The sequence below is a fragment of the Tachyglossus aculeatus genome, chromosome 26, assembly GCF_015852505.1.
Source record: "Tachyglossus aculeatus isolate mTacAcu1 chromosome 26, mTacAcu1.pri, whole genome shotgun sequence".
Taxonomy (NCBI): Eukaryota; Metazoa; Chordata; class Mammalia; order Monotremata; family Tachyglossidae; genus Tachyglossus; species Tachyglossus aculeatus.
This window is the reverse complement of record NC_052091.1, coordinates 230,284-460,394: the sequence shown is the minus strand read 5'-3', so window position 1 is coordinate 460,394 and position 230,111 is coordinate 230,284. Positions and strand designations below refer to the sequence as shown.

The 230,111-nt window shown below is 58.2% G+C and overlaps 21 protein-coding genes and 1 long non-coding RNA gene across 25 annotated transcripts; 12 read left to right on the top strand and 10 right to left on the bottom strand.

The window, feature by feature from the left end:
• The first annotated feature begins 16,354 nt into the window (after positions 1–16,354).
• On the top strand, positions 16,355–41,698 carry KMT2B (lysine methyltransferase 2B). The gene is given in 45 exon segments (XM_038767624.1): positions 16,355–16,403; positions 19,352–19,551; positions 19,620–19,814; positions 19,949–20,153; positions 20,261–20,400; positions 20,770–21,039; positions 24,465–24,540; positions 24,630–25,251; positions 25,322–26,561; positions 26,703–26,804; positions 26,901–27,054; positions 27,306–27,576; positions 28,051–28,106; positions 28,235–28,513; positions 29,152–29,249; positions 29,356–29,454; positions 29,536–29,604; positions 29,606–29,650; positions 32,025–32,171; positions 32,335–32,430; positions 32,609–32,726; positions 32,901–33,014; positions 33,136–33,320; positions 33,553–33,648; positions 33,773–33,877; positions 34,601–34,674; positions 34,794–34,912; positions 35,011–35,096; positions 35,405–35,542; positions 35,650–35,808; positions 36,085–36,205; positions 36,328–36,406; positions 36,511–36,671; positions 36,941–37,162; positions 37,268–38,559; positions 38,561–38,622; positions 38,710–38,811; positions 38,887–39,014; positions 39,131–39,268; positions 39,465–39,539; positions 39,638–39,815; positions 39,903–40,010; positions 40,248–40,331; positions 40,444–40,573; positions 41,344–41,698. Coding segments are annotated over 45 exon segments (8,763 nt in total). The 3' UTR covers positions 41,620–41,698.
• Positions 41,699–43,864: 2,166 nt separating this feature from the next.
• Positions 43,865–48,552, bottom strand: U2AF1L4 (U2 small nuclear RNA auxiliary factor 1 like 4). The gene is made up of 8 exons (XM_038766897.1): positions 48,501–48,552; positions 48,304–48,391; positions 46,298–46,364; positions 46,137–46,186; positions 45,942–46,040; positions 45,180–45,313; positions 44,980–45,075; positions 43,865–44,112 (listed from the first exon to the last, which is right to left on the bottom strand). Exons 1-8 carry the CDS (start codon positions 48,542–48,544, stop codon positions 44,001–44,003), a joined length of 690 nt encoding a protein of 229 aa, XP_038622825.1. The 5' UTR covers positions 48,545–48,552; the 3' UTR covers positions 43,865–44,000.
• A 2,479-nt stretch (positions 48,553–51,031) lies between these two features.
• Positions 51,032–55,478, top strand: PSENEN (presenilin enhancer, gamma-secretase subunit). The gene is made up of 3 exons (XM_038766910.1): positions 51,032–51,170; positions 54,562–54,666; positions 55,133–55,478. Exons 1-3 carry the CDS (start codon positions 51,110–51,112, stop codon positions 55,270–55,272), a joined length of 306 nt encoding a protein of 101 aa, XP_038622838.1. The 5' UTR covers positions 51,032–51,109; the 3' UTR covers positions 55,273–55,478.
• A 2,955-nt stretch (positions 55,479–58,433) lies between these two features.
• LIN37 (lin-37 DREAM MuvB core complex component) lies at positions 58,434–61,126 on the top strand. The gene is made up of 9 exons (XM_038766896.1): positions 58,434–58,758; positions 59,316–59,391; positions 59,521–59,571; positions 59,831–59,860; positions 59,968–60,053; positions 60,163–60,329; positions 60,411–60,548; positions 60,711–60,784; positions 60,949–61,126. The coding sequence occupies exons 1-9, from the start codon at positions 58,725–58,727 to the stop codon at positions 61,028–61,030; spliced, it is 738 nt and encodes a 245-aa protein (XP_038622824.1). The 5' UTR covers positions 58,434–58,724; the 3' UTR covers positions 61,031–61,126.
• On the bottom strand, positions 61,116–62,068 carry HSPB6 (heat shock protein family B (small) member 6). Its single transcript, XM_038766899.1, has 3 exons — positions 61,809–62,068; positions 61,594–61,704; positions 61,116–61,451 (listed from the first exon to the last, which is right to left on the bottom strand). The coding sequence occupies exons 1-3, from the start codon at positions 62,013–62,015 to the stop codon at positions 61,290–61,292; spliced, it is 480 nt and encodes a 159-aa protein (XP_038622827.1). The 5' UTR covers positions 62,016–62,068; the 3' UTR covers positions 61,116–61,289.
• Positions 62,069–71,602: 9,534 nt separating this feature from the next.
• PROSER3 (proline and serine rich 3) lies at positions 71,603–80,480 on the top strand. Its single transcript, XM_038767623.1, is given in 11 exon segments — positions 71,603–71,755; positions 72,020–72,138; positions 72,242–72,399; positions 73,406–73,485; positions 73,654–73,733; positions 73,822–73,934; positions 74,080–74,168; positions 74,821–75,421; positions 79,443–79,524; positions 80,287–80,327; positions 80,330–80,480. Coding segments are annotated over 11 exon segments (1,638 nt in total). The 3' UTR covers positions 80,452–80,480.
• A 242-nt stretch (positions 80,481–80,722) lies between these two features.
• ARHGAP33 (Rho GTPase activating protein 33) lies at positions 80,723–90,849 on the top strand. The gene is made up of 22 exons (XM_038766869.1): positions 80,723–80,886; positions 80,999–81,096; positions 81,406–81,490; positions 81,617–81,700; positions 81,787–81,921; positions 82,086–82,178; positions 82,450–82,572; positions 82,707–82,784; positions 82,955–83,021; positions 83,170–83,229; positions 83,653–83,802; positions 83,888–83,990; positions 84,509–84,653; positions 84,754–84,836; positions 85,250–85,357; positions 85,803–85,948; positions 87,326–87,446; positions 87,564–87,700; positions 87,797–87,871; positions 87,980–88,606; positions 88,960–89,453; positions 89,649–90,849. The coding sequence occupies exons 1-22, from the start codon at positions 80,881–80,883 to the stop codon at positions 90,531–90,533; spliced, it is 3,903 nt and encodes a 1,300-aa protein (XP_038622797.1). The 5' UTR covers positions 80,723–80,880; the 3' UTR covers positions 90,534–90,849.
• A 415-nt stretch (positions 90,850–91,264) lies between these two features.
• PRODH2 (proline dehydrogenase 2) lies at positions 91,265–97,760 on the bottom strand. The gene is made up of 11 exons (XM_038766880.1): positions 97,503–97,760; positions 96,620–96,813; positions 96,396–96,534; positions 96,206–96,292; positions 94,535–94,615; positions 93,846–94,013; positions 93,536–93,702; positions 93,338–93,448; positions 93,080–93,165; positions 92,628–92,975; positions 91,265–91,524 (listed from the first exon to the last, which is right to left on the bottom strand). The coding sequence occupies exons 1-10, from the start codon at positions 97,677–97,679 to the stop codon at positions 92,806–92,808; spliced, it is 1,380 nt and encodes a 459-aa protein (XP_038622808.1). The 5' UTR covers positions 97,680–97,760; the 3' UTR covers positions 91,265–91,524; positions 92,628–92,805.
• Positions 97,761–104,041: 6,281 nt separating this feature from the next.
• Positions 104,042–107,432, bottom strand: LOC119945757 (cytochrome c oxidase subunit 6B1). Its single transcript, XM_038766912.1, has 4 exons — positions 107,358–107,432; positions 106,369–106,482; positions 104,362–104,462; positions 104,042–104,225 (listed from the first exon to the last, which is right to left on the bottom strand). Exons 2-4 carry the CDS (start codon positions 106,472–106,474, stop codon positions 104,172–104,174), a joined length of 261 nt encoding a protein of 86 aa, XP_038622840.1. The 5' UTR covers positions 106,475–106,482; positions 107,358–107,432; the 3' UTR covers positions 104,042–104,171.
• A 3,471-nt stretch (positions 107,433–110,903) lies between these two features.
• Positions 110,904–117,906, top strand: HAUS5 (HAUS augmin like complex subunit 5). Its single transcript, XM_038766874.1, has 19 exons — positions 110,904–111,037; positions 112,016–112,078; positions 112,170–112,202; positions 112,367–112,391; positions 113,220–113,349; positions 113,453–113,609; positions 113,697–113,787; positions 113,880–113,959; positions 114,178–114,235; positions 114,355–114,479; positions 114,564–114,654; positions 114,785–114,918; positions 115,143–115,305; positions 115,452–115,532; positions 115,635–115,786; positions 116,025–116,115; positions 116,263–116,398; positions 117,484–117,616; positions 117,707–117,906. The coding sequence occupies exons 1-19, from the start codon at positions 110,922–110,924 to the stop codon at positions 117,822–117,824; spliced, it is 1,977 nt and encodes a 658-aa protein (XP_038622802.1). The 5' UTR covers positions 110,904–110,921; the 3' UTR covers positions 117,825–117,906.
• A 1,088-nt stretch (positions 117,907–118,994) lies between these two features.
• On the top strand, positions 118,995–125,808 carry RBM42 (RNA binding motif protein 42). Its single transcript, XM_038766884.1, has 10 exons — positions 118,995–119,080; positions 120,711–120,819; positions 121,908–121,995; positions 122,416–122,490; positions 123,023–123,088; positions 123,201–123,346; positions 123,693–124,025; positions 124,123–124,240; positions 125,183–125,377; positions 125,473–125,808. The coding sequence occupies exons 1-10, from the start codon at positions 119,061–119,063 to the stop codon at positions 125,583–125,585; spliced, it is 1,263 nt and encodes a 420-aa protein (XP_038622812.1). The 5' UTR covers positions 118,995–119,060; the 3' UTR covers positions 125,586–125,808.
• A 7,699-nt stretch (positions 125,809–133,507) lies between these two features.
• Positions 133,508–137,321, top strand: ETV2 (ETS variant transcription factor 2). The gene is made up of 7 exons (XM_038766882.1): positions 133,508–133,952; positions 134,965–135,033; positions 135,146–135,228; positions 135,318–135,440; positions 135,855–136,601; positions 136,845–136,957; positions 137,096–137,321. Exons 2-7 carry the CDS (start codon positions 134,984–134,986, stop codon positions 137,252–137,254), a joined length of 1,275 nt encoding a protein of 424 aa, XP_038622810.1. The 5' UTR covers positions 133,508–133,952; positions 134,965–134,983; the 3' UTR covers positions 137,255–137,321.
• Positions 137,322–150,505: 13,184 nt separating this feature from the next.
• TMEM147 (transmembrane protein 147) lies at positions 150,506–153,617 on the top strand. Its single transcript, XM_038766898.1, has 7 exons — positions 150,506–150,708; positions 150,834–150,903; positions 152,449–152,514; positions 152,614–152,750; positions 152,948–153,032; positions 153,176–153,297; positions 153,432–153,617. Exons 1-7 carry the CDS (start codon positions 150,632–150,634, stop codon positions 153,550–153,552), a joined length of 678 nt encoding a protein of 225 aa, XP_038622826.1. The 5' UTR covers positions 150,506–150,631; the 3' UTR covers positions 153,553–153,617.
• Positions 153,618–153,707: 90 nt separating this feature from the next.
• GAPDHS (glyceraldehyde-3-phosphate dehydrogenase, spermatogenic) lies at positions 153,708–158,441 on the bottom strand. The gene is made up of 11 exons (XM_038766890.1): positions 158,309–158,441; positions 156,075–156,267; positions 155,855–155,951; positions 155,649–155,755; positions 155,453–155,543; positions 155,219–155,334; positions 155,011–155,092; positions 154,571–154,722; positions 154,244–154,406; positions 154,061–154,158; positions 153,708–153,962 (listed from the first exon to the last, which is right to left on the bottom strand). Exons 1-11 carry the CDS (start codon positions 158,376–158,378, stop codon positions 153,890–153,892), a joined length of 1,242 nt encoding a protein of 413 aa, XP_038622818.1. The 5' UTR covers positions 158,379–158,441; the 3' UTR covers positions 153,708–153,889.
• Positions 158,442–161,634: 3,193 nt separating this feature from the next.
• SBSN (suprabasin) lies at positions 161,635–162,750 on the top strand. Its single transcript, XM_038767622.1, has one exon. It carries the CDS (start codon positions 161,635–161,637, stop codon positions 162,748–162,750), a length of 1,116 nt encoding a protein of 371 aa, XP_038623550.1.
• Positions 162,751–163,121: 371 nt separating this feature from the next.
• Positions 163,122–164,417, top strand: LOC119945759. The gene is made up of 3 exons (XR_005456331.1): positions 163,122–163,158; positions 163,335–163,379; positions 164,341–164,417. It is a non-coding gene; the product is annotated as an uncharacterized LOC119945759 (long non-coding RNA).
• Positions 164,418–170,076: 5,659 nt separating this feature from the next.
• Positions 170,077–178,640, top strand: DMKN (dermokine). Of its 3 annotated transcripts, XM_038766894.1 has the most exons (16): positions 170,077–170,470; positions 171,101–171,136; positions 171,370–171,432; positions 171,750–171,794; positions 171,916–171,978; positions 172,084–172,125; positions 172,643–172,708; positions 173,858–173,893; positions 175,272–175,319; positions 176,201–176,245; positions 176,821–176,868; positions 176,980–177,021; positions 177,601–177,669; positions 178,202–178,225; positions 178,338–178,381; positions 178,576–178,640. In XM_038766894.1, coding segments are annotated over exons 1-16 (936 nt in total). In that variant the 5' UTR covers positions 170,077–170,206; the 3' UTR covers positions 178,577–178,640. The 3 variants fall into 3 exon arrangements, with proteins under 3 accessions (XP_038622822.1, XP_038622821.1, XP_038622823.1); XM_038766893.1 differs by lacking the exon at positions 178,576–178,640 and having other exon boundaries at positions 178,338–178,481; XM_038766895.1 differs by lacking the exons at positions 176,201–176,245; positions 176,821–176,868; positions 176,980–177,021; ... (2 more) ...; positions 178,338–178,381; positions 178,576–178,640 and adding an exon at positions 175,656–175,799.
• A 15,327-nt stretch (positions 178,641–193,967) lies between these two features.
• LOC119945740 (free fatty acid receptor 2-like) lies at positions 193,968–195,249 on the bottom strand. The gene has a single exon (XM_038766889.1). It carries the CDS (start codon positions 195,247–195,249, stop codon positions 194,005–194,007), a length of 1,245 nt encoding a protein of 414 aa, XP_038622817.1. The 3' UTR covers positions 193,968–194,004.
• Positions 195,250–198,246: 2,997 nt separating this feature from the next.
• On the bottom strand, positions 198,247–199,188 carry LOC119946176 (G-protein coupled receptor 42-like). Its single transcript, XM_038767621.1, has one exon. It carries the CDS (start codon positions 199,186–199,188, stop codon positions 198,247–198,249), a length of 942 nt encoding a protein of 313 aa, XP_038623549.1.
• Positions 199,189–203,302: 4,114 nt separating this feature from the next.
• On the bottom strand, positions 203,303–210,687 carry CD22 (CD22 molecule). The gene is made up of 13 exons (XM_038766870.1): positions 210,654–210,687; positions 209,929–210,321; positions 209,401–209,706; positions 208,527–208,793; positions 207,980–208,243; positions 207,614–207,877; positions 207,136–207,399; positions 206,765–207,028; positions 205,808–205,904; positions 205,641–205,722; positions 204,454–204,578; positions 204,273–204,372; positions 203,303–204,183 (listed from the first exon to the last, which is right to left on the bottom strand). The coding sequence occupies exons 1-13, from the start codon at positions 210,685–210,687 to the stop codon at positions 204,043–204,045; spliced, it is 2,601 nt and encodes an 866-aa protein (XP_038622798.1). The 3' UTR covers positions 203,303–204,042.
• Positions 210,688–220,520: 9,833 nt separating this feature from the next.
• Positions 220,521–226,175, bottom strand: MAG (myelin associated glycoprotein). 2 transcript variants are annotated; one of them, XM_038766877.1, is made up of 11 exons: positions 226,126–226,175; positions 225,131–225,336; positions 224,608–224,976; positions 223,651–223,947; positions 223,268–223,525; positions 222,032–222,292; positions 221,598–221,921; positions 221,382–221,478; positions 221,198–221,294; positions 220,746–220,785; positions 220,521–220,611 (listed from the first exon to the last, which is right to left on the bottom strand). In XM_038766877.1, the coding sequence occupies exons 2-10, from the start codon at positions 225,174–225,176 to the stop codon at positions 220,753–220,755; spliced, it is 1,782 nt and encodes a 593-aa protein (XP_038622805.1). In that variant the 5' UTR covers positions 225,177–225,336; positions 226,126–226,175; the 3' UTR covers positions 220,521–220,611; positions 220,746–220,752. The 2 variants fall into 2 exon arrangements, with proteins under 2 accessions (XP_038622805.1, XP_038622806.1); XM_038766878.1 differs by having other exon boundaries at positions 225,131–225,231; positions 226,126–226,157.
• Positions 226,176–227,193: 1,018 nt separating this feature from the next.
• On the bottom strand, positions 227,194–227,955 carry LOC119945755 (hepcidin antimicrobial peptide). Its single transcript, XM_038766911.1, has 3 exons — positions 227,799–227,955; positions 227,649–227,714; positions 227,194–227,457 (listed from the first exon to the last, which is right to left on the bottom strand). The coding sequence occupies exons 1-3, from the start codon at positions 227,913–227,915 to the stop codon at positions 227,353–227,355; spliced, it is 288 nt and encodes a 95-aa protein (XP_038622839.1). The 5' UTR covers positions 227,916–227,955; the 3' UTR covers positions 227,194–227,352.
• Positions 227,956–230,111: the final 2,156 nt, after the last annotated feature.

Below are 230,111 nucleotides of genomic sequence, written 5' to 3'. Positions count from 1 at the left end.
CGAGATTCTGCAGCCTTGGCCGGGCGTGGGGAAGCTCTGAGATCTGGACCCTAGGAAAAGGAAAGATAGCCGGGGGAATGTCATCCTCTACTGTAGCCACCCCCCAACATCTCCCCTATCTGAATTTGGAGAAGTCAGATGGCCTAGTGGAAAGAGTCAGGAGACCTGGGTTCTAGTCTGAGCTCTGTGACATCTGCTGTGTGACTTTAGGAAAGTCACTTAATGTATCTATGCCTTAGTTTCCTCATCTGTAAAACGGAGAGAAAAACCCTGTTCTCATTTCTCCTAAGACTGTGAACCCCACTTGGGACAAGGACTGTGTCTGATCGGCTCGTAGTGTATTTACCCACGGGCTTAATCAATCAATCGGTGGGTGGATCGATCAATCAGTTACTACTGACGGACAGATTCACCCACAGAAACACTGTCCGAGTTCTCAAGGAGTTTACAATGTAATGAGGCAGGCAGGCCGACCCAGAGAAGGATCATTTGCAAACAGTGGGGACAGACAGGTGGGAGAGCTAGGCTACAACAGGTAACAGCTGGAGTATATTGGGATGAGGAGCTGCATAAACGACTGGATGTATGAGAAAAGAAATTGGAGAAGGATTCCGTTAGCCGTGGGTGGCGCTGGACTCGGGGGACTCCCGGGGGAATGTGGAAATGCAGATTGGCAGGTTTGGAGATGAGGGAGTGGCAGATGCAGTAAGGTAAAAGGTTGGAAGGGCCGGGCCGGTGGGGGTGGAGCGGCAGGGGATAAAGCCTGGGCCGCTCTGGGAAATAATAATAAAAATAATAATAATGGTATTTGTTAAGCGTTTACTATGTGCCAAGCACTGCTCTGAGTACTGGAATAGATACAAGATAATCAGGTTGTCCGACGTGGGGCTCACAGTCTCAATCCCCATTTTACAGATGAAGTAACTGAAGCACAGAGAAGTGAAGTGACTTGCCCAAGGTCACACAGCAGACAAGTGGCAGAGACGGGATTAGAACTCACGACCACTCCCAAGCCCCTGCTTTTGCCCTTAGGCCATGCTAGACACCGAGAAAGGAAGGGAGGTTTTGGGGCAGTAGTTCAGTCAAAACCACCCTGCGCAGGGCTGCCGCAGCCCCCCCAAGCCCGGTTAGGGCCCCGCACCCCGAAAAGGTCCCGCCGGGGTGCAGGTGAGGTGGGGAAACCAATGAGGGACCCGCAGTTGCCACTGCATCTTGGGCCTGAGTGGGCACCCCTCCGCTGTCGCAAACCTTGAGGAGTTCAGCGTTTCACAACCCTGAGGGGCAGGATTCCTGACACCCCTTGTCTAGATGGGGACGCCGAGGCACCAACAGAGGAGGTGACTTGCCCAAGGTCACGCAGCAGGTCAGTGGTAGCACCGGGACTGGAACCCTTCTCTCTTGACTTTAATAATAATAATAATAATGGCATTTATTAAGCACTTACTACTTGCAAAGCACTGTTCTAAGCGCTGGGGTGGTTACAAGGTGATCAGGTTGTCCCATGGCGGGCTCACAATCTTAATCCCCATTTCACAGATGAGGTAACTGAGGCACAGAGAAGTTAAGTGACTTGCCCAAAGTCGCACAGCTGACAATTGGTGGAGCCAGGATTTGAACCCATGACCTCTGACCCCAAAGCCCGTGCTCTTTCCACTGAGCCATGCTGCTTCTCAATGTCAGTGAATGTCACGCTGCTTCTCTTTAACCCCGGGCTCTCTCGGCCAACTCGTGCAATGACCCTGCTGCCATCCATTCTCCAGATGCGACCCATCTCAGCGGGCCATCCTCCGCACTTGACCTCAACGCTAGTAGTAGGAGACTGACTGTCCCACCCTGGGAGCCCCGAGGGAGACCCAGGTTCCCGCCCGAACCGCCTGAGAGCTCACCTCCTCCAGGAGGCCTTCCCAGACTGAGCCCCCTCCTTCCTCTCCCCCTCCTCCCCCTCTCCATCCCCTCCGCCTTACCTCCTTCCCTTCCCCACAGCACCTGTATATATGTATATATTTGTACGTATTTAATACTCTATTTATTTATTTATTTTACTTGTACATATCCTATTTATTTTATTTTGTTAATATGTTTTGTTTTGTTTTCTGTCTCCCCATTCTAGACTGTGAGCCCACTGTTGGGTAGGGGCCGTCTCTGTATGTTGCCAACTTGTACTTCCCAAGCGCTTAGTACAGTGCTCTGCACACAGTAAGCACTCAATAAATGGAGCTCACTTCCTCCAGGAGGCCTTCCCAGTCTGAGCCCCTTCCTTCCTCTCCCCCTCGTCCCCCTCTCCATCCCCCCATCTTACCTCCTTCCCTTCCCCACAGCACCTGTATATATGTATATATGTTTGTACATATTTATTACTCTATTCATTTATTTATTTTACTTGTACATATCTATTCTATTTATTTTATTTTGTTAGTATGTTTGGTTTTGTTCTCTGTCTCCCCCTTCTAGACTGTGAGCCCACTGTTGGGTAGGGACTGTCTTTATATGTTGCCAACTTGTACTTCCCAAGCGCTTAGTACAGTGCTCTGCACACATTAATCGGTCAATAAATACGATTGATTGATTGATTGATTGATTGATTGAAACGGCGGCTCCCAGAGACCTCGGCCCTGCTGCCGCCTGGGCGAGGTCACGTGCAGTGACCGCGTGTGGCCAGCAGGGGGCAGCAGAGCGCGCAGACCAGCCTGAGCGAAGTCAAGTGCAATGGTCGCAGGCGGCCAGCGGGGGGCAGCGGAGCGCACAGACCAACCTGGGAGCGGTCACGTGCAGTGGCAGCCAGCGGCCAGAGGAGGGCAGCAGAGCGCGCAGACCAGCCTGGGCTCGGCCTGGCGCTAGTTACTCAATTATTTGTGCGGCTATTTCATTCCGGCCTGCTCGGGCTACTGCTACCTGTTCTCTCCAACTTCTTCTCTCTCCTGCTCCCACTGTTTATAAATAATTCTTGACTGTCTGTCTCCCCCTTTAGATAGTAAACCATTCTGAGCTGCGCGTATCAGAGCGAGCTGCCAAGGAGGCAGGGCTTGGGCTGTGTCTCCCCATTCCTCAAAAACCTCCAATTCCCCTTTGCATCAAGCAAAAACTCCTCACCATCAGCTTGAAGGCATTCTATCAACTCACCTTTTTAATGCCGGGGTCTTGACTGAATGCCCTCCCTCCGCACATCCACCAAGCTAGCTCTCTTCCTCCCTTCAAAGGCCTACTGAGAGCTCACCTCCTCCAGGAGGCCTTCCCAGACTGAGCCCCCTACTTCCTCTCCCCCTCCTCCCCTTCCCCCCCCGCCTTACCTCCTTCCCCTCCTCACAGCACCTGTATATATGTATATATGTTTGTACGTATTTATTACTCTATTTTACTTGTACATATTTATTTTATTTATTTTATTTTGTTAATATATTTGGTTTTATTCTCTGTCTCCCCCTTGTAGGCTGTGAGCCCACTGTTGGGTAGGGACCGGCTCTTTATGTTGCCAACTTGTACTTCCCAAGTGCTTAGTACAGTGCTCTGCACACAGTAAGTGCTCAATAAATACGATTGATTGATTTTATTTGTACATATTTATTCTATTTATTTTATTTTGTTAATATGTTTTGTTTTGTTCTCTGTCTCCCCGTTATGGTCTGTGAGCCCACTGTTGGGTAGGGACCGTCTCTATATGTTGCCAACTTGTACTTCCCAAGTGCTTAGTACAGTGCTCTGCACACAGTAAGCGCTCAATAAATACGATTGAATGAAATGAATGAATGGTATTTGTTAAGCACTTACTATGTGCCAGGCACTGTACTAAGCACTGGGGTAGGTACAAATTAAGGGAAGCAGTGTGGCTCAGTGGAAAGAGCATGGGCTTTGGAGTCAGAGGTCATGGGTCCAAATCCCGACTCTGCCAACTGTCAGCTGTGTGACTTTGGGCAAGTCACTTAACTTCTCTGTACCTCAGTTTCCTCAGCTGTAAAATGGGGATTAAAACTGTGAGCCCACCATGGGACAACCTGATCACCTTGTAACCTCCCCAGCACTTAGAACAGTGCTTGGCACATGGTAAGTGCTTAACAAATACCATCATTATTATTATTAAATTAATCAGATTGAACACAATCCAAGACCCACATGGGACTCTCAGTCTTAATCCTCATTTTACAGATGAGGGAACAGAGGCACCGAGAAGTTATGAGATTTGCCCAAGATCATGCAGCAGACAAATGGTGGAGCCAGTATTAGAAAACAATTAGAATAAATTGTAATTTATTTATTTATTCATGTCTGTCTCCCCCCTCTAGACTGTAAACTCATTTGGGGCAGGGAATGTGTCTGTTTATTGTTAGATTGTACTCTCCGTTCCTCAGTTACCTCATCTGTAAAATGGGAAGTAAGACTGTGAGCTCCACGTGGGATGGGAACTGTGTCTGACCTGATTACCTTGTATCTCCCCAGCATTTTGAACAGCACGGTGCTTTGCACGCAGAAAGCACTCAATAAATATGACTGAATGAATGAATGAGAACCCGGGTCCTTCTGACTCCTAGGCCCCCATACTCTCTTTTCTCTAACTCTCACTTGCCCCGTACTTATTCTATTAATTGTGGTATTTGTTAACTTACTATGTGCCAAGCACTGTACTAAGCACTGAGGTAGATGCAAAGTTATCAAGTTGGATTCAGTCCCTATCCCACGTGGGGTTCACAGTCTGAAGAAGAAGACGTATTAACCCCTATTAGACACAAATCCGCAGCCCTGGATGACCTCCATAGTCTGCTTCCTCTGCTCCTGTGCATGATTTGTGGTGGCACAAATGTGCTGGCACAAATCCAGATAGCCTTGTCTGCTTTAATACCACCCTCTGCTTTGCCCAGGAACATTATTTCTCCATCCTTATTAATAACAATAATACTAAAATTGTGGTATTTGTTAAGCACTCACTATGTGCCAAGTGCTGTTCTAAGTGCTCCAGGAGATACAAGGTAATCAGGTCAGACACAGTTCCCATCCCACATGGGGCTCACAGTCTTACTTCCTATTTTACAGATGAGGTAACTGAGGAACGGAGAATTTAAGTGACTTGCTCAAGGTCACACGGCAGACCTGAGGCAGAGCCGGGATTAGAACCCACGTCCTCTGATTCCCAGGCCCACGCTTTTCCCACTAGGCCACACTGCTTCACTCTGTCTTCCATGTCCATTGCCTGTGCTTGCTGTTTCAGAAGTCTAACTCCCTCCCCAAACCCCCGGCCTTCCCGGCCTCCCCCTTCTCTTTCCCCTATTCACCTGGCTGCATACTTTATTGAAAAAATTGAAACCATCATGTGTGATCTCCCTAAAATCTCCCCAATTCCTCTCCAGTCCCCTCTCCTCCTGCCCCTTCTTTGATTCTCCCATTATTCCCCTCATTCATCATTCCCAGCACTCAAAAGATTTCTTGCGGCCTCTCAAAATTCACCTTCTCCACCTGCACCTCCAACCCCATCCTTTCACACCTAATCAAAATGGTAGCCCCCTCCCTTCTTCCTTTCCTAACCACCACGTTCAACTGTTCACTCTCCAATGGCTTCTTCCTCACTGCTTTCAAATATGCTCCTGTCTCCCCTATCGTGAAAAAACTCTCCCTTGATCCCACAACTCCCTCCAGTTATCACCCCATCTCCCTCCTACCATTCCTCTTTGAACTCTACACCCGCTGCCTCCACATTCTCTCCTTGACCCCCTCCACCTGGCTTACACCCCCTTCACGCCATGGAAATTGCCCTCTCTAGAGTCATCCATGACTTCCTTCTTGCCAAGTTTGACAACTTCTATTCCATCCTAATACACCTGGACCTCTTATTTGCCTTTGACTCTGTGGACCACCCCCTTTTCCTGGAAACATGATCTAAACTTGGCCTCCTTTCCCGGTTCTCCGTTTGCCTCTCTGATCACTCCTTCTCAGTCTCTTTCGCCGGCTCCCTCCTCTGACTCCCACCCTCTTGCTGTGAGAGCTCCTCAGAGCTCAGGTCCCCTTTCCATCAGTACCCACTCCCTTGGAGAACTCACTCACCCCCATGGCTTCAACTACCATGCCTACGTGGGTGTTTCCCAAATCGACCTCTCTCCTCTGCACTCTCGCATTTCCTCCTGCCTTCAAGACCTCTCTGTTTGGGCATCCCGAGCTACTCACTGTGCTTCGCTCTTGCCTCTCTCACCCTGGACCCCTTGCTCATCCCCTCCTTCTTGTTTGGAATTCCCCCTCGCACCACCACCTCTTAATTTCTGACAGACCATTGCTCTCCCCATCTTCAAAGCCCTACTAAAATCATATCTCTTCCAGGAAGTCTTCCCTGACTAATCTCTCATGTCGCCTCTAGACTGTAAACTCGTTATGTGCAGGGAAGCTAATTCTGTTATATTGTATTCCTCCAAGAACTTAGTATAGTACTCTGCACACAGTAAGCACTTAATAAATACCATTGTTTGATTGATCATCACCGTATTCCTCCCCCCGCCACTGTGTCACCTAGAGATTTGAGTCCCCTCCCCCTAAAATTTTAAGCTATTCACTCTAACCTCTCACACACTGCACATATGTTCACATCTTTACACTCTTCTGCTTATCCTTGCCTTGTCTTGTCTTATGCTGTCGAGTCATCTGTGATTTGTTTTAGTGTCTAAATCCCTGCTAGACTGTAAATTCCTCAAAGGCTGGGGGTCATAGCTCACTTTACAGTACCCGCCCAAGTGCATTATAGAGTGCTCTGAACAGAGTCAGTGTTCAAGAAATGCCAATGATTGACTGTGGACCCCTTCCCGAGGGAGGCCTCAGAGCATCCTAGCCACCTGCCCCCCCACCCCAGCACCGCATCTCCCCCTCCAACTGCTAAGGATGACAGGAGGAGGTGGGGACTAACTGCCCCACTTTGCCCCTCTCTGCCTCCCCACAGGGGGGTCTCTGTGGGGTTCCTGGGTTCCCAGGTGTGTCTGAGAGTCTCTGGCCCCCATGAATACCTCCTTCAGGTATTAGGGTCATTTCTCTTCCAAGAGACCTTCCCCGATTAAGCCTTCTTTTCCCCCGGCTGGCTATCCCTTCTGCGGCGTCTATGTATATGGATCTGTGATCTCTGGACTTTGATATTCAACCCACCCCCAGCCCCCCAGCACTTATGGTCATATCTTTAAAAATTATATATTATAAATTATTTATTTATACTGATGTCTGTTTCCCCTTTTAGACTACAAGCTTGTTATGAGCAGGGAACGTGTCCAGTAATGCTGTTGCATTGTACTCTCCCAAACGTTTAGTACAGTACTCTGCACATAGTCAGTGCTCATTAAAACAGCCTGGCCTAGTGGAGCATGGGCCTGGGAATCAGAAGTACCTGGGTTCTAATTGCTACTCTGCCACTTGTCTGCTGTGTGACCTAGGGCAAGCCACTTAGTTATCTCATCTGAAAATCGGGATTAAGATCGTGAGCCCCTTGTGGGACAGGGACTGAGTCCAATCGGATTATTTTGTATCTACCCCGGTGCTTAGAACAGTGTCTGGCACAGAGTAAGTGCTTAACAAAGACCATTTTAAAAAAATTTCTGACAGACCATTGCTCTCCCCATCTTCAAAGCCCTACTAAAATCGTATCTCTTCCAGGAAGTCTTCCCTGACTAATCTCTCATGTCGCCTCTAGACTGTAAACTCATTATGTGCAGGGAAGCTAATTCTGTTTTATTGTATTCCTCCAAGAACTTAGAGGCTCTGATTGATTGAGCCTCTGGATCCTTGGGTGTCTCTGTAGGTTCTTTGGGTCCATAGGTTCTTTCTTTGGGACTCTGAACCCTGAGGAAATGCCTCTGTGGGTCCTCTGCCTCCCCAAGCCACCTCCCCCCGGCCCGGTCCCAGTTCTCCTCGCCCCAGTCTCCGTCTCCACCCATCATCCGGGGGAGGGGGAGTCGTCAGGAGCCGAGGGGAAAGTGGTTTGTGGCCCAGGGAGAAAACCCAGGTGTGAGGAGGTCCCCTCCTGTCCCTCATCCCTCCCTTACCCCCCCACAGGGGGTTCCCAAAACCTAGGTGGGGTATGGGGATTCTTTGGCCTGGCCTGGCCTCCTCGGAGACCCCCTCCCCTCCCAAAGCAGGGCCTGGCTGAGCCCCGGAGACTGAACCGGGGTGAGGGGGTTGCTGGGCTCATCCCCTCCGGGCACCGTCCTGACTCATGAGACACTGAAACGTCCTGGGTCAGTCCCGGACAGCCCCGAGGGGGACGGGTGGGGCAGGAAGAGATGCGAAGCGCAGAAGCCCGCCGGGCTGAACGTCGCCTCGGAGGAGCGAGGTGCGAGGGACGGGCCCTGGCTACAGTTAACCGATTTACATTTTCCCTTTCGCTCTGAGTCACCTTCCCGTCCCCTCCCCACCGCTCCACCGTCCGCCCGCCCAGGAAGGGGTTAACCCTCGCCCCAAGCGCGCGGGAGCCTGAGCCTCGCCGGGGGAGGGGGCGGCCGAGGGGGGCCCTGCCCTGCCCTGCCCTGCCCCGGGGGGAGTCGCCCCTCTCATCATCATCAATCGTATTTATTGAGCGCTTACTATGTGCAGAGCACTGTACTAAGCGCTTGGGAAGAACAAATTGGCATATAGAGACAGTCCCTACCCAACAGTGGGCTCACAGTCTAAAAGTCTCCCTGTCCCCCCTTCCCCTCCTTCCTCCCTGCTTCCCTCCCTCGCCGTCCCCCATCACCGGCGCGCTGCTGGGGGCAAGAAGGGAACCGCGCTGAGTCTCGTTTTCAGAGAAATGCGCCTCATCACGGGCTCAGAGGAGGGAAAGTGTCGCCCTCAGGGCCCCCAGCAACTCCTCCCCGGGGCTGCCCCCCCAACACCCTCACCCACCCCCCGACACCAATGACGGGAGACAGTGAGTCACCCAGGCTAGGGGCTTGGAAGGGGCAGGGAACAGGGGCACTAGGCTGGGGGGTGGGGGGACACGGAAGGGAGCAGGGGACGGGACTGCCGGGTTGAGGGGTATGGAGGGGGCAGGAAATGGGGGCACCAGTTTAGTGGCGTGGAGGGGGCACCAGGCTAGGGGCTTGGAAGGGGCAGGGAACAGGGGCACTAGGCTGGGGGGCCATGAAGGGATGCAGGGGACGGGGGCACCAGGTTGAGGGTTATGGAGGGGGCAGGGAATGGGGGCATTCAAGCCCGGGGGATGAAGGGGCCGTAGAATGGGAGCAGTCAGGCTAGGGGATATGGTGGGAGCAGGGAACGGGGACACCCAGGGGGAGGGCGGGACTGGGGGGACACCCAGGGGGAGGCGGGAATGGGGGGGACACCCAGGGGAGGGCGGTGGGGGGCGGGAATGGGTGGGCCACTGAATGGGAGCATCCAGGCTGGGAGGCATGGAGAGGGCAGGGAATGGGGGCATCAGGCTGAGGGGTATCGAGAGGGCAAGGAAGGGGAAGAGCAGCATGGCATGGTGAATTGAGCACAGCCCTGGGAGTCAGGAGTTCATGAGTTCTAATCCCGGCTCTGCCGCTTATCTGCTGGGTGACCTTGGGCGAGCCACTTCACTTCTCTGTGCCTCAGTTACCTCGTCTGTAAAATGGGGATGGAGACTGTGAGCCCTATGTGGGACGGGGACTGTGTCCAACCCAGTTTGCTGGTATCCACCCCAGCGCTTAGTACAGTGCCTGACACGTAGTAAGAGATTAACCAACACTTTAATTAGTATTATTATTAAGAGGGGCACCAGGCTGGGGGCTATGGAGCGGGCAGAGAACAGGGGCACTGAAGCCGTGGAAGGCCCAGGGAGTACGGGGGAGTCCCGCACACCTCGTCCCACTGGGCGCCCAATCGGGGGCTCCCGCACGGGAGGGCGGGGCCCGGCTCTGGGGCCCAGGGTCCCCCCGGCCTCCCGACCAGCGCTGAGCAGAGCGGAGCGGGGCAGGGCAGAGCAGAGCAGATTGGAGCGGAGCAGAGCAGAGCTGAGCAGAGGGCGCGGTCCAGACTCCGAGGAAGCCGCAGGAGGTGAGTGAGTGCGACTGACAGTGACTGTGATGGACAGTGACCGACTGGCTGATAGTGGCTGACGGACTGAGCGGGCGAGGGACTGGAGGGAGAGTCATCCCTCCCGGCCCGGCCCCCACCGGGCCTGGATGGTCCCGCCCCCCCGCGCCGAGCCCCCGGTCCCGCGATCTCGGGGTAGCAGGCCGGGGGCGGCTTTGCGGTGCGGGCCGGGGTTGGGGATGGGCCCGGGCCTCCCCGAATCCGCCTCGAGCCCCTCCCCATTCCCCCCTCCCCATCTTCCTCAATCAATCAATCAATCGTATTTATTGAGCATTTATTATGTGCAGAGCACTGTACTAAGCGCTTGGGAAGTACAAATTGGCAACATATAGGGACAGTCCCTACCCAACAGTGGGCTCACAGTCTAAAAGGGGGAGACAGAGAACAAAACCAAACATACTAACAAAATAAAATAAATAGAATAGATATGTACAAGTAAAATAAATAAGTAAATAAATAGAGTAATAAATATGTACAAACATATATACATATATACAGGTGCTGTGGGGAAGGGAAGGAGGTAAGATGGAGGGGATGGAGAGGGGGACGAGGGGGAGAGGAAGAAAGGGGCTCAGTCTGGGAAAGCCTCTCCTCGATCCTGAGGCGCCAGAGTCTTTTCCCCGGCCGCGTCGTCTCATTCACCCCTTTCATTCAATCATATTTATTGAGCGCTTACTGTGTGCAGAGCACTGTACTAAGCGCTTGGGAAGTCCAAGTCGGCAACATATAGAGACGGTCCCTACCCAACAACGGGCTCACAGTCTAGAAGGGGGAGACAGACAACAAAATAAAACATGTAGACAGGTCAAAATCGTCAGAACAAATAGAATTATAGCTATATGCACATCATTAAAATAGAATAGTAAATGTACATAAGTAAAATAAATACAGCAATAAATCTGTACAAATATATACAAGTGCTGTGGGGAGGGGAAGGAGGTAGGGCGGGGGGGGTAGGGAGGAGGAGAGGAAAAAGGGATGTCCCGCCCGGACGGACGAACCGACCTAAGGATGGACGGATGGACCTACGGAGCTCCCTCCCTCTCAACCGCCCTCCCTGCCGGGGCCGGGAGGGGAGTGGGGGGTGGGGGGAGGCGCCTAACCCGCACTGGCCCCGCATATCTTCCGGCTGGCAGCATCTTGGTGGGCAGGAAGGGTTTGCGTTGCTTTCTCCTAGACAGGCAAGGGCTGCCAGGGTGCCTGGTCCTTCCGATAGCACTAGTAATAATAGTACTTGGTTTTTGGGGGGGTATTTGTTAAGCGCTTACAATGTGCCAAGCACCGTTCTAAGCGCTGGGGAAGATACAAGGTAATCAGGTTGTCCCACATGGGGCTCACAGTCTTACTCCCCATTTTCTAGATGAGGTAACTGAGGCACAGAGAAGTTAAGTGACTTGCCCAAAGTCACACAGCTGGTAAGTGGCAGAGCCGGGATTAGAGCCCATGACCCCTGACTCCCAAGCCTGCACTCTTTCCACTGAGCCACGCTGCTTGTTAAGTGCTTACTATAAGCCAAACATTGCTCTAAGCGTGGGGCCTGCCCTTTCGGGCCTGAACCCCAGCCCAGCCCCTGCCCTGTCCTCCCCTGTTCTAGCCCCTGTCCTGCACTGCCCCTGTTCCAACCCCTGCCCCTACTCCATCATCATCAATCGTATTTATTGAGCGCTTGCTATGTGCAGAGCACTGTACTAAGCGCTTGGGAAGTACAAATTGGCAACATATAGAGACAGTCCCTCTGCCTTGGCTCCGGCTCCTGGACTGCCCAGCTCCAGCCCAGCAATCAATCAATCAATCAATCGTATTAATTGAGTGCTTACTGTGTGCAGAGTACTGTACTAAGCGCTTGGGAAGTACAACAGCCCTTGCTTCGCCCCCGGCCCCCAAGCTGCCCTCGGGAGGGCTCAGCGTGGCTTCCCCGGCCCCTCCATGACCGTCTGTTCTCCCCTACAGGCCGGAGCCCCTGCACGTCTATGAGCCGCTGCTGCCCGACCCCCTGACCCCTGACCTCCGGGCCCGGGCCCCGGGCGACCGATGCCTCTCCCCACGGAGCGGGTCCCCAGCCCCGCGGGCTCGGAGCGGCTGGCGTCCACGTTGCGGGGAGACCCCCGCATCGGTGTGCGGCCCCGGGGCCTCTCCGCCCGGCGGCTAGTCCCGGCGGGGGCGGAGGCGTGCGGGTCCGGCCTCCCGGCCTCCGGGGAGAGCCTGGGACGGAGCGGCGAGGAAACCGGGCGGCTGCGGGAGGACGAGGGCCCGCCGGCACCGGGAGGCGGGACTGCCCTGCGGCGGCGGGACACTGAGGCGGGGGCTCGGGGCTCGGGGGCGCCCGGCAGGCGGGGAGGGCCCCCCCCGGGGAGCCCCGGGGCCTTCTCGGTGTGGGCCCCGGGAGGAGGCTGCAGCGCGCGCTCCAGGGGCTTGGCCCGGATCCCGCGCCCCCCGCCCGGCGGGCCCGGGTCTCCGCCACCGGGGGAGGGGCCGCTCCGCCTTGGGGGGGTCCTGCCCCTTCCCCCTGACCCCAGCGCCCCCTCCCCCCACGGCACCACCGACCGACGAGCCTGGAGGGAGACCCTGTCCCTGGAGCAGACGTGAGTTGGGGCGGGGGGCGGGCGTCCCCTGGTCCCGTCTGTAATATCATCATCATCATCAATCGTATTTAGTGAGTGCTTACTGTGTGCAGAGCACTGGACTAAGCGCTTGGGAAGTACAAGTTGGCAACATAGAGAGACAGTCCCTACCCAACAGTGGGCTCACAGTCTAAAAGGGGGAGAGGAGTGGCCTCTCCTGAAGAGTGAGGAGTATATCCTGAGGAGTGGATATATGAATATATATATATCCTGAGGAGTGGCCCCCGGCGGGCCCGGAATGGGCAGCTGCCACCCGGCTCACAGGGTGCGCACGGCTCAGGCCGTCAGTCAGTCAGTCAGTCAATCGTATTTATTGAGTGCTTACTATGTGCACAGCACTGAACTATGCGTCTGAGAGGGTACGGTGTAACAATAAACTGCCACATTCCCAGCCCACAACGAGCTTACAGTCCATCTTACAGGCTCCTGGTCTACCCCATCGGCCTGTGGCCCCCAGACTCCTGGCACAGCTCGGGACTCAGCTTCTCTGCCGCCTCCGTCTCTGGTAGGTGACACTTCTCCTTCGCCTCGTTTTCTTTCTGGCCGGTGCTCCCTGGGCCAGGACATTCCCAGGACAGCGCTCCCCCCGACCCCAGGCCTCCAAGTCCAGGGACGCTCCCTGGACGGTGCTCCTCTCCCAGCTGGGATGCTCCCGGGATAGCGTTCCTCTCCCAGCCGGGATGCTCCCGGGATAGTGTTCCTCTCCCAGCCGGGATGCTCCCGGGACAGAGCTCCTCTCCCAGCTGGGATGCACCCAGCAGGGTGCTCTTCTCCCCACCCCACTCTGTTCCTGCCCTCCAGGTCCCCCGACCCCTGGAGCAGCTCGGCTCGGCTCTGCAGGCCGGGAAACTCCGGGACCGTCGCCAGGTGAGGAGGAGGAGGGACGGTGCAGGGGAAGGGGCTCCCCCGGTGGGACCCGCCCCGGTGACCCCGGCTCCCTCTGTCCTGCAGCAGGCTCGGCCCTGGCTTGTGGGGGCGGCCCCCCGCGCCCCGCCCGGCCCCACCCTTGCCCACGATGCGGGAAGAAATTCTCCCTGAAGCACCAGCTGCAGACGCACCTCCGGGTGCACACAGGTGCCTCGCGTCCCCCCAGTCGGGACCCCCCGCCCCTCTCCCACCGACCCCCTTGGGGTCCGGCCGGCCCCGCCGCCGCCTCCTCCCGCACCCTTGGGTGGCTGTGTGTGAAAGTGCGACCCGTCCACCCTCTCAATGAATCAATGAATCAATCAATCGTATTTATTGAGCGCTTACTGTGTGCAGAGCACTGGACTAAGCGCTTGGGAAGTACAAGTTGGCAACATATAGAGACGGTCCTTACCCAACAGTGGGCTCGCAGTCTAGAAGGGGGAGACAGAGAACAAAACAAAACATATTAACAAAATATAATAAATAGAATATGTACAAGTAAAATAGAGTAATAAATTACGTACAAACATATACATATATACAGGTGCTGTGGGGAAGGGAAGGAGGTAAGGCTGGGGGACGGAGGGGGGAGGGGGAGAGGAAGGAGGGGGCTCAGTCTGGGAAGGCCTTCTGGAGGAGGTGAGCTCTCAGTAGGGCCTTGAAGGGAGGAAGAGAGCTAGCTTGGCAGATGGGCAGAGGGAGGGCATTCCAGGCTGGGGGATGACGTGGGCCGGGGGTCGACAGCGGGACAGGCGAGAACGAGGCCTAACGGTGAGGAGATTAGCGGTGGCAGAGGAGCGGAGGGTGCGGGCTGGGCTGGAAAAGGAGAGAAGGGAAGTGAGGTAGGAGGGGGCGAGGTGATGGACAGCCTTGAAGCCTTTGCCTCTCCCTTCCCACTCTAAACTCGATGCGGGCAGGGAATGTGTTGGCTATATTGTTACACTGTACTCTCCCAAGCGCTTAATAATAATAACAATAATAATAGTACTTGTTAAGCTCTTACTATGTGCCAAACACTGCTCTAAGCGCTAGGGTAGAGACACGGTAATCAGGTTGTCCCCCATGAGGCTCCCGGTCTTAATCCCCATTTTCCAGATGAGGTAACTGTGGCATGGAGAAGTGAAGTGACTTGCCCAAAGTCACACAGCTGATAGAGAAGCAGCATGGCTTAGTGGAAAGATCCCGGGCTTGGAAGTCAGAGGTCGTGGGTTGTAATCCCATATCCACCACTTGCCTGCTGGGTGACTTTGGGCAAGTCACTTCACTTCTCTGTGCCTCAGTTACCTCATCTGGAAAATGGGGATTAAGACTGTGAGCCCCACATGGGACAACTTGATAACCTTGTATCTTTCCCAGTGCTTAGAACAGTGTTTGGCACATAGTAAGCACTTAACAAATACCATCATTATTATGGTATTTGTTTCTTGCTTAGTACAGTGCTCTGCAATAAATACGATTGATGATTTTCTCCCTCTTTCTGCCCTCCAGGAGAGAAGCCCTTTGCCTGCCGCCTTTGCCCGCAACGATCCCGGGATTTCTCAGCCATGACCAAGCACCTGCGTACCCACGGGGTGGCTCCGTACCGCTGCCCGCTGTGCCCAGCCGGCTGCCCCAGCCTGTCGGCCATGCAGGCCCACCTGAGAGCCCACCCTCCCGGCCAGTTGTCCCCCGGATGCACCGTCCGCTGCACGTTCCTCTACTCCTCCTCCTCCTCCTCCCCCTCCCCCGCCTCCCACGGCCCTCCTCCCCCCAGCAGCCCTCCTCCTCAGACCCCGACGGGGGACCCCAGGCCTGGGTGTCTCCCTCTGCCCTCCCCGAGGCAGGCATCCATGCAGGCCCCCGGGCCCGACTGCTGTGACGGGCCCCGAGCCCCTGAGCGTGAGGCCTCTGAGATGGTGAGTCCCATGGGGGATGGAGACAGGGACCCCTCTGCTTATCCCGCATCTACCCCGACGCTCAGCACAGCGCTCGGCCCAGAGTGAGCACTTCATCAATACCATCGTTATTGGGACCGGCAGCCGGATCCTTTCAATAAACAGTTTTCCCCACTGCCCTCGGTTCTCTGGTTTGGACCTCTCCCGCACCCCTCTCTGTCCCTGCCCCTGCCTCATGGATAACTGTTTTTTGAGGAACCAGCCCCAGCCTCCCCTCCCTAGAGCTCCCTCCCCGATCCCCATTCATCCTGAACAGCATTGGTTCATAGGCAAGGTGTTTATTCAGCATCTACTATGTGCTCAGCCCTGGGGGAGATATAAGAGGCTCAAAATTGACCCAATTTCTGCTCCACTAGGTACTCGCTACCTAAGAGGTTGGCGTTTCTGCTGTGGGCAGACCCCTGGATTAGGCTCTTGGGAACATGAATCAGTGGTATTTATTGAGTGTGTACTCCACGCAGAGCATGGTACTAAGTATTTGGGAGAATACGTTAGGGTTAGCAGACGTACAACAAGCAACAGACCCCCAGACCTTGCCCTCAAGGAGCTTTCGCTGTAATGGAGATCAGCAGAGCCAGAATCCAAACCAGGCAGAGCTAAACAAATAAGAGCAAAGCGGTGCCTTGTAAAAGCAAAGGGAAGCAATTGATTAATCAGTGATGTTTATTGAGCATTTACCATGTGCAAAGCACTGTATTAAACAATTGTGTTTATTGAACGCTTACTGCGGGCAGAGCCCTGTACTAAACGCTTGGGAGGATACAACTCAACAATATAACAGACCTGTTCCTTACCTAAGTACTTAAGCAATGAACTAAACGGCACTACATAGGGCAGGAACGCAGACTTGGGTTGGAGAAGGAGAGGGGTGACCTGGGCTGGAAGATGGGGGAAGAGGGGACCACGGGGTTACCTGGAGGAGGCGACTTCGGAGGTGAGGAGGGATGGGGCTTTGGAAGCGGGAGGGAGCTCTGGGAAGAGGGAAGAATGGGCCCAATGTGACAGTCAGTGGAGACCCAAGCAAGGCCCGGGATGACACGGGGTGGATGGAGCAGCGTGGCCAAGGGTTTAGAGCCTGGGCGTCAGAAGGACCTGGGTTCTAAGTCCAGCTCCACCACTTGTCTGCTGTGTGACCTTGGGCAAGTCACTTCGCTTCTCTAGGCTTCAGTTACCTCATCTGTAAAATGGGGATTAAGACTGTGAGTCCCATGTAGGACAAGGACTGTGTCCAACCATGTCCCCCTGACCTATCATCACTTTCCCACTCTCATGCTTCACTCTTCTCAAGTTAACCTCTTCACTGGGCCTTGTTCTCATCTCTCATGCCCATAGTCACACCCTTCCTCCTGCCTGGAACTCCCTCCCCTAAAGATGGTGATAATAGTAACTGTGGTATTTGTTAAGCGCTTACTATGTGGTGTCAGGCACTGTACTGTGTGCTGGGATGGTTACAAGCAAATTGGTTGGACACAGTTCCTATCCCACATAGGGCTCACAGTTTACAGATGAGGTAACTGAGGCCCAGAGAAGTGAAGTGACTTGACCAAGGTTACAGAGCAGACAAGTGGTAGAGCTGGGATTAGAACCCATGACCTTCTGATTCCCAGGCCTGTGCTCTATCCACTATGCCACAGACCCGCAATCTATCCGACCACTACCCTCTCCATCTTCAAAACCCTTCTGCGATTATAATAATAATAATAATAATAACAGCCGTATTTGTTAAGCACTGTAGTAAGCACTGGGGTGGATACAACCAAATCGGGTTGGACCCAGTCCCTGTCTCTCATGGGACTCACAGTCTCATTCCCTACTTTACAGATGAGGTAACTGAGGCCCAGGGAAGTGACTCGCCTAAGGTCACACAGCAGACGAGTGGCATAGCGGGATGAGAACCCACGACTGTCTGACTCAGGCCTGTGCTGTAGCCACTACACTGTTCTCATCTCCTCCAGGAGGGCTTCCCCAATTGAGATCTCATCTCCCCACCTGCCACTTCAGCATTTTGCCACCTAAACCCCCCCACGTGTCCGTCCATACGCTTGTGTACTTGCCTCGGAACCTCACACTGCTGTACTTTGTAAACTCGTTGTGGGCGGCGATTGTGCCTGCCAACTCTGTTGTACTGTATTCTCCCAGGCACTTTAGTACAGTGCTCTGGACACAGTAAGTACTTAATAAATGCTATTAATGATGGTTACTCCTTCTTGTAATTTATCTTGGGGCCCATGTCCCCCACTAGACTGAGGGCAGAGGGCAGAGCTAGGTTCTACTAGCTTGTAACCTCCCCAGCGCTTAGAACAGTGCTTTGCACACAGTAAGCGCTTAATAAATGCCATTATTATTATTATCATTACTAACTGTACTGTCAGAGAGTAATATACAGAGCAGCTTGGCCTAGTGGAAAGAGGATGGGTTTGGAAGTCATAAGGACCTGAGTTCTAATCCCAGATCTGCCACTTACATGCTGTGTGACATTGGGCAAATCACTTCACTTCTCGGTGCCTCAGTTAGCTCATCTGTAATCTGTGAGCCCTGTGTGGGATAGGGACCGTGTCTGACCCCATTATCTTGTATCTACCCTGGAGCTTAGAACGGTGCTTGGCACATATTTATTCATTTAATCGTATTTATTGAGTGCTTACTGTGTGTGCTTAAAACAGTGCCTGGCACATGTTTATTCATTTAATCGTATTTATTGAGCGCTTACTGTGTGTGCTTAGAACAGTGCCTGGCACATGTTTATTCATTTAATCGTATTTATTGAGCGCTTACTGTGTACAGAGCACTGTACTAAGCACTTGGGAGAGCACAGTGTGACAATAAAAGACATATTCCCTGCCCATGAGCTTAGTAATCACTTTCCAAATACCATTATTATCATCGCTACATTCTCCCAAGAGCTCCGTACAGTGCTTTTCATTCATTCATTCAATTGTATTTATTGAGCGCTGTGTGCAGAGCACTGTACTAAGCGCTTGGGAAGTACAAGTTGGCAACATATAGAGACAGTCCCTACCCAACAGTGGGCTCACAGTCTAAAAGGGGGAGATTCACTTCACTTCTCTGGGCCTCAGTTCCCTCATCTGTAAAATGGGGAGCAAGACTGTGAGCCCCCCCCCCCCCCCGCCGTGGGGCAACCTGATCGCCTTGTAACCTCCCCAGCGCTTAGAACGGTGCTTTGCACATAGTAAGCGCTTAATAAATGCCATTATTATTATTATTAAGGCGGGGGGGATGGAGAGGAGGAGAGGAAGGAGGGGGCTCAGTCTGGGAAGGCCTCCTGGAGGAGGTGAGCTCTCAGTAGGGCCCCTTCCTTCCTCTTCCCCTCGTCCCCCTCTCCATCCCATCTTACCTCCCCCCCTTCCCCACAGCACCTGTATATATGTATATATGTTTGTACATATTTTTTTTACTCTATTTATTTATTTATTTATTTAATTTATTTGTACATATCTATTCTATTTATTTTATTTTGTTAGTATGTTTGGTTTTGTTCTCTGTCTCCCCCTTTTAGACTGTGAGCCCACTGTTGGGTAGGGACTGTCCCTATATGTTGCCAATTTGTACTTCCCAAGCGCTTAGTACAGTGCTCTGCACATAGTAAGCGCTCAATAAATACGATTGATGATGATGATGAAGGGAGGAAGAGAGCTAGCTTGGCGGATGTGGGCCCCCTTTTAGACTGTGAGCCCACTGTTGGGTAGGGACTGTCTCTCTATGTTGCCAACTTGGACTTCCCAAGCGCTTAGTACGGTGCTCCGCACACAGTAAGCTCTCAATAAATGCGATTGATTGATGTGGGGAGGGAGGGCTTTTCCGCACACCGTGCGCATTTATTGAGTACAAATGCCGGGCGTGGCGGTTCCGCTGAACGCACAGTGTGTCAGGACGGCGGACCCCGCAGGGCCCGCACTGGGGAGCTGCGGGACTTCCGGAGGCCCCAGACTACCACTCCCAGCATGCTGCGGGGCGCGGCGGCCCCAGACTACAACTCCCAGCATGCTGCGGGGCGCGTTGGCATGGTCCCCCGGGCTTCTCCCGCCTCGCCGGACGTCACGTGGGCGGTGCTCCGGGAGCGTGTAGTTCCATCCCACGTCTTCCCACCTGGACCCGTCACGGCAGCGACGCCCGGGACTTCAACTCCCAGGCGGCGCCGCGGCGGCTGGCCTCACGCATGCGCGCGGCCGCCCCCCCGGGACTCCAACTCCCAGGCGGCGCCGCCCCGCACGCATGCGCGCGGCGGCTCGCCGGGTCCAGCCGGAGAACCACCCGCCCTAAGGGCCCGAAAGGGCGTTCCCCGCCCCCCGAAGACGATGGTGGCTGCAGAACGGCGACCCTGGAAGTCTCCTGGACGGTCCCCTCCCCCTTGCACTGTTATGAGTAGACACTCCCCATGGTCCAGGCCGTAGGGAGTCACTCACTTCCACCTTCTTCCCGCTCCCACGTGGCCCCCCCCGCCCCCCATGGGAGTTGTAGTCCGTAGGCCCGGCGGTGCCGCGGTCGGGACAATGGAGCCGGCGGCGAGGGAGAACTATAACTCCCGGCGGACTCCGGGCGCCGGCCCCGCCCCCCGGGCCTGGCCGCGGCAGTTGCGGTGGGCGCTGTCTGTCGGTCCCCATCGCGGGACTCCGCGGAGAGGCGTCCGGACTCCAAGTCCCGGCGGCCCTCGAGCTGCTGTCCGGCCGCGCGCGCGCGCGCCCCCGCCTCTCCCTCTCCCTCCCCCCTTCTTCGCCCTCCTCGAGTCCCCCCCTCCCCCACCCGCCCACGTCCTCCCGCTCTTCCCCGCAGCCCCGTTGCCCCCTGGGAGTTGTAGTTCCGCGCGCGGGCGGCGCCCGTCGGGCCCGGCGGGGTCTCGGGGCGTGCGGACTCCATCTCCCGTGGTGCCCCGCGGCGGGCGCGCCGCCTGCCGCCGGCCGGGCCGGGGCGCTGTGGCGGCGGCGCTTGTTATTGTCGTGGGCGCGCGCCCCTCCCCCCCCGCCCCCCGCCCTCCCTCCCTCCCTCCCTCCCTCCCTCCCCGGAGCCCGGGCCGCCCCTCCCCCCGCCTCCCCGGCCCTCTCACGGTGCCAAGATGGCGGCGGCGGCGGCGGCGGCGGGCGGCGGCGGTTGCCCGGGGCCTGGCTTGGCGCGGGGCCGCTTCCCGGGCCGCCCGCGGGGGTCCCGGCGGCGGGGGCGGCCGGGGCGGCCGGGCCGGAGGAGGAGGCGGCGGAGGAGGAGGCGGCGGCGGCGGCGGAGGCGGCGGCGCGGAGCGGGCCCGGGTGGCGCTGCGGCGGGGCGGGGCGGCGGCGGCGGCGGAGCAGCAGCAGCAGCAGCAGCCGCCGCCGGGGCCTCCGGGGGGCCCGCCGCCGCCCGGGGAGGACACGGCCCTCTGCCGCCTGCTGGGCCTCCGCCGGGGCCTGCGCCGCCTCCGCCGCCTGTGGAACGGCTCGCACCGGGGCCGGGGCCGAGGCCGGGGCCGAGGCCGAGGCCGCGGCCGGGGCCGGGCGCCGCACCCGGACCCCGCGGGCGGCGGCGGCGGCGGCGGCGAGGCCGACGACGATGAGGACGAGGACGACGATGACGACGAGGAGGTGAGAGCAGGGCCCGGGCCCGGGCCCGAGCAGACCGGAGGCCGCGGAGGGTGACGGGGGACGAGGACATCCCCGGGGCTACGGAGGCTACGGAGGGTGGAGTGTGAGGGGCCCTCAGTCAATCAGTCGAATTGATTGAGCGCTTACTGGGTGCAGGGCACTGGACTAAGCGCTGGGGAAGTCCAAGGTGGCAACGTGTAGAGACGGTCCCTGCCCAACAATCAATCAGTCGTATTATTTATTGAGCGCTTACTGGGTGCAGAGCACTGGACTAAGCGCTTGGGAAGTCCAAGTTGGCAACATGTAGAGACGGTCCCTACCCAACAATCAGTCGTATTTATTGAGCACTTACTGTGTGCAGAGCACTGGACTAAGCGCTTGGGAAGTGCAAGTTGGCAACATAGAGAGACGGCCCCTACCCAACAATCAATCAATCAGTCGTATTTGTTGAGCGCTTACTGTGTGCAGAGCACTGGACTAAGCGCTTGGGAAGTCCAAGTCGGCAACGTGTAGAGACGGTCCCTACCTAGCAATCAATCAATCAATCGTATTTGTTGAGCGCTTACTGTGTGCAGAGCACTGGACTAAGCGCTTGGGAAGTACAAGTTGGCAACATGCAGAGACGGTCCCTACCCACAGTGGGCTCACAGTCTAGAAGGGGGAGACAGAGAACAAGAGAGTTATGGGGAGAGTCTAGAGTGGGGGTCGGAGACCGGGAGGCCGTGGGGCAAGCAGGTGCCCGGGGCTGGTGTCAGGGGGCCGGATTAGGAGGAACCGGGGCGAAGGCGGGAGATAGGGCGGACCGGAGTCTGGTTGGGGGGATGTTAGGAGGAAGTGGGGAGGTGATGCGGTGGGTAGGAGCCCGAGGGTGGCAGAGGGAGGCGGGGGAGACAGGTGATGGGGCGGGCAGGGACAGGACGGTGGGGTCACAGGGCCGTCAGAGTAGGAGCAAACGGGGGGCTCTGGGGTGGGAGGCGATGGGCCGGACGACAGGAGCCTTGGGGGGTGGGAAGTGCCAGGGGGGATCTCGGGCGGACAGGCGGAGTCTGAGAAGGGCGGGCAGGGGCCCGGGTTACGAGGAAGTTGGGGTCCCGGGCCGGGAGGCCACGGGGCGGGCGGGCAGCAGCAGCCCGAGGAGGGTCGTCAGGGAGCCGGGTTGGGAGGAAGCAGGGGATTAGGGTGGGAAAACGACGAGATGGACAAGAGCCTCAGACGGTGTCTGGGGGCCCGGTTAGGAAGTGGAAGGTGTAGAGAGTCAATCAATCAATCGTATTGAGCGCTTACTGTGTGCAGAGCACTGGACTGAGCGCTTGGGAAGTACAAGTCGGCGTGGCCCAGTGGGAAGAGCACGGGCTTTGGAGTCAGGGGTCATGGGTTCAAATCCCGGCCCTGCCCCTTGTCAGCCGCGTGATTTGGGGTAAGTCACCTCACTTCTCCGTGCCTCGGTCACCTCATCCGTTGAGGCCGGGAGCCCCGCGTGGGGTGACCTGATGACCTTGTGTTTATCTCAGCGCTTAGAATAGTGCTTTGCGGGCAGTAAGAGCTTAATAAACGCCGGCATTATGATTATCCTTATCGGGAGTCTGGGATGAGGAATGTCAGGAGGCCAGGTTAGGAGGAAGGGGAGCGTTGAGGGTGGGGCGGCGATGGGGTGGGCGGGAGCCTGGGGGTATCGGGGGGCTGTGTTAGGACGAAGCGGGTGGGTGGGCGGGGTGTCTAGGGTGGAGAGGTGATTGGATGGGCAGGAGCTTGTGGGTGGTGTCAGACGGCCAGAATAGGAGGAACTAAATGTCTTGGTTTGGGAAGCGTTGGGTTGGACAAGACCATGTAGGGGGAAGCGGCGTGGAAAGAGCGCGGGCTTGGGGGTCAGAGGCCATGGGTTCGAATCCCGGCTCTGCCACTTGTCAGCTGTGTGACCTTGGGCAAGCCGCTTAACTTCTCCGTGCCTCAGTGACCTCATCTGTAAAATAAGGATGAAGACCGTGAGCCCCAAGTGGGACAACCCGGCCACCTTGTATCCCCCCCTCAGCGCTTAGAACTGTGTTTTGCACACAGTAAGCGCTTAACAAATAGCACCGTTATTATTATTACGTAGGGGGAATGTCAGAGGGCCAGAGTAAGATGAAGCAGGGGACTAGGGTTAGGAGCTGATGGGATGGGCAGGAGCGAGCCAGAGGAGATGTCGGGGCTGGATTGGGAGGAAGGGGGGTCTAGAGTGGGGATGTAGTGGGGTGGACAGGAGCCTGAGGGTTTTAGGGGTCTGGGTTAGGAGGAAGTGGGGGTCTAGGGTTGAGGGGGTGGGGAGAGGGGAGCATGGTCAGGGGAGCATGTCAGGGGGGCAGGTTAGGAGGAAATGAAAGTCCTGAGCCACACCTTGGGCCCAGATGGGGCTCGGCCCTCTGCTGAGCCATAAACACTGGTTGGGACAGACCCAGAGTGTGAACGAGCCGTGGGAAGCTTGGAGATGAGAGCACAGGGGCAGGAGCCAGGGGAGCACAGGGACGGGAGCACAGGGAGCACAGGGCCAGGAGCTGCGGAGCAGAGAGCAGTAGGAAGAGCGGGCAGGAGCGTGGGGAGTTCGAGGGCAGGATCAGCGAGGAGACTGGGCTGGAGCGCAGAGGCGGGATGGGCCGGGATGGCCGGGAGTGGCAGGAAGAGCCCCGGGGGCAGGAGCAGTGGGGTCCGAGCTCTGGGGCGTCACCTCCATTGCGGTCCTGGAGCCGGCTGGGCCATCTACCCGATGCAATGACAGCGTGGACAGAGGGCGAGCGGGAAGCGCTCTCCCCACCCCGAACACCGGTCCCCCTGCCGAACCCCAGCAGAGCCCCCGGGGCTGCTGCCACAGCTGAAAGCCGCAAGGCCCGCTGGACGGCTCGTGCCAGCCCAGAGCGAAGGCCGGCCAGGGCCTGCCTGACCTCTGACAGACAAGTTGACGCGTTCCCCTCACTCCCTCGGTTTGTTCATTCAGTTGTATTTATTGAGCGCTTACTGTTGAGTAGAGCAGTGTACTGAGTGTTAAGGGAGAGTACGGTACGACGATAAACAGTCGCATTTCCGACTCACAGTGAGCTTACAATCTAGGCCGGGGAGACAGGTGGCAATATAAATGAGTGTATTAGAGGTGTGGGCATAATCGCTGTGGGCTGAGGGGGGGATGAATAAAGGGAGCACATCTGGGCGATGCGGAAGGGAGTGTGCAAGAAGAGGAAAGGGGAGCTTTGTCGGGGAAGGCCTCTTGGAGGAAACGTGCCATTGATAAGGCTTTGAAGGAGGGGAGGTTAATCGTCTGTTGGATTTGAGGAGGGAGTGTGTCCCAGGCCAGAGGTAGGACACGGGTGAGGGGTCGGCGGCGAAGTAGGCAAGATCGAGGCACCAGAGGAGCGGATCGTGCGGGCTTCCCACTCCCACCATCCGTTCCTCCTTAGGAAGAGTTTCAGGGGTTCCACTCAGAAGAGGATGAGCCCCCCAGTTCCTTGCGCTCAGCACTCCGGTCCCAGCGAGGTGAGTGAGGGGCGGTTGTGGTGGCCGAGGTCCCTCCCCCCGACCCCCGTGAGCCCCCTCCGCCTCACCGCCCGCCCGTCTTTCCGCAGGCCGGAGCCCCAAAGGCCGCGGAGGCCCCAAGCGCAGGAGCACGACCCCGCCCGGCCAGCCCGGGGAGGCGGCCTCTGCCCCTCCTCCGCCCCCACCCCCACCCCCACCCCCTCCGGCCAAGCCCTCGGGGCGGCGGCGCCGAGAGGCCGGGAAGGAACGGATGGTGCAGGCCCTGGCAGAACTGCTGCGCCGTGGGCAGGACCCCCCGGCCCCCCGGGGCCGAACCCCCCAACAGCCCCCACCCGCTCGCCGGCCGCGCGGCCGGCCCCCGGGCTCCTTCAAGAAGAAGCCACCGGGAGTCCCGCCTCCGGCAGCCACCCCGGGAACAGAGACCCCGACGCCCCCCCCGGCCCCCCGGAAGCGCAAGGCAGGAGGCTGGAAGCGCCAGAGGAGGGTGCCCAGCCCGGCACCCGGCTCCTCCCCCAGCCCGGTGCCCAGCCCCGCCTCCAGCGCCGTGCCCAGCCCCAGCCCCAGCCCCCAGCGGCGAGGCGGGGAGGGGTCCGGCCACGGCCGGCGGGGCGGCCGGGGTGGGCGGGGTGGGGGGCGAGGCCGCGTCCCCCTGCCGCTCAAGTTTGTCTCCAAGGCCAAGAAGGTGAAGAGGAGCACGGCCCCCGAGCGCGGGCGCGGACGGGGGGCGAGGGCGCGGCGGCCGGCGGGGCCGGGGCGGGCGGGGGGCCGCCTCCCCGGGGAGGGCCCCGGCCCCGGCCGGCCGCTGGGAGCGCTGGGGGCGGCCGCCGCCGCCGCGGCGGGGGCAGCCCGGGAGGGCCCGGGGGCCCGCGGAGAAAGAGGAGAGGACCCCAGCCGAGGCCCGGGCCTCCGCCGCCCCTGCGCCCCAAGGCCCGGCAACGCCTCCGCCGGCTGGCAGCCCCGCCCCATCCTGCCGCAAGAGGTGGCGCCCCCCCCTCACCCCGAGCCAGCGCGCCGAGCGAGAGGCCGCCCGGGCCGGGCCCGACGGCGCCTCCCCTCCCCGGCCCCCGCCACCGGGCCCCCCGGCCGGGGGACCCTCTGAGGAGAGCCCAGCCCCCTCCCCGAAGTCGGGCACGTTCCTGAAAAACATTCGCCAGTTCATCATGCCTGTGGTCAGCGCCCGCTCTTCCCGCCTCATCAAGACCCCCCGCCGCTTCATGGACGAGGAGCCGCCCCGGCCCTCCCGGACCGAGGCGGAGCAGCCGCCGCCTCCTCTTCCTCCTCCTCCTCCTACTGTTCCTCCTTCTCCTCTTCCTCCCCCCTCTACTCCCGCCCCAGAGTCCCCAGAGCCCCCAGAGGCTCCCGGGTCGCCCCCTCCCCCTCCTACAGCCGCATCCCCGCCGCTGATGCCCCTCTCCCCGCCGGCCCTGCCCCCGCCGCCTCCACCGGCCCCGCTCCCCGAGAAGAGACGCTCGATCCTCCGGGAGCCCACCTTCCGCTGGACCTCGCTCAGCCCCGACCCGACGCCCGCCCCAGCTCCCGGCCCCCCCGCCCGGAGGCCCCCGCTCCTGAGGGCACCGCAGTTCACCCCCAGCGAGGCCCACCTGAAGATCTACGAGTCGCTGGCCGTGGGCCCCGAGGGTCCGGAGCCGGAGCCCCAGGCTCCCCTGCCCCCACAGCCCCCTCCGCCCCCGCCTGCCGAGGCCCCGTCCCCCACGGAACCCGAGGCCCCGCCCCCTACCCGCTCCGGTGGCCGCACCAATCACCTGAGCCTGCCGCGCTTCACCTCCGCCAAGACCGAAGCCTCCGTCCCGCCGGGCTCCCCGGGCCCGGGCCCCCCCGAGGACCTGGGGCCCAGAGAAGGGGAGGGGTCCGGGCCGGGGGCCGCCGGCCCTCCGGCCCTTTCCGGGGTCGAGGAGAAGATGTTCAGTCTCCTCAAGAAGGCCAAGGTGCAGCTGTTTAAGATTGACCAGCAGCAGCAACAACAGCAGCAGCAGCAACACCACAAGGCAGCACCTCTGCCGGTGAGGAGACGGTTCCACGTCCGCACGGCCGTCCCAGCGGTGCCCCCTGACGCAGCCGAGCCCCAGGGATGTGCGCGTCTGTGTGTGGGTCCGCTGCCCCGCTCCTCCGACACCTCCCCCGACCCCCGCTGTCCTCCACAGCCAAGCCCGGGAGTGAAGCCGGAGGAGCCCGTGGGGACTCCGGCCCGGAGCCCCGTGAAGTTGGAGGAGGAGCCAGCGGAGACCAAGAAGGAGAGAAGCGCGGTACGGGGCATGCTGGCCGGGTGAGTGGGAGCGGGGATGCATCCTCCACGTCCCTTGACCGGTCTGTCTCTCTCCCCAACCCCCGGCCCCGTGCAGGGCCCCGAGTCCCCCGTACAGGGTCCCCGAATCAAGCACGTGTGTCGGCACGCGGCGGTGGCTCTGGGCCAGGCGCGGGCCATGGTGCCGGAGGACGTCCCGCGGCTCAGCGCCCTGCCCCTGCGGGAGCGTCACGACCTGGCCGCCGCAGAGGGTGAGGCCCGGGCGGTGGGGGTGGGGGGCGGGGGGTGGCCGGCACCACCTGGCCGCCGCAGAGGGTGAGGCCCGGGACCCGCGGCGGGGAGCGCAACCTGGCCGAGGCTGAGGAGGGGCCGGGGGAGTGGCTACTTCCAGACCACCACGGAGGATGAGGCCCTGATAGTGGGGCGGGGAGGGGCGGGGGGCAGCACATCCCGGCCGGGGCTACTGGGCGCCCGCCGACAACCTTTCCCGCCGCCCCCCCAGACACATCCTCGGCCTCAGAGACGGAGCGGACGGCGATGCGTCAGCAGCGGCTGAAGGCGGAGCCCGCGGGTTGCGGCACAGCGCCCGGGGCGGTCGGAGCCCTGGCCGCCGTCCCCTGCCGCTCCATGGGCTCCCACGGGGGCAAGAAGATGCGCATGGCACGGTGTGGGCGCTGCAAGGGCTGCCTGCGGCTGCAGGACTGCGGGGCCTGCGCCAATTGCCTGGACAAGCCTAAGTTTGGGGGCCCCAACACCAAGAAGCAGTGCTGCGTGTGAGCCAGGGGCGGTGGCGGGCTGGGGCTACGGGGCGGAGGTGCAGGCCAGAGGCCCCAGGGATTCAGAACTGCGCTGGGAGGAGTAGGAGGTGGGGGCATGTGGGCTGGTGGCCAGGCAGGGTGCACATGTGCATGCGCACGCACACATATGCACCCTGGGAGGAGAAGGAACCATGAACTGCTGTCCCGAAGCCAGAGAGGTAGCCGTAGGGTGTGCCTCACTCCTGGACCGTCTCCCGGCCTCTCCCTCCCCCCATTCATTCATTCATTCATTCAATCGTACTTACTGAGCACTTACTGCGTGCGGAGCAGTGTGCCAAGCGCTTGGGAGAGCACAATTCAACAATAAACAGGCACATTCCCTGCCCACAAGAAGACGACAGTCTGGGGAGGGAGACCGACAGTAATAGAAATAACTAAACTCAGCCCCCCTCGGTCCCCGCATTGATGCTTCTGGCTTTGCCTGCCCAGGTACCGGAAGTGTGATAAGATTGAGGCCAGGAAGATGGAGCGGCTGGCGAAGAAAGGTCGCTGGATTGGGGGGGGGTGGGGGCAGCGGGGACCGTGGTGGGGGGCGACCTGTGGTGGAGGCTCAGCGGCCCTGGATCATCGGGGGGCCATGGGGGTGAGGATGATCATCGCCCCCTTCTCACAGGCCGCACCTTGGTGAAACCGCTGCTGCCCTGGGACTCGGATGAATCTCCAGAGACGTCCCCAGGGCCCCCTGCCCTGCGGCGGAGCAGCGGGGGCCGGGACGAGGCTTCGGCCGCCCTCCCCACCGGCCCCGAGGACCACGACCCCCTACTGCTGCAGCGCAAGTCTGCCCGGCGCTGTGTCAAGCAGCGGCCGTCGTACGACATCTTCGAGGACTCTGAGGATTCGGAGTCGGGGGCGCCCCCGGCCCCTCCCCGCCGCCGAGCCGCCCGGGAGTTGGGTGAGGAGCACTGGGTCACTCAGCATCGAGGGGGAGGGCAGAGTGATGGGCGTGGTGACGGATGAAGTGACGGGTATAGGGTGCGAAAGATGAAATGACAGGCGTGGGGAGACGGGTGAAGTGGTGGGCTCGGTGTGACAGGTGAATTGGTGCGGTGGTCGAAGAGGTCACGGGTGCGGCGATAGACGTGATGAGCACAGCGATGCATGGCGTGGCGGGGCGCGGTAGTAGTCGGGGTGAGGGGCGCGGTGATGGAAGCGGTCCCAGCACGGTGATAGGCACGGTCACAGATGGGACGGGTACGGTGGCGGGCACGGACGGGGAGGAGACGGGCGCATGGTGGTGGCCGCTGTAGCGGTGGATGAGTTGGCGGGTGGCGTTGGCCTGGACAGATGAGATGACGGATGTGGGGATGGGTGCGGTGATAGACCCGATGGCGTGACGGTGGATCGGGTGATGAACGCGGCAATAGACACGGTGACAGATGAGGTGATAGGCGTGGAGTTGGATACGGTCACGGAAGCGGTGACAGACACACTGACGAGCGCATTGACAGACAAGGCGGTGGATGAGGCGACGGACGCGGGGATGGATGTGGTGGTGGGTGCGGCGGTGGCAGACCTGATCCCTTCTAGCAGAGATGGCCCTGCCCGAGCCCGCGGAGGAGCCTAGCCGCCCCCGGAAGGTCACGCTGCAGCCTGTGGTGCAGCTCAAGGCTCGGCGGCGTTCCGAGAAGGTGAGACCCTCTCCTCACACGCACCCCCGAAACCCTGCCCGTCAGACCCCAGAGCCCGTCTGATGGACTCCCCGCAACACACACCCCCAACACCTGCCTCCCCCAGGATGCTGCAGCAGCTGGCACATTTCCCTCCTTCCCCAACGGCTGGGCAGGGAAGCAGAAGTCACCAGACGGCGTCCACCGCGTGCGGGTTGATTTCAAGGTGAGAGAGGGGCCCGTTGGGAAGGGCGGGGTGGGGGAGGTTAGTCCTCGGGCCTCGCCGACCCCCTTGGCCGTCCCGCAGGAGGACTGTGACCTGGAAAACGTTTGGCTGATGGGCGGATTGAGTGTGCTCACCTCCGTGCCCGGCGGCCCCCCCCCTCGTCTGCCTGCTCTGTGCCAGCAAAGGACTGCACGAGGTTAGGACCCCCGGGCCACCCATCCCTGCCTCGTCCCGCAAAGTCTCCACGTTCCCGTCTTCCCTGCGATTCCCCGGTCTGTGATTTCCTCGTCCCTGGAGTTCCTTGGCCCAAGAGCCCCCTGCCCGTGATTCCTTTGTCCCTGGGGTTCCTTAGCCTGAGAGCCACTTGCTGCGATCCCATCATTCTTGGGGTTCTTGTTGCTCCTGGGAATCCCCGGTCTGTGATCCCTGTGGCCCTTCCCCACCCCGTGACCCTTTCAAACACGGGGAGGGCAGCGGATGGCCCGATGTTTAATCGTGAGGGAATTCCAGACAGAAGGAAGGATACGAGCAAGCGGTCAACGGTGGGAGTGGTAAGAATGAAGCCCGGTGAGCAGGTGGGCCTGAGAGGGCCGAAGCGTGCCATCTGGCCTGGAGTGGAACAGGAACGAGGATAGGCCGGGGAGAGAGAGCTGATGGAGCGGCTTAGAGTCGGCGGCCTTGAGTTTCTGCTCGATGAGGAAGGGAGCGGCTGGCTGTTGGAGGATTTCGAGGAGCAGAGAGATGTGCAGAGAACGATGTTTTAGGAAAACGATCCAGGCAACAGATCGCAGTGTGGGTTGGAGAGGGGAGAGGCCGGCGGCAGGGAGGTCCCCAAGGAGGCTCCTGCATCAGTCGAGGCAAGATAGAAGTGCTTGGGCCAGCGTGGTAGCAGTTCAACCAGAAAGGGACGGATTCTGGAGGCCTTTTGTGAAGAAAGAACTCATAGGATCTGATGACTTTACAGAATGTGGTTGTTGGATGAGAGAGAGGAGTCAAGGAGAGTGCCAAGGTTGAGGCCTAGAGACGAGGAGAGGTGACCTAGGACTCGTCTGGCGCTAGTTGAAGCCTCAGGAGCGAATGAGTTCTCCTAGGGAGTGTGTGGCAGAGGAGAAGAGATGGAGAGCCAGAACCGAGCCTGGAGGGCCACCCCCACCCAGCTAGGGGGGTGGAGGAGGCGGAGCCTGTTATTTTAAGTCCCCTTGTGTTCTCCACCCGCACCCACTCCCCTGAATATCCCTGCCTTCATTCATTCATTCAATTGTATTTATTGACCACTTACTGTGTGCAGAGCATTGTACCAAGCACTTGGGAAGTACAAGTTGGCAACATACAGGGACGGTCCGTACCCAACAGTGGGGCCTTCAGCTACCTTCTCTCTGTGCGGATGTTTCCCAGGTGGACCTCCTTCCTCTGCAGTCTCGTATGTCCTCCTGCCTTCAGGACGTCTCTACTTGGGTGTCCCTTTGCCGCCTCATGCTAACTGTGTCCAAAACAAAACCCCTCATCTTCCCGCCCAGACCCCATCCTCCCCCTGACTTTTCAGTCACTCACTGCAGACGACACCGCCATCCTCCCCGTTACCTTGGCGTCGTTCTCCATTTATTTCTCTCAGTCCAACCCACGTGTGTAGTCTGTCACCACATTCTGTCAGTTCTACCTTCACAGCGTCCTTAGAATCTGCCCTCTCCTCTCCATCCAAACTGGTACTACCGTGACCCAAGCCCTTATCCGTTCTCGCCTCAACTACTGCATCAGCCTCCTCGCTGACTTCCCTGCCTCCTGTCTCTCCCCACTCCAGCCTTTCCTTCATCCGCTGTTCGGATCATTTTCCCCAAGAGAAAGCTCAGTCCAGGCTATAAGCTCTTTGGGGACAGGGAACACATCTACGGAGTCTGTTGAGTTGTACCCTTCCAAGCGCTTAGTGCTCTGCCCCATGCAAAGTCGGCTCTCAAATACCATAGGTTGGTGGATTAGTTGATGGTTGCAGAGACGGAGAATGAGTGTCCGCAGAGGCAGGAGGAGAACTGGGAGAGGATAGTGTCAGAGAAGCCGAGGTTAGCTAGGTAGTGTTTTTCAGAGGAGGGGGTGGCCCACGGCGTCGAAGGCTGCCGAGAGAGAGGTCTCCGGGCACCGGGACGGAGCAGGGTCGGATGGGTCTGGCCAGAAGGAGGTTGTCGGTGACCCAGGGGAGAGACAGGGCAGAAGCCGCATTGCCGAGGGTTGAGGAGGGAGTTGGAGGAGGGAAAGTGGAGGCAACCGGTGGAACTGACCAGTGCCCCACCCCCGCTCCAAGAACCCAATCTGTGGTACCCACCTCTGGCCAGCCCCTGCAGTCCCAACCCTGACCCCGGGGGCCCAGACGTGACCGAGCAACCCCCTGGGACCTTCCTGTGGCCCCTCAGATGCCCCCTCAAGGACCCCACCCTCTGACCCCTCTGTGTGTCCCCCCCGCATACCCCCGCCCCCACACGGATCCCCACGTTCACCAATCTGAGCCCTGAGCCCCGCGGGTTGTGTCTGCCCCGGCCACGGCCCCACCCCCTGACCCGGTGCCGTGGACGGGCCCGCAGTTGGTGTTCTGTCAGGTGTGCTGTGACCCATTCCATCCCTTCTGCCTGGAAGAGGGGGAGCGGCCGGCGCCCCAGCACCACGACGCCTGGTGCTGCCGACGCTGCAAGTTCTGCCACGTCTGCGGGCGCAAGGGTCGCAGCACCAAGGTGGGCCTGCTGGCTGGGCTCCGGAGGTGGGGACGAAGGGACCGGGAGGCCCAGCTGGGGGAGCGCCGGGTCGGGGTCCCGGGGGAGCGCGGGGGACCGAAGCCAGGCGCTGATCCCGACACGGGTCCCCGGGCGGTCTCCCCCTCCACCCTCTATCCCCCAGCACCTCCTGGAGTGTGAGCGCTGCCGCCACGCCTACCACCCTGCCTGTCTGGGGCCCAGCTACCCAACGCGGGCTGCCCGCAGACGGCAACACTGGGTGAGAGCCGACCCCCGACCCCTGCCACCCTCATCCCCCCTGCCTTGGCCCTCATCCCTCCCTGCCCCTGGCACCAGTGACATCTCCCCATCCCCGATCCCTCGTGCCCGTCCCCCATCCGTCTCCCTCACCCCCCGTCCCCGGGGCCCCCTGTGACGTATCCCCGGCCCCGGCCCAGATCTGCTCAGCCTGCGTGCGCTGCAAGAGCTGTGGGGCGGCCCCCGGGCGCAACTGGGACAGCGAGTGGCAGGGAGACCTGAGCCTGTGTCCTGCCTGCACGCAGCTCTTCGAGAAAGGTGGGTGGGGGCCGGGGAGGAGGTGGGCGGGGTGGGCGCCTGAGTTGTGGGGAGGGGAGGAGAGAGGGAGCAGCGGTCCGGGCCTGATCTTCATGGATCTATGCCTCTTTACCCTGAACCTCCCCCCTCAATCCGTCTCCTGCCTGACTACCGCCCGCCTGGCTCTTGCTCCAGGAAACTTCTGCCCTATCTGCACACGCTGCTATGAGGACAGTGACTACGACAGCAAGATGATGCAGTGTGCCCAGTGTGATCACTGGGTGCACGCCAAGTGCGAGGGGCTCTCAGGTGGGTGACGGCCCCGGGCCGCGGAGCCCCAGCGGGGGGCTGGGGAAGCCCGGCGGGAAACAAACTCGACAGCCGGAGCCCTTTCTCCCTCTCCATCCCTCCCCACGTCCCCCCGCTGCAGACGAGGGCTACGAGATCCTGTCGGGGCTGCCGGACACGGTGCTGTACACCTGCGGCCCCTGCACGGGCACCGTGCCCCCGCGGTGGCGGGAGGCGCTGGACGGGGCCCTGCGGGGGGGCCTGCGCCAGGTGCTGCAGGGGCTGCTAGGAGCCAAGTTGGCCGGCCCGCTCCTTCAGTGCTCCCAGGTAAAGGGCTGGCGGGACGGTTCAGCCTGGGCTCTGGGAGGGGCAGATGTTCCCCAGTCGGTCAATCACTGGTATCTATCGCACGCTTACCGCGTGCAGAGTGCTGCGCTAAGCACTCGGGAGAGTATGGTGCAATAGAGTTGATGCCTCAATCCCTGGAGAGGGTGGGGCGGCTGGGGTTGGGGGTGAGGGGACCCCCTCTCCACCAGACCCCATCCCGGGGCCATTGCAGTGCGGAGCGGCCGACTCCCAGCAGCCCGCGCACCGGTGGCCGTGTGACCTGCGGGCAGTCAGCCAGCTGTTCGAGGACGGTCACTACAGCTCCGTGGTGAGGGAGGGCGCCGGGGATGCCGGGAGGGATGGGGGGAATGGGGGCCCGGAGTGGGGCTGGTGGCGGGGAGGGGGGCTCCTGGTTCTTAGGGGCCCTCTGACCCGCCCTCCTCCGCCCACAGCACAGCTTTACTGAGGACGTGGTGGGCATCCTGCTGCGCCATATAGAGGAGGGGGATGCGGCTGAGCGTCGGGCGGGGAGCCAGGCCAAGGGGCTGCTCATCAAGGTCCGTCCATCCATCCCCATCTCCTCCATCCATGCTTCCGCCCACCCGCCTCACCCCCGGATCCAGTCATCTGTGTCCCATCTGCCCATCCCTACCTGCCCCTCCGCTTGCTCCCTGGGCCCGGGGTCAGTTCGTTCATTCACTCATTCGATCATTCAGTCGTTCATTGAGCGCCTACCGTGTGCAGAGCACTGTACTAAGCGTTTGGAAAGTGCAACTCAGCAGCAGATAAAAGCAATCCCTACCCAACAATGGGCTCACAGTCTAGAAGGTGGGAGACAGACAACAAAACAAAACAAGTAGACAGGCATCACCAAACTCCCTGTGAACCCATTTTAAGAGCTACTGTGTCACTCACTGCCTTATTAACATTCAAGTTACCCCTTTTTTATGATATTTGTTAAGTTCTTACTACGTGCCAGGTGTTGTGGTAGGCACAAAATAATCGGGTTGGACACAGCCCCTGTCCCACCTGGGGCTCACAGTCTTGGTCCCCATTTTACAGATGAGGTAATTGAGGCCCAGAGAAGTGAAGTGACTGGCCGGGCAAATAGGCCTCATGGGGTTTCTACAGCCCAGTTTTACGGTTGTGAGGCTGACGGGTTGGGGGGACCCGGGCACCCAAACCGGCCCCAGGAAGGCAGGCTGAACCCAGTATCACCCCACATTGTTGGCCTCGGTGCCCCGGTCTTCTCGCCTCTCCTCCCCTCCATCCCCACCCAGCTCCTGGAGTCGGCATTCTGCTGGTTTGACGGGCACGACCCCAAGTACTGGAGACGCAACAGCACCCTGCCCAAGTGAGCTGCGGGGGCACTCGGGGGGGGCTGGGGGAGGCTCGGCAGGCAGGGGCTCCCACAGGGCGGGAAAGGGGACGCCTCCCGTCACCCCCAGTCATCCACTCCGCCCCTCATGCCAGCGGGGTCCTCCCCAATGCCGTGCTGCCCCCGTCCACGGACCACATCTACGCCCAGTGGAGGCAGCAGGAGCCGGAAACCCCGGAGTCCGGGCAGCCCCCTGGGGGCATCCCCGCGCCAGGTAGCCGTCACAGGGGCCGGGCTGGCTGGGGGCTGGGGGGGGGCGGGGCAGGGGCACCCCGGGGGCCCGACGGTCTGACGCTTCCCCTCCCGCTCCAGCCCTGCCCGCCAAAGAGACGGCTCCCCACCCCGAGGACCCCCGGCAGTGCGCACTCTGTCTAAAGCAGGGAGACGCCGACTCCAAGGTAACACCCCACTGCGACCCTCCGCACGGGCCGTGCTCCCCTCTCCTCGCCCTTCTCAGCCACCACGGGATGGCCCTGGGCCCCATGGGCCCTGTCATCTGCCCTTTCCTCTCCCACCTCCAGCTACTCACTCTGTCTACCCCGTGGGCCCAGCGGCCCCTCTCCCGTCCCCTCGGCTGCCCATCCCGGCCACCCCGGGGTCTCCGTGGGCCCGGTGGCCCCTCTCCTCTGCCCCGTTCCCGCCTTGTGCCGGGGGTAGCTTTCCTGACACGGACCCCCTCACCCCCACCCCCTCGGGGGTGGCCCAGGAGGCCGGGCGGCTGCTGTACATCGGCCAGAACGAGTGGACCCACGTCAACTGCGCCATCTGGTCGGCCGAGGTGTTTGAGGAGAACGACGGCTCGCTCAAAAACGTGCACGCCGCCGTGGCCCGCGGCCGCCAGATGGTCAGCGGGGGCCGGGTGGAGGGGGCGGGGTGGGGGAGCGTAGGAGAGATGGGGCGGGGCCGACGGCCTGCCGTCTCCTGACGGGGCTGTGTCCGTGCCCCTGGCAGCGCTGCGAGCTGTGTCTGCGGCCCGGGGCCACCGTGGGCTGCTGCCTCTCGTCCTGCCTCAGCAACTTCCACTTCATGTGCGCCCGCGCCAGCTGCTGCGTCTTCCAGGACGACAAGAAGGTCTTCTGCCAGAAACACACGGAGCTCCTGGACGGCAAGGTGCGTGCCACCCCCCCACACATCTTCTTCTCCCCTCCTTCCTCCCTTTCTCCTCCCTCCCCTACTCTCTTCTGCTTCCCCCCCTTCTTCCCCTTCACCTCCTGCTCCTGCTGTCCTCCTCCCTCCCTTCTTCCTCCTCGCCCCTCTTCCACCCCCACCAACCACCACGTCCTCCTCCTGACCTGCCCAGCCACCCCCAACACTCTCCCGCCTCTGCCAACCCCAACCGCCCCCTCCCCTCTGGACACCCCCATTCCCTCTCCCCCCGCCTCCCAGGAGATTGTGACTCCTGATGGGTTTGACGTCCTGCGCCGGGTCTACGTGGACTTTGAGGGGATCAGCTTTAAACGCAAGTTCCTGACGGGGCTGGAGCCCGACGTCATCAACATCCTCATCGGTGAGGCCTTAGGAGACCCCACGGTAGGGGACGGGTGGAGGGCACCCCCAGGGGCTTCTGGAAGTCGGAGCCTCGGGCCTGGCAGAGGGCTCTACCAACACCCCCCGCCCCCGCCCGACCAGGCTCCATCCGCATCGACTCCCTGGGCACGCTGTCCGACCTCTCTGATTGCGAAGGACGCCTCTTCCCTGTCGGATACCAGTGAGTCCTGCTTGGCCGACTGGCCGGTGGCGGGCGGGGGTGGCGGGCAGGGGAGAAGGGGCGAGGTCCCCACTGTCCGTCTGTCCGTCTGTCTTCCCCTGCAGGTGTTCCCGCCTGTACTGGAGCACGGTGGACGCCCGGCGTCGCTGCTGGTACCGCTGTCGCGTCCTCGAGTACCGGCCCCGGGGGCCGCGGGATGAGCCTGACCGCCTTGGGGTGGCCGAGGACAACCGGACCATCGCCCATGGGCCCCCGCTCCCTGCGGGTAACGTTTCCCCGCCATCTGCTGCCGACCCCTCCCGACCCGTGGCCGTGTGTCCCCTTCCTCTCACCCCCCGCTCCTGCACACCCTCAGTCTCACACTCTCACAGTCCTTGGTGTGTGTGGGTACGTGTGTACGCGTGTACGAGCACTCACCCCCAACTCTGGTACACGGTCCCACGCCCTCCCAGGCTGTCACCCCCACACGTTCGGTCCCGCACGCACCGCGGTGGCGACAGACCTCTGACTGTGGGATGGTGGCTGCCGTTGCAGGGCCCCTGAGGCTGGACTCACCCCCCCAGTCGGAGCCGGCCAGCCCCCTGGCCCCCGAGCGCCATTCGCCAGCCCAGAACCCGGGGCCCCTGCCGCCCCCGGGCCGGGCCGGCGCCCCGCCTCCAGCCCGGCCGGTTTCCGGTGCCCGCATCAAAGTGCCCAACTTCTCGCCCTCTCGCCGGCCGCCGGCGGGGGCCTCCTCGCGGCCCCTCCCCTCGCCTGGTGAGTTGCGTGCGGGGGGAGGAACGGAGGGGCTGGGTTTAGGGGGAGGGGCGGGGCGGTGGGGCTTCTCGGATCCAAACCGACCGGGTCTCCTCCCCGCTGCAGGGAGCCCCTCGTCGCTGACCCACCACATCCCCACCGTGGGGGACCCCGACTTCCCGGCCCCCTCCCGCCGCTCCCGCCGCCCCAGCCCCCTGGCCCCGCGGCCGTCTCGGCGGGCCTCCTCCCCGCCCCCCAACTCCCGACCTCCCCCTCTCCAGCTCAGGGCACACCCCCCTCTCCCGCCGTCTCCCCTCTCGCCCCCGCCCGCTCCTACCTCGGCCGCCGTGGCCCTGACGCCTACCTCAGCGGGGCCGTCCCCGTCCCCCCCGGCCCCATCCCCCTCGCCGCCGCCGCCTGAGGACCTGGGTCCCGACCTGGAGGACATGGACGTGGTGCCCGGCCTGAGCGCCGCCGACCTGGACTTCGCCGCCAGCCTGCTGGGCTCCGAGCCTTTCCAGGAGGAGGAGATCGAGGCGGAGGGGGCGGGGGGCGCCCGGGGGGCCGCCCCGGGAGACAGCTCGGAAGAGGAGGAGCCGGCCGCCTCGCCCCCGCGCTACGTCCACTTCCCGCCGACCGTGGTGCCCGGCGCGGCCGGCCCGCCCCCGGCCCCCGGCCCGCCCCGCATCGAGCAGCTGGACGGGGTGGACGACGGCACGGACAGCGAGGCCGAAGCCGCCCGGCAGCCCCGGGACCAGGGCCGCGCCCCCACGGGGCCGGGGAGCGGCGGAGGCGAGGAGGCCCGGCCCCCCGAGGACCTGCCCTCGGACATCGTCGACTTTGTGCTCAAGAACCTGGGGCCCGGGGAGGGGGCGGGGCCCGGCCAGGACCCGGCCCCGCCGGCCCCCCAGGCGCCCGCCCTGCTGGCCAACGGGGACCAGCCCGGGCCGCCCGCCCCCGCCGAGCCCCCGCGGACGTTTTCCTGGCTGCCCGGCACCCCCGGCGTCAGGGTGCTGAGCCTGGGCCCTCCGGCCGAGCTGCCCAGGCCCGCCGCCTCCAAGGTCCTCCTTGTCAACAAGCTGGGCCAGGTGTTCGTCAAGGTAGCAGGGGAGGGCGGAGAGCCCCCGGCCGCCGGGGAGGCTGCCGCGCCGACGCTCCCGCCCGCCGGCACCCCCGCCGCGCCCCAGCCCCCCTGGGGCGCGCCAGTCAACGCGCTGCCCGAGATGGGGCTGGTGCGCCCTCCGGGACCCCCGCCGCCACCCCCCTGCCCCCCACCCCCTGCGTGCCCCCCGCCACCCCCCTGCCCGCCGCCCCTCACGTTCCTGCTGAGCGACGCCTCCTCCAGCCCCCCACGCCCGGCCACCCGCACCAAGAGGGTGTCAACCTTCGCTGGCCACTCGCCCCGCCCTGCGACCCCACCCCCCCGCCAAGGCCCCGCGTCTGGAAGGCGACCCGGAACCCACAGATGACGACGGCGCCGGGTAATGGCGGTGCTCCCGGGCCGGGGCGCCGGGGGTAGGAGGAGGGGCCAGCCCCCTGCCCGCTCACCCCCCTCTGCCCTCTCCCAGGCCGGGCCACGTGCAGATGAAGACCCCAACCGTGCAGGCCGTCCTGAACCTCGATATCGCGGCCGAGGAGCCCGACGGACTCGCTGGGGGTGAGGGCCCGAGGTGAGCCGCCTGCCTTGCCCGCCCCGGCCTTACTCACCCGTATCGACCGCCCGCTGACCGGCCGCTCTTCCCCAGCCCTAGGTCATCCCCTCCGCTGCTGCCCTTGCCAGACACCAGCCCCCAACCGTCCCCACCACCGCCTCCGCTGGCAGCAGATATCTCCCTGGATGCCCTGCTGGAGCCCCAGTGGCCCCGTTTCTCAGGTACGGGCCCTCGGTGCTGCCACACGCACCCCCGGGAGTGACTGGGGGGGCCCGATCACCCCCTGCCCTTTCCTGATGGTCTCGCATCCCAAGCCCGTCCCCTCCACCCCCCGCAGGAGAGGTGTCCAGCTCTGAGGAGGAGCCCCTGTCCCCCGAGGACAAGGAGAACGTGGGGCCGCGGAGGCCCGGCCCCCACCTGCGCTTCGAGATCAGCAGCGACGATGGCTTCAGCATCACTGCTGAGAGCCTAGAAGGTGAGGGCGGGGGCTGAGCAAGCACTCGCCCAAAACCGATCGACAGGTGTCAGGGACCCCAGGGGGTGGGGGCGGCCTTGAATGAACGGGCCTCACCCCACGCCGGTCGGCTGGTTGCCGGGGATGTGGGGTCTCAGCGAGGCCTCGCCGGTCGACGGTGCCGGGGGCAAGAGGTCTGAGTGCGGTTTCTCCCCAGGTGCCTGGCGCACGCTGGTCGACAAAGTGCAGGAGGCGCGGGGCCACGCCCGGCTCCGACACCTCAGTTTCAGCGGTGAGTGGGGAGGGGGCGTGGGGCACCTGCGAGGGCTCCAGGTCTCCCCGGGCCCCCGTCCCCCCGCCCGCCTCTGACCCCTGCCCGCCCACCCCCAGGCATGAGCGGGGCCCGCCTGCTGGGGATCCACCACGACGCAGTCGTCTTCCTGGCAGAGCAGCTGCCCGGCGCCCAGCGCTGCCCCCGCTACAAGTTCCGCTACCACCAGCGCGGGGAGGACCAGGAGGAGCTGCCTCTCAACCCCCGGGGCGCGGCTCGGGCAGAGGTCTACCTACGGTGAGGGGCTGGCGGGGACCGGTGGGGGGGGGCACGGCGGCTCATCCGGGGTGGCTGGGCACCAGGCCGAACCCGAGTCCCCCACAGGAAATGCACCTTCGACATGTTCAACTTCCTGGCATCTCAACACCGGGTGCTGCCGGAGGGGGTGGCCTGCGATGAGGAGGAGGATGAGGTGCAGCTCAAATCCACCAGGTACAGCCGGCCGGCCCGGGCCCCCGGACGTGAGGGCCACAGGACGGGTCTGAGGGTCTCCTGACCGCCCCGAGGCGTGGGCCCCGGCCGCCACATGCTCGCTCGGGTCTGGCCCGACTCCCCTGTCTCTTGGCCCGTCCCTTGTCCCCGACTCCCCTCTCCCCGTCCCTTCCCCGACTCCCTGTCGTGTCCCCCTGGCCCGACTTCCTTGTCTCCGGCCACCCCTTGTACCCGCAGGCGCGCCACCAGCCTGGAGCTGCCCATGGCCATGCGCTTCCGTCACTTGAAGAAGACGTCCAAGGAGGCCGTGGGGGTCTACAGGTTCGGGGGCGGAGCGGGGCCGGGAGTGGGGAGCGGAAGAGGGGGCCAGAAGCCCCGCCTCTTCCGGGGTCCTAGCCGGGTCCGCCGGCTGACCGGGCGCCCCCGCCCCCAGGTCGGCCATCCACGGGCGCGGGCTTTTCTGCAAGCGCAACATCGACGCAGGCGAGATGGTCATCGAGTACTCGGGCATCGTCATCCGCTCCGTTCTCACCGACAAGCGCGAGAAGTTCTACGATGGCAAGGTGGGGGTCGCGGCGACCAAGAACGCGGGAGACCCCTTCCCTAGGGATCCCCCTCCACCTCGGGTCCCCCGGGAAAGGTGGCCCCTGCCCCCCAGACTCTGGACCGCGGTCCACCCGACCCTCTCCCCTGGGCCCAGTGTGACCCCCTTGGAGTTAATGTCTGCAGGGTGGACAGGTTCCCCCCAAGGTTGCCAGGTAAGCATTCCGCTGGTCCCCACCTCCTGCCCCAGTGTGAGTTTGCAAGCATCGTGGCTTAGTGGATAGAGCCCAAGCCTGGGAATCAGGAGGACTTGGGTTCTAATCCTGACTCCGCCACGTCTTGTGTGTGACCTTGGGCAAGCCGCTTCGCTGCTCCGTGCCTCTGTTTCCTCATCTGTAAGATGGGGATAAGACTGGGAGTCTAGTGTGGGGACAGGGACTGTGTCCAACCTGAGTAACTCATACCTCATAACTCATACTCATAAGTCAGAGGTCACGGGTTCGAATGCCGGCTCCGCCACATGTCTGCTGTGTGACCTTGGGCAAGTCACTTAACTTCTCTGAGCCTCAGTTCCCTCATCTGTAAAATGGGGATTAAGACTGCGAGCCCCATGTGGGACAACCTGATCACCTTGTATCCCTTCCAGCGCTTGGAACAGTGCTCTGCACATAGTAAGCGCTTAACAAATGCCATCATTATTATTATTATACCTACCCTGGCGCTTAGAACGGTGGTCCGCACATAATGGGTGCAAGCAAGCACCATTATTATTACTCCCGCCCGCCCCCAGGGCATCGGCTGCTACATGTTCCGCATGGACGACTTCGACGTGGTGGATGCCACCATGCACGGCAACGCGGCCCGCTTCATCAACCACTCGTGCGAGCCCAACTGCTACTCGCGCGTGATCCACGTGGAGGGCCAGAAGCACATCGTCATCTTTGCGCTGCGCCGCATCCTGCGCGGGGAGGAGCTCACCTACGACTACAAGTTCCCCATCGAGGACGCCAACAACAAGCTGCCCTGCAACTGTGGCACCAAGCGCTGCCGACGCTTTCTCAACTGAGCCTGCGCCAGCCCCGGACCCCGCCCCGTCTGCCCACCCGGCGACCCCTACACACACACACAGACACGCGCCGGGTCAACCCCCCCGGGGAAAGCCCCCCAGGTGCAGGGGCTCCCGCCTCCCCCCTCCCTGGCCCCCACCTGTAGATATCTGTACAAAGGTTTCTAAGCCTGTTCTTTTCTATGCACTTTTTTTATTTAAGGGGCCCCGTGGCCGAAAATAAAGCCCCCATATTTGGACCCGGCTCAGCAGCGTGCTCCCAGCACCCCCCTAGGCCAGCCGCGCCAGTGCCCGCAGCCTCCAGGTGGGCGACCAGCTGGCCAACGTGGGCTGCAGGGTCTCCGGCGACTACGGTCTCGAGCAGGGCGCGCAGCGGGGAGCAGGCTGGCCGCAGCGAGTAGACAAAGGTGACCCAGGGGACGGGGAGCCCGTAGCGGGCTGCCAGGTGCCGCATTGTGCCCCACGCGCTGCCCCTGCCACCCGGGCCCGGGCCCAGCAGCAGCACCAGCTCCTCTTGCACCTCCAGCTGGTCCAGCAGCCGCGACGGGCACAGGGGTCATTGCGGGCCGGGTGCCGAGGGGCGATGGAGGTCCGACAGCGGGGATGGATGGAGGCCAGGTGCCCGGGGGGGTTGGGGGTGCGCTGGGCTCCATGCTGGCACCTCCTGCACACAGGAACGGGGGCTCTGCTGGCTTCAGCACCCACTCCTCAGTGGGGCCCGGTTGGCTGGGCGCTGCGGGGAAGAAGGAGGCCGGGGGTGATGGGGTTTGGGGGCAGGGGTGGTACTTACCCTGGTCTCGGAGCCTCCAGGCATGGAGCAGCAGTGGCGGCGGCAGTGCCACAATGCTCCCTAGCAGCAGGGAAGCGGCTAGCACGTACCTGGCCATGCTGGCTGCGGGGAAGGGGGTCTCGTGGAAGAGGGGGTCACGCAGGGGCTGGGTGGCTTTGGGGCTCCTTGCTTAACAGCTCCTCCTCCGCCTGGGACTTGTCCAGATTCGGCCCCCATCTCCAGCTGTCCTGGTTAGCAGGGTTCCGGACGTCTGGGGGCGGTGCGGACAGTCAGGGTGGTGGAGATGCCCCAATCTTATGTATTGAATGCCCACTGTGTTGCAGAACAAGGTGGCAGGCACTCAGGAAAGTACAGTAGTGCTTGTAGACCCCAGTCTCTGACTTCGAGAAACTGGAATTCAGACTCTTAAAGTGGGCTTGTGGGTAGGAGAAAGCAACAGGAGGGTCAAGTCGTGCCAAAGTGCCACGGGTGGGCTAGGACGGGGGAGGGAGGGAGGGCCCAGGGTCCGGGCTGAGGGGCTGTCAAGGAGATGAGGCAGGGAAGGCCTCCCGCTGGAGGGGGGGTTATGGGGCGGGTGGGGGAAGGGGTCACTGTGTTGTGCAGAGAGTGAGGAGGTGGGAGGACCAGGGCTCGGGGACGGCCTTAATGCCGGGGTGGGGGTGGGGGTGGGGGGCTTCTGCTGGAGGTGGAGATTGGCGCCCCCCATGCTGCTCTTTTTGGAGTTGGGGGTGGCGGGGTGCAGCAGAGCACCTCACTGGCTGGAACGGAGGGGGAGGAAGGGGAAGGGTGTGGATGGGCACCTGCGGGGGTGGGCAGCGCCGGGGGCTTAAGGGGTTGCGGGGCTCTCCCATCCGGTAGCACAGCGCGTCCCTGCCCGGGTTTTCGTAGCCGGACCTGCAGGTCGCCAGTGGGGCCCCCTCTGTGCCACCGTCATCGCGAACCCCTCAGTTGGCAGCCCGAACCCAACCCTGGGCCCCTCCGGCCCCCGGCCTGGCCTGGCCTGCCCCGCTCACCCTGGCGAGGGAAGTGCTCCAAGTTGTCCTGGCACGGGCGGCAGCAGCAGGCCGAAGGGAAGTGGAACTCGATAAGGCCGCAGTGGCTGGAGCGAGAACCGGAGCCGGGACCCCTGGGTAGGAGCAGCGCCAACCCCGCCAGCGGGACCCGCAGGGCTCACTTCATGGCAGAAGGGCAGGCCCACTCCCGGCCCCCGACTCCCCGCCACTTCCATCTAGGCCCTAGCTGACCGGCCTCCGTCCCTCGGTGCTCGGCCCCCACCCCTGGGCGGCAGAACCCCGGCCGTCCGGCCCCGGTCCCCCCTCACCTGTCTGAATCGCTGCGCGTCGCAGCCAGCCCCCGCCCTTTCCCCTTCCCGTCGAGCTACGCTGACATGCCGGTGGTTTCCACCCTCGGCTGGGCCGCACGCCCCCCAACCCTATCACACAGGCTCCGGGGCATGCGAAGAGGATGCTTTATTGGCGGAGGGGAGAGGAGACGGTGGGAGGGGCTCGTGGATTTCTTCTCCTCCCCGCGCCGGGGTCTCACTGCCGCACGGCTAGGGGGAGAATGGTCAGAGCCGGCGGCGGGGGCGGTCTCAGAAGCGTCCGTGCCGGTGGTCCGGGGAGCGCCTCCGCTTCCTCTCCCGAGGACGGTGTCCGGCCTGCGGCCTCGGCGGCGGTGGTGGCGGCGGTGGGGGAGAAAGACCCCTGGGGGAGGAAGCGGGAGGGAGGCGGGGTCAGGCGGCCGCCCAAGGGAGAGCGCGGGGAGGCCGGGGGTGGCGGGGGAGCAGGGGCGCTGGCCGACAGGGGGCGCTGGCCGATACGGGGGAGCAGCGGCGCTGGCCAACAGGGGGCGCTGGCCAATAAGGGGGAGCAGTGGCGCTGGCCAACAGGGGGTGCTGGCCAATAAGGGGGAGCAGTGGTGCCGGCAGACAGGGGGCGCTGGGCGCCACGGGGGAGCAGTGGTGCTGGCCAACGGGGGCGCTGGCCAATAAGGGGGAGCAGTGGCTTTGGCCAACAGGGGGCGCTGGCCGCTACGGGGGAGCAGGGGCACTGGCCACTATGGGGGAGCAGTGGCGCTGGCCGACAGGGGGCGCTGGTCGCCACGGGGGAGCAGGGGCGTTGGCCGAGGGGGCGCTGGCCAAAAAGGGGGAGCAGTGGCGCTGGCTGACAGGGGGCACTGGCCGCCACGGGGGAGCAGTGGCGCTGGCCAACAGGGGGTGCTGGCTGCCACGGGGGGGGGGGGGGGGGGGGGGGGTGGGGGGTGGCAGTGGCGCTGGCCAACAGGGGGCGCTGGCCGCCACGGGGGAGCAGTGGCGCTGGCCGACAGGGGGCGCTGGCCGCCATGGGGGGCAGTGGCGCTGGCCAACAGGGGGCGCTGGCCGCCACGGGGGGGCAGTGGCGCTGGCCAACGGGGGGCGCTGGCCGCCACGGGGGGGGCAGTGGCGCTGGCCAACGGGGGCGCTGGCCGCCACGGGGTGGGGGGGGGCGGAGGGGGCAGTGGCGCTGGCCGACAGGGGGCGCCAGCCGATACGGGGGAGCAGGGGTGCTGGCCGACCCGGGGCAGGGAACAACCTGTGTCGGCGACCTCGCCCATACAGCTGCCGTCGCAGGTCCCGCGATATCGGTCGCAGGTGCATGAAGTTACAGAAGCCACCCCGGGTGCACTCACTGGGGAGGGGAGAAGCGGAGAGGAGACACGGGTGTCTTTTATCTTCTTCCCCCCCTCCCCCATCATCCCTCCCTCATCTCTCTTCCCGGAACCCGCGGCTCACCCCATCTCATATTGCCGGCAGCACGACTCTCGAAAGTCGGTCACGGGGGACAGCTCGGCTTGCACGGCCTGCCCATTGAACCAGCGGTTGTTGAGCTCGCTGACGGCCCGTTCCGCATCCTCCTCCCGCCGAAACTGCAAGAATGAGTGGGGCGCCCAGGTCATAATAACGGCATCTATTAAGTGCCAGGCACTGTACTCATCGCTGGGGCAGATACAAGATAAGCGGGATGGACACAGTCCCTGTCCCACGTGGGGCTCGCAGTCTACGTAGAATTTAAGACCCATTTTACCGATGAGGAAAACTACGGCCCAGAGCAGCTAAGTGAATTGCCCGTGGTCACACGACAGGCAAGTGGCAGGGCCGGCATTAGAACCCAGGGCCTCTGATTCTCAGGCCCACACTCTACCCACTAGGCCACGCTCCGACGCAGGAATAGAAGGGGGCTCTCAGGGGTGTTGGATGGTCCATGCGGGGTTACTAGGGGAGAGTCAGAGGTGCAGGATGGCCCCTGCTGGGTCACTGGAGGAGGAAGATTCAGGCAAGTGACACGTTCTAAACCTAATCATAAAGGTGGGTGTCCAGGGAACCTCAAACCTCAAGTGTCCCGGCATCCCTGGGGAAAGCAGGATCCTGGATTGAGCAGGCTGAGGATGAGCTGGGAACGGATGGGTAGGTGGGGAGGGACGTTCCTCAGGGGCTGAGGGTCTTTTAGCCCTGGGGCTTCGGGGACAGACCCGAGGGGGCTTGAGGACACAACACCTTCACGTAGACGTTGCCCACTAGGTGGTCCCCCAGGTTGTCACACACGTTCATCTCCTCAATCTCCCCATACTTCTCCTGCAGCTCAGTGAACACCTCCTGGTGGGAGGGGGAGGGTGTCAGGAGACCCCCCCCCCACTGTCTATCCAGCCCGTCCCCCCTCCCGACCTCCCTCGGCCCTCACTCCTCCCCAACCTCGAAGAAGCTGTCGTAGTGCTCTTGCACCTCCACGTCGCTGACATGGCCTGGAAGGGACAGATGAGAGGAAGGAGACTGTTAAAACGGGAGGGGGGAGCACGGGTCCTTCTCCCCCCCCCCCCCCCCCCAACCCCGTTCCTCCCTTCCCATTCTCTCACAGTGGGAACCGTCTGCCGTCTGAGCCGTGTTCTGCGGGTTGCGATACAGGTTGAGTAGGACGATGGTCTGGGGGTAAAACGGAAGCGTCATCTTGGGCAATGGCAAGGATCATCATCATCATCATCAATCGTATTTATTGAGCGCTTACTGTGCGCGGAGCACTGTACTAAGCGTTTGGGAAGTACAAGTTGGCAACATATAGAGACAGTCTCTTCCCCTCGTCCCCCTCTCCATCCCCTCATCTTCCCTCCTTCCCTTCCCCACAGCACCTGCATATATGTATATGTTTGTACATATTTATTACTCTATTTATTTTAATTGTACATATCTAATCTATTTTATTTTGTTAGTATGTCTGGTTTTGTTCTCCGTCTCCCCCTTTTAGACCGTGAGCCCACCGTTGGGTAGGGACCGTCTCTCTATGTTGCCAACTTGGACTTCCCAAGCGCTTAGTCCGGTGCTCTGCACACAGTAAGCGCTCAATAAATACGACTGATGATGATGATGATGATGACTGTCTCTCTATGTTGCCAACTTGTACTTCCCAAGCGCTTCGTCCGGTGCTCTGCACACAGTAAGCGCTCAATAAATACGATTGATGATGCTGATGATGACTGTCTCTCTATGTTGCCAACTTGTACTTCCCAAGCGCTTCGTCCGGTGCTCTGCACACGGTAAGTGCTCAATAAATACGATTGATGATGATGATGACTGTCTCTCTCTGTTGCCAACTTGTACTTCCCAAGCGCTCAGTCCGGTGCTCTGCACACAGTAAGCGCTCAATAGATACGATTGATGATGCTGATGATGACTGTCTATGTTGCCAACCTGTACTTCCCAAGCGCTCAGTCCGGTGCTCTGCACACAGTAAGCGCTCAATAGATACGATTGATGATGCTGATGATGACTGTCTATGTTGCCAACCTGTACTTCCCAAGCGCTTCGTCCGGTGCTCTGCACACAGTAAGCGCTCAATAAATATGATTGATCATCATCATCATCATCAATTGTATTTATTGAGCGCTTACTGTGTGCAGAGCACTGTACTAAGCGCTTGGGAAGTACAAATTGGCAACATAGAGAGACAGTCCCTACCCAACAGTGGGCTCACAGTCTAAAAGGGGCAAAGGGGATTGATGATGATGATGACTGTCTCTCTATGTTGCCAACTTGTACTTCCCAAGCGCTTAGTCCGGTGCTCTGCACACAGTAAGCGCTCAATATGATTGATGATGATGATGATGACTGTCTCTCTATGTTGCCAACTTGTACTTCCCAAGCACTTCGTCCGGTGCTCTGCACACAGTAAGCGCTCAATAAATAGGATTGATGATGATGATGACTGTCTCTCTGTGTTGCCAACTTGTACTTCCCAAGCGCTTCGTCCGGTGCTCTGCACACAGTAAGCGCTCAATAAATACGATTGATCATCATCATCATCAATCGTATTTATTGAGCGCTTACTATGTGCAGAGCACTGGACTAAGCGCTTGGGAAGTACAAATTGGCAACATAGACAGACAGTCCCTACCCAACAGTGGGCTCACAGTCTAAAAGGGGCAAAGGGGATTGATGATAAAGATGACTGTCTCTCTATGTTGCCAACTTGGACTTCCCAAGCGCTCAGTCCGGTGCTCTGCCCACAGTAAGCGCTCAATAAATACGATTGATGATGATGACTGTCTCTCTATGTTGCCAACTTGGACTTCCCAAGCGCTCAGTCCGGTGCTCTGCACACAGTAAGCGCTCAATAAATACGATTGATGATGACTGTCTCTCTATGTTGCCAACTTGTACTTCCCAAGCGCCTAGTCCGGTGCTCTGCACACAGTAAGCGCTCAATAGATACGATTGATGATGCTGACTGTCTCTCTATGTTGCCAACTTGTACTTCCCAAGCGCTCAGTCCGGTGCTCTGCCCACAGTGAGCGCTCAATAGATAGGATTGACGATGCTGATGACGATAAAAGGGGGGAGGTGTCGAACCCCCCGAGCCGGGCCTCACCTGGCTAAAAGTGGGCTTATTGTGGAGCCGGGAGCACCGGTCCCCGTGCCGGCAGGCCCCGATCTTAAAGTAAAAAGAGCAGTTAACCCTGGAAAAGGTTCAAAAACACCAGTGAAACCGCGGCCCCCTGCCCCCCCACCCCCCTCCTTCCGAGCCCCCCCCGCTGCCCCTCCCCCCGACCCCCCCCCCAGACTCACTTATCCTTTTCGGTGCCGAAAATCGAGGCTAAATACTCAGCCATTTTCACCCGAGGCCCCTCGCCCTCCCTCTCCCTCTCCGCTCCTGTCGTCACTTCCGGTTTCTCGACGGGCCTCGGAGGGGGGCCCCCGCAAGGCACCCTGGGAGTTGTAGTCAATCAATCAATCAATCATGAGCGCTTACTATGTGCGGAGCACTGTACCAAGCGCTTGGGAAGTACAAGTTGGCAACATAGAGAGACAGTCCCTACCCAACAGTGGGCTCACAGTCTAAAAGGGGGAGACAGAGAAAAAAAAAAAACCAAACATACTAACAAAATAAAATAAATAGAATAGATCTGTACAAAAGTAAAATAAATAAATAAATAAATAGAGTAATAAATATGTACAAACATATATACATATATACAGGTCTTCAGGCGCCCCCCCCCCCCTCACCGAGTCTTTGCCTGCGGGCTGTCCGAAGGAAAGCCGGACCCTCTCACGTGCCCGGGGGCCACCTTTCCTTCCTTCCTTCATTCATTCCTTCATTCATTCATTCAATCGCATTTATTGAGCGCCTACTGTGTGCAGAGCACTGGACTAAGCGCTGGGGAAGTACAAGGTGGCAACATAGAGAGACGGTCCCTACCCAACAGCGGGCTCACAGTCTAGAAGGGGGCGACAACCAATCAATCAATCAATCAGTCGTATTTATTGAGCGCTTACTGTGTGCAGAGCACTGGACTAAGCGCTCGGGAAGTACAAGTTGGCAACATAGAAAGACAGTCCCTACCCACCAGTGGGCTCACAGTCTAAAATCAATCAATCAATCAATCAATCGTATTTATTGAGCGCTTACTGTGTGCAGAGCACTGGACTAATCGCTCGGGAAGTACAAGTTGGCAACATAGAGAGACAGTCCCTACCCAACAGTGGGCTCACAGTCTAAAAGGGGGAGACAGAGAACAAAACCAAACATACTAACGAAATAAAATAAATAGAATAGATATGTACAGGTAAAATAGATAAATAAATAAATAGAGTAATAAATATGTACAAACATATATACATATATACAGGTGCTGTGGGGAAGGGAAGGAGGTAAGATGGGGGGATGGAGAGGGGGGCGAGGGGGAGAGGAAGGAAAGGGGAGACAATCAATCAATCAATCAATCAATCGTATTTATTGAGCGCTTACTGTGTGCAGAGCACTGTACTAAGTGCTGGGGAGCTTTCTACAGAAACGCCCTGGGCATGTCACCACCCACCCCCCTCCCCGCACCATCAGAAATTTCCAGTGGTTTCCTAACAACCTTCGAATCAGGCAAAAACTCCTCACTATTGCCTTCAAAGCTTTCCATCCCCTTGCCCCCTTTTATTTCACCTCCCTTCTCTCCTTCTACATCCCAGCCTGCACACTCCACTCCTCTGCTGCCAACTGTGCCTCGTTGTCGCCTGTCCCGCCGTCGAACCCTGGCTCACCTCCCATCTCTGTATTCTAGACTGTGAGCCCACTGTTGGGTAAGGACCGTCTCTATATGTTGCCAACTTGGACTTCCCGAGCGCTTAGTCCAGTGCTCTGCACACAGTAAGCGCTCAATAAATACGATTGATTGATTGATTGATTGGTTTTGTTCTCTGTCTCCCCCTCCTAGACTGTGAGCCCACTGTTGGGTAGGGACTGTCTCTGTATGTTGCCAACTTGGACTTCCCGAGCGCTTAGTCCAGTGCTCTGCACACAGTAAGCGCTCAATAAATATGATTGATTGATTGATTGGTTTTGTTCTCTGTCTCCCCCTTCTAGACTGTGAGCCCGCTGTTGCCAACTTGTACTTCCCAAGCGCTTAGTCCAGTGCTCTGCACACAGTAAGTGCTCGCTAAATACGATTGATTGATTGATTGGTTTTGTTCTCTGTCTCCCCCTTCTAGACTGTGAGCCCACCGTTGGGTAGGGACCGTCTCTATATGTTGCCAACTTGTACTTCCCGAGCGCTTAGTCCAGTGCTCTGCACACAGTAAGCGCTCAATAAATACGATTGATTGATTGATTGATTGATTGGTTTTGTTCTCCGTCTCCCCCTTCTAGACTGTGAGCCCACTGTTGGGTAGGGACTGTCTCTATATGTTGCCAACTTGGACTTCCTGAGCGCTTAGTCCAGTGCTCTGCACACAGTAAGCGCTCAATAAATATGATTGATTGATTGATTGGTTTTGTTCTCTGTCTCCCCCTTCTAGACTGTGAGCCCGCTGTTGCCAACTTGTACTTCCCAAGCGCTTAGTCCAGTGCTCTGCACACAGTAAGTGCTCGCTAAATACGATTGATTGATTGATTGATTGATTGGTTTTGTTCTCTGTCTCCCCCTTCTAGACTGTGAGCCCACCGTTGGGTAGGGACTGTCTCTCTATGTTATCAATCGATAAATCTGATTGATTGATTGATTGATTGATTGACTACGAGTCCCAGAACCGCCTGCGGCTCGGAGCGGCTGAACGGGAGGGCGGGGCGGGAAGAGGAAGCGAGAAGGGATGGGGCGGGGCGGGGGGCGACTAGGCCGGGGCCGCTCGGAGACGGTGGGAGCGTTGCCGTCCCGTTTCGTCGTCCTTCTCTTCCCTGCTGCGGCCCGAGGATGAATCTGGAGCGGGTTTCCAACGAGGAGAAACTTCATCTCTGCCGGAAATACTACCTGGGTAACTACGGCCGAGGGGGGCTGGACCATCCCCCCCCATCTTACCTCCTTCCCTTCCCCACAGCACCTGTATCTATTATATCTTTGTACATATTCATTACTCTATTTATTTATTTATTTATTTTACTTGTACCTATCTATTCTATTTATTTTATTTTGTTAGTATGTTTGGTTTTGTTCTCTGTCTCCCCCTTTTACCTCCTTCCCTTCCCCACAGCCCCTTGGTTTTGTTCTCCGTCTCCCCCTTCTAGGCTGTGAGCCCACTGTTGGGTAGGGACTGTCTCTCGATGTTGCCAATTTGTACTTCCCAAGCGCTTAGTACAGTGCTCTGCACATAGCGCTCAGTAAATACGATTGATGATGATGATATGTTTGTACATAATCATTATTTATTTATTTTACTTGTACATATCTATTCTATTTATTTTGTTAGTATGTTTGGTTTTGTTCTCTGCCTCCCCCTTTTACCTCCTTCCCTTCCCCACAGCGCCTTGGTTTTGTTCTCCGTCTCCCCCTTTTAGACTGTGAGCCCACTGTTGGGTAGGGACTGTCTCTATGTGTTGCCAATTTGTACTTCCCAAGCGCTTAGTACAGTGCTCTGCACATAGTAAGCGCTCAATAAATACGATTGATGATGATATGTTTGTACATAATCATTACTCTATTTATTTATTTATTTTACTTGTACATATCTATTCTATTTATTTTGTTAGTATGTTTGGTTTTGTTCTCTGTCTCCCCCTTTTACCTCCTTCCCTTCCCCACAGCCCCTTGGTTTTGTTCTCCGTCCCCCCCTTTTAGACTGTGAGCCCACTGTTGGGTAGGGACTGTCTCTATGTGTTGCCAATTTGTACTTCCCAAGCGCTTAGTACAGTGCTCTGCACATAGTAAGCGCTCAATAAATACGATTGATGATGATATGTTTGTACATAATCATTACTCTATTTATTTATTTATTTTACTTGTACATATCTATTCTATTTATTTTGTTAGTATGTTTGGTTTTGTTCTCTGTCTCCCCCTTTTACCTCCTTCCCTTCCCCACAGCCCCTTGGTTTTGTTCTCCGTCCCCCCCTTTTAGACTGTGAGCCCACTGTTGGGTAGGGACCGTCTCTATATGTTGCCAATTTGTACTTCCCAAGCGCTTAGTACAGTGCTCTGCACATAGTAAGCGCTCAATAAATACGATTGATGATGATGATGATGATATGTTTGTATATAATCATTACTCTATTTGTTTATTTTACTTGTACATATCTATTCTATTTATTTTGTTAGTATGTTTGGTTTTGTTCTCTGTCTCCCCCTTTTACCTCCTTCCCTTCCCCACAGCCCCTTGGTTTTGTTCTCCGTCCCCCCCTTTTAGACTGTGAGCCCACTGTTGGGTAGGGACTGTCTCTAGATGTTGCCAACTTGTACTTCCCAAGCGCTTAGTACAGTGCTCTGCACACAGTAAGCACTCAGTAAATACGATTGATGATGATATGCTTGTACATAATCATTACTCTATTTATTTATTTATTTTACTAGTACATACCTATTCTATTTATTTTGTTAGTATGTTTGGTTTTGTTCTCTGTCTCCCCCTTTTAGACTGTGAGCCCACTGTTGGGTAAGGACCGTCTCTATATGTTGCCAATTTGTACTTCCCAAGCGCTTAGTACAGTGCTCTGCACATAGTAAGCACTCAATAAATACGATTGATGATGATGATGATATGTTTGTATATAATCATTACTCTATTTGTTTATTTATTTTACTTGTACATATCTATTCTATTTATTTTGTTAGTATGATTGGTTTTGTTCTCTGTCTCCCCCTTTTACCTCCTTCCCTTCCCCACAGCGCCTTGGTTTTGTTCTCCGTCTCCCCCTTTTAGACTGTGAGCCCACTGTTGGGTAGGGACTGTCTCTAGATGTTGCCAACTTGTACTTCCCAAGCGCTTAGTACAGTGCTCTGCACATAGTAAGCGCTCAATAAATACGATTGATGATGATGATGTATATATGTTTGTACAGATTTATTACTCTATTTATTTATTTTACTTGTACATATCTATTCTATTTATTTTGTTAGTATGTTTGGTTTTGTTCCCTGTCTCCCCCTTTTAGACTGTGAGCCCGCTGTTGGGTAGGGACCGTCTCTAGATGTTGCCAACTTGGACTTCCCAAGCGCTTAGTCCAGTGCTCTGCACACAGTAAGTGCTCAGTAAATACGATTGATTGAGTGATTGATGGATTGGACGGCCTCCTGTCGGGGTCGCAGGGCCTCAGGAAACGTTGCCCAAGTAACCGTAATTATTATGAAGGGGGCGGAGCACGGGGTCCGGAGCGCGTGGGCCCGTGGCTCAGGGGGAAGAGCACGGGCTTTGGAGTCAGAGGTCGTGGCTTCAAACTGATTTTCTTAACATGTTTTGTCTCCCTTCAAGGCCCTACTGAGAGCTCACCTCCTCCAGGAGGCCTTCCCAGACTGAGCCCCCTCCTTCCTTTCCCCCTCTCCATCCCCCATGTCTTACCTCCTTCCCTTCCCCACAGCACCTGTATATATGTATATACGTTTGTACATATATTTTTTACTCTATTTATTTTACTTGTACAGATCTATTCTATTTATTTTATTTTGTTAATATGTTTGGTTTTGTTCTCTGTCTCCCTTCTAGACTGTGAACCCACTGTTGGGTAGGGACTGTCTCTGTATGTTGCCAACTTGTACTTCCCAAGCGCTTAGTACAGTGCTCTGCACACAGTAAGCGCTCAATAAATACGATTGATTGATTGATTGTTGTCTGTCTCCCCCTTCTAGACTGTGAGCCCACTGTTGGGTACGGTTGCCAACTTGTACTTCCCAAGTGCTTTGTAAGCGCTCAATAAATAAGATTGATTGAATGAATGAATGAAAATCCCGGCTCCCCCGCTTGTCAGCTGTGTGACTTTGGGCAAGTCACTTCACTTCTCTGGGCCTCAGTTCCCTCATCTGTAAAATGGGGAGGAAGACTGTGAGCCCCTCGTGGGACAACCTGATTACCTTGTATGTACCCCAGTGCTTAGAACAGTGCTTTGCACGTAGTAAGCGCTTAACAAATACCAACATTATTATTATTATTTTTTAGACTGTGAGCCCACCACTGTTGGGTAGGGACTGTCTCTATATGTTGCCAACATGTACTTCCCAAGCGCTTAGGACAGTGCTCTGCACACAGTAAGTGCTCAATAAATACGATTGAGTGAATGAATATGGGACAGGGACTGCGTCCGATTTGTGCATATTGTATCTTATCTACCCTAGCATTTAGGACAGTGCTTGGAACATCATAAGCGGTCAGCGAGTACCCCAATTGTAATAACTGTAATTATAATTGTTGTTGTTATAATGGACTGTTCTCGACTCCTCAGGTGGCTTTGCCCTCTTGCCCTTCCTCTGGCTGGTCAACGTTTTCTGGTTCTTCAGAGAGGCTTTCCTGGCCCCGGCCTACTCGGAGCAGGGACAGATCAAGAGCTGTGCGTCCCGTGGGAATTCGGCCCGAGGGCGGGGGGGCGGGAAGTGCAGGGGACAGGAGAGGAGAGCAGTGTACCCTTCCCTGGGGGGAAGAAGGTACGATACTCAGGGAGTGGGGTGCCCAAGAATAGGGTGCTGCGTCAGGGGAGGGGAGGAGAGTCCGGTACTGGGGGAAGGACGGTACGATACTCGGGGCAGGGAGGGGAGGCGAGGACAGTACGGTACTGCTGGTAGGGGAGGAGAATACGATACTCCGGGGAGAGGAGTAAAGTACTCTGGAGGAGAGAGGAAGGAGAATCGAGTATTCTCCACCGTGGGAGGGGAGAAGTGTGTAGGACAGTGTGTTTGGGGGCGGGGGCGGAGTGACCATACCCATGGAAAGGTAGAGTGGTGGAAGGTTGCTCTGATGATGATGCCTTCTCCGGCCTGCCGTGAGCTTCTCTCTGTTCCCTTCTTTGTCCCCTCCAGATGTGCAGCGGTCAGCAGTTGGGCTCCTGTTCTGGCTGGTGGTGCTGACCGCTTGGATCACCGTATTCCAGACACATCGTGCACAGTGGGGCGAGGTTGGGGACTACCTCTCCTTCACCATCCCCCTGGGGCTGCCTTGACCCCCTCCCACACAACCACAGGGCCAGCCTCTCCCCTCCACCTTTCCGGGTGGCCAGTCTCCCACCCTCCCCCAACCCCGGCATCCCTTGGACACGCACTCAGATCCCCGAAGGGAAAGGCAAACTCTGTCTGGATGGAGCTGACAGCCCCTCCCTGACCTCCCCCGGCCCACGAGGGTGCAATAAAGAACACAGCTGGCCTCGGCTCCGAGCGTCCTGGCCTTGAGAGGACCGGAGGGGAGGGGAGCCGGGACAGGATGGGTATCCAGCAATTCCCCAAATTCCCTAAAGGGCAGGGAATGCGTCTGTAGCCCAGGGCCGCAGCCTTGGAGTCCTGCCCTGGGTCCAGTGGCGAGGCCCTGGCCCTGGGAAGCCAGAGAACTGGCTTCTAGGCCTAGTTCTCCCTTATTGCGGCTGGCCCGTAAAGATTTCTGGCTGAATCACCACTCAGGGCGTTCTGCTTAAACTGTGAGCCCGTTGGGTAGGGATTGTTTCTGTTGCCGAATTGTACTTTCTAAGCGCTTAGTACGATGCCCTGCACACAGTAAGCACTCAATATGAATGAATGAACAGGGCCCAGGCGGAACAACAGAAAAATAAAAATATCTGGCTAATGGGGATGGCAAAGACTGCAGCGGCCTCCTGTGCTGCTGGATTGTGGTTGCCTGGGACGGTTTGGCCATCAGGGGGTTTTACATGTAAAACATTTTCATGTGTTCTTGGCCATGTGCTTCCAACTTGTTGCCAACCTGTACTTCCCAAGGGCTTAGTACAGTGCTCTGCACACAGTAAGCGCTCAATAAATACGATTGATTGATGATGTGCTAAACCCTTGCCCTCCTGCTTGCTCATACTCCCGGTCCGTGCGGGGATGAGAGAGTGTGAGTGGCCCTGGGTAAGCTGTCGACAATAAACTAATGATAATTATAGTAATTCTTAAGTGCTTACTATGTGCCAAGTGCGGTACTAAACACTGGGGTAGGTCTGCGTTTGAGAAGCAGTGTGGCCTAGTGGGTATAGTATGGGCCTAGGGGTTAGGAGGACCTAGGTTCTAATCCTGGCTCCACCACTTGTCTGCTGTGTGACCCTGCGCAAGTCACTTCTCTGGGCTTCAGTTCCCCTATCTGTGAAATGGAATTTAAGACTGTGAGCCCCATGTGGTACAGGGATTGTGGCCAACCTGATTAATTTGCACCTACCCCAGTGCTTAGAACAGTACTTGGCACATAGTAAGTGCTTAACAAGTACTGTAATTATTATTAAAGTGATTTGTATCAATCAATCAATCATATTTATTGAGCGCTTACTGTGTGCAGAGCACTGTAGTAAGCGCTTGGGAAGTCCAAGTTGGCAACATATAGAGACAGTCCCTACCCAACAGTGGGCTCACAGTCTAGAAGGGGGAGACAGAGAACAAAACCAAACATTAACAAAATAAAATAAATAGAATAGATATATACAAGTAAAATAGAGTAATAAGTATGTACAAACATATATACATAAATACAGGTGCTGTGGGGAAGGGAAGGAGGTAAGATGGTAGGGATGGAGAGGGGGACGAGGGGGAGAGGAAGGAGGGGCCTCAGTCTGGGAAGGCCTCCTGGAGGAGGTGAGCTCTCAGTAGGACCTTTGTATAAGGTCATGCTGCTGGTGAGGGACAGAGGTGGAATTAGAACCCAGGTCCTCTGACTCCCAATCTTTTTTTTTTTTTCCTTAATTTTCTTCCATGGTATTGGTTAAGTGCCTACTATGTGTTAGGCACTTGTACTAAGAGCTGGGGTGGATCAAAATAATCAGGTTGGGTGCTGTCCGTGTCCCACGTGGGGCTCACAGTGAATCCCCATTTTACAGATGAGGTAAGTGAGATGCGGTGACAGAAAGCAGGCAAAGCAAGATCACCCAGCGGATGTGGTGAAGTGGGGGGTTGGAACCCAGGTCCTTCTGACTCCGTCCAGGCCTGTCCACTGGACCACTCTACCTCCCTAGTGCAAGTCTGCGTTCTCTTGCACTAGGCTATGCTATTTCAATCAATCAATCAATCAATCAATCAATCAATCGTATTTATTGAGCGCTTACTGTGTGCAGAGCACTGTACTAAGCACTTGGGAAGTCCAAGTTGGCAACATATAGAGACAGTCCCTACCCAACAGTGGGCTCACAGTCTAAAAGGGGGAGACAGAGAACAAAACCAAACATAAATCAATCAATCGTATTTATTGAGCGCTTACTGTGTGCACAGCACTGTACTAAGCGCTTGGGAAGTCCAAGTTGGCAACATGTAGAGACAGTCCCTACCCAACAGTGGGCTCACAGTCTAAAAGGGGGAGACAGAGAACAAAACCAAACATACTAACAAAATAAAATAAATAGAATAGATATGTACAAGTAATATAAATAGAGTAATAAATATGTACATACATATATACAGGTGCTGTGGGGAAGGGAAGGAGGTAAGATGGGGGGATGGAGAGGGGGCGAGGAAGGAAGGGGCTCAGTCTGGGAAGGCCTCCTGGAGGAGGTGAGCTCTCAGTAGGGCCTTGAAGGGAGGAAGAGCCATTTCTCTGTATCTATGTATAGATGTTTGTACATATTCATTACTTTATTTATTTATTTTACTTGTACATACCTATTCTATTTATTTTGTTAGTATGTTTGGTTTTGTTCTCTGTCTCCCCCTTTTACCTCCTTCCCTTCCCCACAGCCCCTTGGTTTTGTTCTCCGTCTCCCCCTTTTAGACTGTGAGCCCACTGTTGGGTAGGGACTGTCTCTAGATGTTGCCAACCTGTACTTCCCAAGCGCTTAGTACAGTGCTCTGCACACAGTAAGCGCTCAATAAATACGATTGATGATGATGATTTCTCAATTCCGCCACGCAGTCCCAGGCCTGAGGCTCGCCCCCGCCTCGTCGTTCAGCAACCCTGCCCCGAAATGATTTCCGTCTCCTAAAAGACTACACGTCCCACAGTGCAACGCGCCCGCCATTCAGAGCCGGAGGCTCAGCCTGCGGTACCTCTTCGGGGCTCGAGGGGCGCTGCGGAGCACGGTCTTTCGTCTCCCACAAGGCACCGCGGCGGGGGGGGCGGTGGAGGAGAGGGGAACTCGAACTACATGTCCCAGGGGGCGCCGCGCGGCTGGCTTGGGGCGGACGTTAGATGACTTCCGGAAAACGGCCCCGCGGGGCGGAGCAGCTCCGCTCGGTGACCCCTGATTCGTGGTTCCAGCGAATGGGAGGCCGTTCAAGTCAATAGGAACGAAGGGAGGGGCAGGGACAGGGACAGGGGGCTGCGGGGAACTGGCAGAAAGAATCAGGGAGTTCTCCCACCAGAGATTCCCCGCCTGCGGTTCCCCTTGGAGACTGGAATTTTGCCTAGAGGGGTGACTCCCGCCCTCTTCTGGGGTCACCCCTGGAACTGAAAGACGACTTCAGGGCGCTCCATCTCCCCCCATCTGCCATGTTCCCGGTGAAGGTGAAGGTGGAGAAAGCAGGTACGTGGGGGGGAGAGGTGGGAAGGGGTCATGATCCCAACGAAAGCTTCACACCTTCCTCTCATTCATTCATTCGTATTTATTGAGCGCTTACTGCGTGCAGAGCACCGTACTAAGCGCTTGGGGAGGACACAGTAAGCGCTCAATAAATGCGATTGAATGAATGAGTGATGAATTGGGAATGAATGAATTCCCCCTTTTAGACTGCGAGCCCACTGTTGGGTAGGGACTGTCTCTATATGTTGCCAACTTGTACTTCCCAAGCGCCTAGTACAGTGCTGTGCACACAGTAAGCGCTCAATAAATACGATTGATTGATTGGGTGAGCTACGGATGCCATTGACGCCTGTCTACTTGTTTGGTTTTGTTGTCTGTCTTCCCCCTTCTAGACTGTGAGCCCGTTGTTGGGTAGGGACTGTCTCTGTATGTTGCCAACCTGGACTTCCCAAGCGCTTAGTCCAGTGCTGTGCACACAGTAAGCACTCAATAAATACGATTGAATGAATGAATGAATGACAGGTTGGCAACATTCATTCATCCTCCTCTCCTCGGCCCAGAGCTGGAGATGACCAAAGCCCGGAGCCACCTGGATGCCGTGCTGCAGTGCCTGCTGGAGAAGAGCGACGTGGACAGGTGAGGGGGCAGGGGGCCATCGGGAGAGAGGAGGGACAGGGGTGCGGCCTTCCTGCGGGACTATCGGAGGAGCTCTCAGGCGAGGCTGCGGCCTTTCTCCATCCCCGACCCCATTCCCCTTACCACCAGGGAGCCACTAGAAGATGAAACTGGGAAGACACCCTCAGATGCCCACAGCAAGTGAGTTTTATTCAATCGTATTTATTGAGCGCTTACTGTGTGCAGAGCACTGTACTAACCGCTTGTCCCGAGGGGATGGCGGGGTAGCAGGGACGGAGCTGTGGGTGGCCCAGGGCAGGCCGGAGGAATCTCCCCCACGCCCCGGCCTTCGTTCCCCTGTGGGGGCGGAGGCAGGGTAGGGGCGGGCCAGAAAGGAATCCCGCGTGTCCCCGCCTCGTCACTGAGACGGTAAAGAACTTAACTCTGATTTTCTTTCCAGGGAAATCTCCCCCTCGGCAGCCGGCAAACGGTAAATTTGGAGGAGGGGGTTGCGGAGGCCGCTGATGCGGGGGGGAGAGGGACGGGGCAGAGGAGTAGGGAAGGTTGGTACTCTGGGTCGGTCTCTCCTTCCCCTAGCCCTTCTGCGCGCCTCTCACATCACCGGCGGAAGAAGCGGAAAGAAATGGAGGAGGGGCTCCCCGAGGGGGGACAGCAGCGATCCAGTAAGTCCGGGACGAGGATGGTGGGTTGGTGGGGGGGAGAGGGTGCCCCCAGATCACCCACACCGCCCTCACCCCCCCACTGTTCAGACACACACCGTTTTTGCTGTAGATACCTACGTCATCAAGCTGTTCGACCGCAGCGTGGACCTAGCCCAGTTCGGCGAGAACACCCCCCTGTATCCCATCTGCCGCGCCTGGATGCGAAACAGCCCCACCGTGCGCGAGCGCGAGGCGTCCCCCAGCCCCCCGCTGCCCCTTCTGCCCGAGGACGAGGAGGTGCCGCCAAAACGGGAGGGGGGAGGGATGGAGGGGGCGGAGTCCGCTGTCGGCGCTGACCCCGGCCTGTTCCGTTCGCAGGGGGCCGAGGTGTTGAACGGGAGGAACCGGGACGTGTACAGCCTACCGCCCCCCGTTGCCCCCTGCTCGGGCGGGGAGGTCTCCAGCCCCCGCATCCCTTCTCCCCTGCAGCCGGAGGCCCAGGGGGCCCCAGACGCGGTAACCCCCGCTTCCTCTCCGCGACCGAGGAGAAGGCTGGGGGGCGGCGGGGAGCGGAGGAAGAGGCCGGGAAAGGTTTCTCTAAGGCCATAGGGAGAAGGGTCCCGCTGGAAGGAAGGGGGGCACTTTGGTGATTATCTTCGTTTCCCGCCCCTCGACCAGACTCCGGAGCCGGACCCTTCCATATCCGCCCTCATCCACCGCAACATGGAGCGCTGGAGACTCGTCCGCCAAAGGTCTGTGACACACACACACTCCTCCCTTTTTGGCTCCAAGCCGTCCTTCGTCCCCGCTCCTCCAGCTGACCACAGCAGCCCCCTCCCGCCCCCTTGGCTCCTCCCCCCCGACTCTCCCTTAACCCCCTACCCACCGGGCCTCCCTCCCTCCCTCCCTCCCCCAGATGGAAGGAAGCATCCCAGAGGAACCAGCTTCGCTACGCGGACAGTATGAAGATTCTCCGGGACATGTACGAGCGCCAGTGACTGCTCCGCCCCCTCCCCGCCCCCCCGCCGCCAATAAACTCGTTCCCCGCCCCTGCAGGGGGAGGGGGACACGCCCCACAGCACGCAGTCTGCTCAACGCTTTATTGGGAGTCCTGCGGGACAGATCGCCTTTAGGGGGGTTGGGCGGGGGCGGGAGACCCCCCCAATCGGGAGAGGGGGCGGTGAGGGCTGGCTCAGAATCCCACCCCCCTTCCCCCCTGGCTGCCCAGAGGGACAGGGGCAGCCCGGCCCAAACCCCCTAGGGGGGAGTGGGGGTGGTCCCCTGCGGGCTGGGGCTGGGGGGCCCCTCGATAGCCAGGATCCCTTCGGGGGAGAGGGCCGAAGTCACGCGCGTGCCGTCCACACCGGCGGGCAGGCGGTAGCGGCGGTGAAACTCCCGCGTGATGAAGCCGTGTTCGTCCTGGGGACCGTTAAGGGACGGAGGGCCTTCTCTGACGCCCCTTCTCCGCCGTCTGACCCCCCCCCCCCCCATCACCGCGTGCCCTCGGGCCCCCCGCGGCTCCCTCCGCCAGCCACCGCGTCTCCTCCCTCCCGGTCGGTACCTGCCGCTCCTCGTGGCGCGCGTGCACCTCCACGTGCCCGTCGACCACCTTCACGCTGATCTCCTCCGGGGAGAAGTGCTTCACGTCCAGCAGCACGGAGAAGTGGTCCTTCTGCCGGGGGCGGAGGGAGGAGAGGCTTAGGTTAGGGGGCGGGGCGGGGACGGATGGGGGGGGCGTCGGGTCCCTCGGGGGTCCCTCGGGGGTCCCCCTCAGACCTGGGGCGGGGCGGGCTCGGGGCGCAGCGCCACGCCGGGGGCCCGCAGGAAGGTGGGGCCCAGCCCGGGGACGCCCAGGGCCGCCAGCTCGGCCTCCAGCAGCCCCTCCCCGAAACGCTGGTCGAAGAGGCGGGAGGGGAAGGCCGGGCCCGGGGCGCCCAACGGGCGGCGCAGCCAGGACGGCTGCAGAGTCACGGGGACGTCCATCGGGACACACGGGACCCCTCTGGCTGGCTGTCCGGCTGGCTGGCGTCTCCCACCTCCCGGCCCTTTATAGCGCCCCGCCCGGGGCCTGGCCCTTTAAACTGCCGCATCCCCCCCCCCCCCCCCCACTTTCCTCCCGCCCCCCAAGCTCGGCCGCGGGTCCGGTTTCCCTCGGAGCCCGGATTAGCGGGGCGGAGCATCCCGGAGAGGGCAAGGTGCCCGGGCGGGAGGTGGCGGCCGACAGCGGCCCTGGCCCGGCCCCACGGGGAGCCGGCGGCGCTTGGAGGTCAGTGGTTAATTCTGCCGGCGTGACTCAGTGCCGGGGGGACCGAGGGGGCTGGCCCGGGCTGCCGGGGGCCGGGCGGACCGACTGTCCTGTGACCGCAGGGCTGAGGGCCAGGGGCCGCGGGAACCGGCCTCTCCCCTGCTAATTGTCCTCAAAATAGCCTCCACCTGATCTAGCTGACTGGGGCGGGAGGGGGGTGCTGCTGCTGCAGAGGCCCCCCCCCCCCCCCCCCCCGACCCTGGCCCGACCGTCAAACACCCCCACCTTTTCTCGGAAGGGCAGAGATGCACACCAGTCTCTTCACCAACAGCACCAGCGAGGGCTGAACCGCAGGCAATGGGACCCACAGCATCCAGGAGTGGGGCTGGGCTTTAAGAAACACCTTCCCCACCTTTTCCCGGAAGGGCAGAGATGCACACCAGTCTCTTCAACAGCACCAGCGAGGGCTGAACCGCAGGCAATGGGACCCACAGCATCCAGGAGTGGGGCTGGGCTTTAAGAAACACCTTCCCCACTTTTTCTCGGAAGGGCAGAGATGCACACCAGTCTCTTCACCAACAGCACCAGTTAGGGCTGAACCGCAGGCAATGGGACCCACAGCATCCAGGAGTGGGGCTAGGCTTTAAGAAACACCTTCCCCACCTTTTCTCGGAAGGGCAGAGATGCACACCAGTCTCTTCACCAACAGCACCAGCGAGGGCTGAACCGCAGGCAGTGGGACCCACAGCATCCAGGAGTGGGGCTGGGCTTTAAGAAACACCTTCCCCACCTTTTCCTGGAAGGGCAGAGATGCACACCAGTTTCTTCACCAACAGCACCAGCGAGGGCTGAACCGCAGGCAATGGGACCCACAGCATCCATAGTAAGCGCTCAATAAATACGATTGATGATGATGATGATGATCCAGGAGTGGGGCTAAGCTTTAAGAAACACCTTCCCAGGGCCTGGGGCTCCGGAGCCTCACAGGAACGGGGAAACCACCGCCCCTCCAAGGAGGTCCTGAGGGTGAGGCAGAAGGCCACTTGCCCCAGACAAGGAAACAATCAATCCATCTGTGATATTTATTGAGAGCTTACCGTGTAGAGAGCACTGTACTAAGCGCTGGGGTGAGTACAGTACGACAGAGTTGGCAGACATCTTCCTTGTCCTCGACGGAGGGATTCGGACTCAGTTGCAGGGGCCTCACTCTCCAACCTTCCCAGTCGTCAGCTCAACGACCGATTCATTCATTTATTCAATCGTATTTATTGAGCGCTTACTGTGTGTAGAACACTGTACTAAGCGCTTGGGAAGTACAACTTGGCATTCATTCATTCATTCAATCGTATTTACTGAGCGCTTACTGTGTGCAGAGCACTGTACTAAGGGCTTGGGAAGTACAAGTTGGCAACATACAGAGACGGTCCCTACCCAACAGTGGGCTCACACCCTAGAAGGGGGAGACGGACAACAAAACAAAACATATTAACAAAATAGAATAAATATGTACAAGGAAAATAGAGTAATAAATATGTACAAATATATATACATATGTACAGGTGCTGTGGGGAGGGGAAGGAAGTAAGGCAGGGGGGATGAGGAGGGGGAGAGGAACTTGTAAACTCCCCGGTGCTTAAAACAGTGCTTTAAGTTTGGGGATTAAGACTGTGAGCCCCACGTGGGGCAACCTGATCAATCAATCAATCGTATTTATTGAGACCAGTGAACGCCGAATAAAAAAATGTGATGAGGATGAAGAACTGTAATAAAACAGCCCAGGACGGGGGCTCAGCAGGCCACCCTCCCCCAGCACAGCTCCTGGACCTCACTAACCCTGGGCATGCGTAGCTGAGTCCCAAGGCAACCGGGGCCACCCCTGCCCATGGGGGTCGGGAGTTCCCGGGGCCTTGCTGGTTGGGCCACTGCCCACTCCCCGTAGTGCCAACTGGGTAGCCCACCTCCAACAGAACATGCCAGGGTAGGGAGGCTGGCAACTCTGGTCGGGGGGTGGGAGGTGGTCAGACCCCCAGGTAGGTTCTCCCCAGGGACTGGACAAAGATGGGGACTGGCCATCCATAGGATAGTTATGGATGGGGAGCGTTAGGGTTTGGCCATGGGGTGGGGGGGGAATGGATAAAAAGGGATTCAGCCCATAGGCTGATCCTAACAGGAGGGGGCCGGGGGAGAGAGGAATCCCTCCTTCCTCAATCAGTCAATCGTATTTATTGAGCGCTTACTGTGTGCAGAGCACTGTACGAAGCGCTTGGGAAGTACAAGTCGGCAACACATAGAGAGAGTCCCTACCCAACAGCGGGCTCACAGTCTAGAAGGGGGAGACAGAGAACATTCAAATGTTCCTCAACTCCTTCAAATGTATGTATGTGTATGTGGGTATGTATGTACTTGCGCATGTGTATAGGTATATATTTTTATATGCGTATGGTGGTTATGGATGCATTTGTATGCATGGAAATATATGGAGAGAGAGAGAGAGACATATAATGTATTTGGGAGCTATGTGGGTATATAATGATAACTGTGGCATTTGTTAAGCACTTACTGTGTGCCAGGCACTGTACTAAGCACTGGGGTGGATACAGGTTAATAAGGTTGGACACAGTCCCTGTCCCACGTGGGGCTCACAGTCTCAATCCTCATTTTACAGATGAGGGAACGGAGGCACAGAGAAGTGAAGTGACTTGCCCAGGGTACAAAGCAGACAAGTGGCAGAGGCAGGATTAGAACCCGTGACTTTCGGACTCCCAGGCCTGTGCTGTATCCATTATGCCATGCTTCTTCTCTTACATGGGGGAGTGCATATACGTGTATGTGTGAATATGCATCCAAGTATTCATGTTTCTGCGGGTACTTAAACTGAGCTGCATGTGGGGCAGGGTCCGTGGCTGACCTAATTAGCTCGTACATACCCGGTGCTTAGAATCGAGTTTGACACATAGTAAGTACTTACCGAATAAGTTGGGTTTTTTTAAGTATGTGTGTGTCTATATGTGAGTGTGTGGGCGGGGATGGGTATTTGTGTGCTTGTGGGCATGGATGGGTGTGTGTGTAGTGTGTATGTATGTGTGTATGGGTATGAGTGTGTGAGTGTGGATGGAAAGAACACAGGACGGGGAGCCAGCAGACTCAGATTTAAGTCCCAACTCAGCCAATGGCCTGCTGTATGACCTTGTCATATCTCACTTATCTGGGCCTCAGTTTCCTCATCTGTAAAATGGATTGTGGGCTCCATGTGGGACAGGAACTGTGTCTGATCGCATAACCTTGTATCTACTCCAAATTAAGTGCTTAATAAATGCCATACCTCCGTCTCCAGCCTCTCTCCAGTCCATATGTGACTCTGCCGCCTGAAGCATTTTTCTAAAATATTGTCTGCACACGTCTCCCCTCTCCTCAAATATCTCCAATGATTGCCTACCTGCATCAAAGTCTTCATCTGCTCTCCTTGCTACTTCTCCTCGCTCGTCCCCCATTACACCCAAGCTTGCACATTTCACTCTAATGCCAACCTACTCACAGTGCCCCGCTCTCGTTTCTCTTGCCTTCGACCGCTTGTTCGTGTTCCCCTTCCTATTGGATAGACCACCACTCTCCCCCATGTCCAAAGCCCTACTAAAATCACTTCTTCAGGAAGCCTTCCCTCAGTAAGAAGCAGCGTGGCCCAGTGGACAGAGCATGACCCCAAAGGACCTGGGTTCTAATCCCAGTTCTGCCACTTGACTGTGGTGTGACCTTGGCTGAGTCGCTTAACTTCGCTGGGACTGTTACCTCATCTGTAAAATGGGGATAAAGATTGTGAGCCTCATGTGGGCAGGGACTGTGCCCAAATTGATTAGTGTGTAATAATAATAATAACAGTGACATTTATTAAGCGCTTACTATGTGCAAAGCACCGTTCTAAGCGCTGGGGAGGTTATAAGGTCATCAGGTTGTCCCATGGGGGGCTCACAGTTTCAATCCCCATTTTACAGATGAGGTAACTGAGGCACAGAGAAGTTAAGTGACTTGCCCAAAGTCACACAGCTGATTTATTGGACTGATTTATTGAGCGCTTACTGTGTGCAGAGCACTATACTAAGCGCTTGGGAAGTACAAGTTGTCAACATAAAGAGACCGTCCCTACCCAACAGCGGGCTTACAGTCTAGAAGGGGGAGACAGCCAACAAAACAAAACATATTAACAAAATAAATAGAATATGTACAAGTAAAATAAATAAATAGAATAATAAATATGTACAAACATATATATATATATATATACGGGTGCTGTGGGGAGGGAAAGGAGGTAATGTGGGGGGAGGAGGGCGCTTACCCTCCCTGGTGCTTAGAACAGTGTTTTGCATATAGTAAGCGCTTAATAAATGCCATTATTATTATTATTATTATTAATCCCCATTTTACAGATGAGGGAACTGAGGCACAGAGACGTTAAGTGGCTTGCCCAAAGTCACACAGCTGACAATTGGCGGAGCCGGGATTTGAACCCATGACCTCTGACTCCAAAGCCCGGGCTCTTTCCACTGAGCCACGCTGCTTCTCTAGGGAATATGTCCGCTAATTCTGTCGGATTGTACTCTTCCAAGCGTTCAGTCCAGTCGGCGCTCGAGAAATACCATCGATGGATTGGGAGCTGGGCAGCGCCGCGGCTCCTGTTATGGGCTGAGAGCTCATGAGCCTCGGCGCCTCAGACGAAGGCCTCCCTCTTCCCTCTTCCCTCTTTCCTCCTCCCTCTTCTCTCCTCCCTATTTCCTCCTCCGGACTGAGCGCCTTCACACTCAGCGCCTCCTATCAGGCCGTCGGCTGCCAGGCGGCCCTCAATCAATCAATCAATCAATCGAATTTAATAATAATAATAATGGTATTTGTTAAGCACTTACCATGTGCAAAGCGCTGTTCTAAGCGCTGGGGGGTTACAAAGTGATCAGGTTGTCCCATGGGGGGCTCACAGTCTTCATCCTGATTTTACAGATGAGGTCACTGAGGCCCAGAGAAGTTAAGTGACTTGCCCAAGGTCACACAGCTGACAAGCGGCGGACCCAGGATTGGAACCCATGACCTCCGACTCCGAAGCCCGTGCCCTTTCCACTGAGCCATGCTGCATATTTATTGAGCGCTTACTGTGTGCAGAGCACTGTACTAAGTGCTTGGGAAGTACAAGTTGGCAACATATAGAGACGGTCCCTACCCAACAGTGGGCTCACAGTCTAGAAGGGGGAGACAGAGAACAAAACCAAACATATTGACAAAATAAAATAAATAGAATAGATATGTACAAGTAAAATAAATAGAGTAATAAATATGCACAAACATATATACATATATACAGGTGCTGTGGGGAAGGGAAGGAGGTAAGACGGGGGATGGAGGGGGGATGAGGGGGAGAGGAAGGAGGGGGCTCAGTCTGGGAAGGCCTCCTGGAGGAGGTGAGCTCTCAGTAGGGCAACAGAAGGACCAGGCACATTATCTGCCCAGAAGAAGTTCACCTTCGACATCCCGGCGTCAAGTCACGTGTGTTATTCCGGAGTGGATCTGATGCCATCATTACCAAATAATTTATTGAGCACTTACTGTGTGCAGAGCACTGTACTAAGCGCTTGGGAAGTCCAAGTTGGCAACATCTAGAGACGGTCCCTACCCAACAGTGGGCTCACAGCCTAGAAGGGGGAGACGGAGAACAAAACAAAAGCAGCGTGGCTCAGTGGAAAGAGCCCGGGCTTTGGAGTCAGAGGTCATGGGTTCAAATCCCGGCTCCGCCACTTGTCAGCTGTGTGACTTTGGGCAAGTTACTTGACTTCTCTGTGCCTCGGTTTCCTCATCTGTAAAATGGGGATTAATCAATCAATCAATCGTATTTATTGAACGCTTACTGTGTGCAGAGCACTGTACTAAGCGCTTGGGAAGTACAAGTTGGCAACATATAGAGACAGTCCTTACCCAACAGTGGGCTCACAGTCTAAAAGCGGGAGACAGAGAACAAAACCAAACATACTAACAAAATAAAATAAATAGAATAGATATGTACAAGAAAAATAAATAAATAAATAGAGTAATAAATATGTACAAACATATATACATATATACAGGTGCTGTGGGGAAGGGAAGGAGGTAAGATGGGGGGATGGAGAGGGGGACGAGGGGGATTAAGTCTGTGAGCCCCACGTGGGACAACCTAATCACTTCGTATCCTCCCCAGTACTTAGAACAGTGCTTTGCACATAGTAAGCGCTTAATAAATGCCATCATTATTATTATTATTATTAACAAAATAAAATAAGTAGAATAAATATGTACAAGTAAAATAAATACATAGAGTGATAAATACGTACAAACATATATCCATATATACAGGTGCTGTGAGGAAGGGAAGGAAATAGAGTAATAAATACGTACAAACATATATACATATATACAGGTGCTGTGGGGAAGGGAAGGAAATAGAGTAATAAATACGTAGAAACATATATACATATATACAGGTGCTGTGGGGAAGGGAATAGAGTAATAAATACGTACAAACATATATACATATATACAGGTGCTGTGGGGAAGGGAAGGAAATAGAGTAATAAATTCGTACAAACATATATACATATATACAGGTGCTGTGGGGAAGGGAAGGAGGTAAGATGGGGGGACGGAGGGGGAGAGGAAGGTGGGGGCTGAGTGTGGGAAGCCCTCCTGGAGGAGGTGAGCTCTCAGTAGGGCCTTGAAGGGAGGAAGAGGGCGAGCTTGGCGGATGTCAAGACTGTGAGCCCACTGTTGGGTAGGGACTGTCTCTATATGTTGCCAATTTGTACTTCCCAAGCGCTTAGTACAGTGCCCTCCCTCTGGCCATCCGCCAAGCTAGCTCTCTTCCTCCCTTCAAGGCCCTGCTGAGAGCTCACCTCCTCCAGGAGGCCTTCCCAGACTGAGCCCCTTTCTTCCTCTCCCCCTCGTCCCCCTCTCCATCCCCCCCCGCGTCTTACCTCCTTGCCTTCCCCACAGCACCTGTATATATGTATATATGGTTCTACATATTTATTACTCTATTTATTTATTTATTTATTTTACTTGTACATATCTATCCTATTTATTTTACTTTGCTAGTATGTTTGGTTTGGTTCTCTGTCTCCCCCTTTTAGACTGCGAGCCCACTGTTGGGTAGGGACTGTCTCTATATGTTTTCAACTTGTACCTCCCAAGCGCTTAGTACAGTGCTCTGCACATAGTAAGCGCTCAATAAATATGATTGATTGACTGCTCTGCACACAGTAAGCGCTCAATAAATACGATTGATGATGATGTCATCTTGGGCCTTGGGCCCGCCCTGGAGTGTGTGTGTGTGTGTGTGTCACTTCCGGCGCCGTGATGGGGTTGCTAGGCGACGGGCGGCGCGCGGGCAGTTCAGTTGGCGGGAGGAGGCAGTGAGGAAGAAGAGAAGAAGTGGCAGGGTTTGGCCGGACCGCCATCATCATCATCATCATCATCATCATCATCATCATGATGAAGGCCAGGTGATTGCTCCGCACGCGATAGTCGACTGTGAGCCCACTGTTGGGTAGGGACCGTCTCTCTATGTTCCCAGCTTGTACTTCCCAAGCGCTTAGTAATAATGATGGCATTTGTTAAGCACTTACTATGTGCAAAGCACTGTTCTAAGCGCTGGGGGGGATGCAAGGTGATCGGGTTGCCCCACGGGGGGCTCACAGTCTTAATCCCCATTTTCCAGATGAGGGAACTGAGGCGCAGAGAAGTGAAGTGACTTGCCCAAGGTCACACAGCAGACACATGGAGGAGCTGGGATTCGAACCCATGATCTCCGACTCCAAAGCCCGGGCTCTTTCCACTGAGCCACGCTGCTTCTAGGACATCTGTCTCTATATGTTGCCAATTTGTACTTCCCAAGCGCTTAGTACAGTGCTCTGCACACAGTAAGCGCTCAGTAAATACGATTGATTGATTGATAGTAGCAGCGCCACTCTATAATAGTATAATAATAATGATGGCATTTATTAAGCGCTTCCTATGTGCAAAGCACCGTTCTAAGCGCTGGGGAGGTTACAAGGAGATCAGGTTGTCCCACGGTGGGGGGGCTCACAGTCTTTATCCCGATTTTACAGATGAGGGAACAGAGGCCCAGAGAAGCTAAGTGACTTGCCCAAAGTCACACAGCTGACAATGGGCAGAGTCGGGATTCGAACCCATGGCCCCTGACTTTTATTTTATTTTTTATTTTATTTTGTTAGTATGTTTGGTTTTGTTCTCTGTCTCCCCCTTTTAGACTGTGAGCCCACTGTTGGGTAGGGACTGTCTCTATATGTTGCCAGTTTGTACTTCCCAAGCGCTTAGTACAGTGCTCTGCACATAGTAAGCGCTCAATAAATACGATTGATGATGATGATGATGATGACTCCAAAGCCCGTGCTCTTTCCACCTTTTAGACTGTGAGCCCACCGTTGGGTAGGGACTGTCTCTATATGTTGCCAACTTGTACTTCCCAAGCGCTTAGTACAGTGCTCTGCACACAGTAAGCGCTCAATAAATATGATTGATTGATTGATTGAGCCACGCTGCTTCTCTAGCCCTGAGCCAACACTCCATCTAGGCTCTAAGATAGTTTGGGGCAGGGAATGTGTTTATCGTTCTACTGTACTCTCCCAAGTGCTTAGTACAGTGCTCTGCACACAGTAAGTGCTCAATAAATACGACCAACTGGCTGCGGGGATGTCGGTGGCTGCGGGATCTGGGCTTCACGAGAGTTGCAGGAGAAGCAGCATGGCTCAGTGGAAAAGAGCCCAGGCTTTGGAGTCAGAGGTCATGGGTTCAATCAATCAATCAATCAATCAATCGTATTTATTGAGCACTTACTATGTGCAGAGCACTGTACTAAGCGCTTGGGAAGTACAAATTGGCAACATATAGAGACAGTCCCTACCCAACAGTGGGCTCACAGTCTAAAAGGGGGAGACAGAGAACAAAACCAAACATACTAACAAAATAAAATAAATAGAATAGATATGTACAAGTAAAATAAATAAATAAATAGAGTAATAAATATGTACAAACATATATACATATATACAGGTGCTGTGGGGAAGGGAAGGAGGTAAGATTCAAATCCTGGTTCCGCCAACTGTCAGCTGTGTGACTTTGGGCAAGTCACTTCACTTCTCTGGGCCTCAGTTCCCTCATCTGGAAAATGGGGATTAAGACTGTGAGCCCCCCGTGGGACAACCTGATCACTTTGTAAACTCCCCAGCGCTTAGAACAGTGCTCTGCACATAGTAAGCGCTTAATAAATGCCATCATTATTATTATTGTAATCTGGATGGGCTGGGGAGGATCTCCCCGGCCTGATCCCGAGTTCTTTCCCTCCGGCCGGGGCCGACCCAGCCTGGCGGGGTTCCCGGCCCGGAATGACGCCGGAGGGCCTGAGCGCGCCCCGCGAAGCCGCAGTCACTACCACTCCTCCAGGAACGCGGTGAGAACTATGGGGCTGGGCAGCAGGAGGGACCCAGGGTAGACTTGGGAGGAACTGGGAGGGCATGATGGCTGTTTAGCAGGAGGGATTCAGAGTAGACTTGATGATGGGATTCTGTCGAGATGTATCAGCTGAAGAGAGACCCCATGTTTGTGTGGGCTGGGCTGGGGACTTGACTTTTCTCCACCATCTCCCTGTCCTCAGGCCCGGAGCCCCGCAGGCCTGCAGTCATCCAGCCCCTCCCCTGATCTTTCAATCCCCCAGGCTGCAGACCCTTTTGAGGCATCGAGGCCTTCGACGGAGAGCAGCTCCTTCTTCCCTTCGGAGGGCCGCCCCCGGCCTTCCAGCACCCAGACAGAAGGTGGACAGTCCGTGGTTGCCAAGTAAGGGTTTGTTTGTGGCTTGAAGCCCCAAGGTAGTTCGGGTCGGGGCTGGGCCCGGGGCTCCCGCACTGACTCCCTCCCTCCTTCCCCCGACCCCGGACAGGTACATGGCACGGTTCCGCCAGGCCCAGCCCACCAGTCGCCTGGAGCGCCAGCTTTCTGGGCCCGGACCCGCTGGCTTCTGGTGGCTGCAGCCTGCAGCCTCCTTGGTGGCCCCCAGCCCCCACCGCCACCTCTCTTCAGGCTCCCTTCTCCCCGCCGGTGAGGTTGGGGTCCCGGCAGGCTGGGTGGGAATTGGTGGGTGTCAGGTGGGCACCGCGGGGCCCTGGGGCAGGCCACGATCTGCCTACCACTGGGATTCCCCACAGCACCTGTGTATATGTATATATGTTTGTACATATTTATTACTCTATTTATTTATTTTACTTGGAGAAGCAGCGTGGCTCACTGGAAAGAGCCCGGGCTTTGGAGTCGGAGGTCATGGGTTCAAATCCCGGCTCTGCTGCTCGTCAGCTGTGTGACTTTGGGCAAGTCACTTCACTTCTCTGGGCCTCAGTTCCCTCATCTGGAAAATGGGGATTGAGACTGTGAGCCCCCCATGGGACAACCTCATCACCTTGTAACCTCCCCAGCGCTTAGAACAGTGCTTTGCACATAGTAAGCGCTTAATAAGTGCTATTATTATTATTATTATTGTACATATCTATTCTATTTATTTTATTTGGTTACTATGTTTGGTTTTGTTCTCTGTCTCCCCCTTCTAGACTGTGAGCCCACTGTTGGGTAGGAACTGTCTCTATATGTTGCCAACTTGTACTTCCCAAGCACTTAGTACAGTGGTCTGCACACAGTAAGCGCTCAATAAATACGATTGATTGAGTGATTGATTCACTGGGAATAGAGAAGCAGCGTGGCTAAGTGGAAAGAGCCCGGGCTTGGGAGTCAGAGGTCGTGGGTTCTAATCCCGGCTCTGCCACTTATCACTCATCTCTCCCAGCGCTTAGAACAGTTCTTGGCACATAGTAAGTGCTTAACAAATGCCATCATTATTATTATTATCAGCTGTGTGACCTTGGGCAAGTCATTTAACTTCTCTATGCCTCAGTTACCTCATCTGTCAAATGGGGATTAAGGCTGTGAGCCCCACGTGGGACAACCTGATTACCTTGTGTCTACCCCAGTGCTTAGAACAGTGCTTGGCACGTAGTTAGTGCTTAACAAATACCGTCATTATTATTATTATTATCCGCCGAACTCTCCTGGACAGAAGCCGAGCTCAGGGTGGGCACTGGGTCCCCAGAAGCGGCGGAAGTGGAAGCGGAGATCTCGGTGCTGGGGACCCCAGAGGTGAGCTTCCTGGGGCTGGGTGTGGGGACGGGTGGGTGAGGACGGGATTGGAGAAACTCCGGGCCCTCCAGCTTGGGGCCGGGAGCTGAGTCTCTCTGAAGGGATAGGACTGGCACAGGGCCAGCTGGGGCCCTGGGTCTGATCTCTGACCCCGGGCTTGGCTCTCAGTCCCAGGACCAGGCCCTGTCTTCGTTGGACCTCGACACACTGAGCCTGCAGCACCGAGCGGACCAGCTGCTCTTCAGAAGGTGACGGCCCAGACCCCTGAAACCCTCAAACCCCCAGCTAATCCCTGCAACATTTCCCTGCCCCCACTATCTTCTCTGTTCCTCTCAGCGGTGTTTCTGGTGGCAATTCCAGCAGCAGCAGTGCTTCCGTGAGCTGGGAGGGACTCATCTCTCCAATCACACCAGCCCCCTCCATTCCTAGCCCCTGCCGGCCCGAGCCAGGTCAGGGACTGCGAGGGGGGTGCTGCGGTCGGCGGGGTGGGAGAAACGGGTGCGGTGGGCCGTTGGTGCTGGAGGAGGGAGGCCGGAGCAGCGGGCCCAGCTGTGGGGTGGCCAACCTATCTTAGCCCCCTTCTCCTTCCAACAGCCCCGCCCCGGACCACCACAGTCCCACCCGAGAATGACATCCTGTTCCAGTGGCGCCTGCGCCGGAGGATGGAGCAGGCTCATGGCCAGGTGGGCAGGGCCTGAGGGTTGAGGAATGACAGGATGGGGCAGGCACTTTGGTACTCCTTCCTTCCCTCCCTTCCTCTTGCCCCCACTCCTGTCCCTCCTACTCCTCTGCTGCCCTCCTTACCGTGTGCAAAGCATCTGTACTAAGCACTTGGGAGAGGACAACCTGACAGTTGGTAGACTCATTCCCTGCCCACAACGAGTTTACAGTCTAGAGGGGCAGACATTAATATAAGTAAATTATGGATACGATATAAGTGCTGTGGGGCTGAAGGATGGGGGAATAAAGGGAAGAAATTCAAGGGCAAGGGTGGCACAGAAGGGAGCGGGAGAAGAGGAAATGAGGGCTAAGTCAGGGAAGGCCTCTTGGAGATGTGCCTTCAGGAAGGCTTTGAAGCTGGGAAGATTAATTGCCTGTTGGATATTAAGAGGAAAGGTGTGGGCGAGGGTTCGGCACTGAGATGAGTTTGCGGTACGGTGAGTAGGTTGGCATTAGAGGAACGACGTGTGCGGGCTGCGCTGTAGAAAATCAGGGAGGTAAGGTAGGAGGGGGCAGGGTGAATAAGTGTTTTAAAGCACGTTCCGCTGCCCTGACTTTCCTCCTCCCCCTTTTCCAGCTGCTCACATCCCTCTTCACAGTGCTTTCTGTCTACAGGCGGCAGCAGAGGTGACGGCAGTGACCCCTGGTCAACGCAGCTCTTGCCAACTGTGCCCTCTCCCCTCGGCCCCTCCTCCCCACTCCTTCTCCCTCGCCCTGTCTTCCCCAAAGCACCCAGCTTCCCACCCAGGGACTGCAGTCACCTTCTCTGGTGCGGTGCACCCTCTCTGCTCCAGTGCCCCGACCCTAGCTCAGGGGGCAGATGTAGCTTCCAGGAGGGGCCCAGAGGGCAGAGCCGAGCTAGGGAGGCAGAACTCCAGGGACAGAGCTGAGCCGGGAAGGTACCACCCAGGGGACAGAGCTGAGCCAAGAAAGCAGATCCTAGAGGACAGGGTCAAGCCAGGAAGGCGGAGCAAGCCCCGGCAGAGGAGGCTAGGCAAGGGGTCGGAAAGGGGCAGGGGCCGGGAATCCCTGGGGCAGGAAGAGGCAGCGGCTGACCCAGGGCTGGGCGGAGTCCTGGGGCAGGTGGTGGCAGAGCGGCTGTTCCCCCCAGGGTCCCCCAGGGCTTCAGCCCCTGGAACCGCGGCCCCCTCACCCAAGACCCCGTCCCCCAAGGAGCTGCTGGAGGCAGCCGCTCAACTCTTGGACTCTGCGAATGGTAAGGGCTGTTCCTCTGTGCTGCGGGCAGAGCGACTCTGGGGAGAGCATGGAGGGAAGGAGAGACGGGGAGGAGGATCAGGGCTCGGTCTCTGGCCCTAGGAGGGGCTGGGAGGTTGGGCTGGGCCTGCGGGGAAGGACCGGACTCCCAGAAAAACAGCAGCCACTCTGGGGTGACAGCAGACAGGGTCAGTCAGGGCTCCTTCTGGAAGCTGCCACCCTTGGAGGAGGAGGAGGAGGAGCGGGAGGCCCATCCGACTCCTCCCCACCCAGGCAGACGGGCAGTTAGGCAGGCACGGAGTCCGTCAGTCAGTAGTGGTGGTGACTACTGGGCAGAGTGCGCTACTGAGCACCTGGAAGAGTCTAACAGTTATTAATAATAATAATGATGGTATTTGTTAAGCGCTTACTATGTGCGAAGCACTGTTCTAAGCGCCAGGGGGGATACAAGGTGATCAGGTTGTCCCCCGTGGGGTTCACAGTCTTCATCCCTATTTTACAGATGAGGTAACTGAGGCACAGAGAAGTTAAGTGACTTGCCCAAAGTCACGCAGCTGAGAAGTGGCAGAGCCAGGATTAGAACCCATGACCTCTGACTCCCAAGCCCGTGCTCTTTCCATTGAGCCAAGCTGCTTCTCTACAGAGTTGGTAGACATGATCCGGACTCTTAAGGAGCTTACAGTCTAGCAGGGAGACAGACCTTAAAAGTATAGATGGGGGAAACAGAGAATACAGATGTGGATAAAAGTGCTCTGTCTGGGAGAAGGGGAATAAGTAAGTTCTTAGGTGATGCTGAAGTGGCGGTGGGAGGTTGGGAGATGAGCGATTAGTCAGGGAAGGCTTCTTGGAAGAGATATGATTTTAGTAGGGCTCTGAAGATGGGGAGACCAATGGTCTGCCAGGTGTCAGTCAATCATTGGGGTCTTTAATGAGGATTTCCTGTTCGCAGAGCACTTTACTAAGCGCTTGGGTGAGTTCAGTACAATCGAGTTGATAGATAAGATCCTTGCCCACCAGGAGCTTACAGACTAGAGGGGGAGTGTGACTGGAAAGGGAGTTGTAGGCAGGATGGAGGGCGTGGGCCGTAGGTTCAACAGCAAAAGAGACGAGAGCAAGGGACAGTAGGTTGGTGCTGAGAGGCGTGAAGTGTGTGGGCTGGGTTGTAGTGGGAGAGGGGTGAGAATATGTAGAAGGGAGAGAGAACCGATTGGTGCCTTAAACCTGGTGGTGAAATGTTCAATGGACAGATGGGTAGGCAACCATCGGAGGTTTTTAATAATAATAATAATAATAATAATGGCATTTATTAAGCGCTTACTATGTGCAAAGCACTGTTCTAAGCGCTGGGGAGGTTACAAGGTGATCCGCTTTTCCCACATGGGGCTCACAGTCTTAATCCCCATTTTACAGATGAGGTAACTGAGGCACAGAGAAGTTAAGTGACTTGCCCAAAGTCACATAGCTGACAATTAGTGGAGCTGGGATTCAAACCCATGACCTCTGACTCCAAAGCCCGTGCTCTTTCCACTGAGCCACGCTGCTTGCTTGGTTTTTGAGGAGAGGGGAGTTGTGTGTATTGTAGTATTTTAGAAAAGTGATTCAGGCAGCAGAATATAGTATCAATCATATCCACTGTCAACCACCCCCTTCTCCTGGAAATATTATCCAACTTTGGCTTCACTGTTGCTTTCCTCTCCTGGTTCTCCTAATATCTCTCTGGCCCCTCATTATCAGTTGCTTTTGCAGACTCCTCCTCTGCCTCCCATCCCCTAACTGTGGGAGTCTGTCCCCCTCTAGTCTCCATCTATACTCCTTCCCTTGGAGAACTCATTGGTTCCCTTGCTTCAACCACCACCTCTATGCGGATGATCCCCAAATCTACATCTCCAGCCCTTCGCCCTCTCCTTTTCTGGAGTCTCGCATTTCCTCCTCCCTTCAAGACATCTCTACTTGGATGTCCTGCCATCACCTCCAACTTAAAATATCAAAAACAGAACTCCTGATCTTCCCACCCAAACCCTGTCCTCTCCCTGCCTTTCCCATCATTGTAAACAGCACCTCCATCCTTCCTGTCTCACAAGCCTGTATCCTTGGCACTATCCTTGACTCCTTTCTCTGATTCAACCCACATATTCAATCTATCACTAAATCCTATTGCTTCAAATTCCACAACGTCGCTAAAGTCCGTCCTTTTCTCTCCATCCAAACCGCTACCACATTAATCCAAGCATTTATCTTGTCCTGCCTTGATTACTGTCAGCCTCCCCTTCCCCTCCACCCCGCCCCAGCCACCTCCAGTCCATACTTCACTCTGCTGCCCAGATAATTTTTCTACAACAACGTTCAGTCCATGTTTCCCAACTCCTGAAGAACCTCCAGTGGTTGCCCATCCATCCCCGCATCAAACAGAAACTCCTTACCATTGGCTTTAAAGCACTCAATCCCCTTGCCCCCTCCTACCTCACTTTGCTATGCTCCTACTACAACGCAGCCTGCACACTTTGCTCCTCTAGTGCCAACCTACTCACTATACCTCGATTTCATTGTCAGTCTCTCACCCACATCCTGCCTCTGGCTTGGAACGCCCTCCCTCATATGCAACTGACAGTCATCCTCCACTTACCTTCAAAACCTCATTGAAGGCACATCTCCTCCAAGAGGCCTTCCCTGACTAAACCCTCTTGTCCTTTTCTTCCACTCCCTTCTGCATCGCCCTAACTTGCTCCTTTATTCATCCCCCCCGCCCCATCCCAGCCCCACCGCACTTACAAACATATCCGTAGTTTATTTATATTGTCAGTTTCCCTCTCTAGACTGTAAGCTTGTTGTGGGCAGGGAGTGTGTCTGTTATTATATTGCACTCTCCCAAGCGCTTAGGAGGGTGCTCTGCACACAGCAAGTGCTCTATAAATACGAGTGATTGATTTACTCTGTGCTGAGCACTGTACTAAGCACTTGGGAGAGTGCAATATAAAAGTTGCATGGCCTAGTGGGAAGAGCCCAGGCCTGAAGTCAGAAGGACTTGGGGTCTAATCCCAGCTCTGCCCCTCATGTGCTGTGTGACCGTAGCAAGTCACTTCACTTCTGTGCCTCAGTTCCCTCATCTGTAAAATGGGGATTAAGACCGTGAGCCTCTTGTGGGACAGGAACTGTGCCCAACCTGATTAGAGTATATCTTCCTCAGTGCCTTGTACAGTGTCTGGCACATCAAAAGCACTTAACAAATATCAATTACATATATCTAAGTTGGTAGACGCATTCTCTTCCCACAAAGAGTTTACAGTCTAGAGGGAAGTATGGACTGAAGAAGGGAGAGGCTGGAGGTGGGGAGGACTAAGAAGAGGCAGAGGCAGGAGTTGTGTCGGAAATACAATTGAATGAATGAATATGACAAGCGCTTGGAGCAACGTGGTGGCCATTTGAATGGAGAGGAAAGGGTGGGTTCTGAGATGTGGAGAAAGAACTGACAGGATTTGGCGACCGACTGAATATGGTGGTTGAAAGAGAGGAATTGAGGTTAATCCCAAGGTTGCCAGCTGGAGAAACAAAGAAGATCGTGTTGTCAACTGGGATGGGAAAGTTAGGAGGAGGAGCGGGTTTAGGAGGGAGGCTGAGAAGGTCAGTTTTGGACATGTTGAATTGGAAGTGTCAGCGGGATATCCAAGTGGAGAGAATGTCCTGGAGGCAGGAGGAAATGTGAGATGTCATAGGTGAGAGAGGGTGGGGCTAGCAAAGTAGTCAGGCATCATCCATGTAGAGGGGGTAGCTGAAGTCTGGGATGCAGGCGGCCACCCCCAGAGATGGAGGGTTGGGCCCAGGAGGAGCAGGTGCAGCAGCTGCTGCCACAGCCCCGAGGGGGTGGACAGACAGGCGGGAGGGAAGTAGAGCACCCCAGTGACATGGGGTGGGAGGGGCCCCAACAATGCTGCGGGGAGGGCAGAGGGCCAGGGTGAGACTTGCCCTCACCCGGGGTCAAGCAGTGGATAAGGTGGCCACAACTTCCATCTTGTTGTCCATCCCAGACTCAGACGGCAGTGAGTTTCAGGAGGATGAATTGCTGCAGGTGCTGCGGACCCGGCGGGGTCAGCTGAGGCAGCGTCTGAGGTAGCCGTGGCCCCAAGCTCCTGCTCCCCACTCCCCTGGGCCGGGCTCCCACTCCCTGTCTCTCTGGCCAAGGCTCCTGCTCTCCTGTCTCCCTGGGCTGGGCTCCCGCTCCCTCGACGTCCCTGAACAGGGCTCCCGCTCTCTCGCCCTCCCTGGGCCGGACTCCTGCTCCCTTGACTTCTCCACTTCCCTGGGCTGGGTTCCCGCTCCGTCGATCTCCCTGTGCTGGACTCCTGCCCCTCTCTCCCTGGGCCGGGCTCCTGCTCCCTCAACCTCCCTGGGCTGGGCTCCCAGGCCCCCACTCACCGCTCCTTGCTATTGCTCCACCCCTTCTGGTCCCTCTGCCCTCCAATCAGTGGCATTTATTGAGCAATTACTATGTGAGAAGCAGCGTGGCTCAGTGGAAAGAGCCCGGGCTTGGGAGCCAGAGGTCATGGGTTCGAATCCCGGCTCTGCCACTTGTCAGCTGTGTCACCTTGGGCAAGTCATTTAACTTCCCTGAGCCTCAGTTCCTTCTAAAATGGGGATTAAGACTGTGAGCCCCACGTGGGACAACCTGATCACCTTGTATCCACCCCAGCGCTTAGAACAGTGCTTCGCACATAGTAAGCGCTTAACAAATGCCATCATTATTATTATGTGCAGAGCACTGTACTAAGCACTTGGGACCGTACAGTACAATACAATTAGCACTTTCCCTGCCCGTAACGAGCTTCCAGGCTAGAGCGGAGCTACCCCTTCATGCTCCTCTGTTCCCTCCAGACAGGTTGAGGAGCTCCTGTCCCTTTTTCAGGCCGAGGAGCCCCCGGCCGGCCCCCCCCGAGAGACGACCCCCCGACCCCGTTCCAGCAGCACTGGCAGAGGAAGGGGCGACAGGGCCCACAGCGCAAACGGAACCCACTGAGAAATAAACTATGTTTTCGATGATCGGTGTCAGGGCGCTGCTTTGGAGGGGTGGGGGGCTCCCGGCCCTTCCCGCCCGGGATACGGGGCATCGTCCCCGCCGCCCCATTGTCCCGGAGCCCGGGCCGTTGGGGGCGGGGGGCGGGGTCTGCCCGGGCTCCTCCTCCTCCCTCCCTCCCTCCCTCCCTCCCTCTCCCAGCCCCCGTCACCGCGGCCCCGAGCCCCGTCCCTCCGCCGCCCCCGCCACCGGTCCCGCTATCCCTCCCGCTGGGGGCCGCCGGCCGGGGCTTCGGCCCGGCCCGGCTCGGCTCGGCTCGGCCGGGCTAGGCTCGGGCCTTCTCGGCTCAGCTCGGCTCCCATTGTGTCGCCATGGCGGGCCGGGCCTGAGAGCGCACGGCGACGGCAGCCCCGGGCCCGGCCCCTTTCTCCTCCTCCCCTTCGGGGCCCGGCACCATGGTGGTGAGGAGCGGGGTGCGGGAGGGAGTGGGGCCGGCCCCGAGCCCCCTGCCCACCCCCGCCCGGTCCCGCCCTCTCCGGCCTCGGGTCAGCCTCCCTCCCCCACCCCCCACAGGCTCGCAGCACGGACAACGTGGACGCCCCCGGGGAAGGGCCCGTCCAGCCTCCGCCTCCCGCCGGGGGACCCGGAGGCAAGGGGAAACCCGGCAAGAGGTGGGAGGGGGCAGCAGGTCGGCGAGGGGCTTGGGGAGGGACCGACGGCCCGGCCACGGGCTTGGAAGAGGGATCCGCAGGCCCTCCAGGGGGTTGGGGAGAAGTCAGGGGGCCGGAGAGGAAGATTAGCGGTGGACCCTGTGGGCTGGGGAGGATGGTTCGGGAAGGGGGTTGGGAAGGAGTCAGTGGGCCAAGGAGGAAGGTTGGGGAGGGGCCGGTGGACAGCGAGTCGGTTTGGGAACAGTCAGTGGGCCGGGGATAGTGGAGGTGAGAAGGGCCGTGGGGTTGAACTTTCGCTCGCTCCCCCAGGCTCTCTGCTCCCCGTGGTCCCTTCCCTCGCCTGGCAGATTGTGCCCACTTCCACTACGAGAACGTCGACTTCGGACAAATCCAGGTTCGGTGGGCGGCAGGCCAGGTTCCTCCCCAGACACCTCAGTCGGGTGGTCTTTGGGGGCGGGGGTGGGGAGGATGTGGAGGTCTGAGTCTCACGGTTGCCCTGTCCCCTCTGTTCCCTCACCAGCTGCTGCTGTCTCCAGAGCGCGACAACCCTGCCACCGCCCTCGGGGACAGCGATCTCACCTTTGGAGTCCAGGTGACATGTCAGGTGAGGCCCCGACCCAACGTAACTCCCGACCCTACCCCACGCTCGGCCAGCGAGGGCCGCCGACCCCAGCCCCTCTCCCCTGGCAGGGCCGCTCCTGGCCTGTTCTCCGCAGCTACGATGACTTCCGCTCCCTGGATGGCCACCTCCACCGCTGCATCTTCGACCGCCGCTTCTCCCGCCTCCCGGAGCTGCCCCCACCTCCCGAGGGGTCCCGGGCACAGGTAAATGCCCCCCCCCCCAACCCTCCCCAAGCTCCTCCCTGGGCCTCTTGACCTGCTAGCTCACCTCAGCCCCAGACCCCACTTCGCTGCGGGGGGAGAGCGAGGCCGTGGCTGCCGTCCATCAGCCGACCAGCCGACCGTCTGCCTTTGGCCCCGGCCTCCAGCTGCTGGTGCCGCTGCTGCTTCAGTACCTGCAGACGCTGTCCAGCCTGGTGGACAGCAACCTCAACTGTGGCCCCGTGCTGACCTGGATGGAGGTGAGGGGACAAGAGCGGCTAGGGGAAGGCATCGGGGTCCCGCCTTGGCTCCCAGGGTCTAGGGTCGAGCCTGGGGAACGGGACCTAGAATCTAGGGGTCAGGACTGGTGGTCTCAGGAGCTGGGGACCAGTGAGCATCGGGCTGGTGGCCTGAGCCTGGGTCCTGACTGCTGCAGGGGCTTGGTGTGTGGGTCCAGTGTTCTCCCTGATCCCTTTAGTGTGTGTGTGTGTGCGCACGTGCTGTATGTGACTCTTCTGGACTCCTCCACAGCTGGACAACCATGGGCATCGCCTGCTGCTCAGTGAGGAGGCATCCCTCAATGTGCCGGCCGTGGCTGCTGCCCACGTGGTCAAGCGCTACACGGCCCAGGCCCCGGATGAGCTGTCCTTTGAGGTACGGAGGGGCGATGCGGGTGAGGCCTAGGGCAGCCAGGACCCAGGGAAGGGGTGGGACGGGGCTTAGGGCAATCAGAATGGGAAGGGAACCTTGGTCTCCACCTCCTCCTTCCTCTTCCTTTCCTCTCCCAGGTAGGCGATATCGTGTCCGTCATCGACATGCCGAGCCCGGAGGATCAGAGCTGGTGGCGTGGGAAGCATGGATTCCAGGTGGTTGCGGGGGGGTGGGGGCCAGGGACCCAGGGAGAGTGTGGGCGAGGAGACGAGGACACGGGTGGGGAGTGAGGACGTGGGAGCGCGGGAGCAGAGTGAAAACACGGAGGGTGAGGGTGGAGTAGGATAGACAGATGATCTGATCTCTTCCCTCCCTTCGTCTGCAGGTGGGTTTCTTCCCCAGTGAGTGTGTGGAGCTGTTCCCAGAGCGGCCTGGGCCCGGAACCAGAGCAGGTAATGAACTGCGGGGCAGGGACCCAGGGCAGGGGGCTAGGGGAGGGGGTGCAGATGGTGGTGGGGCACAAGAGATGGGGAGGGACACCACAGTGAGAAGCGGGGAGGAGTGGGGCCTCCACCCATTTGGGTGCATTCTCCCCCGTAGACCCCGATGGGATGACAGCCAGCATCTCAGCCCCCCATGGGTCCTCGTCTCTGACTGCAGGTACCGGGAGAGCTGGGGATGGCCCACACTGGCTCCTGGGCCAGCCCATTGTGACTGCTGGACCGTTGGGGCAGAGAGGGCATCTGGGCTGGACCTGGGGTGCCCAGATCTGGTGGACCAGCCCTGTGGTGTTTGGTTGCCCCACCTGCCCAAGGACGATTGTGGGGAAAAAGGGGCTGCTTTTTTGGGTGATGGGGCCTTGTCATCTCCCTGCCTCCCCACTGCACCTGCAATGTGCCCCCCGCTGCCTCCCTGCCTTGCAGCTCCCCATCCCATGTGCCAGGGAGGGGCAAGCAGGGGGCTCTGGTTCTTCCAGCTTGGCCTCCCAACACTCCAGCAGGAGTCCCAGGTGGGTCCACTCCCACCGGGGGCACATCCCACTCATCTGACTGCCGTGTCCTCTCCCTCCCCCGCCCCAAGCAGTGCCACGCCCCCGGGGGAAGCTGGCAGGCCTCCTCCGGTCCTTCATCGGCTCCCGCCCGTCCCGACTGCGCCTCCGGCAGCGTGGCATCCTGCGGCAGCGCGTCTTCGGCTGCGACCTGGGAGAACATCTCAGCAACTCTGGCCAGGATGGTAAGGGTCCAAGCTCCAGCCCCCGGCATCCCCACCGCCTCCGCCCCCTAATCTGAACCCTGTGTCCTTCCTTCCCTACCCCTAGTGCCCCAGGTCCTGCGCTGCTGCTGTGAGTTCATTGAGGCACATGGCGTGGTGGATGGCATTTACCGCCTCTCAGGTGTCTCTTCTAACATCCAGAAACTTCGGTGAGTGATCTGGAACTGTGGTGGATGGGGCACAGACTCGGGGTCCTGGACCGGAATAGGGAGCCAGGGATGGCACATGGACTTGGGAGCCGGAGCAGGGAGCCAGGGACGGGGCACAGGCTCAGGAGCCGGAGCAGGGAGCCAGGGATGAGGCAGAGACTCGGAGGCCGGAGTAGGAAGGCCAGGGATGGGGCACAGACTCGGGGACCAGAGCAGGGACCTGCGGCCAGCGGCACCGAATGGGACACGGGGCTGGGCTGAAAGTTAGAGCACGGGACTGGGCTCGTAAGCCAGGGCTAGGGCATGGGACTGGGGTCGGGAGCCTGGGCTGGAGTATGGGGCCGGACTGAGGCTGGGAGGCAGATCTGGGCAACAGTCAGAGGGCACAGAGCTGGGAGCCGGGGCAGGGACACATGCAGGGCCGGGGCAGGATCTGGGGAGGGGGCATAGAGTAGGGCACCGGGCAGGCCTGGGGGCGGGGAGCCAGGCAGGGGCACGATGACACGCTCCACCCCCAGGCACGAGTTTGACAGCGAGCGGGTCCCCGAGCTGGGCGGGGCAGCCTTCCTGCAGGACATCCACAGCGTCTCGTCGCTCTGCAAGCTCTACTTCCGCGAGCTGCCCAACCCCTTGCTCACCTACCAGCTGTATGGGAAGTTTAGCGTGAGTGCCCATGGCGGTGGGAGTTGGAGGAATAGGGGAAGGTGGGGGGTTGAGGGAGCCAGGGTCCCTCCCCCGTGACCTTGACCCATCTCCTCGGCAGGAGGCCATGGCAGTGCCCGTGGAGGAGGAACGGCTGGTCCGGGTCCATGACGTCATCCAACAGCTGCCCCCGCCCCACTACAGGTGGAGAGCGCAGGGATTGGGGGCGGGAATGTGTCTGGGGGCCATGAGCCTGCGCTCAGGGGCTGGTGGGAGGGGTCATGGGCCCAGGGTCCATGGTCTCAGGGTCAGGGGTCAGAATGAAGTTGAGCCATTGCCTCAAGGTCAGGGCTCAGATTGGGGGTGAGTCTTATGGGTCACAGGTCAGGGGTCAGGAGCCTCTTGGGTGAGCTCAGGGTCAGGGGCCAGCTTGGGGGTGGGCCGTGGTGGGCTCGGGGTTTGGGGTCAGGTTGGAGGTGCGCTGGGGGCTCAGGGTCAGGGGTCAGCTTGGGGGTGAGCTGTGGGGTCAGGAGTCAGGCTAGGGGCGGGCTGGGGGTCAGAAGTCAGGCTGGGGTGGTCCGAGAGCCCGGAGTCACTGTGCCTGCTGGTGGCCCCAGGACACTGGAGTTCCTGCTGAGGCACCTGGCCCGCATGGCCCAGCACAGTGCGGACACCAGCATGCACGCCCGCAACCTGGCCATCGTCTGGGCGCCCAACCTGCTGCGGTGAGACCCGGCTGGGGGCTGGGGGGCGGGCATGGGCCCGGCTGTCAGAAACAGGGAAGTGGAAGCCGGAGGGCAGAGGCTGAGCTATGGGGTGGGGATGGGGGTGGGGACAGGGCCCAGAGGCTCAGAGCTGTGACCATCGTGGGAGGAACCTGTCCAACCAGTCATTCAATCAATGGCATTTATTTAGCGCTTACCATGCGCAGAGAACAGTACTAAGCACTTGATAGAGTACAGTTCCAAAGAATAGCTAGAGACGATTCCTGCCTACAAGGAGCTGACAGAGAGGAGAGAATGTCCAGGTGCAGACTGACCATCCCTCCCTGACCCCCCGGGGGCCTGGCTGGGCCTAGGGACTGTCATCCCAGCAAAAAGCTGGGCTCCCCAGCCCAGCCTCCGTGACCCCTCCGTGTCTCCCACCCCGTGCCCTGCCCCGGCCCCCCAGGTCGCTGGAGCTGGAGTCAGTGACCCTGAGCGGGGCGGCCGCCTTCCGCGAGGTCCGGGTTCAGTCGGTCGTGGTTGAGTTTCTCCTTAACCACGTGGACGTCCTCTTCAGTGACACCTTCTCCTCTGCCGGGCTGGACTCCACCGGTACGGCCACCCTGGGCCTGGGGTCCATCTGCTCCCAGTCGTCCTCTTCCTTCCCATCCTTTCCCCAGTCTTCCGTCCTATCCCTTCCCCAACTCCTTTCCCATTCCTTCCCATCGCTTCTCCAGTCTTCCTTCCCATCCCTTTCCCAGTGTCCTTTCCCATCCTTTCCCCAGTCCTCCTATCTGTACTCCAGTCCTCTGCCCTATCCCTTCCCCAACTCCTTTCCCAGTCCTTCCCATCGCTTCCCCAGTCTCCCTTCCCATCCATTTCCCAGTGTCCTTTCCCATCCTTTCCCCAGTCCTCCTTCTATCTGTCCCCCAATCCCTCCCCTGTTCTCCCGCCTTCCCTTCATCCCTCCTCTGCAGTCCTCCCATCCCTTCTATCAACCCTCCCCTCCCTCCAATCCTTCACAGCACCGCCCCCCAAGCCTCCTATCCATATCTTCATCCCTCCTCCCAGTCTTCCTCCTCCCTGTCCTCTGTCCAACTTTCTTCCCATTCCTTTGCCTAGCTCTTCTATGTGTTGGGGGTCAGGGCGGTGGAGGGAGTGTGGGTTCTCTGTGTGTGTGTGTGTGTGTGTGTGGAGGGAGGGGTGGAGAGAGTCAAGAGGGGCCTTGACTGGCCCAGCCCCCCCACCCGGGTCCTTCCCCCACCCCCCTCCGCCCCCCCTTCTCTTTGCAGCTCCTCCGCCCAGGACCCCCCATTCAGCCAGGACCCTGCGGCTCCTCCAACTTCCTGTTTCCCCTGAGCTGACCTGGGCCTGGGGAAACTGGTTTAAACTGGGAAAGACTGGGAAACCCTCCTTCCCTACCCTGGGCAATGTCCCCCCAAATCCCCAGGTCTCCCCCACGCCCCACCCCTTGCCTGCTCTCCGGACTGAGCGATGGACTCGTCCCCTGAGGTAACTGAGACCAGCGTCCCCGCAGCCCAAATTTGCTCCCGCCGGCCTCCACTTCCTGCCTCCGCTGCCGCCGCCGCCTCCTGCCTCTCCGGCCAGTCTCCACTGCCGCCGGCCTCCGCCTCCCGCCGCCGCCCGCCTCTACGGCCGGTCTCCGCCGCCTCTACGGCCGCTGCCGCCTGCCTCTAAAGTCGGTCTCCGCCGCCACCGGCCTCCGCCACCCTCCTCCACCGCTGGCCTCTGCCGCCGGCCGCCACCTCTCGCCCCTTTCCTGCCTCCCTGCGCTTTGGCCCCTGCCGCTGACTGAGCCTGTGCCTGCTCCTTCCCTCCTGCCCCGAGCTGGAGCCTGGGGGGGGGGCTGACGTGGCCCTTCCTTCTCCCCTCCCCTTTTTCCTTCCCCTCCCCTACTCTGTGCTTGCTTGGCCCCAGCCGGGGGGTGGCACGAGGGGGGTCTCACAGGCTTCTCTCGCCCAACCCCAGGTCGCTGTCTCCTGTCCCGGCCCAAGTCCCTCCTGGTCGGTGGTCCTTCCACCCGGCTCTTGTCTCTGGAGGAGGCCCAGGCCCGAGGCCCCCAGCCCCCACAGCCCTCCCCACTGGACAGGTGAGTGGGGCCGATGGGGGCGGGGCTCTGGCGGCATCCGGCAGGTGAGCGAGGCCTGTCGGGGAGGGGTCCAGCAGCAGCCCCCCTCACACCCCTGCCCTCGTCGCCCGTGTCCAGCAGGCGCAAGAGGAGCCAAGCGGGGAAGGGCCGGAAGCCGGTCACCAGCAGCTGGAAGGCGTTCTTCGCCCTGGGCCGGGGCCCCTCGGCCGCCCGCAAGAAAGAGGGGCCACGGGGCCGGCCGGAGCGGTGGCCAGGTCAGCGGGGGGCTGGCGGCCACGGGGCAGGGGGCGGGACCGGCGGTCAGATCCGAAATTCCACCCCGACTCATCCCCGCAACGCCCATCCTCTAGGTGGGCGGGCTGAGACCGTGACCCTGCGCTCAGCCAAGAGTGAGGAATCGTTGTCCTCTCAGACCAGCCGGACAGGTGAGGGCTGGGGGGCCGGACCGGGCCGGTTGGGGACAGGTTGGGGACAGGCTCACCGGCACCTAACCTCCCCGCCCTCCCCCCCACTTCCCATGTGCCCCCCAGCAGGCCTCCAGCGGCTGCCCCGCCTGCGCCGGCCCCGGTCCAGTAGCGATGCCTTCTCTGTGGGCCGCGGCCCCCCCGGCTCTGGTGGAAGCCTCTCCCCCTCTGCCTCGTCCCGCTCTTCCTCCTCCTCCTCCTCCTCCTCCCCCTCCTCCCGCTCAGCCTCCTCGGGCTCCTCCCCCGGCGCCTCCTCCTCCCTTCTGGGCTCCCCCCAGCCCCGTGCCTCCCTCTGGCTGGATGGCGGGGACGAGCTGGAGCTGAGCCCGCCCCGCGGCCTCGAGGGGCTCCGACACCTGGACTTCGACCCCCTGACCTTCCGCTGCAGCAGCCCCACGCCTGGGGACCCCGCACCGCCGGCCAGCCCGGCGCCCCCGGCCTCGGCCGGCTCCTGCCCTCCGCCCGCCGCCGCCGCCCGGGACATCTCCGAGCCGCTGACTGTGTCGGTGCCCCCGGCCGTCCTGCAGCTGCTTCAGGAGGCTGGGACCCCCGCGCCCCTCCCCGCCCCAGCTCCCGCCCCTCAGCTTCTTCCCCTGCTGCTGCGCAGTGGGGAGACCGAGCTGAGCGACAGCTGCCAGAGGGAGATTCGTCACAAACTGTCCCTGACTGGGCCGCGGAACCTGCGGGCAGCCCGGAGTGAGTGTCCCAGCCTCAGGGGACCCCGGCCCCAGTCCAGTCTCTGACCCCCAGCTCCACTCACCAGTACTACCCCTCACCCAGGCCCTGGCCCCCAGCCCCACACCCCTGCCCTTAACTGTTGGCCCCAGCCTACTGCCCCCAGTCCTGGCCCCCAGCTGCAGTCATCCCACCTTGCCGGCGCCTGGCCTCGTTCCAGGGTCTTGGATGACATGCTGCGCTCCGGGAGGGAAGGGCAAAGGGCGAAGGGATTGGGCCGCTTGGCCATCTCGTGGGGCGGCCCGGAGCCCTGGGCGTCGGACGGGATGCCGACCCTCAGGCCCGACGCCTCCTCGCTTTCTGGGCCCTCACAGGTCCTGGCTTCGACTCCCCTCCACTCCCTGTAACTCTGTCTCTTCTGCGACCGGGAGGAGCCCCCCCACCCCCTCCCAAGAATCCTGCCCGGCTCATAGCCTTGGCCCTGGCTGAGCGGGCCCAGAGACAGGAGCAGCGCATGGAGCAGCGGCAGGAGCAGCGCATGGAGCAGCGCATGGAGCAGCGGCAGGAGCAGCGCGTGGAGCAGCGGCAGGAGCAGCGGCAGGAGCCGCGGCAGCGACGCCCACGAGATCCCGTCCCCCCAACTCCCCGCTCCCCAGTCTGCCGTTCCCTATCTCTGGAGGGGAGGGGGGAGCTGCCGGCGGGCAGGCCGGAGCCAGGATGGGGCGGGGGCTCCCTGTACCCCGTGGTGCGCTCCGACCCCCAGGGGCCGTGCCCCCTCACTTCCCTGCAGCGCCAGCAGAGCGATGGGGGCCTGCTGAGGGTCCAGCCGGGCATCCCCCTGCGGCGGGAACACAGAGGCAACAGCCAGGTGAGGGACCTGCGGCTCTGGGGAAAGGAAGTAGTAGGGTATGGGAAGGGAAGCAGAGTATGGGAAGGGAAGCAGGGCACGGGAAGGGAAGTAGGGGGTGGACCGGGGCTGAGGGCTGGGGGAGGGGGCAGAGGGTGGAGGTAGGGGGCCCGGGGAGCGGCTGGGGGGGCTGCACATGTCTCTCTCCTCTGGCAGGTGCCAGCCTCCTGCCTCTTCTCCCCTGGACCTCCTGCCCGCAGGGACCGTGCCCTCAAGCCCCCCCTGCACCTGTCGGGGGGCCCTCCCCCTTTCCGGCCGCCTGCCTGGTGGTGGCCACGCACTCCGCACCTCCCGCCCGTCCCGGACAAGGGGGAAAACCTGTACTATGAGATCGGGGGTGGGGAGGGGGCTCCCCGTCCCTACCCCATGCTGCCCCGGCTCTGGGGCCCCGGGCCCCCTCCGCCAGCTGGGCCCCCCCTGCCGGCCGGGCTCAACGCCTCCTACGGGGTCCTGGAGACCCCTCCCCGGCCCCCCTGGGGGCCCCCTGAATTCCTGCTGAGCTACTCTCCCTCCCCGCCCCCCTCCGGCCCCCCGACCCTGCAGGCCTGGGTCCAGCCCGGCAGGTTCGGCCAGCGGCCCCCGCGCCCACAGCGCCCGCCCCGGGCTGAGCCCATTTACGCCAACCTGCCCTTGGCTGGGGGCAGGACCCTGGCCCCTTCGCCCCCTTCCTCCTCCTGCTCCTCCTCGCCGACCCCCACCCACCCCCGCAGCCGCTCGGACCCTGGCCCGGCCGGGCCCCAAGCCCCCAGGCTCCCCCACAAGCAGCGGCCTCCTTGGGGGGCCCCCCAACCTCCCTACCACTCCCCACTGCTAGATGCCCTCCCTGGCTATGGCCCTTCCCTGGCCCCGGGGCCCCTGCTGCTCTATGGGACGACCCCACCGGGCACCCACAGGAGGGGTGGGGGGCAGCCCCTCAGTGGAGCCGTGGCCCCATTTGGGAGCGGAACGGGGAGGCAGGGGGAGGGGGCTGGCCCCCTAACCCCCTTCCTCACCCCCAGTTGGACCCTCCACCATGAGGGTCAGACACATAGCTACTGCTGAGTCCAAGGCCAGAGTGGGCAGAGGGAGACCCTGGCCCCCTCCTCCCCAATTCTGGGGACCCCGGGGGCCAGTCAGGTGAGTCCCACAGCGGCTCCGGGACGGGGGTCCCTGCTGGCTGACAGGGCCAGGCCCTGCCCCGACCTACGGACCTGTTCCCACTCGGCCCGGACGGGCTGGGGGCAAGCTGGGGGGCTGGCTGGGGCGCAGGGTGCCCCGTCCTCCGCCCCCCATACCGGGGTTTCTTGCACTAATCTGGGGGAGGGGGGGCTCACAACCCCTTTCCTGGAGACGCCAGCATGCGCCCCTCCCCCCGTGCCCCCCCTCCCCCCCCCGTGCGGGTGTGTACGTGCGTTTGTGCACACGTGTGTGTGGCTGAGGTACCCAGTGGCCCTGCTCCCCTCTTCCCGGGCAGGCCTTCTTCTGTTGTGTACTAAATGTTTTGAAACAAGGAACTTAATAAACAAAATCAAACAAGTCATATCCTCCACTGAGCTTCCTGCACCCCCCCCCCCCCCCCGGGCCCTTCAATCAATCAGTCATCAGTCAATCAATGATATCTATTGAGCGCTTACTATGTGCAGATCACCGCACTAAGTGCTTGGGAAACCACAATACAACAGAATTAGCAGACCCACTCCCTGCCCGTGAGCTTACAGTCTAGTTTCATTCATTCATTCAATCGTAGTTATTGAGCGCTTACTGTGTGCAGAGCACTGTACTAAGCGCTTGGGAAGTCGTTTCCAACCCAAACTGGGCACTGAGGGAGTGGGGTGTTCGAACCAGGGTTTTGGAAGAGGGCAGAGTCGGGGGTCACTGCAGACAGATGGGAGGGCGGTACTCCAGGGGAGTGCCCCAAGGCCAGGCCTCCACTCTGATCGGCTCAGGTATATCAGGTCAGCATGGGCAAGGAGGTGGCAAGAGGCGACTGGCGGAGCAGATCTGACGCTCCAATCCGAGTGCCACTTCTTCCTGCGTGGCTGCCGTTTTCTTTCTGCAGGAACGAGCTGTGAGCTCCGAGTTCAACGAAAGCCACGCGGTTAGTGGAAAGAGCACGGGCTTGGGAGTCAGAGGACGTGGGTTCTAATCCCGGCTCCGCTACTTGTCTGCTGTGTGACCTTGGGCAGCCTGCTTAACTTCTCTGTGCCTGTTACCTCATCTGTAAAATGGGGATTATAGCCCCACGCGAGACAACCTGTTTACCTCGTATCCACCCCACTGCTTAGAACAGTGCTTGGCCTATAGTAAGCGCTTAACGAATACCATAATTAACTTCTCTCAGCCTCAGTTACCTGTAAAACGGGGATTAAGACTGTGAGCCCTACGTGCGAACCTGATTATCTTGTATCTACCCCAGCGGTTGGCACATAGTAAGCGCTTAACAAATACCATTATTATTATAATAACAATTATTATTATTATTACCTTCCCATCCTTCCAGCCCCATCCCCCAGCCTCCAGCTTGTCTTGTGACTTGGAAATGAGTCAGGGTGCTGAGGAAGTCAGTTGGGGAGGGGAGTGAGGGTGGGAGCAGATCATTCTGGGGGAACTGAAGGAGTCAGATGGGGAGATGGGGGGGGATGATGGTGGGGGGCGGGCAAGGGCTCACTAAAGGGACTAGAAGGCTGGGATAAATGAATAAATAAATACGATTGATTGATTGATGACCAGACCGGAGGTGAGACGGGAGGCAGCGTGGGAACCGGTGGGGGTTGGTCGGGTATCGGCTCGATAAAGTGAGTGTCTCCCAAGGGGTGGGAAAACGAAGGCCCCGTTACGTCATCACCCAGCCATTCATTCATTCAACCGTACTTTTTGAGCGCTTACTGTGTGCAGAGCACTGTACTAAGCGTTTGGAAAGTACAATTTGGCAACAACTAGTGACAATCCCTACCCTCATGGCCGCAGAGCTGTGGCTGCAGGCCGCGGGAAGGACAGACAGATTCTACACGTGTCTGTCTCCCTGCCTCTAGGCTGTCAGCTCATTGTGGCCAGGGAAGGGTCTGTTTATCGTTCTATTGCACTCTCCCAAGCGCTTAGTACAGTGCCCTGCACTCAGTAAGCGCTCAATAAATATGATTGAAAGAATGAACTCACCCCCCCTTCTTTCCGCAGTCTCGAGGCGCCCCGATCCCGCCTCGCCCGACTCGGTCAGGGCCAGGGACTCGATGGTTTCTGGTGCCTTTATTTGCCGGGGGCTTGGAAGGGGCTGGGGCCGGTTCCAGGGGGTGGGTGGACTGGAGCACGGGGGAAGGGTCCCCGGGGGTGGGGGCCGTCAGGGCCTTCCAGTCATCCGGCGCCACAGCTCCCGGCGCAGGAGCTGGCGCTCCCGGCGCGCCCCGGCCAGCACAGCGCGGTTCTCCTGGGCCCGCCGGCTCAGGTAGGGCAGCACCTCGTCCAGGGAGCCGTACGGGATCGACTTGTACACGGCGTAGCCCGCCTGCCCTGGGGTACGGACACGGCCCCAGTGAGACTGGCACCTCGCCCCGGCTCCCCTGATGCCCCCCGGCCGGTTCCCGCCCTGCGGACGGATGGACGTACGTACGTACCCAGGGCCAGGGACACCTGGTCGCACATTCCCAGCAGCTGGCCGAAGCAGACCGGTCCGTCCGGCCGGATCCCCAGTTCTGACATCCTGCCGTCGGGCCGGGGCCAAAGCCCTCGGGTTTGTCCCTCTCCCCTCAGCCCTGAAACCCCTCCTCCTTACCCCGGCCCCCCGAGCCGTCCCTCTTTGCCCATCTCCCCCCGGCCCTGAAACTCTCCGCCCCCCGCCATCTCCCCCCTGCCCCCGAGGCCCTGGGGCTCACCGGCGGGCGGCCTGGCGCACGGACTGCTCGTTGTGAGAGGCCACCATGAGCCGGCACTGAGGGCCCCGCCGCAACACCTGCCCCAGCATCAGCTCCAGGCAGCGGCTGTAGCTACGAGGCAGAGGGCGGTGGGTGGGAGCCGATCCCCCTGCCCCGCAGCCCCCCGGCCGGTCCTGGCCGCCCCACATGGCCTCTCACCTGTGACTTGTGGCCTCGTAGTCGGGCTGGGTGGGGTCCGGAGTCCCCGCCTTCCTCGCCAGCTCCCGCTCTTTCTCCAGGTAGGCCCCTCGCACCAGCTTGACCCCGAAGGCCAGGCCCCGCCGCTCCGCCGCCTCGGCTGCCCGGCCCAGCCGCTCAGGAGTGTCCTGCCGGGGGGCGGGACTGAGGGGCTGCCGGGGCGCCCTCTGCCCCCCGCCCCGATTCTCCCATGGACAGGCTGGCCCCTGCCCCGGGCCCAGGCCCTGGCCCCCTGATCCCCCGGCAGGCCATTGGCCTGGAGGGCTGGCACCTGGAGGTAAGCCTGGTAGGTGTCCCACACCCAGGCGGCCCCATGTCGGTCAGCCTCTTCCGGACGGTTCCAGCGCAGGGCCAGGGCGGACACGAGCAGGGAGAGCGCGGGGTTCAGGGACGTGTACTCGGCGTCCACCAGCAGCCGCACCCCCCGCGCCCGGGCGTACTGCGGGAAACGGGACGCAGGATCGGCCCAGGCGGCTGGACCCAGCGGGAGGTGGGGGTGAGGGTGGGGAGAATGGGGTGGGGGGTTCGAGGCACAGCCTTCGCCGCTCAGGGGACCCGAGTCCCAGTGAGAGGGATTTGGGGGTGCTAAAACCCTACCCCCACGCACTTATCCAGTGCTCTGCACACAGTAAGTGCTCAGTAAATGCAAAAAGGATGGGGTTAGGGGTCAGTGGGCTTGAGGAATTTGAGGAGGTGGAAGGGGATGAGAAATGGGGGAGAACGAGGAGTGAGGGGGGTCAGAGGGCCTAGGCCTGTCGCGAAGGCAGTCAGGGGGTGGCTGGGAGAACTATCCGGGGAAACTGGAAGGGAACGTGTCTGTTATACTGTTGTATTGGACTCTCCCAAGCGCTTAGTACAGTGCCCTGCACATAGTAAGCGCTCAAGCAATAAGATTGTTTGATTGATTGAAAAGGAATCAACAGGGATGGGGGGAGGGAAAAGTGGGAGATGGGGGCTCACCTGGGCGACCCGGTGGAACCGTCTCAGGGAGGCTCCGAGGTGCTGATTCTGCTCAGGACTCAGGCTGGATATATGGGGGTCCTTCCCGAGGGGTTGGAGGGATCACTCAAGGGGAAATGAGTCACTCAGGGCCTCAACAGCAGGCCTTACTAAGCGGGCCTTCTGCCTGCTCCGTTCTGCCCCGTGCCCTTGGGGTTCGCCGGTAAAATGAGCGGATCCCGGCCTGCTCGATGAGACCTCGCTTGGCATGGGAACCCCTGGCCCCGGGGGAAGTCTGGGGGCGCGGCCCAGGCAAGAGCACCAGCTGGAGGCCGGCCGGGACCCTTACCGGGTTGGCGGCTGAGAGGGGGAGCGGGGAGGCTGAGTGCGGGAGCCTGGGGGTGATGGGGGCTGAGAGGGGGAGGCTGGGGGAATGGGGGCTGAGGGGGACGAATCGGGGGGATGGGTGCTGAGAGGAGGAGTTGAGGGAGAAGGGGGGTCACCCAGACTGAGCCCCCTCCTTCCTCTCCCCCTACTCTCCCTCCCCATCCCCCCGCCTTACCTCCTTTCCCTCCCCACAGCACCTGTATATATGTATATATGTCTGTACATATTTATTACTCTTCATTTATTTATTTTACTTGTACATATTTATTCTATTTATTTTATTTGGTTTATATGTTTTGTTTTGATGTCCGTCTCCCCTTTCTAGACTGTGAGCCCGCTGTTGGGTAGGGACCGCCTCTATATGTTGCCAACTTGTACTTCCCAAGCACTTAGTACAGTGCTCCGCACCCAGTAAGTGCTCAATCAATCAATCAATCAATCAATCGTATTTATTGAGCGCTTACTGTGTGCAGAGCACTGGACTAAGCGCTTGAGAAGTACAAGTTGGCAACGTATAGAGATGGTCCCTACCCAACAGTGGGCCACAGTCTAGAATGATTGAAGGGGGCTGGGGAGGATGGTGGTTCATTCATTCAATCATATGTATTGAGCGCTTACTGTGTGCAGAGCACTGTGTAAGCACTTGGGAAGTACAAGTTGGCAACGTATAGAGACGGTCCCTACCCAACAGTGGGCTCAGTCTAGAAGGGGGAGACAGAGAACAAAACCAAATGAATGATTGAAGGGGGCTGGGGAGGATGGAGGTTCCCGCCCAGTGTTTTGCACATAATAAGCGCTTAACAAATGCCATCATCATCATCATCATCATCATCATCACTCATTCATTCATTCAGTCGTATGTATTGAGCACTTACTGTGTGCAGAGCACTGTACTAAGCGCTTGGGAGGTACAAGTTGGCAACATATAGAGACGGGGTCCCTAAGCGCGGGAGGCCGGGGGGGGTGGGCCTGGGGGGATGGGGGCTGAGAGGGGGAGGCTGGGAGGGATGGGGATGGGGGCTAAGACTGTGCCAATTTGTACTACCCAAGCGCTTAGTACAGTGCTCTGCACATAGTAAACGCTCAATAAATATGATTGATGATGATGATGATGATGGGGGCTGAAAGGGGGAGGCTGGGGGGGATGGGGGCTGAGAGGAGATGAGGGAGAAGGGGGCTGGGGAGGATGGAGGGTGAGCGCGGGAGGCTGGGGGGTTGGGGATGGGGGCTAAGAGGTGAGATTGAGAGAGAAGGGGGCTGAGGGAGATGGAGGCTGGGGGATGGGGGGTCTGGGGCGGGGGTCACCTGGCTACTGTCCATGACGGCCGCCAGGCTGTCGGGGCTCAGGTCTCTGGCAGCCCCCGGCGCCCCCAGCCGCGCAGTCAGCTCCTTCTGAAACGAGCCCGGGTTGGGGAGTGGGCGGCGTCGAGGCCGCTGGGCTGGGGACGGGGACCCCCGTGCCCCCCGCCGCCGGTGCCGGCCGCCCGGGACTCACACAGAGGCGGGTGCTGGTCAGTGCCGTCGCCTTGAGCTGCATGAGCACCGGGCTGGGGGCGGTGGCGGGGTCCTCAGGGCCGCTGGCCAGGTCCACGCAGCTCAGCATGGCAGCCAGATTGCCCTCGTACCAGCCCTCGCTGCGGGGGCAGTGGCCTCTGAGGGGTCGCGTCCTCCTGGGCGAGCCGGGACTCCCCCCTCCTTCCCTCCAACCCCGCAACTCACCCGGCCCGCTCCGTCCCCGGCTCCTCTTCGGTGGGCACGGCCAGCAGCGGCCGCAGGCCCAGGGCTTGCAGCCGCTGCACCGAACTCCGCACCTCCCCGGCCGTCTCACCGGCCACAAACTGTCCGTACACCGAGGCCCGGAGCATCGCCCCGGACAGCCGAGCCCCGAGGAGGCGGCGGCACCAGGCCAGGACCTGGAGGGGGCAGAGGGCCCGGGCTGTGTGTTGGGGTGGGGGACGGGGACGAGGGGATGGAACAATAATAGTAATAATGATGATGATGGTACTTATTAAGCGCTTACTCTGTGCAAAGCACTGATACAAGGTAATCAGGTTGTCCCACAGGGAGCTCACAGTCTTAATCCCCGTTTTCCAGATGAGGGAACTGAGGCCCAGAGAAGTGAAGTGACTTGGCCAAAGTCACCCAGCTGACAATTGGCAGAGCCAGGATTGGAACCCCCGACCTCTAACCCCAAAGCCCGGGCTCTTTCCACTGAGCCACGCAGCAATCAATCAATCAATCAATCGTATTTATTGAGCGCTTACTGTGTGCAGAGCACTGGACTAAGCGCTTGGGAAGTACAAGTTGGCAACATATAGAGACGGTCCTTACCCAACAGTGGGCTCACAGTCCAGAAGACTTAAGGCTCACAGTCTAGAAGGCTTAAAGAGGACAGATCGAAGTGTGCAGGGGACGCAGAAGGGAGAGAGAGTTGGGGAGAAAAGTGCTCTCCCTAGCATTTAGTATGGTGTTCAATAAATACCACTGATCGATTGGCCCAGTCTTTCATGCTTGGAAAGGCACCAGCCTCATGCCCGATCCGGGGAAGGGGGACGCAAGGAGGGAAAGGCGGCACCGGTCCCGTTGCCCCGCGGGGCCTCACCTCCAGGCCGTGGGTCACCAGGGGAGGCCAGGCACAAAGCCGCAGCACCAGCAAGGCCCGGACCAGCTCCCCGGTTCCCTTCAAGCGGAAGACTTCCCCGTCGAACCGCAGCGCGGGGCCGGGGACCCCCGAAGGGGAGGGTGCCCGGGCCCACAGCACCCGACTGGCCCGCAGCATCGCAGCGGCCCCAGGGGTGGAGGAGAGAGGAAGGGACCCACGGATTGAGATGGTGCAGCCCTGGGGACGATGAGAGATTAACTGGACGGGAGGGAGCCCACCCCCACATGCCTGCCTCTTCCCTCAGGGGTCAGTGACTCCCCAAGGGGAGAGGAGATCACTTATTAACCAGGTCAGGGCCAGGGTTGGCTCGGGACTGAGAGGAGTGCTCGGGGCAGTGTGACAAAGGGGTCTCCTTCAGCTCCCAGATTTCCCTCGGGGCCGGCTTCTGCTCTCGGCCTTGCCTCTGGCCGTTCTGGGGCCTGGGGTCTTCCCTCTCACAGCCCACTCCCCCCACAAGCCACGTTCCTTTCATTCATTTAATCGTATTTATTGAGTGCTTACTGTGTGCAGAGCACTGTACCAAGTGCCTGGGAAGTACAAGTCGGCAACATATGGAGACGGTCCCTACCCAACAATGGGCTCACAGTTCCTTTCATCAGGGTCGAGGGGAGGGATCCCCAGGGGGTCACCCAGGGTGGAAGCTTTGGACCAGTAAGAGTTGGGTTGGGAAGCTACTTCCACCCTGGGTAAATGACTACCTCAGGGTTGCCTTCAAATCGGGGCATTAGTGGACATCTCTGTCACAGTGATATGGGCTATCAGTCTCTTTTGAGGGCTCCTCCTCCCCCTCCCATCCCCTTACTATAGGGGCTCCTCAAGGGTCAGTTCTCGGTCCCCTTCTGTTCTCTGTCTACACTCACTCCCTTGGTGAACTCATTCACTCCCACGGCTTCAACTATCATCTCTACACGGATGACACCCAAATCTACATCTCTGCCCCTGCTCTCTCTCCCTCCCTCCAGGCTCGCATCTCCTCCTGCCTTCAGGACATCTCCATCTGGATGTCTGCCCGCCATTTAAAACTCAACATGTCCAAGACTGAACTCCTTATCTTCCCTCCCATACCCTGCCCTCTCCCTGAATTTCCCATCACTGTTGATGGCACTACCATCCTTCCTGTATCACAAGCCCGCAACCTTGGTGTCATCCTCGACTCCACTCTCTCGTTCACCCCTCACATCCAATCTGTCACCAAATCCTGCCAGTCTCACCTCCGGAACATCGCCAAGATCCGCCCTTTCCTCTACATCAATCAATCAATCAATCAATCATATTTATTGAGCGCTTACTGTGTGCAGAGCACTGTATTAAGCCCTTGGGAAATACAAGTTGGCAACATATAGAGACAGTCCCTACCCAACAGTGGGCTCACAGTCTAAAAGGGGGAGACAACCGCTACCCTGCTGGTTCAATCTCTCATCCTATCCCGACTGGATTACTGCATCAGCCTCCTCTCCGATCTCCCATCCTCCTGTCTCTCCCCACTTCAATCCATACTTCACGCCGCTGCTCAGATCGTCTTTGTGCAGAAATGCTCTGGGCATGTTACTCCCCTCCTCAAAAATCTCCAGTGGCTACCAATCAACCTACACATCAGGCAAAAACTCCTCACCCTCAGCTTCAAGGCTGTCCATCACCTCGCCCCTTCCTACCTCACCTCCTTTCTCTCCTTCTACAGCCCAGCCCGCACCCTCCACTCCTCTGCTGCCGCTAACCTCCTCACCGTGCCTCATTCTCACCTGTCCTGCCATTGACCCCCGGCCCACGTCCTCCCCCTGGCCTGGAATGCCCTCCCTCCACACATTCGCCAAGCTAGCTCTCTTCCTCCCTTCAAAGCCCTACTGAGAGCTCACCTCCTCCAGGAGGCCTTCCCAGACTGAGCTCCCTCCTTCCTCTCCCCCTCCTCCCCCTCCCCATCCCCCCTGCCTTACCTCCTTCCCCTCCCCACAGCATCTGTATATATGTGTATATGTATACATGTTTGTACATATTTATTACTCTATTTATTTTACTTGTACTTTACTTAAATAGGGATTAAGACTGTGAGCCCCAAGTGGGATAACCTGATCACCTTGTATCCCTCCCAGTGCTTAGAACAGTGCTTGGCACATAGTAAGTGCGTAACAAATATCATCATCATTATTATTATTGTACATATTTATTCTATTTATTTTATTTTGTTGATATGTTTTGTTTTGTTGCCTGTCTCCCCCTTCTAGACTGTGAGCCCACTGTTGGGTAGGAACCGTCTCTATATGCTGCCAACTTGTACTTCCCAAGCGCTTAGTACAGTGCTCTGCACACAGTAAGCGCTCAATAAATACGATTGAATGAATGACTGAATGAATGAAAGATCTCTGGCCTGGGTGTGGGGGCTCTGGGCTAACTGTATTATTGTAGAGTCTCCAGCCTTGGTGTGGGGGCTCTGGGGTAGCCGTGTTATTGTAGGATCTCTTTTAGACTGTGAGCCCACTGTTGGGTAGGGACTGTCTCTATATGTTGCCAACTTGTACTTCCCAAGCGCTTAGTCCAGTGCTCTGCACACAGTAAGCGCTCAATACGATTGATTGATTGATTGATCTCTGGCCGGATCTGGGCTAACCAGTTTATTGTAGGGTTTCCGGCCCAGGCGTGGGGGCCCTGGGCTAATTCAGTGTGTATTTTGGGGGCTTTCCCAAGATGAGTTTTAGAATCTCAGGGCCCCCTCGCATTTGGCCGCTCCACCGGCCGCAGAGAGTCTCCCAGGGCCTGGCCTTTGCCCTCAGCTCCCATCTCTGGCTCCGCCTCTCTTCCTCTCCTCATCCCAGCCCCCCTCCTTGGAAACTTGTGACCCACCTCCTCGCTTGTCCCCCCTCGGCTCTATGAATCTTAATTTCTGTCTTCCCAGACTCCGTCTCTCCCCTCCCACCCCCCACCCTGTGGCTCAGTGGAGAGACCCCGGGCTCGGGAGTCAGAGGTCGTGGGTTCTAATCCCGGCTCCGCCGCTTGTCAGCTGTGTGACTTTGGGCCAATCACTTCACTTCTCTGGGCCTCAGTTACCTCATCTGTAAAATGGAGATTAAAACTGTGAGCCCCATGTGGGACAACCTGATCACCTTGTAACCTCCCCAGCGCTTAGAACAGTGCTTCGCACATAGTAAGCGCTATCATCATCATCCTCCCCCTGGGAGGCCCCTTCAGCTTTCTGCAATACCCAAAACTAACTGGGCCCCTGTTGTGGGTAGGGGCATGGGCCAGCAGCATGGCTCAGTGGAGAGAGCCTAGGCCTTGGGGTCAGGGAGCCTGAGTTCTAGTCAGTCAATCAATTGTATTTATTGAGTGTTTAGGGTATACCAAGCACTGTACTCAGCGCTTGGGAGAGTACAATAAACAGTGAGTTTACATTCTGTATACAACCTTGGGCCATTGAACTTTTCTGGGCCTCAGTTTCTTCATCTGTAAAATGGGGATGAAATACCTTTTCTCCTTCCTCTTAGACCATGAGCCCCATTTGGGACCGAGACTGTGTCTGACCTGATTATCTTGTACCTATCCCCGTGCTTAGTACAGAGAAGCAGTATTGCATAGTGGATAGAGCACAGCCTTGGAAGTCAGAAGGTCATGGGTTCTAATCCCCGCTCCACCACTTGTCTTCTGTGTAACCTTGGGCAAATCACTTCATTTCTCTGGGCCTCAGTTACCTCATCTGTAAAATGGGGATTGAGACTGTGAGCCCCACGTGGGACAGGGACTGTGTCCAACCCAATCTGCTTGTATCCACCCCAGGGTTTAGTACAGTGCCTGGCATATAGTTAAGCAGTTAACAAATACCTTAATAATGACAATTATTATTATTAAGTGCTGGGGTGGATGAAGGCAAATGGGGCTAGACACAGTCCCTGTCCCAATTTACAGATCAGCCTCCATTTTACAGGTGAAATACCTGAGGCAAAGACAAGTGACTTGCCCAAGGTCATACAGCAGACAAATGGCAGAGCCAGGTAATTCTATTTATTATATTGATGCTATTGATGCCTGTCTGCTTATTTTGATGTCTGTCTCCCCCCTGCAAGACTGTAAGCCCATTGTGGGCAAGGATTGTCTCTATCGCTGAATTGTAATAATAATAATGATGGTATTTGTTAAGCGCTATGTACAAAGCACTGGGGAAGTTACAGGTGATCAGGTTGTCCCACGGGGGGCTTACAGTCTTCATCCCCATTTTCCAGATGAGGTCACTGAGGCAGAGAATAATAATAATGACGGCATTTGTTAAGCGCTTACTATGTGCAGAGCACTGTTCTAAGTGCTGGGGGGGTGATACAAGGTGATCAGGTGATGAGCCACGTGGGGCTCACAGTCTTAATCCCCATTTTACAGATGAGGTCACTGAGGCTCAGAGAAGTGAAGTGACTTGCCCAAGGTCACACAGCAGACATGTGGCAGTCAGGATTCGAACCCATGGCCTCTGACTCCAAAGCCCGTGCTCTGTCCGCTGAGCCACGCTGCTTCACTGCTTCCCACTGCACTCCTCTGGTGCCAACCTTCTCACTGTGCTTCCATCTCGCCTATCTCATCACCAACCCCTGGCCCAGGTTCCACCTCTCTTGTGGAACGCCCTTCCTCCTCAAATCCGCCAATTACTCTCCCCTGCCTTCAAAGCCTTACTGAAAGTACATCTCCTCCAGTTCTTCCCAGACTAAGCCTCGGTTTTCATCTCCCACTTCCTTTCTCATCACCCTGACTCGCTCCCTTTGCTCTTCCTCCGCCCCCCTCCACCCCACAGCACTTACATATATATCTGCAATTTCATTTATTTAATATTGTTGACAGGTATTGTCTCTCTTTTTTGCTGTATTGTACTTTCCCAAGTGCTTGGTACAGTGTCCTATACATATTAAGTGCTCAATAAATACGATTGAATAGAGCACTTGGAAGACTACAGTATAAGTTAGTAGACCCATTCCCTGCCCATAAGGAGCTTACGGTTAGAGGGGGAAGCATATATTAAACACACTACGGATAGGGACATCAGTGCTGTGGGGCTAAGGGTGGGTGGGGTGAATATCAAGTGCTTAAAGGATACAGATTTAAGGCAAGGTCAACGCAGAAAGGAAAAGGGGAAATGATGGCGTAATCCAGGCAGGCCACCTGGAGATGTGATTTTAATGACTGAAAGTGGGAAAAGTGGTGGACTGTCAGATATGAAAGGAGGAGGATTTGCAGGCCAGAGAGAGGACATGGGTAAGGGACTGGAAGTGAGATAGATGAGAGAAGCAGTGTGGCTTAGTGGTAAGAGCCCGGGTTTGGGAGTCGGAGGTTGTATAATCCCAGCTCTGCCACTTGTCAGCTGTGTGACCTTGGGCAAGTCACTTAACTTCTCTGGGCCTCAGTTACCTCATCTGTAAAATGGAGGTGAAGACTGTGAGCCCCACATGGGGCAATCTCCCCCAGTGCTTAGAACAGTGCTTGGCACATAGTAAGTGCTTAACAAATAACATTATTATTACTATTGTTATTATCAAGGCACAGGGGAGTAGACTGGCTTTAGAGGAGCAACGAAGTGTGCAAACTGGGTTGTGGCAGTAATTCAGGGAGGAAAGGTTGGAGGAGAGCTGATTAGAGAGGCAGCATGGCTCAGTGGAAAGAGCACGGGCTTTGGAGTCAGAGGTCATGGGTTCAAACGCCATCTCCGCCAACTGTCAGCTGTGTGACTTTGGGCAAGTCACTTCACTTCTCTGTGCCTCAGTTCCCTCATCTGTGAAATGGGGATTAAGACTGTGAGCTCCCCGTGGGACAACCTGTTCACCTTGTAACCTCCCCAGCGCTTAGAACAGTGCTTTGCACATAGTAAGCGCTTAATAAATGCCATTAAAAAAATGTGTAATAGAAGCGCTTACAAACTGATAAGGAGTTTGTTTGATGCAGAGGGGGATGGGTAACCATTGGAAGTAGATTGTAGTGTAGGGATCATTTCTACTGTACCTTCCCAAACACTTGGCACAACATAGGCCCTATTGATACTATTAATTGATTTATAGAAAATAACCTGAGACAACAGGCCCCAAGGCAGGGACTCCCACCTCTCCTCCTGACCTTCCCGCAGCACCCAAAACAGTGCATAGTGTCATTCATTAGTTTATTCAATCTTTATTGAGTACTTACTGTGTCCTGTCTCCCCTTCAGACTGGCTGCCCCTTAGGAAAGACTCCACCTCCTGCTCCCACCCTTCCCGTAACACAGTGTGTAGCGTCCTGTCTCCCCCCAGAGCCCCGGAGATCAGGGAGAAAGGTTATTCCCTGGGATTCAGCCCAGCGGCCTCTTGCTCAGACCCTCCCATCCTTCCTGCATACTGTTCCCCAGATGAGAGTTGAGGGTGGAGAGCAAAAGCCCGAAACTCCACTCCCACTTATTTATGACCCACCAGGCCAATGTAGCGTTTGTGAGATTCCCCCCACGCTGCCCCGCCGCCCAACCTTACCAAGCCAGCCCAGACCAAGTCACAATTCCTAAAACGATTTATTCTGCCCACGACTTAGGGTCCCCCCGCCCGGGAGGGAGTAGGGGCGGAGTCTGGCGGAGACGGACAGACAGGCAAGCAGGCCTCAGAGGAGGGCGAAGTGACAAGGCTCAGATCTTCCCGGGAAATGTGCCATCCTCTCTGCGTTCGTCCCAGGAGTTCACCTGGAGGGAAACAACCCCTTCTTGTCACGAGCCCTCATCCCCTGCGCTGCAGGTGGGTCCCCCCCACCTCCCTCTCCGGCCCGCACAGACCCCCCGCCCCCCGGCCCCCCAACCCGCAGGCAGCCGCGATGCGCACCCAGGAGATGGGACACAGAGACTTGTAGACGCGCCGATACCACTGGCAGATGGAGACGTCCCCGCCCTTGGCGTTCATGGCCTTCTCGCAGCGGTGAAAGTCTGACGGGGAAGGAAAGAAAGAGGGAGGGAGGCTCAACCGGGAGGCCGGGCCGGAGGGAGGGGAGTCGGGGAGCCGGAGGAAGGGAATCGGGGTCCCGGCCGGAGGAAGGCCTTCGCAGACTGAGCCCCCTCCTTCCTCTCCCCCTCCCCGACGCCTTGCCTCCTTCCCCTCCCCACAGCACCTGTATATGTGTATTCATTCATTCAACCATATTTATTGAGTGCTTACTGTGTGCAGAGCACTGTACTAAGCGCTTGGGAAGTACAAGTTGGCTACATATAGAGACAGTCCCTACCCAACAGTAGGCTCACAGTCTAGAAGGGGGAGACAGAGAACAAAACAAAACATATTAACAAAATAAAATAGAAATATGCACAAACAAAATAGAGTAATAAATCCATACAAACATATACATATATACAAGTGCTGTGGGGAGGGGAAGGAGGTAAGACGGGGGGATGGGGAGGGGGCTCAGTCTGGGAAGACCTCCTGGAGAAGGTGAGCTCTCAGTAGGGCCTTGTAGAGCATATGTATATATGTTTGTATGTATTTATTACTCTATTCATTTTACTTGTACGTATTTACTCTATTTGGTTTATATGTTTTGTTGTCTGTCTCCCCCTTCTATACTGTGAGCCCGCTGTTGGGTCGGGACCGTCTCTAAACATTGCCAACTTCATTCATTCATTCAATCATATTTATTGAGCGCTTACTGTGCGCAGAGCACTGTACTAAGCGCTTGGGAAGTACAAGTTGGCAACATATAGAGACAGTCCCTACCCAACAGTGGGCTCACAGTCTAGAAGGGGGAGACAGAGAACAAAGCAAAACATATTAACAAAATAAAGTAAATATTATAAATATGTACAAGTAAAATAGAGTAATAAATACGTACAAACATATATATACAGGTGCTGTGGGGAAGGGAAGGAGGTAAGGCGGCGGGGATGGGGAAGGGGCTCAATCAGGGAAGGCCTCCTGGAGGAGGTGAGCTCTCAGTAGGGCCTTGTAGGGCATATGTATATATGTTTGTATGTATTTATTACTCTATTTATTTTACTTGTTCATTGGCTTATATGTTTTGTTTTGTTGTGTGTCTCCCCCTTCTAGACTGTGAACCCGCTGTTGGGTAGGGCCCGTCTCCGTATGTTGCCAACTTGTACTTCCCAAGCGCTTAGTACAGTGCCCTGCACACAGTAAGCGCTCAATAAATACGATTGATTGATTGACCGTCTATACGTTGCCAACTTGTACTTCCCTCTTTCCCTTCCCCACAGCACCTGTATACGTGTATATATGTTTGTTTGTATTTATTACTGTATTTATTCTACTTGTACATACCTACTCTATTTTATTTTGCTAGTATGGGGTTTTTTTTGTTCTCTGTCTCCCCCTTCTAGACTGTGAGCCCACTGTTGGGTAGGGACCGTCTCTATACGTTGCCAACTTGTACTTCCCAAGAGCTTAGTACAGTGCTCTGCACACAGTAAGTGCTCAATAAATACGATTGATGATTGATTCCCAAGCAGTGCTCTGCACACAGTAAGCACTCACTAAATACGACTGATTGATTGATCCCCAAGCAATTAGTCCAGTGCTCTGCACACAGTAAGTGCTCAATAAATATGATTGATTGATTCCCAATTAGTCCAGTGCTCTGCACACAGTGAGCGCTCAATAAATACGACTGACTGATTCCCAAGCAGTGTTCTCTACACAGTAAGCGCTCAGTAAATACGATTGATTGATTCCCAAGCAATAGTCCAGTGCTCTGCACACAGTAAGCGCTCAATAAATATGATTGATTGATTCCCAACAATACAGTGCTCTGCACACAGTAAGCGCTCATTAAATACGATTGAATAAATGAATGAGGGGGCCGGGGCGTGGCGGGTCGGGGCTCACCCAGGTAATTCTGCCAGCAGTTGCGGGTCTGGTTCTGGTTGGGGAAGCGGCTGTCGAAGGGCGCCGTGCGGTAGTTGGCGATCTTGGTCTTGATGTCCTCGGCCATGGTGGCTCCTGCGGGGAGACGGGGTCAGAACCCTCCTGAGAGCTCACCTCCTCCAGGAGGCCTTCCCAGACTGAGCCCCTTCCTTCCTCTCCCCCTCGTCCCCCTCTCCATCCCCCCATCTTACCTCCTTCCCTTCCCCACAGCACCTGTATATAAGTAATAATAATGTTGGTATTTGTTAAGCGCTTACTATGTGCCAAGCACTGTTCTAAGCGCCGGGGTAGATACAAGGTAATCAAATCGTCCCACACGGGGCTCACAATCTTCATCCCCGTTTTCCAGATGAGCGAACTGAGGCCCAGAGAAGTGAAGTGACTTGCCCAAGGTCACACAGCAGACATGTGGTGGAGCCGGGATTCGAACCCATGACCTCTGACTCCAAAGCCCATGCTCTTTCCACTGAGCCACGCTGCTTCCCCTATATATGTACATATGGTTGTACGTATTTATTACTCTATTTACTTGTCCGTATCTATTCTATTTATTTTATTTTGTTAGTATGTTGGTTTTGTTCTCTGTCTCCCCCTTTTAGACTGTGAGCCCGCTGTTGGGTAGGGACTGTCTCCATACGTTGCCAACTTGTACTTCCCAAGCGCTTAGTCCAGTGCTCTGCACATAGTAAGCGCTCAATAAATACGATTGATGATATTTATTACTCTATTTATTTTACTTGTACCTATCTATTCTATTTCTTTTATTTTGTTAGTATGTTTGGTTTTGTTCTCTGTCTCCCCCTTTTAGACTGTGAGCCCACTGTTGGGTAGGGACCGTCTGTATATGTTGCCAACTTGGACTTCCCAAGCGCTTAGTGCAGTGCTCTGCACACAGTAAGCGCTCAATAAATACGATTGATGATGATTGATTGAACCGGGCCGGTCCTCACCTGACAGACTGGTCGCTCTCAGTGGACTCAATGTGACCCTGAGCGTCTGCTGCCTCCCAAGCGAACCGGAAGTGAAGCCGAACCCGGAAGAAGCCAGCGAGCGAGCGAGCGAGAGACCAGCTTCCGGTCGCCTAGAGAGGCAGCAGAGCCCCGGGCCGGACAGCGCCCCCCCACCCCGGTCCTCCCGATCCCCCTCCCACCCCGCTCCCGCGGCACCGGCCTGGGAGTCAGAATAATCATCATCATCAATCGTATTTATTGAGCGCTTACTATGTGCAGAGCACTGTACTAAGCGCTTGGGAAGCACAAGTTAGCAACATATTTATTACTCTATTTATTTATTTATTTCACTTGTACATTTCTATCCTACTTATTTTATTTTGTTGGTATGTTTGGTTCTGTTCTCTGTCTCCCCCTTTTAGACTGTGGCCCACTGTTGGGTAGGGACTGTCTCTATGTGATGCCAATTTGTACTTCCCAAGCGCTTAGTCCAGTGCTCTGCACATAGTAAGCGCTCAATAAATACGATTGATTGATTGATTGATTGATATAGAGACAGTCCCTACCCAACAGTGGGCTCGCAGTCTAAAAGGGACAGAATAATCATCAATCATCAGTCAATCAGTCGTATTTACTGAGCGCCTACAATTGTACTTGCTTGGAAAGTACAAGTTGGCAACATCTAGAGACGGTCCCTACCCAACAGCGGGCTCACAGTCTAGAAGGGGGAGACAGACAACAAGACAAAACATATTACCAAACTAAAATAAATAGAATAAATATGTACAAATAAAATAAATAAATAGAATAATAAATACGTACATACATTCATTCATTCAATTGTATTTATTGAGTGCTTACTGTGTGCAGAGCACTGTACTAAGCGCTTGGGAAGTACAAGTTGGCAACGTATAGAGACGGTCCCTACCCAACAGCGGGCTCACAGTCTAGAAGGGGGGGGACAGACAACAAAACAATCAATCATCATCATCAATTGTATTTATTGAGCGCTTACTATGTGCAGAGCACTGGACTAAGCGCTTGGGAAGTCCAAGTCGGCAACATCTAGATACGGTCCCTACCCAACAGCGGGCTCACAGTCTAGAAGGGGGAGACAGACAACAAGACAAAACATATTACCAAACTAAAATAAATAGAATAAATATGTACAAATAAAATAAATAAATAGAATAATAAATACGTACATACATTCATTCATTCAATTGTATTTATTGAGCGCTTACTGTGTGCAGAGCACTGTACTAAGCGCTTGGGAAGTCCAAGTTGGCAACATAGAGAGACAGTCCCTACCCAACAGCGGGCTCACAGTCTAGAAGGGGGAGACAGACAACAAAACAATCAATCAATCAATCAATCATATTTATTGAGCGCCTATTGTGTGCAGAGCACTGTACTAAGCGCTTGGGAAGTACAAGTTGGGAACATATAGAGATGGTCCCTACCTAACAGTGGGCTCACAGTCTAGAAGGGGGAGACAGACAACAAAACAATCAATCAATTGTATTTATTGAGCACTTACTGTGGGCAGAGCACTGTACTAAGCGCTTGGGACGTACAAGCTGGCAACATATAGAGACAGTCCCTACCCAACAGTGGGCTCACAGTCTAGAAGGGGGAGACAGAGAACAAAACAAAACATATTAACTTAATAAAATAAATAGAATAGATATGTACAAGTAAAATAAATAGAGTAATAAATATGTACAGACATATATACAGGATATGTATATATGATAATAATGTTGGTATTTGTTAAGTGCAAAGCACTGTTCTAAGCACTGGGAGGAGCACAAGGAGATGAGGTTGTCCCATGTGGGGCTCACAGTCTTAATCCCCATTTTACAGATGAGGGAACTGAGGCACAGAGAAGTGAAGTGTGACAGATATGTGGGGGAGGCAGGATTCGAACCCATGATCTCTGACTCCCAAACCCGCGCTCTTTCCACTGAGCCACAGCACTTCTCTGGGATCTAGTCCCAGCTCCACCACTGTCTACTGTGTGCCCCTGGGCAACACACTTATCCACATGTTTTGTTCTGTTTTTGTTGTCTGTCTCCACCTCCTAGACTGTGAGCCCGTTGTTGGGTAGGGACCGTCTCTAGATGTTGCCGACTTGTACTTCCCACGCGCTTAGTACAATGCTCTGCACACAGTAAGTGCTCAGTAACGTTTAGTACATATTTACAATTTTTATTTTGTTAATGATGTGCGTATAGCTTTAATTCTATTTGTTCTGACGATTTTGACACCTGTCTACGTGTTTTGTTTTGTTGTCTGTCTCCCCCTTCTAGACTGTTAGCCTGTTGTTGCGTAGGGACCGTCTCTATATGTCGCCAACTGGTACTTCCCAAGCGCTTAGTACAGTGCTCTGCACACAGTAAGTGCTCAATAACGTTTAGTACATATTTACTATTCTTTTTATTTTCTTAATGATGTGCATATAGCTTTAATTCTATTTGTTCTGACGATTTTGACTCCTGTCTACATGTTTTGTTTTGTTGTCTGTCTCCCCCTTCTAGACTGTGAGCCTGTTGTTGGGTAGGGACTGTCTCTATATGTTGCCGACTTGGACTTCCCAAGCGCTTAGTACAGTGCTCTGCACACAGTAGGCGCTCAATAAATATGATTGAATGAATGAATTGAGGGGACGGGAGGGGTCCCCAGAGGTTCCCCACAGGCCTCGAACAGGGGCACAGAGGCCGCCGGGGGCTCTGGCCTGTGACCGGACACTACGAGCGCTTAGTACACTACGAATGCTTCCCCACCACCTCCTTCCTCTCTCCCTCGCCCCCCGTCCATCCCCCGTCTTACCTCCTTCCCTTCCCCACAGCACCTGTATATATGTATATATGTTTGTACATATTTATTACTCTATTTATTTATTTATTTATCTATTTATTTTACTTGTACATATCTATTCAATTTATTTTATTTTGTTAATATGTTTGGTTTTGTTCTCTGTCTCCCCCTTCTAGACTGTGAGCCCACTGTTGGGTAGAGACTGTTCCTATATTCATTCAATCGTATTTATTGAGCGCTTACTGTGTGCAGAGCACTGTACTAAGCGCTTGGGAGGTACAAGCTGGCAACATAAAAAGACGGTCCCTACCCAGAAACAGGCTCACAGTCTAGAAGGGGCAGACAGACGACAAAACAAAACACGTAGACAGGTGTCAAAGTCGTCGGAACAAATAGAATTAAAAGCTCTATGCACATCATTAACAAAATCAATCAACCATATGCAACTATATGTTGCAACTACTTCCCAAGCGCTTGGTCCAGTGCTCCGCGCACAGTAAGCGCTCAATAAATACGATTGATTGATTGATTGATCAGTACAGTGCTCCGCGCACAGTAAGCGCTCAATAAATGCGATTGAATGAGCGAACGAACACGTGACCCCCGGCCGGGCCCCGCCCCCCCGGCGGACTACAACTCCCAGGCGCCCCCGGGGCGGAGCAGGGCGCACGCGCGTGACGTCACCCGCGGGCCTGGGATTCCAGCCTCGGGGCGGGAAACCTCCGCGCGGCCCCCGACGTGGGCATGGACGCGGACGTGGACTTGGACCCGCAGGCGCTGGGCCACCGGCTGCGCCGCTGGGCCACCGAGGAGATGGGCCTGCCGCCGAACCGCCTGCCCACGGACGGCGCCTTCCGGAGGGACGGCCGGGAACGGGGGACGGAGGGAGGGACGGAGGGAGAGAGGGAGCCCCGACGGCTGGGTGGGAGGGAGGGAGACGGGGCCCCGACGGCTGGGAGAGAGGGAGGGAGGCCCGGGGGCCCCGACGGGTGGGAGGAAGGGAGGCCCGGGGGCCCCGACGGCTGGGAGGGAGGGAGGGAAGGAGACAGGGAGGCCCAGGAGCCCCGACGGCTGGGAGAGAGGGAGGCCCGGGGGCCCAGACGGCTGAAAGGAAGGGAGGCCCCTGGGCCCCGACGGCTGGGAGGGAGAGAGAGAGGGAGGCCCGGGGGCCCCAAAGGCTGGGAGAGAGGGAGGCTCTGGGGCTCCGACGGCTGGGAGGGAGGAAGGGAGAGAGGGAGGCCTGGGGGCCCCGACGGCTGGGAGGGAGAGAGAGAGGGAGGCCCCGGGGCCCCGACGGCTGGGAGAGAGGGAGGGAGGGAGAGAGGGAGGCCCTGGGGCTCCGACGGCTGGGAGGGAGGAAGGGAGAGAGGAGGCCCGGGGGCCCCGACGGCTGGGAGGGAGGGGGACAGGGAGGGAGGCCCGGGGGCCCAGATGGCTGAAAGGAAGGGAGTCCCCTGGGCCCCGACGGGTGGGAGGGAGAACCGGGGGCCCCGACGGCTGAGAGGGAGAGAGAGAGGGAGGCCCGGGGGCCCCAAAGGCTGGGAGAGAGAGAGGGAGGCCCGGCGGCCCCGACGGCTGAGAGGAAGGGAGGCCCGGGGCCCCCGACGGCTGGGAGAGAGAGAGGGAGGCCCGGGAGCCCCGAAGGCCGGGAAAGAGAGAGGGAGGCCCGGGGGCCCCGACGGGTGGGAGGAAGGGAGGCCCGGGAGCCCCGACGGGTGGGAGGAAGGGAGGCCCGGGGGCCCCGACGGCTGGGAGGAAGGGAGAACCGGGGGCCCCAACGGGTGGGGCGCGCCTTCCTCGCACCCCACGGTTTCCGCCTCCTTCTCTTTCTCCCATAGGTTGTGCGTGGGGCAGGGCGCGAGCATCTGGGCCTACGTCACCGAACACATCCACAGCCCGCGGTGAGCACCGGGGACCGGCGGGAGGGGACCGGAGGCCGAGGGAGGGCGGGAGGGAGGAGGTGTTAACGCCCCTGCGGCACGCTTTTCCCAGGAACGTGAAGAAAATTCGTGGGAATGTGCTGTGGTATCCTTCCCGCCTACGCCCCCTCCCTCCCCACCCCCGTCCCCCACTGGGGTCCGCCCACGTTCCTTGGGACTCTCCCAACAACCTCGCACCTCCCCCTCCCCATCCTCCTTCCCCACTCGGGTCCGCCCACGCTCCTCTGCGCTCCTTGACTCCCCACCCAGGTACGCTCACCTGGACCGTTCACAGGTGAGGGGCTGGAGGGCGGAGGGTGCGGGGGGTGTTCTTCGGGAGGAGAGCGGGGATATCAGCTGCAGGTGCCCCGACCCCCAGACCCTAGTCCTGGATCTCTTCATTCACTCATTTATTCACTCAGCCGTGTTTATTGAGCGCTTACTGTGTGCAGAGCACTGTACTAAGCTCTTGGGAAGTACAAGCCGGCAACATATAGAGACGGTCCCTATCCAACAATGGGGTCACAGTCTAGTGACTGTGACTGTTAATATGTTTTGTTCTCTGTCTCCCACTTCTAGACTGTGAGCCCACTGTTGGGTAGGGACCGTCTCTATATGTTGCCAACTTGTACTTCGCAAGCGCTTAGTACAGTGCTCTGCACACGGTAAGCACTCAATAAATATGATTGATTGATTGACTGTGACTGTTAATATGTTTTGTTCTCTGTCTCCCCCTTCTAGACTGTGAGCCCACTGTTGGGTAGGGACCGTCTCTATATGTCGCCAACTTGTACTTCCCAAGCGCTTAGTACAGTGCTCTGCACACAGTAAGCACTCAATAAATACGACTGATTGATTGAGTGACTGTGACTGTTAATATGTTTTGTTCTCTGTCTCCCCCTTCTAGACTGTGAGCCCACTGTTGGGTCGGGACCGTCTCTATATGTTACCAACTTGTACTTCGCAAGCGCTTAGTACAGTGTTCTGCACACAGTAAACGCTCAATAAATATGATTGATTGATTGATTAGAAGGGGGAGACAGACAACAAAACAAAACAGCCTTCCAGCCTTCTGTGCCCCGACTCCCAGCTTTCAGTTCCTCCGTTTCCGACCCCCTCCCAGGCAGGAGGCGGCCCCCCGCACGGTGCCCAACGGCGCCTGGAGCTGCAGCAGGCTGTGGCCCGGGTTCGGGCCGAGCTGTCTGATCTGGACCTGAGCCTGGAGCTGGCAGAGAGGGAGGCCGAAGCCCAGGGTGAGGGCCCAGGGCTGGGGAAAAAGGAGGGCGAGGGGTGGGCTGCGGGGGGGCTTGGCTTCCACTCACCCATCTCCCCTCTCCCCCCCCTGCCTCCGTCCAGAGGAGGCCGTGGAGGACACCCTGGGGAGGATCCAGGACGCGCAGCGCCGAGCCCTGCTGTTCCAGGCGCGGGCAGCCGGCGCCGCCTGGCAGAGACGCAGCCTGAGGGACAGAGTCCAGCGGCTGGAGGGGCAACTGGTGCGGCTGCGGGACATCAGGTGGGCAGTGGGCTCCGTCTGTCCCCGGTCCTCCCTTCTGTCCGACCCGGCTCCTACCCATCCCCGCCCCTGTCTGCCCCGCCACAGGAAGGCTTCGGTGGATGTGATGTTAGAGTTCCCGCCGGCCTCGCTCCCCTCCGCTCCCGCCGACCTCCCGGCCCTGGAGCCCGACGTCCTGGTGAGTGCCACACGCCGTGGGACCCCCTCCCCTGGTGCTGGGCCTGAAGTCTCACAGATCGCTCACCCCTCCTCTGTCCACTTGTCACCCAGCGAGACGTCCGCCGAGCCTGCGCCCTCAGGGCCGACCTTCTGGACTCGCTGCTGGACTGCGGGCCCGAGAGAGACAGCTGGTGCGCGCTGCTGGCCCTTCGACCCCTCCATTCCTCCGTCCCTCCCGCCTGATCATCCCTCCTCCTCCCCTTCCGCCTAGATCACCCTTCCTCCTCCCCTTCTGCCTTGACGGCCCCTCTCCCCCTCAGCTTAGTCTCCACGTGCCCTCCTTCTCCCACCAACCCTCCCTCTTGGTTCCATTCCCATCGGCCCCCTCCCGACTCTGCCTCTCCTACAGGGCGGCAAGGCAGAGCCAGAGTGCAACCACCCACCGGCAGTGGTTGAGCAGCGTGGAGGTAAAGGCCTGGAGTTCCCCACCCCCTGCCCCACCAGTCAGGTCTGCCCATTAGACTTCCCGGCTGGAGTGTCTGGTTCTGGGGAGGAACACTTGAGAGCTCCCTCCCTGTTGCCCCAGGTCCTGCTGGGCAGCCATCCTCCTGCCCACGTGCTGGGTGCCCTGGAGTTCCTGGCTCAAGAGCAGATGGCCCAGCTGCAGAGGCTGACCAACATGGATGACCCGGGCACCGGACAGAAGCTCAGGTAGGGGCTGGACTGGTTCAGGGGGTCGGAGAGGATCGAGGGACCGTCAGAGGCCTCACTGCCCACTCCCCTGTCCCCCTCCAGCCTCCGCTCTGCCTCACCACCCCCGCAAGTCACTTCTGACATCTCCACCTCCCCCCACGAGGCGCTACCCTCTCTGCAGAATCTGATTCAGGTAGGCACCATGCTGCCCTCCACCTTCCACACCCCCCGCCCCCCAACACGCAGAGCGTCACTGCCCGCCCCTCCCCCGTGCCACCCTGATGGCCGCTCCCCGCCCCTCCCGACCCACACGTGGCCCTCAGGACGGCTGGCGCGGTGCAGCGGAGCTGCTCTCTCGGCGGAGCCCCCTCCTGCAGGAACACCGGACCCTCACCCTGCAGCTCCATCGCCTCCTCCAGAACGTGGAGCAGCTTGGCCCGGGGGACCCCGCGCACAGGTGGGTGGGGTCTGCGAGTTGTTCTGTTGTTCTCTCCCAACCTCTTAGTACAGTGCCCAGCACACAGTCAGTACAATTGACTGACTGACAGGTGGGGACAAGGGGAGTCTGCGGCTCCGGTGGGGAGGGGGGCATCCCGGGGCTTGGATGGGGCTGGTGTCCCCGGGAGACCGCGACCCTGTCTGTGTGGGTGCCGTGGGGCTGAGGTCCGTGACCCCCGCCAGACTGGCACTCGTGCTGGGTGTTCGGGCGGCACGGCTGCGGGGGCTGCGGGCGGCGCTGGGCGCCCAGTGCCAGGCGCTGGAGGCGGCGGGCGGGCGACGGCAGCGGGAACTCCGCGACCTTCAGGCCAAGCAGAAGAAGATCCTGAGCTTCCGGAGCCTTGTGGTGAGCGGGAGCGGGAGCGGGACCAGCCGGAGCACGGGAAGGGGCGGCGGGGTGAGGGGCGCGGGACCACCACCGGCTGGGGTAGGATGGAGGGGAACCCGGGGACCCCACGTGTCGACCTCGGGTGTTGACTCCGTGTTTCCCAGGAGGAGCGTCAGCAGCAGATCCGGGCGCTGATCAAGGGAAACTCGAGGAGCAAGAGCCAGCTGTTGGGGTGTCCCGGGGAGGTGAGAGCCTCAGGACCGGCGATTGGCGGGCTGGGCCCGGGGAAAGGACGGGGAGTGCACCACGTTCATTCACGCCACCGCCGCCCCCGTCCCTTTCCGCAGGTGCGTCAGGAAGCCCAGCAGAAAGTGGTGGCGGTGGCGGTGGCCGTGGAGAGCGAGGGGCAGGCTCTGCAGGGGGCCCTGGAGCGCGACGCTCAGCTACTAGAGGGTCTGAACCTCCATCCCCTACTGCACCCGCTCCCACCTCTGGACCGGTGAGCGTCCGCCCGTTCCTCCCCTCCCCTCTCCTGCTGCACTGCCACCTGACCACCCAGCCCAGTCTGGGGGAAGCCGGGATCCCCGCCCCACCACAGACCAGAGGATATACCCAAATAGCCCAAACCCCTTACAGCTTACCCCCGGCTTCTGACCCTGCCCTTCTCTTCCTCCTCCCTGCCGGCTTCTCTCCACCTTTCCATCGTGGCCCGCCCCCTTCGCCTCTCCCCTCCCCAGGACCGTGACCATCCTTCCCCAGCAGCAGCGACCACCCCCAGAGGAGCGATCCCACCCCGTCGTCACCAGTCTGGGGCTGCCACCTCACCAAGTCAGTATCTCCCCCACCTCTGTACCTCCTGTCCTCGCTTTTCCTCCCCCAACCCCTGTCCCTGCCTTCCCTCCCGTCCCCCATTTGCGCTTTCCATGTCCCCACCTTCCCTCCCGCCACACCACCGTCCCTTCTGCCCCGGTCCAGGCCCCAGAGCTGCTCCTGGCGCAAGTGGCGGACCTCCGCCAGGACTGCCGCTTCCTCCAGGCCCAGCTCCAGCAACGCTCTGCCGGGGTCCTCGGCCCCCTGCGGATGCATTCGACGTCCACCCCTCTCGTGCAAGGTCAGTAGCCGCCCCCCCCCCCCCATGAAGGCCCCTGTGGGGCACCTGGGCCAGTCACTCCCAGTCAATTATATTTATGAAGCACTGTACAGTGCAGAGCACTGTTCTCAGCTCTTGGGAGAGTACAATGTAACAGTAAATATATTCCCTGCCCACAGTGAGCTTACAGTGATGTGGGGGAGACAGATAACGTAAATAAACTACAGATTTGTACATAAACGCTGTGGGCTGGGGTGGGGGGACGAATAAAGGGAGCAAATCGGGGTGACACAGAAGAGTCTGGAAGAAAAAGGAAAGGGAGCTTAGGAAAGGCCTCTTGGAGGTGTGCCTTCAGTAAGGCTTTCAAGGTGGGGGAATATTTTTCTGCCGAATATGAAGAGGGAGGGCTGTTCCATTCATTCATTCATTCAATCGTATTTATTGAGTGCTTACTGTGTGCAGAGCACTGGACTAAGCGCTTGGGAAGTACAAGTTGGCAACACAGACGGTCCTACCCAACAGCGGGCTCACAGTGTAGAAGGGACTGTTCCAGATCAGGGACGACACGGGCCAGGGGCCGGCGGCGAGATAGGCGAGGTTGAGGCACAGTGAGAAGGTTAGTATGAAAGGAGTGATATGTACAGGCTGGGTTGTAAGTACAGTGCTCTGCACACAGTAAGCGCTCAGTAAATACGACTGAATGAAAGGAGGGGAGTGAGGTGAGGGCAAGAGGATTGAGAATTTTGAAGCCAAGGATGAGGATTTTCCACTTGTTGCAGAGGTGGATGGGCAGCCATCTGAGTTTCTTGAGTAGAGAAAAATGGCCTGAACATTTTTGTAGAAAAGTGATCCGGGCAACAGAGTGAAGTATGGACTGAAGTGGGGAGAGACGGGAGGTAGGGAGGTCTGCAAGGAGGCAGATACAGTCATCAAGGCGGGATAAGACGAGTGCTTGAATTAATGGAGTAGCGGTTTGGATGGAGAGGAAAGGGTGGATTTTAGTGAGGCGGTGGAGGTGGAATTGGCAGGATTCAGCAATGGATTCAATATGTGACTTGAATGAGAGCGAGGAGTGGAGGGTGAGGACTCGTCCTTCTTGCCCCCAGAACTCCTGGCGACGCAGGCTTCCCAGGAGCAGGAGCAGGCAGCCCGGCTGTGCCCCGCGCTGCAGCAGCTCCAGGGGCTCCTGGCCCAGGGCCTGCAGCGTGGCCCGCGCCTCTGGGAGGCCATCGAGGACTGGTGGGTGATGTGGGGGGCTGCGGGGCGGGAGGTGGGGGTGGCCCCCCAGGGTCAGAGTTACTGACGGCGGCCCCGGCCGGCCTGTCGCAGGTGGGAGCAGCCGGCGCAGCGGTGCGTGGCGGGGCTCCGTCGCGGCGGCCTGACCCTGGCCGAGTGGCAGCAGCGCTGGAGCCGTGCCCGGACCGGCTTGCAGGGGCACAGCGGTTGAGCGGGTCCCAGCCGGGGCTCGGCTCCCCACTCCACCCCTGTCGGCACCCCCACCCCACCCCTCGCCCCTCATCTGTTTTCTGTCCCCCAATAAAGTAATTTGGACTTGAGGCTGTGCGTGCTGCAGCGGGGACGGGGTTGGCGGGGGAGCGGCCCTTTCCCTTCCTGGCTGGTGCGGGAGCCCCAGTGTGGCTCAGTGGAAAGAGTGTGGGCTTGGGAGTCGGAGGTCATGGGTTCTGTTTTGTTTTGTTTTGTTTTGTTGTCTGTCTCCCCTCTTCTAGACTGTGAGCCCGTTATTGGGTAGGGACCGTCTCTACATTCATTCAATTGTATTTTTTGAGCGCTTACTGTGTGCAGAGCACTGTGTTAATTGCTGGGGAAGTACAAGTTGGCAACAACTATATATGTTGCCGACTTTACTTCCCAAGTGTTTATTTATTTTACTGTCCATATCTATTTTATTTTGTTAGTGTGTTTGGTTTGGTTCTCTGTCTCCCCCTTTTAGACTGTGAGCCCACTGTTGGGTAGGGACTGTCTCTCTATGTTGCCAACTTGTACTTCCCGAGCGATTAGTCCAGTGCTCTGCACACAGTAAGCGCTCAATAAATACGATTGATTGACGGCGGGCGGCTCCCTCTCGCGGTCCCAGTGCGCCTGCGCCGCGCCCGGGGGTGCCGACGTCATCGCCGTGCGTCGGCGGGGGGGAAGGGGAGGCGTCATCGGCCCGCGCTGGGGGCGACCACCTCGGAAGTGGCGGGGGGGGCTGACGTCCTCACCGCGCGTCGTAGGGGGGAGGGGTGACGTCATCGGCCGCGCTGGGGCGGAGCCGTCGGAGGCCGCGGAGGGGGCGACCACCTCGGCTCCGGCATCGGAAGCGGCGATGGCGGGGGGATGACGTCATCGGCGGGGGGGAGGGGAGACGTTGGCGTCATCGCCGTGCGTCGGCGGGAGGGAGGGGAGACGTCATCGCCGTGCGTCGTCGGGGGGAGGGGTGACGTCATCGGCCCGAGCTGAGGCGGAGCCGTCGGAGGCCGGGATCCCCTCAGCTCCGCCTTGGGAAGCGGCGATGGCGGGGGTCGCTCCGGGGGTCGCTCCGGGGGTCGCTCCGGGGGTCGCTCCGGGGGTCCCTCCGGGGGTCCCGGGCGCGGCGGCGGCGGCGGCGATGGCGGCGGCGGCGGCGGCGGCGGGCGCCGTGGCCCCGCTCCCCGGAAAGAGCGGCGAGGAGCGGCTGAAGGAGATGGAGGCCGAGATGGCCCTGTGAGTGGCGCCGCGGGGCCGGGGACCGTGTCGTCGTCGTCGTCCGTCCCGTCCGTCCCCCCCCGCGCGCCGAGCCGTCGGGGCCGGAATAATAATAATAATAGTAATAGTAATAATGACGGCATTTGTGCTAAGCGCTTACTCTGTGCAAAGCACTGTTCGAAGCGCTGGGGGGGATTCAGGGGGATCAGGTTGTCCCACGCAGGGCTCAGTCTTAATCCCCATTTTACAGGTGAGGTCACTGAGGCTCAGAGAATCAATCAATCAATCGTATTTATTGAGCGCTTACTGTGTGCAGAGCACTGGACTAAGCGCTTGGGAAGTACAAGCTGGCAACATATGGAGACAGTCCCTACTTAACAGTGGGCTCACAGTCTAGAAGGGGGAGACGGAGAACAAAACCAAACATACTAACAAAATAGAATAGATAGGTACAAGTAAAATCAATTAGTCAATCGTATTTATTGAGCGCTTACTGTGTGCAGAGCACTGGACTAAGCGCTTGGGAAGTCCAAGTCGGCAACATAGAGAGACGGTCCCTACCCAGCAGTGGGCTCACAGTCTAGAAGGGGGAGACGGAGAACAAAACCAAACATACTAACAAAATTAAATAAATAGAATAGATAGGTACAAGTAAAATCAATCAGTCAATCGTACGTACTGAGCGCTTACTGTGTGCAGAGCACTGTACTAAGCGCTTGGGAAGTACAAGTTGGCAACATAGAGAGAAGCAGCGTGGCTCAGTGGAAAGAGCCCGGGCTTTGGAGTCAGAGGTCATAGGTTCAAATCCTGCCTCTGACACTTGTCAGCTGTGTGACTTTGGGCAAGTCACTTCACTTCTCTGGGCCTAAGTTACCTCGTCTGGAAAATGGGGATGAAGACTGTGAGCCCCCGTGGGACCACCTGATCACCTTGTAACCTCCCCAGCGCTTAGAACAGTGCTTTGCACATAGTAAGTGCTTATGCCATTATTATTATTATTGAGCGCTTACTGTGTGCAGAGCACTGTACTAAGCGCTTGGGAAGTACAAGCTGGCAACATAGAGAGACAGTCCCTACCCAACAGTGGGCTCACAGTCTAGAAGGGGGAGACAGAGAACCAAACCAAACATACTAACAAAATAAAATACATAGAATAGATATGTACAAGTAAAATAAATAGAGTAATAAATATGTACAAACATATATACAGGTGCTGTGGGGAAGGGAAGGAGGTAAGATGGGGGGATGGAGAGGGGGACGAGGGGGAGAGGAAGGAAGGGGCTCAGTGTGGGAAGGCCTCCTGGAGGAGGTGAGCTCTCAGTAGGGCCTTGAAGGGAGGAAGAGAGCGAGCTTGGCAGATGGGCAGAGGGATTGGGGGCATTCCAGGCCCGGGGGAGGACGTGGGCCGGGGGTCGACGGCGGGACGGGCAAGAACGAGGCCTATGGTGAGGAGATTAGTGAAGTGACTTGCCGAAGGTCACACAGCAGGCATGTGGCGGAGCCGGGATTGGAACCCACGACCTCTGACTCCAAAGCCCGGGCTCTTTCCACTGAGCCACGCTGTGCGGGGAGGGGATGGCGGGGGGCGGGGGGGGGTGGGGGGGGGGCGGCCGCGGTCTCCGAGCCCCGCTGTCGTTCGTTGTCGCAGGTTCGAGCAGGAGGTGCTGGGGGCCCCGGCGTCCGGGCTGCCCGCCCCCGAGCCCGTCCCGGCCGTCCCCGTGATCCGCCCCATTATCGCCACCAACACCTACCAGCAGGTACGGAGCCCGCGGCCGCGAGGACGGCAGTGAGTTCATCCATTCAGTCGTATTTATTGAGCGCTTACTGTGTGCAGAGCACTGGACTAAGCACTTGGGAAGTACAAGTTGGCAACATCAATCAATCAATCATATTTAGTGAGCGCTTACTGTGTGCAGAGCACTGGACTAAGCTCTTGGGAAGTGCAAGTTGGCAACATCAATCAATCAATCGTATTTAGTGAGCGCTTACTGTTTGCAGAGCACTGGACTAAGCGCTTGGGAATCAATCAATCGTATTTAGTGAGCGCTTACTGTGTGCAGAGCACTGGACGAAGCGCTTGGGAAGTACAAGTTGGCAACATATAGAGACAGTCCCTACCCAACAGTGGGCTCACAGTCTAAAAGGGGGAGAGAGACAACAAAACCACACATGCTAACAAAGTAAAATAAATAGAATACATACGTACAAGTAAAATAAATAAATAAATAGAGTGATAGAGTAATGGGAAGTACAAGTGGGCAACATCAATCAATCAATCAATCGTATTTATTGAGCGCTTACTGTGTGCAGAGCACTTGACTAATCGCTTGGGAAGTACAAGTTGGCAACATCAATCAATCAATCAATCAGTCGTATTTATTGAGCACTTACTGTGTGCAGAGCACTGGACTAAGTGCTTGGGAAGTACAAGTTGGCAACATCAATCAATCAATTGTATTTATTGAGTGCTTACTGTGTGCAGAGCACTGTACTAAGTGCTTGGGAAGTACAAGTTGGCAACATCAATCAATCAATCGTATTTATTGAGCGCTTACTGTGTGCAGAGCACTGGACTAAGCGCTTGGGAAGTACAAGTTGGCAACATATAGAGACGGTCCCTACCCAGCAGTGGGCACATAGTCTAGGAGGGGGAGACAGAGAACAAAACAAAACATATTAACAAAATAAAATGAATAGAATAAATATGTACAAATAAAATAGAGTAATAAATACCTACAAACATATATACATATATACAGGTGCTGTGGGGAGGGGAAGGAGGTAAGGCTGGGGGGGGGATGGGGAGGAAGAGTGTCAGCCCCTGCCCTGTCTGTGCCCCCCCCAGGTGCAGCAGAGCTTGGAGGCCCGGGCCGCGGCCGCCGCCACCGTGGTTGCCCCAATCGTGGGGCCCCCCGTGCCCTTTGTGGGCCCAGGTGAGATAATAATAATAATAATAATAGTGGTGGCATTTATTAAACGCTTACTATGTGCAAAGCACTGTTCTAAGTGCTGGCGGGGGTACAAGGTAATCAGGTTGGCCCATGGGGGGCTCACAGGCTTCATCCCCATTTTACAGATGAGGGAACTGAGGCCCAGAGAAGTTAAGTGACTTGCCCAAAGTCACACAGCTGACAGTTGGCGGAGCTGGGATTTGAACCCATGACCTCTGCCTCCCAAGCCCGGGCTCTTACCGCTGAGCCACGCTGCTTCTCTGGGCTCACTCCGGATGGTAGCCCCGGGCCCACCTCGCCTCTCCCCTTTCCCGGCCGCCCCCCGGCCGCCTCTGTCTGTCTCCCGGCCCCATCGCTGCCCCTCCCCTCCCCGTGTCTACAGCGCGACTGTATCTCATGCAGTGGGATTCGCCACCAGTGACCGGAGTCGCCTAGACAGCCCAGAGGCCCGAGATGCGCTGTATCTGCGAAGGACAGGTCAAAGATCCCTTCTACTTTACTTTTTCTCCTCTCCCCGCCTTCCTGGGAAGGGGGAGTTGACACCCATTTACTCCTCAGATGCTAGGTATCGTTGTTATTATTATTAGTTACTATACGTCAAGCACTGTTTGAAACAAGGTGATCGGGTTGGACACAGTCCCTGTCCCACAGCGGGCTCACAGTTTTAATCCCCATTTTACTGATGAGGTAACTGAGGTGTGAAGTGACTTGCCCAAGGTCACAGCAGGCATGTGGCGGAGCCGGGATTAGAACCCAGGCCCTCTGACTTCTAGGCCCGTGCTCTTTTCACTAGGCCTTGCTGCTTTCTTGAGGCTCAGGGGTGTTTGTTCTGCCAGGAGCCGGCTTTGGTGGGCTTGCGGGGCCGGGGGTAGCCTGGGAAGGATGTTTTGGACAAGTGGTGGGTGGGGCTTCATCTGGGAGAGGAGCCCGAACCCAAAGGGGTCACAGGGGGTGGGACCGGCAGAGGTCGCGGTCCAAGATGGTTTCTCCCTTATTTTCCCCTCCACAGCCGTCCCCCCCCAGCGCCCTCCGATCCTGCGTCCAGCGTTCGTCCCCCACGTCCTTCAGCGAGCAGGTGAAACTCCCCCCACTCCATCAAATCAAGCCCCCGGGAGGGTGGGGACGTCTGTTCTCCCCCACGCTGGATCCCAGGGACCTTTGGTAACATCTGTTTCTTGCCCCTGCAGCAGGAGGACCCCGCCCTATGGCTCTGCGACCCCCACACCAGGGCCTCGTGGGTCCTCCCCTGGCCGGCCCTCCCATGATGATCCCTGCCATGGCCCGAGCCCCTGGCCCCGCAATGGGGACAATGGGCACTCTGAGGACCACCACGGTGAGAGGGATGGGGCATTGGGGAGGAAAAGGTGGAGTCAAGAGTTGGGTGTCCTTGCAGCATAATGATGGGTTCCCCCCAACCCTGCCTCAGGCTGAAGCCATGGAGCCCCTGGGCCCTGCCATGGCTGCCCCCACGGCGACCTGCCTGGGTACCAGGACTCTCCCTTTGCCCAGGTCCCTGGGGGATGAGGTCCTCGAGATCCATCCCCGTTTCTTCTGCCTCCGGCCTGTTGTGCTCCCATGCTGTTTTCCTGGGCGTCCGGGGAGGTGGGAGCTGAATGAGTTGGTGGGGCCGGGGCGGGGGGCCTGCAGTTCTGACTCTTTTTTTCCTCTTCCTCTCTTAGGAGGAGACCCCTCATGAGTTGGCGCTGGCCCTGGGCCTGGGCCTGAAGGAGAAGGAAGCGGAGGGGCCCGTTGGCCCTGGACTGGAGGAGGTGGCGGGCGCGGGCACGGGGGCGGCAGGCGGAGCCCTGGGTGGGGCCGGGGCCTCGGTGATCGGGCCGAGCCTGCCCCTGCCCATGGCCCTGCCCCTGCCGGAGCCCGAGCCGCTGGCCCTGCCCTTGCCGCTGGAGGTGGTGCGGGGGCTCCTGCCCCCCCTGCGCATCCCCGAGCTGCTGTCTCTGCGGCCCCGCCGGCCCCCCCGGCCCGAGCCACCCCCCGGCCTCATGGCCATCGAGGTGAGTGGATTGGGGGCGGGGGGAGAGAACTGCGGCCACCGGCGGCGACCCCATTGTGAGCCCACGGGGGCCCCGGTCCGCTCCCTCTGCCCCACAGGTGCCGGAACCCATGGGGGAGGACAAGAAGAAGGGGAAGCCGGAGAAGCTGAAACGCTGCATCCGCACGGCCGCTGGGAGCAGCTGGGAGGACCCCAGCCTGCTGGAGTGGGACGCAGGTGAGGCGGGGGTGGGAGGAGGAGAGCAAGGGGCTGGGTGGATGGGGAGGAACAGCGCGGGGGGATGGGGGATAGCGATAAATTTTATGTATTGAGCGCTTTCTAAGAACCTTAGTTACCTCATCTGTAAAACAGGGAGTGACACCGGGAGCCCCATGTAGGACGGAGATCGTGTCCAACCCGATTACTTGCGTCCACACTCTAGCGCTTATTACCGTGCCTGGCACTCAGTAAGTGCTTAACAAATGCTAAAATTATTAAATTATTGTTACACACAAAGCGCTGTATTAAGAGCTTGGGAGAGCACAGTATAACAATTAGTTGACGTGTTTCCTGCTCACAACGAGTTTGTAGTCTAGCCAGGGAGACCGACATTAATATCATCATCAATCGTATTTATTGAGCGCTTACTATGTGCAGAGCACTGTACTAAGCGCTTGGGAAGTACAGATTGGCAACATATAGAGACAGTCCCTACCCAGCAGTGGGCTCACAGTCTAAAAGGGGGAGACAGAGAACAAAACCAAACATACTAACAAAGTAAAATAAAATAAATAGAATAGATGAATGAATAGAATAGAATAGATTAATATGAATGAATTAGCAGGGAGAAGTGCGGCGGAAAGAGCAGTGGTGGGGGGCAGGGGTGGATTTTGCAGGGAGTAGTGTGGCAATCCTAGGGGTGGGATGTGGGATGGAGGTGACATCCGGGGGGATGGAGCACACAGCGTCGCGGCAGGGTGGCAGCCGGGAGACAGAAGTGTTGGGGAAAGGACTGAACTTTTGGCGCTTACTCTGTGCCAGACTCAGTGCTCAATTCAGGGGCTGATACAATCTGAGAGGACACAGCCTCTGCCCAATTTGGGACTCCCAGTCCAAGATGGGCAAGGTGCCCTCCCCCTCCTGCAGTGCGAGTCTAACCCATGATCTCCGACCCCCCAGACGACTTCCGGATCTTCTGCGGGGACCTGGGCAACGAGGTGAATGATGACATCCTGGCTCGGGCCTTCAGCCGCTTCCCATCCTTCCTCAAGGCCAAAGTCGTGCGGGACAAGAGAACCGGCAAGACCAAGGGCTACGGCTTTGTCAGCTTCAAGGACCCCAACGACTATGTGCGGGCCATGCGTGAGATGAACGGTGAGTGTGTTCCCCCCCCCCCACCACCATTTCTCTACCTGCCTCGGTCTCCCCCTGCCCACGGTCTCTACCTCCCCCATCTTCTCATCCACCAGGGAAGTACGTCGGTTCGCGCCCCATCAAGCTGCGGAAAAGCATGTGGAAGGACCGGAATCTCGACATCGTCCGCAAGAAACAGAAGGAAAAGAAAAAGCTCGGGCTCAGATAGCCCCTTGTTTGCCCCTATCTCGGTCCCTGCAGAACCATCTCCCTCTTTCCACGCACCTCCTCTTCCCCTCCTCCCCACCTCCTCTTCTCTCTTCCCCCACCCCCCTTTCCCCCATACCCCCCTCCCACCAGAACCTTGGGGTCTTGAGTGCTCTAAGGTTGGGGAGGGGAAGGGCTGGTTTGTCTTTCTGGATCTGAATAAACTGAAGCAAATTTCCACACTGCCTCTGCCTCCTGGCCCCATCTTGGACAAACAGGAAGTGCAGCTGGAGGAAGTTGAAGGGAACCATCTCCCCCCCCGGGGGATGGATTTGAAGTGAAGGATTCTTTCGTACTCCCCTAAGCACTCAGTTCAGGGATCTGCCCACAGTAGGTGCTCCGGTATGCCAGGGGCCAGCCCGTGAGCAGCTCGCTGAACTGGTGGCTTCGGGAGGTGAGTTGGAGGGGAGACACAATCCCTGCCCCACAAGGAGCTTGCACTGTAAAGGGGAGCCACGCAAAAGCCACAAATGGCAGTGTCCCTCTGCCATATTGTATGTCATGGTGGACTGTTGTAAGGCTCTCAGATGTGCTAAAGTCTTGTTGCTTCTGGGGGTCAGGGGTCAGAAGTGGAGGCCGGAGTGACGACAGACACAGACCCAGGGCCTGGGAAGGGGGCAGAAACCCTGTAGACATTGGGATATCGGGGTTGGGCACTGGGGGCCATTGGAGCTCTGGATTTCCAGGGGTGTTGGGGGCGTGAAGCGCTTAGTACAGTGCTCTGCACACAGTAAGCACTCAATAAATACGATTGATGGTGAAGGAGGCCCCGACCAACAGGCATTGGATCCTCAGCTCTTGGGCTCATAGGCAGTTGTCCCAAGTGGGTTTTGGTGAGGTTTGTTTGCCCGGCAGTGAGGCTTGGGTCTCGGACATTCATCCAGACGGTAACAGAGATGGGGAAGCCCCGCTGCCTTAGCCCACTGCCCTCTGCACCTTCCAATGCACACACTGCCTCTCTGGGTGTACACAGACACACACACCCCACCCCACCTTGTTCTCACCCTGTGGTTCCTTCTTTAAGTGCTTAAGAACTGTTTCACACCCTGTTTCCCACTCACTCCTAGAAATGGATGGTCCAGACAAGCCTCCCCTCCTGTCTACATGTTTTGTTTTGTTACCTGTCTCCCCCTTCTAGACTGTGAGCCCGTTGTTGGGTAGGGACCGTCTATAGGTTGTTGACTGGTACTTCCCAAGCGCTTAGTGCAGTGCTGTGCACACAGTAAGCACTCAATAAATATGATTGAATGAATGGATGGACCAGAGTCCTGAGGGCAGGGCTCTGGGCTCTTCAGCAGATCTGACCACATCATCAGCTCCCTGATGACCACTCGAGGATGTGGGGCTGGCCTGGGTGGGCTTCCCCTGGTGTTGATAGGGCTGTATCCCCTTTCAGGGTCTTTCACGGGGTTGTCACAGTCCATCTTTTCCTCTTTTTGTGTAACCACGGGTGACCCTGATTGACACAGCCGCTCAAACCGCCACCCTTCTGCATGGGCAGTGTACTAGACAGGGACCAGTGCACAGGTCATCACCCCCTTGTTCTTTCCAGCCTGGAGCCACCCTCCCCCTTGTCCAACAGGCCACCGCTCTCTAAAAAGCTCTACTAAAAACCATATCTCCTCCGGGAAGCCTTCTATGATTTACCTTTCACCTCCACACCCTTGGAGGCAGCATGGCCAGTAGAATGAGCGTGGGCCTGGGAGCGAGAGGACCCAGGTTCTCGGCCGCTTTCCTGCTATGTGACCTTGGGCAAGTCACGTCAATTCTCTGTGCCTCGGATTCTTCATCTGTAAAATGGGGGTTCAGTACCTGTTCTCCCTGACGCTGAGATAGTGAACCTCACGTGGGACATGGATTGTCCTACTGTCCCATTTATCTAGCCTCAGCACTTAAGTGTTTGGCATATAGTAAGCACCTAACAAATGGCATTATCATTCATCATTAGTATTATTTTTCTCCCTTCTGCACTATATATGCGCTCTTGGGTCCTCACCTATTCACACCTTCGTTACTTGCCCCACCCCGACCACTCTTATATGCACAACCCTAGGCTCTGCTGCTTCCCCTTCCTGTAATTAATTTTAGGTCTGTTTGCCCTGCTAAATTGTAATAATGGTATCTGTTATGCGCTTATTACGTGTCAAGCAGTGTTCTTAAGTGCTGAGGTAGATATAAACTAATTAGGTTGGACACAGTCCCTGTCCCACGTGGGGCTCACAGTCTTAATCCCCATTCATTAATTCATTCAATCATATTTATTGAGCCCGTACTATGTGCAGAGCACTGTATTAAGTACTTTGGGCAAGTCACTTCACTTCTCTGTGCCTCAGTTCCCTCATCTGTAAAATGGGAATTGAGACTGTGAGCCCCCCGTGGGACCACCTGATCACCTTGTAACCTCCCCAGCGCTTAGTACAGTGCTTTGCGCATAGTAGGCGCTTAATAAATGCCATTATTATTATTATTACTTAGGACTGTACCCATTTGCAGCTGAGGCCCAGAGAAGTGAAGTGACTTGTCCAAGATCACAGAGCAGACAAGTGGCGGAGCCAGGATTAAAACCCAGGCCCTTCTGGCACCCAGCCTTGTGCTCTATCCGCTAGGCCAGGCTTCTTCCCTAGCTCCTCAAAGGTCGGGATCGTGTCTACCAAACTCTACTGTACTCTCCCAAGCGCTTAGTACAGTAGGCGCTGAAGAAACCCCATTTTTGATAGGTGGATTGGGGACTCAATATGTTACCGACTTGTACTTCCCAAGCACTTAGTACAATGCTCTGCACACAGTAAGCGCTCAATAAGTATGATTGAATGAATGAATGAATGACTCCGAGACAGAGCAGGCAAAATTCCAGCACCTCCACACTGTGCTGGGTGCAAGGAGGCCTAATGGAAAGCACTCATTTGGGGAGTTGGAACTTGGGATCAAGGCCCAGCTCTGCCCTGGGCCTGCTGCAGTCTTGGGCTCCCATCTCCCTCGTCATCACCGTCATCATCAGTGGTATTTATTGAGCACTTACTATTTGCAGAGCACTGTCAGTGCTTAATAATAATAATGATGGCATTTATTAGGCGCTTACTATGTGCAAAGCACTGTTCTAAGCACTGGGGAGGTTACAAGGTGATCAGGTTGCCCCACAGGGGGCTCACAGTCTTAATCCTCATTTTACGGATGAGGTAACTGAGGCACAGAGAAGTTAAGTGACTTGCCCAAAGTCACACAGCTGACAATTGGCAGAGCTGGGATTTGAACCCATGACCTCTGACTCCAAAGCCCGTGCTCTTTCCACTGAGCCACTCTGCAGCGCTTGGAAGACTACGGTACAACAGAACTGGTAGACATGCCCACTGCCCACAACATCCTTACAGTCTGAATGGGGAGACAGACATTAATATAAATATAGAATTTATAGATGGGTACCTAAGTGCTGTGGGTTTGAGGGTGGGGCAAATATCATATATATGTCCTGTATATATGTATGTATGTATTTATTACTCTATTTATTTTACTTGTATATATCTATTCTATTTATTTTATTTTGTTAATATGTTTTGTTTCGTTCTCTGACTCCCCCTTCTAGACTGTGAGCCCACTGTTGGGTAGGGACCGTCTCTATATATTGCCAACTTGTACTTCCCAAGCGCTTAGTACAGTGCTCTGCACACAGTAAGTGCTCAATAAATACGATTGATTGATTGATTGATTGATCAAATGTCCAAAGTTCACAGATCCAAGTGCACAGATGACTCCAAAAGGAGAGGGAGCTGGAGAAGAGAGGACATGTCTGTCTCTCCCCTCCCAGACTGTAAGACCGTTATGGGCAGGGATTGTCTCTCTTTATTGCTGCATTGTACTTTCCAAGTGCTTAGTAAGGTGCTCTGCACAGAGTAAGCGCTCAATAAATACGATTGATTGAATGAATGAATAAATCTCTGTCTCCTCATCTGTTTCTGGGTCTGATTGTGCCTCTGTCTCTGGGTCTGTCCATCTCTGGGTCTCTCCCTGCATCTGTCTCAGTGTCTCTCTGTGTTTCTTTGTCTGTGGGCCTCTGCTATTGCTATCTCCGGGTCTCGGTCTCTGTCTCTCGGTGTCTCTTTGTGCTAGGGTCTGTCCTGTGTTTCTGACTCTGTTTCTGTCATCATTCTTTGGGCTGTGTCTCCGGCTGTGGTTCTGCCTGTGTCTCGGTCTCAGGGGCTGGATTTCTTGTCAAGGTCTCTGCCCTGGGCCTCTGGACCCCTGTCTCTGACTCTGTCGATCTCTGCATCTCCATCCCAGGTGGTGGTCGTCGTCCCCACGGCGGCCCAGACCAGGCCTCCTGTTGCCCCGTGGATGGGTCAGTCAAGGGCTCCTCTAGCCTGGTCCAACTCAGAGGGCGGTGCTGGGGTGCAGTCGATCAATCAATCAATCGTATTTATTGAGCGCTTACTGTGTGCAGAGCACTGTACTAAGCGCTTGGGAAGCACAAGTTGGCAACATATAGAGACGGTCCCTACCCAATAGTGGGCTCACAGTCTAAAAGGGGGAGACAGACAACAAAACCAAACATACTAACAAAATAAAATAGAATAGATATGTACAAGTAAAATAAATAGAGTAATAAATATGTACAAACATATATACAATCAATCAATCATTTATTGAGCGCTTACTGTGTGCAGAGCACTGTAGTAAGCGCTTGGGAAGTACAAGCTGGCAACATATAGAGACGGTCCCTACCCAACAGTGGGCTCACAGTCCTCACTCGGGGGACCCTGCAGATGTGAGTGGGTGGGGAGAGGGCAGGGGGCACGGGGGCGGAGGCGGGCTTCACTCAATCAATCAATCAATCGTATTTATTGAGCGCTTACTGTGTGCAGAGCACTGGACTAAGCGCTTGGGAAGTACAAGCTGGCAACATATAGAGACGGTCCCTACCCAAGAGTGGGCTCACAGTCTAGAAGGGGGAGACAGAGAACCAAACCAAACATACTAACAAAATAAAATAAATAGAATAGATAGGTACAAGTAAAATAAATAAATCAATAGAGTAATAAATATGTACAAACATATATACAGGTGCTGTGGGGAAGGGAAGGAGGTAAGATGGGGGGATGGACTGGGGCCGTGCATTCTACCCCTCTCCCTGCCTCCGTATCCTCTTTGCCTCCAAACTCTGCTGCGCCATCCCGGCGGGACCCCTGTCCCTGTCCCTGTCCCTCCCCTTCCTCCTTCTCCCCCTCCTCCTCCCGCTTCTCCCCCTCCTCCTCCCCCTTCTCCCCCCTCTTCCCGGCTGACGTCTGCCGCGTCACATTTTCCCCTTTCCGGCTCCAGACGGGAATCCTGGGGTCGGGTCCCAGGGGTCGGCTAGGCCCCTGCCCCACCGGAAACACCTTTAATCCCTTTAACCCCCGGGGTCAATCAATCAATCAATCAATCGTATTTATTGAGCGCTTATTGTGTGCACAGCACTGTACTAAGCGCTTGGGAAGTACAAGCTGGCAACAGAGACAGCCCCTACCCATCAATGGGCTCACAGTCTAGAAGGGGGAGACAGAGAACAAAACCAAACATACTAACAACCCTCCCACCTGCCAGGGGAGAGAGATGGGGGAACGGACAGGAAACAAGGGTTTAGTGAAGTCCATCGGACAGGGGGACGGAGACAGAGACGGCAAGAGAGGGAGAGACAGAGACATGTTCATTCATTCATTCACTCAATCGTACTTAATAATAATGGCATCTATTAAGCGCTTACTATGTGCAAAGCACTGTTCTAAGCGCTGGGGGAGGTTTGTCCCAGGGGGGTTCTGAGTCTTAATCCCCATTTTACAGATGCGGTAACTGAGGCCTAGAGAAGTTAAGTGACTTGCTCAAAGTCACCCAGCTGGCAAGTGGCGGAGCCGGAATTTGAACCCATGACCTCTGACTCCAAAGTCCGTGCTCTTTCCACTGAGCCACGCTGCTTCTCTAAGTACTTATTGAGTGCTTACACCCACAGCACCTGTATATATGTATATGTTTGTACATATTTATTACTCTATTTATTTATTTATTTTACTTGGACATAGCTATTCTATTTATTTTATTTTGTTAATATGTTTTGTTTTGTTCTCTGTCTCCCCCTTCTAGACTGTGAGCCCACTGTTGGGTAGGGGCCGTCTCTATATGTTGCCAACTTGTACTTCCCAAGCGCTTAGTATAGTGCTCTGCACACAGTAAGCGCTTAATAAATATGATTGATTGATTGATTGCTAAGCACTGTACTAAGCTCTTGGGAGAGTACAATACAGAATTAAACAGACACATTCCCTGCCCACAACGAGCTTACAGTTCAGGCTGAGGAGAGTTCAGAGGCAGATGATGATGGTATTTGTTAAGTGCTTACTATTTGTATTTGATGATGGTATTTGTCAAGTGCTGTTCTAAGCGCTGGGCTAGATATAAAATAATCAGGTTGGACACAGCCCCTGTCCCACGTGGGTCTCACGGTCTCAATCCCCATTTTACAATTGAGGTAACTGAGGCCCAGAGAAGTGAAGTGATTTGCCCAAGGTCACACAGCAGACAAGTGGCAGGGCTGGCAATAGAACTCAGGTCCTTCTTACTCCCAAGCCTGTGCTGTTTTCACTAGGCCTCAAAAAAGGTTGGGGACAGAAAGACAGACATGGTCAGAGGAAGAGAAACTGAAACAACACCCGACAGACAAGATCAGTTACCTCATCTATACAATTAGGATTAATACAGTGAGTCCCAAGTGGAACAGGGACTGTGTCCAACCCAATTTGCTTGAATCCACCCCAGCGCTTAGTACAGTGCTTGGCACATAGAAAGCACTTAACAAACACCACAATTATTATCATCAGACAGACATCGATATCGTTTGAGACAGAGACTCGTTCATAGACAACGACGACTCAGAAACAGATGAAGTGCTTTACACATAGTAAGCACTTAATCAATGCTATCATTATTATTATTATTATTATTATTAAGGTCTGAGAGAGAGGCTGACCATCAGAGATGGGCAAAGTCTCACCGACACAGTGAGAAGGCAGGGACATGTTCAAAGACAGAGCGAGAGAGGCTGTCAGAAACAAGGACAGAAAAACTGGTTCAGCGACAGAGAGATGGAGACAGACTGTGACGGAGGTAGGGACCTGCACAGAGATGTGGTCTCGAAGAAACAGACACTGTCAGAGACAGGGACAAAGACTCAGAGACAGAGATGGAGGCATGGTCTGAGAGAGACAGTGATGCGGTCAGAGACAGGGACAAAGACTCAGAGACACAGTCTGAGAGAGACGGACAAAGAGAAGCAACGTGGCTCAGTGGAAAGAGCTCGGGCTTTGGAGTCAGAGGTCATGGGTTCAAATCCCGCTCCACCGCTTGTCAGTTGTGTGACTTTGGGGAAGTCACTTAACTTCTCTGGGCCTCAGTTACCTCATCCGTAAATGGGGATTCAGATTGTGAGCCCCACTTGGGACAACCTGATCACCTTGTAACCTCCCCAGCGCTTAGAACAGTGCTTTGCACATAGTAAGCGCTTAATAAATGCCATTAAAAAAAAGAGTCAGGGACACGGTCTGAGAGAGACGGGGTGTGGTCAGAGACAAGAGAGACAGGGACGGAGTCAGAGACGGGTGGAGACGGTCTGAAAGAGACAGGGATGCGGTCAGAGACAAGACGGAGAGTCAGAGACAGAGAGGTGGAGACACGGTCTGAGAGACAGAGGCCAGATCAGAGAGGCAGAGAGGCAGGGGCCCTGTCACAGATGGAGAGACAGAGGCCGACCCCCTGGACGTCGCCCCCCACACCTCCTCCTTCCCGCCGATTGTGACGTCAGCCCCGGGGCCCCTGCAGGAAGTGAGCCGCTTCCGGAGATAACCAGCCCCTCCTCGCCACCACTCAACCCAGCTCGCCCAGCTCCCCCCTCACCTCCCTTCCTCCCCCTTCCCCTTCTCCTTTCCCTCCCCTCTTCCCCTCCGCCCTCCCTCTCCTGGTCCGAGGCTTCTCCTTTATCCTGCCCCCCACCCACCCATGGAGCCTCAGAATCCCCCCCCAACAAGAGCCCTCTCCCTCTGTTCCCCAGCCTCCTCCCAAACACCCACCCCAGCCGGACCAGCCCCTCACTCCATTCCCCAAGCCCCCCCAGCCCCCCCGGCTCCCCAAGCCCCCCCAGGTCCCAGCCTCTGACTAGGGGAGGGAAGATCCGCACCAAGAGCCACAGTCCACCCTCTCCGCCCGCCTTGGTCTGTGCCCCTGTGGGGCTCCGGTCACTCTTGGATGGCTCCGGTCACTCGGCTGATTGGAGAGGCCTGCTTGGGGACCCGCTTCCCCCACCCATCAATGAGTGAGGATTCCTCCGTCCACCTTGGCTGCCCCCTCCCCAGTCCGGGTGGAGGTTGGGGTCAGGATACTTTTAGATTGTTGAGCCCCAGGAGGGACAGAGACCACGTTTAGTTCCCACCTTAGTAGTTTCTCCCAGCGCTCGGAAATAATAATAATGATGGCATTTGTTAAGCTGTGAGCCCACTGTTGGGTAGGGACTGTCTCTATATGTTGCCATCTTGTACTTCCCAAGCGCTTAGTACAGTGCACACAGTAAGCGCTCAATAAATACGATTGATTGATTAAGCGCTTACTATGTGCACAGCACTGTTCTAACTGCTGGGGGGGGATACAAGGTGATCAGGTTGTCCCGCGTGGGGCTCACAGTTATCATCCCCAATTTACAGATGAGGTAATTGAGGCTCCGAGAAGTTAAGTGACTTGCCCAAGGTCACACAGCAGGCACGTGGTGGAGCTGGTATTCAAACCCATGACCTCTGACTCCAAAGCCCATGCTCTTTCCACTGAACCATGCTGGTACAGTGTTCGGCACGAAGTAAGCGCTTAATAAATACTCTTGCTACTACTTCCACCCCTCTCTCTCCCTCTCTGCCTTAGTCGAGCGCTGCTCCTCCTGCCCACGAAGCCCGTCCAGACTCCCCTACGCTGGGGAAAGAGAATGGGAAGCAGTGTGGCTCAGTGGACAAGAGCCCGGGCTTTGGAGTCAGGGGTCATGGGTTCAAATCCCGCCTCCGCCACTTAAGGGCAAGTCACTTAACTTCTCTGGGCCTCAGTGACCTCATCTGTAAAATGGGGATGAAGACTGTGAGCCCCCCGTGGGACAACCTGATCACCTTGTAACCTCCCCAGTGCTTAGAACAGTGCTTTGCACATAGTAAGCGCTTATTAAAAAAAAAAAGAGGAGACCGGCGGACCCCGCGGGGTCTGCCTCCACGCCCCCTCCCCTCCGTGCAACCTGACCCCTGCGTCGCCAGACCCCAGGACTCTGACGTCTCGGAAAATTGCCCCCCCAGGGGGGGGAGGGACCGGACTATGAAAAGAGGCCGAGACCCCCGGGCTGAGCCGGAGGGAGCGAGGCAGAGGTGAGAGCCGGGGGTCGGGGGTCGGGGGGCAGCGGGATAGGGGTCGTGGGGAATCGGGCCGCCTGTCTGTGTCCGCCCCTTCACTCTCCCTCACCCATCTGGGCCCGGGCAGGACGGCGATGGAGCAGGAGCGGTTTTGCTGGGATGCTCAAAACCCGCAGGAGGTGCCGACGGGGGCGGAGCCCCGACTCCTGGGTAAGAGGACAAGGGACCTAGGGAGGTGGACTCGGGTGGGGTGGGGGTCGTCATGGCTCCCCTGACACTCTCTGGGCTTTCCCCCCCAGCCTTGGACAGCTTCTTCCCCTTGGACCTCCGCCTGGAACCGGGCCCGGGACCCCTCACCTGGCCTGAGTCCTGCGTGCAGCCCGATACGGGGGAGTCCCTGCACCCGGGAGCAGGGCTGAAAGGTAGCTGGGGCTGCGGGGGGGTTCCGGGCTTGCCCTCTTTCCCGCCCCACAAACAGCAGCTCCTCGAGGCCCTCCCCGTCCGGGCTGCTTGCTCCCTGTGTTCGAGGACCTGTATATATGTATATATGTCTGTACGTATTTATTACTCTATTTTACTTGTACATATCTATTCTATTTTATTTTGTTAATATGTTCTGTTTTGGTCTCTGAATCCCCCTTCTACACTGTGAGCCCACTGTTGGGTAGGGACCGTCTCTAGATGTTGCCAACTTGTACTTCCCAAGCGCTCAGTACAGTGCTCTGCACACAGTAAGCACTCAATAAATAAATACGGTTGATTGATTGATTGAGGACGCGGCCTGACCCGTGACTTTCTCTCTCTCTCTCTGTCTCTCCCTCCCTCTCTCCCCCCAGATCCTGCCTCTCTGGGGCTCCCGTGGTCAGGGGATTGGGTCGATTGGCGATGGCCCTGCCAGTCCTCGTGGGGCCCCCAGCCCGGCCACGCAGGGCCTCCACCCTGCCGGGGCCCCGCAGGCAGCCGGGCCCGGACCCCCACTTCCAGCTTTCCCACCTTCCCGGACTGGATGACCGTTTCGGACGGTACCACCTGCTGGGAGGGGGTGGGGGCCTCGGCCTATGCCATCTCTGTGGACTGTGCCACTGTCCCGGACGGTACCACCTGCTGGGAGGGGATCGAGCCCTCGGCCTATACCGTCTCAGTGGATTGTGCCACCGTCCCCGACGGGGTCACCTGCTGGGAGGGGCCTCCCCTAACGGGCTGTGCCACTCCCTTGGACCGCGTCACCACCCCCGACGGCCCCGCCTGCTGGGAGGGGACCCCCTCGTCGGGCTATGCCACCCCTCCGGGCTGTGCCACTAGCCCTGGCGGTGCCATCTGCTGGGAGGGGACGCCCCCCTCCTGCTATCCCGCTCCCCTGGACTGTGCCACCGTCCCGGCCGGGGCCACGTGCTGGGAGGGGACCCCGGCCTCGGGCTATACCACCTGCCTGGACTTTGCCCCCGCTCTGGACGGTAGCCCTGGCTGGGAAGGTGCCAGTCCCTCGAGAACGGCCGCCCGGCCGGACCGCACCACCTCACCGGCCGGGAGCAAGTGCGCGGCCTGCACCCCTCCGTCCCGCAGCCCGAGGACCAGGCCCCGAGGTGCGGCTGAGAGAGGGCACGGGGCCCCCGGCTCTTGGGGTCTGGCGGCGGGGAGGGACGGGAAGGGGGCACGGAGGGAGGGGCCCAAGGCTGCGGGCCCAGGGGCAGGACCGGACTGCTCAGCGGTCCTCGACTGTCTTGCCAACTTGTTGCCAACTTGTACTTCCCAAGCGCTTAGTACAGTGCTCTGCACACAGTAAGCCCTCAATAAATACGATTGATTGATTGATTGATTGCCCCCAGGCCCCATCCAGCTGTGGCAGTTCCTCCTCGAGCTGCTGCGGGACCGGGCCGGCCACGGCTGCATCCGCTGGACGGGGAACAGCCGCGAGTTCCAGCTGTGCGACCCCAAGGAGGTAACGGCCCTCTCCCTCCTCGCCCACCTCAAGGATTGAACGGCGGCCGCGTCCCCCTCCCCGAGTCTCATCCCCTGGCGCCGGCAGGCCCCGCGGCCCTCACTCTTGCCCCCATCCCCATCCCGCCCCCTCTCCCAGGTGGCCCGCCTGTGGGGCGAGCGGAAGAAGAAGCCGGGCATGAATTACGAGAAACTGAGCCGGGGCCTGCGCTACTATTACCGCCGGGACATCGTGCTCAAGAGCGGGGGCCAGAAATATACCTACCGCTTCGGGGGCCGCGTGCCCGGCCTGGCCTAGTCTAGCTGGCCGGAGCCGGGGCCGGGGGCTGAGGCTGGGCCTAGGATAAAGCGTTTTCAGCACCTCGCCTCTGTGGATCTCTCTCTCTCTCTGCGTCTCGGCGGGTCTCTTCAGCAGCGTGGTTCAGTGGAAAGAGCACGGGCTTTGGAGTCAGAGGTCGTGGGTTCAAATGCCAGCCCCGCCAATTGTCAGTTGTGTGACTTTGGGCCAGTCACTTCGCTTCTCTGGGCCTCAGTTCCCTCATCTGCAAAATGGGGATTAAGACTGTGAGCCCCACGTGGGACCACCTGATCACCCTGTATCCCCCCAGTGCTTAGAACAGTGTTTTGCACATAGTAAGTGCTTAACAAATACCATCATTATTATTATTATATTATTATTTGTGCCGCTGTCGCTGCTTGTGAGGCACGGTCAGGCCGCCTTTCGGCTGCTGTTCTCTCCCAGGTCCACAGGGGGGCACCAGTGCTTCGCGGCCAGAGAGCGGTAGGGACGAGAAATTCAGTCAGCACATTATTCGACCAAAGTATTTATTGAGCGCCTACTCATTCATTCATTCATTCATTCAATCGTATTTATTGAGCGCCTACTCTGTGCAAAGCACTGTACTAAGCCCTTGGGAAGTACAAGTCGGCAACATATAGAGACGGTCCCTACCCAACAACGGGCTCACAGTCTAGAAGGGGGAGACAGACAACAAAACAAAACATGTATATAGGTGTCAGTGCAGATCACTGTACTAAACGCGTGGGAAAATATAGAGTTAGTGGACATCATCATCAATGGTGCTTATGGTATTTGTTTCTAGACTAGACTAGACTTGATTTCTAGACTGTGACTTCTAGACTGTGAGCCCACTGTTGGGTAGGGACTGTCTCTATATGTTGCCAACTTGTACTTCCCAAGCTCTTAGTACAGTGCTCTGCACACAGTAAGTGCTCAATAAATACGATTGATTGATTGATTGAATTTAGCGCTTACCATGTGCTAGGAAGTGTACTAAGTATTGAGGGGGATTATCTTTTGTATCTCAGTTAGTACAGTGCCTAGCACATGGTAAACACTAAACAAATACCATAAGCACCATTGATGATGATGACGATGATGTCCATTAACTCCGTATTTTCCCACGCGTTTAGGGCGCACAGTATCAATCCCCATTTTTCAGATGATGATGATGATGATGTCCACTAACTCCATATTTTCCCACGCATTTAGGGCGCACAGTATTAATCCCCATTTTTCAGATGATGATGATGATGGTATTTAATAAGCGCTTACTATGTGCCAAGCACTGTTATAAGCGCTGGAATAGATACAAGGTAATCAGGTTGTCCCACGTGGGGCTCACAGGCTTAACCCTTATTTTACAGATGAGGTAACTGAGGCTAAGAGAAGGGAAGTGACTTGCTCAAAGTCACACAGCAGACAAGTGGCGGAGCCGGGATTAGTATCCAGGTCCTTCTGATTTCCAGGCCCGGGCTCTATCCATTACTACATGCTGCTTCTCAACGATATTTTTGAGCTCTTACTGGGTGTAGATCACTGTACTAAGCGCGTGGGAGAATATGATACAACAGAATGTGTAGACAGGTTCCTTGCTCATGAGCTTACAGTCTAGTGGGACATGAGAGAGACGGGGCGCCACAATAAATTACAGATGGGAAGAGGGAAAGGGGTTCTGGACAGGCGTTATGGGTGAGTTATAGCGGTGTAAGCCCCCTCCTGACCCTGCGCTGGGGGTCGGGCGCGGAGCCCGCAAGTCGTGGTCGCAGATGCGGCAGCAGGCGGTGTCGGCGCCCGCCAATCAATCAATCGTATTTATTGAGCGCTTACTGTGTGCAGAGCACTGTACTAAGCGCTTGGGAAGTACAAGTTGGCAACAGATAGAGACAGTCCCTACCCAACAGGACCAGAACCAGGGCCAGGACCAGAACAAGGACCAGGAACAGGGCCAGGCCCGAGTTGGCGGCGGGGCCCAGCGGCGGCTCTGAGGGCGAGGGCACCCGCGGGCGGGGAGGGAGGAGGCTCTCGCCCTTGGGGGTGAGGAGGGGAGGGGAGGGGAGGACAGAGGGGCTGCCGGGGCCGACAAACCTTCCTCCTCCACTTGGATCTCCAGCCGCGCGGAGTCGGGACGTTGGTGGTCTCGAGGACAATGGGGGAGGAATCCCCCTACTCCACTGGGATGAACTAATAATAATAGTAAAAACTGCGGTATTCGTTAAGCGCTTACTATGTGCCAGGCACTAGACTAAGTGCTGGGGTCTTTTAGACTGTGAGCCCACTGTTGGGTAGGGACTGCCTCTATGTGTTGCCAACTTGTACTTCCCAAGCGCTTAGTACAGTGCTCTGCACACAGTAAGCGCTCAATAAATACGATTGATGATGGGGTGTATACAAGCTGATCAGGCTCTGCCCCTCGCCCACCGCTGCTCTCCGCCCCCTCCCCGCTCAGCATCCGACCGTGCCGTTCCCGGGAGACTCGCGGGGCCGGGATGCCGCCGCGGCCTCGCTCGGGCCCCTCGGGCTCCGGATTCAAACTCCGGATCTGCGGCTTCGCTGCGGGAAGTTGGCGGGGTTGGGGGAAGGGGGGGTGTCCGTCCGGCCGCCCCCCGCCACGGAACGAATCCTCGACAGCGACCCCCCGCCAGACCCTCACGGGAGAGCAGCGTGGCTCAGTGGAAAGAGCATGGGCTTGGGATTCAGAGGACGTGAGTTCTAATCCCGGCTCTGCCACTCGTCTGCTGTGTGACCTTGGGCAAGCCACTTAGCTTCTCTGTGCCTCAGTTATCTCATTTGTAAAATGGGGATTAAGACTGTGAGCCCCACCTAGGACAACCGAATTACCTTGTATCTGCCCCAGCGTTTAGAATAGTGCTTGGCAAATAGTAAGCGCTTAACAAATACCCTCTCCCCCTTCTAGACTGCGAGCCCACTGTTGGGTAGGGACTGCCTCTATATGTTGCCAACTTGTACTTCCCAAGCGCTTAGTACAGTGCTCTGCACACAGTAAGCGCTCAATAAATACAATTGAATGAATGAATGAATGAATTGATTACTTAATTAGGTGGCCCCTCCCTGTCTCGCAGGCTCCGGGCCAGCAGCCGCCAGAGAGATTGGGGTGGGGGTCTCCCCGCCAGACCGTAGTCCTTCCCTCGCCGACGGGAGGGAGAGTCTGAAACCATCTCACCTGGACCCCACACGGGAACAGTTTAGATGCTCCCAGCCACTCGGGAGTGGTCTAGGCAACGGACACGGGGAGATGGCCATGAGATATCCCGCTGTCTCCCTCAGTCTAGTCAGCCCTACAAGGTATGGGCCAACTCCGAGGGGAAGGGATCGTTGTCTGAAGGGTTGTCCGTTTCCCCCCTGCTCCCCTTCTCCCCCTCTGGACTGTAAGCTCCTCGTGGCCAGGAAACGTGCCTACCAGCTCTGTTATATTGTCTCCCAAGCACTCAATAAATGCGATCGAGTGTATGTTAGTATGTTTGGTTTTGTTCTCTGTCTCCCCCTTTTAGACTGTGAACCCACTGTTGGGTAGGGACTGTCTCTATATGTTGCCAACTTGCACTTCCCAAGCGCTTAGTACAGTGCTCTGCACACAGTAAGCGCTCAATAAATATGATTGATTGATTGATTGATTGACTAAGCGGCATAGCCCCCCCCCCCCCACTCGTCCTTCGAAAGCAGTCTGGATCCCCGTCTCTCTCTCTCTCTCTCTCTCTCCCTCCCGTGGCACGGTGTCGAGACCCCCCCTTACCGAAGGCCATAATCTGGATCCTCTTGCTGTTCTCCATGCCGAATTTGAATTCCACGAAGCAGGCAAGCGTCCCTCCCCCTGGCCGGGCCCTGTCAGCAGGACCCCAAGCCTCACGGACTTCTCGTCAATCCGCTCCACCGAGTACGGGGTCTCACCCTCCGACAGGAGCACCCCGACGGAGACGGGACAGCGTAGCTGGGCTTCGCTGTACAGCACTGAGGATGGGGGGCAGGTTGGGCGGAGGTCGGCAGGGCGCTGGGGCAGGAAAGGGAGAACCAGGTGGAGTGGGACCCGCGGGTCGGGGGGACCTACCGGACGGGACAGGAGGTTAGAAGGGTCAGGGCAGGACCCCAGAGGAAGTAGAATGAGTGAATAAGGGGGCCCGTGAGGTGGAAATCTCGGGGCAGGGTAGTGGGAGCCGAAGGCGAGGGATCAGGGCTCCTCACCTTTGCAGATGAAGTTGGAGAAGACTCCCAGATCCACCTCGCTCCGAGCAGGGAAGATGGACATCAGTTTGGAGTCACTTTGAAAAGCCGCCGGAGAAGAGGAGGTGGGGGGTCACCCCTACTCCCACCCACTGCTGGGGCCCCAAACTTCTGACCTGTGGAATCTCACCCCTTTTGCCAGGACCCCCATCTCTGCCCCGCAGGGGCTGCCTGCCTCTCAGGATGGTCCTAAACCTGTACCCCAGCCCATTCCCAGCTCAGTCCCAACCCCGGCCCACCCCACCTGCAACTGCCACCAGGGTCAGGAGTCACAGGGCTAAAGTCATGGTGATTAATCCTGAGAACTGGGCAGAGCTGGACCTGGGTCTGGGTCTGGGCTATGCTGGGCTGGGGTTGCAACTGGTTCTGGGTCTGGGCAGAGCTGGGACTGGGCTGGCTCTGGGTTTGGATCTGGGCAGAGCTGGAGCTGGGGCTGGGGCTAGGTTTGGGGCAAGGCTGGCACGGGTTCTGGGGCTGGGGCAGAGCTAAGGCTGGGGCTGGGGCAGGGCTGACCCTGGGGCTGGGGCTGGGGCTAGGTCTGGGTCTGAGTCTGGGGTAGAGCTGGGCCTTGGTCTGGGGCTGGGGCAGAGCTAAGGCTAGGGCTGGGGCTGGGGCTGACCCTGGGGCTGGCGCTGGGACAGGGCTGACCCTGGGGCTGGGGCTGGGACTGGGTCTGGGTCTGAGTCTGGGGTAGAGCTGGGCCTTGGTCTGGGGCTGGGGCAGAGCTAAGACTGGGGCTGGGGCTGACCCTGGGGCTGAGGCTGGAGCAGGGCTGACCCTGGGGCTGGGGCTGGGACTGGGTCTGAGTCTGGGGTAGAGCTGGGCCTTGGTCTGGGGCTGGGGCAGAACTAAGGCTGGGGCTGGGGCTGACCCTGGGGCTGGGCTGACCCTGGGGCTGGGGCTGGGATTGGGGTTGGGTCTGGGTCTGGGGCTGGGGCTGGAGCTGGGGCTAGGGTTGTGCTGAAGAAAAGCTAGGGCTGAGGCTGGGATCGGGGCTGGACAGGGGCTGGGACCAGGCCCGGGACAGGGGTTGGGGCTGGAGCTGGGTTAGGCTGGGCCCCGGGAGAGCTGGGCTTTTTATCCATTCTTCTTCCTGTCTCTTTATCTCCTCATCTGGCCAGACAGACGCAGACCGGACGGTGGTTTCAGATCGGGGCTATTTTTAACTCTAGGACCCCCTCTCTTCCCCACCCCCTTCCCATCAAGGACACAATCCCTGCTTTCAAAGAGCCGGTTGCCTGGTCGTGGAAACAAATGCTAAAATAAACTACAGGTAGGAGGAACAAGGAATAGAGTCACAAGATTCTTATCTAAGTGTGCAGGGCCCTTGTGTTGGGGGCATGAGTACTCTAGTGCTTATGTGACTTGGAAAGGCTGAAGTGGCTATTAAGGGGAGAAACAGTGTGGCCTGGGAGCGCGGTCCTGGGAGCCAGAGGCCCTGGGTTCTAATTCTGACCCTGCTGCTTGTCTGCTGTGTGGGCTTGGGCAAGTCACTTAATTTCCCTGTGCCTCAGTTCCCTCATCGGTAAATTGTAAATTAAGACTGTGAGCCTCATGTGGGACATGGACTGTGTCCAACCTGATTTTCTTGTATCTACCTCAGCACTTAGTATAGTGTCTGGCTCCAGAATAAGCGCTTAACAAATACCTTTTTTTTTAAAAAAAAAGTCTGAACCCCATAAGCACTTTCATATTCAGCCCCACAGACCTTGTATGTATCCACTGACGTGGTTTAGTGGAAAGAGCACGGGCTTGGAAATCAGAAGACGTGGGTTCTAATCCCAGCTCTGCCACTTGTCTGCTGTGTGACCTCGGGCAAGTCATTTAACTTCTCTGTACCTCAGTTCCCTCATCTTTAAAATGGAGATTAAAAGTGTGAGCCCCAGGGGGGACAACCTGATTACCCTGTATAATAATGATGGCATTTGTTAAGCGCTTACTATGTGCAAAGTGCTGTATCTACCCCAGCGCTTGGCACATAATAATCGCTTGACAAATGCCATAATTCTATTATATTTACTCTGCCTTTCCCTCTATCTGTAATTTATTTTAATCGCTACTCCTCATTTAGACTGTGAAGACGGGGATCGTGTGTACTTTATTCTATTGCATTGCACTCTCCCAAGAGTTTAGTACAGTGCTGTGCACAAAGTAAACCCCCAGTAAATATCCACCCCTATTCCCCGCCCACGTCTCTGCGGGCCCCGCCCTCCACGGGCCCCTCATGGAGGAAGGAGGAGGAAGAGGGGCAAGGAAAGGGGGACTGCTCGGATAAAATGAGGCCAGAGTCTAGGTGTCCCCCTGGCCTCGCACCCCGACGGCAGGGAATGGGATTGGGGCGGGGGGGGGGGTGCTGGGAGAGGGTCAGCTGTAACCTTGTTTAGGATTGGGGGGGGGGGCAACATCTCTACATTGCCAACTTGCACTTCCCAGCGCTTAGTACAGTGCTCTGCACACAGTAAGCGCTCAATAAATACGATTGATTGATTGACTGATTGATTGGTTGATCTCTAGCCAGGAGGAACACGGTTGTGGTGAATGTTATCTCTCAGGCAGCAGAGCAAAACACATACGCTCCAGGGCACCGGCCGGCCCGCCCGCCTGTCTGCCCACCTGCCCCCTGCCCGCCTGCCCATCTGCCCGCCTGAGCTTTCCTGGGGAAACAGAGTCCCGGAGCCGTGCCTCGGGGGCGGGGGGAGGGGCAGAGTAGTGGTAAGCCTGGGACGGGGCAAGGGCAAAGCAGGAGCAAAGGAGGGACAGGGGTAGAGCAAGGACAAGGGAAGAGTAGAGGCACAGCAGGGACAGAGTAGGGGAAGAGACAGAGCAGGAGCAGAGGCAGAAAAGAGGATGAAAAGGGTCAGGAGGAGAGAGCAGGGGCAGAGTAACGGCAGGGGCAGAGCAGGGGCAAAATAACCTGGGCTCTATTCCTGGCTGTGTGACCTTGGGTGAGTCATTTAGCTTCTCTGTTCCTCGGTTCTCTTCTCTGTAAAATGGGGATTAAGACTGTGAGCCTCATGTAAGAAGTGGACTGTATCCAACCTGATCAGCTTATATCCACCTCATTGCCTAGTATAGTGCCTGGTTCACAGTAAGTGCTTAACAAAGGTTGGAGCAGAGCCGGTTAGAGAAGCAGCGTGGCTCAGTGGAAAGAGCATGGGCTTTGGAGTCAGAGATCATGGGTTCAAATCCCGGCTCTGCCAACTGTCAGCTGTGTGACTTTGGGCAAGTAACTTCACTTCTCTGTGCCTCAGTTACCTCATCTGTGAAATGGGGATTAAAACTGTGAGCCCCCTGTGGGACAACTTGATCACCTTGTAACCTCCCCCAGTGCTTAGAACAGTGCTTTGCACATAGTAAGCGCTTAACAAATGCCATCATCATCATCATCATCATCCCAGCTCTGCCAATTGGCAGCTGTGTGACTTTGGGTAAGTCACTTCACTTCTCTAGGCCTCAGTTACCTCATCTGTAAAATGGGGATTGCCCCATTCCACCGACTCCTGCACCAGTCTTCAACCCCATATCCCCTCACTTTCCCCTCTCCTTCACCAGGAACAAGATCCTGGTCATCGCCATTGTGGTCCAGATCTGCGTCGGCTGCTTCCTCTACTACTGCCCAGGCATGCCTGCCACCTTCAATTTCATGCCCATCCGGTAGGAGACACATGGAGAGGCTGGGGGCGGGGGTGTGAAGAGAGGCGAGTTCCAGCATTCTTCCATGTGACTTCTCACCACCCATCCCTCCCTCCCTCCTGTCTGTCCCTCTGCCCTGGTGTCTGGCCTCTGGGCTAGTGTCTGTCCCATGCTCTGGCTTCAGGTGGTCTACGGCCCGGTGTCTGGCCTCTGCTCTGGTGTCTGGCCTCTGGCCGGGTGTCCGTCCTCTGCGGTTACCAGTGGTGGCTCGTCCCCCTCCCTCTCGGGATTCTCATCTTCACCTACGATGAGTTCTGAAAACTGGGAGTCTGCAGATGCCCCGGGAGTGAGTGCAGCCACACAGCAGAGTCTGGGGAGGGAGTTGGGAGGAGGGGGGCCTAGGATGGTGGGGGGGTCCGTGAAGAAGGGGGCTTTGGAGGAGGTCTTGGGGGTGTCCTTGGGAAGGGGAGGAGGCAGGGAGCCATGCCTGTGTCCCTGCATCATCCCTCCCCTCAGCTCGCATACCTCACTAATCCCTGGGCCGTGTTCTCATCTCTCCCATTGTCCACCTCTTGCTCACATTCACCCTCCTGCCTGGAACTCCCTGCCCTTCACATGTGGCGTACCACTGCTGTCTCCATCTCCCAAGCCCTCCATCTCCTCCAGACATGTGCGCACGGCTGCTGTGCGAGCCACTAAGACAAGAATTAATTCCTCCATGCAGGGGTTGGCCCTGAAATCTTGGCCTCCGTGAAGTCTCAGCTCCTCTGAAGACTCAGCCCCAAAGTCTCAGCCCCCCAGAGTCTCAGCCCTGAAGCTTGTCTGTCATTCTCGGCGAGAGACTCCGTTATTGTTACCTTCTGACTCATTTCATCTATCCAATCCACATTTTCAATCTGTCACCAAATTCCTACTTTCACAATGTAGTTAAAATCCACCCTTTCCTCTCCATCCAAACTGCTACTGCACTGATCCAAGCACTTATCCTATCCCACCTTAACTACCGCATCAGCTTCCTCGCTGACCTTCCTGCCTCCTATCTCTCCCCACTCCAGTCCATACTGCACTCTGCTGCCCAGATCATTTTTCTACAAAACTGTTAGGTCCACGTCTCCCCACTCTTCAAGAACCTCCAGTTGTTGCCCATTCGCGTAGGCATCAAACAGGAACTCCTCACCATTAGCTTTAAGGCACTCAAGAAGTTCGCCTCCTCCTACCTTACTTTGCTGATTCCCAACTGCGACCCAGCCAATACACTTCACTCCTCTAATACCAACATACACATTGTGTCATCATCTCAGCTAGCTCACATCATTCCTCTGGCCTGGAACTTCCTCTCCCTAGCCCTCCCTACCCTTTGCTTTTTGTTAAGCAGTTATTGTGTGCCAGGCACTGTACTAAACACTGGGGTAGATATGAGATAATCTGGTTGGACACAGGTTCTGTACCACATGAGGCTCAGTCTTAAGACTTCCTTCCCCTTCGTATACAACAGACCACGACTTCCCCCACCTTCAAAAGCCTTACTAGAGAGGCCTGCTGTGACTAAGCCCCCACGTCCTCTACCCCAATTCCCTCTGTGTCCCCTATGCACTCGGATCTGTATCCTTTAAGCACTTGATCATCACCCCACTCTCAGGCCCACAGCTCTTTTTTTTTCCCCTTTTTTATGGTATTTGTTAAGTGCTTACTATGTGTCAAGCACCATTCCACGCCCCAGGGTAGACACAAGTTAAAGAGGTTGGATACAGTCCATGTTCCAAATGGGGCTCACAGTCTCAGTAGGAATGAGAATAGGTATTGAATCCCCATTTTACAGTTGCAGAAACTGAGGCACGGAGATGTTAAGTGACTTATCCAAGGTCACACAGCAGACGAGTGTCAGAGCAGGAATTAAAACCCACTTCCAAGCCCTTGCTTTTTCCAAAAGGCTATGTTGCTTTTCAGGCTTGTATCCACCCCAGGGCTTAGTACAGTGCCTGGCACATAGTAAGCGCTTAACAAATACCACAGTGGTGAGAGTAGACATGCACGCACATACATCGACATGTTATGACAGCATTCCTTTTTTTCCATTTGACAACAGTGAGTGCAGGCACTGCCGTATCTCAGAGTTGGGTGGTTGTCTGGCTTCAAGTCAGATCATCATTCAATACGTCAGCCCAACAGCCAGTGTGTCTTGAGCGTTTACTGTGTAGAGCACTGTACTGAGAGAACAGTAGAATAAGTAGACCCAATCTCTGCCCTCAAGGATCTTGCGGGCTAGCTGGGGAGACAGAGATGTTCTCAATTAAAGGTAATTCATCATCTAAATGGCCATTCCCACAAATATTCTGCTGATGTAATCACCTGATTCAGGCCACAGGAGCCTGGCCTTGATTAATGACGTGTATATAGTTATAATTCTGTTTATTCTGATGGTATCGACACCTGTTCACTTGTTTACTTGTATTGTTTTGTTGTACGTCTCCCCCTTCTATTCATTCATTCAATCGTATTTATTGAGCGCTTACTGTGTGCAGAGCACTGTACTAAGCGCTTGGGAAGTCCAAGTTGGGAACATATAGAGACGGTCCCTACGCAACAGTGGGCTCACAGTCTAGAAGGGGGAGACAGAGAACAAAACAAAACATATTAACAAAATAAAATAAATATAATATGTACAAATAAAATAGAGTAATAAATATGTGTAAACGTATATACATATATACAGGTGCTGTGGGGAGGGGAAGGAGGTAAGGCGGGGGGGATGGGGAGGGGGAGGAGGGGGAAAGGAAGGACTTTCTAGACTGTGAGCCCACTGTTGGGTAGGGACTGTCTCTATATGTTGCCAACTTGTACTTCCCAAGTGCCTAGTACAGTGCTCTGCACACAGTAAGCACTCAGTAAGTACGATTGATTGATTGAAGGAGGGAGCTCAGTCTGGGAAGGCCTCCTGGAGGTGAGCTCTCAGTAGGGCTTCTAGACTGTGAGCCCGTTGTTGGGTAGGGACCATCTCTATATGTTGCCGATATGTACTTCCCAAGTGCTCAGTACAGTGCTCTGCACATAGTAAGCGCTCAATAAATACGATTGAATGAATGAAATGAATGAATGTCCATACTTTATTTTAATGCCTGTCTCTTCCTCTAGACTCCTTGTGGTCAGGAGGCGTTTTTACCCACTATGTGATCCACTACTCTTCCGAGAGCTGAGTAGAGTGTTCTGTACTCAGTAAGCACCTAAGAAATACCAGTGACAGACTAAGGGGAGAGGGCTTTTTTTCCTCTCATTTTTCGGCCCTCGCTCCACGGGCGTGCGGGCATGCTGGGTCGGTGTGGGAAGGGGCAAGGAAGGGGCAAGTCTTCTAGACTGTGAGCCCACTGTTGGGTAGGGACCGTCCCTATATGTTGCCAACTTGGACTTCCCAAGCGCTTAGTACAGTGCTCTGCACACAGTAAGCGCTCAATAAATACGATTGATTGAATGAAGACTTCATTCATCCCCCCCATCTTACCTCCTTCCCTTCCCCACAGCACCTGTATAATAATAATGGCATTTGTTAAGCGCTTACTATGTGCAAAGCACTGTTCTAAGCGCAGGGGAGTTTACAAGGTGATCAGGTTGTCCCGCTGGGGGCTCACAGTCTTCATCCCCATTTTACAGATGAGGGAACTGGGGCCCAGAGAAGTGAAGTGACTTGCCCAAAGTCACACAGCTGACAATTGGTGGAGCCGGGGTTTGAACCCATGACCTCTGACTCCAAAGACCATGCTCTTTCCATTGAGCCACGCTGCTTCTCTCTATATATGTTTGTACATATTTATTACTCTATTTATTTATTTATTTATTTTACTTGTACATATAATAATAATAATAACTGGCATTTATTAAGTGCTTACTATGTGCAAAGCACTGTTCTAAGCGCTGGGGAGGATACAGGGTGATCAGGTTGTCCCACGTGGGGTTCACAGTCTTAATCCCCATTTTACAGATGAGGTAACTGAGGCCCAGAGAAGTTAAGTGACTTGCCCAAGATCACACAGCAGACATGTGGTGGAGTCAGGATTCGAACCCATGACCTCTGACTCGAAAGCCCATGCTCTTTCCACTGAGCCACGCTGCTTCTCATATCTATTCTATTTATTTTATTTTGTTAGTATGTTTGGTTTTGTTCTCTGTCTCCCCCTTCTAGACTGTGAGCCCACTGTTGGGTAGGGACTGTCTCTCTATGTTGCCAACTTGTACTTCCCAAGCACTTAGTCCAGTGCTCTGCACACAGTAAGCGCTCAATAAATACGATTGATTGAATGAAGGAAGACTTCATTCATCCCCCCCATCTTACCTCCTTCCCTTCCCCACAGCACCTGTATATATGTTTGTACATATTTGTTACTCTATTTATTTATTTTACTTGTACATATCTATTCTATTTATTTTATTTTGTTAGTATGTTTGGTTTGGTTCTCCGTCTCCCCCTTCTAGACTGTGAGCCCACTGTTGGGTAGGGACTGTCTCTCTATGTTGCCAACTTGGACTTCCCAAGCGCGTAGTCCAGTGCTGTGCACACAGTAAGCGCTCAATAAATACGATTGATTGAATGAAGGAAGACTTCATTCATCCCCCCCATCTTACCACCTTCCCTTCCCCACAGCACCTGTATATATGTTTGTACATATTTATTACTCTATTTATTTATTTTACTTGTACATATCTATTCTATTTATTTTATTTTGTTAGTATGTTTGGTTTGGTTCTCCGTCTCCCCCTTCTAGACTGCGAGCCCACTGTTGGGTAGGGACCGTCTCTCTATGTTGCCGACTTGGACTTCCCAAGCGCTTAGTCCAGCGCTCTGCACACAGTAAGCGCTCAATAAATATGATTGATTGAATGAAGACTTCATTCATCCCCCCATCTTACCTCCTTCCCTTCCCCACAGCACTTGTATATATGTATATATGTTTGTACATATTTACTACTCTATTTATTTTAGTTGTACCTATCTATTCTATTTATTTTATTTTGTTAGTATGCTTGGTTTGGTTCTCCGTCTCCCCCTTCTAGACTGTGAGCCCACCGTTGGGTAGGGACTGTCTCTCTATGTTGCCGACTTGGACTTCCCAAGCGCTTAGTCCAGCGCTCTGCACACAGTAAGCGCTCAATAAAAACGATTGATTGATTGATTGATTGAGTAAGCGCTCAATAAATACGATTGATTGATTGAGTAAGCGCTCAATAAATACGATTGATTGATTGATTGATTGACTACCGTTCCCAGAATGCAGGAAGGGGGAGGAGGAGGAGGAGGAGGAGGCAGGGCCGAGGGAGGTCGAAGGTCACGGCGCCTGCGCCCTGCAGGGCCTTTGCCGGGTGTGATCGGGCCGTAGTGGGCCGCGGGAGGCGAGGCGCCGGGAGGGGCTGCGGGGGGCCCGGGCACCGGGTACCACCTCCCATCCCCATCCCCATCCCGTGGCCCTCGGAGGCTCCGCCCGTGGGGCCGAGGAGCCGGGGCCCGGCCCGGCCATGACTCTCTTCCACTTCGGGAACTGCTTCGCGCTGGCCTATTTCCCCTTCCTCATCGCCTACAAGGGCAGCGGCCTGTGAGTGCGGGGCGAGGGGAGGGAGGGGAAGGGAGGGGAGGGACCCCCGGTCGGGCGGGCGGAGGTCGGGGGGCGTCGGAGGGCGCGGCCCCAAGCTGCCCCCTGCCCCGCCTCCCCCCCGCCAGGTCGGAATACAACGCCTTCTGGAGATGCGTGCAGGCCGGCGCCAGCTACCTGTTCGTGCAGCTGTGCAAGGTGAGGCCCCCGCCGGGGGGCTGGCCGTGGGGCGCGTGGCTCGGTGGAAAGAGCACGGGCTTTGGAGTCAGAGGTCAGGGGTTCGAATCCCGCCTCCACCACATCCGCTGCGTGACCTTGGGCAAGTCACTTAACTTCTCTGAGCCTCAGTTACCTCACCTGGAAAATGGGGGTTAAGACTGTGAGCCCCCCGTGGGACAACCTGATCACCTTGTATACGCCCCAGCGCTTAGAACAGTGCTCTGCACATAGTAAGCGCTTAACAAATGCCATCATCATTATTATTATTATTATTATCCTCCTCCCCCCGGCCCCGGCTCCTTTCCACGGCTCCGTGGAAAGAACCCGGGCTTGGGAGCCAGAGGTCGTGGCTTCTAATCCTGACTCCTAGACTTAGCTGTGTGACTTGCGGCAAGTCACTTAACTTCTCTGCTCAGTTACCTCATCTGTCAAATGAAATTTGTTCTCTGTTTTGTTCTCTGTCTCCCCCTTTTAGACTGTGAGCCCACTGTTGGGTAGGGACCCTGTATATATGTATATATGTTTGTACATATTTATTACTCTATTTATTTATTTATTTATTTTACTTGTGCATATCTATTCTATTTATTTTATTTTGTTAGTATGTTTGGTTTTTTGTTTTTTTTTCTCTGTCTCCCCCTTTTAGACTGTGAGCCCAATGTTGGGTACGGACTGTCTCTCTATGTTGCCAATTTGTACTTCCCAAGCGCTTAGTACAGTGCTCTGCACATAGAAAGCACTCAATAAATATGATTGATTGATTGATAGGGACTGTCTCTATATGTTGCCAATTTGTACTTCCCAAGCGCTTAGTACAGTGCTCAGCACATAGTAAGCACTCAATAAATGTGAATGATGATGATGATGATGATGAAATTTAAGACTGTGAGCCCCACGAGGGACCCCCCCCAGCGCTTAGAACAGTGCTTTGCACATAGTAAGCGCTTAATCAATCAAGCAATCGTATTTATTGAGCGCTTAATGTGTGCAGAGCACTGGACTAAGCGCTTGGGAAGTACAAGCTGGCAACATAGAGAGACAGTCCCTACCCAGTAGTGGGCTCACAGTCTAGAAGGGGGAGACAGAGAACAAAACCAAACATACTAACAAAGTAAAATAAGTAGAATAGACAGGTACAAGTAAAATAAATAAATAGAGTAATAAATATGTACAGACATATATACATATGTACAGGTGCTGTGGGGAAGGGAAGGAGGTAAGATGGGGGGGATGGAGAGGGGGACGAGGGGGAGAGGAAGGAAGGGGCTCAAGTCTGGGAAGGCCTCCTGGAGGAGATGAGCTCTCAGTAGGGCCTTGAAGGGAGGAAGAGAGCGAGCTTGGCGGATGGGTAGAGGGAGGGCATTCCAGGCCCGGGGGAGGACGTGGGCCGGGGGTCGATGGCGGGACAGGCGAGAACAAGGCACTGTGAGATTAACAAATGCCATCATCATCCTTTCCCTGTCTCTCATCCACGTCTCCCCTTCTCTTCCCCTGTCTCTCATCCACGTCTCCCCTTCTCTTCAGATGCTGTTTCTTGCGACTTTTTTCCCCACCTGGGAGGGCGGAGCCGGTGCCTACGACTTCTTGGGGGTGAGGAGGCGGGGCCAAGGACGGAGGGCCTGGGGGGGCTGCTCAGGCAGGCCGACTTCAGCCCCCGCCTCCCTCCCCCCCCCCCCCCCCCCCCCCCAGGAGTTCATGAAGGCCACCGTGGACGTGGCTGATCTGGTGGGGCTGCACCTGGTGATGGGAAGAAACGCGGGAAAGGGGGAGTTGAAGGTCATGGTGGCCGCTATGGGCTGGGCCACCGCGGAGCTGGTCACCGCCCGGTGAGAGGGGCCGGGGTTGGGTTGTTTGGGGGCGCTGGGCCGAGGCGCTTGGTTGGGGAGGGAGGGAGTCGGGCCGGGCCGAGGCGCTTGGTTGGGGAGGGAGGGAGTCGGGCCGGGCCGGGCCGGGATTGGGGTGACTGTGGAGCTGGGGGCCGGTGCCGCCACTGACTCTCTGTTTGGCATCTCTGCCTCTTCAGCTGTATCCCGCTGTGGGTTGGGGCCCGGGGCATTGAGTTTGACTGGAAATACATCCAGATGGGCATCGAATCCAACATCAGCCTGGTAACTGCAACCCCTCGCCCCCCGAAAACCCGCCCCCGCTCCCCGCTGGCCCCTAACCCTTCACCGCTCCAACCCCCCTGAGGCGCCCACCCCTCCGACAGTTCCTCCAACCTGGGCCCGGCCCCCGGCCGCCTCGCCCCCAGGTGCACTACATCGCGGTCTCTGCCCTGGTCTGGATGTTCAGCCGTTACGACCTGCCTCGCCACTTCCGCCTGCCGCTCACCCTGCTGCTCGGGCTGAGCGTGTACAAGGGCTTCGTCCTAGAGTGAGTGAGGCCGGGGTGGGGAGGAGGAGGGCTGGGGCTGGGGGGGAGCTGGGGACTCACCTGCTGGGGGAGTCTGCCTTCCTCTATTCCCCTTCTCCCCTCCTCACAGGCATGCATTCCCCCCCACCGACCAGGTCCTCCGTCCACCTCTTTGTCTTGGGGAGCTGGACGGCGCTGCTGGTCCGGACCGTGCTGACTGGTGTCTTGGCCCTCAGCTCCCTGAGCCTCTTCGTCACTCTCGTCCACGGCAACTGAGCCCTCCGTGGGCCTCCCTCCCCTGCCCCCCGTGGCCCTCAGGAATAAAGCCAGTTTGGATTTTTCCAAGTCTCCATCCTGCTGTCTCCCACCCTGCAGGTATCTCCCCTCCGACCCCAGCAACGTGCACGCGCGTACACACAGACACACCAAAATGCATGTGCACGGCCGGCAGCGGGGCTATTTATTGCACTGGTCTGACAGACAAGCCAGGACCTGTGCCCTCCCCCTGGGTGCCGGGGGCTGTGTCTGGGGGCAGGTCCTGGGGCCTGGGGGCAGGTCCGGGGGCCTGGGTAAGGGCGGGCTGCGGCCAGAATCCGGAGGGGCGGCCCAGCCTTCATTTCTCACAGTTGTACATGTGGCTCAGCAGATCCACCACCCTCTGGCTGTAGCCAAATTCGTTGTCGTACCTGGTGCAGGAGGGGTCGGGGTCAGAGGGCGCAACCCCCCGGATGACTGCTCCCGGGCCAAGGCCCTGTCCCCGACCCCCCCCCCGACCCCCGCTCACCAGGCAATGAGCTTGACGAACTGGTTGTTGAGTGAGATCCCCGCAGCGGCATCGAAGATACACGAGTGTTTGTCTCCGATGAAGTCGGTGGAGACCACCTGGGAGAGGGAGACCCTGTCCCTGGGGCTGGCCCCCACTCCCCACCTGGCGCTCCCCACCTCATCACCCCAGACGCCTCCCAACCTCGTCCTCCGTGTAGCTCAGGATGCCAGCCAGGGGCCCCTGTGCAGCCTTCCGCACAGCCTCCTTGATCTCAGGGTATGGTGCTGGTGACAGCAGCCGGCACGTCAGGTCAACCACCGACACGTCGGAGATGGGGATCCGGAACGCCATCCCCGTCAGCTTCCTGCAGCCCAGGCCAGCCGGGCCAGGCGGGTGAGTGGGCAGGACCTGGGCCTGAGCCTGGGCTCCCTGGCTCCTTGCCCACCTCCAGCCCTCTGTCCCTGCTTCCCCATTCTTGCTGCCTTCCATCCCCACTCCCCAGGCACCACTTGTGGGCATCCCCCTTACCCATCCAGCTCTGGGAGAACCTTGCCCACGGCCTTGGCTGCGCCTGTGGCCGTGGGGATAATGTTCTGGTGAGCCCCTCGACCCTCCCGCCAGGACTTGGTCGATGGCGCGTCCACTGTCTTCTGTGTAGCTGTGTAGGCGTGGACTGTGGTCTGGCATTCGGGGGGGAGGTAGGGGGTGGTGAAAGGCGAGCTGGCCAGAGCCCCGTGGGTGGGCTGTTTCCCGTCTCCCATCTGCCCCATATCATGGTAGCCCCCAAGGGCGGGGACCAAGTCTTGTCCTGCCCCCACCCCACCTCCCCACCAGGTCAGTCCCCGCCAGCACTCTGGTCCTTGCCGACCCCTCCCCGGCACTGACTGGCAGCAGCCGGGGAAGTCTTTGGCACAGGCCACCGCTGGGCCCCTGCGCCCCCCGCCCCTCAACCCTGGTCTGCCCCTCACCATGAGGCCCTCAGCGATTCCGAACTTCTCGTGCAGGACCTTGGCCAGAGGTGCCAGGCAGTTGGTGGTGCAGGAGGCAGTGCTGGAATTGGAGGCGCGGTGTGGAGAGAGGGCATAGATGCTGTGGCCACGGGCAGGGCAAGGGGGAATCCCTGTAGCTGCCCCCTCCTGCCATCCCATTCTGGTTCCCCTCCCCTGGGCACCGTACCTGACGATGGTCATGGTTGAGTTGAACTCTTTCTCATTGACGCCCATGACAAACATGGGGGCATCAGGGGAAGGGGCAGTGATCACCACTCGCCTCGCCCCTCCCTGGATGTGACCCTGAGCGGGAGCGGGGGGAGAGCACAGCTTAGCAAAGGGCCTGCCAACAGCCCCCTATCCCCATCACTCCCGGACATCCTACCCGCCTCCCGTCGCAGCCCTCCCCACCCTGCCTCACCAAGGCTTTGTCCTTAGTCACAAAGGCACCCGTGGCCTCCACCACGTAGAGCACCTCCTCCTGGCGCCAGGGGATCTCGTTGGGCTTGGCTCTGTGAGGGGTAAAAACCCTGACCTGGGGCCCCAGGCCCCTATCCCACCCCCACCCCCGCACTCCTGCCCCGACCCCGGGCCCCTGTCCCGGCCCCTGGCCCCACCGCTGGAAGACTGTGATCTTCTGGGTGTTCACCACCAGCTTCCCATCCTTGGCCTTGACTTGTCCCTTGTAGCGGCCATGTGTAGAGTCATACTTAAACATGTAAACCTGCAGAGGAGCGGGTGGGTCCAGGGAGGCCCCCTCCCTGCCACCCCTCACCCAGTCCCCCAGGTCAGTCCCCTCACTCTGGATCCCTCAGCCCCTCACCATGTAGTTGAGGTCGATAAAAGGGTCGTTAATGGCCGCGACCTTCACGCCCCTCTCCAGGCAGATGCGCAGCACCAGCCGGCCGATGCGGCCAAACCTGTCCCAGACGGCAGAGTCAGGCCCTCCGCTCCTGGGCCCGGCCCAGCCCCCCTCCCGGGCAGGGGTCAGTGGGCCTTCGGAGCGCTGTCCGGCCCGGGGCCGGGGGGCGGAGGGGACTCACCCGTTGATCCCCACAGTCAGATCTGGCATCTTTTGAATAGATGGTGCGCGAGGGGGTGGCGGGGGCGGGGGTGTTGGTGGTTTCTCTGGTTCCGGTTCTGGCTCCGGCTCTGGCTCCGGTTCTGGCTCCGGCTCTGGTTCTGGCTCCGGCTCTGGCTCTGGGGGAGGAGGCGGGGGAGGCGGCGCCCTAGCAACTGAAGGATGGAGAAGTTAGAGGCAAACAGGCTGAAATGCACACAGAGATAGGCACCACAGACACACAGCTATGCACCAATTTCCGGATGTGTATGTACTCATAATAATAATGGCATTTATTAAGCGCTTACTATGCGCAAAGCACTGTTCTACATATACATACACACATGTCAGTGCCCTTGGGCCCTGTCCCCCTTTCTTCAGCTCGGCCAGTGGATAAACCATCCTCAGGCAGAGGAGGGGATGGACCCAGGGCCTTTGGGTGAGTGCCCATCTCTGGGGTCAATCTGAGGGATCTGCACCCGTCCTGTGAAGTCTGGTGGCATCTCGTTCTCTCCTCGCCGTGCCTTATTCTCGCCTGTCCCGCCGTCGACCACTGGCCTACATCATCCCCCTGGCCTGGAATGCCCTCCCTCCCCACATCCGCCAAGCTAGCTCTCTTCCTCCCTTCAAGGCCCTACTGAGAGCTCACCTCCTCCAGGAGGCCTTCCCAGACTGAGCCCCCTCCTTCCTCTCCCCCTCTTCCCCCCTCCATCCCCTCCACCTTACCCCCTTCCCTACCCCACAGCACCTGTATATATGTATATATGTTTGTACGTATTTATTACTCTATTTTACTTGTACATATCTTTCTATTTATTTTATTTTGTTAATATGTTTTGTTTTGTTCTCTGTCTCCCCCTTCTAGACTGTGAGCCCACTGTTGGTTAGGGACCATCTCTATATGTTGCCAACTTGTACTTCCCAAGCGCTTAGTACAGTGCTCTGCACACAGTAAGTGCTCAATAAATACGATTGATTGATTGTGAGCCCACTGTTGGGTAGGGACTGTGTCTATATGTTGCCAACTTGTACTTCCCAAGCGCTTAGTACAGTACTCTGCACACAGTAAGCGCTCAATAAATACGATTGATTGAATAAATACAATTGAATGAATGAATGAATTTGGGGCTCTGCAGAAGGAATGGCCCGGAGGTAGATCCCTGAAGTGGGAGACATGGCATTAGGCATATGACTTACCTTCTCCTGGCCCTGGGGTCAGCGCCTGTGTGACTAGAGGTGCCTCTACGACTTTGTGACTGACTTGTGTGCCACTGTAGGTCTGTGTGTGACCGTTTGGTTATTGTGTGCTGCTGACTGTGAGCCCACTGTTGGGTAGGGACTCTCTCTATATGTTGCCAACTTGTGTTTCCCAAGCGCTTAGTCCAGTGCTCGGCACACAGTAAGTGCTCAATAAATACGATTGATTGATGTGTGTGTGTGTGTGTGTGTGTGATGCTGCGTGGAGATGAACAGATTACGGCTAGCTCTATAGGCCTGTGTGGCTGTGAGGGTGTCTGTGGCTAGGGATGTGTGTGCGTGTGGGTCTGGTGATGTCTGTGGGCGTAGCTGTGCTGCGCGTGGATATCTGGCGGGGTGATGAACGTGTGTCCCTGAGACTGTGTAAACGGCTCCGGCCCATCCCAACTCGGGCACAAACGCCTGCCGGGCTCCCTCCCTCCCTCCGTCCGTCCGTCCGTCCGATCGCCCGGGTCCGTCCGGCCTGCGGCCCCCATCACCTGTTCCCGCGGCTCCTCTCGGAGGGAGGCCGTTTCCGCTGGGGGCGCCTTTAATGCCCCCTGCGTCACCATGGAAACCGCAACCCCAACCGTTGAGGCCTGGTCCCCGCGCAGGCGCGCTGGCGCCATGGGCACAGACCCCTGGATGTCCTCCTCCTCCTCCCCCTCCTCCTCCCCCTCCTCTTCTCCTCCTCCTCTCCTCCTCTCCTCCTCCTCTTCTCCTCCTCCTCCTCCTCCTCTTCTCCTCCTCCTCCTCCTCTCCTCTTCCTCCTCTCCCCCTCCTCCTCCTCCTCTTCCCCTCCTCCTCCTCTTCGGCCTCCTCCTCCCCCCTCCCTCCTCCCAGCTCCGGGGCGACACCTGGCGGTGAAAGCGCAGCGGCGCCAGTCCAAGCCCGGGCCCGTTATCCGTCCGACGGCTCGCCCGCCCGCCCGCCCGCCCGTCCGACGGCTCGCCCTCCCGCCCGCCCCGGGCGTGCCCTCACCCGGGCGCGGCTGTCGCCGGAGCTGGACGACCGTCACGTTGGTCAGGACGATATCGCGCTTGGTCGACATGGTGCCAGGCTAGGGCCGTGCCCACCCCCCGCCCCGCGTTGCTGGAACTGAGGCCCCGGAGCCGGCCGGCGGCAGGGCCCGCACCCCCGTGGCGTCGTCGAGAATGTCGTCACAGAGGCGGCGGGGCCGGGGCGCCTGCGGGAGGACCACTGCCCCAGCGTCCGCCCCCTCGGTTGCCAGGGAAACCGGAAAAATCAATCCATCGAGGACGCACGCCATTTATTGAGCATTGACCGCGCTGAGTACAGTGCTCTGCACACAGTAAGCGCTCAATAAATACGATTGAATGAATGAGTTGACTGTGTGCAGAGCACTGTACTAAGCATTAGGAGAGTACGATAGAGTAGGTAGACCCAATCTCCAAAAAACCTTCAATCTAGCGGAGGACACAGGCCTTAAAATAAATGATAGATCAATCAATCAATCACTTGCCTTTATTGAGCGCTTACTATGTGCACAGCACTGTATTTAGGAAGCCACAAAGTGTAAAGATATGGGGCCTGATTAATAATAATAATGGTATTTGTTAAGCACTTACTATGTGCCAGGCATCATACTAAGCGCTGGAGTGGATACAAGCAAATTGAGTTGGACCCAATCTCTGTCCCATGTGGGGCTCACAGTCTCAATCCCCATTTTACAGATAAGGTAATAATAATGATGGCATTTATTAAGCACTTACTATGTGCAAAGCACTGTTCTAAGCGCTGGGGAGGTTATAAGGTGATCAGGTTGTCCCACGGCGGGCTCACAGTCTTCACCCCCATTTTCCAGATGAGGTAACTGAGGAATAGAAAAGTTAAGTGACTTGCCCAAAGTCAAACAGCTAACAATTGGCAAAGCCGGGATTTGAACTCATGACCTCTGACTCCAAAGCCCGTGCTCTTTCCACAGAGCCACAATGCTTTTCTAGGCACAGAGAAGTTAAGTGACTCACCCTAGGTCACACAGCAGACAAGTGGCGCAGTCGACATTAGAACCCATGACCTTCTAACTTCCCCTCCCTCAGCAGGTCTCAGCAGAAGAAATGATTGAGGCCGACGATGGGCCTCAGGACTTACACGTGCGCGTGGCGCACGCACAAATATACGCTCATACGTACTATTGTCATAGGCACACCCAGATGAAAAAAAACACACAGACCTAATGTGGGACACACACGCACACACACATGCAGACACACACTGACACAGAAACAGCCCAGGGGCTGAGGGTGCAGGGCCGGGCCTCCCGGGGCCGGGGGTGGGGGTGGGGTCCCGGAAGGGGAGTGGGAGAGAGTCGTGACTCCCGGGTTGCTCAAATGTGGCCCATCGGCAGGGTAAACACATCCGCTCCCCCCGCACGTACGGCTCCGCCTCCAGCACCCAAGGCCAGCCCAGCCCCACCCCGCCCCTCAATTGAGCCCCGGCCTGGCCCGGACAGAGCCAGCCCCTCCTCTGGATCACCTCCTACTGACCTGTGTTGCGGCCTAGTGGAAAGAGGGCAGGCCTGGGAGTAAGAGACCTGCGTTCTAACCCTGGCTCTGCCACTTGCCTCCTGTGTGATCTTAGCTGTGCCTCAGTTTCCTCATCTGAAAAATGGAGATTCCAAACCTGTTTTCCCTCCTATTTAGGCTGCTAGTCCCATCATCATCATCTTCATCAATCATATTTATTGAGCGCTTACTATGTGCAGAGCACTGTACTAAGCGCTTGGGAAGTACAAATTGGCAACATATAGAGACAGTCCCTACCCAACAGTGGGCTCACAGTCTAAAAGGGGGAGACAGAGAACAAAACCAAACATACTAACAAAGTAAAATAAATAGAATAGATATGTACAAGTAAAATAAATAAATAGAGTAATAAATATGTACAAACATATATACATATATACAGGTGTTGTGGGGAAGGGAAGGAGGTAAGATGGGGGGATGGAGAGGGGGACGAGGGGGAGAGGAAGGAAGGGATGGGGGTCAGGGACTATGTCTGATTACTTTGAATACTTTGATTTCGCAGTCTTGATTACCTTGAATCTAACCCAGTGCTTGGCACACAGTAAGCACTTAAAAAATAACGCAATTATTGTTATCATTATTACCCACCAAGCCAAGAGCCCGCTCACCTCACCTCCACCCATGCCCAGTTTCTCTGGGCCCCAAAGCCCTAGCCCAAGCCTCGAGCTGGTGGCCCAGATGCCTCAGGTCCCCATTACGGGCTGCTACAGCTTCTGCAACCTTGCCCCTCTCTGGTCCTGCCGGGCCCGGCCCGGCCTAGCCGCTCCGCCCTCCACCCCCGTCCCCCGGCTCTGTGTCAGCGCTGCCGCCCGCCTGTCCAACCGGCTTTTCTGGAGCCGCTGCGTCCCCGGGTCTCCGGATCCGATTGTGATCGGCTCCCAGCCCCTGCCTGGGGCCTGGGAGCTAGGACGCTGGGGTTCTGGGAAAGGAACTGGATCCTGATCCTAGCACGTGTGTACGGGCGTGTCTGTGAGAGCGCAGGGATTCCTGTGCGGGTAGGTTCATATGGAGGGATGTGGGCACAGGCATCAGTGTGAGTGCAAAGATTCCACTGCGTGTGGGCATATGTTCACTGAAGTGCCTGTACCTCTTTGTGGGTCGGTATGTGGGTGTGTCTGGGAATGTGGGGTGCAGGTGTGCCTGTGTGTACACAGGTGTGCTGTGCGTGTGTTTATGTTGTGTGTGTACACCAAGTGGGTCTGTGTTTGCACCCTGATGTCTGTCCCTGAAGGGGAGTAGCATGAAGTGTACTGGTGGTAGTGGGTAGGCGGGGAAGGGGCAGATCCTGGGTCTGGGGAGGGCGCGCTAGCCTTCTTCACTGTCAGCACCGCCCCATCCACCTGTCTGTCCGACAGCACACCTGTCTGCCCATCAGGCAGACTGGATCAGGGTCTCCGTCATTCATCCCTGCCGTTCCCCCAGCTGGGCCGCGGGGCCCCTGGGCCATTGGGCCGCGAGGCCAGGGGACCAGGGGGCCGGGGGACCGCTGGAGCTGGGCCTTACTTCTGGGCCACGGCCCACCTTGCCAGCCTCCCGGTTGACTCAGCCTGCCCCCTCCCCGTTGCTCAACTCGAAATCTGCCGGGAAACTCCCTGCTGGGACTGGGCCCGCCTCCCCACCAGGAGCTGGTCGTTGCCTCCCCGGGATCCGGGCTCAGCCCAGCCCGGCTGAGTCACGGGACCGACTGGGCGGGCGGGTTAAAAAGGCACCCACCCGACGCAACATCTCTCTGCCATCCCGCCCGCCCGTCCATCCGCCAGCATGCACCCCGCCGCCGTCCTCGCCGGCTCCCTCCTGCTCCTGGCTGCCCTGGGGGTAGATCCCGGCCTCGCCACTGAGGCCGACCCCGTGGAGAAAGTCATCGACGGCATCAACCGCGGCCTGACCAATGCTGAGCGTGAAGTGGGCCGAGCTCTGGACAGCATCAACCACGGCTTCACGCAGGCTGGCAAGGAAGTGGAGAAGGTGTTCAACGGGCTAAGCAATATGGGCAGTCAGGCTGGCAAAGAGCTGGACAAGGGAATCCAGGGGGTCAACAGCGGCCTGGACAAGCTGGCCCACGGGGCCAACAACGCTGCCGGCCAGGCCGGGAAGGAGGCTGACAAAGTCGCTCAAGGGGTCAGTCATGGGGTCGACCAGGCCGGGAAGGAGCTGGACAAGGGCATCCAGGGGGTCAACCTTGCGTGGGACCAGGCCGGGAAGCAGCTGGATAAGGGCATCCAGGGGATCAACCATGGGGTCGACCAGGCCGGGAAAGAGCTGGACAAGGGCGTCCAGGGGGTCAACCATGCGGTGAACCAGGCTGGGAAGGAGCTGGACAAAGTCGCTCATGGGGTGAACCATGGGGTCAACCAGGCCGGCAAGGAGCTGGACAAGGCTGTCCAGGGGGTCAACCATGGGGTGAACCAGGCTGGGAAGGAGCTGGACAAAGTCGCTCATGGGGTGAGCCATGGGGTCAACCAGGCCGGCAAGGAGCTGGACAAGGCCGTCCAGGGGGTCAACCATGGGGTGAACCAGGCTGGGAAGGAGCTGGACAAAGTTGCTCACGGGGTGAACCATGGGGTCAACCAGGCCGGCAAGGAGCTGGACAAGGGCGTCCAGGGGGTCAACCAGGCGTGGGACCAGACCGGGAAGGACATCCACCACGGGGTCAACCAGGCTGGCAAGGAGCTGGACAAGGGCGTCCAGGGGGTCAACCAGGCGTGGGACCAGACCGGGAAGGACGTCCACCATGGGGTCAACCAGGCCGGGAAAGAGGCTGACAAACTCCTGCACGTAGGTGCCGGCCGGCGAGGGGCAGACCGCCCCCTCCCGAGATTAGCCGGGGGGCCACGGGAGTGCGGGAGGGGGCGGCTGCCCAGGATGGGCGCGACCTGAAACGAGCAGGGAGCCGGGGACGGGGCGGGGGCCCGGGGGCGGGCCCGCCTGGGAATCAGGATTAGGAGAGAGGCCTGAAAGAGGGATCAGCTAGGGAACTCCCTCCACCCCCGTCCCCCATTCCCCCGCTTCTGTCCCCTCCCCTCTCCTCTTCTCTCTCCTCCTCTCCCTTTCCCCTGCCGTCTACACGCCCACCCCCTTCCCTGATCCGAACATGTGTAGAGTGGGGAGGGATTGGGATGAGAGAGGAAGAGGTCGCGCGACTTCTGTTTAGGACCCCTCAGTCCTGGAACTTAGTTTGCCCATCTGGAAACGGGGAAAAGCCCTCCGTCTGCCGCGCCTAACGCTCCTTTCCCTCCGCAGGGCGGGCAGCAGACCGGCGGCGGGGTGACTCCTGTTTCTTCGGGGGTAAGTGGGCCGGTGAGGGGCGCGGGGCGCGGGGCGCGGGGCGCGGGCCGGGGAAGGGGAAGAAGGGAGCGAACCGGAGAAGGGGGGAGCGGGGGGCGGGAGCGGGGCGTGGGCCAGGATGGGGCCGGGCCGGGAGGTCATTTGGGAGAGAAATCCAAGGGCCCGTTTCTCCCCAGGCGACGGCCAATGTCCCGCTGATTAACTTGTCGGCCTTGTGGAGGGTGAGTCCGACCGCTCCCTGGCCTCTGATCTCGACCCCCGGCGGGTACCTCCTGGGGAGAGGGTCACCCTTCCCTCCTGTTATCCCTGACCCCCGGGTCACCTCTCTCCGTGGGTCATCCCTCGCCCCGCGGGTCACCCCTCCCCCTGGGTGGCCTCTTTCCCTCCTGGTCACCCATCTCCCGGACTCCCCCCCTGCCCTCCCACCCCGGTCACTTCTCTCCCCGGTCCCTCCTCCCTCCCCCTTCCAGGGTCACCTCTCTCCCCGGCTAGCCTCTCCACCCGGGGCTAAGACTCCAGTTTTTCTAGGACGGCAGGGGCAGCCTCCTCCCTGACCCCGAGGTGGCCAAGGCCCGGCTCCCCGCCCCCGTCCAGTCTCCTCTATTTTCCTCCCTCCCTCCGCCTCCCCTTCTCAATCAATCGATCAATCAATCGTATTTATTGAGCGCTTACTATGTGCAGAGCACTGTACTAAGCGCTTGGGAAGTACAAATTGGCATCACATAGAGACAGTCCCTACCCAACAGTGGGCTCACAGTCTAAAAGGGGGAGACAGAGAACAGAACCAAACATACCAACAAAATAAAATAAGTAGGATAGAAATGTACAAGTAAAATAAATAAATAAATAAATAAATAAATAGAGTAATAAATATGTACAACCATATATACATATATACAGGTGCTGTGGGGAAGGGAAGGAGGTAAGACGGGGGGATGGAGAGGGGGACGAGGGGGAGAGGAAAGAAGGGGCTCAGTCTGGGAAGGCCTCCTGGAGGAGGTGAGCTCTCAGCAGGGCCTTGAAGGGAGGAAGAGAGCTAGCTTGGCGGATGGGCAGAGGGAGGGCATACCAGGCCCGGGGGGAACTTCTCCTCTCCCTCTCCCCTGCCCCCCACGCCCCGTCCCCGGTTTGTCCGTCGCCCCAGGGAGGCCTCTACCCTCCCGTCTTTCCTCCTCTCCCCAGGGCATCGCCAACATCAAACCGTGAGCAGGGGGCCATGGCCGTGGCTAGGGCCGTGGCCGAAGTCCTGGTTCCCAGAGGCCGAGCCGCTGCGGACCCCGGACGGGGGCCGGGGTGGGGGGCGGGGGGAGGGGACAGAGGGGGAGCAGGGAGGGAGGGAGATGCGGGCTCCTGGGGCCCTGCGGGCTCGTAGGTGAATTAATAAAACAGTCAAACCTCCAGACACCGCGCCTCCTCCTCTCCCTCCTGGCGGGAATGTGCGATTCTCCCTGCCTAATCCCAGCTCCTGCCCCAGCCCCCTGCCCCTTCCCCGAGCCCCCTGCCCCTCTCCCAGCCCACATTCCAGGTCCTGTCCCAGCCCCCTGCCCCTGTCCCCAGCCCCCTACCTCAAGCCCCCTCCCCCATCCCAGCCCACATCCCAGGCCCTGCACTACCCCCCAGCTCCTGTCCCAGCCCCCTGCCCCCATCCCCAGCCCCTGCTCCAGTCCGTGTCCCAGCCCCCAGCCCCCCTCTCAATCCTATCCTAATCCCAAATCCCAACTCCAAAACCCTGTTCAAACCTTCAGCCCTGTCCCAGTCCCTTTTTCCAGCCACTAGTCCCTGACCTAACCCCTCTCTCTTTCCTAACCCCTGTCTCACCCTAGACCCTGTCTCATCCCCAGCCTCAGTCCCGCCCACCTGCTCTCATCTCAGATCCACCTTCTCCCCAATCAATCAGTCACTCAATCCATACATCAATGGCATTTAATGAGCACTTTCCACGTGCAGAGTACTGCACTGAGCATTTGGGAGAATACAATATAATAGAGTAGGTAGATATAATCCAATCAGTCCATCATATTTATTGAGCGCTCACTGTGTGCAGAGCATTGTACTAAGTGCTTGGGAAAGTGCAATGTAAGTCTGTAAACTCCTTGCCTACACGGGGTTTAAAGACTAGAGAAGGTGACATACAGTGAAATAAATTACAGATGGGGAAATGGGAGAGTATAGGGGTATGTACACAAGTGCTGTGGGGCCTGGTGTGGGGTGAATATCAAGTGCTTAAAGGATATGGATCCAAGTGCACAGGTCACATAGAAGCAGTGTGGCTCAGTGGAAAGAGCCCGGGCTTGGGAGTCAGAGGTCATGGGTTCGAATCCTGACTCTGCCACATGTCTGCTGTGTGACCTTGGGCCAGTCACATAACTTCTCTGAGCCTCAGTTACCTCATCTGTAAAATGGGGATTAAGACTGGAAGCTCCACGTGGGACGACCTGATCATCTTGTATCCCCCCCAGCGCTTAGAACAGTGCTTTGCACATAGTAAGTGCTTAACAAATGCCATTATAATAATAATAAGAAGAAGAAACAACATATAGGGGAAATAGGGGCTTAGTCAGGGGAAGCCTCTCAGAGATGTGATACAAGTAGGGCTTTGAAGGCGGGGAGAGTGGTGGACTCTCTAATTTGAAGGGGGAGAGAGTTCCAGGCCAGAGGGAAGACAGGGGCAAGGGGTCAGCAGCAAGACAGATGAGCTCAAGGTACTTTGGATGGAGGGGAAACTGCTATTTCGCTACACCGAGCCTTGATCCTATTCAACCTTCACTACTGCATCAACCTCTTCACTGACCTGCTTGCCTCCTGTCTCTCCCCACTTCAGTCCTTACTTTGCTCCGCTGTATGGATCATTTTTCTACAAAACCGTTCAGTCCTTGTTTTCCCACTCCTCAAGAACCTCCAGTGGTTGTCCACCCACCTCTGCATCAAAACCCACCTCTGCATCAAACAAAAACTCCTCACTATTGCCTTTAAAGCAGTCTATCACCTTGCCCCCTCCTTCTTCACCTAGCTGATCTCCTACTACAGACCAGCCCGTACACTTGTTTCCTCTAATGCCAACCTACTGACCTACTGTACCTTGGTCTTGTCTTTCTTGCCACTGACCCCTCGCCCATATCCTCTCTCTAGCCGGGAACTCCCTCCCTCTTCCTACCCCACAGACCTCTACCATTCTCCCACCTTCAAAGCCTTATTAAAATCCCATCTCCTCCAAGAGGACTTCCCCGACTAAGCCATCATTTCCCCTACTTCTGCTCCCTTCTGCATCATCTGAGCACTTAGATCTGTTTCCCGTCAAGGCCCGGATACGAACACTACCCTCAGCCTCACATATCAGTAATTTATTGTAATGTCCGTCTCCCCCTGTAGACCGTAAGTTCCTTGTGGGCAGGGGATATGTTTATGTGGCCTGGAGGATAGAGCATGGGCCTGAGAGTCAGAAAGAACTGGGTTCTAATCCCAGCTCTGACACTTGTCTGCTGGGCTAGTCACTTAACTTCCCTGTGCCCCAGTTCCTCATCTGTAAAATGGGGATTAAGACTGTGAATCCCATGTGGGACGTGGACTATGTCCAAACTGATAAGCTTTTAATCTATCCAAGTGCTTAGAACTGTGCCTGGCACAAAATAAAGTGCTTAACAAATACCATAAAAAAGGCCAAAAAATCCCAAAAACCTCTGTTATACTGTACTCTCCCAAGTGGTTAGTAGAGTATTCTTCACACAGTAAGTGCTCAATTAATACGATTGATTGAGGAGAAGGGGTGAATCCTAGATGTGTTGTGAAGGTAGAAATGACTGGATTTGTTGACAGGCTGAATATTTAGGTTGAATGAGAGAACTGAGGTTACAGGCCCAGGAGACAGGAAGGATGGTAGAGTTGCCTACAGTGAAGGGAAAATCTCTGGGAGAACAGGGTTTGGGTGGGAAGATGAAGAGTTTTGTTTTGGACATGTTAAGTTTGAGGCATCGGCAGAACGTCCAGTAGAGGTGTTCTGAAGGCAGGAGGAAATGGAGAGCCTGCAGAGAAGGAAAGAGGTTGGGGCTAGAGAGGGAGATTTGAGAATCATCCACCTTGCCCCTGGCAAAGTCCCCAGTGCTTTTCCAGCCACTAGTCCCTGTCCCAGGCCTACCCACTGCCCTAGTCCCCGTCCAAGGCTTCAGCCCCATCCCAGCCATCATTATTATTATTATTATTATTATTATTTGTTAAATTTGTTAAGCGCTTATTATGTGCCAAGCACTGTTCTAAACAATGAAGTAGATACATGTTAATCAGGTGAGATACAGTCCCTGTCCCACGTGGGGCTCACAGTCTAAGAAAGAAGGACAGTCACTGAATCTCCATTTTACAGATGAGTATTTGCCCAAGGTCACACAGCAGTCAACTGGCAGAGCTGGGATTGGAACCCAGGTCCTCTGACTCTGAGCCCTAGGCTCTGTTCACTAGGCCACATTGCTCCCACTGACTAACCCCTGTCCCAGTTCCAGCCTCTCCTTTTTTTTTCTTTTTTTGGTATTTGTTAATCAATCAATCAATCACTCAATCAGTGTTAAGTGCTTACACTGTGCCAGGCACTGTACTAAATTCTGGAGTAGATACAAGGTAGTCAGGTTGGACACAGTCCGTGTCCCACCTGGAGTTCACAGTCTTAATCCCCATTTTACAGATGAGATAACTGAGGCATAGAGAAGTAAAATGACTTGTTCAAGGCCACCCAGTAGACAAATGGCAGAGCTGGGATGAAGCAGTGTGGTTTAGTGGAAAGAGCATAGGCTTGGGAGTCTAATCCCGGCTCTGCCACTTGTCTGCTGTGTGACCTTGGGCAAGTCACTTCCCTTCTCTGGGCCTCAGTTCCCTCATCTGCAAAATGGGGAATTATGACTGTGAGCCCCATGCGGGACAACCTGATTACCTTGTATCTACCCCAGTGCTTAGAACAGTGCTTGGCACATAGTGAGCACTTAACAAACATCATCATTATTATTATTATTATTATTATTATTATTCTGACTCTCAGATCCATGCTCTATCCACTTGGCCACACTGCTTCTCACACCCAGCCCCTATCCCAGCCACTAGCCCCCATGCCACTCCTCCCTCCCTTCTGCCCAAGCTCTTTCCATGCCTTCAGCCCTGGATCTCTACCCCATCCATGCCTCCAGCCCCTGGCCCAGCCCCATCCATACTTCCAGCCCATCCCAACCCCTGTCCCACCTCAGCCCCTCCCCAGTCCAAGGCCTCAGTCCTTAGCCCCTTCCCAGCCCCCAGCCTTTTTCCAGCATCCAGTCCCTCTCCCAGAACCTGTCCCTGCCCCCAAAATCCCACCGAGGAGGAGATTCAGAGATTCAGGGGGAGTGGGATGGAATGGGGAATAGGGTCAGGAGGACCCAGAAGTGCAGACGGAGACATTCAATCACAGAAAGATAGAGAGACAGTAATCAGCCCTTGGGACAGAGACACAAAGAGAGAGATAAATTTCCCTGCCTCTGAGGAGACCACTCATCTGATGAGCTGCAGTTAGGGCAGCTGGGGGACAGAGACTCCAAGATTTATGGGGAAGGGGCTGGGGGTCGGATCGCCTGGGCCCTGTCCCTTACTGACTTTCCTCTCTTCCTTGAGCCTGTTTCCCCAGAGGGGAGAGTGGAGGGAATGGGGACAAGGGTAAGGGTCGGGACAGGGGTAGAGGGAGGGTTATTTTTAGTCGGATTGTAGGCCCCCTCCCGTGGGGGTAGCAGTGACGTCACACACATGTCCTCAAAATTCTCCAGTGGCTACCAATCAATCTGCGCATCAGGCAGAAACTCCTCACCCTGGGCTTCAAGGCTGTCCATCACCTCGCCCCGTCCTACCTCACCTCCCTTCTCTCCTTCTCCAGCCCACCCTGCACCCTCCGCTCCTCTGCCGCTAATCTCCTTACCGTACCTCGTTCTCGCCTGTCCCGCCGTCGACCCCCGGCCCACGTCATCCCCCGGGCCTGGAATGCCCTCCCTCTGCCCATCCGCCAAGCTAGCTCTCTTCCTCCCTTCAAGGCCCTACTGAGAGCTCACCTCCTCCAGGAGGCCTTCCCAGACTGAGCCCCCTCCTTCCTCTCCCCCTCCTCTCCCTCTCCATCCCCCCATCTTACCTCCTTCCCTTCCTCATAGCACCTGTATATATGCATATATGTTTGTACATATTTATTACTCTATTTATTTATTTGTTTATTTATTTTACCTATGCATATCTATTCTATTTATTTTATTTTGTTAATATGTTTGGTTTTGTTCTCTGTCTCCCCCTTCTAGACTGTGAGCCCACTGTTGGGTAGGGACTGTCTCTAAATGTTGCCAACTTGTACTTCCCAAGCGCTTAGTCCAGTGCTCTGCACACAGTAAGCGCTCAATAAATACGATTGATGATGATGATGATGATGACATGTCTCCTGCCGTGACCCAGGTAAACTAGACGCACCAGATCCTCCCGCCCACCCACGGGTCCTCGAGGAGGGACCCGCCCTCCTTCCCGCTCCCGGCCCGCCCTCCCGCCCGCTCCCGCACCACAGTGGCCGGGCCAAGGGGAGGGGACAGCCCGGGCCCGGAGGTAGGGGCCGAGGCGGGGTGCGCGGGGCGCCGGGGTCCCGGGGTTGGGGGCGGAGCGACCCACCGGGTCTGTGTGTCCGGCCTGGCGCCCCCGGGACCCTCCCTCCCCGGGCTCCTCCATCGGCGGGGCCCCTTGGCCCTCTCGGCCCCCCAGGCTCGGTACCCCCGTGCCCGGCCCCGTTGCGCCACGGACGGACGCCGGGAGGGGCGGGGCGGGATGGCCAATTACCGCTCATTTCCCTATCGGCATCTTGGCCCTGACTCAGCCCGGCCCCCGCGGCTCCCGCGGCCCCGGCGGCCCCCGCTATAAGGCTGGGGCTGCCGGGCGGTCCGCAGGACGTTGGGCCCAGCCGAGCCGAGAGGAGAGGAGAGGAGAGGAGAGGAGAGAGGAGGAGAGGAGCAGAGGGAGCGAGCGAGCGAGGACCAAGACCGAGACGACGGCCAGAGGGAAGGGGAGACAGTCGGAGATGAAGGCGCCCCGGGCCCGGCCCCCCCACCTCCTCCTCCCCTTCTTCCTCCTCTCCCTCTTGCTCGGGGCCCGGGAGACGGGCAGCGCCTCTCTGGGTGGGCCCGAGGGACCCGGGAGTCCGGGGGGCGAGCTGGCCGGGCTCGACTCGGCCGGCCTGGGGGTGCGGGAACTGGGCAGTGCCCTGGGCCAGTCCGGATACGCGGCGGGGAGCAGCCCCGCTCTGGGGGACCCCCCCGGCCCGCGCCCCCGCCGGGAGACCAACGTGAGTGTCGGGGGCGGAGGCCAGAGGCAGGGGGGAGCGGGTGGGGGACAAGGGCAGGGGAGGTTCTGACGTCATTCAGGCATTCCGTCGGCACTGCCCCCAAATCGCTATCTCTGCCTCCCCGAATGTCCCCTCCGTCCCCCGCCGTGACCCCCGGAATCGTCGACCACGCTCTGACCCCTTTCTGACCCCCAGGGTCTGACCCCCTATGCGGTTCCAGGCGGCGGGGGGCGCCGGGGTGACTTGGAAGTGAGATGTGCAGCCCGGCCCCCATCCTCGCTCCCATCCTCACTCCCACCCTCTCTGAATCGCCGCCACCTCCTCCACGTCCGTCGCTCCCCTCTCCCCCCCCGGACCCCACCCCCCCAGCCCCCTATCCGCCTGCCGTCTCCACCCCTACAATCCTCTATGCCCCCGCCACTCCCCACTGGATCCAAACCCCCACATTTCTCCATCCCCACCCATTCCCGCCATCCCCCAACACCTACCATCCTCCGGCTCTCCTCCGCTCCGCATCCTCCTCAAATCAAGACCCTCGAAATGAGGGAAAGACGAGGGCACCTGTCGAGGGGCGACCGGGAGGGGCGGCAGGAAATGGGTTCGGGTCTCTAAACCCCTCTCTTCCCTTAGTGCGTCAACTCTCCCGCGGCTGAGACCAGCGCTGGGGTAAGAACTTTGGGTTTGTTCGGGGCCAGTGGGGAAACGGAGGCACAGGGGAAGTGGTGGGTGTGTGTATCTGCCTTCAGTCCGCTCGTTCGGGATCGACTGTCCTGGATTCCGTCTGTCCCTGTGTCTCTCTGGTTCTGGCAGTCTCTGAGACCCCATAAGACTCTGGGTCTCTACCTGTCTCTGTATCTCTCTCCCTGACTTTCCGTGCTTTTGTTTCCCTATTTCTGTAGGGATCCGGACCCGTGCCCGCCACTGTCAGCAAACCAAGCCTGGGGCCCGACGCTTTCTATCGGGTGCGATTAGGCTTCTGCTCAATGCGGGGCGGGGAGGCGGCCGAACCGGGGGTCGGGGGAGAGGAAAGCGGCCGGACCGAGGGTGGGGGGTCGGGGAGGAGCCGGACCGAGGGTGGGGCGAGCGGAAGGCGGCCGGATGGCGGGTGGGAGCAACAAAGACCGGCGCTCGGGATGGGCGACCCTACCTCTCTTTCATCGCCTCTCGTTTCCTGGCCCTGGGCTACTCCTTCCCCAACTCCCCGCCCGGCACCTCCGTCCCCGCCCGCGTTGGAATAACCCCCGCCCCTAATCGCCCGCCCCTATTTCGCCTCTTACAGGAGACCAGCACGGAGACCTCCGGCGGAGACAGAATCAGAAATCCAGTGAGGGCTGGTCGGGAGCGAAAGGGAGAGGGGGGCGCGGAGGACGGGGCGGGGCCGGAGGAGGGGGAGCATCCGAGGAGCTAGGGGTCTCTGATAATCTTTTCTCCCCGGCTCTGATCAGACACTGTCGTCCTTTTCGGCGGCCACGGCCGCCGGTCCCCCCGCCGCCAACGCCAGGCCTGAGGTTCGCTCGCTCCTTTGCGGGGCGGGTCGGGGCGGGGGGATGGGGGTGCTCGATCAGACCAGGTCTCTGACCCGCCTCCCCCAACCTCTCTCTGACACTCTGCAGTGCGAGAATATGAACAACGAAAACCGTGTGGCCGCCACGCAGGTGCAAACCCGCCCCATCCCGCTCCCGGCCACCTGTCCACCCCCACCCGCTCCCGGTTCCCTGGCTGGCCCCCTCCCCTTTGCTCCCAGGCCCTCCTGCCCCTCCCCGCCTCCCCCCCAGGCTCCGGCTCCCTCCAAGAACGGCCCCTAAGCAGCGTGGCTCAGTGGAAAGAGCCCGGGCTTTGGAGTCAGAGGTCATGGGTTCAAATCCCGGCTCTGCCAATTGTCAGCTGTGTGACTTTGGGCAAGTCACTTCACTTCTCTGGACCTCAGTTACCTCATCTGTAAAATGGGGATTATGACTGTGAGCCCCCTGTGGGTCAACCTGATCACCTTGTAACCTCCCCAGCGCTTAGAACAGTGCTTTGCACATAGTAAGCGCTTAGTAAATGCTATTATTATTATTATACCCCCGGCTGGGGGGCGGGGGGGATTGCCGGGGTGACCAGAGCGCATTTCGGGTGGCGGTGAAACCGGGAAGGGGCCACGAGCGGAGTCCCATGTCTTCCTCTCCCCAGGGAACCGGGTCTCCTTCACCCTTCTCAGCCCGAGGCCCCAGCGGGGGATCTGGAACAGGCCTCCACGTGAGTCCTGCCCCTGCCGTCCCAGCCCACCGCCCCTCCACGTCGCTCCCCCTGAGCCTCCCTGAGCCCCCTGAGCATCAGGTAGCGGGGACCCTCGCACACCTGAACCAGCTGAAGGCAGTTCAGTCGATAATCAGGACAAGGGAGCTCTGGTCCTAGGTTCGTTACTGAAGCCGCAGGTGGCCAACTCCTTGGGCAAGCCCCGTTTCCTCATGAGCTTTCCCATCACTGGGGGTGCCAAGGTCTGGGCTGGGGAGAGCTACTCTGAGTGCCCCCTGCCTGGGGTGTGGGGGTGGTGGTGGTGAGCAGAAGGTTAGCAAAGAAAAGCGCCTCCCGCCCCCTAACCAAGGACCCTTGGAGGAGCAATGCGGCCTAGAGGAAAAAGAGGCCTAGGAGTCAGGAAACCACCTTCTCATCACCCGCCCCACTACTTGCCTGCTGTGGGACCTTGGGCAGCCATGTAATTGCTCTGGGCCTCAGTTTCCTCAGCTGTAAAATAGGGATTCAATACCTGTTTTTCCTCCTCCATATCGTGAGCCCGTAAGGGACAGGGGTTTGTAACCAACCGGATTATCTTGTCTCTACTCAGCGCTTAGTAGAGTGCTTGGCACCTAGTAATTGCTAACAAACACAATGTTGTCGTTGTTGTTATTATAACAATAATAATAAACCGACATCCACTCTTGCCTGATAGCGGGCAGGGCAGGGCAGGGCAGGAAAGGACAGGGGAAGTGAAGAGTGGGTAGAGGAGCAGCCAGCCCGCCCCAAGTCTCCTGGAGCCGGCGGCTGGATGGGCGTCCCAGGGTCCGGCTCGCCTCGGGTCCACGACCATGGAAGGAGTCGAGCTGCGGCCCAACTCCCCGTTGGAGGGGATCGGATGGATCCGGGGGTCCCATTCCCGCAGCGGATGGGAGGTCGGGGTCGGGGGGTGCTGGGTCAGCCCTGGCTTGTCCCCCAGGGATCGGAGGCGGCGGAGTCTGGTGGAGGCCGGAGTGAAGCGGAGGTGCACAGGGGATCCAGCCCGGTGGGGCTCCATGCTGGCGTACGTGCCCTCCATTCCCCCGTTCCCCCAGCCCCCTACCACCCCCTGGCTTTCGGCCCCGGCTTCACCCTGCTGGACTGACCCCTTGACCTCTCTTTGTCTCACAGACTCCTGGACTCTTCAACTTTGACACCTTCTGGAAGGTGAGTGCATCTCTCCCTCCGTGTGGTTTCCCCCTGTCTTCTCGCCCTCCTCCGTGGTTCCCCCTGCCTCTCCTTCCTCCCTTCACCCATCACCTCTCTGTGCCGCCGTCTCCACCTTGTCCAACCAGGGACACGTCTCCCAATCAGCCAGTGGTACTTATTGAACTCTTACTCCGTGCAGAACACTGTACTAAACACTTGGGAGTGTGCACAAGCCCTGCCCTCAAAGTGTTTACAATCTAGTTAGGGAACCAGACACTAAAATACATTTCAGGTAGAAAGAAGCATCAGAGTTTAAAGATATGGGCATAAGTGCTGGGGGTGGGGGGAGGTGAGCACCAAAGTGCGTAGGGGCTGAGCACTAAAATGCCTTGGTGATGCGGAGGTGCTGAGCTGAGCTGACCGTAGCGGGGGCAGGGAGGGAATTGGGTGAGAAGATGAGAGATTAGTCAGAGAAGGACACCTGGAGGAGATGTCATCTCGAAATAAATCAATCAATACTAGTTACTGAGTGCTTACTGAGTGCAAAACACTGTATCAAGTGCTGGGAGGAGTACAATGCTCCAGAGTAGCTAGACACATTCCCTGCCCCCAAGGAAAGCATCATGGCCTAGTGGATAGAGCCCAGGCTTGGGAGTCAGAAGGACCTGGGTTCTAATCCCAGATCCACTACTTGTCTGCTGCATGACCTTGGGCAAGTCACATAACTTCTCTGTGCCTCAGTGACCTCATCTGTAAAATGGGGATTAAGACCGTGAGCCCCCATTTGGAACTTGGACTGTGTCCAACTTGAGCTCTTAGTACAGGGCCTGGTACATAGTACGCACTTAGCAAATGCCATTTAAAAAGGAGCTCACAGTCTAGAGGTCTTGAATGGGGAGAGCAACGGCCTGCTGGCTGTGAATGGGGAGAGAGTACCTAGCGGGAAGAAGAGCCTGAGAAAGAAATTGACGGCACAGGGGACGAGAGTGAGCCACAGTGAGCAGTTCGGCTGGCGAGGAGCAGACCGTGAGAACACAGGGGCAATGGAAGAGGAGCAAAGATGGGTAGAGGGGGATGAGAGCTGATCCCCTGCCTTGGAGTCGACGATCAGGAGTTTCTGCTTGGTGTCGAGAGGAACGGGCACCCATTAAAAGATTTTAAAGACTGAAGAGATGTGCACAGAACCGTGTTTTAGAAAAGTGATCCTGGCAGCAGAGTAGAGGAAGCACGAGAGTGGGGAGAGAGAAGGGGCAGGGAGATCAGCGAGGGTCCTCCCCCGGGGCCGACCCTCCTGGTGTCTCTTTCTGTCCCTGGGTGTCTGTTTGCCTGCCTTTCCGTCTTTTGGTGTCTTGGTCCATCCCTGCACCCGAAATCCATTTCCATACCTTCCCGGCAGAACTTCAAGTCCAAGCTCAAATTCATCAATTGGGACTCCATCAGCAAGGTAGGGGCGGAGTCTGGGGCATCTGGAGGCTTGGGGGCCTGGAGGTCTGGGGGCAAGAGCCGAAGGCTGTCGGGGGGCCGAGGGGAAAGAGCTGGAGCAGGATAGTGAAGGAGTTGAGGGCTGGGCGGGAAGCGCAAATTAGTGGAGATTGGAAGGCCAAGGGGCCGGGGGTCGGGGGAAGGCGGGAATAAATCGGAGCTGATGGAGCAGGGGAGACGGGGGATCAGAAGCAGGAAGTTTGAGGGCCAGAGCCTGCAGAGGGGTGGGTTGAGGAGCGAGCCGTCCGAGGGTCGCTCCCCGCCTCCCACCTCCGCAGCGATTTCTCTCTTCGTTCAGGACGAGGCAGCTCCGGGCCCCTTGGCCCCCCCGGGTCCCCCGGCTTCGGGCAGGGAATCGCGCAATGTACATGGCCTCACGGGGCATGGTCTGGACCCCCGAGACCCCTAATCGACGACCCCTGGCCCCCTCAATAAACCTCAAGTCCCTCCCCCATGCCGTCTCCGCTCCTTCCTTACCGGCTCCGCTCCGGGTACTGCGCTGGGGGGATACTGAGGCACTGCGGGAGGAGACAGGAGCAGGGGATGGAGAGTAACGAAAAGGATACAGAGAGGGGCCGGCCCCAGACCCCGTGCCCCGGACCCCCTCCCTTCCGCCCCTTCCTTCCTCCTCCCCTCCCCGCGCCTAGCCCCCGCGGGCCCGGCCTAGCCCCCGCCCCGGCCTGCAGCCTCAACCGAATCCGATTCCCCCTCGGGCGAACCGGAGCCCGGGGGCCCGGGAAGGGGGCAGGGTTGGGGCCTGGGGAGCTGGGGGAGCTGGGAGAGTGGGGGCAAAGAGTCGGGTGGCTCGGACCGATGGGTGCCATAGTATTTCCCGCCCCGCAGCGACAAGGCACCAGGGTCATGCTCTACTTCAGCCGCCTGTGGGAGGTAGGAGCCCCGGCCCAGAGACCCGCTCCTAGGTGGCTGGAATCACCCCACACCCCATCCCCTGCCCCACACCCCTCCCCATCGTCTCCCCCACCCACCGCCCCATTCCTTGGCCCACATCCCGCCCCATCGCCTATTCCACCCCCGCTCATTCCTTGGCCCACATCCCGCCCCATCGCCTATTCCACACCCGCTCATCCCCTGCCCCGCACCCCACCCCGTCGCCTCTCCCACTCCCTCCCCATTGCCCGTTCCAACCCCCCGCCCCATCCCCTGCCCCACAACCCATTCCGTTCCTTGCTTAACCCCCTATCCCATCCCTTGTCCCGTCCCCTTTCCCAGCCCCCGTCCCATCCCTCGTCGTCCCTCCGCCCCGCCCGGCCCGGCCTGGCCCCATCCCTTGTCCCACCTTCCCTTCCAAACCCCGGCCCCATCATCGCCTGTCCCCCCGCCCCCTCCCCATCCCCGGCCCCAACCCCGAGTTCCTCCCCGGCCGCGTCCCACCACAGGGGCCTCCTCTCCTGACCGCCCCGCAGCACCCCCTCCTCAACTCCCATCCCCATCTCTTCCCGCAGGATTTCAAGCACAACACTCCTTTCTTCAATTGGAAAATCATCTCAGAGGTGAGATGGGGCGGGAGGAGCGGTCGGGGAATGGAGGCAACGGAATGAGAGGGATGAGTTCCCTCCTAATCCTCCCCCTCCTCCGGCCCACACCGTCTGTGCTCTCACTAGGACAACGGTTCTCTAGACCTGCAAAAACGGTCCGACACGGCGGTAAGTCCCCACCTCCTCTCCTCCTCCTTTCTCCCTCCCCCCACCCTCTCCGCGTCCCGATCGTCCCTCCCTCGACGAGAATTTGGCGGCAGTGGGAAGAAGTTGGGATAGAGAGAAAGGGTTAATCAGTGGGCGCCTCTCCCCTACCCCGCTGCCCCTCTGTCCCCTATCCCGCTGCCCCTCTCTGCCCCTCTGCCCCGTTCCCCTCTGCCCCTCTACCCCTTGCCGTCCGATGGGAAGCAGCATGGCTCAGTGGAAAGAGCCCGAGCTTTGGAGTCAGGGGTCAAGGGTTCAAACCCCGGCTCTGCCAATTGTCAGCTGTGTGACTTTGGGCAAGTCACTTAACTTCTCTGTGCCTCAGATACCTCATCTGTAAAATGGGGATTAAGACTGTGAGCCCCCCGTGGGACAACCTGATCACCTTGTAACCTCCCCAGCGCTTAGAACAGTGCTTTGCACATAGTAAGCGCTTAATAAATGTTATTATTATTATTATTATTATTATTATTATTATTGGACCGTGGCTCTGGGATCCGGAAAAGGGCGAGGCCGCTCACGCAGTACTGTCTCCCGGCCCAGGTCTCCGGCCTGCAGTCGGCGGCCCGCACTACCTCCAAAGGGCAACAGCCCCACCCGACCCCTTTCAAGGTGAGGGCCGCTCCCCACCACACACTTGGGCGGTCCCGCGTCCCCGGAGCCCCCGGGGTCCCCGAGCCTCCCTGAGCTTCCCGGGACTCCCTCTGGAGGAGGGGGCGGCGGGGAGAGTCACCACTCCCTCCCCGGGGTCCTTGATGGTCCCCGTTATCTCCCGGAGGAGTTGGGAGAATCCGATCTGAGGGGGGAGGAAGAGCGTGGACTCCGGAGACAGAGAGTGGAAGGAAGCACAGCCCTTCTAGACTGTGAGCCCACTGTTGGGTAGGGACCGTCTGTATATGTTGCCAACTTGGACTTCCCAAGCGCTTAGTACAGTGCTCTGCACACAGTAAGCGCTCAATAAATACGATTGAATGAATGAATGAATGAAGCAGAAGCGTGGAGTGGGGGGCGCGGGCTGGCCGGGAGGACCCGCAGGCCTCCCGCCGAGCCGTGGGAGAGATCTGATCGGCGAAGGGGTGGGGGTGGGGGAGGGGGACTGAACCAGATTTTTCCTTCCCCTTCTCCCCATCCCCCCGTCCCTCAGGCTGGGTCAGGTGCAACTTCCACAGTGAGTATGAGGCCGGGGTGGGTTGGGGGTGGAGTGGGGGGACGACGACAAGGGAGAGTGGGGCCGGGACCCCCGGGTCCCCCAGTGCCTCAAGCGATTTCTCTCCCTGCAGGCGACCCGGGCGGAGCCGGGCTTGCTGCGGTGGATGAGGGTCTGGTAGGTGAGAGAGGGAGTGAGGGAGCCTGGAAGCGAACTGCCGGGCTCCCCCCGAAAATGGGGAGGAGGGGAGGCTTCGACCCGAAGGGGACTGGCACGTGGCTGGGGGAACTGGGCCAGGCTGGGAACAGAAGGGGAGGTCGGGGAATTGAAATGTCTTCTCCCTCCCTCCGTCCGTCCGTCCTCTCCCCTAGAGCTGGCGCCTCCCCCGCTCCCGCCGGATCCCCGAGCGGCTGCCCATCTCCCACCTGTCCCCGACCCGTGTCCTTGGGCTGCGACCCGCTCTTCCCGACTCGCCCAAACACCGTGTTTCCTCGGTCCCCGGCTCCAGCCCCTGGCTCCCTCGGCTCCCCCGGCTCCCCCGGCTCCCCCGGTTCCCCCGGCTCCCCCGCCGGGGCACGGGCCGCCCTCCTGCACGGGGGCAACTGTTGACGGTGTGACGGTCCTGCTCCCTGTTTCTGGGCCACGTAGAAATAAAGTGACTCGACTCCCTGTAACACGCCCGGGTTCGGCTCTTCTCCGGGCGGGATGAGGCGGGACGAGTCGAGGCGGGGCGGGGCGGCTCTTCTGCAGGGTGGGGGGCCGGGCGGGCCGGGGACTGGAGGCTCGCAGGGCCGGGAGCCCGGGGCAGGGCACGGACCTGATGGAGATCGCCAGTGACTCACGCCAGCGGCGCCGGCTCCTCCCCAGCTCCGGCTGCAATCCGGGGGTTTGGGGTGGGGACCCCCAGCCAGGCCGGGCGCGAGCCCCGCCCGCGCACGAGCAAGGTGCCAAGAGGGAAACTGAGGCACAGGCGCTGGAATCTTGCCGTGTGTGAGCTGGAGTGACACGATGGCACACCAGCTGGGGCCGAGCCCCGTCCTCCGCCCTCCGCCTCCCGCCCCGGGATCCCGAGATTTGGGCCCTGCTCGTCCACTTGGGATTCCCATGTCCATCTCCCTTGCGAGTGGGTGGTCAAGGCTGTGTGATGACATGTATATTATCGTTATTATTATTCACGATATATTATTATATGATAATAATAATTCATTCGTTCGTTCGTGAGGACTTACTTTTGTACCAGGAACTGTGCTGACCACAGGGGACCGGTAAAACAATATGGAATGAGAGAATGGGATTCCCTGCCCACGGGGGGGAATCCCAGTCTAGAAAGAGGGCGGCCAGCACTCAGGAACAGGAAGAACCGAGAAAATTCAAGTGTGTACTGGAGTGGGGAGAGACAGGAGGCAGGAAGGTCGACGAGGAGGCTGACGCAGTCGTCAAGGCGGGACAGGATGAGTGCTTGGCCCAGCGTAGTGGCAGTTTGGATGAAGAGGAAAGGGTGGGTTTTAGCGATGTTGTGAAGGTAGAATCAATCAATCAATGTTATTTATTGAGTGCTTACTATGTGCAGGGCACTGCACTAACAGCTTGGGAGAGGATAATGCAACAGAATTAGCAGACACGTTTCCTGCCTACGATCTTAGTCTAGAGGGGGAGACAGACATTAATATGAATAAATAAGTAATTTATAGCATATAATTGAAATATCTGTACATAATTTAAAGAACTGAAAGGATTTGGTGACAGATCTAATATATGGATTGAATCAAAGAGATGAGTCGAGGATAAAGACAATAATTCTTTCCTTTCTTGATTATGTTGCCAACTTGTACTTCCCAAGCGCTTAATACAGTGCTCTGCACACAGTAAGCTCTCAATAAATACGATTGAATGAATGAATGAATGAATGATTGCTTGCTTGCTTGCTTATGAGACAATGAGGATGGTGGTGCTGTCAACAGTGATGGGAAAATCGGCGGGAGTCGTTGTCAGGTTTAGAGTTGGAAAATGAGGAGTTCTGTTTGGGGAATGTTAAGTTTAAGATGTCTGCAGGAAATCTAAGTAAAGATATCCTGAAGGCAAGAAGAAATCTGATGCTGTAGAGGAGAGAGATCAGGGCTGGAGACGTAGATTTGGGAACCATCCGTTCAGAGATAGTAGTTGAAGCTGTAAGAGAGAATGAGTTCTCCAAGGGAGTGGGTGTAGATGGCCCTTCACAGCCTTATTGAAGACACATCTCCTCCAAGAGGTCTTCCCTGACTAAGGCTTCCTTTCCTCTTCTTCCACTCCTTTCTGCATCTCCCTGACTTGCTCCCTTGATTCATCACCCCCTGCACACATGCAGCACCACAGCATTTACGTACACATCTGTTATTTATTTATTAATTTATATTAATGTCTCTCTCTGTAGACTGTAAACTCGTTGTGGGCAGGGAATGTGTCTGCTTATTATTGCACTGTACTCTCCCAAGCGCTTAGTACAGTGTTCTGCATTCACTCAATCGTATTTATTGAGTGCTTACTGTGTGCGGAGCACCGTACCAAGCGCTTAGTAATAATGGCATTTGTTAAGCACTTTACTATATGCCATGCACTGATCTAATAATAATAATAATGATGATGATGATGGTACTTGTTTAGCGCTTACTATGTGCGAAGCATTGTTCTAAGAGCTGGGGGCATACAGAGTGATCAGGTTGTCCCACATGGGCTCACAGTCTTAATCCCCATTTTACAGATGAGATAACTGAGCCCCAAGAGAAGTTAAGTGACGCCCAAAGTCACACAGCTGACAAGTGGCGGAGCCGGGATTAGAACTCACGTCCTCTGACTCCCAAGCCCCTGCTTTTTCCACTGAGCCACGCTGCTTCTCCATAAACACTCAATAAATATGATTGAATGACTGATTTCAATTTTTTCGATTAAATATCATCATCATCATCATCAATCGTATTTATTGAGCGCTTACTGTGTGCAGAGCACTGTACTAAGCGCTTGGGAAGTCCAAGTTGGCAACATATAGAGACAGTCCCTACCCAACAGTGGGCTCACAGTCTAAAAGGGGGAGACAGAGAACAAAACCAAACATACTAACAAAATAAAATAAATAGAATAGATATGTACAAGTAAAATAGAGTAATAAATATGTACAAACATATATACATATATACATATATACAGGTGCTGTGGGGAAGGGAAGGAGGTAAGATGAGGGGAATGGAGAGGGGGACGAGGGGCAATAGATGGAAAGATCATTAGGCCATTTTGATCGAGTGCCCACTGGGGTCGGGAGAGTACAGCAGGGTCAGTAGGCACAATTCCTGCCCTCAAGGAGTTGACAGTCCAGGCGGGGGAGTAACGAGTCCCACGAGGAATTGTCCTTCCGAGGGAAGGGGGCACGGCCGCCCCGCCGGCAGACAGCCGACCCCCAAGGAGCAAATTACTTCGCTTCTCTGGTGTGCAGTGACCTCATCTGTCAATTGGGGATTAAGACACTGAGCCCCATATGGGACATGGACTGTGTCCAACCTAGTTGGCGTGTATCTACCCCCAGCGCTTAGAAGAGTGCTTTGCACATAGTAAGCGCTTAATAAATGCCATTATATAAGGAGGGTCAGCTTCAGTGTGAGGATCTGGTTGGCGCTGATGCCTACCCTGGCGGACCCCCCTCCCCCGCCCCCCGCCACCCCCCTGTTGACTTCCTGCCATTGGGGCCAGCCCTGCTCAGCCTCTGCCTCGGATGGCAAAGAAGGGGACGGTGTCGTCCCCTCCCCGCCGCCAGCAGGACCGACCAGCGCTCCAGTTGGGATGGCAGCAGTGGGGAGGGCTCGCATAGAGCCACCCACACTCCCGCTGTGCCCAGCAGCCGCTCTGCGAGGCAGGAGCCAGGGGGAAATGGAGGGGTATCAGGCCCTCAACAGCACAAGGCGCCTCTAATGCCTTCTTGAGAAGCAGTGTGGCCTAGTAGCTAGAGCCCGAGCTTGGGAGTCAGTAGGCCTGGGAGTTAGAAGGACAGTTCTAATCCCTCTCCGCCCCTTGTCTGCTGTGTAACCTCGGGCAAATTACTTCGCTTCTCTGGTGTGCAGTGACCTCATCTGTCAATTGGGGATTAAGACACTGAGCCCCATATGGGACATGGACTGTGTCCAACCTAGTTGGCGTGTATCTACCCCCAGCAGTTAGTACAGTGCCAAGCACAAAGTAAGCACTTAACAAATAGCATTAAGTAAAGCAAACAAAATCCGCCTTCTCTGAGCCACCGCTGCGTGTGATGCTCGCAGGGGCTTAATAATAAAGTAGTAGGGTGCAGTGGATACAGCTCGGGCCTGTGAGTCAGAAGGTCATGGGTTCTAATCCAGGCTCCATCATCTGGCTCCACCACTTTCCCCTCTAGACTGTGAGCTCATCGTGGGCAGGAATGTGTCTGTTGTTATATTGTACTCTTAGTACAGTGCTTTGCACCCAGTAAGTGCTCAATAAATACTATTGAATAAATGAATGCTGTGTGGCCTTGAGGAAGTCACTTCTCTTCTCTGTGCATCAGTTACCTCATATGTAAAAAGGGGACTGAGACTGTGAGCCCCACGTTGGACAGGGACTGTGCCCAGTCCGATTTGCTTGTATGCACCCCAGCGTTTAGTACAGTGACTGGTACATAATAAGCACCTAACGAATACCACAATCATTATCATTATTATCAGCAGATAGTTACACCCGCCTCTGGGACAGCGTTTTGCATACGGGAGGCGCCCAGATGGTGCTCTGCCCCCAGCAGGGCCCCGGTCCAGGGCTCTGCCCACAGAATTCAAATACGATTGAATGAGTGAATGAATGAAAGAATGAATGAATGAAGACAGTGCCTTGCACCTAGTAAGTACTTAAGAAATACCACAATTATGAACATGTCGTGGCTGGTGCAGACTGTCTGTAGGTGAACTGGCCTCCGGTAGGTTAACCGGGCCTGGGACTCTGTCTTGAGTCAGTTCCCCCTAGATTGTAAGCTCATTGTGGGCAGGGAATGTGTCTGTTTAGTGTTACATCGTACTCTCCCAGGCACTTATTCCAGTGCTCTGCACATAGTATGCGCTCAGTAAATACGATTGACTGACTTACTGACAGGCTCCCGGCCCAGGGCCCTGCCCACAGGCGGCGACCAGTCGAGTTGGGCCGATTTGAAGGGCTGCTTGGAGCATTTATCTGACTGCCAACTGCCCCCCCCCTTCCCCCCGCCCACCCCCACCGTACCACCTCATCAGCTACCGCTCGGAGAGGGTAAATAATAATAATAATAATAATAATAATAATAATAATAATAATGGCATTTATTAAGCGCTTACTATGTGCAGAGCACTGTTCTAAGCGCTGGGGAATTTACAAGGTGATCAGGTTGTCCCACGTGGGGCTCACAGTCTTCATCCCCATTTTACAGATGAGGGAACTGAGGCCCAGAGAAGTTAAGTGACTTGCCCAAAGTCACCCAGCTGACAAGTGGTGGAGCCGGGATTGGAACCCATGACCTCTGACTCCAAAGCCCGGGCTTTTTCCACTGAGCCACGCTGCTTCTTAAAGCCACTGAGAGAGTCCCCTGGGGCCTGTGGACCCCGACTCCGTGAGCTGCAGCCGTCCCTCATCGCCAGGCCGGCTGGCGCCCCGAGCCCAGAGCGGAGACATGTCACCGCCCGCGCTACAATTGACCCCTCACGTTCGGACAGATGAATGAACGTTCTTGGGCAGGCGGGGACGTGGGCAGAGGAGGTCCCTCGTGGAAGTGTCACTGGTGGCGTGCTCACACTGTGACCAACCCGTGTTCTGCCCTCTCCGCCTTAGCCAGGACTCCCCCCGCCTGAGCCTTCGCGGGGCCGCCGGGCTCCTGGGTTCCTTCGTGGGGCCGGAGCGGGGCGCGCCCTCCCCCCCAAACTCTCCAATCTCCTCCCTCTGCCTCTGTGGCCTCCTTCCGCCCAAGAATCAGACCGGGAAAACCCGGGGGCCGGGGCGGCCGCGGGCTGGGGGCGCGTCTCCCAGATAAGTCTGGACCGGGCCCGCCTCCGCTCCCTCCGCGCCCCAAACCGGTCCGGCGGGGGAGGGGATCATAAACAGGGATAGGGACGGGCGGGAGGATGAGGCAAAGGGGGCATGGGAGGGCAGGCCCTGGCCTCTGGGGTTGGGGGGCGGACCCCTGTAGCCCGTCCCTCCTCAATACTAGGCCATTGCATCGGAAAGAGGTCAGGAAGTTCCAGGGCCAACAAACCGGTCCCGTCCCTCGGGTTCGCCCCTCTGTGTCCCTCGGGGTCGCCCCTCTTCTGTGTTCCGCGGCCCCTCCCCCGTCCCTCGGGGCCTCAGTCCCTTCTGCCCCAGAATCGCTCCCGCTTTCCCTGGGCGGCCTCATCCGCCAACACGCAATCATCATCATCAATCGTATTTATTGAGCGCTTACTGTGTGCAGAGCACTGTACTAAGCGCTTGGGAAGTACAAGTTGGCAACATATAGAGACAGTCCCTACCCAATAGTGGGCTCACAGTCTAAAAGGGGGAGATCTCCCGCAATCTCCCGCCCTCCGTTCCTCAGTCTCCCCCGTCTCCGCCCCGCGGCCACCTCTCTGTCTCTCGGCCTCCCCTCACGCAGCCTCCTCCCCCGGCTCTCAGTCTCTCCCCCACCCTTCGCCCCCACGATGCCCCTCGATCTGTTCCCCGGTTTTTGGGCTCCTCGACTCGTGCGCCCCCCAGTTCCTTCCTCCCTCCCTGCCTCGAGGAGTCGTGGAGACGGGATTGGGGTCGAGGGTCTCCTGCGGCCCACTCGCCCCCCCCCCCCGTCCGCCGTCCCGCCCCCGCTCCCTTCCCCTCCCGCTCCCCGCCCTCTCGTCCCGGATCCCGGGTGTCGGGCCCCACGGCTCCCCGCGCCCAGTTGGGAAAGAGCCCCAGCGGGTGTAACGCGGGCCGGCCCCCCTCCCCCGCCCGCTGCGCCCCGGGGAGGAGGCGTGTTGCGGTCCGGGTGAGTCAGCGGGGGGGCCCCTCCCGAACGGCCCCCACGTCGTTAGCGCGGGAGATAAAGCGGCGGGGCGGCGGCCGCCGCTCACACCATCCCGACCCGCCAGCATGAAACTGCCGCTGCTGCCCGCCGCCCTCCTGCTCGGGCTCGGCCTGCTCTGCCTGCCCCGGGCTCGGGCGGCCGCCCTGGGGACGCCAGCGCAGGTCAGTCCGGCCGGCCGGCTGGCCGCCCGCCGCGGGGACGGGGAGGGGACCCCTGGGGAGCCGTCCCTGCCCCGCGGGACCCCCCCCACCCCGTCTCCCGACAGAGCCCCGGGACCTTTCCTGGCCCGGAGCCTGCACGCGAGGCCCGGGCCGCGGGGCCCGGGCCGGGGGGGACGCCACCCCCTCTCTCGGAGCTGAGCTGGACAGGTGCGGCCGTCCGCAGCCCCGCAGCCTCCCTGCCTCGGGCAAGGCGGACGAACCCTAGTTCCTGTCGCTTCTGCGGCGAGTTAATCCCCCAAGCAGTTGACACCCCCGGCCCGCCCCGGTGCTCCCCTGTCCGCCCCGGCCCGCTCCGGTCCGCCCCGCGTAGCTCGAAGCAGCAGGCGGGAGTGGCGGGCTGGGAGCAGGGAAGCCCGGGCCCTTTCCCTGCTCTGAGCCCCCGCTCCCGGGACTCGCTTCCCTCTCAGGACTGGGGCGCAGAGTCGGTTATGAACCGCTCCCACGCCCGCAGCCTGCTCGGGGTGAAGGATGGGGAGGGGGCGTTTACCGAGGCCCCGGCCCCAGGAGCCTCGGCCCTGCGCCGGGAGGGCGAGAGAGGAGAGAGGGCGAGAAACTGGAATCTTCTCTGATCAATCTGTCATTCCCAGGGAGAGACCACTTTGGCCGACTACGCGGACGGACCGCAGGTATCCCAGCCTCACTCCCCCCGACCTCGCTGCTTCTCTCAGCCTCGCTGTCCCCGGCCCCGCTGCTCCCCCCCCCGGCCCCGCTTCCCCTCCCAGCTTCGCTTTCCCCTCGGCCCCGCTCTCCCCGCCTTGAAGCCCCGCCATCCCCGGACCCGCTGCCCCCAGCCCCGCTCTCCTCCCCCGCCCCCCTCAGCTGCGCCTCCGACCACCCTTCTCCTGCGGATTCCACTCACCCTATCTCCCTATCTCTATCCAGGACTTGGACCCCAAGTTTCTGAACGTGGACAGGCTGCGGGCGGTAAACACTCCCCACCCCGCGACTCTCGGGACACACCACTATCTACGACCTGTCAGCCCCACTCTCCTCATGAATATCCGCTACCATCCCAGTCAGCCCCTCCTTCTTCATGAACATTCAAGTGCCTAGGCGACGGCTCTGGATGCCCCTTTCTTGACCCCCCTGTGCTTCCTCTGGGCCTCACTGCCCCCCACCCTCGCGGGCTCCCACGCTCGCCGACTGCCTTCCTGCCACCTCCTTGCCCCTCCCCCTCCACGCCCCCCTGCTCCCCTTTGCTGCCCGCCCCAGAGGGGTCGCGGCGTGGGGAAGGGGCGGATTTCCGCCCTGACCGACGGTCCTCTCCTGCAGGTCTTTCAACCGAGTGAGTTCCTCAACTGGCACGCGCTCTACGAGGTGAGCGCCCCCACCCCCTTCTCGTGCCAGGCCCTACTTGGCTTATAGGCTCCGCCCCCTGACCATGGTACCGGCCCCGTTTTCGGACTCCGCCTTCTGACCCCGCCAGGCCCAGCCCCTGCCCCCTTCCGGACTCCTCCCCCTGGGCCTGGCCCCGGCCCCAGCCCCGCTCCTTGCCCCTGAGCTCAGCCTCTGGAGGGGGGCCATGGTTTGTCATCCTCTTCTCCTCCTTCCCCTCTTTTCCCTGTCCTTTCCAGTCCATCAAGAGGAAATTTCCCTTCCTGAACTGGGACTACTTTCCCAAGGTACAGGGCTGGGGAGAGGCTGGGGGCGGGGCAGGGCGGGCATGGCTACGGGGTGGGGGTTGAGGAAGGGACGAACTCTTCCCCTAGTAACCCTGCACCCCTGGGACTCTGCCCTCGCGACCGGAGGGGAGGACGCGGCCCAGACTTCCGTCTCCCTCTCGCCTTTCCTTGTCTCTGCAGCTGAAGGGCCTGAGGAGCGCAATCCCCGATGCCCAATGAAACCTAATGACCCCCTCCAGGACCTCAATAAAAGGGGTGTCCCCCTCCGAATCGAACACATCTGGCTGTCCGTCCGTCCGTCCGTATGTCCTTGCAGACCTGCCGCTGGTCCGTGGGGGAGTCGGGGCGTGGGGAATGGAGGGATGGCGAGAGACATAGAGACAGAGCAAGTCAGAAAGGCAGACTCAGTGCGACTGAGAGAGATGCAAAGAGACTCAGAAGCAGAGCCATGCAGAGAGATAGAGACCCAGGGAGACGAAGAGGCAGCCCTCCCCCCGCCCCCGCCCGCCCCCGAGCCTGACTGCAATGACCTGCTGCGGTCGAGCGCTGTCAAGGCCAGGGATGTTCTCTCTGCCGACTTCTAGTTCCCCGCTACAATCGCCACCGTCATCATCGTCAGTGGTATTTACTGAGCGCTTGTTGGGGGCAGAGGACTGTACTAAGCGCTTGGGAACTTGGGAGAGTTAGTAGACACAGTCACTGTCCACCAGGAGCTTAAGAGACTTCCTTCCCTCTGCCCTAATTGGCGTGATTTGGGGAGCTTGAGTCCCTCTTGGGGGAGGTGCGTCCGGGGCCGGAGACCAGCCAAGACCCCCGTAGACCTCTAGACCGGCTGCTCGTTGTGGGCAGGGAACGTATCTGCTAACCCTGTTAGCAGATTCATTCATTCAATCGTATTTATTGAGTGCTTACTGTGTGCAGAGCACTGTACTAACCACTTGGGAAGTACAAATTTGCAACATATAGAGACGGTCCCTCCCAAGCGCTTAGTATAGTGCTCTGCACCCAACGAGTGCTCAATAAATATCACTGATTGATTGATTGATTGATTGAGAGATCAGGCACCAGAAAGCGGGGAGCAGCTGCTGGGCCAGGTCCGTCTGCAGTGGGGAGGGGCTGAGAGCTGGGCCAGAGACCTCAGACACCCACCGCTAGAGAAACACAGAGACACCCGCGGGGCTAAAGGCGCAGACTCCTTCGGCGGTCTGAGAAGGTGTTTCAGTCAGAGTCCAGTCAGCCCAGCTGCAGGAGGCCTTTCCAGCAGCTCAGATCTGGGCCTCAAGTTCGGGGGGCAGAGCCCCTCCCTCCCTGCTTGCTCCTCCCACCCCCACCTCCGGGTAGCATCCCCTCACCGGCCCGGCCCCACCCCCACGCCGGCCTTGGTGCAGCTTCAGGGTTGGCGCCAGACGCCCTCGTCCTTGCCCGTCTCCTATCTATCAGGCAGGGGGCTGAAAATAATACAGCCGAAGCCAGACCCACGTTCTCGGCCTTGCAGAACTTTACCATGTAAAGGTGGAAACAGACAAAAATTATTTGCAAACAGTGGGAGCAGAAGAATAAAGGCGAGAAGAGAGAAACGGCGTGGCTCAGTGGAAAGAGCATGGCCTTGGGAGTCAGAGGTCGTGGGTCCTAATCCCAGCTCCGCCACTTGTCAGCCGTGTGACTGTGGGCAAGTCACTTCACTTCTCTGTGCCTCAGTTATCTCGTCTGGAAAATGGGGATTAAGACTGTGAGCCCCACGTGGGGCATCCTGATTACCCTATATCTCCCCCAGCGCTTAGAGTATTGTTTGGCACATAATAAGCGCTTAACAAATAGCGTCATTATTATTGTTGTTATTATAGTCGTAGCCCGCATAACGGAGAGAAATAGCTGCACAAGGAACTGAGTGTACAAAAATCAGCGCAAGGGTGTACTCGATTGATTGGAGGAAACGGTGCGCTCAAGCCCCGCGGCGCTTGGAGACCTCGGCCCTTGCAGCCTCCTGGACGAGGCCTCGTGCAGAGGCAGCGAGCGGCCAGAGGGGGGCAGCGGTGCGCGCAGACCGACCGGGGCGAGGTCACGTTGCAGTGGCAGCGGGCGGCCAGCAGGGGGCAGCGGAGCGCGCAGACCAATCAATCAATCAATCAATCAATCGTATTTATTGAGCGCTTACTGTGTGCAGAGCACTGTACTAAGACCAGCCTGGTTTCGGCTCGGCTCGGCCTCCCGTCCGGCTGAGATCAACTTTCCGCGAGGCCCAGCCGACGCCCCCTCCCGTCCCTTCCTCTCCCTTCCCTCCCCTCCCCTCCCCTCCGCCACCACCCCCCCGCCCCCCCTAACCCCCTCCAGGTCGACTCGGGGAGTTCCTCAGTCACTGAAAGGGCAACGGTATCTCTTCCCGGAGCAGGTTTTCCGCCAATCATCCGCACCCTTTGAGCCAGGCCTATTCCCAGGCCCCAGGCTCCTTGGCTGAGGTAGAACCAGTAACAGTAATAATAATAATGGTATTTGTTAAGCGCTTTCTATGTGCAAAGCACTGTTCTAAGCGCTGGGGAGGTTACAAAGTGATCAGTTTATCCCCATTTTACAGATAAGGTAACTGAGGCCCAGAGAAGCGAAGTGACCTGCTCAGAGTCACACAGCTGACAGTTGGCAGAGTCGGTTTTTGAACCCATGACCTCTGACTCCAGAGCCCGGGCTCTTTCCACTGAGCCACGCCCCTGAGGACAAAGGGGGAGGAAAGGGGGAGGCAGGAGCGGGAGGTGAGGGCTCGTGCAGCCTTCGGTTTCCCCTCCGTCTCCGGGCACCGTGAGTGGACGCGGAGCTCGGGGCGCCGGGGCACGTGGTCTGAGAGCGTTGAGGCGGGGCGAGCTAGGCCACCAACCGCCTGTGCCACCGACAGAGCCCGTCCTCTCCCCCGGGCCGGCCGGTGCCCGCCAAACGGTAAGGAATCTTCCTCCGTTAAAGTGCGGCCCGTCGTCGAGGGGAGATGCCCGGTGGGGCCTGAGAGGGGAGAGAGACAGGGGGAGGCCGAGCTGGCGGAAGGCGGGGCCGTCGCTCTGTGTGGGCTTTGAGGCCCGCGTCGCGGGCAAGGGGCGGGGCCCGGGGTGAGGGGTGGAGCCCTGGATGAGGCATGGTGTAGTGGTTAGAGACCGGTTCTGGAGGGCGGAAGGTATGTTGTTCTAATCCCGGCTCCGCCATTTGTCTGTTGTATGACCTTGGGCAAGTCACTTCACTTCTCTGGGCCTCAGTTACTTCATCTGTAAAATGAAGAGCGAGACTTCGTGGGACAGGGACTGTGTCCAACCTGATTAACTTGTATCTACCCCAGCGCTTAGAACATTCGTTCATTCATTCAATCAATCAATCGTATATATTGAGCACTTACTGTGTGCAGAGCATTGTACTAAGCTCTTGGAAAGTACAGCTCAGCAAACAGTGTTTGCACATGGTAAGTGCTTAACAAATACCATGTGTTATTGTTGTTGTTGCCCTTCAGTCCCGGAATCCCTGTGTTCCCACCCTCGGGGTGGAGGGGGGGGGTCCCTGTATTCCCACCCCCAGGAGCCCAAGGGGGTATGTGGGGCCAGGAGCGAGGCTCAGGACGAGGCGGGGGCGGGGGGGGGGGCAGAAGAGACATGTGGCATCTTGGGGTGGCCCAACCAATCTTCGCCGCACCTCCAGCCAGACCCTTTTCAGAGGTCTCAACCCTGACTTGTGGGGGCTGCTCCAGGCGACAGGGGATGCCCCCACGCCCACGGTCCGAGAAGCAATTCTCCCTGAAGCTCCACAATCCCCGCTCCCAGCCCCCATCGCTGTCACCCAGATGCCCTTTGACAACCTGGGACCCCGGGGCCCCATCCTGTCCTGACCACAATCCACAGAAATCGCACTTTGTGCTTCGGCCACAGCTTCCTTCTCGGCCGCCCTGGAGCAAAAGCGCCCGAAGAGAGAGTGGGGAGGCCTGCGGAGGGGGCAGCGACAGGCACGGCCAGCCCCAGGCCAGGCGGTTCCTTCTTTTAGCTCAGACTGTGCGAAGGTCTGACCTGAGCCCAGCCGCACCCTCATCCCCATCCCCCTCCGGCCGCGCCCGGGCCTCCTCGGTGGGGTGGGGGAGGGCGGGGGGGGGGGTGCGGGACGCCGCCTCCAGCCTCGGGGACAGGAGTCTGGGCCCGGGAAAGGGTGTCTTGGGGACAGAACTTGGGTTTAGCCGATTTAGCCTAGTGCTGATGCTGGTTTAAGAGCAGACGAAGACTGGTGGTCTTTTATCAGCGTTTTGGGATATAAAGCGGAAAGAAAGCTGGACCTCCCCGGCGGCCCCCTGAGCAGGTGGACGAGTGAGGGACCGAAACCCGCCCACGGGGCACAGGAGGTACAATGTGGCCTATTGATTAGAGCCTGGACCTGAGAGTCGGAGGACCTAGTTTTTAATCCCGGCTCCACCACTTGTCTGCTGTGTGGCCCTGGGCGAGTCACTTTACTTCTTTGTGTTTCATTTGGAAAATGGGGATTAAACCTGTGAGTCCCATGTGGGACATGGATTGGGTCCAACGTGATGAGCCTGTGTCTACTCCAGTACTTAGTACAGTGCCTGGCACATAGTAAACGTTTAACAAATGCCGTAAAAAAAAAGAAGCCCTTGAGCCTCCGGGGCCAAAGAACCGCGGGTCGCAGCGGGGCGGGGTCCCAAAAGTCCCAGTGCCCCAAATGTCCACAGCAGCCGAGTCTGGGGACCACTCCTGGCCCACCACGGAAGCGGGGGCTCGGAGCCCCTAAGGTCTGGTAGACTTCGATCATTTGAGTGGGGGACAATTTCCTGGTGGTTGGCGACCACCGCAGGTGTCAGCACGGGGTAGTGAAGGAAACCCCGGGACGGAGCCCAGACCGACCGTGCGAAGTCCCTCCCCACTCCAACCCCCAGGCCTCCTGTCCAGTGACATGTTCGAGGTGTCCTGCTGCTCTCTGAAATTTCCAAATAGTCTCCCCCACCCCCACCCCCACCCCCATTTCCTGGTTGAGGGACCGAGAAATAAGGTTAGTTCCCGTCTGGGAGAAGGAACTAGGTGGGGCGGGGCGGGTGAGGGGGTGGGGACGGGGAGACAAGACAAAGAGAGATGAGCCCAGAAACGTGAAGTTTGTGGTGGGCCGGTCGGACCTCTGAAAGCTGACATTCTGTCTCTTGATGTTTCTACAAATCCTCAGAATCCCCCCGGCGCTGAACTGCTTTAGGGCTAACCAGCGATAGTGTCTACTAACTCTATTGAAAGCTCCCAGCGCTCTGCCCGGAGAAAGAGCCAGTAAATACTCTTGGTGACGATGACTGGCAGACTGGCCCACCAACCCCTTGGAACGGCAAAAGAGCCACCTGCGAGATGAGGGGTGGGTGGACGCGGGGGTGGGGGAGGTGAGGGGGAGGCATATGCACACTCCCAGTCCGTTCCCCCCGACCCCCATCTGACAGGAAATAGGACGGTTGGAGAGGAGACCCCCCACGCTGTTGTGGGGAGGTCTGGAGCAGGCGGGGTGTTGGAGAAGCGATGCAAACAGCCCATAAATGGCTACGGAACGGTTAGAGGCTTGGATTCCTGCTCCGGAAGCCGTATCGGACCCGGGAGCGATTGGCGTTGGGAGCTGAAGCGTGCGTGTCTGTCTCTCTTTTGACCGTGTCCTGGGCAGCCTGATTACCGGCTGGCTGCTCGACCAGCCCCGGTCGCTGGTTTACGGGGCCACTGAACCCTCAGTGAACGGCTGCTGCTTCTCTCTCTCTCTCTCTCTCTCTCTCTCTCTCTCTCTCTCTCTCTCTCGGTGGCCTGAAGCGGAAAGCCTGGGGGTGCTTGGCTGCTGGGCTGGCTGGACCTCCCATCCGAAAGGTCCCCGCCCTCCCCTGCCTTGGCCTGCCCTGCCTTGTCGAGGTGGGAGCGGGAGGCAGAGGGGACAGAACAGAACAAAACTGGCGCTTCGGGCCGGGCCTCGGCCTAGCTGGTCCCCGGGCTGGGCCTGAGGAGATCGCGAACCCTGGCTCATCCCCCGGCTCATTCCCCGGCTCAGCGGACAGAAGTGGGGAATTCCGTAGAGGCTCCCGGGGGCTGCTCGAGCCGGGAAACATTCCCTCAGCGTATGGAAGCCCGGGGTCTCCGAGATCGCCGTCAGCCCCGCCCGGGTGGGGACAGACCTAACTTGGCCAGGGGGAACCAGAATGAGGTTCCTCAGGGCCCCTCACGGCTCTGCCCCTTCCCCGCTGTTATCCATTAACGCTCCCCGCGCCGGTTCCCGCTCTGTTTGCCCACCTGTCTGCCCGAGCCCCTAGACCGGCATTTCCAGTAACCAAGGCTGGCCCTCCTTCTTTCCGGCCCTCCCCACCAAGCCCCTTCTCTCCCCCCGCCGCCTCCCTCCCACTTCCTGCCCCCGAGCCCACTTCTTCCCCTTCACTTCCCCCACCGCTCCCCCTCCGAGCTCTGCTCCTTCCTTCCCCCCACCCCCACCCCACTGCGCACACTGAACCCTTCCCGCTCCTTCCCGCTCCCTCCTGCCACGTCCCCGGTTGTCTGTCGCTCGTCTTCTCCCCCGATTGTCTGCCCGGGGCCGGAGCGCCCCTCGGCCCCGTTTTTGGCAGGCTCAGTCGCATCTCCTCGCCCCGCACCCAGGCTCCAGCGGAGGGGCCGGGCACCTGAAGGAAAAGGGGCACGAGGGCTCTTCCCGCTGGCCCGCGTGGGTCCCGGGGCGTTTATTGGAACCCTCCCTGCCCCACCCGTCTCCGCACTCCGCGGTGCCCAAGCGTCAAGGGCCGGCGCTTCCCCGGCGGGGCGGCGGCTCTCGGCCACGGCCGTCCTTCCGTCCTTCCCCGGCGGGGCGGCGGCTCCCGGTGGCCGCCGTCCTGTTCCGTCGGGGCGGCGGCTCCCGGCGACTCCCTTCTGGCCCCCGGCGGGTCCCCGTCCTCCCCCGACGGGCTCAGGTGGTAGAGGTGTCCTCGGACGGGCCCAGCGACACCGGGGGCTGCGGCGGCGGCTGGGGCCCGGCCCGGCCCAGCAGGGAGGCCCCCCGGCGGCGCAGCGCCTGCAGCCCGTCCCCGAAGGCCCGGCGCACGACCGCCGAGGAGAAGTAGAAGAGCAGCGGGTCGAAGCTGGCGTTGAGGGTGCTGAGCAGCAAGGCGTAGACCCGCCAGGTCGGGCTGCGGTGGGTGTGGAAGCCCACCACGTGCGACACGTTGTAGGGCCCGAAGCAGACCAGGAAGTTGAAGAGGGTGACGACGGCCAGGCCCACGGCCCGCCAGCGGCGCGGAGCCCCGACCTGCGTCTGCGCCAGCATCAGCTGCACGAAGCGCCAGTAGCAGAAGACGGTGACGACCAGCGGCAGGCAGAACAGGACGAGGAAGAGCTCCAGCCGCACGCTCAGCACCACCTTCAGCTGCTGCTCCGTGAAGTGCTCGTAGCAGAAGATGCTCTGGGGGCAACTGCCGGTGCTCTGCGCGCAGCGGGTCAGGTTGGAGGCCACCTCGGCCACGCTGGGCTCCGGGCAGGTGACGTTCCCCAGCACCTGGGCTAAGGCGTTCAGCCGGGCGGCCAGGGGCACGCTGGCGTTGAAGGAGCAATTGGCGGCGTTGGTCAGCTCGGTGGCGAACGTGGTCACTTCGGAGCAGAAGGTGGACTTGTCCGGGCTGGAGCAGGGCGTGGCGGCCAAGCCGTGCTGGAGGAGCCTGTTCACTCCGGAGCAGACCGCCCTGTCCAGCGGGCAGCCGTCCTCGGGCAGGTACTGGACGATGATCACGAGGGTGCAGTGGCCGAAGGACAGCAGCCAGGCGACGAAGGCGGCGGCCACGCCGTGGGCCGGGCGGCGGGCCATCTTGTAGCGGACTGGGTAGGCCACCCCCAGGTAGCGCTCCACGCTGATGCCGGCCAGCAGCCAGGTGCTCATGTAGATGCTGCTGTAGAAGCCGAAGCCGATGATGGCGCACACGTACTCGGGCAGGATCCAGCGCTGGCCGGACGCCTCCTCCACCATCTTGAAGGGCAGCAGCAGCAGCAGCAGCAGGTCGGCCAGCGTCAGGCTGAGCAGCAGGATGTGCACGGGCGCCGGGCGCGGCTGCCGGACGCGGCCCACGAACGCCCTCAGGGCCAGCAGGTTGGCCGGCAGGCCGACCGCGAAGGTCAGCACGTAGATGGACAGGACCAGCGCGTTGGAGCCCGAGAGGCTCATCCTGCAGGGGGTGAAGGGGCGGGGGCCGGGCTCAGGGCCCGCGGGGCCCGACCCCCCCCTGCCCCCGCCCGGTCCCTGTCTCCCTCCCTCTCTGCCCCCCTCCCCCGCCTCCCGCAGCCACAAATCAGGCCCGCGCTCTCCCCTCCCCTCCGCCCCCCGCGCCGCTCCCGGCCGCCCCTCTCCGGACCTAGGCCCCCAGGCCCCCAGCACCTGTCGTCGCCCGCCCGCAGGGTAATTATTGACTAGCCGAGGGCGGGACAGCCGTCTCCGCGGCCGCCGCCGGCTTCGGCCTTTTACGTCTGCATCTGGGAGCCGGCCCCGGCCCCCGCCCCCACCGCCACCGTCCCGACCCCTGCGATCCCCTCCCGCCCTCCTCCCCTCGGGGGCCAAGAAGGGCGGTCAGCTGCCTTGCTGCCTTTCCCCCCTTCTCTCCCCTTCCCCCCCCCCCCCCCGAAGGGAGGGAAGGGCAAGGATCCGAGGAAACAGGCGTCAGGATGCTGCGGAGCTGAGATGATCCAGGCGCCCCCTCCCCTCTCTCCTCTTCCTCTCCCCTGGCTTGTCTCACCCTGGGTGCCTGTGTCCCGCCGGGTGCGGCCCGGGCTTGCAGCCCCTAGATCCGTTAGGTCGAAAAGCGAACAGAGAGAGGAAAGCGCGCTTCCTCCTGGCGGGCCTCTTCTGGCCCCTCCGGCCCCCGGAACAGCCCGACTGGACGCCCGCGGTCTGGCTTCAGCTCCGCGCCCGGATCCTGCCCCGGAGCTCGCCCGCCCGGGGCTGTTCTTGCAGGGGTCGGGGCTGGGGGGGGTGCCGGGCCGGGGGCTGAGTTACGGGTCTGCGGCTGACAGAGGCGGCTTTATACCGGGGCCGCCGGTCACGTGCTCCGACAGGGGCCGATCCCCAACCGGGCTCGGGGGCCCCAGTTCTGGCCCCGGCCCCCCCCATCCCCGACTCAGGGCTACCGGCGAGTGTCCGCTCTGGGCCTCTGACCACTTCCCCGGCCGGCCTGCGGGAACCCGCGAGGCCGCAGAACCCCGCCCACCGCTGGGAAAAGGAGAAGGGCCAGCGGCCGGAGGGAAGACGTGGTTGCATCAGGTGGGGCTGGCCCACTGGGCAGAGCCCCCCACCTGACAGGCATCCTGGGAAGCCGAAGCGGACCAGGAAGTTGAACATCGTGGCCGCCGCCAGCCCCGTGGCCCGCCTGCACGTCCGCCGCCGGCAGCAGGGCCCCCGGCTCCGGGGCCAGACCAGCCGGGTGTACTAGTAGTCGCTAAGGGCCAGGGGTGGGCCGAATGGCACCGCAGCCATCTCCGGCCGCACGGCCAGCTGCTCCTGGCCAAAGTGCTTGTAGCGGGGCCCTTTGGCGGCCGAGAAGTACTTCCCAAGCGCTTAGTACAGTGCTCTGCACAAAGTAAGCGCTCAATAAATACGATTGATTGATTGATTGATTGAGAAGGTACCAGCCGCGGTCTCGGTGACGTAGACCACTCCTCAGTGGGCTCCGGCCAGCAGCAGGCACAGAGCACTGACCGCCGGCGGGTGCCGTACCACAGCGGGTGGGCGGCCCCCAGCTGCCGCTCCACGCTGACAGGAACAGGGTGGACAGGTAGATGATGGTGAAGAACAGAAAGATGGAGAGAGAGCACAGGAAGGGGGGCAGAGGCCAGCGCAGGCCGCTGGCGGCCTCCGCCATGCAGAAGGGCATGAAGAGCAGCAACAGCAGCGGCAGCAGGGCGGACATGGCCGGGCTGAGCCGCAGCGAGTGGTCAAGCGCTGCCTCGGGCCTGGGCCGGACAGTTTCGGGGGAGGAGGCCAGGAGAAACAAGGTGAGAGTGTCCTGCAGCCCAGCCCTCGCGGCTCTGCCCTCGCCGCATCCCGACTCCTCTTCCCCACTCCCCACCCTTAGTGGCCGCACCCATGGGCTTCGGATGACCAGACCTCAGGGGGGAAATATGCAAATAGAAATCAAATCGGGAAGCAGGATCCGGGCCTCTCCCTCCTGGCCCCAGCCTCGAGCCCCCCCATCCCAAGCCGGGAGCCGCGCGCGGGAAGAGGTCGGGCCAAGCTGGGGAGGCAGACTAGGGGAGCCAGATGGGGGAGGTGGCAGAAGTCGGGACTGGGCCCGGGGACCCAGGTCTAGGAGTAGGCCTAGGCCGCCGGGCAAGACCAAGGAAGCTGGCGAGGCCCCTTGGGGTGGGGGCCAGACTGGCGGCTCGCAGCAGCGAGGCTCTGGGGGATCCGCTCTCGGTAGCGTCCAGCGCCCCCCGCCCGCCCCGGGGCGCTGGACCTCTCCGGTCTCAGGTCTCGCCGGCAGGAGCAGTGGCAGGGTGGGGAGAGGGAGGGGTGGCTTCCCGCTCCCCACCCCGACCCTCATGCTACTGCCGGGGAGCCGGGCCTAACGGGCCCCCGGGGACAACCCATGCCACGGCGACGTCCGTTGTGATTTTCACTGCAAGATTCACCGATGTTCATGAGGTTCCGATTCCGAAGATCAATGGAGAGTCAGCGGGACTTTGATGGTGGGTGCTCAGGGCCTCACCCCGCCTCCGCCCCGACCTGCTTCCCCAATTCCGTGACCCAGCTTTGACCCCAAGGTCAGTTGCTCCCGGCCGGTAGGCTCGGCCCGAAGCACAGCTCGAGGGGTGGAGGCGGCTCCTGGGACGCGGGGGCTGGAACCTGCCCTCTCTCCCACTTCCTTCCCTCCCCCCGCCCCCGCCCAGCTCTGACTTCCCCGACTGCCCTTCACCCGGCGGTGCCGGACGAGACTCACTGCCCCGCAGGGCTCAGCTTTCAGAAAATTCCCAGGCTTCCCAAATCCGCTGCGGCTCCCAGCCCTTCCTCAACCCCTTTACGAGCTTCTCTCTCTCCCCCCCCACCCCACCCCATCCCTCAGCCCGCAGCCCCTCCTCGACCCCCCACCCCCACCCCCGGGCCTCCCCAGGTCTTCGTGGATGAGTCCCTGCCCGGTCTGGTTTCCCTCCTCCGCCAACTGAACGGGGCCTTTCACTGCCGGGGCCCCTCCCCGTTGCTGCCCGCCCCCCGCCGAGGACACCAGCGAGGTCGCATCCTCGCCAGCAGGTCCCGGCAGCTGGTCTGGAAGCCCGCGGAGGAGAAGTAGAAGACCAGCGGGTCGACGCAGGTGTTGAGGGTGCTCAGTTGGAAGGCGTAGTTGCGCCAGGTGGGGCTGGCCCACTGCACGTAGCCCACCACGTGGGAGGCGTTGTAGGGGCCGAAGCAGACCAGGAAGTTGAGCATCGTGGCCGCCACCAGCCCCGTGACCCGCTTGCGCGTCCGCCGGCGACAGGGCCCCCGGCTCAGGATGCAGACCAGCCGGGCGTAGCAGTAGCCGCTCAGGGCCAGGGGCAGGCCGAACAGCACCACGGCCATCTCCAGCCGCACAGGCAGCAGGATGGTCAGCTGCTCCTGGGCGAAGTGCGTGTAGCAGGTCCCGTTGGCGTCCGAGAAGGCGCCGGCCTCATACTCGGTGATGTAGACCACGCTGCAGTGGGAGCCGGCCAGCAGCCAGCACAGCGCGCTGACCGCCACGGCCTGGCCGGACCGCCGGCGGGTGCGGTACCACACGGGGTGGGAGGCCCCCAGCAGCCGCTCCACGCTGACCGCCGCCAGGAGCAGGGTGGACAAATAGATGGCGGTGAAGAACATGAAGAGGGAGAGCGAACACAGAAAGGGGGGCAGAGGCCAGCGGAGGCCGCTGGCGGTCTCCACCATGCGGAAGGGCAGGAAGAGCAGCAGCAGCAGGTCGGACAGGGTCAGGTTGAGGAGCAGGATGTCCACGGCCGCCGGGCGCTGCCGCAGCCTGGCCACGAAGATAACCAGCGCCGTCAGGTTGAGCGGGAGCCCCACCAGGAAGGTGGACAGGTAGATGCAGAAGAGCAACCAGTGGCTTCCCCAGGGGTCGCCCGGGCCGGCCCCGGCAGCGTCCATGGCGGCAGGCGGGCTCGTGCAGCCTGGTTCCGACTCCGGCCCCTGCCCCGGACGTCCCGCTGCGGGACCGGTCCTCAGGTCTGCCGGAACCCCCGCTGGACCTCGACAGCCTGCCCGCCGGCCCGGCTCGGCCCAGCCTAGTGTTCAGCGAGGTTCGAGCGCTCCGTCCCTCCTGGCGTTACGGAGCCCAGAATGTCTCAAGCCACAGCTGGCCGGTATGCAAACAGGAATCAAATTCCTAGCCCTTGCCCTCCTCCGCCCCTCCCCTCCCAGCTCCCTCCTCCCCGCCAGCCTTCCCCTCCGGCCTGGGGCGGGAGACGACGGGGATAGAAACAGATAGATAGAGCCTCAGTTCGAGCTCTGGGCAGAAACTCCTCACCCTCGGCTTCAAGGCTGTCCATCACTTCTCCCCCTCCTACCTCACCTCCCTTCTCTCCTTCTCCAGCCCACACCGCACCCTCCGCTCCTCTGCCACCGCTAATCTCCTCACCGTGCCTCGTTCTCACCTGTCCCGCCATCGGCCCCCGGGCCTGGAATGCCCTCCCTCTGCCCATCCGCCAAGCTAGCTCTCTTCATCCCTTCAAGGCCCTGCTGAGAGCTCACCTCCTCCAGGAGGCCTTCCCAGACTGAGCCCCTTCCTTCCTCTCCCCCTCGTCCCCCTCTCCATCCCCCCCATCTTACCTCCTTCCCTTCCCCACAGCACCTGTATATATGTATATATGTTTGTACATATTTATTACTCTATTTATTTATTTATTTATTTTACTTGTACATATCTATTATATTTATTTTATTTTGTTAGTATGTTTGGTTTTGTTCTCTGTCTCTCCCTTCTAGACTGTGAGCCCACTGTTGGGTAGGGACCGTCTCTATATGTTGCCAACTTGTACTTCCCAAGCGCTTAGTACAGTGCTCTGCACACAGTAAGCGCTCAATAAATACGATTGATTGATTGATTGATCGGGCCGCCCGAGCCTCTAGGCCAGGCCACCCGCGCTGTGCAGCGCCACCACCAGGCCACGTGGCCGGTGCCTTGCACGGGGCCAGCGCAATCCAGTACTAATAATGGGGTTGGTATTTGTTAAGCGTTTCCTTACTATGGTGTCGAGCAATGGACTAAGTTTACCAAGCGCTTAGTACAGTGCTCTGCACACAGTAAGCGCTCAATAAATACGATTGATTTATTGATTGATTAAGCTCTAAGTACAAGATGATCAGGTCAAACAGGGAGGGAGAGAGGGCAGGGATTTTCTCCCCATTTTACAGAGGAGGAAACTGAGGCCCAGTGAGCTTCGTGACTCGCCCAAGGTCATAGAGCAGAGCCGGAACTCGAATCCCGTTCTTCTGACAAGCAGCCCCAGCTCCTTGGTGCACCGCCTCCTCCCGGGCTAGAGCCTGGGTGGAGGCTCGGGCGGCTTGCCCTTCCACCGTCATCCCCTCAGCCCTCGCGACCAGCAGTTGCAGCCCCGAGGCTGCTCTCTGGACGGGGTAGGCTGCAGGCCGCGGGGCGAGGGGCGGGAGACGATGACGATGACGACGATCACGGCCACTACAACGACGGGAGCGGCCGAGCTGTCCCGGCTTCTCTGGCTGCTAACATCTCTCGCCTTTGGGGACCAGGATTCGAACTGCGTCTCCTGCAAACAGGGCTGGGTCCCGCGCTCAGCTGGTCTGGCGGACAGAACCGGGTCGAGGGGCAGAGGGAAGACTGTTTGCATAGGCCAAGCCCAGGCGGTTGCCTGGTTGCAGTGGGGTTTTGGGAACAGGCGTCTGCAGGACGGCAGGGTCCTGGGAACGCGGCGACATCGTTGGGGCCCAGCCAGGAGTTGTTTGGGGCCTGGATCGGAGCTGGACACAGGGGAGTGCTTCAGTGGCTCAGGAGCCCGGCAGCGACGCTCTTCCCTGAAGAGCCAGCGGGAGCCGGGAAGCGGGGGGCGCATCGTGGGTGGGAGGGAGAGTCCGGCTGCCTAGCGCAGCCCAGGAGATCCGGGGACCTAGCCGGAGGCGGCTCAGGTGCGGGGCAGCCTAGAACCGAGCGAGAACGCGTTGAGCGACCTCACGGAGTTTGGAGTCGTCCAGCCCCGACTGCGGACGCCGGGTTTAAAGAGTAACTGAACCCTCATTTGCCTCAGATAACTGCACTGCTCTTCTCTCTCTCTCTCTCTCTCTCTCTCTCTCTCTCTCTCTCTCTCTCGCCCCTCCCCTCACCGAAGGGGACAGGTGCTGGCTGCTGGGCCGCCCAACCGAATGGCCCCCACCCAGCCGAAGGAGGGGCAGAACCCGCGTTCGCCCAATCATACCCAGTGCCCGGTTGGGGGAGAGTGGCTAAGGGGATGTGGAGGCGGGGCACGCAGGGTGGTACCCTATGCCTAGGGGGCTCCTGGCCCTGCGTCTAACCGGTGCTCGGGAAATGCTGTTGAAGAGGAGACCAGGTGGGTTGGAATCTGCGTTTTTCAAAAGGGACGGGAGTAGGAGAGGCGGGGGAGACGTGCTTCTGGTGAGAAAGCTTGCGCTCTAGTTGGAAAACGTGCCCCAAGCAGTGTGGAGGGCAGGGGTCGTTGCTGTGATCACGTTGCCGCCCGGCTAAGGCAAGCAGAGATAGGTTTATCTTGGCGGAAGCAGAGGGCAGTAATGGGAAGGGTAAGGCTGATATTAATGTGGCGACCCTCCCCCCTCCCCAACTGCCTCCCAGCCACTCAGCCTAAAGTGATCTACTGGATTGTGTGGGTCCGGCGGAAAGGAGCGATGCAGGAAGAGGGAGGACCTCCTGAGGCGAGTTGGGGGGGCGGGGGCGGGGGGGAAGGTGGGGAGGCGCGAAGGCCGAGGGAGGGGCAGCACCAATGGCTCAGTCATGACCAATAGTAATAATAATTGTGATATTTGTTAAACACTTACTGTAATATTGATGGTATTTGTTAAGCGCTTACTATGTGCTGAGCACTGTTCTAAGCGCTGGATATGCCAGGCAATGTACTAAACGCTGGGGTGGATACAAGTAAATAGGGTTGGACACAGTCCCTGTCCCACACGAGGCTCACCGTCTCAATCCCCACTTTACAAATGAGGCAACTGAGGCACAGAGAAGTCAAGTGACTTGCCTAAGGTCACACAGCAGACAAGTGGCAGAGTCGGCATTAGAACCCATGACCTTCTGACTCCAAGGCCTGTGTTCTATCCACTACGCCAGGCTGCTGCTTCTGACTGGCCCGGGGCCCCTGAGGCAGTCCCGGGAGCTGCGGACCGGGGAGCAGCTCTCTTTCACCTTGGCAAAGTGGCGATCCGAAAGTCTGTTTAGGGCCCGGCCGGCCTCAGAGGAGCGCAGCCCATCAGCGGACGGCGGCGAGGTTTCTGCGCGGGGAAGTCGGGCCTCAGACGGAGGGAGAGCGAGGAAGGGGAGGCCGTACCAAACTCGGGTTTTCGGAAGGCCTGTGGCCAGCCCCCAGGGCTCGCAGGATAGGGGGGCCCGGACCGCGGCCGGAACGGCCTGGCGGGGCCTGGAGAGGAAGCGGGGCAGGCGGGGATGGGGGGGTGGAGAGGGTGGTCCTGCCTCTCGCTGGGCGCGAACTTGCAGGGGCTGCCGGGCCGGGTCGATTCCGGACCCCAGCTTCGCCTCGGCGGCTGCGGAAGCCCCGGGGTCTGCGGCTGCCGGAGGTGGAAAGGAGCGGGGAGAGGAGGGGGGACTTGCAGAACCGGGTCGCACATCGTGCACACACAGCTTGGCTTCCGTTGCTGGAGAGGGGGCCGGCCGGCCCCTTCCTGCGGGGTCGGGGTTGGGGGGCGGTAGGCCGCCCAGACACCCACCCCACCGTGAAGACCCTGGGGCCTGGCGGCAGGCAGCTCCTGCCGACAGCCGCGGTGCGGGAATCGGGGGCTGGCGGTGGGGTGGGGAGCGGGGAATTTACTGATCCAATGGCCCCTAACACCCGTCTTTCAGCCGGTGCCCGTGGGACGGGGGCCCCTGGAAAAGGCCCGAGTTTCCATCCAGACAAGCAGCTCTCACCCCACTCCTCGCAGTCCCGGCTCACCCCTCGAAGTCCGCCCCAAACTTCGATCCCACGGGTTCCGGCCCTCCCGGGGAATGCAGCCCCCCGAGAACTGGGAGTGGGGGATGGGCGCTGAGTGAGGGGGGTGTCCCCCAGACCTCTCTTTCCCGCACTAATACACAAGGCCCAGAGCGGCTTACTGATCTCCAGGTTGGGGCGAGGTGGGGGGCGGGGGGAAAGGGCGGCTGCGGTGGCAGCACTGGGCTGGGGTGATGGCCCAGTGTGGGAAGGAAGCGAGCACTGTGGACCTGCCCCCACAAGGAGCTGGGCAGCCGGTGCCAACAACAGGGAACCAGAAGGGATCGGACAAGTTCAGGGACGGCAGTCTGAGCCGAGTCACTGGGGGAAGGGTCCGGGGTGGGGAATCACCTGTGCTAGGTCACTGCAGGGAGTCAAGGATGGAGCGAGGTGAGTATGGAGTGTGGAACGACCTGTGCTGGGTCACTGGAGGAGATCAGGGCTGTTGGACAGCCCGCGGTGGATCCTTTACGGAGAGTCTGGTGGTGTTGGCTTATTTGCACTAAGTCACCGAGGAAGAGTTAGAGATGGAGCAGAGAGAGGCCCGCTGTGGGATGACCTGTGCTGGGTAACTTCGGGGAGTCAGGAGTAGACAGGGGAGAGGCCAGGCTGTAGGATGACTTCTGCTGGGACATTGCGGAGAGTCAGGGATGGAGTAACGAGAAGCCAGGCTGTGGAATGACCTGTGCTGGATCACTGAGGGGAGTCAGGGATGGATGGGGAAGAGTCTCAGGTTTGGGATGACCTGTGCTGGGGTGGAGTGGGGCTAACTGGTCGCTGTCTCCGTGCGCGGTTAGTGGCGCAGGGCGGCGTACTCCACATGATCTTGGGCTGGGGGCCGCGGGCCTCCCGGAAACTGCAGCAGCTCTGAGTAGTGTAAACCCTCGTCCGGCGGTGGCGGTGCGGAGGCCGCAGCTACATTCTCGTAATCGTCCTAGGGATGGGAAGAGAGGAAGGACACAGAAAGAATCCCTGGCCCGAGGCTCTGGCCCCCGCCCCAGGAATCCCGCGCCCCTCACTTACAACTGGGCGCCGGGCTCCAGGGGGAATCTGTAGAACAGAGTACGTGACGCAATCGTCTGGGAGCTGCAGGCGGATGGCGGCGGCCGCATCCTCCACAGTACTGGGCGAGAAACAAGATGAGGAAAGGCCCAAGAAACCCGCAGCCCCTCCCCTAGCACCTCCCCATCTGCCGTTCTCGTACCCAGGTGGCTGCGCCGAGGAGCTCTCGGTGGGGAAGCGCAGGGTGGCATAGCTGATGGTGTCCTCCAGTCCGGGGTTGGAAAAACCCATCGAACGTGGGGCTTCTGGGCGGAGCGGCCCCCGGATCTGAAATATTCATTCATTCATTCATTCAATCGTATTTATTGAGCGCTTACTGTGTGCAGAGCACTGTACTAAGCGCTTGGGAAGTACAAGTTGGCAACAGCGGGCTCACAGTCTAGAAGGGGGAGACACAACAAAACAAAACATATTAACAAAATAAAATAAATAGAATAAATACGTACAAGTAAAATAAATAAATAGAGTAATAAATACGTACAAACATATATACAGGTGCTGTGGGGAGGGGAAGGAGGTAAGGCGGGGGGATGGGGAGGGGGAGAGGAAAAAGAGGGCTCAGTCTAGGAAGGCCTCCTGGAGGTGAGCTCTCAGGAGGGCTTTGAAGGGAGGAAGAGAGCTAGCTTGGCGGATGTGCAGAGGGAGGGCATTCCGGGCCAGGGGCATGACGTGGGCCGGGGGTCGACGGCGGGACAGGCGAGAACGAGGCACAGTGAGGAGATTAGCGGCAGAGGAGCAGAGGGTGCGGGCTGGGCTGGAGAAGGAGAGAAGGGAGGTGAGGTAGGAAGGGGCGAGGTGATGGACAGCCTTGAAGCCGAGGGTGAGGAGTTTTTGCCTGATGCGTAGGTTGCTTGGTAGCCACTGGAGATTTTTGAGGAGGGGAGTAACATGCCCAGAGCATTTCCACACAAAGACGATCCGGGCAGCGGCGTGAAGTATGGACTGAAGTGGGGAGAGACAGGAGAATGGGAGATCGGAGAGGAGGCTGATGCAGTAATCCAGTCGGGATAGGATGAGAGATTGAACCAGCAGGGTAGCGGTTTGGATGGAGAGGAAAGGGCGGATCTTGGCAATGTTGCCGAGGTGAGACCGGCAGGTTTTGGTGACGGATTGGATGTGAGGGGTGAACGAGAGAGCGGAGTCGAGGATGACACCAAGGTTGCGGGCTTGTGAGACGGGAAGGATGGTAGTGCCGTCAACAGTGATGGGAAAGTCAGGGAGAAGGCAGTGTTTGGGAGGGAAGATAAGGACTCCAGAGGTCCACCCTACCCTCACCCTGTCCCCACCCGTCTCCGGGACTCCAGCGTCCTGGCTGCCAACCCTGCTCACCTTATTCCCCACGAAGAACGAAGTGTGGCCCCTGGGGGGTCCCTGAGCCTGCACCTCTCTCCAAGAGGACCGCTTCATCCACCTAGAGAGGGAGAGAGAGAGAGAATGAGGAGGGGAGAGGGCTGGGCCGGGGGAGGGGAGAGGAGAAGAGGGGGTCCTTGCCTCACCGCTGCACTAGCCGAACCCCCAGCATGCTCAGCACGAAGACAGCCAGGCTGGCACCAATTCCCATTGCTGCTCTCTTGGCGATGGTCTGGGGGCTGTCTAGAAAACGGGGGGAGGGGAGTCGAGATCACTGGGGCTGCAAGGTCTTCTTGGTCCTGTGGGCTGACGTTCGCCCCCAGACGTCCCCTTTTGCCCTCTGGTTTGTCCTGCCCACTCTGACTCTCGCGTGTAGCTTCAAACAACTGGCAATGGGGCTGGCTGAGGGGGACCGAGGCACCCCCATCCTCTGCCCCGTGCGGTAGTTATAAAAATAGTAATTATGGTACTTGTTAAGCGCTTACTATGTGCCAAGCACTGCTGTAAGCGCTGGGGTAGATGCAAGTTTATCAGGTTGGACACAGAGAAGCAGTGTGGCTCAGTGGATAGAGCCCGGGCTTGGGAGTCAGAGGTCATGGGTTCTAATCCCGACTCTGCTACTTGTCAGCTGTGTGACTTTGGGCAAGTCATTTAACTTTTGTACTTCCCAAGCGCTTAGTACAGTGCTCTGCACATAGTCAGCGCTCAATAAATACGATTGATGATGATGATTTAACTTCTCTGTGCCTCAGTTCCCTCATCTGTGAAATGGGGATTAAGACTGTGAGCCCCACGTGGGACAACCTTGATTACCTTGTATCCCCTCCAGCGCTTAGAACAGTGCTTGGCACATAGTAAGTGCTTAACAAATACCAATATTATCATTATTATTATTATTATTATTATTATTATCATCCCACATGGGGCTCACACTCTTAATCCCCATTTTACAGAGGAGGTAACTGAGACCCAGAGAAGTGAAGTTACTGGCCCAAGGTCATTCAGCAGCCATGGGACGGAGCCGAGATTAGAACCCAGGTCCTTCTGCCTCCCAGCCTCGGGGGCGGGGGTGAGCGCCGGGAGAGCGGGCTCGGGACACTCACAATGCACGGTGAGGGTGCTGGGGGGCGACTGCCCCGTGCCCAGCCCGTTGGTTCCCTGGCACCAGTAGGCCCCGGAGTGGCCGGCCCTGGCGGCCGCCAGCGTCAGCTTCCGACCCGAGTAGGGCAGCTCCCGGCCCCGCTCATCGAACCAGCTGTAGCGGAACACGCCGGGGTTGGCGTCCGCCTCACACGTCAGAGCCACCGCCGTCCGCTCCATGACCGTGTCGTCCGGGAAGATGGACACGCGGAGACGTCGAGGGGGGTCTGTGAAGGCAGCGGGGGCTCAGAGAGCCAGGCAGACGGCCCCGCCCCCCGGGCCCGGGCCCTGCCCCCCCGCCAGGCCCCGCCCCGCCCCGCCCCGCCCCGCTCACACTGCACCACCAGATCCCACTCCCGGGAGCGGGTGGAGCCGGCGGCGTTGGTCACCGAGCAGCTGTAGCGGCCGGCCTCTTCGGGCGTTATGGCGGCGAACTCCAGGTCCCTCCCGCCAGCCAGCGCCCACCCGTCGCGGCTCCAGCCGTAGGACACCGCCGGGGGCCGGCTGGACGAAAACTCGCACCGCAGGCGGACGCGGGCCCCGGCCCGCACGTGAGGCTGCGGGGGGTCCAGCGCCACTCTGACGTTTTGGGGGGCGTCTGGGGGCGGGAACGGTCAGACGGGCTGGCTGAGACGCCTGAGCGCGCAGCCAGCCAGGCTGGGCGCGGGGCAAGGGGAAGGGGGTTCCGGGGCAGGAAGGAGGGGAGGAGTCGGAGCCGGGCCCTAGAGAGGCCCAGAGCCCGGCCCCGCCGCCGCCGCCTCCCTCCCTCCCTCCCGGCCCCGGGGTCCCCCTTCTCGCCCAGCCCCACTCACACTGCACATCCAGGTGGAGCGGCTGGGAGGAGGCGAAGCCGCGGGGGTTGATGACGGTGCAGGTTACCGGCTCCGGGTTCCAGGGGACCCGGAAGATGTACAGGACGCCCTCGGACGGGCTGATGTGGGGCAACGAGCCGACGTCCCACGAGTAGCTGGACACGGGCGGATTGCTGCGGTTGTAGGAACAGGTCAGCGTCACCGCGTCTCCCTCGCGGATTGGGGTTGCGTTCTCGGGCCGCACTTCCACCCCGACGGGGGGGTCTGCAGGTAGGAAGCGCACTCAGCCCCAGGAGCCACACACACACACCCCAAACTCACCTCGCCCTCGTTCCCTCCCTCCCCCCGGACTCCTGGCGCCCTCACACTGAACGTCCAGCTGGGCCCCCTTCTCCGATTCCCCCCAGCCCTGGCTGTTTTGGCCTTGGCAGGTGTAGAGGCCGGAGTGGTGCGGTCCGAGGTCCTTGAGGGTCAGGGTTCGGTTCATCTCTTGAAGCACCTCCCGTCCGTCGTGAAACCAGCGATACAGGGAAACGGCTGGGGTGGCCGCGGTCTCGCAGGTCAGCATCACGGTGGAGCCCTCGGCCACCGCCGTTTGGGGAAGTTGTACCTGGCTTGGGAGGGGGAGGTCTGGAGAGAGGGAGAGAGACAGAGACACCGGGGCCTAGTGGGAGCCACGGCTACGAGGGGCCACCAGAGATCACCGCCCCACGCCCTCTCCCCTCCTCCGTTCTCCCCCTCTCCCTTTTTCCCCCCTCTCCCCCGTCCCCCCTTCTCCTGTCCCCATCCCCCACCTTCCACCCCTCTCCCCGTCTCTCGTCCTTCACCCCTCTAGCTGTCCCCTGCTCTCCACCCCGTCCTCTTTCCATCCTCGCCCCGCCCCTCCCCTCCTCTTCCCTCCCCTGCCGCTCACGTGGAATCTGCAGTTGGACCTTCTCCGACTCCCCCTCCCCGAGGATGTTCTGGGCGTGACAGCTGTAAGCGCCGTTGTCCTCCCTGCCCACGTGGACCAGGGTCAGGGTATCTCCCGTGGACCCCAGCACCTTCCCTTCGTCCCGCAGCCAGGAGAAGCGCTGGGGGGGCGGGTGGCTGCTGCCCACCAAGCACTTCAGCGTCACATTGCTGCCCACGGACAATATGAGGCCCGGCGTGGCCACCACACTGAGGTTCCTGGGGATGTCTGTGTGGGGAAAGGCAGGGCTTGTACTTCCCAAGCGCTTAGTACAGTGCTCTGCACACAGTAAGCGCTCAATAAATACGATTGATTGATTGATTGTAGCTGGCGGTTCAGGGGAGCAGGGGTGGGCAGTCCAGTGGGGAGGTCAATACACTGGAGTGGGATGAATCACGAGGAAGGCAAGGGGCTGGATGGGGGTGCAGATGGTGGGGCACAGCCAGGATGGACCTGGAAGGGAGGTTGGGTGGGTGAAAGCATGGCTGGGATGGACCGGGAAGGGCAGTTCAGGTGAAGCGGGTGGTTTGGTGGGGCAGGGCACGTCTGGGTTGGACTGGATGAGGGGGTGCAGTCGAAGCAGATGTTCAGCAGGTCAGGACCAGGCAGGGGGGTGCAGACAAAGTAGGTGGTTCAGTGGTCAGGGCACGGCCGGGATGGACCGGGCAGGGGGTGCAAGTGAAGCAGATGTCTGGCGGGCCTGGACACAGCCGGGATGTCCCGGACAGTGGGGTGTAGATGAAGTAGACCTTTTGGCGGGTCAGGGCACAGCCGAGATAGACCTAGCAGGGCGGTTCTGCCAAAGTGGGCCGGACATATCACCCCAAACACTCACGTTGCACGTTCAGAAACACCTGGGTCTCAGCTAGTAATTGATTCTTGGGGTCGTACATCCTGCAGTGTAGACAACGCCCATGATCCTTCCAGGTCGGGTGCAGTGTGAGCGAGATGCTGGTCCTCTCAGAGTTGGGATCAGTGGGCAGGGAAGTCTTCGAGACCGGATTGGTCCCTCCCAGGTCTTTGGTGTCCCACTCCAAGTGGACAGGGTATCGGGGGCAGGCATAAGGCAGTGAACATGTGATAGACGCCTCCCGGTTTTCTTTGAGCTCAGGAACTGTGACCTGGGGCTTCGGGGCTGACGCTAGAGCAAAGAGAGCTGTTATTGCAGCAGGGCTAGGAGGGGTGGGACTGAAGGGGGGTAGGGGGGTGATGGGGAAGGGGTCCGGGGTCCCAGGAGTGCAGAGAATGGGAGTTGGGGAGGGACGGTCCCATTCCCTCTGTGTTGTCAGTCGCCCTGGAGGTGGAGGGAGGGAGGAAGAGGGAGGGTGGGCTGGGTGGGGTCACCAGTACCGCAGCACCTCACCAGTGACATTAACTGGCAGCTCTTCTATCCATTTGGAGGAGCTGGGCTTGCCCACCAGCCTCAGCCCATACAGGCCATTGTGAGTCTCCTGCACATTTTCCAGGATCAGAGAGCAGTTTCTGGGTTCTTGAGAGACCCGTGGGTGGCCCTGGTGGGATCCGCCTTGGTGTTTCTCCAGTTCGGACTCCGGCCACCTCTGCAGCACCGTGCCCTGGAACTCCTTCCGTTCGTCATCGTACTGTGGCTTGAGGAGCCAGGTCCAGGATTGGATGGGGTTGCCTCTGGGAGTCGTGTAGCTGCACGGGATCCACACGCAGGCGCCGTGCCAAGCCCACACCTCCTTCGGGAGGATGACTTTCCATTTGTTCTGTTGTGCGGCAGCAGCCTGGTGCCCTGTGGGCCGGAAAGGGCAGGCGGGGTCAGCGGGCCAGGGTGGCCACCGAGTGGAGACACCCGGATAGACAGTGAGCCCAGAAGAGAAAGAGAGAGTCCACTGTGTGGGTTTGCATGTGAATGAGTGTGCACGTGTGCAGGGGAGAGTCCCCTGAGTTTCAGATGAAGACATGGAGAGAGGCAGAGTGGGAGGGGCAGACAGACAGGCGTGGAGCCGGGTGGATGGTCCAGGCCTGTCATGCTGTCCGGCTGCTCCATCCCTAGAAGGTCCCAACCTCCCTTTCCATCCCTCCCTTGCTTCTCAATGTCTCAGACCCCTGCTGGGTCCTTACCGAGGAACAGGAGTACAAGCATGAGGAGCCTCATGGAGTAGGGGGTCAATGTGGTCCAACGCTGCCGTATGGCCTGGAGCTGTTGTCTGTGAGGCCACTGATCACCGTATGGCCTGGAGTTAGGGGTCCCACTGGCTACTGTACCGCCTGGAGTTGGCAGTCTGCGTGGCTCACTGGCCTCCGTACAGCTTGGAGTCGAGGGTCTGCGTGGCCTGCTGGTCACTGTACAACCTGGAGTTGGGGTTCTGTGAAGCCCACCAGCCATTACATGGCCTAGAGCTGGGGGTCTGCGTGGCCCGCCAGCCACTATGTGGCCTGGAGTCGTAGTCTGTGTGGCCCGCCAGCTGCCGTATGGCCTGGAGTTAGAAGTCTATGTTGCTACTGTATGGCCTGAAGTCGGGTGTCAGAGAGCTGAGAGGTAGCAAAAGAGTGAGCGATTGGTCAGACAACCAGCCAGCCAGTCAGCCTGGCGGACAGCCACTTAATGGTATGAATGGATGCGAAGTGGTTGGGAGCGTGCCACAGCAGCGAGAGCCATAATCCCTGCCCCCAGGAGTGCCCAGCTCAGCCCAGCAGGGGAGGCGGCCAGCCAGAAGTGATGTCCATACAGTGGGAGTGACTTAGCCCAGCCAGTCCCGTACGCTGCCCACTCCCCACCACACCTGCTTCATTCCTCTCCAGTCAAACTACTCACTGCGATGATGATATTTGTTAAGCGCTTACTATGTGCCAAGCACTGTTCTAAGCGCTTAGTACAGTGCTCTGCACACAGTAAGCGCTCAATAAATACAATTGATTGATTTTACTTGCACCTATCTATTCTATTTATTTCGTTTTGTTGGTATGTTTGGCTTTGTTCTCTCTCCCCCTTCTAGACTGTGAGCCCACTGTTGGGTAGGGACTGTCTCTCTATGTTGCCAGCTTGTACTTCCCAAGCGCTTGGTACAGTGCTCTGCACATAGTAAGCGCTCAATAAGTACGATTGATGATGATTCATTCAGTCGTATTTGCTGAGCGCTTACTGTGTGCGGAGCGCTGTGCTGGGCGCTTGGGAAGTCCAAGTTGGCAACATCTAGAGACAGTCACCATCATCATCAATCGTATTTATTGAGCGCTTACTGTGTGCAGAGCACTGTGCTAAGCGCTTGGGAAGGCCAAGTTGGCAACATCTAGAGGCAGTCATCATCATCATCAATCGTATTTATTGAGCGCCTACTGTGTGCAGAGCACTGGACTGGGCGCTTGGGAGGTGCAAGTTGGCAACACGTAGAGACGGTCCCTACCCAACAGCGGGCTCAGCAGCGTGGCTCGGTGGAAAGAGCCCGGGCTTTGTATATATGTTTGTACGTATTTATTACTCTATTTATTTATTTTATTTGTATTTATTGCTCTTATTTTATTTGCATTTTTACTCTATATTTGTACATATCTATTCTATTTATTTTATTTTGTTAGTATGTTTAGTTTGTTCTCTGTCTCCCCCTTTTAGACTGTGAGCCCACTGTTGGGTAGGGACCGTCTCTATATGTTGCCAATTTGTACTTCCCAAGCGCTTAGTACAGTGCTCTGCACATAGTAAGCGCTCAATAAATACAATTGATGATGATGATGATGATGGAGTAGATACACTGTGCCTTGCTCGCATCTCTCCTACTGTCAAGCTCTTGTTCATGCCCTCCCTCCCAAAACTTCCTAGCACCTCACATCCGACAGGCCACTGCTCTCCCCATTTTCAAAGCCCTCCTGAAATCCCATCTCCTCCAAGAGGCCTTCCCCGATGAAGCTCTCATTTCCTCTTCTCCCACTCCCTTCTGTGTCACCCTTGCACTTGGATTTGCACCCTTTATTCAACTCATACTCAGGCCCATAGCACATATCCTCTCCATCCCCCCGCCTTACCGCCTTCCCCTCCCCACAGCACCTGTATATATGTATATATGGTTGTACATATTTATTACTCTATTTATTTATTTATTTATTTATTTTACTTGTACATTTCTATCCTACTTATTTTATTTTGTTGGTATGTTTGGTTCTGTTCTCTGTCTCCCCCTTTTAGACTGTGAGCCCACTATCGGGTAGGGACTGTCTCTATGTGATGCCAATTTGTACTTCCCAAGCGCTTAGTACAGTGCTCTGCACATAGTAAGCGCTCAATAAATACGATTGATTGATTGATTGATATCCATAATTGATTTGTTTATATTAATGTCTGTCTTCCCCTTTAGGCCGCAAGGTGCTTGTGGGCAGGGCACGTGTCTCCGAACTCTGTTATATCGCACTTTCCCAAGCTCTTAGTTCAGTGCTCTGCACACAGTAAGCACTCAGTAAATATGATTGATTAATTGTTTGATTGAGATATTTTCTTTTGGGTACTTGTTACGTGCTTACTGTGTGGCAAGCACTGTACTAAATGCTGGGGTAGATACAAGATAATCAGGTTATATATCCCATCTTGTCCTTCAACTTCCATTTCAGTATTTTCAATCAGTTGCATTTACTGAGTGCTTAACTGTGTGCAGGGCACTGAACTAAGCACTTGGGAGAGTACAATGTCACAGAGTTGGTAAACACATTCCCTGTCCTCAAGGAGTTTATAGTCTAGAGCGGGAGACAGACATTAAAATAAATTACAGATGGACACAGGTGTTATGGGGCTGAGGGTGGGGTGAAGAAAGGATACAAATCCAAATGCAAGGGTGACACAGAAGGGAGAATGGAGTTGGGAAAATGAGGGCTTAATCAGGGAAGATTTCTTGGAGATGTGGTTTTAACAAGGCTTTGAAGATGGGGAAAGTGATGGTTTGTCAGATATGAAGGGGGAAGGAGTCCCGAGCCACAGGCAGGATGGGCAAGGAGTACAAGCTAATCAGGTTGGATGCAGTCCCTGTACCACAAAGGGCTCAGGGTCTCAATCCTATTTTACAGATGAGGAAACTGAGGCCCAAAGAAGTGAAGTGATTTGCTCAAGATCACACAGCAGACGAGTGACAGAGCAGGATTAGAACCCATGACCTCTGACTCCCAAGCCCATACACTTTCTACTATGCCACGCTGCCTAGCGTAGTGGATGGAGCAATGGCCTAGGAGTTTGGAGGACCTGGGGCTTGGGAGTCAGAGGTCATGGGTTCAAATCCCGGCTCCTCCACTTGTCAGCTGTGTGACTTTGGGCAAGTCATTTAACTTCTCTGTGGCTCAGTAACCTCATTTGTGAAATGGTGATTGAGATTGTGAGCCCCACGTGGGACAACCTGATTACCTTGTATTTACCACAGCGCTTAGAACGGCGCTTTGCACATAGTAAGTGCTTAACAAATACCATCATTCATTCATTCATTCAATCGTATTTATTGAGCACTTACTGTGTGCAGAGCACTGGACTAAGCACTTGGGAACTACAAGTCGCCAACATATAGAGACTTTCCCTACCCAACAACGGGCTCACAGTCTAGAATCAGATGCCTTTCTGGTTTCATGTTGAGGTCACCCCAGGCTAGTGTTCTGATGACTTGACACCTGTCCACATGTTTTGTGTTGTTGTCTGTCTCCCCCTTCGAATAATAATATAATGGTATTTGTTAAGCGCTTACTATGTGCAAAGCACTGTTCTAAACACCAGAGAGGTTACAAGGTGATCAGGTTGTCCCATGGGGGCTCACGGTTTTGATCCCCATTTTACAGATGAGGGAACTGAGGCACAGAGAAGTGAAGTGACTTGCCCAAAGTCATACAGCTGACAGTTGGCGGAGCTGGGATTTGAACCCATGACCTTTGACTCCAAAGCCCGGGCTCTTTCCACTGAGCCATGCTGCTTCTCTCTGAGCCACTAGACTGTGAGCTCATTGTTGGGTAGGGACTGTCTCTATATGTTGCCCACTTGTACTTCCCAAGCGCTTAGTACAGTGTTCTGCACACAGTAAGCACTCAATAAATATGATTGAATGAATAAGAGGTGAGGTAGATGAGACTGAGGTATAGTGAGTTAGTAGCTTGGTGTTAGAAGAGCGAAGCGTAGGGGCTGGGCTGTAGTACAGAAGCAGCATGGCGTAGCGGATAGAGCACAGGCTTGGGAGTCAGAAGATCATGGGTTCATTCATTCATTAAATCGTATTTATTGAGTGCTCACTGTGTGCAGAGCACTGTACTAAGAGCTTGAAAAGTATAATTCAGCAACAGAGACAATTCCTGCCCACAACGTGCTCACAGTCTAGAAGGGGGGAGACAGACATCAAAACAAGCAAACAGGCATCAACAGCAAACCCCGGCTCTGCCACTGGTCTGCCATGTGACCTTAGGCAAGTCACTTCACTTCTCTGTGCCTCAGGTACCTCATCTGTAAAATGGGGAATAAAACTGTGAGCTCTTTGTGAGACAGGGACTGTGTCCAACCCAATTTGCTTGTGTCCACCCCAGCACTTAGTTCAGTGCCTGGCACATAGTAACTGCTTAACAAATACCATTATTATTATTATTATTGTTATTAGATCAGCGAGGTAATGTAGGAGGGGGCAAAGTGATTGAGTGCTTGAAAGCCAAGGGTAAGGAGTTTCTGCTTGATGCGGAGGTGGATGGGCAACCACTGGAGGTTCTTGAGGAGGGGGGGAAATGTGGACTGAGTGATTAAATTTTTGAAAAATGATCCAGGCAGTAGAGTGAAGTATGGGCTGGAGTGGTGAGAGACCAGAGACAGGGAGGTCAGCAAGGACACTGATGCGAAATAGGATAAGTGCTAGATCAGCATGGTAGCAGTTTGGTTGGGGAGAGAAGGGCAGATTTTAGTGATGTCGTGAGGGTAGAACTGCCAGGATTTGATGACAGATTGAATATCTGGGTAGAATGCGAGCGATGAGTCAAGGACAACGCTAAGGTTATGGGCTTGTGAGACTGGGAGGATGGTGGTGCTGTCTATATTGATGGGAAAGTTGGGCAAGATGGGGGACAGGGTTTGGGTGGGAAGATGAGGAGTTTCTGTTTTGGACATGTTAGGTAGAGGTATCAAGCAGGATATCTGAATACAGATGCCCTGAAGGCGGGAGGAAACGCGAGACTGCAGAGAAGGCGAGAGATCAGGTCTGGAGATATAGACTAGGCAATCACCACATAGAGATGGTATTTGAAGCCATGGAAGTAAATAATTTCTTCAAGGGAGTGAGTGTAGATGGAGAACAGAAGGGGATCCAGAAACAAGCCTTGAGGGACTCCCATGGCTAGAGGGTAGGAAACAGAGAAGGAACCTGTGAAAGAGACTGAAAATGACAGGCCAGAGAGATAGGAGGAGAACCAGGAGAGGACATTGTCTGGGTACTTAAGGGCTCATAAGGCCTGGAGTGCTTAGGTACATATCTTACGTACCCTATTACTTCCTCTTATCTGTAATTTATTTTTGTGCCAGTCAACCCTGCTACATTATAGACCCCTTGGAGGCAGGTATCATCTCCACCAACTCTACTCTCCCAAGTGCTTGGCCAGTGCTCTGCACAGAATGGATAATCAACAAATATTATTGATTAATTGACTGAAGAGAGAAGTGTAGGATGGAGTGAGCTGGTGGCGAGCCTAGCAGCTGCTGGGCAGGAATTTCCGCTTGACACCTGGGGAGAGGGGAAGCCACCGGTGGTTTCGAGGAGGAGTGAGATGTGTGCTGAGGGGCATTTCATGAAGGTGATCGGGGCAGCAGCGTGGAGCCTGCACCAGACAGGCCAAATGGCTGGAGCAGGGAGACCCGTGAGAAGGCCGATACAGCGCTCGTGCTGGGCTAGGGACTAGGGTCGGGGAGAGGAAGGGGCGGAACCGGGAAATGTTGTCTAAGAAAAACTGACACAATTTAGCAGATGAAGGGAAGCGAGAGCCAAAAGATGGGGAGATGTCACTGATGACCCCAAGACTGCCACCTTTGGACATAGGGAGGATGAAGTTGTCATCTGCAGAGATGGGGTGCGGGGAGAGAAGCAGGCCTAGGGGCAGGCAGGGGAAGACTACAGTTTGGGCACATTGAGTTGGAGTTGCCTCCTCGACTCATCTCTCTCATTCAACCCACATATTTGATCTGTCACTATAGCCTGTTGATTCAACCTTCTCCGATCACTAAAATCCACCCTTTCCTGTCCACCCAAACTGTTACCACATTAATCCGAGACTTATCCTATCCTGACTTGGTTACCATATTAGCCTTCTTGCTGACCTCCCTGCCTCCTGTCTCTCCTCACTCCAGTCCATATGTCACTCTGTTTCCCAGATCACTTTTCTACAAAAACATTCAAGCTATGTTTCCCCACTCCTCAAGAACCCTTAGTGGTGGCCCATTCACTTCAGCATCAAACAGAAACTCCTTGCCACGGGCTTTAAAGCATTCAATCCCCTTGCCCCTCCTACCTCACCTGCCTACTCTCCTCCTATGACCCAGCCCGCACACTTCAGTCCTTATATGCCAACCTTCTCACTGTATCTTGATCTCATCTATTTCACTGCCGACCTCTCGCCCATGTCCCGTCTCTGACCTGCAAAGCCCTCCCTGATCATATCCAACAGACAATCAATCTCCCCACTTCAAAACCTTATTGAAGGCACATCTCTGAGAGGCCTTCCCCGACTAGGCCCTCCTTTTCTCTTCTCCCACACCCTTCTGTGTGGCCTTTTCGTGCTTGGATTTGCTCTCTTACGTCACCCCTCCCTCAGCCCCACAGCACTTACATATCTATAATTCACTTATTTCTATGAATGTTTGCCTCCCCATCTAGACTATAAACTCACTGTGGGCAGAGAATCTGTCTACCACTCTGTTCTTTTGTTCCGTCCCACGTGCATGATTCAGTGCTCTGCACACAGTAAGTGCTCAATAAATACAACTGTATAGGAGCCGGCAATAGAAACAGAGGTGGAAAAGCCCTCATCTTTTCCCACAAATTCAGTCCTGACCAACCTGGCCCTCTGCCTCTCCCCCAGATTCAGTCCTCACCCTAATCTGGCCTTCATCCTCCCTCCCGAATTCAGTCCTGACCTCAACCTTGCCCTCAGCCTTAGTCTCCCCCGAACCTGGCCTTCTGCCACTCCCCCAAATTCAGTCCTCATCTCACCTCACCCCACCCTCAGCTGCTTACCCAAATTCAGTCCTCACCCCACCTTGCCCTCAGTCTCTCCCCGGAGTTCAGTCCACCCATACCCTGCCCTCAGCCTCTCCCCCAAATTCAGTCCTCACCTCCGATCCCACTCCACCTGTCCCAGACTATCACTCCCCATCCAGACTCTCTTCCTTGCCACGGTGACCGAATCGTTGCTGTCCACGCCGGCCTGCCACCAAACTGGACCCCATCACCCTGGCATCCACGCGTCCTTCGGTGGCTCACACCCCCCTGCCCCAAGCCCTGGGTCACCCCTCAGGCCACTCCCTCGGCTCTGGCGCCCCTGCAGCTGAACACGGCTGCTGGGATTTTGGTGCCGGCCCCACTTCTATCACTGCATCCTGTTTGCTAGAATGTGGCCCTCTCTTCCGCTCGCCTGCTCCTCCATCCCGCCCCCATGGACTCCCTCGTCCCTGAGCCCGCCCACCCACCATTCTGATCCTTTAACTTCCAACTCCTCTGATGTGTTGTCTACATCCACTGACTCCACTGTTTCTCCAACTCTTATCTTGACTCACTAAACCCTTCCCTCTTCCAAGATGGCACACTGCAAGATCACCGAAGACCACCTCATACCCACTTCCAGCAGGCTCCTCTCTGACTCACTCCCCCTCTCAGCCCCCTTTGGCCCGGGAGCTCCCTCTTCGGCCCGAACGCCATCAGATTTTGGTTTCCTCCATGTGGTTGCTGCCTGGCTCCCCTCCCACCACTCAGACTGGTTCCTCCTCATCTGTTTCTTTTGCCGGCTCCTTTTATGTCTCTCCCGGCTAACTGAGGGGATCCCGCAGGACTCTGTTCTTGGTCTCCTACTCCTTGCAGTCGACTCCCATGCTCTCAGGGAGTTCATCTCCCAAGGCTTCAGCCACCTTGTCTCTCTAGCCTTGACCTCTCAACCTAACCTAAAATCCTTCATTTCCCTTAGCTTTCAGAACTTGTCTGTCAATCCCCAATACTGAGTCCCTGCCATGTGCAGAGCCCTGTCTAGATGCTTGGGAGAGTACAATTAAGTTGAAAGACAATCAGACTATCCTTGAGAAGTTTACAGTCAAGCAGGGGAAAGAGACTCAGAAATGGGGAACTGGACATGTGCATCGGGTTTGTGTTTCAATAGTCGGGTCTGTGAGTCAGTGTGCACCAATGTGTACCAAATGCCACGGCAGTTGCGACTGTGCTACTGGGGAGCCGACATCCAAAGCGCTAAGGGACCATTGGTCAGATATGACCTGAGTGTAGCTGAGAACAGTCATCATCTGTGGGCCTCACCGGTTGGACCGGAAGTAAGCTCCTGGAGGGCAGGCCCTGGGTCTCCTCCTCCAGCAAACACCTTCCCCTCCCCAAACGCTCAACATTGTGTTCTGCCCACAATAGGCACTCAGTAAATACCACAAACCCCTTGCCCTGCTGTAGGGCTACTGTTTAACCAACTAAGTTTTTGCTGTGAGGCAGTTTTAACTGGGGTCCTGCTGTGGTGATTAGCAACCACTTCCCCTTCTAGATCCTGCAACATCCCCCCTACACCCACCCATGCTCAGAGAGTGGAACTGATTTGCCTAGCTGCACTGGGGCAGGCCCTGGGGACAGGGACGGACATAGATGTCAAAACCTGTCAAGTGTGTCTCCTGCTTCCCACCCTCACCACCCTCGCTTCTCCCCACACCAACTCATCAATGGAAGCGGGGGGCATAGTTTGGGAGGACTTGGTGGGCAGTGGGCTCAAGAAAGGTATGATGGGCACTGAGTCGGGGGGGAGCCAGTGGGCCTGGGCATCGAGGAGCAAGGGGGACCGTGGACAAAGGAGTTGGGCCACTAAATGGGTGACAGACTGTAAGGAGCAGGCAAGCGGGGGCGGCGGGGGCAGTGAGCAGGGGCTGGAGGTGCTGAGTGTACGGGGAGGAGGGGGCAGCAAGCAGTGAGCCAGGGGGCTGGGGAGTAAGGGGGGTAGCAGAGTGCTGGGGTACGGGTTCTGGGGAGTGGACTGAGGGGTCATTGGGCCGAGGAAGGGAAGTGAGGGGTGGGGGGGGGGGGGTTCCGGGAAGCGGGTTTTACCTGCAGCTCCGGTCCTGGCCGCGTCTGAAGGGGAAAAGGGTACTGGGCAGGGGAGTGGAGGGAGGGGCGCCAGGGAAGCCATAAAGGGGGCGGGGCCCGGAAACGGGGGGCGGGGCTGATTCGGGCTGTGTGTGTGATTGTGAGTCACTGGGGATTGATTACTGGGTCTAGACGTGACTGTGTTTGTGCAGCTCTGTGTGGATGCCGCGCGTCCTGTGCGTTCGTGTGTGTGTACACAGAGGTGGACGCGCGTTAAATGCACCCATCTCCCCGGCCGCCCCCCCCACCCGCGATGCGGCAGGACCACACGGAACCGAGCCGCCTCGGACGCCTTTACTGTCGAAAGGGATCCATCCTGCCGCGCGGGGGGCACGGCGGACACGGGGGGAGGGGCCCCGGGGGCTGGGGCCAATAAATACCGCGGAGCCCGTCGCCGGCGGCACGGGCGGTCGGACTGGGGGCGGGGCTGGTGGGCAGGTAGGTCGGCAGGCAGGTAGGTCGGCAGGCGGGCAGGCAGGCAGGGGCGGGCGGTCCAGGGAGGCGGCGGAGAGGCCGGGGGACAGGCTGCTTGGGTCCCTGCCAAAGCCCAGCGCCCCGCCGCCGGAGCTAGGGGCCCTGCCGCCTCGGCGCTGAGAAATGGGGCGGCGGCGACCGGAATCTCCGCGGGCTTGGCCACGGCGAGGCTGCTTGGGCAAACAGCAGCCCGAGGTCTCCGGTGCTGTAGTTCTGGTCCCGGTCCAGGGCCCCCTCCCGCCGTTCTGGCTCCGCCTCTTCGGACCCTGGCTCCAGCCGGCCTGCGGGGCGGGAGGGGGGGAAGAGCGGGGGGTCGCGACCCTAAGCCCAAGCCCCTCCCCCGCCCCCGCGACGGCCGCTGTCCGCCGACCCCCAGCCCCGGGGACCCTGGCGTCTCCCGCGCCCCGGGACCCACCTGCCGCTTAGTGGGTCTGCAGGGGAGAGATGTGCTGAGGCTGACGGAGAAGGAGGACGAGTCACGGGGGCACAGGGCCGGAGTTGCGGGGAGGGGACGGGGGACGGGGGACGGGACTGGCCTAGCCACTGTTTGTACGGTAGTGACCGACTGAGCGGTTTCCCCTGCGTAACGGACTTGCGTTTGTCAGCCTGAGGTCACCACAGCCGCACAGAATTAATAACCGGGATCCTGGGGCCATGAAATAAGGGGAGGGCCCTGCTCCCGGCTCCTCTTTCCGCTTTTACCCCTTCCCTCCCGGTCCTTCTTCCCTGTCCTCCCCACACCCCCCGATCCCGGACTGTCTTCGGGCCTCCCCCTCCCCAGTGTCTCTTCCCAATCACCCCCCCCACATACACACACTAAACACACACACACACACACACACACACACACCCCAAGGCCCCGCTGACCTCGCCCTTGCCCCGACCCGGGACGCGGAAATCGCTGCTGCACAGAACCGGCGGGAGCTCGGCGGGGCCGAAGCTGGGACTTTCCGGTAAGTTTTTCCTTGGGGAGGGGAAGAGGGAGGGCTCGTCGGGGTCAGCCGGCGGCCCTCTCCCCTTGCCCTCTCGCCCCCCGCGCCGGTATCCTCACCTCCGGCGAGTCTGAGTGATGTAGCAGACGACGGCGATCAGGATAGCGAAAGCGACCACGGCACCCACGGGCCCAATCTTCGCCCACATCAGCCGGTCTGTGGCGGAGAGCGAGCGCGGGGTCCGAGGGTCGCCGGGGGCTGGACGGAGCCCGACTCCCCCCCCCCACCATCCCGCCCCTCGTCCCCGTCCCGCCCGGCCCCCGGCCCCCGCTCACGGGCTCCCTGCAGGGGCAGCTCCAGGGTTTGCGCGCCCAGGCGGTTGTGCGCGGAGCAGATGACGCGTGGCGGCTGGGCCAGGCCGCGCAGGGTGAGGACGCTGGTGAGCAGCAGCCCCGCGCGCTCCGCGTAGACGAACTCCCGCTCCGTCTCGTTCATCGTCACGTTGCGCAGCGGCAGCTCGAAGGCCACGGCGGCGGGCGGGTTGGCCCGCACCGAGCAGACACAGCGGAGCGCTTCGCCCCCCGCCGCCGCCGTCGTCCCCCTCGACGCCGCCGCCGCCGCCGCCGCGCAGTGCGAGTCCGGCTGGATCACGGGCGCGACTGCGGACGGGCGGGAACGGTCAGGCGCGCGGGGCACCGGGACTGAAGGGCGGGGGAACACCGGGCGGGGGACTGTCGCGGAGGGGCGGCGAGGCGGACGCCCTACTCACACTCCACGGAGATGTTGAAGGCGCTGGCCCGGCGGCCGTACTGGTTCTCGGCCACGCACCAGTACTGGCCTCCGTCCTCAGCCGTGACGGCCGGCAGCTCCAGCAGCAGGTGGCTCTCGTAGATGCCGGTGGCCAACACCTGGTCCTCGCGGACGATGCTCAGGATGGGGTCCGGATTGCTCTGGGTGGAGCACAGGACCGACACGGCCTCCCCCTCCGCGGCCACCACCGACCCGTTCACCACCGGCGTCCAGGGCGCGTCTGGGTCGGGGGAGGGCGGTGGAGATTAGGGGAAAGGGGCTCCTTTGGACGTCACCGCCGCTCCCCTCCTGCCAGGCCCCTAATAATAGGAATTGCAATTGTGGGTGGCAGTTGTTAAGCGGTTACTAGGTGTCAGGCACCGTTCTAAGCGCTGGGGTGGATCCCAGCAAATCAGGCTGGACACAGTCCCTGTCCCACATGGGGCTCGCAGTCTTCATCCCCGTTTCACGGCCGAGGAAACTGAGACCCAGAGAAGTGAAATGACTGGGCCAGGGTCACGCACCAATCAATCTGCGCATCAGGCAGAAACTCCTCACCCTGGGCTTCAAGGCTGTCCATCACCTCGCCTCCTTCTACCTCACCTCCCTTCTCTCTGCCAGCACCCTCCGCTCCTCTGCCGCTAATCTCCTCACCGTACCTCGTTCTCGCCTGTCCCGCCATCGACCCCCGGCCCACGTCATCCCCCGGGCCTGGAACGCCCTCCCTCTGCCCATCCGCCAAGCTAGCGCTCTTCCTCCCTTCAAGGCCCTGCTGAGAGCTCACCTCCTCCAGGAGGCCTTCCCAGACTGAGCCCATTCCTTCCTCTCCCCCTTGCCCCCTCTCCATCTCCCCATCTTACCTCCTTCCCTTCCCCATAGCACCTGTATATATGTATATATGTTTGTACATATTTATTACTCTATTTTACTTGTACATATCTATTCTATTTATTTTATTTTGTTAGTATGTTTGGTTTTGTTCTCTGTCTCCCCCTTTAAGACTGTGAGTCCACTGTTGGGTAGGGCCTGTCTTCATATGTTGCCAATTTGTACTTCCCAAGCGCTTAGTACAGTGCTCTGCACACAGTAAGTGCTCAATAAATACGATTGATGATGATGAAGTGGTGGAGCCAGAATCAGGCCCCAGGTGCTTCTGATTTCCAGGCCCGTGCTCTACCCATTAGGTCACTCCGCCCCCCCCCCCCCCTCAACGTACACATGACCGTGAGCTCGAGGGTCTGGTTGGCGTGGCCGAAGGCGTTCTCCGCCAGGCAGGAATAGAGGCCGTCGTGCTCCGGGGTCACCTCGCCCAGCTCCAGGGCCAGGCTGGCCGTGACGGCCTCGCTCAGCACGCTGTCCTCCCGCAGCCACGTGAGCAGCGCGGGCGGGTTGCTGTCCACCGCGCACAGCAGCGTCACGCGGGAGCCCTCCGTGGCCTCGACGGACGAGTTCATCTCCACGATCTGCGGCGGGTCTGGGGGCCGGGGGGGGGGGGGGCGAGGAGTCGAGGGGGCGGCCCCACCTGCACCCAACAGTCCCTCCACGGCTCCCCTCCGGCCCCCCGCCCCACACCCCGGCCTCGTCGCCGGCCCCGCTCACACTTGACGTCCAGGCTGGCGTAGCCCTGGAATTGGAGGGTCGTGTTGGGGTAAGAGACTTGGCAACCGAGGCGGTAGCCGTTCTCCGCCCGGCTGGGCACAAAGCGGAGCAGGGAGGTCTGCAGCCACGTCCCCGCGTCTTCCCGGACCCGCGCCAGCACCGCGGGGGTCTCCAGCCCGTCCTGGCCCAGCCAGGTCAGCGAGGGCCGCATCTCCGGGCAGTTGTCAGGCACGACACAGCTCACCTCCACCGCGCTGCCCTCCACCACCTCCGCGGGGACCACGATGCCGGGCGTGTCTGCGGGGGCAGACGCACCTCCTCGCACTCACGGCACACGCCCCGCACCCCGGCCTGGGCGATGGCAGGGGCAAGGCGGAGTGGGAGTGGGCGGCGCGGGGCCCTCCCCTCGGGAGGCCGCCAGTCTGATAGGACACGGACACACACCGGGGCCGAAAGGGGCGTTTCTGCCCCGCACCGCTGAGAAGCGGCGTGGAAAGAGCCCGTGCTTGGGAGGCAGAGGTCATGGGTTCAAATCCCGACTCCGCCCATTGTCAGCTGTGTGACTTTGGGCAAGTCACTTAATCAATCCTATCTATTGAGCGCTTACTATGTGCAGAGCACTGTGCTAAGCGCTTGGGAAGTACAAATTGGCAACATATAGAGACTTAACTTCTCTGGGCCTCAGTTCCCTCGTCTGTAAAATGGGGATTAAGACTGTGAGCCCCGCGTGGGACAACCCTGATTACCTCGTATCCCCCCCCGGCGCTTAGAACGGTGCTTTGCACACAGTAAGCGCTTAATAAATGTCATTATTATTATTATTATCATCGGGAAGCGGTCGCGGCTGCAGGCCCCCGGGCCCCTTCCCTCGGGCCCGCCCCCCCCAACTCGCCCCCACATTCCCGAGCCCCGCCCCCGCGCTCCCGAGCCCCACCCCCCGCGCTCTCCGCCCCTCACCGACGACGGCCAGCGTGCTGTGCTCCGAGAAGCTGTACTGGTTGTAGCCGCCCAGGTCCCCGCGGAAGTAGTACTTGCCCCCGAGCTCCGGCGTCAGGCGGCTCAGGTGCAGCGTGCAGTCGCGGAGGCCCAGCTCGCCTAACAGGCGGCTGCGGCCCTGGAAGCTCTCGTGCACCACGTGGGTGCGCGACTTGAACACCACGGGCGGGTAGTTTTTGGGGTACGGGCTGTTGAAGTACCAGACGCCGTGCACGACGGCCGGCCGCAGCTCGTCCGGGAAGTCGAAGCGGCAGGGGATGGTCACGCAGGTGCCCTCGAAGGCGGCGATGGAGGCGGGCATCCAGGCGCCCCACTGGCCGCCGCGAGAGGCTGGGGGCGGGGGCGAGGCGGGGCGGCGCGCTCGACGGGGGGGGCGGCGCCGGGCACCCCCCCAACCCTCCCCCCCCCCCCCGCAGGCGGGTTCGCCCCTTGCTCTCGCCGACGGGGCGTCATCCCTCCCCCCGCCCCCACGGCCCCCGGCTACCTGCGATGATGATCCAGAAGAGCGGCAGGGTCGTCAGGTACATCATGGTGGCGGCCGGGGGGCGGGCGGGCGAGCGGAGGAGGAGGGGCGTTGGGGAGAATCTAGACGGATGGGACGTGCGCCTGAGAAACGGCTCCAGACTCGGACCCCCGACGCCCGACCCCTCACCTGTGGCCTTGGGGCCGCGATTCCCTGAAGCCTCCTGCCTGGAGTAGCCGACAGAAAGGGGGGCTGGAGAGGAGAGCCCCTCGCCCTCCGCCCTCCGCCCCAGCTCCGAGGCCCAGGCGCCGGGGAAGCCGCCCACGGGGCCCGGCCCGGCTGCCTGCCTGCCTGCCTGCCGGCCTGCCTGAGGCTCGGGCCGGGCCTGGGCGGCCGCGACTCTCTCCTCAATGGGCCCGTTTCACGGGGCGAAATTCCCCGCGTGCCGAGGGCATTGTTGTCGACTCCTCTCCTCCTCCCCTCGGACCCTCGGGGCCCGCACAAAGGAGGCCTGTTCCCCGGCGGCCGCGGAGAGAATCCGCCGCGGGGCGGCCGTCGGGGCGGGGCGGGGCGGGCCGAGGCCGCGGTGGAGGGGGAGGCGGTGCGCGGCCGCCGCCATCGGGGGTCGGAGGACGGTGCGCGGCCGCGGCCGTCGGGGGGGGAGGGATGCAGCGCGCCTCCGCGGACGTCTGGCCGTCGGGTTTGGGTGTGTGTGTGTGTGCGGCACACGTTCGCGTCGGAGGGCGGTGCACTGCGTGTCCGTGGCCGTCGGGTCTTGCATGGATTCCGACCATGGGCCCAGCCGCTCCAGGCGGAGGGCGGAGGTTAGAGAGCAGAGCTGCTTATCCAGGGTGGGCTTCCCCCACTCCTAGCCGCCCAGAAGCCCCTCGGTGAGGACGTGTGCTGCTGGCTCTGGGGAGCAGCTCAGCACCCAGCAAACAGGAACCAACCCACCGGATTCCTCCTCCTGCCGCCCGCGCCCCGGCTCGGTCCGGCCCGACCCTGGGCCCACTTACCACGCCGACTCGCAGGCTGCTTGGTCCCCGGCTCCGGCTGCGCCGACCTCGGGGTCTACCCGTGCTGCCACCCCTCCCCTCCCCTGCCCGCCCTCCTGGGGTACCAGGGGCCGCCTGCCTCCAGCACGGCTCCTCCTCTGCCCCGGGGGAGCACAAAGGGGCCCTTGTGCCATCCTGAGATTGGACAGCCGGACGCCTGGGTCCCACCGCCCGCCCCTCCCACCGGCCGCAGGACGAACACGGGCTTAGAGGAGTTGTTCTGGAGCGGGGGCCTTGGACCCTCTCAAGCCTCAGCCCCGGCCCCACTCCACTCCCGGCAGCCGCCATTCAGCAGAGCACTGGCCCAGGTGCCCGGCTTGACTCCTATCCTGGGCACAACCCGGGTAACATCTCATCTTATCTCCTCTGCTCACCCATCATCACACACACACACACACACCACACACACACACCCCCGACTGCCACCCAACTACTTGTGGGCATTAGTGCTTTGTGTGTGTTGTGGTAGGGGCCGGCGCCGTGCGAAGGGGGGGGCGGCGGCGGGGGTAATGTTGCGATTACCCATCCCTGTTCTTTGGTACCTTCTCCTACCTCAGAACCCCTGCCCAGAACTACTATCCTATCCCAAGCAAGTGCTCAGCACAGGTTCCCGTGCACACCTAAGGTGCTCCCTCAGTCCTGTTGCTTGACTAACTGACGGACTGGACCTGGCCCTTGGGAGAGGTCCATCAAAATGAAAGATCCCATCTTTCCTGAGACCCTTTGGTGCCGGGCCCCTTCTGGGCTCTGCTCTGCACACAGTAAGCGCTCAATAAATACGATTGATTGTCGGGGCCGTTTCTGGGCTGAAGTGGTTTCATGGGACAGGCAGGCTGCAGGGCTCCAGAACCCTCACTGGTCTCGGTGATGACCTCACTGCTCTTGCCAGCGCCGCACGGAGCCTCTCTCAGGGCGCAGACTCCTCCCACTCCCCGAGCTTGGCACTGTGCCCCATTTCTCCCCTCCCCAACTCCCTACCGCTCCGCCCGACTCTACCGCCGTCAGGGTGCGAGGGGAAACGAGACGAAGCATCTGGAAAAACCTTTATTGCTGAGGCTGGGCTGGACATATAAATATGGACTGGGACGGGATAGGGCGGGAAGGGCAGCGAGGGCCCGGGTTCGGTCCAGGTCGTGTCGGGGCCGATATGTGTTTGGTCTGCGTCTGGTTCCGCTCCGTCCCGTCCGGTCAGGTTCGGCAGCAAAAGCCGCAGTCCCGGTTCCGGCAACAGCCGCAGCAGAAGGAGCAGATGGGGAAGTGGGAATTGTGTCTCCGGGTTCTCTGGAGACGGGCCTGGGGTTGGGAACAGTGGAAGGGGTGATTGGTGCGTGGGCGTGGGCCGTCAGCCCCCTACCCCATTCCCTACCCCCACCATATCCTCACCCGGGCCGCCGGGAGTCCTCTCTGCACCCCTAACCCCTACCTTATTCAGACCCAGTCTCTGCCGCTGCCCACTGGGCTGTGGGGCCCGGTTCGGGACTCACCATGAAGCCTTGTGGGACTCCTGCCGTCCCTGAGATCGGGGCCAATCTGTCCGCTGTTTCCTGAGCCTGAGTAGGGAGCAGCGGAGTGAGGGCCCCTGGCCCCCCAAGATGCGGTCCCCCACCAGCCCGGTCTTTCTGGCATCCCCTCACCTGCTCGCTGGAAGTGGGTGCGAGGCTGGAGCACAGCGGGAGCAGGAACAGCAGGAACAGGAGAAAGAGGAGGAAGAGGGGGCGGCCGTGGGTGAAGGGTCTCGTAGGTCGAGCCATCGTAGTTGTCGTGTCTGTCTCGCCGGGTCTCTGTGCCTGACTGTGGGTCGCCTCCAGGAGCGAAGGCCCCTTTTATGAGCCCCGAGCTGTACCCCCCCGGCCCCGCTCCCCCCGTTTCCAAGAAGGCCAGGGCACCAGGGCAGATAAGCGAGAACCGGAGACCGCGTCACCCCTGGGGGCGGGGGTGACCCAGAGTCACACACAGACTCGCGCGCTCATGCCGTCATGTCTGCCCCTCGAGCCCTGACAGTGCAGTGCGCTGGAGGGTGGCTGGGGGGGCGGACACAAGTAGGGCACAGACCCAGGTGTTTTGTTGACTGTGATGCTGGAACATTTGGGAAGAGGGGGAGGCCTCCGCCTGCTCCACAACTGTTGACCCATGTGCTGTTGCCACCCTCTGTGCACCCTGGGAACTCCCCCCGCCGCCCAACCCCCCCGTCCTGGCCCAGGGCCCTGTAGACAGACAGGCGGCAATGTGGGGGCAGAGGGATGGACAGATGAGGGGATGGGTAGCCAGAGGCTGGGAAATGGATAAACACAGGTGGGAGGAGCGGGAGCAGATGGACAGGGAGGCCCCTAGGTTTCCAGTCCATTTCACAACTCTCAGGGCTGGGGTCAGGGGTCGCAGCCAGAGGCGCCAGGCCTGAAGCTCGAGGCGTCAGGCAGGCGGGCCAAACCTGCCCGGTCCTTCCCCACCTCAGACTCGGGGTCACGGTCCAGTGACAGGGGGCGGGCCGAGTATGTGTGTGTTGGGGGTCTGGGTGTGCAGCCCTCCCCTCCACTACAGCCCTGACTGTGGGACTCAGAACGGGCGCAGTGGTAATAATAATAACGTTGGTATTTGTTAAGCGCTTACTATGTGCCAAGCACTGTTCTAAGCACTTGGGGGGGATTCAAGGTAATCAGTGTTGTCCCACGAGGGGCTCACAGTCTTAATCTCCATTTTACAGATGAGGGAACTGAGGCACAAAGGAGTTAAGTGACTTGCCCAAAGTCACACAGCTGACAAGTGGCAGAGCTGGGATTAGAACCCACGACTTCTGACTCCCAAGCCCGGGCTCCTTCCACTGAGCCACACTGGTGAGTGGAGAGGGGATGGGGATGGAGCCCCCGCCCCTCCATCTAACCCCATGACTGACCAACTCATAGCTGGGAAACTGTAGGGGTGGGGAGGGAGGGAGGGAAACAGCAGGGGTCAAAACCCCCCTCTCCTTGTGACTGTAGGACTCAAGGCTGGAAGACTGGAGTGGAATAGGAGGGGGATGGGGGGATGGAAACCTGGGGATCCAACCACCCTTCTCTCCCTTCCCCCCTCCTATGACTGCAGGACTTAAAGGGGGCATAGAGAGGGGCACAGGAGGCACACAGTTCCCTCCCGATGCTCGCAGGATGGGATGGGTGGGAAGAGGGTGTCACAGGGAATGGAGAGCCAACGGGAAAACAGACTCTCCTGTTTTCCCTATCACTGTAGCCAACACCACTAACCGCCCGATCTCACAAGCCCGTACCTTTAGGATTGTCCTCAATTTATCAGTCTCATTCATAGCCCCATATCCAGTCTGTCACATATCCTGGCCTACCTTCACAGCATCGTTAAAACCCACCCTTTCCTCCCCATCCAAACTGCTACTACGCTGATCTAAGCACTTATCCCATCCTGCTTTGACTACTGCATCAGCCTCCTCATTGACCTCCCTACCACCTGTCTCTCTTCACTGCGGCCCTTACTCCACTCTGCTGCCCTTTTTCTAAAACAGTTAGTTCATTTTTCCTCATTCAGGAACCTCCAGTGGTTGTCCATCCACCTCTGTGTCCAGTAGAAACTCCACAGGATGGGCTTTAAAGCACTCAAATAGCTTGCCCACCCGACCCTCCAACCTTACCTCACAGATCTACTACAGTCCAGCTCGCATACTCCGCTCCTCTAACACCAACCTATTCACTGAATCTCAGCCTCATCTATCTCACTACCACCCCCTTGCCCATATCCTGCTCCTGGCCTGGAATTCCCACCCCCTCCCTCTTCCTAGCCAACAAACCACCACTCTCCCTACCTTCAAAACCCTCCCAAAGTCCCATCTCCTCCCAGCAGCCTTTATTTAACTAAGCCTTCCTTTCCCCTAACCCTCCTCGCCTCTGCATCACCTACGCACTTGGATCTGTACCCTTTAAGGACTTGTTATTCACCCTGACCTT

What these genes read in the sequence shown, in the direction of transcription:
- RBM42 (XM_038766884.1), top strand. Translation starts at nt 119,061, where the DNA reads ATGGAGGCCGAGATGGCCCT. An exon ending in ATGGAGGCCGAGATGGCCCT is followed by an intron (nt 119,081 to 120,710) that starts GTGAGTGGCGCC and finishes TCGTTGTCGCAG; the next exon opens with GTTCGAGCAGGAGGTGCTGG. An exon ending in CCACGTCCTTCAGCGAGCAG is followed by an intron (nt 123,089 to 123,200) that starts GTGAAACTCCCC and finishes TTGCCCCTGCAG; the next exon opens with CAGGAGGACCCCGCCCTATG.
- LIN37 (XM_038766896.1), top strand. Translation starts at nt 58,725, where the DNA reads ATGTTCCCGGTGAAGGTGAAGGTGGAGAAAGCAG. An exon ending in CCCTCAGATGCCCACAGCAA is followed by an intron (nt 59,572 to 59,830) that starts GTGAGTTTTATT and finishes TTTTCTTTCCAG; the next exon opens with GGAAATCTCCCCCTCGGCAG. An exon ending in TGGAGACTCGTCCGCCAAAG is followed by an intron (nt 60,785 to 60,948) that starts GTCTGTGACACA and finishes TCCCTCCCCCAG; the next exon opens with ATGGAAGGAAGCATCCCAGA.
- DMKN (XM_038766893.1), top strand. Translation starts at nt 170,207, where the DNA reads ATGAAGGCGCCCCGGGCCCGGCCCCCCCACCTCCTCCTCCCCTTCTTC. An exon ending in ATTGGAAAATCATCTCAGAG is followed by an intron (nt 176,869 to 176,979) that starts GTGAGATGGGGC and finishes TGCTCTCACTAG; the next exon opens with GACAACGGTTCTCTAGACCT. An exon ending in AAAAACGGTCCGACACGGCG is followed by an intron (nt 177,022 to 177,600) that starts GTAAGTCCCCAC and finishes CTCCCGGCCCAG; the next exon opens with GTCTCCGGCCTGCAGTCGGC.
- GAPDHS (XM_038766890.1), bottom strand. Translation starts at nt 158,378, where the DNA reads ATGTCGACCAAGCGCGATATCGTCCTGACCAACGTGACGGTCGTCCAG. An exon ending in CTGACTGTGGGGATCAACGG is followed by an intron (nt 155,952 to 156,074) that starts GTGAGTCCCCTC and finishes CGTCTGGGACAG; the next exon opens with GTTTGGCCGCATCGGCCGGC. An exon ending in TGAGCTACACGGAGGACGAG is followed by an intron (nt 154,159 to 154,243) that starts GTTGGGAGGCGT and finishes TCCCTCTCCCAG; the next exon opens with GTGGTCTCCACCGACTTCAT.
- SBSN (XM_038767622.1), top strand. Translation starts at nt 161,635, where the DNA reads ATGCACCCCGCCGCCGTCCTCGCCGGCTCCCTCCTGCTCCTGGCTGCC.
- U2AF1L4 (XM_038766897.1), bottom strand. Translation starts at nt 48,544, where the DNA reads ATGGCTGAGTATTTAGCCTCGATTTTCGGCACCGAAAAGGATAA. An exon ending in ACTACGACAGCTTCTTCGAG is followed by an intron (nt 46,041 to 46,136) that starts GTTGGGGAGGAG and finishes CCCTCCCACCAG; the next exon opens with GAGGTGTTCACTGAGCTGCA. An exon ending in TGCCGGCAATATGAGATGGG is followed by an intron (nt 45,076 to 45,179) that starts GTGAGCCGCGGG and finishes TCCCCTCCCCAG; the next exon opens with TGAGTGCACCCGGGGTGGCT.
- ARHGAP33 (XM_038766869.1), top strand. An exon ending in CGGATGAGCTGTCCTTTGAG is followed by an intron (nt 82,573 to 82,706) that starts GTACGGAGGGGC and finishes TTCCTCTCCCAG; the next exon opens with GTAGGCGATATCGTGTCCGT. An exon ending in TGGGCCCGGAACCAGAGCAG is followed by an intron (nt 83,022 to 83,169) that starts GTAATGAACTGC and finishes TCTCCCCCGTAG; the next exon opens with ACCCCGATGGGATGACAGCC.
- HSPB6 (XM_038766899.1), bottom strand. Translation starts at nt 62,015, where the DNA reads ATGGACGTCCCCGTGACTCTGCAGCCGTCCTGGCTGCGCCGCCCGTTG. An exon ending in CCGAGCCCGCCCCGCCCCAG is followed by an intron (nt 61,705 to 61,808) that starts GTCTGAGGGGGA and finishes CGCCCCCGGCAG; the next exon opens with AAGGACCACTTCTCCGTGCT. An exon ending in CGCGCCACGAGGAGCGGCAG is followed by an intron (nt 61,452 to 61,593) that starts GTACCGACCGGG and finishes AACGGTCCCCAG; the next exon opens with GACGAACACGGCTTCATCAC.
- ETV2 (XM_038766882.1), top strand. Translation starts at nt 134,984, where the DNA reads ATGAAAAGAGGCCGAGACCCCCGGGCTGAGCCGGAGGGAGCGAGGCAG. An exon ending in CCCGGGAGCAGGGCTGAAAG is followed by an intron (nt 135,441 to 135,854) that starts GTAGCTGGGGCT and finishes CTCTCCCCCCAG; the next exon opens with ATCCTGCCTCTCTGGGGCTC. An exon ending in CCCGAGGACCAGGCCCCGAG is followed by an intron (nt 136,602 to 136,844) that starts GTGCGGCTGAGA and finishes GATTGCCCCCAG; the next exon opens with GCCCCATCCAGCTGTGGCAG.
- CD22 (XM_038766870.1), bottom strand. Translation starts at nt 210,687, where the DNA reads ATGAGGCTCCTCATGCTTGTACTCCTGTTCCTCG. An exon ending in GCTTGTACTCCTGTTCCTCG is followed by an intron (nt 210,322 to 210,653) that starts GTAAGGACCCAG and finishes TCCGGCCCACAG; the next exon opens with GGCACCAGGCTGCTGCCGCA. An exon ending in CGTTCTTCGTGGGGAATAAG is followed by an intron (nt 204,579 to 205,640) that starts GTGAGCAGGGTT and finishes TGAATATTTCAG; the next exon opens with ATCCGGGGGCCGCTCCGCCC.
- PSENEN (XM_038766910.1), top strand. Translation starts at nt 51,110, where the DNA reads ATGAATCTGGAGCGGGTTTCCAACGAGGAGAAACTTCATCTCTGCCGG. An exon ending in CTGCCGGAAATACTACCTGG is followed by an intron (nt 51,171 to 54,561) that starts GTAACTACGGCC and finishes TCGACTCCTCAG; the next exon opens with GTGGCTTTGCCCTCTTGCCC. An exon ending in GCAGGGACAGATCAAGAGCT is followed by an intron (nt 54,667 to 55,132) that starts GTGCGTCCCGTG and finishes TGTCCCCTCCAG; the next exon opens with ATGTGCAGCGGTCAGCAGTT.
- MAG (XM_038766877.1), bottom strand. Translation starts at nt 225,176, where the DNA reads ATGATGTACCTGACGACCCTGCCGCTCTTCTGGATCATCATCGCAG. An exon ending in GCTGCCCCTGCAGGGAGCCC is followed by an intron (nt 221,479 to 221,597) that starts GTGAGCGGGGGC and finishes TCTCCGCCACAG; the next exon opens with ACCGGCTGATGTGGGCGAAG. An exon ending in ATCACTCAGACTCGCCGGAG is followed by an intron (nt 221,295 to 221,381) that starts GTGAGGATACCG and finishes CCCCTCCCCAAG; the next exon opens with GAAAAACTTACCGGAAAGTC.
- TMEM147 (XM_038766898.1), top strand. Translation starts at nt 150,632, where the DNA reads ATGACTCTCTTCCACTTCGGGAACTGCTTCGCGCTGGCCTATTTCCCC. An exon ending in GCCTACAAGGGCAGCGGCCT is followed by an intron (nt 150,709 to 150,833) that starts GTGAGTGCGGGG and finishes CCCCCCCGCCAG; the next exon opens with GTCGGAATACAACGCCTTCT. An exon ending in TGTTCGTGCAGCTGTGCAAG is followed by an intron (nt 150,904 to 152,448) that starts GTGAGGCCCCCG and finishes CCTTCTCTTCAG; the next exon opens with ATGCTGTTTCTTGCGACTTT.
- LOC119946176 (XM_038767621.1), bottom strand. Translation starts at nt 199,188, where the DNA reads ATGGACGCTGCCGGGGCCGGCCCGGGCGACCCCTGGGGAAGCCACTGG.
- HAUS5 (XM_038766874.1), top strand. Translation starts at nt 110,922, where the DNA reads ATGGACGCGGACGTGGACTTGGACCCGCAGGCGCTGGGCCACCGGCTG. An exon ending in CTCACCTGGACCGTTCACAG is followed by an intron (nt 112,392 to 113,219) that starts GTGAGGGGCTGG and finishes ACCCCCTCCCAG; the next exon opens with GCAGGAGGCGGCCCCCCGCA. An exon ending in CCGGGGGACCCCGCGCACAG is followed by an intron (nt 114,919 to 115,142) that starts GTGGGTGGGGTC and finishes GACCCCCGCCAG; the next exon opens with ACTGGCACTCGTGCTGGGTG.
- LOC119945757 (XM_038766912.1), bottom strand. Translation starts at nt 106,474, where the DNA reads ATGGCCGAGGACATCAAGACCAAGATCGCCAACTACCGCACGGCGCCC. An exon ending in CTGCTGGCAGAATTACCTGG is followed by an intron (nt 104,463 to 106,368) that starts GTGAGCCCCGAC and finishes CTTCCCCGTCAG; the next exon opens with ACTTTCACCGCTGCGAGAAG. An exon ending in CTCTGTGTCCCATCTCCTGG is followed by an intron (nt 104,226 to 104,361) that starts GTGCGCATCGCG and finishes GTTTCCCTCCAG; the next exon opens with GTGAACTCCTGGGACGAACG.
- PRODH2 (XM_038766880.1), bottom strand. Translation starts at nt 97,679, where the DNA reads ATGCTGCGGGCCAGTCGGGTGCTGTGGGCCCGGGCACCCTCCCCTTCG. An exon ending in TGGTGACCCACGGCCTGGAG is followed by an intron (nt 96,814 to 97,502) that starts GTGAGGCCCCGC and finishes TGCCCCCTCCAG; the next exon opens with GTCCTGGCCTGGTGCCGCCG. An exon ending in CCGGGGACGGAGCGGGCCGG is followed by an intron (nt 96,535 to 96,619) that starts GTGAGTTGCGGG and finishes CTGCCCCCGCAG; the next exon opens with CGAGGGCTGGTACGAGGGCA.
- LOC119945740 (XM_038766889.1), bottom strand. Translation starts at nt 195,249, where the DNA reads ATGAGCCTCTCGGGCTCCAACGCGCTGGTCCTGTCCATCTACGTGCTG.
- LOC119945755 (XM_038766911.1), bottom strand. Translation starts at nt 227,915, where the DNA reads ATGGCTCGACCTACGAGACCCTTCACCCACGGCCGCCCCCTCTTCCTC. An exon ending in CACCCACTTCCAGCGAGCAG is followed by an intron (nt 227,715 to 227,798) that starts GTGAGGGGATGC and finishes CTCCCTACTCAG; the next exon opens with GCTCAGGAAACAGCGGACAG. An exon ending in GAGTCCCACAAGGCTTCATG is followed by an intron (nt 227,458 to 227,648) that starts GTGAGTCCCGAA and finishes TCCCAACCCCAG; the next exon opens with GCCCGTCTCCAGAGAACCCG.